The 247,147-nt window shown below is 35.9% G+C and overlaps 1 protein-coding gene and 1 non-coding gene across 3 annotated transcripts; one reads left to right on the top strand and one right to left on the bottom strand.

Moving 5' to 3' along the window:
- Window positions 1-23,070: 23,070 nt before the first annotated feature.
- LOC150097915 (U6 spliceosomal RNA) lies at window positions 23,071-23,177 on the top strand. Its single transcript, XR_016549618.1, has one exon. It is a non-coding gene; the product is annotated as a U6 spliceosomal RNA (small nuclear RNA).
- Window positions 23,178-68,753: 45,576 nt separating this feature from the next.
- LOC150097914 (uncharacterized) lies at window positions 68,754-225,714 on the bottom strand. 2 transcript variants are annotated; one of them, XM_090405973.1, is made up of 5 exons: window positions 225,700-225,714; window positions 196,944-197,031; window positions 123,860-124,129; window positions 101,829-101,963; window positions 68,754-73,261 (listed from the first exon to the last, which is right to left on the bottom strand). In XM_090405973.1, the coding sequence occupies exons 2-5, from the start codon at window positions 196,954-196,956 to the stop codon at window positions 71,214-71,216; spliced, it is 2,466 nt and encodes an 821-aa protein (XP_090262099.1). In that variant the 5' UTR covers window positions 196,957-197,031; window positions 225,700-225,714; the 3' UTR covers window positions 68,754-71,213. The 2 variants fall into 2 exon arrangements, with proteins under 2 accessions (XP_090262099.1, XP_090262098.1); XM_090405972.1 differs by lacking the exon at window positions 225,700-225,714 and adding an exon at window positions 225,394-225,685.
- Window positions 225,715-247,147: the final 21,433 nt, after the last annotated feature.

Raw genomic sequence — 247,147 nt, 5'->3', positions numbered from 1 at the left:
CTGTGTGTGTGTGTGTGTGTGTGTGTGTGTGTGTGTGTGTGTGTGTGTGTGTGTGTGTGTGTGTGTGTGAGAGAGAGAGAGAGAGAACAATGTGTTTATCCCGTAATGAATTTTTGGGCAAATATGACGATCTGGCATTAATAATGATGATGATGACAATAATGTTCTTGTATATACTGATAACAGGCGATAAGAATATTATCACTAAAGCTAAACTATTTTAACTTATGTATGTAGATATACATATATATTTTAGCTTATGTATGTAGATATACATATATCCATACATCCTTGGAGGCGGTGATTACTAAACAGAAGTTGATGTAAACGTGTGGACAGACATGTGTTCGTTGAACATGTTGTTTATTATTGTAACGGTATAATAGAACACAGAAAAAACTAGCACTTTTCTAGGACTCTAGTAATATATGATATCTTTTTTTTTTTTTTTTTTCAACAAATCTCAACAAATATGGCTGTATTAACTTGCCGAAGATCTGGGAGCCAGTCATATTAAGAAATATGACTGGCTCCCATAATATATGATATCTTTTTTTTTCAGATAGAGGGCGCCAAAATCAGGACTCTAGTCTTTGTGTTGCTGCTACAATTTTGTTTAAGTACACCATGTTGTTTTAGTCTCGTGTATTGTGACAAACAGTGTTTTTGTGCTCTGAAGATGCTGGTTATAATACCAGCGAAATATCAGCATCAAGTTAATAAATTAATTATTTACTTAGTTTCTGTGTTCTATTATACCGTTAAAATAATAAACAACAAGAAGTTGATGTATTTTGGACATATTATGCAAGCTGATGAATCGTTGGAAAAGGCAGTTATGTTGAGGAAGATTGAGGGAATGAGAAGAAGAAGAAGACCACAAAAAAAAGTTGGATGGACAACATAAAAGAACTTACCAACTTGAGCTTACTATTGCTGAAAGAAAGGACAGGAGGCTGAGTGTGATGGAGAGCCTTTGTTCACCAAGATCACCAAGAGTACATACATACTTCTCAAATTCTTTAACATGATCTTTAACATAGACTCTTAGAAAAAAGCACAGTTTATCCCAATTTATAAAAAACGAAATAAAGATGATTGCAATAACTATAGGGGAATTAGTGTATTAAATGCAGTGTACAAAATATATACAGAGATATGAAAAGAGAAACTGAAAAGTATTGTAGAGGACGATACTGGATTTGTCCTCTACAATTGGGTATTGTCCTCTATTGTAGAGGACAATATTCAATTTGTACTCTAAAATATTAATTGAAAAGCGAAGAGGATTACAAAAAGAAATATACATGGCCTTCATTGTTATGAAAAAGCCTTTGATAAATTTAATAGACAAAAGTTATTTAATATATTAACCAATCTCAATATACAAAACTGCTCTTACAATCTATTCAAGAAATATACACAGGAAATAAAATAGCAATCAAATTAGAACAAATATCAGAATGTAAAGACATATCAAGAGGAGTACAACCCTATCAATCTACTTTTTAATATATATATATATATACCTAATCCATTTGGTAACCCACAAATAAAAATAGATATACTATTATTTGCAGATGATCAAATTGTATGAGCTACATCAGAAGATGATCTGAGATCAATAAAGTCATTAAATGAAATTTCAGAACAACATAATATTAAAAGTAGACAAAAATAATGGCTTTCAAAGGAGAAAACCCAATAAGAAGTAAAACAGTGATTGATAATAAAATATTAGAACAAGTAAATACTTTCAGATACCACGAATGTGACTTATCATATGAAGATGAAAATGATATAGACATTGAATTATCAAATTTTGTTAAAGCAAACAGCATGAGAAATAATATATTTAAGCCATCCTTGATAAAAAAACACACCAGATTAATACTATATAACGTTCTGTCTAGACCAACTTTATTATATAAATGTAAAACATAGACCATAAAAAAAAGAATAAAAATGAATGCAAACATCAGAAATCTAACAGATAAGCTTAGGTGTTGATGGTTATTCGTGACTTATTTTTCACGGTATTAACAACACCACAAACACTTTTATCAACAAAGATGTTTTATTAACGCTTTTATATTTCGCTGATTTTCAACTCAGCATCATGATGCTGAGTTGAAAATGCTGCGTTAATAAAACATCTTTGTTGATAAAAGTGTTTGTGGTGTTGTTAATACCATGAAAAATAAGTCATGAGCAAACATCAGAAATTAAATTTCTTAGAAAAAAACTGGATATACCAAGTGGGACCATAAAACAAATGAAAAAATATTACAATCCCTGAATATAAAACAATATATGAGTATATAAAACCACTATATAAGTAAATCTAATAAAAATGATTAGAACATCTAAATCAAAGGGACAATAACAGACTACCAAAAATACTACATGGATATAAAATAAATGGAAAAAGAAGAATTGGAAGACCAAGAAAGTGACAGTATGAGACTGGAACAGGCCACTTGGCCTAAAATCCATGATAGGAAGAAGAAGAAGATGTAGATATATACTCATTAGGCTAAAAATTATAACCAGGGCTCAATGAATATGCACACCCACTTGCACATGGAAAGTAGATTTTTCCAGCTAGTGAGTAGCTGTAGACTGAATAATATAAAATAATAATAATATTATTATTATTATTATTATTACCCAAGACCTCATGGAGTCAAAGATTCATCTGGGAGGTCGTTTTATCACACACACAGCTCATCATACTGTGTCTTAAACACACTCAAACTCCATGCAGACACCACACTCTCAGGCAAGGTATTCCAATCATTTACAACTCTGCATAAAAAAAAACTTGCTTCTCACTCCCCTACTCACACCATCTTTATACAGTTTCCAGGGATGACCTCTGGTTCTCCCCTGATCTCCCACTATTTTCTGGAGAACTTCTCCAGCATTGATCCTATAACAATCCCTTACTAACTTGTAGGTCACTATCATAAATATATTTTTTATTTAATAATTAATTTTCTAAATAAATCCCCTTTTTAGCTTTAATAAAACATCATATGTAAGCATCATATAAAAGGCCATGTGAGAAAAAAGATAACTTTTGATTTTACTTAATAGCAATTTATTATAAATTTAGTATAAATTTTAATCTGAATTGATTGTGATTGAATGCAGGGCATTTGCACTTGGAAGTTTTTGAGTTTGAAGTATTTTTCCAGAATATGCTTTGTGTGTTGTACACATTCCTTCCATCAATTATGGGTACTGCTGTACATCCACTTACTGATTCATTGTAACCCAGACTACCCAATTTAAAGAATTTGTTCCACCATGTCATGAAGTATTATTATTATTATTACTGTTAAAATTATTAAAAATTCAACCTCCATGGAGTCAAAAGACCCATCCACATTTCAGCAAGAAATGTTTAGGAAGATCTGTTTGGAGAGTGCAAAGTAAGTGATCAGTATAAGAGATTTTAACTATAGCAAAATAAACAGAGCAGAGTAACAGGACATACTAATAAAAGAATGGAATTTCTGAGGGAAAAATGTTTCAGTCTAGGTGCAGTAGAGAGAACAGAAGGATAAAGAGTGTTTGGATTTTGTGCTTGCATCAGAGGATCTGATTGTAACAGAAGTCAATCTTTTTCTCATTGGTGAGAAGGTCATGCAGTATTGACTTGGAGGCAGAATAGACATGCAGAAGTACCAAAGGGAAAAGAATCTATTATTTTAAATATTATTATCTTCTTGATCTTCATGGAGTCACAAGACTCATTGTGGGAAGTCAACACCACTCACTACAAAGTCTATTATTATTATTTTTATTAAAATCTGACCTACATGAAGTTGGAGATTCATTCATTCCTATTACACACAAAGCTCATCCATCTGTGCCTTCAACTGATGCAATGTGCATACATTCACAACACACTCAGGTAATACATTCCACTCATCAACCATTCTCCATGCAAACAACCTGTTTATCACTCTGCTCATATCCTCCTTATACAGTTTGGGATGGCCTCTTGTTCTTTTCCCCCCTCTCCCATTCTATGAAAAATTTCTTCCATGTTAACCTGGTAATAAACCCTGAATAACTTATATGTCTCGATCATATCCTCCCCCCCACCTCCTCGTATTCACGAGGTTTTGCAAGTTACATCCTTTAAATCTGCCTTCACACTCCAAAGACCAGTCACCACCTTTGGGAATCTTATCTGGACTCTTTCTCACACATCATTGTGACCATGAAAACTCAGTGACCAGATCTGTGCACAATAATCCTAATGAGGCCTGATCAAGGTCTAATGTAATGGAATCATAGCCTCTTTATTTCTGTACTTCAAGGTCCTCTGCATCATTGCCATTATCTGATGTGATGACTTCACAACTTGTATAGTGTGGTCTCTGAATTTCAGGTGCTTGCCCACCACCACTTCTGGATCTCTCATCTCCTCGACCTCCTAAAAATTTTCCCCACCAAGTGTATACTTTGCATCCCATCATTGCTTACCAAATTTAAAAACCTTACACTTTGCAACATTGAACTAATAGTTCCACCTACCTACCCATGCAAACTATTCAAATCCTCCTGCAATGCTAAAAAATCTGATTGAATCTGCACTGCTCTCCCCAATTTTGCATCATCTGCAAACAGCTGGATATCACTAGTTAAACCTATCCCAATATGATTAATATACAAACAGTGCAACAATGGTCCCAAAACTGAACCCTGCAGCACAACACTAGTGACTATCCTCTTTTGGGATACTGCACATCACACATACACTGTCTTATACTTATCTGACAGCCAGTCTGTTATCCAATCTGATCCATTTCAGTTTATTTAATAGCTTGTCATGCAACAGTCTATCAAAAGCTTTTACACAATATAAGTATACCACTGTATATGCATTTCCCTTCTCTAATACATTTCTCACTGTGTTATAAGTATGTTAAAATTTCTCACTGTGTTAAAAGTATGGTGTGAGATAGAGGTGAATAGAATCAAATACTTGGTGGGATGTTGTTATAGACCTGGTAATGTGGATGGTGGTGATAGTGAAATGTATAGTCAAATAAGCCAAGCAAATAAGAAAAGGGTGATCATTATGGGTGATTTTAATTATGGCAATATAGACTGGAATGAAGAGATAGCAACTGGAAGTAAAGAAAATGAGTTTCTTGAGTTTTTGAGGGATAACTACCTCAGACAGTATGTAACAGAGGGCACAAGAGGATTAAGGGTCTTGGATTTGGTCATCTCATCGGAGGATGTAATTATCAATGAGGTATCAAATCATCCACCAATTGGTGAAAGTGACCATGAGGTGATTACTTGGGTGGTTGCCAGCAGTGCAAGGACCCCAGTGAAAAAAGGGTATATGTGGAACTACAAGGGGGGGTGATTATTAAGAGCTCAGGAGACAGCTTGCAGGTGTAGCATGGAATGAGGAGTTAGCTGGAAAAGAGATCAATGCAGCTTGGAGGATTTTCAAAAAAATTTAGTGGATGCAATGTCTAAATGTATACCACGGGTGAGAAGGTTAAATAAGTTAGGTGTGAGATGGATGAATAAAGAGATTAAGCATGCAATACAGAGAAAAAGGGCATTGTGGAGGCAGCATAAGAGAAGTGGAAGTAACCAATTTCATGAGTTCTACAAAGACCAGGCAAGGAGAGTGACTTGGTTGGTGAGAGTAGCTAAAGAGAGGTTTTAGCTAATGAAGCTAAAAAGAATCCTAGGGAGTTCTTTCGATATGTAGCCAGCAAAAGAAAGAATGATTATGGAAGGATGACATTGATTGGAGGAAATGGTTTAAAGACAGCTGTTGCAGAATGTGTGGTGGAGATACTTAATGAACAGTTCATAAAGATCTTTCAATATTGTGAATGTGACTTCATGGAGAGATTAAGAGCAGTTGATGATGGGGAGGAGAGACTGACTGTAAGTGAGGAAGAGGTGTTTGGGGAGTTGAGTAAACTAGATGTAAATAAGGCTGTGGGACTTGATAATATATCACCGCGTATTCTGAAGGAATGTGCCAGAGAGTTGACACCTGCCTTGACATATTTTTTTAATACGAGTCTTGCACTTGGTCAAATCCCTAAAGAGTGGAAGGAGGGCAAGATTGTGCCACTTCATAAAGGAGGTGATCAAACTCAAGCATCAAACTATAGGCCTATCTGTGTGTCAGGTGTTGTGGTTAAGTTGTTGGAGAAGCTTGTGAGAACTAGGATCCAGAGTTGGGTTGACAACAATGGTATAATCTTTGATGGACAGCATGGATTTGCTAAAGGGAGGTCGTGTTTTAGTAATCTACTTACTTATTACAATAAAGTGACTGCTTCCTTGGACAGAGGAGAAGGATACACAGTAATATATTTGGATTTTGCAAAAGCTTTTGATAGAGTACCTCATGATAAGTTGACAGTCAAACTAGAGCAGATGGGGTTGGATATTAGATTAGTGCATTGGATTGGAGACTGGCTATCTGATAGGTATCAACAAGTTGTGTATGGGGGTGCAATATCCAGGAAAAGGAAAGTCACTAGTGGAGTGCCTCAGGGATCTGTTTTAGGGCCATTACTATTTAACTTGTATATTAATGATATTGGCAAAGATTTGGATGGAGATATTCAGTTGTTTGCAGATGATGCAAAGTTGGGACGAACCATAAAGAGTAGTGAAGATGTTGTGGTCTTGCAAGAAGACGTGAATAAATTGAGTGATTGGGCAAGCAAATGGGGATGTGAGTTCAATGTTGCAAAATGTAAGGTTTTAAAATTTGGAAAACAAAGATGGGATGCAGAATTTATGCTTGGTAAGAATATATTGTTGGAAGTAGAGGAAATAAGGGATCTGGGAGTGATGGTGGATAAGGATCTAAAATTTAGGGGACACATCGCCAAAATTGTGAAGACAACACAAAGACTTCTGGGAATGATGAGGAGGACACTGACGTGTAGAAGTAGGGAGATTCTTGTTCCATTGGATAAGGCTTTGATTAGGCCACACATGGACTATTGTGCCCAGATTTGGTCACCTGGTTTTCAGAAGGATGAAGAGATGTTGGAAAGGGTCCAAAGGCGACTGACTAAGGTAGTTTCTGACCTCTGGAATGTCGAGTATGAGGAAAGATTGAAAAGATGTAATTTGCAGAGTCTAGTGGAGAGAAGGAAGAGGGGAGATATGATAGAGACCTACAAGTTGGTAAGGGGTTGTTATAGGATCAATGGTGGAGAAGTTCTACAGAGAATAGTGGGAGATCAGGGGAGAACCAGAGGTCATGCCTGGAAACTGTATAAAGAGGGTGTGAGTAGGGGAGTGAGAGGCAGGTTTTTTTCGTGCAGAGTTGTGAATGATTGGAATGCCTTGCCTGAGAGTGTGGTGTCTGCAAGGAGTTTGAATGTGTTTAAGACCCGGTATGATGAGATGTGTGTGAGATAAAAGGACCTCCTAGATGAGTCTTTGACTCCATGAGGTCTTGTTTAATAATAATAATAATAATAAGTAAGTTGTTGAAACATAATTTCACTTTAACAAAAGCATGCTAACAATCACAGAGAATACTGCTGTTGTCAATCCATTTCTGTATTTTAGTTCTCACTAATATCTCCAGTACCTTAATCACAACTCCAGATATGCAGATTGGCCTATAATTTGTGGCCACAATCTTATCACTACCTTTAGGCAGTGGAACGATTTTACTTTCTTACCACTCTCTTGGGACCTATGTTGTTGTAAGATTCCTATTAAACTGACATGCCAATGCTACTTCCAGTTCCCTGGAACATTCCCTTAATACATGGTTATATGTCATGAAATTCTATCATTATTGACATCAAGCTTATTTATTTCCTCATATATCTCCTGCTCACGGACAATTAAGCTATCCTCTTCTATTTTTTCTGCACTTGAGTTACTAGTGATTTCCTCTATTGGTATGATGAAACACTTATAAATTGTTAACTGAATACCTCCACTATGTCTTCTGCAGCAGTTATCATTGTATAATTTTTATCCATTAACATCTTACAATAACCATTCTGCCTTTTACTTGCTGCACATCTGAAAAAAGTCTCTAGTGTTTTTTTTTGGCCCAATTTGTTAATTTTTGCTCAAACTGTAGTTTTGCTGTTCTTGCTAACTGAGTAACCTTCCTGGCCTTCCCTTTATACTTATGCAGTCAATTGCTGCCATTATCATCTTGTGCTGCCTCCACAGTATCTTCTTCCTTCAAATTTCCTGCTTATTTCCTTCATTCATCCACTTGACACCTGACTTTGTTCTGTCTTTTGACCTTTGGAATACATTCATTTGCATATCAATGTTGTAAAATATCTTTTGGTCCATTACCATGCAACATTTTCCTCCTCCCACTTAACACTTCATTTCATTCTATAGCTCCAAGTTGTCTTTTAAGATTTTCATAATCACCAGCCTAATTCCAGATATGGAATTGTCCATATGAAAAAGTTTATTGTTCCACTCTTTAAACTTAGCCACCATTTGCACATTCACCACCATCTCAGGCCATTCATTCTGTGCTCCTACCACTCTCTATGCAAAAAACTTACTTCTTATCTATTTACTCACTACTTTTGCAACTTCCAGGGATGGAATTGTGTTTTCCTTTCACCCTTTCCATTGTTTCTTCACCTCATTTTACCATAGGAAAATTATCAACTAAGCTCTGGTTTCCATACCTTTGGTTTCTCCTCGAAATCAATGTTGTACAATACTGATATCATTTTGTCATCCATCTCTTCACCCTATCCGAGGTTACTTCATTCTGTTCAGTGAACAGATCTGACCACAGAAATTCAGATATGATCTGATCAGAGCTTTATACAATGGGACCACCACCCTTTTATCCTTCATTATTATTATTATTATTATCCAGGCCTCCATGGAGTCAAAAGACTCATCATGGGAGGTCATTTTTAGGAAATACAAAGTCTATCATACCACTCCTTGAACCCATTAACCGTCCCCACTCCAACCATTCTCTCAGGCACTGCATTCCAAGGTTCAACTACCCTCCACGCAGAGAAACAACTCCTCACCCTCTTGCGCACAGCCTCATTTCGTAACTTCCAGGGATGGCTCTTTGTCATTGCTCCTTCCCACCATTCCACCAAGTGAAAGAACTCTCCAATATCTACCCTGTAACTGCCTCTCAACAGTTTAAAAGTCTCGATGCTATCACCTCTCCTTCTTCTATCCACCAAACTCTGCAGTCCACATTCCCTCAGTCGATCCTCATAATTGTACAGTCCTGAGACCATCTTTGTTATCCACCTCTATACCCTTCCCACAGTCAATTTATCCCCTTCAAATCCTGGGCACCAAATCTGAGAACAATAGTCTTAGTGTGGTCTGATAAGGGCCTTATACAACAGAATGATAACTCTTTTATCTCTGCAGGTCAGCGTCCTTCTCAGTATTGCAGCAATCCTCTGTGTTACCCTCACCACCTTTGCAATATGCTCCCTGAATTTCAGTTTTCTATCAATCATCACCCCCCAGATCTCTTGTTTCCCCTACCTCCTCCAGTACAGCTCCTCCAATCGAGTACGCATCCTCCCATTGATTGATCCCAAACCTCAAGACTTCACATTTTGCTGCATTGAACCAATAACCCCATTTATTTGCCCATCTGTCTAGTTTATTCAAATCCTCTTGCAGGACTGCCACATCTGCACTATTACTGATAACCCTTCCCAACTTCACATCATCTGCAAACAACTGAATGTCTCCTTGCAATCCATTGACAATATCATTGATATAAAGATTGAACAGTACACGTCCCAGTACTGAGCCCTGTGGAACCCTTCTGCTTCCTTGATATTGCCCCAGCATACACAACTCCCTGATACCTATCAGTCAGCCAATCCTGAATCCATTTGACTAACCTGACATTTAAACCCATGTGCTGTAACTTAAATATCAGCTTATCATGTGGCACCCTGTCAAATGCCTTTGCAAAATCCAAAAAAATGGCAGTATATGCTTTCCTTCATCAACTGCTCTTGTCACTTTATTATAAAAGACAATCATATTACTAAGTAAAAGTGCTCCTTAACAAATCCATGTTGATTCTCACAGATAACATTATAAAAAGAAAATAACAATAACACATATGTTCAAGAGACTTATAATCACACATCTCCCTAATGGTGCTCTTTCTTTCTCAGTTTACAGAAAATCTACTCATACAGGTAATACATTTACAAACTTTTCTGCCATCACCATCCCTTCTAACAATATAGGATCATAAAAAACCTAGTTAACAGAGCTACATGCCTCTGTTCCAACTAGACTTCTCTATAATGTTAATAAAATTAACAGAAGACTTTTCCTTCTGTTTTTTGTATCCCTCTCAACATCTCAACATAAATAATAAATTTAGTTTAATCCTTTATCCAAGTGTGAGCAAGCAAAGTTTGTACCTGAAAATATCTTTAGGACTAGGGTAAGGTAGTACAACACCAGGCAACTCATAGCAAAGGTGGACAAAGCTAACATCACTCCTGCAAAACACATCTCCTTGTGGATATCAGAGAGTTGTGTATGGTGGAGCAGTTTCAAAGAGGCAGAGGGTTACAAGTGGGGTCCCACAAGGCTCAGTACTAGGACCTATATTGTTTAACCTTTATATCAATGACATTGCCAGTGGATTGCAAGGGGATATTCAGTTGTGTGTGGATAATGCGAAGCTGGGAAGGATTATTATTATTATTATTATTATTCAGGCCTCCATGGAGTCTAAAGACTCATCGTCGGAGGTCCTTCCTAAGAACATAAAGTCTGTCAAGACTCATCGAAGGGAGGCCCCCCCCCTAAGAAACACAAAGTCTATCATACCACTCCTTAAACTCGTTGACCGTTCTCGCTCTCACCACTCCATCAGGCAATGCATTCCAAGGTTCAACCACCCTCCACGCAAAGAAACCACTCTTCACCCGCTTACAATTTCCTTTCGTAACTTCCAGGGATGGCCTCTTGTCATCACTCCTTCCCGCTGGGAAAGTTCTTTTCGCTTCCAAGCGAAAGAACTCCCCAGTGTCAACCCTGTAACCACCTCTCAACAGTTTAAAACTCTCAATCATATCAACTCTCCTTCTTCTATCCACCAAACTCTGTAGTCCACATTCCCTCAGCCGATCCTCATAACTAACATTGTACAGTCCTGAAACCATCTTTGTCATCCGTCTTTGTATCCTTTCCACAGTTAATTTATCCCCTTCAAATCCTGGGGACCAAATCTGAGAACAATAGTCAAAGTGTGGTCTGATCAGAGACTTATACAACGGAATGATAACCCTCTTATCTCTGCAGGTCAGTGTCCTTCTCATAATTGCAGCAATCCTCTGTGTTACCTTCACCACCTTTGCAATATGTCCCCTAAACTTCAGGTTTCTATCAATCATCAATTCCAGATCTCTTGTCTCCCCTACTTCCTCCAATATAACTCCTCCCATAGAGTATGCAGCATCCCATCGATGTTTCCCAAACCTCAAGACCTTACATTTTGCTGCATTAAACTGATACCCCCATTCGTTTACCCATCTATCTAGCTTATTCAAATCCTCTTGCAGGGCTACCACATCTGCACTATTACTAATAATCCTTCCCAGCTTCGCATCATCCACAAACAACTGAATATCCCCTTGCAATGTCATTGATATAAAGGTTAAACAATATAGGTCCTAGTACTGAGCCCTGTGGGACCCCACTTGTAAACCTCTGCCTCCTTGAACCTGCTCCACCATACACAACTCTCTGATACCTATGAGACAGCCAATCCTGAATCCAGTTGACCAATCTGACATCCAGACCCATGTATTGCAACTTAAACATCAGCTTATCATGTGGCACCCTGTCAAATGCCTTCGCTAAGTCTAAGAAAATTGCTGTATATGCCTTTCCCTCATCTAATGCTCGTAACATTATTATAAAAGGCTAGCATATTGCTAAAACAAGAGCGCCCCTTCACAAATCCATGTAGACTCTCACTGATAACATTACCTTCATCTGCCTAATGCTGTATACGGTCCCTCACTACTTTCTCCAAGATCTTAACAACTACTGATGACACACAAACTGGTGTATAATTAGACACTTCCAGTCTGCTACCGCCCTTATGCAATGGCACTATCTTACCTTCCTTCCATTCCCTGTGCACCTTTGCCGAAGCCAGACTTTCATTGAAAAGCCAGGTTAAAGGCACTGTCAGTTCCCTAGCACATTCTCTCAAAACTCGTGGTGAAATACCATCCAGTCCCAAAGCTTTACTGACATCCAGCGTACTCAACATCTGAAACACACTCTCCTCCTGTACCTCTAAACCTCGAACCAGCCCTATCCCTCTAGCATTAAAACTGACATCTCTAGGATGAAATACTCCAATAAAGTGTTCATTAAACAACTCCACTATGTCCTCTGCATCAGTCACTCTATTCCCATTTTTATCCCACAATATCATTCTTCCACAGTTATTTCTCCTCCTACTGGCCACATAGCTAAAAAATTCCCTAGGATTTTCTTTGGATTTTAGGGCCAATCTCCTCTCATATTCCAGTTTCGCTTTCCTTACTACACTAGTCACTCTTCTGGCCTGTGTCTTATATTCTTCATGCATCTTCTCTTCACCTGTCTCCTTATATCTCTTCCATAGCCTCTTTTTCGCATGCAATTCCTGTTTAATATTGTTTGTCATCCACTTTACTCCAAATTGTGTCCTCTTCTTCACTCGTGGTATACAACTTACCATTGCTGCTAACAAATATCCTTTCACAATTTCCCACGCACTAATGATATCCTGGCCTTCCAATTCCTCCCTCCATGAAACTTCCTGAAGTTGACGTCTAAGACTATTATAATCACCTGCATTATAATTCCACATAAGTTCCTGTCTCTTTGATACTCCTGCACGTCTATTCATTTTCCAAGTCAAAATCATATGGTCACTCTCTCCAACTGGTGGGAGAGATGTCAACTCAGTTATTATCAACTCTTCTGATGCTATAACCAAATCCAACTCTTGAACCTCTTGTTCCCTCTGTTACATGTTGCCTAAGATATTTGTCCCTCAAGAATTCTAGAAATTCCATTCCCCTATTGCTACATGCATCTTCCTCTCTCCAATTTATACTACTGTAGTTAAAATCTCCCATAACAATCATTCTTCTTGCACTTGCCAAACTTAGCTGTCTAAACATCTCCTGGTCCTCATCCTCTGTGCTCCTGGGTCTGTAGCAACACCCCACTAAATATCCTGTCTTGCCTACCTCTACCTCACACCATACACTCTCAAAATCATTTGTCTCACTTCCTTCCAAAGCCTCCACTCTTAGAGGACATAGGTCATCACTTATCATAAGCAGTACCCCACCATCAAGCTTTCCCCTCCTATCCTGACGAAAAATGCTATACCCAGCGACTTCTATTCCTGTTATTATATCTCCTTCTGTCAACCACGTCTCAGTGATCCCAATAATTTTTGGCCAGGCTAATGCATCTGCACCACCAATTCCTCTCCCTTATTCCGGATACTCCTGGCATTAGTATAAAGTATATAAATGCCATTGTTTCTATACCCAGCATTATCCCTTCTAGACTCCACTGGGCTCAGTGTTACCTGACATCGTCTCCCATCTCCCAAGTATCCATTCCCACAAGAGACCACCCCTGCTATCATCCTCCCTGGGACACACTGACTCGTTCAGAACAGCAATCTCTCCAGATGCCTACATCCTTCCTCATTCAAATGTAAACGATCTCTCGCATGCAATTCCTCTCCTTCCTCAAACGCACTCCAAGTATCCACATATACCAGTCCTCTCTTGTCACACATTCTAGCTATTATGCCATTCAATATCACCGCTCTTCTGCTCAGCTCATCATTATCATACCTAGGCAACATGCACACTGTTTTTCCTCTCTCTCTCTGTCTTCTTCCGTACAGCCTCAAGTAAAAATCTCATATCTCTCACTGCCCAACTTACATTACCTCTCAAGTCTGTTCCTACCATCACAATCATCTCATCCACCCTTTCACCTCTCTTAATTGCCATAGCCACCCTTTCAATTGTTCCTCCTGGCAAACACTCGTCATGCATCCTATCTTGAACACCATGGATCATTGAGTCGCCATACATTATACCTCTTACCATTCCCTCTCTCCTATTGTTTCCATTCTCTCCTCTTCTTTCATTCCCCTAGGTCTCTCTCATTCCCTCTCCTCGACTGCTATTCTCTCTTCTAGCATTCCCATACCTCTCTCTCCTACTGTTTCCATTCTCTCCTCTTCTAGCACTTCCATATCCCTCTCTCATTCCATCTCTTTTACTGTTTCGATCCTCTCGTCTTCTAGCATTCCCATACATCTCTCTCATTCCCTCTCTCCTACTGTTTCCATTTTCTAGCACTTCCATATCCCTCTCTCATTCCATCTCTCCTACTGTTTCCGTCCTCTTGTCTGCTAGCATTCCCATACCTCTCTCTCATTCCCTCTCTTCTACTGTTTCCATTCTCTCCTCTTCTAGTACACCCATACCTCTCACTCATACTCCGAAAATTCTCTCTCTCCCCTACTCTGAATCACCTTGTATTTATCTCTTCCATTCTCCTAATCTTATCTTTCATACTTCTGCTCTCATTCACAAGACATTCCACCTCCTCTTTCAGCTCATCTATCTCCCTCTGCAGGTCAGTCACTCTTAATCTAAATTCACTCTCCCAAACAAAACCATCTCCTAAATTTTCACAGTCACTCACACCTTCACACTATCAACTATTATTTTCTCATTCATATATATATTTTTTTCATTCTCTCCTATCACACTACTTGTCTTCCTACATTCATTCCCCGTTCCTGGAGCAACAAGGTCGGATAGCGATATTTCTAATGCACTTATTTCCTCCAACTGCCTGCATTTTGCGCACATACGTTTTCTTTCACAAGCCACATATGCAATTCCCGAGACATGGTAGCCCTGCAAGAGGATTTGAATAAGCTAGATAGATGGGCAAATGAATGGGGGTGTCAGTTTAATGCAGCAAAATGTAAGGTCTTGAGGTTTGGGAAACATCGATGGGATGCTGCATACTCTATGGGAGGAGTTATATTGGAGGAAGTAGGGGAGACAAGAGATCTGGAGTTGATGATTGATAGAAACCTGAAGTTTAGGGGACATATTGCAAAGGTGGTGAAGGTAACACAGAGGATTGCTGCAATTATGAGAAGGACACTGACCTGCAGAGATAAAAGGGTTATCATTCCGTTGTATAAGTCTCTGACCAGACCACACTTTGACTATTGTTCTCAGATTTGGTCCCCAGGATTTGAAGGGGATAAATTAACTGTGGAAAGGGTACAAAGACAGATGACAAAGATGGTTTCAGTAGTGTACAATTTTGGTTTTGAGGATCGGCTGAGGGAATGTTTGACTGCAGAGTTTGGTGGATAGAAGAAGGAGAGGTGATATGATTGAGACTTTTAAACTGTTGAGAGGTGGTTACAGGGTTGACACTGGGGAATTCTTTCGCTTGGTTGAACAGCGGGAAGGAGTGATGACAAGAGGCCATCCCTGGAAGTTACAAAAGGAAACTGTGAGTAAGAGGGTGAGGAGTGGTTTCTTTGCATGGAGGGTGGTTGAACCGTGGAATGCATTGCCTGATGGAGTGGTGAGAGCGAGAACGATCAATGAGTATAAGGAGTGGTATGATAGACTTTGTGTTTCTTAGGGGGGGGGGCCTCCCCTTGATGAGGCTTGACAGACTTTATGTTCTTAAGAAGGTCCTCCCACGATGAGGCTTTTAACTCCATGGCGGCCTGAATAATAATAATAATATGTATAATGTTATGCATTAAGGGAAGGGCCACTACCCAGACTAGTTTCGACCTTTATTGAGGTCTCGTGAGTGGAAGCCAGGCCAAGAAATGGAGATACCAGGCAGAAGCAATAGCGAAGTCATCTTTACCTATAGGAGTTGCCAAAAGGTGTGCCACCTTTTTATTAAATTACTCTGGATTTAGAGAAAGATGTTGAAAGTTTATTTTTTACTTGGTTAGACTATAATAAATTTAGTTTAATCCTTTATCCAAGTGTGAGCAAACAAAGTTTGTGCCTGAAAATATCTTCAGGACTGGGTTAAGGTAATACAACACTGGGCAACTCGTAGCAAAGGTGGACCGAGCTAACATCACTCCTATCTCAGCATCTCCCATAATGCAAAACACATCTCCTTGCAGATATGTATGCTATATATATGGATATGCTTAACATTACTCCTATCTCAGTATCTCCCATAATGCAAAACACATCTCCTTGCAGGTATGTGATGTTAGGTTATCATGGGTAACACTCCACCACCACATTTACCTTCCATATCCTGCCAAAATATGTAATACCCTTTGATTTCTATCCATGTAAGAACATTATCCTCAGTTAACCAAGTTTCGCTAATACCAAGAACTTTTGGAGAGACAAGTCAATCAATGCCACAAACTCATTCCCTTTATTCCTGATGCTCCTAGCATTTGTATACAGAAAATTGCCAGCTTTCTTATAGGCCATTATTACTCCCCATCATACTCCACCTGGTTCTCTAATATAGTGTACATCTCCCTTATTTTTCAAGCTACTATCTTTACATGAGGCCATCCCTGCAACATTCCACCTGTGTAATTCTAGTTTCCCTTCTGACATGCTCACTTGCCCAGAAAACAACAGGCTCTCCAAATGCCTGTGCCCTTCTGCATTCAAATGCAATCTCTCTCTCTCTCTCTCTCTCTCTCTCTTGCATACCACTCCCTTCTACCCTCAAATGTACTCCACGCATCCACATATTTCAGGTCCATTTTCTTGCACATTCCTGCTATCATCTCATTCGTCATCACTGCTCTACTCCACATTATCATACTGGGGCAATAACATGCTCACTATCTTCCCTTGGACACATTTCTGCTGCATTATGTCTAACATCAGCCTCAAATCTTGTGCTACACTATTCAAGCTACTTCTCAAGTCGTTCCATCAAGCAACCACTCCTCTGGCACTGTACTCTGCACACCCTGAATCATCAAATCTCCATACACGACACTCTGAATAGATTCATTCATCCTTCTCTCACAGGCATCCCTGACTTATGGCTTGCAATCTCTCTTTCCTTTCTCTCCCGTTCTCTCTCTCTCTCTCTATCCCTTGCCTCCCTTCACACTCTCCGATTTTTCTGCAATTTCTTCTCTTACACTATCTCTCCCATTCTCTGATGCTGTTCTCTTACACTTACTCCCATTCCTCTCACTAGCCAATCCTCCCAAGATCCTCATTCATCCTCCTTAACTCAGTCTTCATTCCTTCCAGCTCCTTTCTCAGTTCTATTTTTCTCTCTACATATTCTGCTTTCAATTTCCATTCACACACACACACACACACACAGTCATGGCCATCAGTCATGCCTACTGGTGGATTTCAGTCTTTTTCTAAAGAGCCCTGTTTAGAAGCTATAGCATTTCTGCAAGTCCAGATTATTCTGGCTCATGGCATTCGATGTTCCTCAAGATGAACAGCTGCAGATCTACTGGTTTAGCCAACCAGGAAAACCACAGTGCAAGGAATTGAATATACACTAGATTAGAATCTGTTTATAATATATCATCTGTCTATAATATATCAGGCATCCACCAGACACTAGAGTGTCTGGTGGATGCCTGATATGTTATAGACAGATGCAATCCAACACCGTGTGGAATCTATTTCAAACTGCATATGTGCTATCATTTAGGATAAAGGAAGTCCAACACAGTATTAAATAGAAGCTTCTAATTCAGTGGCTGGTATGCACAGAAAAGCACTGTCTATTAAATAAAGATAAATTTAAATATGAAAAAAGTTAGCAAAATAGGGGGGGGAAATGTTGCTTACTTTGAAATGGTGAACTTACAATTTGAATCCCACACAAGAAAGGTTGGAAATCTGTTGCATATTATTGTAGTAACTATGTGTGGACTAAAGGTTAGATAATGGAGAACTGAACCCTGTTCTGTAGCTTATGAGAGAGAATATGAAAGGTCATGACAGGTTTATTTGTAAACCTATTACCAAAATTTGATAGTAAATAATTAAGAAGATGGTGCACAGGCTGTGTAGAAAATTGTGTATAAGTTTTTGGAGAAGGGATGGCTTGCATTTGGATGGATTTGGCATCAAGAGCCTGAAGAAATTATTTATTGGGATGATATCTTAATGTGGACAGTTAGGCAAACTGGATTATCATCAGATTAACATTGAGAACATGTAAGTTCACTTGGAATATACAAATGTGATAATGATATCAATGTATAAGCATGGTTAAAAATCGGGTAAAGGGAGGGTCAGTACTCTGGGTTCAACTTTTTGAATGTGTGTGTGAAAGTCAGGAGGTAACTTGCTATGTCTATACACAAATGCCAGGAGCATCAGGAACAAAAGGGTTTTGTCTGTTGTTTTTTGGGAATATGTTGTGGCCTAATAATAATAAGTAATTAATTGTACTAACTAATAACTAATTAATGAAACTAGGAATGATTTAAGAAGGTTCAGTATAAGGAGACTTATACTGAACTCAGGAGACAATAAGTAATAAAGATGATATAGAGATCCTGCAGACTGATCTAAATAGACTGATAATAATAGACTGGTTCTGAGAGCCAGGTTTCACATAAAAGTTGTGAAACCTGGGCTCACAGGGTCAGATGTAATAACTGGAATTAAGAGTAAAGAATATATACTTTTAGGAAGGAGAGTAGACACAGGAAAGGAGGAGGCTACTGATGATATCAGATGATTTAAGCCCTGTTAGGGTAGAAACCAAGGTTAGCAATAACAGTAATAATGTTATGTGCAGCAGGGAGGTAGAAATTCTTCTTATTATTAATATTAACATCTGACCTCCATGGAGTCAGAGACTCATTGTGGGAGGTACTACTATTGCACACAATTTTCATCCAATCGTGCTTTAAATGGATTCAATGTGTCTCCATTCACAACATACTCAGGCAATACAATTCCACTCACCAACCACTCTCCATGCAAAGAACCTGCTCCTCACTCCTCTGCTCACACCCTCCTTATACAGTTTCCAGCAATGTCCTCTTGATTTACTTCCCTCTCCTATTCTGTGAAAAATTTCTTAAATGTTGACCCAATAACAATCCCTAACTAGCTTATATATCTCAATCATATCCCCCCCCCTTCCTCCTATTCATGAGTTTCTGCAACTTACATTCTCTCAATCTGTCCTTGTACTCCACATTCCAAAGACCACTGACCACCTTTGTGAATCTTCTCTGGATCTTTTCCAACATGAAAACTTAGTTGCAAATAATCCATATGAGGCCTGATGAAGGCCTTATACAATGGCATCATAATATCTTTATTTCTGTACTTCAAGGTCTTCTACATCATTGCCATTATCTGATGTGATGTCTTCACAATTTGTGCAATGTGGCCCCTGAATTTCAGGTACTTATCCACTATCACACCTAGATCTCTCATCTCCTCTCCTCTACTTCCTTTAATGTTTTCCCATCAAGTATATACTTTGCATCCCGTCATTGCTTACCAAATGTCAAAACCTTACACTTTGCAATATTGAACTGATAGTTCCACTTATCTGCCCATTCATGCAATCTATTCAAGTCCTCTTGTAATGCTATAACATGCATGTGCATGACTCTGCATTGCTCTCCTCAGTTTTGCATCATCTACATATCACTAGTTAAACCCATCCCAATATCATAATATACAAAATGAACAACAATGGCCCCAAAACTGACCCCTGAGGCACACCACTATTGCCTTTTCTCTTTTGGAATACCACACCCTCCATATACAACTTTCTGATACCTGTCCAACAGCCAGTCACTGATCCATCTCAGAAGTCTGTTATGCAGTCCCATCTGTTTCAATTTATTTAAGAGCTTGCTATGTGGCAGTCTATCAAAATCTAAGTAGACACTGTATATGCATCTCCCCTGTCCAAGGTGTATGTCACCTTGTTATAGTACATAATTAGTGAAACATGATCTCCCCTTAACAAACCCATGCTGATAACAACAGAGAATACTGCCATTATCAATCCATTTCTGTATCCTACTTCTGACCAACCTCTACAGTACTTCACAACAACTCCAGATATGCAGACTGGCCTATAATTTGAAGCTACAGGCTTATCACCATCTTTATTATTATGGTGGTGGTGTTTAAGATAGGATGCCAAAGGAGTGTTTGCCTGGAGGATGATAGAAAGTGTGACTATGGCAATTAACCAGAATGAAAGGGTAGATGAAATGATTGTGATGGTGGCACGAATGACTTGAGAGGCAGTGTAAATCAAGTGGCAAGAGATCTGAGATTCATGCTTGTGGTTGTATAAAAGAAAAAGCAGAGAGGAAATATAGTGTGTGTGTTACCTAGGTATGATAATGAGGAGCTTAGCAGAAGAGCAGTAATGATGAATAGCATAACAACCAGAATGTGTCAGAAGATAGGATTGGAATATGTGGATGCTTGGAGGGCATTTGATGACAGAAAGGAACTGTATGTGAGAGACCGCTTGCATTTGAATGAGGAAGGACGTAGACATCTGGAGAGATTGCTGTTTTCTGAACTAGTTGGTGTGTCAGTGCAGGGAAACTAGAGTTCTCAGGGTGGATGGTAGTAGGGGTGGCTTCTGGTGGAATGGGTGCTTGGGGAAGCTGGACGACATCTGGTAACACTAAGTCCAGTGGGGTCTTGAGGGAATAATAAGTATAGAAGCAATGACATTTTTATGCTTTATAGTAATGCCAGTAGTATCTGGAATAAAGGAGATGAATTGGTGGCGATGATAGCGTCAGCATGGCCAAAGATTATTGGGATCACTGAGACGTGGTTGACGGAAGATGACATAGTAACAGGAATAGAAGTAGCAGGGTATAGCATTTTTCGGCAGGATAGGAGGGGAAAACATGGTGGTGGAGTACTGTTTATGATGAGTGATGACTTATGTCCTCTAAGAGTGGAGACTTTGGAAGGCATTGACACTAATGATTTTGAAAGCATATGGTGTGAGGTAGAGGTGGGCAAGACAGGATATTTAGTGGGATGTTACTACAAGCCAAGGGGCACAGAGGGTGAGGAGAAGGAGATGTTTAGGCAGTTGAGCTTGGCAAGTGCAAGAAGAATGATTGTTATGGGAGATTTTAGCTACAGCAGTATAAATTAGGAAGAGGAAATGCATGTAGTAATAAGGGAATGGAATTTCTAGAATTCTTGAGGGACAAATGTCTTAGGCAATATATAATAGAGGGAACAAGAGGTTCCCTCTATTAGAAGAGTTATAACTCTTCTAGTAGAAGAGTTATCATTCTATTGTATAAGACAATGATCAGACCACACTTACACTATTGTTCTCAAATTGGTCTCCAGGATTTGAAGGGGATAAATTAACTGTGGAAAGGGTACAGAAGTGGATAACAAAAATGGATTCAGGACTGTACAATGTTAATTATGAGGATTAGCTGAGGAATGTGAACTGCAGAGTTTAGTAGATAGAAGAAGGAGAGGTGATATGATTGAGACTTTTAAACTGTTGAGAGGCAGTTACAGGTTGGACACTGGGGAGTTCTTTCACTTGGTGAAGCAGTGGGAAGGAGTGCTAACAAGGGGCCATCCTTGGAAAGTGCAAAAGGAAGCTGTGAGCAAGAGGGTGAGGAGTGGTTTCTTTGTATGGAGGGTGGTGGAACCGAGAAATGCATTGCCTGATAGGCTATCATACCTCAAGGAGTGGTATGATAGACTTTGTGTTTCCTAGGAAAGACCTCCCATGATGAGTCTCTTGACTCCATGAAGGCCTGAATAATAATAATAATTATTATTATTAGTTCCCATGCAACATTTATTTCCTTACAGCTCAACTCCTCGTTGCATGTAATAGCTCTGAGCTGTCTCCTAAGCTCATCATAATCACCAGCCTTATAATTCCATATATCCTTTTCTCACAAAAGTCTGCATATGACTAGCCACAACCCAGGTGATCATTTCAGGATCACTTTCAACAACTGGAGGAAAGTGTGACACCCCCTGTCACAACTACATCCTCTGATGAAATGATCAGATCTAGACTCTCAATCCTAGCATGCCCTCCTTTACTTGCTGTCTGAGATAGTTATCTCTGAAGAACTTAAGAAATTCATTTTCCTTATTCCCAAATGCTATCTCTTCATTCCACTGGTATCACTTTATCCAATCTATACTGCCATAATTAAAATCGCCCATAATAATTACCCTTCCTTTGTTCACTAATCCAAGTTGTTTATACATTACTTCATCACCATTCTCCACATTCCCAGGCCTATAGCGACATCCAACTAAATATGTCTTTCTCTCAACCTCCACACTGCCTCATAACCATTTGCCACTATTTCCCTCTTTCATGTCTACCTTATGTGGACTTAATTCTAATTTGATTGTGAAGTGGAGGTTAACAGGATGGGACAGTGCATGATGATACATGGTGGGGTGGTGCTGCAAGCCTGGGTTGATGAAGTTGCTGGGGATGATGAAATGCATTGCCAAATTACTCCAATGAGTAATAAATGACTAATCATTATGGTTGATATAAATTATTTGAACACTGAAAGGGAAGCGCTGAGAAAACTCATGATAAGAATGAGGGAGAATTCATTGAGCTGCTAAGTGACAACTTTTTAAAGAAGTACACAAAAAAAGGAACTGAAGGTCAAAGAGCATTAGATTTAATGATAGTATCAAAAGTTCAGCTAAAGATATGACTGTTTTACCACCAGTTGACAATAGAGATCCCAGATCATAGAGATCTTCGATGAAGCAAAGTAGTTGTTCCAGTTGGGAAAGGTTAGATGATTAACTATAAAGGTGGAAATTATGAAAAACTCTGGAGAACACTATGTTCGATCTCATGGTACCAGTTACCAAATGGAAAGGATATCAGCAGTGCAAGTAAAGTTTTGAAAAGATGCTTAAATGATGCAGTATCTGAATGTGTCTCCAAAGTTCAACAAACAAATGTGTACTTGCTTCGGCAGTACATATACTAAAATTGAAATGATACAGAGAAGATTAGCATGGCCCCTGCACAAGGATAACATACAAAATCGTGAAGCGTTGCCTCCATAGCGCAATTGGAATAATGACTGTACATTGCACCCCTTTGATTGGAAAAAGCCTAAGTTTGATTCCTGTCGTGATGGGAGGAATCTTGTTGGAACAGTGGGAAGGAGCGATGACAAGGGGGGGGGGGCATCCCTGGAAGTTACAAAAGGAAACTGAGCAAGAGGGTGGGAGTGGTTTCTTTGTCTGGAGGGTGGGTGAACCATGAAATGCATTGCCAGAGAGAGTGGTTTAGAGCAAGAACAGTCAATAAGTTCAAGGAGTGGTATGATAGACTTTGTGTTTCCTAAAAACGACCTCCCATGATGAGTTTTCTAACTCCATGGAGGCCTGGATAATAATAATAAAATAGTGCAGGAGTGAAATGTGCAACTGCATTAAGCAGGTGATCCATAAGAAGATGATATGGAATGAATATCATGAGAATATGGATGAGAGGAGTTTTATGAAATATAAAAAGTGCATATTAGAAACGTTAAAAGTATTGAATAGAAAGCTGAGTCAGAGCCTGAAAAGGAACTGGCTGTGCAGACTAGTAGTAATCCACAAGAATTTTATCATTATGCTGCAAGTAAAAGAAAGGATGAAAGTAGAAAAACAACTTTTCTAAATAGAAATGGTACTCTTGTGTCAGAAGCAGATGCGATTGTTCAAATAATGAGTGCATACTTTTTTTTTAAATCTATCTACCTGCTTAATTAATTTATTTAATTTCTATAAGAACTTTCTACAAAATCATAGAAAGTTTTTTCACTTGAGTATTAAGTAAATATAACTTGCCAAGAAATTCTTGTTTAATACTTTACTTTCCTTTTGGACAAGTATATTGCTATGCATTATGGCAGGAGCACTACAGAGACTGGTTTTGACCTTAATTTAGGTCTAATCAGTGTGAGCCAGAACCAAGAAGGATACCAAGGTTGAATTTAAAAAACGATTTTTCACTTAGTTATTAAGCAAATTAACATTATGCACTTTCTAAAGAAAGTGTGCTTTGCGTTATGCATACTAAGGAAACTATTGCGAAGTAACCAGCCTCTATATATAAGTAGCCTATGATCAAAATTAAAGTATCCCTGTTTAAGACCTTGTGGAGTGCAATCCAGTGATCCATATGCTGCAAAACTTTGCTGGAAAAAAAAGTATTTCCAGAATTCAGCACCAGAGGGTTGTAAACATGAAATACATTTAATTTGCATATCATACATCTTGGTCGATTTTTTTCTAAGGAGGATCTTCAAGAATTTCCATATAGTATGATCAGCTGAGTTTAGGGATGTTAGCTTCTTTTCCCACTCCTGGTTTCTATGTTTTTGTAGTGCGTCTCTTACTTTTCTGTTTAGGTTGTTTAGGATCATTTTGTCTTGTGGGGACCCCAGTATCATGGTACCTCTTCCTGGCTTTATTTTTTGTCCTGATTAAGTTTGTTATCTCTGGGATTCTGCTGGTTGAATGGATGTGTGTAGTTCTGGTGATTGATGCAATTGCTTTCTTGATTTGGTCTGTTAAGCTTTTTACTGCAATGTCTAACTCCTCCTTTTTGTGTATGATAGTCACTGGGCCGATGTGCTCCTCGAGGACTTTAGCTAGTTTGTCTCATGCTATGAATGAATGCAGGGGGAGAGAATTGATCTAGTGTGCCTAGTTTTAGTACTATAGGATTATGGTCTGAAGACAATTCATTTACTGTTTCCAGCTGGTACTGATATTTGATATTTTTTAAAACAATGATGTTCGATGTCTAGTATGTTCGATCTGCCAACAGGGGGGGGGCTGTGATGGGTAGGCTCGAAGGTCCCACAACTATGGCCAAATTGGCTGCTGTGTAGCTGTGTGGAGTGTGGCCACTTGTATTAACTGTGGGGCTGAACCAGGCAGTGTGCTTAGCATTCAGATCCCCTGCCATAATAATGGAGTCTGTAGAGCCAAGGACGGAGTCCAGATCTGATATTAATAGGGGTTTGCTGGGTGGGGTTGTAAGCTGCATATATCTTCATACTTTCTGCATTCTTGGTGTGCACTTCTACTCCTGTAATCTCCACGTTGGTGGTTTGTGGGTTGGGTATAGTATTGTGGTTGAGGTAGGGCTTGATATAGATGGCTGTGCCTCCCCCTCTGGTGCCCAGTCTATCTGTTCGGTACATGGTGTACCCTCGCTTACTTTTGGGTTATTAGCAGGTCTCAGGTGGGTCTCGCTGATCAGCATAATGTTGGGGATTCGTCTGAGTGCGAACTCTTGTAGCTCTAGTGTCTTGTTGGTGATGCCTTTGACATTCAAGGTGGTTATCAGGAGCGAGTTTGGTTGTATTTTAGTTTTGCTCATTGTTGAGGGCTGCTAGTATGGAGTGGGTCCCTTGCAGGAATCTCTTTGTCGAGGATGACGATGGGTTAGTTTGACTAAATTCTTGCAGCATACTGTCTAATGAGGTGGTCAGAATAGAATTGCCATTATGTTGGGGCTTGCTTGGGTGGTATGTGCTGCATTCTTGGGGCAAGCTGCTTCTGCATAGATTTTGGTGGGGAGTTGTGGTCTTTCCTGACTTGTTTGGTTTAGATTTCTTTGATTTGTAATTTGATCAATCTCAATCTGTGATCTTCGGGTAGTAATGGGAGAAGGTGACTTGTTGACCTGTCGTTTTTAGAATGATGGATGCATCCTTTGTAGTTGGTGGGATGGGGTCCACCGCAGTTGGCACATCTGACTGGTGTGGTTCTTGGTTTGGAGCAGGTGATGGTTTGGTGTTTTTCACCACATTTAAGGCGTCTGTACTCAGCTTTACACAGTTTTTGGACATAGCCAAACTTTTGGCAGCAGTGACATTGCCCTGCTGATGCTCTCTTTCTGAGTGGTTCTGGGGTTATTCTGAGACCACAGACGATGGTTATCTCATAGATCTGTTTCTGCATGTTGGGGAAGCAGACCTTAAGATTTCTTTCTCTGCTTAGTGTGAAGGTGTGATACTGTAGTTTGTTGTTGTTGTCCATGATTTTCGTTATCTCTCTGTAGTCTGCGACTGTTGTTGGTTGGATTTTGACTCCTTTGCCGGTGTTTCTGGCCCAGGAGTAGTCAATGTTGTGTTCTCTCAGGTTTCATGCAACCGTGGTCCATTTTTCTTTTTCACGGAGGATTACCAGGGGGACCTTTTCCTTTTTTCCAGGGACTGTTTGTGAGGATGTGTCATCTTCCATTGTTCTGCGTCTTTTGCTTGTGTGTTCTTCTGTGGGGTCTGTCTGTCTGGGGTTCTCGTGTGGGGGAGGGTCGTGTTGTTTCTTTCTGTGATCTCTTCATTTTCATCTTCGATGCCTTCGGGTTCATCTGTCTGTGTGTACAGGTTTAGGAAGCCCGGCCATTCTGTGTCGAATTTTTTAAGTATTAATTTAAATAGTTCTAGTGCTTGATCTCTGTTTAGATGCTATAGAAAGTCTTTAAAGCTAACCATTTCTAGTGCATGTACATTTTTGCCACTGTGATGTTGGTGCAAATTTCCGTACTTTCTATTGAGCTTAAACTAAATTGATTAAGCCTTACCTTGGTAGGTGCTTTCATTACACATTTAGTCCTTGATCACGGAGGTCTGTTGTTGTTCCGGTTACATGGTTGATCCGATCAGGGTACCAGTATATGTTTCTTCGAGGTCTCTGCTCTTTGGAGATCCTTGGCCTGCTCACTGTTTATACGTGTTCACTATTCACTAGACACTAAACTCCAATCTCATCTGCCTAATCACAATCTAAATCATAATCTAAAAATCAATCACCTAATTCATCAATCAAATCAACATACCAACATAACATGCCACTTAAGTAACCTGGCACAGAGTGTTTCTGGTTGGAGATTATGCATTTTGCAAAAGAGTGAAATGCTAAGGCGAATAATGTAGTATATCTAAATGAGTGCATTGATTTGAATTGGCTGTGCGTAGATTCAGAAATACATGAAGTATAAGGGAAGTAAACGATCATAATCAGTTCTAATAGTACAGAAGAAACAATAAAAATTTATTCACTTAAAATATGTTAAAATTCCTAGGTTTACTTAATATGTTGGAATTCTGTTAGAACTTTATTACTAGGCTGACCATATTTCATTGAGACAAAAACGGGACATTAGGATGGCAAAAACGGGACGAGAGTTATGTAATATTCTGTATTCATGAAAAAGACCCTAAAAAATTTGTTACATAAACATATTGAGCTTACATTGTTCTTCAGTGACAGAACCCATACAAAAATTTAAGTAGACGTAGAGGGGAACTGTATTTCACCACGATCGCAACATGAATATTTCTCCGATGAAGTGATCTTACGTAGCAAATTTCGGTCTTTCAACACCTTATTATAAAACGTCTGTGTCCATGATACATAGCCCTCATTGTCTCAACACTTAATCTAGACTTCTCCTTTCACTACATCCTGTTCATAACAGAAAATGTTATCTCAATAGGTGCTATACGTCCTGGAAGACAAAGAACAAACACTACAATATTACAAAAGTCTTGAAAGTCTAGGCGTTTTTCGCTCATTTCAGAAAAAAATCTGTACCCATCTATCAGATATAGGAATGTTTTCTTTATTCCATGTATACAACTGCCTCACAATTATAGATTTTATGAGGATCCATTGATCGAATACACGAGTTTCTTCTGTTTCTTCTGTTTATGATGAGTACCAAGTTCAGGCTGTCCTGTATTTCTTTCCATTCAGATGTCTTAGTAGCACCCATTTTAACTTCTCAGTGTTTTCTAAACTACACTTCCACTTATTGACATATTCTTAACTGGTTTCATAGAAATTCTCAACTATCTCAAAAAAATTAGGCTCATTAATTTCTCCTGAATCTACTAACATTTTCAGTTCTGGACTCTAAATTGTTTACAAGATTTTCAATGTTCTTGGCTACCGCTGTTCAATTAAGGTAATGTATGTTTTGAAAGCAGACACTTGATTTCTTGCAAATGACAACCGCAATTTTAAACAGGGATCTTCAAACAATTTTCGCAACATAACAAAGCATTTTTCTTGAGAAAGAAAATAAGAACGAAATCCATTCGACATGCTTATAATTCTGTCAATTGATGGACCCAAGGTATTCCCATAATCTTAACAATTTAGCGTAATTGTTTCCTGCAAAGTCACAAACGTTTTTCAGTTCTTCAAATCTGACTTATATATTGAAGTACAGGCAGCCCTCGGTTCACGACGGTTCAATTTACGCCGATTCACAATAACACCGGATGCCTGCGTGTGCTTCCTTACTGTATTGTGGTCTGACTGAGAAACGACGCTTGCAGGCTCTAGTGTTTGAGTGTTTACCGAGCTACTAAGACGTATATGTATCAAACCTAGTTTTACTATTGAATCTACCTAATTCTTCTATTTAATTTAATTTTTTTTTTTTACATGCATACGTATTTAAATTGATAAAGTATGTAATTACCAGTGGCGAATTCTCCATTCTCCATTAATTGAGAAAGAAGTAATATTTATTTCTTAATAAATGCATGCATTTATAAGCATTCCATTTAGGCTTTTATTTTTGTAGACCGAAGACGTCTTAAGCTTGTGCGGCAATAATTCAGTTGTAGGAGCTTCCAGGTCCTAGCAGCAGCACTGTGATTTCATGCGCGCATAGCCATTTCACATCGTCTCACTCTGTTGCTTAAACACAGGCATACGCAGTCAACGTAGCTCTAGCCAGTGAGCTTCAGCCAGCCTTTACAAGTGTGCATGTTGCTTGGGAAAAGTAAGTTACAACTTTTTATGCCAATGTCATTGACCAGTTCATAAAGAAGAATCGTAGGGTAGATTTTGTATTCAAGTAGCTAATTTGAAAAAGACAGAATATCATTGTGAAATAAATGTTGTATTTGTATGATTAAATGTGCATAAATTTCTAAATATATAGTTTTAAATAGTCAGGAATTCATTATTCCGCTAATCAGACTTCAATCACACTTCTCACTCCCTGAACGATAAGAAGAGCAAGCGTGAATTTCAAGACCAGCAATCGCTCCTGGTAATTACATACCATGTCTGATAAAAGAAGTGCAGAAAAATTAGCAGAACTTGGCGTTAAGAAGGCGCGGAAATCAATCACACTTGAAAAGAAGATGGAAGTGATTCTTCGAATCACTTCTATCACAGACACACAGTTCACACGTCTGTAGAAGTATGAACTTACCTCTGTCGAATGTTACTACAATTATGAAAAATGCAGACAGAATAAAACAGTCTGCGCAACAATCTACAGCAGTACTAAATGAAAAACATGTAAGTTATAGGAGGAGTAAACTTCATGAAAAAATGGAAAAATTATTATCATTATGGGTGGATGACTTGAATCAGAGAAACATTCCTGTGACGCAGGCCGTTATAACTGAGAAAGAAAAAACAATTTTTGAGGATCTTAACTAGACAGATGGAGGCGAAGAAACATTTTTAGGAAACAAAGGGTGGTTCATGAGATTTAAGTCTTGAAGTAAGTGCCATAGTGTCAAATTATGTGGTGAGGCAGCAAGTGCAGATGTTATGGCAGTGGCTGCTTTTCCTAAAGAATTTCAAGACTGTGTAGAACAAGGAAGTTATCCTCCTGATCTCATTTTTAATGTTGATGAGACTGGGCTCTACTGGAAAAAATTGCCATCACACACCTTCATTTCCTGTGAAGAACGTTCCACTCCAGGTTTTAAAGCTGCAAAAGATAGATTTATGCTTTTCTTGGGTACAAATGTCTCCGGAACTTTGAAGCTTAAACCAATGTTGGTGTACCATTCACAGACACCACGTGCCTTCAAGGGTCTAAAAGCCATGCTGCTAGTCTATTGTTAAAAATTAATTATTATCGCCTACTCCCTATACTAGAACAAAAAAGCGTTAGCTGATTTTAAAAAAAAATTAATATATTTGTTAAAATTTAATTATTAATAATTACGCAAAACGTTTTTATAGATTGGTGCACAAATTATTTTTGTCGTACCGTGCTTCGCTTCTGTAAAGAAAATGATTTACCATCCATGGCATTGCTTCTCTTGGATAATGCCCCTGGACATCATCAAAACTTTGCTGAAGAAAGAGCACCATTCGATGTCAAGATTGTTTACATGCCCCCCAAACACAACATCGCTTTTGAAACCGATGTATCAAGATTTATATCAATCCTCAAAGCATATTACCCCCGTATAACATTTATGGAAATAGTAAGAGTCTTGGACACTTCAGGAAAAACTATTAAAGACTATTGGTGGTCATTCGATATTTTGAAGGGCATTAACAACATCAAGGCAGCTTGGAACGAAGTGTTAGCAAAGTGTTTAAAATGAGTATGGCGAAAACTTCTTCCAGCATTTATGCACGACTTCGAGGAATTAGAGCAAGAGCAGAATGTTATTGAAGACGTTACCAAGCTTGCGTGAGAGGTGGGATTGGACGATATTACAGCTGAAGATATGACAGAATTCTAAGAGAGCCATGATAAACCGCTTCCCAATGAATACTTAAAAGAATTAACCGAACAATTAAGTCAATATCCAAAGGAGGAGAAAGAAAACGCAGAAGGTCCTCTTGGAGATATAAAAACGGCCGATTTACAGCGCATCCTTGCAAGCATAGAGCCATTGATGAACTCTGCGAAATGGACCACGATTGGGAACAGAGGACGAACGTAAAAAGGAGTGTAATAGCATCTATTCCACCTTATACTGAACCCCCTTAAACAAAGAAAAAATAAAATCTAGGTAGTTAATACTGAGAACGTTTTTCAAAAAACAAAAACAAAATGCAGGTAATCCGAAACAGGAACATATCTTTTCGAAGTTTCATATTTTTTGTATATAATTTTGTTTTTGTTTTCGTTATTAATAATTAAATTTTAACAAATATATTAATTTTTTTTTAAAATCAGCTAACGCCTTTTTGTTCCCGTATAGGGAGTAGGCGAGGCCGTTTTTTTTTTTTTTTTTATCCCTATCTAACTTTTAAAGCCTGGGTGGGCAGTGCAATCTCCACTGGTAGCCACTCAGAGATGTATTATCAGATTTTACGCCGATTCGGTTTACGCCTGTTTTTTCAGGAACGGAAGTGAGGCATAAACCGAGGGCTGCCTGTATTTGTATACTTTTAAGTTTTCAATTACATGCTGTCGCATGTAATGGAAAATACTAGGAATCAGAGAGGGCTTGACTCTAGTGATTGCATCTGAGAATTTGGCTGTAACGAATATGACCACGTTGCTACCAATTGGTGAGAGCGATCATAGGGTCTTGACTTGGGAGGTGGCTAAAGGTGTGGAATTTACAATTAAGACAGGGTACATACGGAATTATCGGGCCGGTAAGTATGACAAGCTTAGGAGTTTGATTGGTTCAGTGCCATGGCATGTAAAACTGCAAGGGCTGGATGTGGCTAGTGCATGGAAGGCGGTTAAGAATTATTTGCAGGAGGCAATGACTGACTGTATACCTAGAGTCCGAATAATAAATCAAGTAGGGGTTAAATGGATGAATAACACCATTAAGCTTGAGCTGCAACAAAAGAAACCACTTTGGAGGGAATTTAAGGAGAAAGGTGACCAGCAGGCAAATGAATGGTATAAAGCGCAGGCCAGAAGGGTAACGAGTGTGGTAAGAAAAGCAAAAGCGGATTATGAAAGAATATTAGCCATGCATGCTAAGGAGATTCCCAAACAGTTTTTTCGATATGTTGCAAGTAAAAGAAAAAATGTATATGGCATAATGATTTTAAAGAGTGCTGATGGTAGGGAGGTAACCGAATCAATTGATATAGTGAAATTACTGAGCGAGCACTTTGCAAGAGTGTGTCATCCAGGTCGTGACATTGCAGGAATGAATGAACCACAAGTTTGTATGGGAATTGTGATGAAGGAAGTGGAGGTGAAAAGTCTATTACAAAATCTCAATGTCAATACATCTGTGTGATTGGATGGTATACCAACTCGTGTCGTACGTGAAGTGGCTAAAGAATCGTCAGTGTCCTTGACCATTTTGTTTAATTTGTGTCTCGGGTCTGGGTTAGTCCCAAGGGGGTGGAAAGAGGGGGAAATAATCCCACTGCATAAAGGAGGTTTCAAGACTGCTGTTGTAAATTACCGACTGATCAGCATATCAGAAATCGTTGTCAAGGTCTTGGAGAAAATAGTCAAGAGGAAAATATACGGGATTGGATAGATGAAAATGGGATACTGTATGGGGGGAAGAATGGTTTTGTGAAGGGCAGATCATGCTTCAGTAATTTTCTCACGTTTCATAACGCAGTGACGGCTGAACTGGATAAGGGTAATGGGTTTTTAGTGATTCTACTGGACCTTGCTAAGGCCTTTGACAGGATACCACATGGAATTCTAATCAGTAAACTGCAGCATATGGGGATGGATATAGGGTTGGTGAGATGGATAGGAGGGTGGTTGATGGAGAGATATCAGAGAGTGGTTTATTCAGGAGTAGAGTCCAAAAGACGGCCTGTGACTAGTGGTGTGCTGCAGGGTTCTGTTCTTGGACCACTACTGTTCGATTTGTTCATTAACGATATAGGAAAGGATCTGAGAGGAACGGTTCATTTGTTTGCTGATGATGCAAAGTTGGGTAGAGTAATAGTGAGTGCACAGGATGTCAAAATTTTGCAGGGTGATTGGGATAGTTTGGAGGACTGGGCTTAAGAGAATGGATGTCAATTTAATGTGCAAAATGTAAGGTTATGCATTTTGGGGTGAAAATATTAGCAGCAGTATATCACATTGGTGGAACTGTACTCCAGGAGATTGACGAGGCCAGGGATTTGGGAGTGTTGGTGGATAGAGATTGAAGTTTAGCGGGCACATCGCAAAAGTGGCTAAATCAGCACATCAAATCACTTGGTTTTTGAAAAATACTTTAACAAGCAGGGACAAACAGGTTATTGTTCCTCTGTATCGAGCCTTGATAAGGCCCCATCTGGACTACTCAGCTCATCAAATCACTTGGTTGCTATAAAATACTTTAACAAGCAGAGACAAACATGTTATTGTTCCTCTGTATTGAGTATTGATAAGACCTCATCTAGACTACTGTGCCCAGGTATGGGTGCCAGGGTTCTTTCTTGATGGGGAGGAGGTGGAGAGGATCCAGAGACGAGTGACCAAGATGATAGTAGGTCTATGGAATGAATTATGAGAACAGGTTGAAGATCTGTGGGTTGCATAAATTGGTTGATAGGTGGAAAAGGGGTGATATGATTAAGACATTCAAATTACTGAAGAGTTTCTATAAGATTAATTCAGAAGATATTATTAAGAATAGAATTGCTGGTGGAGGACTAGGGGCCATACATGGAACGTGGGCAAGAGCGTGGTTAGCAGGAGTGTTAGAACTAGGTTTTTTACTTGGGGAGTGGTGAATGAGTGGAATAAGCTGCCAGAGTCTGTTGTTGGTGCCATGACTGTAAATGAGTTCAAGACGAGGTATGATAGATACTGTATGAATGTCGAACATTTGTTCTTGAGATGATTTTAGGGCCTCCCTCGATGAGTCTATGGACTCCTTGGAGTTGCCTGTAATAATAACATTAATAATAATAATACTTTCATTGCAAAACATTCAATCTCAATTGCTGAACAGTCGATAGCAGCAGAACAGACGCCTCGTCCGAGACACGCCAGTGTTTTCAACATGTATTTTTTTTCTCTGAAAAAATCACTGCTTATTCGATATTGAGTATCGAACAATGCGACCTCATGGTTATACAAATTACTGGTATCCATGATATTGATATACGATTATAGGTTATGAATAATAATTTATGATTGAACCAATACTAAAGTATATTTATATGTTTTTATTAAAAACGAGACAAAATTGAATTTTTATTAAAACGACGGGGACTCCCGAAAATATGAAAAAACGGTACTGTCCCGTTCAAAACGGTACGTATGGTCAGTCTATTTATTAGGCTGACCACATCAAGCAAGCAAGTTAGATCAAATGGGAAGGGTTATGGGGTTATGGCAATTGTAATGTGAATATGAGGGTGGCTGGTGGAAAGGTATCAAAATGAGATATTGATAAATATATTATGAACTTATATTTCATAAGTTCATAACATATGAACTTATGAAAGTCATAAATACATAACTAAGTAGTCCAGAAAAATGACCGTTCTACACAAGTTTTAAAGGTCTTATTTTTATAGTTGGTTTCCAACATAGTTGAACTTAACACTATTTCAATTATATACAGTGTAATTAACTTTGCTGTAACCCAGAGGTTTATGGATCTCTGAATGTCTTAGATAAGCCATGACAAGGCTACAGTAATAACGAGAGTTGATGTTGTTGACAAAGTAAAGGCAGTGAATTGCCATTCGAATTGTTCTCTATGTTGAATTCGAATATAGGAAATTCGTTCATTCCCGGACCTCAAATCCTGCAGATTTAAGGTGAAAGTTTTAAAGTATCTACTCGAGAATTCTTGGATCGTACTACTGGCTTAACATACGATTCCAGATCATTAAGTTAGTGGGATTGGAAATGAATTGATATGTATCTGAAAAAGTCAGCATCTGGCCAGTATGAAGGTACCTCGTGATAAAAGAAAAACTTTTCTCCTTCTAGGACAGTGTGCAAATGTCAGACAACTCAGAAATATTTACTTCAAATCTCTGCATATTCAGCCACAGTGTCTCAATCGCATTGCCAAGAATCAGGTTTATTATGCACTAAAGAAATCTCATATATCTCTGTTATATTCATGTTGATTTTGACATGAATACGCCACTCTGGCGCCATTATTCTTTCGTTTATATACTTGAACTGCAATACAACCGATTCAATTTTTTTGTCCCCTGTTTTTATTCGAAATATATACAATGCTTGAGATGGGAAATCATTTTTATTTTTATTATTATTATATGACACCTCCAGGGAGTCCAAAGACTTATTGAGAGAGCGCACCAACTTTACAATTCTCCTTCTCCACCACTCAATCATAACTAACTGCAAATAATTTCATCAACTACACCAACGCCATCTACCACCGACTACCACCACCACTAATATTTTCTAAGACAATCACAAACATCCATGCCCATGGCGGGATTCGAACCCGCAGCCTTTTGGCTGGAGAGCAGATACGCTAACCACTCGGTCAACCAGGCTGGCATCATCATAATTTTTCATTCGTAAGCCAGTTATTATCCAATTTGCCATTTATAATCAAGATAATTTTTTACTGACGGTTGAATTTACTAAAATTTTATAACTATTTCTTTGATACTAATTGGAACTTACTGTATATGACTGTATCATTATGAATAGTTGAGTTGACTCTTAAATATTACTGAAGTTATAATTTCGGAACGAAAATATAAGAAACACACTGCTTGTATAGCTTGTATAAATTAGAGGAATATCATACTACAATGACGTTGCGATGGAATGTTATGCTGCAAATCTATCTTTTTGGCAATTGATGATATCGTGGTCCATCCCAGGTCAACAATCAGTTTTCCAATACTGAGATGGAAGTGCAGGACATAACCTACAAGTGCTATCCTCAGTGAGCGACCTGCGGCACTTACTGAATGTGATCATAGTTTGCTACTAAGGATGATATATCAAAACCTCCACTCTCTGCTGATACACTAAATGCTGAGTTGTGGAACACGAATCTGAACAATAACATTCAGAACAGATACCCACAACATGGGTTTGAAAAGTAGAGACTTAATATGCAATCCGTACATTTCCCGATCCAACATCCATCCAGTGTCGCCTTGAGTGGTGCAAAGAGCGTGTACAGTGTTATGTGGAAGATTTAAAAGCTGTGTTATGGTGCACTGAATAACGTTCCACCCTCAACTGAGCAGATGAATTGGTGTGGGTATGGTGGATGTCGGTGAATGTCTTTTACCAGCGTGCATATATCCGACTATTAAATTCGGTACTGGTGTGCGAGTATGGTCATCTTTGGCAGGGACCACCGTTGGTGACTGTCCGAGGTCAAATAAGACCATACCATCACACGAATATTGGACTCTGAGAAGTATGTGAGCATTTTGGATAATACATTGCTTTCAGTTTTGTTGCGTTTTACAGAACCGATCATGTTTTCTTTTAACAAGACAATGAACCTTATCATAAGGCTGCTGCTGTAACTGCATGGTTTGTGGAGAGGAACATCACCATACTTGACTTGCCTTCACAGAGTGCTGATCTCAACTCTACTGAACATCTATTGGATGAACTGCAGCGTCATGTGAGGTCGAAGGATGCCCGGCTCTAAGCAGTCGAAATCCTCACTACATGCATGCAGCAAATATGTTCAAATATTCACACTGATCACTATCGTACGCTTGTGGAAATTATGCCTTGAATTATTGCAGTAATCATCGCATAGGACGTGGATCCTCCATCTTATTAAGGTGGGAGCCATGGCTGTTTGTTCTTCATACGCTGCCGTCCGTTGACTTCTTTCCAAGCACTGTATCACTGAATGAGAATAATAATCAGGTGATATTTGGATTGCCTTTTAATACTAGTGATATCATAAACATCATATTTATGTTTAGCATACAGTTATAAGGAAAATATGTTTATAATTTTGAATGATGTTCTAATATGAGAGGGCACTGCATAAGAACAGTTTACTAGTTCTGTTATATAGATTAATTTCGGTTTTTCTGTTTCAACTTATGCCAAACTTTCATCTCAACGCCCTAAAGGGCAAATAACTAGAATCAGAAGAAAAGGATTAATTCATGTTTTGCTTTAAAATAAAGCAAAAAAGACGAATTTGGTTATAATGATTTAGTGTAATTATATTTTTCCTTGCAAAAGAATTAATTTACTTCAATTATGTTCTAATTCTATGTTTGATTCTATGTCTGAAGGCCTGTATAGCTCAGTGGAAGTTGTGCTTGCGTCCTCTGCACTTGGTCGCTCTAAGTTAGACTTAAGTTCAAGTCTAGTCGCCTACTGAAGGAACTTTTTCTTAGCCTTTCTTCCAACAGTTCCCGAGTTAGTCGATCTCTGGCAAGCAGTTTTATCCTCTCGGAAACTCGAGTTTTTCATCCCTTAAATTCAAGAAAATCGACCGTTGTACCCACATTATTTTAGACAGTAACATTGCTTGTTAGGGTTAGGTACCAAGAGATGGCAGCACTTGTTTGCCAGCCTCGTCATCGGTGGCTGCTATAATTAATGATAGACATGGGCCAGCTATCTCTGATTGACTACCAGTGGAGATTGAACTGCTCACTCAGTCTCCAAAAAGCTAGATAGGGTATTAAGGCCTCGCCTACTCCATATAAGGGAATAAAAGGCGTTAACTGATTTATTATTTTTTAAAATTATTTTTTTTGTGTCTGATCACAAAAATACTACTGAGTTATTTACTAAATTACTTTTTCGTTAGGCACTTCCATTTAAAAGTAAAGGAAATATTTTCATATCGAGTACTCTGACTAAACAATATGATATGAATTTAACGACATTATAACAAAACAAAACCTTCAATTGCTCAACAATTCTGTTCTTCCGAGGAATATGTTGCTGTAATATAGAATTATTTTATCTCTTTTTTAATGAATGGAAGTGACCTTGTATGATATTCAGATTTACCAATATTCTACCATCTACGTGGAGATACCAGACACCTTTGTTAAGCCCAAGAGACTGTTTTCTGTGTAAAAGTAATGTTCTTGCTTGTTTTTATTGGTTTAGCTAATGCCTTTCATTTTATATATGGATATAGACCTAACATTTGGAGTTAGTAAGAAGTCATTATCGACTGTAGCCAATCCGATTTACCTAGCCTCAAAGTACGATTACTTTTTAAATAGCATCTGATAAACAGAGTTCAGCAGGCAAGTGTCGCTTCTCGTGATCGATAGCCCTGAGGCAATATACGTACGTATAATTATCTAAACTATTTCGGTTCTGCGGTCGATTTTGTTGAGTTTACTGAACGAAAAACACGGTGCTAGAGATCGTTCAACTCAGGAGCCGGTCGAAGAAAGTAGAAAAATGTTCTTCTAGTCAGATCGCTTAGAGTCGGACTCAGAACGTCTTTCTGCTGGCTGCCTATTGCTATTGATGAAACGCAATATCCCGAGGTTACACAGGATTATTTTTTCATGGGATACAATCCCGTGGCATACGGTCTCATGAAAAGGTAAAATTAAAAAGCAACGTAAGAAACGTAATAGACGTTAACAATATACACCCACCAAAGCAATTTTTAAATAAATCCGGGAAAATGAATCTTGCTTGTTTTGTTGTTTAAGTGGATAATATCTTTGCTCTCTATTCAGTAGATGATGGAGTTTTAATAATTCTGTGGACATGGATGCTTGAGGGTGTCTTTAAGTGGGAGAATTTCTTTTCCTGGTTTCAGGTTTACTGCCTTCTCTCATATTGGAGGGCTAAAACCTGAATAATTTTCATGATTGGTCTCTAGAAGGGTTTCTGATTAGACAACCTATATTAAATGATATATAAGTACTTTAGATCAAACATAATAGAAATATTTCGACTGCCAGAGACCCACAATTCTTGATATACATTATTAAGTCATTTAGTTACTTAGCGCTAAATGATATTCAGGTATTTTGTGTTGAGTGACCAGCGTAGGACTTTTGCCTATTCCGACATCGATGTCATAAGGTCGTTTTATACTTAATGAATGAATACTTGTAAATTGTGTCTGATCCTGTGCCGGTTTGCCTATTTGTGGGATGAAAATAACCTGAATTTCTGAAAGGAAAAATCCTGCCCCTTTAATAATAACTGGATAACTCTGCTCAGCCGAAATCCCTTATAAAGATTCTTTGTGTCTTACACAGTTTCAAACCAAAGGGCATCGTCGATTCTTACAGAACTACAGAGGCGCTAATGGACGTTATGTTAATACCACAGAATTAAGAAGTTTGCCTTATTAATAGCGTTTTCTCAATCTTTTTCTGCAAAAATATTTAGTGTACAAGATTACAATTCTATCTTAAAATATGTAGAAATTACTTTTTCCTTATCCCTTACAGAACATGTTGCTCAATGTAATTAATCTCAGAGCCAACACAATTAAAAATTATTATTATTTATAAGGGTACTCCATCGAGTCAAAAGTCTCCCGCGATGAGTCTATCCATAAACACAATATCAATCATACATCTGCTTAAACGTATTCACTGATGAGGCACTCAGAGCCACCTCTGGCAATTCATTCCTCATTCACTATTCTCCCGGTAAAGAACCTGGTGTGCATACCCTTATTAAGCATATTCTTAGAAAACTTCCAGGAGTTACCCCTTGTTTTACTCCTACTCCTCCAAATATTGAAAATATTCTTCGGTATCAACTTATAGAATTCCTTTAGTAACTTATAAGAGTATCATATCCACTCTCCTCCACCTGTCAACTAAACTCTGCAATCCACAAATTCTCAGTCTATCCTCATAGGGAACATTCCACTGACCTGTCACTAGTTTGGTTGCTACTCTCCGAATCCTCTGCACTACTTCCTGATCCCTAAGAAACGCAGGTGACCAGATCTGTGCTCAGAATTCAACATGTGGCTGAATCAGAACCTTATAAAGAGGGATGATAACCTCCCTATCTTTACTTGTCATTGTGTTCTTCAACGTCAGAGTGATCCCTGAACTGTTTTTCAACCCGTACAATATGATCTCTGAATTTCAAATCCCTAGCTTTATTGATTTCCTGGCATCCAGTAGCGTCAACATAATACAAAGTATGTAATCTTTTCATCCTGAAGTGCATTAACTTACATTTCTCAACATTAAATTGGCAAGCATTTTTCTTTATTCACTGAGAATTTATGTAAATCATCCTGCAAGATAACAACATCACGTTTATCAACTATTGTCCTCCCCAGTTTTGCATAACAGCAAAACATTCAAAACATAAAACCTTCTGCTGTATCATTAATGTACAAATTAAATAGTGGTTGTAGTACATACCCCTGGGTGCTCCGTTAGTCACCCTCATTCGCCTTGATTCCGTTCCACCACATACCACTTTCTGATGTCTATCAGCTACACCCCACTATTTATGCCGCCAGCCGCATATCCAATCACATCTGCTTCAACTTATGTAATAGTTTTCCACGATATTCTGTAAAATGCCTTTGCAAAGTCCAACAGTATCATGTTTTAGTCTTTTCCTTTATACAATTTCGGTGTCCTCCCGCGATGAGTTCTTGGACTCCTTGGAGGTGTCAGGAATAATAATAATAATAATAATAATAATAATAATAATTTTTTTTATAATAATAATAAAATGTGAATAAATTACTGAGGCAGGATCTACCTTTTACAAATCCATGCTGTTTCCTATAAAGTATCATATTGCTATCCACTAGGCTGACCATACGTACCGGATTTTTTTTTTTTCATATTTCCCAGCCGCCCAATTGTTTTAATAAAATTGTCAATTTTGTCCCGTTTTTTAATAAAAACTATAAATATACTTTAATGTTGGTTAATCATAAATTATTATTCATAACTTATAATCAATATCATGAATACCTCTAATAATTTTAAAGATAAAGATATTAGCCTCCAATGCCGGCTCGTGGCTTGAAATCGTGGGGGTGCTGCAACTTTCGAAATATACATACACACTAAGGCTCTAAATTTAAAGTCTTAATACACACTGTAAGTACAGTGTATACGTATTTGGATAAAATATCAAAATTACGATAAAAATTTTAAAAAAAAATTAAACATGAATAAATATTGTTTATTATCGATAAAATTATACAGTGTGTACTTCAAAATTACTTAAAATAAAATCTGTTCCTTTAATTGTAATTAAAGGAATGGATTTACAATTTTTTGGACATTACAATTAAATCCTTTAATTGTAATGTCCAAATATTTAAAGAGACGGAGTAAACACGTTAAGCACTATTGAACACTCTACTACTGGTGCAAACTGCATATAAACAACAGTGGAACTGCGCGGCATACAGTGCTGCATTACGCTAATAGCTCGCATCTCATTATGACGTGCATACATTTGTGCGAGTAGCAATATGAAACTGTGGTAAACACACTGCTGCTAGCGTCCTTCGCACTCCTAAGTGCTACAAGATGGATTTTTATTATTTATACAAAATAAGAGAATTGTATAGGATTGTTGATGATAAAATTAAATATTAGAAGCAAATATAAATAAATTAATAAATATATTTATATATCGAGAAAAATTGGGGGTGCTGCAGTTCCGTAGTATGTATACACGAGCCGCCCCTGTTAGCCTCGCAACAAAAATCAGAATCGTGAAAACAATGGTATTCCCTGTGGTACCGTATGGATGTGAAAGTTGGACCCTGAGAAAGAGTGAAAGAAGGAAGATAGATGGATTGGAAGATAGATGCAATGTAAACCATATATGCAATGCAGTCCAAACCCATGGGCTGCATTGCATATATGGTTTACATTGCAGTCCATGGTCGGCAATGTAAACCATAAATCAGTGATAGACAGAATAAAGTCAGATATCTCCCTCGAAGCGATGATCATCAAGCAAAAATTGTCATATTTCGGACATATTATGCGACCAAATAACAGTCTGGAGAAGATGATGATGATGCTTACTAAAGTTGATGGAAGCAGGAGAAGAGGAAGACCAAGAATTAGATGGGTGGATGGAGTTAAAGAAGCAAATGGATTGTGCTTGGAAATTTCGAAAGATATGGCCAGGGACAGATCTGAATGGAGAAGGTATGTTCATAGAATCCCAAGGAGTCGAAAACGACTCGATGGAACATAACAACAACAACAATCATGAATACCAGTAATTTGTATAACCATGGAGCCGCATTATTCGATACTAAATATCGATATTTACAGTGACTTATTCAGAGAAAATAAAAAAATACAGGTTGACAACACTTGCGCATCTGAGAATAGCAAGTGTTTGGTCCATCAACTGACAGAATTTTAAGCATGTTTGATGGGCTTCGTTCTTATTTTCTTTCTCAAGAAAATTCCCTGTTATGTTACGAAAATTGTTTGAAGATCCCTGTTTGAATTTGTGGTTGTTATTTGAAAAGATCAAGTGTTTGCGTTCCAAACATACATTAGCTTAATTGAAAAAGATATTTCAGCTACAGAAGTAGCCACGAACATTGAAAATCTTGTAAACAATTTGAGTCCAGAAAAAGTGAAATGTTTGTATCTGCGTCAAAAAACAACTCAAAGGGTTAGTAGATTCAGGAAAAATTAATGAGGCTAAGTTTTTTGAAGTAGTTGAGAATTTCTATGAAAGCAACTTAGAATATGTGAACAGTGGAGGTACAGTTTAGGAAACACTGAGAAAATCAAGCGGGCGCTACTAAGGAAGACATCTGAATGAAAAAAAAAAAAAAAGAATACAGGACAGCCTGAACGAGGAACTCATCACACATGCAGAAACAGAAAAAACTCGTGTATTCGATCAGTGAACGTTCATAAAATCTATAATTATGAGGTAGTTATGGAATAAAAAAAACATTCCTGCATCTGATAGATAGGTACAGATTTTTTTCTAAAATGAGCGAGAAACGTCTCGACAATATTATAGATTTATTCTTTGTCTTCCAAGAAGTGTAGCACCTGTTGAGAAAATATTTTTTCTTATGAACAGTATGTGGTCAAAGGAGAAATCTTGATTAAGTGTTGAGACAATGAGGGTTATGTTAGTTTTAAGACAAAATTGTGTCATGAAGTGTGAGAAGTTTTATAAGGTGTTGAAAGACCGAAATTAGCTGCGTAAGATAACTTCATCGGAGAAATATTCATGGTACGATCGTGGTAAAATATAGTCCACCCTCTACGTCTACCTAAATTTTTATATGGGTTCTGTTACTGAAGAATAATGGTAAGCTCAATATGTTTATGTAATAAATTTTTTTTATCATCTTACTTTGTTATGAATACAAAATATTACATAACCCCCGTCCCATTTTTTCCATTCCAATGTACCGGTTTTGTCCAAAAGAAATATGGTCAGCCTACTATCCACCCATTCGTGGATTTTACTTTTAACCAACTTTTTTCAATACTTTAACCACTCCAGATATACTAATTGGTCTGTAATTTACATCTGTCTTGGAGCCACCTTTATGTAATGGAACCTTCTTACCCTCTTTCCACTCCCTTGAAACCTTGCCAGAGCTGAGACTTGGGTTAAACAGCTTCGTCAGAAACATTGCCAGTTTCCTTGCACATGAGATGATAAACCGTCCAGGTCCACTGCTGTATTCACATTGATAGTTTTCAATATATTGAGTACTTCCAGTTCATCTACCTCAATTCTCATACCAGTAAAATGATCACTTAGAAACTGACCATTTCTTCTGTCACTTTTTACATCTGTACTGCGTAAAGGTATCTTTCCATAATTCTTTCTCTTATTTGCTACGTAGCCCAAAATTCTTTTTTGAATTTACTTTGGCCAGCTTCTAAAATCTGCATTAGCCTTCCTTACCATACTAGTTACCCTTCTTGCTTGTTTTTTTATATTGCTCATGACATGCTGATCACCTTTTTGTTTGTATTTCTTCCTCATTTCTTTCTTTTTAGCTGCTACTGTATATTGCTACTCATTTACTTAATGGCTACTTGGTTTATGCTACTGACTCTGGAAATGCAGTTGATACTGCCTCGATCAAACAATTACCTTCGAAAAATTTCAAACAGTTTGAAAACAGGATAGATCATACTGAGCCAAGTTATAAACAATGTATTCCGACATCCAATAAGTGCATTCTACAAAACGTTTTTCTGTAAAGTGCATCGTATGCATGTCGGCCTACCTGCAACATGCCACTTTCGTAAAGAATCAGAAACACTTTAACAACAAAAACAACAAAAAAAAATGTGAAAGAAATCTCGAGTGTTTTGAAACAGTGGCTGGCACAGAATTCCAATATTAAATGTTAGGCTAAATAAGAAGCTGAATAAGATACAAATGATCGTAACTGTCATAACTATGTGCACCATTCAAATACACAGTCATACATGTATATTTGGATATATAGGTGTGATTATGCTTATGAAGGGAACAGCGGTGAAAATATCCTGACAAAGTTTCATCAATGGCTGCAAGACTGCAATGAGGAACTTTATCCTTTTGGAAAAGAAGAAATCAGAAGATTTATGGGAGTCCTCCTTAGGCATCCACTTCTCATCAAACTAACCAAGACAATAATCCGTAGCGCAATTGGAAGAACGACGGTACATTGCGCCCTTCGATTGGAATAGGCCTAAGTTCGATTCTGGTCGCGACGGGAGGAATCTTTATCTGGTCGATTTCAATCGATGGTGAGTTAGGCGATCTCATACGGAGGTAGCAGGGTTTTTTCTCCCGGAAACTCGGGTTTTTCATCCCGCATACATACAAATCGGCCCTTCAGCACACACGCAATTTACAGACAAAAATTACTAGTTGTGGTGGTGTGGGAGGTAGATGGCGTTGATTCGTAGTAGAGGTAAGGTGTAGAGACAGTTGATGATGTCCTCCCGCGATGAGTCTTCGGACTCCTTGGAGGTATCAGGAATAATAATAATAATAATAATAATAATAATAATAATAATAATAATAATAATAATAATAATAATAATAATAATCTAAATAGCTGAGCAAGAGGAACTTTTATGCGTGTGTACGTGAGTGAGTGAGATGTTAGCTGATCTTGAATCCATCACGATCAGCTAACAAGACAATTTCTGGAATACTAAGTGAACTTTGTGAACTCAAATTGTGTAACACAACAGTGGTATGTCAAATGATTAACAAATTATATTATCAATAATGGTAAAACAAACAGAATAAGTGTACCAAACCGAATATAACTAAGAATTATAGTAACTTGTGTAAATAAGAATGTAACTATTCTTATGTAATTGGAAATAAGCATGGCTAAAACCCAAAGTGTGTTAAATAAGAATAGGTACAGTAACAAGAAATGGCTTAAATATGAAACAATCTAAAATATCACTTTCGTTGTTCGAAAGAAACTTAAACGAAAGCAGGAATGAACTCGCATATACTCATAAAACTAAGATGGTTTATAAGTGTAAAAGTTTTAAAACTATCAATAGTTAAATTCTGTCCTAGACTGCACCATTATTTCTATACTGAAATCTAAGCACACAAGTAAGATCTTAGATATATGTATCTAGTCTAGCCATAAATACTGTCAGGCATGTTCTGTACCGGAGTACAAAGAACCGGCAGCACTATTTCGGAGATGTATAATCGAACACGTTCATAAAAAATAGAGAATATATAACACTGAACTGAAAAATTAATAAAAAAATAAATTACTTACGATCGAGTATGTCAAAGAAAGATTAAAAAATTTATCCATATTAAGTATAAAAAATGAAATATGTAGTAATTTAACCATGATGTTTAATTTAAGCCTCAGTTATGGTAAAGTGCCAATAGAGTGGAAAGAGGGGAAAATAGTTTCATTGCACAAGGGAGGCTCTAAGACTGATGTTGCAAATTATAGACCAATCAATATATCTGGAGTGGTGGTTAAGATTTTGGAGAAATTAGTTAAAATTAGAATTAAGGACTGGGTGGACAGCAATATGATACTTTATAAGGGCAACATGGTTTTGTGAAAGATAGGTCTTGCCTAAGTAATTTGCTTACGTTCTATAATAAAGTAACAGTGGAGTTGGATAAAGGAAATCCTTACTCAGTGATACTGCTTGACTTTGCAAAGGCTTTTGACAGGATTCCACATGGAACTCTGTTAGATAAATTAGAGCAAATGGGTTTGGATCCGAAGATGGTGATTTGGATTAAAGGATGGCTGGCGGACAGATATCAAAGAGTGGTTTACGGAGGAGCTGAGTCCAGGAAAAGGCAAGTGACTAGTGGTGTACCTCAGGGCTCAGTTCTTGGTCCTCTATTGTTTAATTTGTACATCAATGATATTGGAAATACCTTGAATGGAAATATCCACTTGTTTGCTGATGATGCAAAATTGGGAAGAGCGATAATCAATTCAAATGATGTGGATATTTTACAGGATGACTTAAATAGGCTGACGCTATAGACTGAGGTAAATGGCTGTCAGTTCAACGTGGCTAAGTGTAAGGTGATGCACTTCAGGAGGATGACATCGCATGCTTTTTACTATATTAACGGAACTGAACTGCAGGAAGTTGATGAGACAAGAGACTTGGGAGTTATTGTGGACAGAGAACTTAAGTTTAAAGGGCATATTGCTAAGATTGCCAAAACATCACATCAAATTACATGGTTGTTGAGGAACACACTAACAAGCAGGGATAGGGAAGTTATTATTCCACTCTATAAGGCATTAATAAGGCCGCATTTGGACTATTGTGCACAGATCTGGTCGCCAGGATTTCTTGGTGATGCGGAAGTGGTAGAGAGGATTCAGAGGCGGGTTACAAAGATTGTTGCAGGTCTGTGGGATGTTCCATATGAGGATAGATTGATGATCTGTGGGCTCCAAAAACTAGCTGATAGACGTAGCAGAGGAGATATGATAGAGGTATTTAAATTGTTAAAGGGATTTTACAGGATTGATACTGATGATATTCTTAAGACCAATGCAGGATGTGAGAGAACGAGGGGCCATCCCTGGAGATTGTGTAAGAGTGTGGTTAACAAGGGTGTTAGGACTAGATTTTTTACTTGGAACGTTGTGAATGGGTGGAATGCTTTGCCAGAACTGGTTGTGAATGCTTCAACTGTGAATGAATTTAAGGAGAGGTATGACAGGTATTGTGTAAATAATGGTTAGTATGTCAATGTCGGGTCTCCCGCGATGAGTCTTTTGACTCCATGGAGACACCGTTAAAATAATAATAATAATAATAATAATAATAATAATAATAATAATAATTTAGATTTAGAAGATATCATAAAAGATTTTTCTGTAATGAAAGCCAGAAAAACATCTCAGTAGGAAATTAATAAAAATAAGGTTTTTTTAATATTTGTGTTTTTTCTTTATTTTAATATTCATTCCTCTTAATGTGCAGTATAATAAAATGATTCTTAACGTGTTATTATATTTCGGGATTTTTCAATTTTTAATGGATGGGGGCACAAAAATTTTTTACTCAGGCGACGCAAACCCACGGAACTGTCCTGAATACTATTACAACCTGAACAGTGCATAAACCTTAATCTATCAGTAAATCATTTATTTTTCAGCCAATACAAACCACATGCACAACGTGCATATAGCAGCACTCAATGTTCGAAATGTCCCCCCCCCCCCTTTGCCTTCACAACTTCCGAAATCTGTGAGGCCACATATCGATGGCGACATGCACACAAACGGGAACGCTGCCACTAATCGGTCCAACTCCACCTTCAGGCTGGGGTGTCATTTCTTGCAGGTTACTCTATCACAGTTTGAAGTCCAAGAGATTCTGATCGGAAATTCCTGACGGCCAATCAGATGGTGATATGTGTTTGACACATTCGCCTCCAACTGCTGTTGTGTGGAGGGGATGAGTCCTATCAGAAGGTCCACTTCCACACTGAAACAAGGTGTAGTTCAAGGTGTCTTCTTACTACAGGTTCCGGCACGTGTCTTGATACATTTTGGCGGAGGTTTTGACCTTTTCTTGCAGAAATGCAACTTGATATCCCTGATACATCACCCACCATCCCATACTATCACTGACATGGGATGATGACCTCTCTGAATCCTCAGTGCAATGCAACCATCCAGGGCATATACCCGATCGTTTTGGCGGTTAAACGTCTCTTCAATGGAGAAAATCTTCTCATCGGTGAAGATGATATCGCTGTATCTGTTGTTCGCGAACCTAAGTTAGTGATGACCCAAGCCCATCGCTAACTTGTAACGGACCGTGATTCTGCTCAGGGTAAAAGCATGTGTATATGTATTGTAAATATTATTTACTGTAATAGACCGCCTGAGGAGTGCCGCTCTAAGTTCGATTGTAGTCGCGACTAGAGGACATTTTCCTCACCCTTTTTTTTTTTCGACTGGTTCCTGAGTTAGTCTATCTCTGGCATGGACACAGTCTTTTTTTTTTTTTTTTCCTGACGGAGACAGGTTTTCGTTCCATAAACCTAAACTAAAAAAAAATCGAATATAGAACCACACTATTTTAAATAATAAAATATTGTGTTAGCGACCACCGGATGGCGCACTTGTCTGCCGTCTATTTTCCAGATGCATTTACTGTTAGTGGTGTTGGGGTCATCTATCTCTGATTAGCTAATGGCGGGGTTTGATTGCCTGCTAGGCTCCAAAGATCAGATAGGACTAAAATGACCTTGCCTACACCATATGGGAATAAAAGAAGTTAGCGGATTTTTCCCCGAGATAATTTTGGAAAACATTTCATTCATATAATTAAATTATATTCTCTTTCACTGAGATGACTACCATAATCCTATCGGACATATTTTTCACAGGCATACAATAGCAATCAATGGGAATTTTAGACCATTCTTCCTGTAGATATGTAATAAGGTCCTAGGACCTAGGTTGTACCAAGAGCATTTATGAAACATCGAGGAAAAGCTGAACCTCCCGGGTATAACACAAATTTCAACTCCAGAAGAAAATGGCACTTTTAGGGACATCTCATATTTTATGACATCTACTTGATTTCAGACCTTTGTGGCCTGAATTACTCTCATTTGTTGGTAAAAAGATTTCATTATGCTGTTTCATGCTATTCTTTGACTATGAACTGTTAACTGAATACAGAAATAATATATATATATATATATACTGTATATACACACATACATACACAGGGTGTCTCAAATATATATATATATATATATATATATATATATATATATATGTATACACACACACACACACATATACATACACAGGGTGTCTCAAAATTCAATCAAGAAGTAATTTTGATAGAAAACACAGGTTAATTAAAATTTGTAATTTCTTATTGATTCATAAAGTATACAGTATAGGGTTATGCATGGAATAGCATATCGGGTAAATGACCTCCCCGGCTTTGCTGTCACATACGCACTCTTTTGTCGAAATTTTCCATGACCGTTTTGCATAAATGTGGCTGAATTTCGTTGATACAGCGCTCAGTTTCCTCCTCCAAGTCGTGGGTGGGCGTGGGCTTGTTGGTAAAAACCTTAGACTTCAAAAAACCCAAAGAAAAAGGCCCAACGGTGTTAAGTCACATGATCTGGGCGGCCAATTCTTATCACCAAAACGGGAAATTACACGACCAGGAAATGACTCATGAAGTAATTGAATTGTTTCTTGGGCTGTATGGTATGTGGCACCGTCTTGTTGAAACCACATGTCGTCCACATCCATATCTTGCAATCTAGCCACAAAAAAAAACAAAACTGGATTATCATGTCGCGATAGCGAGCACCATTAACTGTTATTGCTTTACCAGCCGCATTTTCGAAGAAGAATGGACCGATGATGCCTCCAGCCCAAAATCCTCACCAAACAGTGACACGTTGTGGATGCATTTGTTTCTCAACAATCACTCGTGGATTTACTGAACCCCAAATGCGACAATTTTGTCGATTAACGAAGCCATCAAGATGAAAATGAGCCTCATCGCTGAAGATGATTTTGTTCGAAAAATAAGCATCCACTTGTTGTTGTCCCATAATCCATTCAACAAACTCTCTTCGCTGTGTGTGGTCAGTAGGCTTCAGTTCTTGAGTCAATTGACCTTTGTAAGCATAAAGATGCAAATCTTTCGTGAGAATACGCTGTAGAGAGCTTCTCGAAATGCCCAATTCAAGACCACGGTGCCGAATTGATGTTCCTGGACTCTCAGCAACACTCTCACGAACTGTTTCGATGTTTTCTGTTGAACGACGGCCAGAGTGTATAAGATCACTAATTGATCCAGTTTCCTTGAATTTTTTAATTAATCTTTTCACAGTTGAAGTTAAATCACTCTTCCGACCATATTTTGTACGAAAATTGCGAACTGTAGCTGCCAAACCTTCATTATTTTTAAAATATTGCTCAACAATGAAAATGCGTTGTTCTTTCGTGTAGCGCTCCATTTTTCATTTTTAATAACCCTGAACTGTTAGCTGTCACGCTGTCTTTTTTTCTCGTTGGCAACACTTTACCGCACAAATGGCGCTAAATTTAAATCTTGCGTGAATTTTGGGACACCCTATATATATATATACGCGCGCGCACACACACACAATGCCAGTGAATGAAACATCAGTTTTTGTGTTAAGAGAATATTATGTAATTGGTATGAATTAACCTTAGATGTCGTAGTCTATTAGAGTGAATATTCCAACTACCATACGATGCTGGGTTCAGAAAGATTGAAAAGAGAGCATTAGATGATTCATTGGACCATGTTATTTACAAACAGGAACATTAGCTAACTCAAATTGTGTAAGTTAAAATTGTTGGTAACCACGAGATTTCCCTAGATTTTTCCATTTGTTCAAATATAGATGACATTTACTTGAGAGACTTCAAAATTCTGTGGCACTTCTTTTGCGCAATATGAAGAACAACAGAACGTTGCATCCTTTAATTGGAAATGACCCGAGTTCAATTCTCGTTGCGATGAGAGAAATCTTTATGAGCTTTATCATTTGAAGCCGATCTCATATGGGGGCAGCAGGGTTTTTAAATACTGCATACAGGTGAAGCAGTCTTGAGAACATGCTCAACTTAGACAAAAAAATACTATTGTTGTTGGTGGGTAGTATATTGCACTGTGCTTGATTTGAGAATTGACTAATGGAGAGAGTGAGTTGAATGCAGTCAGAGTATCATTAAGCAATAAGAGTATAGTGCCCACCTAGAATGAGTACTTGGACTCCTTGGGGTGTATGAAATGATGATGTTGAATACAAATAGAGAGATTAGATGGCAATTTCATGGTAGAAATTTGTCACCTCTCAAACAGGTTGAATATGAGTTGATTTTTAGGCTTCCTGATAAAACATACCAGTGGAATAAAAAAAGAATAGGAAGGTGACACAGAATAAACTCACAAGTGCAAACCTTCTGAACATATATATCTTTTCTAAATGAGAGAGGACAAGAAAAGGTTGTTGGAAGAAGGAAGTGAAAGTATTTTACTTAGAAGATATGATGGAAATGAATTAAGAAAAAAGGGCTATGATGGCAAACAATTCAATGTGTAGAAGGAATGGATGCTTGAAGTGAGGTTGACGGAAAATATGTATATCAGAGACAGCCTACACTTTAATGAGTTTGGTATCAGGAGTCTTGAAAATTCAATCAGTATGAAACTTAACACTGTCAGTGAAAATGAATTATGATGGGAGGAATGGTGAGAATCTATGTGTAAGAGCAATAATGTTATGTAACTGTTTTGTGGGAATGGGCATTTTTATGAAAACAGTTATAAGGAGAGAACGATCTTGGGTTCATCTAGTTCAGACCTATCAAGTATATGCAAAGATATCTACATAAGTAATGCACTAGATAAGTTGCCCAACTGTCATGCAGACTACAGACAAGAGTATACAGAAAAGCATGCAGGTAACTTATTATCTGTATCTTTTACGCTCAATACCAGATAATACTATCTGGTATCAAGTGTGAAAGGTACAGCATTTTTAGGAAGGATATACAGGACAGGAGGGGGGGTGGACACTGCTAATGATATTAAATTATATGACTTGAATATAGTTATAGTTGAGACTTATTACTGTAATACTAGTAACTGTTTTAATGTAGCAGTGAGTTTGAAACCATCAGTGTGAAATGGAGTCTAACCAGAACATAGTGGGGAGTTTTCACAGACCTAGTAGATCGATTGCTAGTGACAAGAAATGCATTACTAAACAAAGATGACAGGTGAGAAACCAATAATCATAATGGGAGAATAATTATTCATTGATTGAGTAGCAGTGAAATCTAATGAGAAAAATTAGTGAATTTGAGCTGCTGCAAAATAACTTCCTCAAGCAGCACATCGGAAGGAACTCGAGGTCAAAGAGTGTTTCGTTTAAAGATGTAACTATTCTGACTCCATCAGGTGACAGTGGTTATGTAGTACTCACTTGGAAACTGGCTAAATTTTATGAATGTTCCATTCAGAAAAGGTTATAATGCTAAACTACAAAGCAGGAAATTATGATGAGTATGCTAGGTTATGCAACATGGTATCAGTTGTTGGATGAGAAGGATATTGACAGTGCACAGGGAAGTGTTTAAAAATAATTAAATAATGCAATATCAGAATGTGTCCCTAGAGTCTGAAGAATAAATAGCATAGGAGTGAAATGAATGTGCAATCTAATTAAGTAATAGAGATTCTTAGGAAAAAGATGATGTGGAAGAAATTTTTTTCATAACTGGTGTCCATGACAACATCAGTTATGAAAATTACAAGCAGCAGGCCAGAAGTGTCACAACTGTTGTACAGAAAGCTGTCTGATTTTGAAAAGAAATTGGCTCTGAAAGCTAAAGACAACCAAAAGAATTCTATAATAAATTTAGTTTAATCCTTTGTCCAAGTGTAAGCAAACAAAGTTTGCGCCTGTAGTATCTTCAGGACTGAGGCAACTCGTGATAAAGGTAGACCAAGCTCTCATCACTCCTTGTCTCGGTATCTCCCATAATGTAATGCCATAATGCCAAAAGGTGTACCACCTTATTATCAAATTACTCTAGATTTAGAGAAAGATGTTGGAAGTTTTTTTCCCCCCTCCACTTAGTTAGACGATTTGGCAACTCGTATAGGTAAATATGACTTCTCCATTGCTTCTGCCTTAGTATCACCACTTCTGGGTCTGGCTCCCACTGATGAGACCTCAATAAAGGTTGAAACCAGTCTGGGTAGTGGCCTTTCTCTTAATGCATAGCATTATACATGTCCACAAGGAGTGATGAGAGCTTGGTCCACCTTTACCACTTCTCAGTCCTGAAGATACTTCAGGTGCAAACTTTGTTTGCTTACACTTGGATAAAGGATTAAACTAAATTTATTATAGTCTAACCAAGTGGAGAGAAAAAAAAAACTTCCAACATCTTTCTCTAAATCCAGAGGTAAATTTAATAATAAGGTGGTACACTTTTCGGCAACTCATATAGGTAAGTATGACTTCTCCATTGTTTCTGCCTTAGCATCACCACTTCTAGGTCTGGCTCCCACTGACGAGACCTCAATAAATGTTGAAACCGGTTTGGGTAGTGGCCCTTCCCTTAATGCATAGCATTATACATGTCCACAAGGAGATGTGTTTTGCATTATGGGAGATACTGAGACAAGGAGTGATGAGAGCTTGTTCCACCTTTACCACTTGTCTCAGTCCTGAAGATACTTCAGGTGCAAACTTTGTTTGCTTACACTTGGATAAAGGATTAAACTAAATTCATAATAGTCTAACCAAGTTGAGGAAAAAAAACAAAAAAAAAAAACTTCCAACAAAAGAATTCTATTGTTATGCTGCAAGAAAGAGTATGAAAGATGACTGATTTATGTAGATTATGAGGATTAGTGATGCAGAAGAGATTGTTCAACTAATGAGTGGCCATTTTGCTAACAGCTATCAACATAGTGTATGAGATACTGATCTCAATGATACCTCTTCGCTGGATAAAAAAAAAACTCAGGTGTATAAGGAGGTACTTGAGTTGTTGCAGAAACTGAATAAAAATTCTGCAATAGGGACTGATGGGATATCAGCACTGATGCTAAAAGTGTTCAGGTGAAGTGGCTGTTCCTTTGACCAGGCTATATAATTTGAGTCTCAGAAATTCTACAAGAGTGGAAAGAATGTATCAGCAAAAAGAGGGGCAATATGATTGAGATTTACAAACTTTGGAAAGGGTCACACAGGATTTCAGCAGATGGAATTTTTCATTTTATGAAGGGTGGGAGGTAAGGGCTAGATTTTTCTCTCATAGATTCATGATTGGAATGGATTGCCACTGGATGTAGTAAGTGCAAACTTAGTGTGAATGAATTCATTAACAGATATGACAGCTGGTATCGCCTCTTTCGATGAGTGCCTAACTCACTGGAGGTCTTTTTTAATATGTAAAACAAGAAATTGGATTCTTGTTTTTCCAGAATACACAAGTTTGTATGAAGTACCTTAGATAAGCTAAGATATGAAGACTATATCATTTATAGAAAGCAACCAACTTCTGTGTTGCGTGATGCATTGTAAATAAATGCCCTCCATAGGACATGTATGAACATTCATTATTGTATTGTAAGAATCACTTCCCAAACTGGTTTCATTCTTTTGAGATTTCATTAGTGGAGAGAGAGTAGCCTCTTGAAAATAATGAGGCCCTGACTGCAATAAATGTATCCTATCCTATCTGCCATTACTGAATTGTTCCTTGTTGTTTGCAATGCCTGGCTATTGTGGCATCATTCACACAATCACAAATCATGGAGAACAATGTAGGCTCTACTGTAAAAACAGCTGATGGACATGACAAAAAGAGTAGCTAAAGAGCGATAAACGTTGAAAGATAGGAACTGATATAGGAGAGGGAAAGGGAGAGTTGCAAATAATTCCCGTTAAGAAAATGAAAATAAATGTAATGAATGAATGAATGGAGATTTTCAATGGATTCCTTATCATTTAAATTCTTTTTGAGAAGTTAATGTATTTTGACTATCGTAAAGTCTGTTTGTTATAAGATTGGAAAGAAAGCTTTTCTCTGTATTTATGGAACTGACAGCTCAACTCAAGAACATTCCTATTGCTGGATAGCCCAAACTTATGAAATACTGTTAAAATGTTTTTGGTATTGCTTTAAATAGAAACAGAATATGCTTGCATTAAGGTATGAGTTGTCAATTTCTTCAGTAAATGTGTGCAAGGAAATTTGTTGCTGCTAAACAGAGGCGTAGTGAAGCTATGGCCAATGTGGCCGTGGCCATAGGCGCAGAAATTGAGATTTTAAATTTTTTTTTTTTTTTTTAGAACAGTGCAATTTTCTTTCCTGGCCATAGGCACCAAAATTCCTCACGATGTCTCTGCTGCTAAAGAACTCAAAACACTAGGATTGCTATGGAATACATGTTTTGAGTTTCAAGAACAAAATTAGCCAAGCTTTCCTACACTTAATTTCTGTTGTCTATTTGATTCTTTGATTGAATAAATGTTAACTTCTGCCTCTGCAGATATTTTGTAAACTAGTCAATGCATTTGACCTAATGGTTTCAGTTTTTGAATGAGTATGAGAGAGTGAGCAGAAGGGTCATTATCACTATATGTTATCTCTCTCTCTCTCTCTATATATATATATATATGCTTTGTTAATAAATATATATAAAGAAAATTTAGTTTTCAAGTATGCAGCATAGTGAAACACCAAATATATAGGCCTTGGGATAGTAACTTTAAAATTAGGAGAAAAGGATTATATGGCTTAATCTATAACCAGCCTGGTTGGTCAAGTGATTCGTGTATCTGTTCTCCAGCCAAAAGGCTGTGGGTTCATATCCTGCCATGGGTATGGATGCTTGTAATTATCTGTGGAAATGCTAGTGATAATGTAGTTGTAGTTGGTGGAGACAGAGTTGTAGAATAGGTGCCCTCCCTCAATGAGTCTTTGGACTCTGTGGAGGTGTCACGTAATAATAATAACAGGATTAGTCAATTTGCAATTTGTCAGGATTTGATGTTTGTGTCATCATTTTGTTGTATGAAAATAATTTACATACAACAAAAATTCAAAATTATTTTGAATACCTCAAAAAAATTTCACTGAGATCATGAAATAGAAACTAGGTGATGAACTGAAGACAAAAAAGGGATAGAACATTTTTTCAAGGAGATTCTTCAAGATGTTGCAGAGTAGATTGAGAATAGAAGAAAAGGGATAGAACATTTTTTCAAGGAGATTCTTCAAGATATTGCAGAGTAGACTGAGAATAGAAGAAAACTGTAGCTGAATGAATATATATGTTGTCTATTGGGAAAAAGACAAGCAAAAAATGAACCAGAATACAAACTTTAAAGAAAACAATAAAGAAAGAATGCTGAGAATCCAAAGAAAACTAGCATAATAATCAGTACAAAGACAGAGAAGCCTGGAAATATAACAAACTGGAAATGCTAATAATACTAGTAATAACAATAAATGATAATAATTCAGAGACCTTTTTTTAATCAAGAGCAATGATGGGGCAATATTATTTGAAACCAGAATAATCCAGAAAAAGTGGGTGGAATACATTTTAGATCTTTTTTGAAGAAGAAAAGAGGAAAAGTAATAGCAGAGTTCTGAAGTACATCCTCTAACACTGAAAGATGAAAGACTAAGAGCTGTGTAATAAACTAACATAAAAAGTATTCAAGATGACATGCTAAGTTCTAGAAGAAAATGAAGCAAATTAGGTAATACTTAACATTATGTTGTTATTAAGCAATGGGCTATATAGCAAAACTGTTATGAATTACTAGATGGAATATTGAAAAGAGATGAAGATATTCAATGTCGCATGAAATGTAAAAGTAGAAAGAAACTTGGAAATGAAGAAAGTTGTTTTCATCTTCATTTTATAAATTACAATAAAGCATTTGATTGTGTTCATTTTAAATTGATCTAAACACAGGAAAGACAATGCTGATATCAGATTATAGTAAAGGAACTGTGAGAAACTTTCCAAATACAGAAATGTATTGCACAGGATTTTTGCTTTATCCTCTTCTGTTCAATCTCTGCAGTGAAGAACTAGAGAAAGTGCAACTAAGATAAAGAAATATAATCTTCACTGTTTTAATGATTACTGATGGAAAGACCTGTAAAAGTTAATACGGCAAATAAATGCACAAAGTAAAAAATAAGGCTTACATTTAATTCCCAAAAAACTACATTTACAATAGTAAGTAGAGAACAACACATATCGAAGTTAAAAATTAAAGTGGAAAACAAAATTACAAAGCATATCAAATCCTATACTTGGAGGATCTAATCAGAGAAGATTCAAAAGAAAGATTAGAAGAATAGCGATTACAAAGTCAATTTTTAATAGAATGAAAATCCATACTAACATCAAGAGAAATAAGCAAGAAAAAAAACTGTTATTAGACGATTAAATGGCTTATACGGTCTACCTTTTTTCTATGGAGCACAAACATGGACATTAAACAAGGAAGGTATTAGAAGGAACAAAACTTTAGACAGGTAGACAGACAGAGTACTGAAGACATGACTCCAAAAGAAGGGGAGTGATGAGGTTTTGGAGAAGATGTATGCAAAATGAACGTAATAAAGAACGTACAGGAAAAAGAAACATGGCCATGTTTGCAAAACATGAAAATCTCTGAAAAATTTATCATAGGAAAGAAATGAGTGGAATGACATTATCACACACACACCATAAAGGACTGGATCAGTCTAAATTATGTAAAGAGAAACAATGGTTTCAATACTGTGTGTGTGTAGAGATTGATGATTAGTCAATTTCAGGATCGAGATGAATTTCCTAATAGTATTTAACAGTATCATGTACTTTTTTCCTACAGAATAAAAACATTTTCCTTAATAGTAGTCACACTTCGTACTCCATGAAATTTTCAGGAATCAGAACATTATTCCCACTACCTGACTTAAAGGAGAAAGCCCTTGCAACCTAATATGAGACTGTTTTTTTTTTTTTTTTTAATAAATTGCTGCATTGGCAATCTTAAGTAATTTAACTAACATATCTCATATGTACAATAATTCTAGTTTTAATAGTATTAGAACATACAGAGTTCATGCTATAATCTAATAATGGCAGGCCCCTCCTGTTTGTTGGAACAAAAAAAAAAGTTCTAAACTTACTTTCATGTGGTGGGATAGATGCCATTTGAGTATAACGGAATATACAGTAAATCTTCCATAACTTTAGCTGATTTAAACTTACCTCTTTTAGGTAATTGTAAAATGCAAAAAAGATGAAATAGGTGATTAGTTTTTTAATAGGGTGGAAGTTGTCTGTATCGCTAAAAGAATTGCAAAAAATAAAATATCTGCTGACTTTTACAAATCACACTGCTTTTCTTAAATTTTGCTTCAATAAAATAATAAAATAAAAAAACTGCTGTGCTGTGTCATCAGCTGTTAAGAAGACTAAGAATTCAATCAGCGATTTGTTGTTTCTCAACTATCGTTAGTTTCAGTTATGCTCTATTCAGTACAGAATGTTCCGAGTTTTTTGAAGTATGGAACAAATATCATATTTATGACTAATTATCCATAATCAAAAATTTTGTAATACTAATTATTTAATTATTATTATTGTTCCGGGAAACTCCAAGGAGTCGACAGACTCATCGAGGGAGGCCCTAACATCATGTCAAGAACAACTATTCAACATCCACACAGTATCTATCATACCTTGTCTTGAACTCATTCACGGTCATAGCACCCACAACAGATTCTGGAAGCTTATTCCACTCATTTACCACTCTCCAAGTAAAGAACCTAGCTCTAACACCCTTGTCAACCACGCTCTTGCCCAGCTTCCATGCATGGCCCCTAGTCCTCCCTCCACCAGTCATATTTTCAAAAATATCTTCTGGATCAATCTTATAAAAACCCTTCAGTAATTTGAATGTCTCAATCATATCACCCCTCCTTCGCCTATCGTCCAATTTCTGCAACCCACAAATCTTCAACCTATTCTCATTAGGTTCATTCCACAGACCTGCTATCATCTTGGTCACTCGTCTCTGGACCCTCTCCACTTCCTCACCATCACGAAGAAACCCTGGTGCCCATAACTGGGCACAGAAGTCCAGATGGGGTCTTATCAAGGCCTCGATACAGAGGAACAACAACTTGTTCATCTCTGCATGTTAAAGTATTTTTCAGAAGCCAAGTGATTTGGTGAGCTGTTTTAGTTACTTTTGCAATGTGCCCCCTAAACTTCAACTCCCTATCCACCAACACTCCCAAATCCCTGGCCTCATCAATCTCCTGGAGTATGGTTCCACCAATGTGATATACTGCTGCTATTCTTTTCACCCCAAAGTGCATAACCTTACACTTTGACACATTAAATTGACATCCATTTTTCCTAGCCCAGTCCTCCAAACTATCCAAATCATCCTGTAAAATTTTGACATCCTGTGCACTCACAATTGCTCTACCCAACTTTGCATCATCAGCAAACAAGTGAACACTTCCTCTCAGATCCTTTCCAATATCATTGATGAACAAATTGAAAAGCAGTGGTCCAAGAACAGAGCCCTGTGGCACTCCACTAGTCACAAGACGTCTTTTAGACTCCACTCCTGAATAAACCACTCTTTGATATCTCTCCTTCAACCACCCTCCTATCCATCTCACCAACCCTATATCTATACCCATCTGCTCCAGTTTACTGATTAGGGTTCCATGTGGTATCCTATCAAAGGCCTTGGCAAGGTCCAGTAGTATCACTGTAAACCCATTACCCCTATCCAGTTCAGCCGTCACTGTGTTATAAAACGTGAGCAAGTTACTGAGGCATGATCTACCCTTCACAAAACCATGTTGTCCCCCATACAATATCCCATTTTCATCTATCCAATCTTGTATTCTTTTCTTGACTAATTTCTCTAAGACCTTGACAATGATTCCTGATATGCTAATCGGTCGGTAATTTACAACAGCAGTCTTGGAACCACCTTTATGCAGTGGAACTATTTTCCCCTCTTTCCACCCGCTCGGGACTAACCCAGACCCGAGACTCAAATTAAACAAAATGGCCAAGGGTACTGACAATTCTTTAGCTGCTTCTCGTACAACACGAGCTGGTATACCATCCAATCCCACAGATGTATTGACATTGAGGTTATGCAATAGACTACTCACCTCCGCTTCATTAACCACAATTCCCATATAATCTACTGGTTTATTCATTTCTGCAATGATATACTTGCAGAAATGAATGCAGAAATCAATGCGACCATAGTTGAAATCTCCCATAATAATCACCCTCCTTCCACCCATTTCTTCTATTTGCTTGTGCATACTGTCACCACCATCTTTTCCATCACCTGGTCTATAGCAGCACCCAATTGTATATTTAGTTCTGCTAGCCACAATCTCACACCAAATGGCCTCAAATGTGCTCTTTTCTCTATCCTGCAATTCAACTTCTATTCTCCTTGGCTGGAGCTCATCAACAATACTCCTCCCCCATTTTATTCTCTCTGTCATTCCTGAATACACTATACCCATCACATTCAATCCCACTAGTTATATCATCTACAGTCAGCCATGTTTCACTAATACCTATAACTTGTGGTCTGGAAGTGCCAACCATGGCCAAAAACTCTTCCTTCTTGTTCCTAATACTCCTAGTATTAGTGTACATGAATTTAAGACCCCCATTAGCCCCAACCCTACCTTGATGCCTTATATTAACTATCCCACTCGGATTTGTTGTCCTTATTTGCTCTGGCATATTATATTCATTCTTACATTCAACTGCCTCCATAAGGACTGTATATCTACTCCCCCCCCTTAACAAATCTAGTTTCACTGAATTTGCAAATCCACTACATTCAGCAACGCTTTCTCAAGTCTTCTTACACCGTAACCATTCAAATGCAAGCCATCCATCTTATATAGATCCTTTCGCCCATCACTCACTCCACACATCCACAAATTCCACACCACTCGTTCATGTACATTAATTAGATAATTACCAGAAATAATCATTAAATTCTTAATACTGCTAGTGCAAAGTTAACATGCAATTTTTGATAATATAAACTCTAGACTGCCTTTTATTCTTTCACTTTACACTTTTTTAATGGTATGTGACAGTATTAACTACAGCACTTTCTTATGACATAAAATATAGCATAAAAAAATCTGAATATTTTTATTATTTGATACTTTCTTCAAATTTCCAAGGCTTATTTGCAGGATGCTATATCAACAGCCTTGCCATAATTGGTATGAGTTAATACCAGACACTTGCTGAGCACAGGGGATAGTTGGCCAAGATTTTACTTCCTGTCTGGGGAAAATTCACTGTTACAAATAGAATGGTGCATATGACTGTTTGACTTTAGTGCAAAAACTTTTTTTTTTTTTTTTTGTAGTTTGTAATGCCATTTTATGGATAAACCATAATTTTTAATAAAAGATCACAAATAAACAAATAAAAGTATAAAAATAAATAAAATAAAATATAAAAAAAAAAACTTAAGATACAAAATATGAAATCAAACAGAATAAATACCTCAAAACCAAATAGTAAACCAAACTAATTTGCACAATTCACGACTTGGGTAAAAACTGATTTTATAACTAGCTGTGAATAGCCATACTAAACAAATAAAATGTAAGTACTATAGTGAAGAAAATTATGAATCCTGGACAGTACTAGATATATGGTAAACCTACATATCATAGACAACTCCCTTCCCTAAAAATTCACCTGCTATTCATTATTGATATTTTATTAAAATTAATCAGTGATGTTCAATTGTGATTAATCAGTAATCAGGAAAAAGAGGAAGAGATAGACTGTCAATGACATGGATGGATGGTGTGTCTGGATCTTCAGAGAGTTGAAGCCTCCAGAAAGCATACAGCAGGACCACATGGCAAGAACTGGTGTGGCACATCATTGGGCATCTATTGATGTCCAATTGAACACATGGATGAATATATACAACCCACAAGAGAGAGAGAGAGAGATTAAGCAGCTTTTCTGGGGAGTGGCAGTGGTGAAAGAACTAATGGATTCTTAATCAACTGCATAGCACAATCACTATATGGAAGCTTTTGAGACAAATGCTCTCAACTCAGTGAAATACAATATGTAGTGCAGATATACTGTCACATACTTGTCTAGTGACATGATCTATCTGGTCTCTTGTTATAGAAGTGTCATTTTAAATAAGGTCTTTATATTGTTCAAAATTAAGAGTTTCTATCTCCATATTAAAATTAACTACCTCAACTGATCCTATAGTATCTTTCAATCAAGTACTTAGTTAAAGTTAAAATTAATTATAAAATCAAACAGCTCTCTCACAAGCACTGTTTTATTGAAAACCACCCACACAGACAAATCTCCTGCTCACAGAAGCTTAAAAAAAAACTATAGCATTCTTGAGACTACATCCAATTCGCATTACAAGAATTATTACATAATAAAATTTCCTGGCTTATATATGTAACAAAAATTATATAGAATTTTATTCAAAAACTCCATTATTTTTCATCCAATGTTACATGGACATCATCAGGGAGGCAGACCATTAACTACATTCAGAACATAAATCACAATAATGAGTCATAAATCAGGCATATAATAGCTCATGTCTCAGTCGCAACTGAAGTATGTGATATTACACTATTAGCGTTCAAAAGAACAATTATAGAAAATTGTGTACATAAAAATTATTTAAAATAATTACTACCACAATTAAAAAATAATCATGAACAATTAACACTGAACACTTTCCAAAAATTGAATATTGCAATCAGTCTGTGATCAGTTCAGGTGTGATGATTTCTTAGCGTTTCACATTTCAAGGAAAAGACAATCGATTTGAACTTGCTAGAATGAAAAGTTTTGTGTGGTTTCAAAGGACTCTGTGCTTAGCATGCGAAGCAACACCAGACTTGTCAGATTCAAAAAATGTAATATCATATTGATGTTCTTTAATTCTAATCAAGGCAGAATGGCCAGTCTGTCCAAAATAGCAAAGATGACATGAGCAGAGTACTTCATAGATTCCTGGTAAGGAAAGAGATAGTAATGTATCCTTTGTTGATGTTAGGAAGGAAGATGGTTTCCAAGCTGGTTTGAAAGAAGCACATAGATTGAATTTGTGAAGAATTCTGTTGAATGTAGTTAATGGCCTGTCTCCGTGAAAGTGTCCATGTAACATTGGATGAAATAAACTGGAGTTTTAAAATAAAATTATATTTTTGTTTGTCTAATTTTTGTTACATATGTAAGCCATGCAAGTTATTTTAGTATGTCTAAATGCACATGTTTCATTAAAACTATTAAGAATTAATACATCATCATCAAATTCCTGCCATGTACAGGAAACTTTTCATAGTACTACTGAAAAATTTACATCATTACCAACTTCATATTTACAATTTTCCTCCAAATCAATCTGTAACTTGTCAAGACTCCAACATTATCAGATCTTACATTTCTATTGTCTAAGGCACTTTTTACCGTATCAATCCAACTATATCTTGGTCTTCTTCTGGGTCCTTTTCCTGCCAACTTGGCAGAGAACTTGTTCTGCAAATTTTTCCTCGCCCTTTCTGTTTAAATGACCATACCACCTGAGCGCTTAGCTGCTAACGCATTCCTGAATGCTGACAATGTCAAGTTCTTTCCTAATATCCTCATTTTTAATATGATATTGCCATTGATGCCATCTGTTCATGCCCCTAATCTTTCTCAGGACTCTCATATCTGCAGTCTCTAGTCTTTGGTCAAGTGTTTTACTTCTGACCGAGCTCTCATTTCCATAAGTTAAAACTGGTTTGAATACCGTCTTGTATACAGCTAATTTAGTATTCCAACTAATTTCTCTCTTATTCCATATGAATTTATTCAACTGACTTCCTACCATTACAGCTTTGTTGATTCTGTTGTCTATTTCCATATTTAATTTCAAACCTCTTTTAATTTCAAACTTCTTTCAAACCAGCTTGGAAACCATCTTCCTTCCTAACATCAACAAAGGATACATTACTATCTCTTTCCTTACCAGGAATCTGTTTAATCTGTTCATTAACGATATAGGGAATGATCTAAGTGGGACAGTTCATTTGTTCGCTGATGATGCAAAGTTGGGTAGGGCGATAGTGAATGCAGAAGATGTCAAAGTCTTGCAAGATGACTTAGATAGATTGGAGTTCTGGACTAAGGAGAATGGATGTCAATTTAATGTGACAAAATGTAAGGTTATGCATTTCGGAGTGAAAAGATTAGCAGCAGTATACCACATTGGTGGAACTGTACTCCAAGGGATTGATGAGGCTAGGGACTCATCAATCTCTTGGAGTACAAGAGATTGATGAGGCCAGGGACTTGGGAGTGTTGGTGGATAGGGAGATGAAGTTTAGGGGGCACATTGCGAAAGTAGCTAAATCAGCTCATCAACTCACTTGGTTGTTGAAAAATACCTTGACGAGCAGAGAAAAACAAGTTATTGTACCTCTGTACCGAGCCCTGATAAGACCTCATCTCGACTACTGTGCCCAGATTTGGTCACCTCGGTTCCTTCTTGATGGGGAGGAGGTTGAGAGGATCCAGAGGCGAGTGACTAAGATGATAGCAGGTCTATGGAATGAACCATATGAGAACAGGTTGAAGATTTGTGGGTTGCAGAAACTAGTTGATAGGCGAAAAAGGGGAGATATGATTGAGACATTCAAATTGCTAAAAGGATTCTATAGGATTAATTCAGATGATATTTTTGAGATCAGGACTGGTGGTGGGAGAACTAGGGGACACCCATGGAAGCTGGGCAAGAGCGTGGTTAGCAGGGGTGTTAGAGCTGGGTTCTTTACTTTTAGAGTGGTAAATGAGTGGAATAAGCTGCCAGAGTCTGTTGTGGGTGCTATGACAGTGAGCGAGTTCAAGGCAAGGTATGATAGATACTGTGAGAATGTTGAACAGCTGTGTGAACATGATGTTTAGGGCCTCCCTCGATGAGTCTAAGGACTCCTGGAGTAGCCCGTGGTAATAATAATAATAATAATAATAATTTACCATCTTCACTAAAAATCGCACCTAAGTAGCCAAAATGTTTTACTAGTTCTATAGGTTCTCCATTCACAACGCAGTTGACATTTTCAATGATTCTACCTATTTTCATTGTCGCTGTCTTGTTATTGCTGACCTTCATACCATATCTATTACAATAGTTATTCAATATAGTCAGGGAATCTTGCAGACTTGTAGTGGATTTATTTAGAAGTATCACATCGTCTGCATAAAACAAAGGGCTGACATGAACATCTCCAATTTTGATATCAGGTTTAATACCACTTTCCTTCATAATGTGATCCATATAGTAATGAATAAAAGAGGGGATAATGTACATTCTTGTCTAACATCAGATTTAACATTAAACCATCTTACTGTACTTCCTTCCATTCTAACTGCTGACATACAACTCAAATAAAAACAAAGTACTGCTTGATATAATGCCCCCATTGACACCATATAACTGTAGCGTATTGAATAGCTTCTCTCTTGGCACCTTGTCATATGCCTTTTCCAGATCGACAAAACTTAAATACAGATCTCTGTTATATTCCCATGCTTTCTTAACTATTTTTCGCAAAGTGAAATCTGATCCCAACAGTCTCTATTTGGCCTGAATCCAGTTAGTTCTTCACCAAGATTTTCTTCCACAATTCTTCTCAACCGTTTCTCAAGTATACTTGCATAAATCTTACCAGGATCACTCAGTAGGGACATACCTCTGTAATTCTCACATTCAGTTTTATTTCCCTTGTTATATATAGGTACTATGAGAGCTCTACTCCAATCGTCGGGAATTCGTCCCTCTGTGCAGGCTTTTTGAACTATGCAGTGCAGCCACTGTAAGACTCTTATACCACCATACTTCAGCATTTCTGGTCAAATATCATCTACTCCTGCTGCCTTTCCACATTTTAAGCTTTTGATGGCTTTTTCTACTTCAAGTAAGGATATGTATTCCTGCCTGTATGCTGGTTGGGTGTTTTTAAACACTGTGCTATCACTGCTTGCTTCATTTAGCAATTTTTTTCGAAGTAATTAATCCATACTTCAAGGATATCTTTTTCTCCTGTTTTCATGTCACCTTTATCATCTCTAACTCCTTTTACAACACTCTTTCCTCTATTTCTGAGTTTCTTCAACAACCTCCAGAATATCTTGCCACCTTCTTGATATTTATTTTCTATGTTCTTGCCAAAGTCTTCCCATAACTTTTGTTTAGCTAGTTTTACGCAGTGTTTAGCTGTCTTACATTTGTCTCCGTATTCTCTAAGAGCACAAGTTATCTTATTTGCCAGGAACTTTTGATATGTTTTCTTATTTTCCTTCACTGCCTGTTTAACTTCCTGTGTCCACCACGGAGTTCTGATTTTTCTATCCTTGCAGACAACCTCACCACATGCCTCTCTGCCTGAATCAATCAGGGTTTTCTTCAAAGCATGCCACTGAATCTCCACTGAATCTCCATAACTTTTGTTTAGCTAGTTTTACGCAGTGTTTAGCTGTCTTACATTTGTCTCCGTATTCTCTAAGAGCACAAGTTATCTTATTTGCCAGGAACTTTTGATATGTTTTCTTCTTTTCCTTCACTGCCTGTTTAACTTCCTGTGTCCACCACGGAGTTCTGATTTTTCTATCCTTGCAGACAACCTCACCACATGCCTCTCTGCCTGAATCAATCAGGGTTTTCTTCAAAGCATGCCACTGAATCTCCAACGTTTGGTTGCTGTTCAAAAACTCTTTCATTTTTTCTTCAATAATCTTGGTGTATTTTAGTCTACAGTTCACATCTGAGAGCTGCTCAACTTTTATTCACTTTAAAACTTTCTTACATGTTATTATTTTCAATATGAAATTCAATTTTATCCTGCTCAAGACTAAATAGTGATCACTTTCAATTTCAAATCCTCTGTACATTCTGGTGTCCTGCACCAGGGAGAAAACATCACTATCAACAATAACATAGTCAATGAGACTTTTCTTATTCCTAGCCTCTTCTCTCCATGTGAATTTGTGCACATTTTTATGTTGGAACATGGTGTTAGTAATAACCAGTCCATGTCCTGAGCAGAAATCCAACGGATATTTGCCATTATTATTAGCTTTGCTCTTTTCTTCAAATTTTCCCAAAATATTTTTGTATTTCTCACAATCATTTCCTACTCTGCTATTTAGATCCCTAACAAGGACCAACTTTTCCTTTTTCATTGTGTCAGTTGCTTTTTCTAAAGCCTCAAAAAATTCCTCCACTTCTACATTAGTACAACCTTCTGTGGGACCATAGGCAGAAATAAGTCTCATTGTCCAGTTCCCCATTCTGATATTTGCCCACATCACTCTACTTGAGACTGTCTGCCATTCAAGAAGATTAGCCTCGTATTTATTGTTGAATACTATGGCTACTCCTTCTTTTCCTTGATTGTCATTGCCTGAATATAACATTTTGTATTTATTGCTCAGAAAGATCTCATCACTTTTTGTCTTTTTTGTTTCAGTAACCCCTATTATGTTGATCTGGTATTTATCTAATTCCTCGGCTAGCTCCATTTCTTTGCCATTCAGGCTTCTTATGTTGATAGTGCCGATCTTTAACTCTGGTGATATTGAGTTGGGGTGTGTTTTCAGATTTGTTCCGGTAGCTAACTTTTATGCATTTTATGCTGTTTGCCCTGGTTCCCTGGCAAAAACAATGGGGACTTTGTTTAACCGGGCAGAGTCCCAGCCAGCATGAAATTCTGTCATGTTGTACCATCATTTTGTATTTTGGTTTATGCCAATAAGAATACAATTTGGTTGGCTAAATCCCAAATTGCCAGCCCATCTTCATTTATTCGGTATCCAGGTAGATACCTAACAGGGTGCACCACGAGAAGGTGAAGATTGGACATTCGGTGAAAAGCCCTGGTTGGGTCTCCACATTCCTTTAAAGGCTATGTGGAGGTCTCCTCTCAGTTATACAGCTTTGAACCTTAAGCACATCTTAATTAATACATTAGTCTCTAATCTGAGTATGGTTTTAACAAAATTTCTACACATCTCAAGAAGATAAAAGACAAACAGGAGTGATTTTCCTTTCATGTAGGATTAAATGCAAATATGGGTGCACTTTTAATGGGCAAAGATAAATGCTTTCGCTCCCTCTCCCAGTGTTACTAATACAGAGGCAACAAGTTATCTTCCATCACAGTCAGACTTTATTTTACATAGAATTACGGAAGACCATTTTGTTGACTTAGCATTAACAATTGCATAGATCAAAATTTCAATCTGAAAGCTTCTTTCTTAAGATTACTGAAATACTCAGCTGATTATATAGTAATGATGAGAAGAAATTACAAAGAATATAGCAGTCAAGTACTACATGCAGATAAAAAAAAAAAATGACATTCAAAGCTGCCACCTCCCAAAACAGGCCAATACAAGTATAAACAGTCTTGCCCATCCTACTGATTGCACCATTATAGCTACAGCTGTTAAGTGTGTAAGTGTATTCAAACTCCTGATAATGCTAATATTAAATCTAACTGAAGAGTTTTATACTTTGATTTAGAACTTATTCATTTTATATGCGTACTCTGTTTCAAAGTTGCTCTCTAATTTCAGATTTAGTTTCAACATGAATGTTTCAACAAGTCATAACTCTGTATAGCAAACCTAATATTTATCTTACTCATATGTAATGTATAATTACTATTTCTATAATTACTAAATTACTTAGTAATAAAGTGAATAAAAATATTAGTATACTAAACCATTAAACTGCTCTTAAAATATTACTAAAGCTTAAATAGTGTGTTTAACTTGCTATGATAGTGATCATGCTATATTCTGTATATGTATGTGTGTGTGTGTCACACATGCAATTAATATGGCTCTGAATTGAGGAGATAGTTGCTAGGTGTATGAGTTCAAGTGAAATGTAAAGTACCTTATTGATTAATAGTTATCAAACTGATTTATAGTCACATTTGCATTTTAAGTAGTTTTATTCTGGGATATTTCTACAAATATAGATGCCTTCAATTAGTTGTCACGAAATCTGTATTAGTACAATTAAGGCTATATGACCAAAAACTCTGTGGCCTGAGCATGTTAATGCCATTATCAGTTATAACACTGTAAAATCTTATTTGGCACAAAGCTAATGAATCAAGACAATTTTTATAGTACTATGGAATGTATTTTTAGTTTAAAAATCTTATAGCAAACAAACTAGCATCAATCTTTCCCCATTCTTTCCAGGATGTTCCTTTTATATGATGAAGTAAACAATAATGCATAGAACAGAGGTGCCCAAACATTTTTCTTTGTGGCCTTTCAACTGGTAAGTTGTCTTAAGAATTATTAATTTTTTGTAAACATTTACAAAGAATTTAGCATCTGCACTAAGTAAAATACAAACATAAAGACCAAGAGTGTATATATTATGAATGTCAGCTGTGATAACAATGAAATGGTTTCAACAAATGGTACAATTTGGAAATCTCCAGGAATGAATCTGATTCTTATACAGGATTACAGTCATTTGTGGAGATTTCCAACATAACGGTCAACTGACATCCCTGGCATGCATGTGATGCAGTGTACGTAAAGCAATATAAAGGAATAATAAAATAATCCATTTAAATAATTTTTATTTTATTATGATTGGTTCAAAAATTAAGCATTCCAGTTTTCAGTTATGTTCTAGTCTGGTTGAAATCTCCTAGAAACAGATAAAATTGGAACTATTTCATATAATAAAAAATAAATAATAATTTACAAAATTAGCAAGCAATATTGTGTGCTGACCTCAGTGAATGAGAAGTTAATGCCTCCATTTAGTCAACAGGCTATGGGTTTGAATACTGCCAAGGATTCAAACTTTTGTAAATATGATTCCAGGTTGGAAATTTAATTATTAGAGTTGTCAAAAAAAAAAAAAAAAGCTAGATGATTTTCCTTACTTCAGTATGGTGCTATTACCATGTTTACTGAAATTTGCATAAAAACTACATTGGTCACCAGAGCAGGGATCTCCACTTATTCTTGGGTAATTTAACTTCTCAGCATGAGAATGAAAACAATATAAAGGAAGGCTGTGCAAGGTAACCAACAAAATATTATCAATAAGCAAAACTAAATTTAAGCACAATCAGATGTACACCATAATTTCTTAATTATGCTATGGAAACTGAAAGTTTCGGGTAAAATGCTTGAAATACAACTAAAAATTACTATACAACAAATTTAAACAATATTTAATTCCTTCCATCATCCGAATTTCTTTCAAATCCTATTTTATTTTTAATTAACATTTCTTGTGTGCTGTATATACAAACAGAACTCCTTTTCAAAGATTATGAATCTCTTTTATATCCTCCTCAAATCAGATGAATGGTGATAAAATAATAAAAAAGATATTATAAATTCAGCAGTTATTCATAGAACTCCTACAAACATATTTTAAAAGTAACATTTTTCATGTACAGAAAAATTCGGGCAAGCCTTTAATGAATACAACAGTATTATGGCAATTCTCTAGAGAAAAAAGTAATTCGGAAATATTATGTACATGTAAATATATTTCAAGATATAACAATCATAACTTCAATAATAATTAACATATCTAAAAAAAAATCACTTATTGTGTAACACCTTTTTTAAAAACATTACCCTTTTAAGTGTGTTTGACCAACAGTTTATTTTGATGTTGTATATCCGTTAAATTAATATTAGTCTTTTTTTTTTTCTTTTTGTGAGCTAGTTCTCTAAGTAGCAGAATATAGTTACATACGTGAAGGCAATCTATGATTATGTACAGCCATATATAGATGTACAACAATCTAGAATATATGTAAATTTTAAATACTTTGCATGCATAATTATAACAAAAATTACAACTAGAAAATAGAAAACTCTAATTTATGAAATTCCAATAATATCTAATAAGATATAGAAAGTGATGACTAATATGCAAGAATATGTGGCTGTAACAAAATGTACCTTTAGCAAAGAAAGCAATATCATCTGAATTAATGTTACTCAGATATAATATTGTTTTGTCCAAATTAAGGTTTATTTATAAAATACTGAATATATCAGTGATTTTGGTTAGCTAGTATATAAGGATAAATTATTTACATTCCTGATATGTATCCACAGTTTTTTAGCTCCTTGGTAAGGAAATCATGCAGAACTATGTATCATGATAAAAGCACAAAAGCTTCTGATAATCTAACCTCTTAATATTATTGAAAATAACATTCACTTTTTTAAAATTAATATAATCTACTTTCCCCACTTTTGATAACAAGCTGAGGTTCTTCAGCAGAGGAATATTTGATTTCTCATAGAACACCAGAGATTTCACTTTGTATGAGGTTGCACTATTATGTTACTCTGATCACAATCTGGAGATAGTGGCTGGCAAATATCAGCCTTTGAAGAAGTAGCAGCAGCAGTAGTAGTGGTAATAGCAGATGCAGTAGTAGTGATGGTGGCAATGGTAGTATAAGAAACTGAGGTATCACAGCTAATACTACAGGTGCTGCTTAGAGAAACTGTGGGTCTTTGTTCTAAGGTGATGTCTGTTACTAATGGTTGAGGTGGTGGAGAAATGTCAGTACTACAGACACCACAATGGTATCTCCTTTCACCAGTTTCTGAACAAATAGAGCCAGATCGAGGGATACCTTGTCTCTGAAGACCTGAAAATTGTTCAACACGTGAAGGAACAGGAATGTTCAATTTATGTCCTCCATTCTCAGTTGCATTAATACCACACACCAAACCTGAATTTGAACTGCATGGATTGCTGTTACTATGTAATCCATTTGAATGTTCTGTATGACTGACATATGTTGTTGTTGGTATAGAAGATTCTGCTGTAATTTCTTCACAAATTTCAGATTTACAAGAATTCTGAACATTGTCTAACCTAGAAATGGAGGGCTCTTGGTAAGAAAACTGTGTTCTTGGACTTCTGGGCAGACTAAGGAAAGTGGGATGCATCCGAAATCTATTTTTTCTTTGGAGAACAGGTGGAATGTTAGATTTTTTTATGTCCATTCTATTATCGTGGGAATGTCTAACACACAAATTTATAGCTTCTGCTGTACGATCAACTTGTTCTGATATCTCACCCTCTAAATTTTGTATTGAATTGTAAAAGGCAGGATTGCAGGTAGGGCCAGTTCTATAAATACCAGGAATGTGAGATTCATTTGTAGGAGTTAATGAGGTATTTTGAGATAAAGTATGAATTCGGATATTATAATTAGGATTTGATTCAATCTGACTTTCAGATTTTCTCTCCTTTCGTTTCTTTTTTTGTGAGATAGACAATTTTCTAAGTTGTGTCACACTTCTATCCAGAGATCTACTTTTTTGTAAGCTATCAGCTTTATTAGCATCACTTATGTGAATTCCTTGTTGTCTATTTGACATAGCTGGAAGACCAATAGTAGTTCCATATCTCCATATTTCTTGAGGACTATACAGTTCTCCTTCAGGAGAACTTGAATCACTACTACTAGCACTGAGAGGATGAGGTTCAGAGGTTGGGCTAGAACTGCTTGATGATTCACTTCCTTCTCTGGCCCATGTAGTGGGATCAGGAGAATAGCTATCTTGGTACTGCCCTGGGGTTTGAAGACTACGTCTTTTACTAACTGCAGCCTTTAAAGCTAACAGATGATGATGCCAATGATCCATAAATTCATTATATGAATGACACTTATTTTGGAATCGTCCATTCAAAGTATTCTTAGTAGGTAAATGCTGTACAGACGTGTTACCTGTCATGGTATAAGTTGAGATATCTCTTGGAAGTGTACTTGAAAGTACATCGTTAATTATGTTTCCAGCTGAAGGAGATAAAATAGTACCAGAAGGCTGTTGGCTTTTCAGAATAGTAGTAGTACTTGTCAAGTATCGAGGGACATCTTCATATCGAACATCGGAACGTATTGTGGCAACTTCAATACAGCTATTATGATTTACTGGTTCAGAATTTACTCTTAATACACTGTCCTGACTTGTTTCTAATGTATTTTGAGCACATGATAACTGTAATGTAATAGTGTTACCATGTTCAATTATTTCCGTATTAGATGAAAGATGTGGTATTCGTTCAATGGGTATATCATTCACTGGATTGTCTCTGAAATGATTAGCATTTGCTTCTATATATGCTGGTGTCATTCCCAGAGAAGCTTCATATGGAGGAGGTGCTTCACCAGGAGGGATATAAGATTCAGGTGGTTTCCACAAAGTATATGGTGGAGGAGGTTCTGTATAGCGCCCACATTCTAAATGATCATGTCCAACAAAATAACCCACACTTCCCTCATCATCAAGTGGAAACTGATGTGGCAGATGTGGTCCTCCAGCATCAATATTGTCAGCATGAAAACCTGAGAAGAATAATGAAAAAGAAATTAAGGTAGAATTAAAACAAATTATAATTTTAATAATGCATTTCATAAAACCTGTCAACACAAATATATAATAAAAATATTTATGACATACACAGTTATTAAATATTACAATCTAATATAGACCCATTTATTAGTTACATTAGAATATGTTTCTTACATCCAAAAGTTAATAATTTCCTATTTCAAATCTTCCCTTGTGCTACAACATGAAGGTAAATAACTCTCCAGGTGTGTTAGCAAATATTTACAAGCTTTGCTTTGTGTTCTGTTTTAATATTATGTGCTAAATAATGTTTGTTTATTTTTTGTTTAGTGCATTGTGTGTGATGCTCCTAGAATGTCCCAGTAATATAATAGTACTTATCACTACAATTACAGTATTGCAGTTTAAGAAGAGTAGTATCAGCAGTCAAGTGAAAAAAAAGCATGTCTCATCATCATCATCAAATTCCTGATATATATACCCTCAAGGGGTGTACAGGATATGAGAGTACTATATGAAAAATTTACATCATTACTAACTTCCTAACTACAATTTTCTTCCAAATCAGTCTGTTACCTGTCAAGACTCCAACATTATCAGATCTTACATTTCTATTGTCTAAGGCACTTTTTACCGTATCAATCCACCTATATCTTGGTCTTCTTCTGGGTCCTTTTCCTGCCAACCTGGCAGAGAACTTGTTCTGCAAATTTTTCCTTGCCCTTTCTGTTTAAATGACCATAACACCTGAGCTTAGCTGCTAACGCATTCCTGAATGCTGACAATGTCAAGTTCTTTCCTAATATCCTCATTTTTAATATGATATTGCCATTGATGCCATCTGTTCATGCCCCTAATCTTTCTCAGGACTCTCATATCTGCAGTCTCTAGTCTTTGGTCAAGTGTTTTACTTTTGACCGAGCTCTCATTTCCATAAGTTAAAACTGGTTTGAACATTGTCTTGTATACAGCTAATTTAGTGTTTTGGCTAACAATGAAAGAAGTGTGCATTTTTTTTTCTTTTTCAATAATGGTACTGCACGATTTCTGTATTGCATAAGTCAAGTGGTATCAGGGATACTACTCCACTTAGCGTAGCAACTAGGACCTCTAGGGTATTTGTATTATGTGGAATACACAAGATACCTCCTTCAGAGTATGATTTAGTTCATGCAAGACATAAACTAATGAATACCAGTCATTCCTTTTTCTTGTATGATACATTTTCAGATTTTAATAGTTATAACTGAAATTATGTTATATGTGAATATCAATAATGTATATTATAATATGGTGACTCAATTTATGTTGCTTTCAATTAACATAACTTATAATAAAGAAATAATAATCAATTTCTGATACTTTGTCACTTGCATCTCATAATGTACACCAAGACAGCATAGCCTGCACCATATATTACTAGTTGCCTGTCACTATGCCAAGGCTGGCTTTGGTGCTGTTATTATTATTTTTTTTTTTGAAAGATTTATATCTTCATGATTTTAATTGTAATTACTATATTTCATCTACCCTTTGTTGAAACATGTTCTAAAAAGAAGGCAATAAAATTTCATTAATTAGAAATGAAAATACAGTCAATTTTCACAAACAAATAGTTATAAATTCTCAGTAGCTGTTCCAGTTACTCACTGAAACAACTACTTATTTTATTTAGGGTATGATGATACAGCAGCCGTGAGCCCCCCCCTATAACAACTACTGAAAAGTTGAAATTAATGCATAGGCACAAACACATTGTAAAGGAAATGTACTATAGGAAACCATTCATAATAATAAGTAATTCTTTGAGGTCTTTACAAATATGTTACTGTAGTGAGAGTAGCATCTGGTGTTGAGGCTAGCAGGTGAAAAGACATAGTGTCAGAGAGCTTCTGAAAGATTTGTGATTTTTGTTTATTAAGTGTTTTCTTAGATTTAATTGTGTATTTTTAGTATATTATTGTAGTTTTTTTTAGTATAGTTATTATACTAAAGCATTTTATAACATAATTTCAGAAATATTATTAGTTTTTACTACTCTTAAAAATGGCGCCAAAAACTCATAACAAGGCCAGTGACTAAAGCTAAAGTTGTTGGTACTGAGGAAAGCGTTTGTCCTGAACAAAAACACTGCTGTAGTGATGATAATAATTTATCTGAGGATACGCTGACATTAGAAATAGCTCGGTTAAAAGAAATTATTAGGAAATCGACCAGGGAATTGGAAAAGGTGCAAAACGTTTGTCTAAACTTCGACAGGATAAGAAAAAGAACAAGCAGGAAAATACTGAACATGGAAATCAAAATATTAATAACAACAAGGTAAGTCAGTTAATATCTAAGAAAAAAGAGGTAATATGGTATGGAGACTGAATTTTAAAATTTGCGCTTGCCGAGGGAGTCACCACTTCTAGTTTCACGGGAGCGAAAATTAAAAATATGACAAACGTAATTGAAAACCAAAAAGGAAATGTAAAAGTAATGGTAGGTACTAATAATTTAAGTATGACAAACATAGTATGAGAGAAGATATGAAAGGTCTGTTGGAAGAAGTGAGAAAGAAATGTGAAAGAGTAAAAATTGTAGGATTACTACCTAGATATGATAGTACTGAGTTAACGAGGGTGATGATAGCAAATGATTTCACATGCAGGCTATGTAGAAGATATGGATGTGAGTTTTTAGATGTGTGTGGCGTGTTTGATGGCAGAAAAGATTTGTATGAGAATGATGGCCTACACTTCATCAAGAGAGGAATGGGAAAAATGTGTGTGAAAGTTCAGCTATGGCATACAAACGTGATAAAGATATGAATGTCTTTGAATATGGTTATGTATGTGGCAAAGGAGTGGAAAAATATGCTTTGAGTTTGGACCGTTTAAGTATGTTTGGGGAGGGAAAAGAGAAAATTCTAGAATACGACCAAATAGAATGCATAGCTAATAATAAGAATAGGCCAGGTCGTAATTTATTATGTCTATACACAAATGCCAGGAGCATTATTATTATTATTACTTGACACCTCCAGGGAGTCCAAAGAGTAATCGAGGGAGGGCACCTGCTCTACAACTCCGTCACCGCCACTTAATCCACCAACTGACCGCAACTACACCAATGCCATCTCCTGCCGACTACCACCACTAGATTTTTCCACAGACAATCACAAACATCAACGCCCACAGCATTTTGGCTGGAGAGCAGATAAACTAACCACTCGGCCAGCAGTCAATTTTCAATAGAAACAAAGGGGTTCAGTTTGTTGCTTTATTGAATACGATGTGGCTTAAGATTATTGGCATTAGTGAAACTTAGCTATCAGAATCAGATATGGTAAGTGGGATCAAGTGTAACAGATATACTATTTTTAGGAATGACAGAAGAAATAGGAGAGGAGGAGTGCTACTAATGATATCAGATGACTTAAGTCCAGTTAGGGTAGAAATACAAGAAAACAATGATGGTAACAATTTCCCATGTAGTGATGAGTTTGATTCTATCTGGTGTCAAGTGGAGGTTAACAGAATGAAATATATGGTGTGTGGGGGGGGTGTTGCTACAGACCTGGCAGTTCAGTTGTAGGGGATGAAGAAATGCATCACCAATTTAGCTTATGGGTACCAAGTGAACGATTATTATGGGTGACTTTAATTTTCCAAACATTGATTGGGCAGAAGAAATATCTGATGATGAGAAAGAACAGGAATTTATTGAATTGTTGCAAGACAACTTTCTTGAGCAACATGTGAAAGAAGGAAATCAAGGTCAAAGAGTGTTGGATTTGTTCATAGCATCAAAAGGGCTCTCTGCAAGAATATGGCTAATTTATCACCAATTGGTGACAGTGATCATGTTGTTCTTTTTAGGAAAGTATCTACTCATATTGAAGCTCTAATTAAAACAGGCTACATGCTGAACTACAAAGCTGGAAATTATGATCAACTTAGAAGAACACTATCTTTGGTCCCATGGTATCAGTTACTGAATGGAAAAAATGTCAGCAATGCATCGGAATCTTTGAAAATGTGCTTGAATGAGGCAGTATCTCAATGTATCTCTAGTGTTCGAAGAATAAACAGGTTGGGAGTGAAATGGATGTACAGCCTCATTAAACAAGAGATCCACAAGAAGATGATGATGTGGAAAGAATATCGTGAAAATAAGAGTGAGAGGAGTTATGAAATATATAAAACTCAGGCCAGAAAAGTAATGAGTATTGTGAGAAAAGTTAAAACGGAGTATGAAAAGAAATTGGCCATGCAAGTTAAAGGCAATTCAAAAGAATTTTATCGTTATGCCACAAGTAAAAGAAAGAATGAATGTGGAAGAATAACTATTGAATGCAGATGATACATGAGTGTTGGAAGCTAAGGAGATTGTTCAGTTAATGAGTGCTCACTTTGCTAACATATATCAACCAGGTGTATGTTGCATGGTGCACAGTGCTACTGCTACATTAGATGAAGAGTTAGAGGTTCATGAAAATGAGGCTGAAGAGTTCTTGCATGACCTGGATAAGAATTTGTCAATAGGGACAGATGGAATATGAGCCCGTTTGCTAAAGGAATGTTCAGTTGAATTGGCCTAGGCCTTTCACACATTTGTATAACCTGAGTCTCGGCTCAGGAATGATACCACAGGAATGGAAGGAATGTATGATAGTTCCATTGCACAAGGGTGGTGCAAAAACTGATGTGTCTAACTACCAACCTATTAGTATCTCTGGGGTGGTAGTGAAGATTTTAGAGAAGTTGGTAAGAACTTGCAGGGAACAACATGGGTTTACTAAAGGAAGATCATGTTTTAGCAATTTGCTCATATTTTAACAATGTTACGGCCGAGTTGGATAAAGGGAATGGATACACTATGATAATGTTGGATTTTTCCAAGGCATTTGATAGAATACCACCCGATAGGCTGTTGCGTAAACTGGAGAATATGGGATTGGAATATAATCTATTGACTTGATTATTAGGGGGATGGTTGACAAACAGATATCAAAAAGTGGTATACAGTGGGTGTGAATCTGCCAGATTTAAGGTAACCAGTGGTGTACTCAGGATTCAGTCCTTGGGCCATTGTTCAATCTAATGACATCAAGCAGGGTCTATCATCAGATTTGCAATTGTTTGCTGATGATGTGAAGATAGGCAGGGCAATCACGGATGCTACTGATATTCAGCAATTACAAAATGATTTGAATAGACTGGAAATCTGGACAAACGAAAATGGCTGTCAGTTTAATGTTAGTAAGTGTAAAGTTATACACTTTGGAGTGATTAGAGTTCCAGCGGCATATTATATTAGTGGGGTTATGCTACAAGAAACTGAAGAGGCAAGAGATCTTGGTGTATTGGTGGATAAGAATTTAAAGTTAAAAGGTCACATAGCAAAAGTTGCAAATACAACTCAGAGGATAATTGCTATGTTGAAGCGAACCTTGACATGCAAGGATAAGGAAGTAATTTTGCCTCTTTATAAGGCTTTAATAAGACCATGCCTGGATTACTTTGTGCAGATTTGGTCTCCAGGGTTCCAAGGAGATAAAGAAGCTGTGGAAAAGGTGCAAAGAAGAGTTACAAAGATTATATCCGGATCATGGGATTTAGATTATGAGGATAGATTGCGAGTATGTGGATTGCAGACTGGTTAACAGAAATAGGAGAGATAGACCTCTTTTATAGACCTTTTATAGACCTCTATTAAGAGGTCTATAAAATTTATAAATCTATAAAATATAAAAAATTTCATCATTTGAAATGTTATAACACCCATTCAAAAGTTTATAGACTTTTGAATGGGTGTTGTAGCATTTCAAATGATGAAATTTTTCATTATATGGAAGGCGGGGAGAGAACACAGGGTCCTCCATGGAAGTTAAGATTGTTCTCAGTCGAGAAAGGGGTAAGAGCTATGTTTTTCTTCCAGAGAGCAGTGAGTGAGTGGAATAATTTGCCCTTAGCAGTAGTGAGTGCATCTAGTGTAAATGAATTTAAGGGAAGGCATGATAGCTGGGTTGGGTAATTTACAGCCTCCCTCGATGAGTCCTTGACTTCCTGGAGTTCTCAGATAATAATAATATTTATAGCATACTTTGACTGTACCTACAAGGTTTGATAACAGTAAAAGTAATATGGACGTGGACAAAGATTTTATGGTTTTAACCATAAAAACAATCCAGAATAATGGCAACTGTTTTTATGAAAAAAACAACCAAAAGATCAATGGATATTAGTGCTACAAGAATTACTAAAGCTCGGTTGGATGCTTTTGAATAAATGGAACATTTCTTTCCCTCACAAATAAACACAATCTTGTTTTCTTGGTGTCATTCAAGGCAAGTTGCTGCTACATTCAAATTTTTAACAGCAATTAAAAATGAACCTGATGCAGTTTCTTTGGCTGACAAGGTGACATCTGTTGAAAGAGATATCCAGTGAGAACAACTAAATTTTGAGAGATGAAACATGTCTTAACTGCTTAAGAGACCTAGACAATGACAAAAAGAAAGACATTAAGACTGTACATACCTGAAGAATTTTCTTTTCAATAAGATTTCATGTTTCATAATGATAAAACAAAACTTTTTAATATAACAGTTTTTTAAAACCAGTTACATTAACTGGACTGAAAAAAATTATAAATATTATTGAAAACAGCCTGTATATGGGTACATGTTAATCAGTGATAGTTTAATGTCTCTAAAGGTACAATTATGCATTATGGACAAAGTACACTGAATATCATATCAATGGGAATTTGCTGCAACTAGAGACTTGAGGACAGTGAGTTAAAGTTTAGAGACCAAACTGCTTTTTTTTTTAATGTTATGCCCATACACATGAGGTTGGTCGATCAACCTATAGTACATTAGTACCGTGCATAGGTAGTGGATTGGGAAAAGAGGAACTTGTTTACATTTGATTTAAATGACTGTAAATTGTATTCCTTGGGAAACACAGCAGGTGGGAGACTGTTCCACAGTGCAGCAGTTGCAGGGATGAAGGAGGAGGAAAAGAAATTTGTTCTGTTTGTTTCTAGGTGTACTATGAAGGGATGTTGGGAAGCAGCTGCACATGTTCCAATGAGCTCAGTACTGAGTAAAGGAATTACTGATGTTATTTCAGATTAGAATTTCCCATGGAAATATTTGTAGAATATACATACTGCAGAAATTTTTTTTGTCATGTTGTACCATCATTTTTTATTTTGGTTTAACCAATAAGAATACAATTTGGTCGGCTAAATCCCAAATTGCCAGCCCATCCTCGTTCGTTCAGTATCAAAGTAGATACCCAACAGGGTGCACCACGAGAAGGTGAGGATTGGACATTAGGTCAGAAGCCCTGGTCGGTTCTCCGCATTCCTTTAAAGGCTATGTGGAGGTCTCCTCTCAGTAATACAGCTTTGACCCTTGGAGAGGAAAGATTAGCAAAACAAGTGTTCTCTGCCAGGTTGGCAGGAAAACGACCCAGAGGAAGACCAAGATATAGGTGGATTGATACGGTACAAAGTGCCTTAGACGATAGAAATATAAGATCTGATAATGTTGGAGTCTTGACAAGTAACAGACTGATTTGGAGGAAAATTGTAGATAGGAAGTTAGTAATGATGTAATTTTTTCATGTAGTACTGTCATATCCTGTACACCCCTTGAGGGTACATGGCAGGAATTTGATGATGATGATGACATACTGCAGAAACCAAACGTCTGTGTGAAAGTGGGGGGAGAGAGTTGGTAAGAGATGGGTCAATAATAAGTCTAATTGCTCTCCTTTGTATTGAGTCAAGCATTTTGAGAGAGCTTTTAGGGGCCCCACCCCATATGTGGGAGCAGTATTCAATAGCTGGGCAGATTTGTGATTTGTATAATGTTAACAGCTGTTCAGGGATGAAGTAACGTCTTGAGCGAAAGAGAAATCCTAGTTTTTTTGAAGCTGAGGGTAATTCCAAGAAGAGAGAGAGATCTCAAACTGTCTGGAAATTTTGGTATCATCAAAAAGGATACTGGGAAAAAATGGTTCTTTTTTTATGGGAAATAGGACAGCACTGGGTTTTATTAGCATTGAAATTGATGAGGTTATCTGAACCCCATTGTAGGATGGCTTGGAGATCAGAATTGAGGGTGGGTTGATGTTCTGTAGGTTGAGATGAGTTGTGTAGGGCAAGGTTTATCACAGGCAAGAAAGGTAACCTGCATGGTAAGGAAAACCAAAGCTAATTATGAGAGGAAGCTAGCTGATGACTCCAAAAAAAAAAAAAAAAAAAAAAAATCCTAAGGAGTTCTTTCGCTATGTGGCAAGCAAAAGGAGGAATAAGTTGGGAAGGATGACTTTAAGAAGTGTTAAAGGTAAGGAAATTACAGAAGCTAATCAAATAGTTGAGTTGCTAAGTGATCATTTTGCAAACGTGTACCATCGTGGTTGTGATATTGCAGTGTGGAATGTGTCATTGACTGATGAGAGTCTAGTGATAGAAGAATTTGAGGTGCTTAGTATATTACAGTACCTTAATGCAAACACTGCCATTGGGTTACATGGCATATTGGCCCATGTTTTAAGGGAATGTGCAAGAGAATTAACACCTCCTCTAACTTGGTTGTATAATTTAAGCCTCGGTTCTGGTAAAGTCCCAATTGAGTGGAAAGAGGGGAAAATTATTCCCCTCTTTCCACCAATTATAGACCAATCAGTATATCAGGAGTGGTGGTTAAGGTTCTGGAGAAATTGATAAAAATTAGAATTCAGGACTGGGTGGATGGCAATATGATACTTTATAAGGGGCAACATGGTTTTCTGAAAGGTAGATCTTGTCTTAGCAATTTGCTCACTTTCTATAATGAAGTAACAATGGAGTTGGATAAAGGAAATCCTTTTTCAGGAATCCTGCTGGACTTTGCAAAGGCATTTGACAAGATTCTGCATGGAACTCTGTTGCATAAATTGGAGCAAATGGGTATGAATCCAAGGCTAATGATTTGGATTAGCGGGTGGCTAGTGGATAGATATCAAATAGTGGTTTATGGTTGGTTGGTTTATAGTTTATTTGGCACAAAAACTACAAAGGTCATACTGTGCCATACAAAAGATAACAAACATTAGCATTTACAGAAAATTCTTAACAATATTTGTACAAGAATCTAGTTTCATAAAGCAGCGTCTTTAGGTAAACAGAACTGTCAGAGGGCACAGCAACACAGAAGTTATTACAGTAGTGCAAAAATAGTTAACAATATAAGTTAATACATAATATATGAAACGCTAAGCCAAGGAATGCTGTATCTACATATATGTAAAATTATAACAGATGCCTTTATAGCAGCACAAAAATATGCAAAAAGGGATTATTATACAATATGCATGGATGAAAATTAAATTTAGCAATGCAGTAGAAACAGAATTACTAGAAAGTACACAAATAGGTAAGATGTCCTACAGCACTACATGATTATTTGAAAAATAAAATAGTAAATAAGATGCATACACAAAATGTATGTTAAGTGATGCAGTATCTACATATAAACAAAATTACTGCAGAGGTTTCATCAGTATATAAATAGATAACTATAGGTTAACATATGTATATACAAAACAAGTCAAGGAAAGCAGTGTCTACATCTAGTAAGATTACAAAACAAACATTATTATACTAATACTTAAAGAGTCAGAAAGGAATTATTATACAGCATTGATGCATAAAATTTAAGTTTAGCATTATGTTATTTACATATTAATAAAATTACAGCAGGGTGATACAAATATACAAGAGCAAGGACCATGGTAATATATAATTGGTCAGATTTAACCTAATCAATAATACGTAGGTATAAAAGTTAAGTTAAGCAAAAAAAAAAGTATTTACATATAAACAAATTTATGGTCAAATGTGTTTGTACATATTAATTCTTTCTAAAAAATTAAAAACATCATGCAATTTGCCTGAGTCTGCTAGCATTTCCCTAAGTGTATATGGCTTGGTTAGATAGGTGAAAATTTCATTCCTCTCTTGTGTAAATTTTTGACAATCTACGAGAATATGATGAATAGTGAGATGTGTGTTGCATTTGTCACATATGGGAGGGTCATCAGCTCTCAGTAAATGAGAATGCGTAAGGTGACTGTAGCCTATGCAGAGCCTAGCAAGGTCAACCTCCTCCCTTCTCTTTGTACGTTGACTAGAATGCCGGTGTAAATTTCAGGTTTAATGTTATATAATTTGTTCGTTGATGTTTCTTGCCATGTTAACTCCCACTGAGCAATTAGCTTTGATCTTATAAGTTGTCTGTATATGGAACTGTCAAACAATATTTTTTTTTTTAAATAACGAAACCTGTGGTGCGTTCATAATTAGAAGAAACACACGTATAAACCACAGTGAAAATTATTTAATTGTAAATATTTCATCCTAAGTATCTTAGGACATCATCAGTACAGTATTTAAAAAAAATTAGGAATAACATACAGTTAGGGCGCATGATTACAATAGAATCTCATGAAAACGTGCATAACGTGCTAAAGTAGTACACAAAAAAAAAAAAAAAAAAAAAAAACCCTTAATTATTTAACACAGTTTTGTATGATAATTTCCCATACTTTAGGAATAGTAAGAACGTCGTTGCGGTTTAGGTTTGGCCTGTGTAGTAGGGCTTCAGAACTTTCTTTGTATAAACGTTCATGTTTAAATAAAGATTATGTAAAAGTTTAGCCTTTTCCCAATGGATCCTATGGTTTGGATTTTCAATTCCGTGTTGAGAGAGGCCAGATTTCTGCGGTTTAAGAAGACGAATGTGGTCTTGATGTTCCGAGATGCGTTTCTGAACAGACCTACCTGTCTGTCCAAAGTAAGATAATTTGCATGAGCATGGAATCTCATAAACACCAGGTAACATCAAGGGTGAGAATTTGTCCTTAGGAGAAGGTAATAAGTTGTAAATTTGGTTGATAGGTTTGTAAGTAGTGGCAAAATTGTATTTCTTCATAATTTTAGAAAGACGTTCTGAGATGCCTTTAACGTAAGGTATGGGAATCCTATGCACTTCTTCCTGTCTAGTTTGATGTATGCAGAAGTGACTGATGATTTTTTAAGTTGTTTTGGGATTATATCCATTTAGGATGGCTTTATTTTTGATAACTTCTAATTCATGGTTTAAAAATTCTTCAGAGGAGCAGAATTTGTGTGCTCTGGAAACTAGTGATTTAATAATGCCAGATTTCTGAGATGGATGATGAGCAGAAGAATTGTGAATGTAGCGACCTGAGAATGTAGGCTTGCGAAAGACGGAAGTGGCGATGGAACCGTCTTCTTTTCTTTTGATGTGTAAATCCAAAAAAGAGATACCCTGTGGAGATTCTTTTTCTAACGTAAAGTTGATGCGATGATGAAGAAGGTTAATTTTATCTAGAAACAGTTGTAATTCAGGTTCGGGATGATTCCATACTGCAAATACGTCATCGACATATCTTAGCCAAATTTTTGGTTTGGGTTCAAAAGTGAATATTTTTTCCTCAAGGTGTTCTAGAAACAAATTTGCTAGGTTTGGTGATAAAGGAGATCCCATTGCTGTTCCTTCCTCTTGCTTGTAAATTTGACCTTTCCAGGTGAAGTAACCTGATGCAATAACAAACTTGAACAATTCAACTATATCAGACGGAAATTTTTGAGTTAGTAATTCTATTGTTTCTTTATGGGGAATGTTAGTGAAGAGGGAGACAATGTCGAAGCTGATTAACAAGTCAGTTTTTGATACTTGAATGTCTTTAATTTTTGTGTGAAACTCAGTAGAATTTTTGAAAATTCCGTCTGATATAGTTGAATTGTTCTTTTTCCATATCAAAAAAAAAAAACAAAAAAAAAAAAAACAAGATGTTCTCGCTTCAGAAATGCAACTCTTATACAAGTTTCTAACCGAACCAAATGGTCTAAAGTTGAGCGATGTCTACGGAAACCACATTGTGTATTGGAAAGAAGACTGTTGCTTTCTAAATACCAGAGAAGTCTGGCATTAACCATTTTCTCTATATCTTACGAAGATAGCTGGTCAGAGCAATGGGGCGATAATTATTTGCTTGTGTTGGATCTTTTCCTGGTTTTGGAATAGCAATGACAATTGACTTATGCCAAGAATTTGAAAACTCTTCCTCTGCAAGTATTCTATTGTATATTGTATAATAAGAAATAAGATTATGGAAGATGATTTATCATTTCATAATGGATGTCATCAGGTCCTACTGTACTAGGGTGAGATTGTAGGAGAGCTCTTTTTTAGTTCTTCCTTGACAAATAACTGATTATATGGCTGAAGAATGTTGGTAGAAAAATTAAGCCTTTGTTTTTCTCTTGCTGCTCTTTCAGTATTAAAAATTCCGGAGAATATGAAGCTGTTGCTGAGATTTTAGCAAAAGTTTTTCCCAAAGTATCTGCAATAGCTTTGGAATCAGCAAGAACACTTCCATTATAGTCCAAGGTGGACAAACAATGCGTACTATATCTGCCTTTCATTTTCTGGATTTTATCCCATACAATTTTTGGACTGGTCATTTTTGATGTAGTAAATTGGATCCATGATTGTTTTTGACTCTGACGTCTTACAAAATGTGCTTTTGCTCGATTGAGCAAAACGTGCTCAATCTAGCATGTTTGAAAGTTATTAAATTTGATGTGGTGGGGTATCTATGAAATATGCTCCATGCTCTATGTTGATCTTTTTTGGCTGCCTGACATTCTGGGTTCCACCAAGGCTTTGGATAGACTGTAAATTGAGATGATATTTTTGGTATGGAGGTTGTTGCTGCCTGGACAATTCATTCTGTTATATATTTTACAGCTTCATTGATAGGTGTTTGACTGATGGCATCAGCATTAAATTTTGCAAGATGAGAGAAAGTGTTCCAGTCAGCCTGGTCCATTTCCATATAGGTATCCGTGTGGGTGAACATGGTTCCTGTGAAGAAATTGTACAAAGAACAGGAAAGTGATCACTTCCATATATGTTCTCTTCAACATCCCACACGAGCAGTGGAAGAATGGAAGGGGAACAGATTATAAGATAAATTGTGGAATATGAGTGGGTAGGCATATAGAAGAAAGTATTGAGTTTATTATTTAGAAGGGAAAGGCTATTATTATCAGGAATTTTTTCAATGATTCGATCTCGTCTATTAGTGTTGGCACTACCATATAGAGTATTGTGACCATTAAAGTCACCCATGAAAAGTATGGGTTCAGGCAGCTGCGAGATAAGGTTATCAAGATCAATTTCATTTAACTCAGCATTTGGTGGTAAATAAATTCAACAAACTGTAATAAGGAATCCCACAGAGAAGCGAATCACTACCGCTTCCAGAGAAGTATTAAGCTGGATCTGATGGAAAGGAGTATGACTACTCACTAGGATAGCTACTTCTCTATGAGCAGGACCATTTCCAGTTCTATCCTTATGTACAACAGTGAAATTCCTAAAGGTGCGGTCCTCATTGGGTCTTAAGTAAGTTTCCTGTAGACAGAAACAGAAAGGTTTGTGTTTCTGCAACAACATCTTTATATCGTCAATATTCTGGCGGATCCCACGGCAGGTGCATTGTAAAAATTTGCCTATTGTTTTGATTTTATTGACTTGTCTGGTTTTTGAGTGGTTCAGCGCTTACCATTGTCAGATTTAGATTTATCCACTGTTTTAGGGAAGTATGGACAGCCAGTGTCCATCTCTTCCTCTGGTAGAGTGTTCAAAACATCAAATGTGTTAGGGTCAGTTTGGTATGCTTAGTTTGCTTTCAGTGGGTATCAAGGTATCCATTTTTTCTGTGTGAGTGTCTGGTGGTTTATCTTTGAGAGAAGTCTCCACCATAATTTTTTTGGCAGATGAATTTTCATTGAATGGGACCATTTTTGAAGTTGTCTCTGGAGTAAGGCCATAGGTCTTGTGATTAATGCACTCAACAGAGAAGCACTTGCGATCGTAAAGTTCAGGTATGGTGAAATTATCAAATGGTGGAATAGGCATACATGTTTGAGTTGCTGTTGGCACTTTTTTTTTTTTTTTTTTTTTGTATCTCTTTTTCATCTTTCCATTTCGAGAGTATGCTGGATGATCTCCCTGGCAGTTGACACATTTAGCTTTTTTTTTTCACAGTAATATTTATTTTCATGTTATTTACTACCATGTCGAGCACAGGTAGTAGAACCACGACAGGCAGTTTGGGCATGTCCATATCTTTGACATTTAAAGCATCTCAGCAGGTTAGGGATGTACATTCTAACAGGACAGCTGAGATATCCTGCTTTTACAGATGTTGGAGGCCTAGGTGTATCAAAAGTAAGGATGATGTTCTTGGTTGAGACCAGGCGACCATCCCTGCGTATTAGGATGCGCCTCACACCCGTCACTCCTTGATCTTTAAGCTCTGTACATATCTCCTCATCAGGAACCTCAAGGAGATCCCATTCTGATATCACTCCTCTACTGGAATTGAGTGTTCTGTGAGGTGTTACTGCAATTTGTATTCTGCCCATTGTCATTGCTCTCAGTAGTTTCTCAGAATGTTGTTTGTACATTGTTTCCACGAGGATATCACCAGAACGCAATTTCTCAGTTTTGGGAGGTCCTGCCAGTCCTTCTAAATTTTTGGATAAAGAAGAGTGACATTTTCCCAATTGGTTTTTCACCTGTTGGATGAATGATTAAAAAGGTTGGTACATTTTTGGTAGTATCCGATATCTTTTGTTTCTTACTTCTATTTCCATATGCTGTGTCTATATTATCAGTACTTGGTTGGGACTTTGTTAGGGTCCCTGAAACATCTGAGGATGAAGAATTCATATTTAAGGAATTTTTAATTCGGCACCTGAGCTCCCCACCCATCACAGAGCCACACATGGACGCCCACTACCCGGCAAGCAAAGCCTGCGCTCAGGAGCAGAACACCAGGGCTACCCTGGACGCTATACCGGCACTCCAGCAGGTCTAGGATCCCGATCCCTGATTATGGGGTGAGAGACTTACTGCAACACCGTTGATCCTTGCAGGCAAGTCTACTAGCCAATTGATCCTGGCTGGGCCATCCAGGACCACCCGTCTTGCCGAAGCAGGGGCTAAAGTAGTGCAAGACTACCAGGATCCCCCTTTCCGGATGTCCACGGGTTGCACTGCACGGCAAACACGGCGGCAGGGCGTTGGATCCCAGTGATGGTGGTCTGGAAAAAGGATAGTGAAAAAGACTCAGGAGAAGTAGAGCATAGAATATAGGAAGAAAAGCAAAGAAAAAGAGGTAGAATGAAAAGGGCCAGTATCACTGGGAGGTCCCCCTCCACCACGAACAGATGCCCCACATGGAGGGGTGTGGTTTATGGTGGAGCGGAGTTCAGTAGGTGACTAGTGGTGTGCCTCAGGGCTCAGTCCTCTATTATTTAATTTGTACATCAATGATATTGGGAATACTTTGAAAGGAGATATTCACTTGTTTGCTGATGATGCAAAACTGGGAACAGCGATAGTTAATTCAGATGATGTGGATATCTTGCAAGATGACAGTTTGGGCTAAACTAAATGGCTGCTAGTTAAATGTGGCCAAGTGTAAGGTGATGCACTTTGGAAGGATGAGATCACATGCTGTTTACTATATTAATGGAACTGAACTGCAAGAAGTTGATGAGGCTAGGGACTTGGGAGTTATTGTGGACAGAGAACTTAAGTTTCGAGGGCATATTGCAAAGGTTGCCAAAACTTCACATCAGATTACATGGTTATTGAAGAACACTGACAAGCAGGGATAAGGAAGCGATTGTCCCACTTTATAAGGCATTAATAAGACCTCATTTGGACTATCATACACAGATCTGGTCACCTGGATTTCTTGGTGATGTGGAAATGGTGGAGAGGATTCAGAGGCGGGTTACGAAAATTATTGCAGGCCTGTGGAATGCCCCCTATGAGGAGAGAGATTCAAGGTCTGTGGGCTTCAAAAACTAGTTGATAGATGTAGGAGAGGAGATATGATAGAGGCATATAAATTATTAAAAGGGTTTTATAGGTTTGATTGATACTGATAACTTTTTTAAGACCAGTGCAGGAAAGGAGAAAACGAGGGGTCATTCCTGGAGATTGTGTAAGAGTGTGGTTAACAAGGGTGTTAGGACTAGATTTTTTGCCTGGAGGGTTGTAAATGGGGAATGCGTTGCCAAAGGTGGTTGTAATGCTTCATCTGTGAATGAGTTTAAGGGGAAGTATGGCAGGCATTGTGTGAATAACGGTTAGTATGTCAATGATGGGTCTCCCCCGATGAGTCTTTTGACTCCATGAAGGCACCTTATACATAATAATAATAATATAATATGAGACAAAATGCTTACAAGATCTTGGAAATAAGGTGCTTTTTTTTTTTTAAATGAATTTCACATTCACAAAAGATTGCAATCCTATTGGTAAATTTTTAATATTATTCAATCTGATTAACCTGCCCTTAGAGGCCCAATATGATACTTTTCAAAGCAACTTCAGTAAATAGGTGAATAGATGAAAAACTGTCTACTATCTCAAGACTTTTGCAATCATTACTGCAGTTAGATTTGAACCCAAGCATGCTGGTTGGAGAAAACAGAGACAGTATTCACTCTGCTTGACATTTGAAAGCAATTTTAAATTTGTATATTTTAAACAATTTTATTTATTTTTTACTTATTGTACATCTGATAAAATATGCTCATATTCCGAATTTGTAGCAATATATTCATTTCATTTTACAAAATGAAATGCATATTCTAAATATATATTTTTTTTAATTGATGTTTTTATCACTGAATTTGTAACAATTCTGATGTGCTATAAAACAAGTTCCATTTTCAAATTCTGTGCTAGAAAATATAAAGAACCTACCTGTTTTGATCCTAGTTACAAAATCCTTGCTGGAGTATTATCATACATACATACATATTTTGTAACTAGAATTATAAAAAGATTTCGTTACCTGCTCTCCACTTATGTACATCGTTATGATGCAATGTGGTTTAGTAACTACTAATCATGCCTTAAGCAGAAATACAAGGTAATTAACATTATTACCAGCTATTTTTCTAAACCCAAGACATTCTGTTTGTTCTGAGATTCCTTTCCTGTTTGCAATAATAACCAGTTTTTCCGTTTTCTTTCAGGAACTTTTTTTAAGTGTGATTCCCATTCAAGAAAGGTTGTAAACATGTAGCACATTAGTAATGTGAGTGGGGTAAATTTTTTTTTTTTTTAAATATTATTATTATTTTTTATTATTGTTTGTTTTTAACATAATCTGCAGCCCTGCAACCATGCTTATGCATGGTAGGTTTCAACACTGCGTGATGAAATTCATCCACCACCTAAAGAAATTCACAAAAGTTCATGTCTATAGTGGGATTCGAACCAATGACTTACTGGCTGGAGAACAGAGACACTGTCTATTCTCAGTTAACCAGACCAGCAAATAGTTGTATTAATTTATCAAAAATTCATTTTAGATCATTTTAAGATCTACTCGAACCCATAAACTTCTTGTTTTATCCAAAAGTAGGGCTACCAAATTATAACTATAATTCTTTGTAATTAAAAGAAATACACGTATTAACCACAGTGAAAATTAAAAATTAAATAAAAAATAATAATAATAATTCTTTGTGTCTGTCTGTTTTAAATCATTCCTACTAATAACTGACTGTTGATGCTTATATACTGTGACAAACTATTTGTGCTCTGAAGATGCCAGGTACAAAACCAGCATAATATTAGCAGCTAGACAAATAAATATCTTATTTTGTCTCTTTGGCGAATTAAGTTGCAAAACTATAGCTGACTCATCGAGGGGAGGGCATGCTAGCTCTCTGTCGCCACTGCTACACAAACATATTTTTGCTTTGTCTAATTACTCAAAAATTCATCTACCTTTTGCTGCTGGTATCTTTTGTGAGATCACAGGTACAAATCAGCTGCATTTCCCATTCTGAAATTTGTTTGCAATAATTTTACTTAAGCCGCGTAACTATTTGAGGCATAGGAATAACTACATTATCCTCAAGGCAGTCATGGTTTCAAACTGTAATAGGCCATGCCTAATATAAATGTAACAGGCCACTAGATCTAATATATGTATAAGGAGGAGGAGGAGTAATCTTCATGATCTCGATTCTCCATCATCCTCCAAAACCTTTTCATAGGCATATCAAAACATCAAAGATGTAGAAATGGAAAGAAAACAAGCCAAGACTAGCCTCACATACAGAGACAAATCATGGAGTACTGTGGCAGTGTACAGAAATGTCAACAATGATGTAATTAGGAGAAGGTAGAACAGTTATGCACACTAGTGTCTCTCTTAGATACATAAGAATATCTAATCAACCTCTTTGTTCAATAGCGCACCCTACTTTCATTATTATTATTACATGACACCCCAAGGAGTCCAAAGACTCATCGAGGGAGGACATGCTATAGCTCTCTGTCACCACTACTTAATTCACCAACTACACAAAATGCTACCATCATCATTTACCCACAATGCCATCCATTTCCTATCGCCACCATTAATTTTTTTTTTTTTTTTTGTCTGTAAATTATGTGTTCTCACAGCCAGTTTGTTTGTATGTGGGATGAAAAACCCTACTATCTTTGTATGAGATCAGCTTACTCACCTTCAATTGAAAAAAAAAAAAAAAAATTCCTCTCATCATGACAAGAATTGAACTTAGATTTGCCAACAGAAGGGTACAATGTATACTACCACTGGTTTTACATTTGCATTTCAGAGGTGCAAGAAAAAAAAAAACACCTCTAGAATGCTTCTTGCAACAATAAATTGTTGGACTGAAACAAAGTCAAATACTGAAGTCCTATCTACCATATGGTTGATATATCATTACAACATGAAATGTGATTATTTCATGTTGACTCAACACATTTTCTTATTGGCTGTGCCTTTTGTTATACTACATATTTCCACTACTCTGCTTTGTATCTTCTTTTACTTAGCTATCGATAACAGTCGAATGTCTTAACTCTCAACTGTCACCACATATATATATTTCTACTATATCTTATCTCCCACATTCTATAATCTAACAAATTTATTTGTTTAACGACTGAGGCTATGTAAGTTATATGTTTCTTCCAGAATAAATTGGATGTGACAGTCAACCCAAAGAGAAAGAAAGGAGGACAATCTTGCAATTTTAGTAATTAGTTTGTAAGAAATCTATTTCCAGTGATAGGTAGTCAAAAAGGGCAGCAGGATTGTCAGAGTTAAGAGAGCAGTAAAGACTGTAAAGTGAGGTAAGGAAATCTTGAGACAGAGTAGATTGAAAAGTGGGGATTCCAAAGTGGATAGCCTTTGACAAGGGATATCAGGTTTCGCATGTTCCACCCTTTTTGTAAAATGTATCGTGTATGATGTAGTCAGGATAGATGAGGTGGACTGTGGTCATGGAGGATTCTAACTGATGTCTGTAAGTGTGTATGTCAGTAATGCTTGTATTAATGCCTTGAAAGATCATATGGAAGTGTTTTTCTTTATTTGATTGGAAGTATATTAGTGAAATAAAGCAACTATTCAAACATTAGTGAAGAACAGACAAGATGAGAACCTACCTTGAAAAACACGAACTTCTATTTATTCTAGCACAGTATTTCTCAAAGTATGGTACACATACTCCTGAGGGGTATGTGAAAGGGGGGTACAGTGGCAATTTTTGGCTATGCTTCATTAATGAATGGAATCATTATTAAGAAAAAAATAATTATTTTAAACATATATATTTCTTAATAAATTATATATTACGTATGAATTCTCCTACTCAAATCGTGATAACTGCTTCATTTGAATAGTTTGCAAATTTGCAGGCGATCACTCGTGAATCTTAGTTCAGCTTCATATATGAAATTTACGTTGTAAGCCTGCAACAATGTAAAGAGCGTACAATAGCGACTAATAAAAAAGTAATTATATGAATCATTAGTAGATGTAATTAAAACAGTTTAGCATATAATAATCAATGTGCTTCATTATTTGATCATATTCCAAATTTAGTTCAAATGACAATTAATAGTTTTGTACTACTTTTGCAGTGACATAATTGCTTTAATAATGTACAGACGTTATAATACCTATAATAAATATAATATTTTTAGCTTTCAAATTCTTAAGTATGGATCATTGGTTAAAGACTGGATTTATAAAACACACAAAAGAGAGCAATATAGCAGATACAAGTAGCTGTAAGCAACAAAAAAACATTGATATTATATCTGGATCAAATGAAACTGATAAGTGTGTGTGTGTTGTCTGACATCATTAAAGAACCAACTAGGAAGAAGATGAAAAAACTTCAAAAGTACAATATGAAATATTTGAAATGTGGATTTTCATGGATGGGAAATGAAGACGAACCTATTCCATTATGTGTCAGTTGTGGTGAAACTTTAAAAAATGAAAGCATGAAACCATCTAATTTAAATTGCCATTTTGAATCAAAACATAAAGAATACAAGGACAAGCCTGTTGAATTTTTTCAAAATAAACTAAAAAATGTAAAAGAATCTCTCAAAAAATGATGTCGATTGTGTCAGGAGGTGAAAATAAGAGTTTAGAAGCTTCATATTGTGTGCCGCTATTAATAGCAATAAGTGGTGCAGCGGAAACAACTGGTGAAACTGGTCAAGACTGCAGCGAAAATAATAGCAGAAATTATGATTGGAGATAATACAAAAAGGTCTTTTGATCGGATTTGCCTTTCAAATAGTACTGTTTATCGAAGAATCACTGAAATCGCTGAAAATATAAAACAAACATTGTTATCCGATATACATAAGAGTCGTTATTATGTGTTGCAGCCAGATGAATCCACTGATATTGCAAATTTTGTAAATTTTCTAGTGTTTGTTAGGTATGAAAAAAAATCAAAAATTTCATGATGACCTTTTTATTTTGTTGACCCTTGCCAGAATATCAACAGGAGAAGAAATATTCAACAATATAAATACATTTATGCAGAAAACAAGCTTGATTGGAAAATTGTATTGGAATAAACATGGAGGGAGCAAAATCCATGGTAAGATCTAAGGGCTTGTTTCAAGAATTCAAGCTGTTGCACACACAGTGAGGCTTTGGCTACACATATGTTCTACAGACCTAAAAAAAGTTCTGGATGAAGCTGCAACAATCAGAAATTACATTAAAGGCTGTTCTCTAAATGCCAGACTTTTCTCTCAACTTTGCAAAGAAATGGGAAGTAATCATACATAGCTTCTTTTCCATACCGATGTTCATTGGCTTTCTTGTGGAAAAATGTACTAGCTGTGAAATGTACGCTTTGCGGAGTGCAGTCGGAGTGTGGTTAGATGATAATAAAGGATTGAATGTGTGTAGAAAATGTAGGGAGAATGCGGAATTGAAGTGTATTTCGGATCGTGAGTGTGATATTTTTGTCAACCTTCAGAATGAAGGAAATAGGGATATGACAAGAAACGGCAAGGTTGTACATGAAAATTGTGAGAGTGTGAATGTAGAAAGTGTGAATGATAGTATAAATGGTTTCTCAGAGAACAAAAAAGATGAGATAGATGCAGTGAGATCGCGTTGTTGAATAGTGCGATAGAAAGAGCAAAACAGCAGCTAGAGTGCATGAACAAAAGTACACTGAATGAACCAACCAATAATAAAAGGTATGACAGGAAAAATAGACGTATGAATGTGAACATGAACAAAATGAAGGATAGAGTGCTGTATGGAGACTCGTTAGTACGAGGTGTGTTAGTAGAGGATTTGACAAAATCGTACCAACCTGGTGCGACCATAAAGGACGTAACTGCATCTATTAGAGAGCAAAAGGAAAGGGTGAAAGAAATGATTGTTGTGGCAGGTACAAATGATTTGAAAGGAGATAAAATGGAAATGATAGAAGACCTGAATGAATTGTTTGAGGTAGCAAAAGAAAAGAGTGAGAGAGTTAGAATGATTAGTCTTTTGCCACGGTATGACAGTGAAATGTTTAAAAGGAGGGCTAAAATTGCAAATGACTTTATGCGTGGGTTATGTATGACGAGTGGTGTGGAATTTGTGGATGTGTGGAGTGAGTTTGATGAGCGAAAGGATCTATATAAGATGGATGGCTTGCATTTGAATGGTTACGGTGTAAGAAGACTTGAGAAAGTGTTGCTGAATGTAGTGGATGTGCAAATTCAGGGAAACTAGATTTGTTAGGGGGGGGAGTAGAGATACAGTCCTTATGGAGGCAGTTGAATGTAAGAATGAATATAATATGCCAGAGCAAATAAGGACAACAAATCTGAGTGGGATAGTTAATATAAGGCATCAAGGTAGGGTTGGGGGTCTTAAATTCATGTACACTAATACTAGGAGTATTAGGAACAAGAAAGAAGAGTTTTTGGCCATGGTTGGCACTTCCAGACCACAGGTTATAGGTATTAGTGAAACATGGCTGACTGTAGATGATATAACTAGTGGGATTGAATGTGATGGGTATAGTGTGTTCAGGAATGACAGAGAGAATAAAATGGGGGGAGGAGTATTGTTGATGATAGCTGATGAGCTCCAGCCAAGGAGAATAGAAGTTGAATTGCAGGATAGAGAAAAGAGCACATTTGAGGCCATTTGGTGTGAGATTGTGGCTAGCAGAACTAAATATACAATCGGGTGCTGCTATAGACCAGGTGATGGAAAAGATGGTGGTGACAGTATGCAAAAGCAAATAGAAGAAATGGGTGGAAGGAGGGTGATTATTATGGGAGATTTCAACTATGGTCGCATTGATTGGAGTGAGGAGAGGACACACGGGAGGAAGGAACTGGATTTTATGCGGTTATTAAGGGATAACTATCTGCGACAGCATGTAATGGAAAATACTAGGGGTCAGAGAGTGCTTAACCTAGTAATTACATTTGAGGATTTGGCTGTAACAAATATGACCACATTGCCACCAATCGGTGAGAGTGTTCATAGGGTCTTAACTTGGGAGGTGGCTAAAGGTGTAGAATTTTCAATTAAGACAGGGTACATGTGGAATTATCGGGCTGGAAAGTATGACAAGCTTAGGAGTGTGATTGGTTCAGTGCCATGGCATGTACAACTGCAAGGACTAGAAGTTGATAGTGCATGGGAGGTAGTTAAGAAGTGCTTGCATGAAGCAATGACTGACTGTATACCTAGAGTCCGAATAATAAATCAAGTAGGGGTTAAATGGATGAATAACACCATTAAGCTTGAGTTGCAAAAAAAGAAACAACTATGGAGGGAATTTAAGGAGAAGGGTGACCGGCAGGCACATGAATGGTATAAAGCGCAGGCCAGAAGGGTGACGAGTGTGGTAAGAAAAGCAAAAAAGGATTACGAAAGAACATTGGCCATGCAGGCTAAAGAGAATCCTAAACAGTTTTTTAGATATGTAGCAAGTAAAAGGAAAAATGTACATGGCAGATTGATTTTAAAGAATGCCGATGGTAGGGAGGTAACTGAATCAGTTGAGATAGTTGAGTTACTGAGTGAGCACTTTGCAAAAGTATATCATCCAGGTGGTGACATTGCAGAAACGAATAAACCAGTAGATTATACAGGAATTGTGGTTAATGAAGCAGAGGTGAGTAGTCTATTGCATAACCTCAATGTCAATACATCTGTGGGATTGGATGGTATACCAGCTCGTGTTGTACGAGAAGCAGCTAAAGAATTGTCAGTACCCTTGACCATTTTGTTTAATTTGAGTCTCGGGTCTGGGTTAGTCCCGAGCGGGTGGAAAGAGGGGAAAATAGTTCCACTGCATAAAGGTGGTTCCAAGACTGCTGTTGTAAATTACCGACCGATTAGCATATCAGGAATCATTGTCAAGGTCTTAGAGAAAATAGTCAAGAGGAAAATACAAGATTGGATAGAAGAAAATGGGATACTGTATCGGGGACAGCATGGTTTTGTGAAGGGTAGGTCATGCCTCAGTAACTTGCTCACATATTATAACACAGTGACGGCTGAACTGGATAAGGGCTGAACTTGGCAAGGTCTACTGGACCTTGCCAAGGCCTTTGACAGGATTCCACATGGAATTCTAATCAGTAAATTGCAGCATATGGGAATGGACATAGGGTTGGTGAGATGGATAGGAGGGTGGTTGACGGAGAGATATCAGAGAGTGGTTTACTCGGGAGTAGAGTCCACAAGACGGCCTGTGACTAGTGGTGTGCCACAAGGATCTGTTCTTGGACCACTGCTGTTTAATTTGTTCATAAATGATATAGGAAATGATCTGAGAGGAACAGTTCATTTGTTTGCGGATGATGCGAAGTTGGGTAGGGCAATAGTGAATGCAGATGACGTCAAAATTTTGCAGGATGATTTGGATAGATTGGAGGTCTGGGCTAAGGAGAATGGATGTCAGTTTAATGTGGCAAAATGTAAGGTTATGAATTTTGGGGTGAAAAGATTGGCGGCAGTTTACTGCATTGGTGGAACCCTGCTCCAGGAAATTGATGAGGCACGAGATTTGGGAGTGTTGGTGGATAGGGAATTGAAATTTAGGGGAAACATTGCAAAAGTGACCAAAACAGCTCATCAAATCACTTGGTTGCTGAAGAATACGTTGACAAGCAGAGACAAGCAGGTTATTGTTCCTCTCTATCGAGCCTTGATAAGACCCCATCTAGACTACTGTGCTCAGATTTGGTCACCTAGGTTTCTTCTTGATGGGGAGGAGGTGGAGAGGATCCAGAGGCGAGTGACCAAGATGATAGCAGGTCTGTGGAATGAACTGTATGAGAACAGGTTGAGGATTTGTGGGTTGCAAAAATTGGTTGATAGGCGGAAGAGGGGAGATATGATTGAGACATTCAAATTACTGAAGGGTTTCTATAAAATTAATTCAGAAGATATTTTTGAGAACAGGGCTGGTTGTGGGAGGACTAGGGGACATCCATGGAAACTGGGCAAAAGTGTGGTTAATAAAGGTGTTAGAGCTGGGTTCTTTACTTTTAGAGTAGTGAATGAGTGGAATGCGCTCCCTGAGTCTGTGGTGGATGCTGTGACAGTGAATGAGTTTAAGGCGAGGTATGATAGATACTGTATGAATGTCAAATAGTTGTGATGAATATGATTTGGGGCCTCCCTCGATGAGTCTAATGACTCCCTGGAGTTGCCCGTAATAATAGTAATAGTAATAAGTCCTTAGTCATTTATTTGAACTTTGGAATGAACTTCAAGTTTTTCTTGATGAAAATTTTGAATGGAAAAACATTTACATGAAAATGGCTCAGTCAATTAGCATACCTGGCAGATATATTCATTGTATTAAATAATCTTAATTTGTCTCTACAAGGCAAGGAAATTTCTATTTAATTTCCAAGATAAAGTGAATGCTCCATTGGCAAAGATGGAAGTTATGGTAAAAATGGGTTGGTAAGGGAGATTTGCCACGTTTCCATTGCTTCATGAATTGCTCGCAAGTTCAAATGAACAAATGGATGATGATGTGAAACTTACTATCATGCAGCATTTACAAAGCTTAAAAATGAATCTAGAAAAGTATTTCCCTGAATTGAACATTAATATGGAGTGATAAGTCATCCTTTCAATATCAATAAATCTATGCCTGTTGCCAATAGAAGAACAACAACTTTTAGAACTAACTTCTAGTGGTTTCCTAAAAAATAAATACAATGAGAATATGTTATCATCATTTTGGCTACAAATATAGAAAGAATTTCCTGAATTAACAGATAAAGCTCTAAGGTTCAATTTTCCATTTCCAAGTTCATATCTGTGCGAAGTTGATTTTCGGCCCTTGTAAATATTAAGGCGAAGAAGAGGAACCACATTACAAATATTGAACCGCATCTAAGATTGAAATTAACAACTATAGAGCCAAATTTTTCTGAAATTTTATTCCACCATAAGTAATTTCACTCTTCTCATTGTTGATAAATTATTTAAATTAAGTAAAAAATTTATAGTATCTTTATAAATTATGTTCTATTAAAAATAAAACATATTTTTTTTTGTTTACATATACATCTAAATTCAAATAAAATAGACATTTACAATGAAATATACTTTTTTTTTATTTATTTAGTACTTATTATTATTATTATTTTGATAAGGGGCTACTTGGCAATAATGAAAATTTAAGCAGGGGTACATGGATATCTAAAGTTTGAGAAACACTGTTCTAGTATATGGAAGCAGGATAAAAATTGTGCAGTATAAAATATTATTAAAATTTGATAAATCATTTAACCAAAGAATATTGTTTGGATTTTTTTTTTCGTTACATGATTACTAAAATAATAAAACCCAGATATAAGAAAGAGTATCTATTCTGTTCTATTCCCTCAACCATACAGATGGTGGGGGTAGCTATATACTACCATACTAGGGAAATGATTATGAGCAAGGTGCCTGTTACCTTCCTTGCCATACTATATCCTATGACTGTAACCTATGTATTCACAGGGCCGGTTTGCCTACTTGTGGGATGAAAAACCCCACATAAACTGGTGGAAAAAATCCTGCTGTTCATGCCCAAGGTCGGCTAACTTCGCTATGGCTGAGGACGATCCTTAAGCTCCTCACGTCGTCAACGGGAATTGAACCTAGGACACTTCTTCCACAGGCATATGGTTGCGAAGCTCATAGCCACTAGGCTAACTGTGCAGATGTAAAAAAAAAAGAGTACATAGGACAAAACATTAAAAGGATGTACCTTACAGAAAAATAATGAAATACAAACAAGCAATGGACAACCCATATGAATTATTAATATTAAATTAAGATTAAAATATTAATCGCATTACAATTAGTCTTGATTACTACTAATACTTCTCGCCTGAGACGAAATTCAGGGAAATTTTTGAATCTTTCTGTTCTCAGGTCCCAAGAAAAGCAACTTGAGACGTCAAAAATTTTAATTTACAACCTGAAATAAAAAAAGCATCAAAGTTATTCTAATTTTTGAAATTTTAATTTTAGGAAAAGGAGTATTATATTATACAGATTATAGACGTTATAAACTTGGATCACCAGTCCTAGAAATAAAACTAATTCAAATTTTTTGCTAATTTGAGATGTAATTTGTAATTTTGCTAATTTGTGAAGAAATAAATACAGTGAAAATCTATTAATTATTTATTTCTGCACAAATTAACAAAATTATCAATTTTATTATCCAAAATTCTGGAGTCTTCTACAGGGTTGAACCAATAAGATGAACTCTGAAGGGATCACTATTATAGACAGCTTAGATATTCAGAACTCAATAATGGTGTTCAAGCATGTTGTCAGATACACACACATAGTTTAATGAATGTTGATTTTTTGACTGCTAAATAAAGCCTTGTGGGAAAATGGCCAGTCACTCCGACCATAGCATTTGCAATTTTGGTGGAAAGGCTCAAGTTCAAATACTTTTCAGGATGAACCTTTAAAACACCTATTCAGCTGAAGGGAAATTAGATGGTCTCACAGAGAGTGGGCAGGATTTTTTCCTTCTGAAAACCAGCAAATTCTAGCTACAATACCAACCAGTTTAGTAAATGGCAGAGATAGCCAAACTCCATATCTTTGATTATAGTGATATATAAAATTATATGGCAATCAGCTTATATCAATTATTTCTATTCAAATATCTCTGCATACTTTTCGGCATGGCTTCCCAGAAGAGGTGATGATGTTTACCATTTGAGGAATAAAACTCTTATAAAGATGTGTTTGATTTCAGAGGCATTCACCAGCAGTTCCCTTGGCTTTCCTTTTATGTTTGATGTCTATGGTGAATTCCCCCTGTGCTAATTCTTCTATGTCCAAAATACTGCTGCATGCACATTTCCAATATGGGTTCTAAAATTAATTTCAAAATGTCTAAAAAAACAATATTCTAATCAATATTTACAAATCAGCTTTACCGTGCTTTAAAAAAAAATAAAGAAAAGTTAATTTGTTATGCTTATGATGACACAGACTAATGTTTATTTTAACATTAGCTGGAGGTTCATACTCTGTGTGCTGAATGGAAACAGTTCCTACAAAAATCATATTTCTGAGAGCATTTGGGAAATTAATTAGTACATACAGCTAACTCCCAATATAGCAAACTACTAATCAAAGTCTTATAGGCACAGTATATGCTGAAGGGAGTATACTATAGCAAACTCTCCATTATGACAAACAATTCTGTGCTTCCAAGAAGTTCACCACAGTGAAAATCAACCATATAAGCATTTTTAATATATCATAATTCACTGTAATAAAGTATGCATATATTAATTTAATATTCACTGTATCCCTATACATGGCAATTTTTTCATCCAAAAAATTCCTAATTTTTTTCTGTTGTCAGAATATGTTCAAGAAATTTAATTCTGAAAGGAAGAAAAGTGATATGATTAAAATATGATTAAACAGCAAAACAATAAAATCAATTATTACAAGTGGTCTGAGAATTAAGTTTCCAATCTTCAAATTCTAATTATTCTAGTTTAAGTGATGCAATGATCCTAACTCAGTCTTATACTTAACAGTCCACTCTACCATTAAGAATACAAAAATTACCACTCACGCCTAATCATCAAAAGCAGTCGACGCTGACGGAGTCGGTGAATCATGAATAATAATAGTGCCAAGATTAGAAATGATGTCACAGTGCTGGCAACTAATCGCAGACCAAGGTTTGTGGCACTTAATGTATCCAAGTCTGTAAGAGAACATTTTCAAATTAACATGATGCTGAATTTATATTAAATGCCACTTGAAATTCATTACTTACAGCTAACTTGAAACTTTTAAACATAAATTTTGTATTTTGAAAATACATCTATTCGCTTTAAGTTCTCAAAAATATTTGATAATGGAATTATCATATTTTTCAGATAATTATCAGGAAGTGGCGCAATGCTCTAGAAACTGTTGCAAAAGTTTGCAAATGCAGGAAAGAGTACTACAAAAGGAATCAGAAATGATAAAGGTGACAACAACATCAGATAAAGATATTCTAGATGTCTGGAGTAATTACTTTGAAAGATTGCTAATGAAAAGAAGCGAAAGAATGGTGGTAGACTGTATTCGAGACATTATTCAAGAGAATTGCAATCAAAAATACATACCAATGTTTGAGGAAGAAAAGCCATTAAGAACCTGAGGTGTGAAAGGTAGCTGGAGTATATGCCATTTGACCAGAAATGATCAAACATAGTGTATAAAAGTTTTACAATGGCTCAGAAGGAATGACCAGATGACTGGAGTAGAGCTTGCACAGTAATCATTTACAGCAAGGCTCAGCCTTAGGTAATCCGAGGGCTGCATTAAAAAAAAAAAAAAAAGATTTATCCGAGGGCCGCATCCAAAGCGTATCTAGTAATTTAGTGAGCAGCAACACAACCTCAATAGCGCTGAACAAACTAATCACAGTGCCCGGAGCACGTGCGTTAGAACAAAACAATGCAAGAACACTTCTTCGACACATCTAATATTTGAAAAACACGTGGGTATATAGTGATTTAAAAATGGCAATTAAAATAACCAACATCGAGATTACTGATAGAATTAAAATATTTAACACAGATTCGGTTCAAATTGTTATTTTATTTTTTCGCTCGTGAAAATCAAAACCCACAGGTGGCCGCACAAAATCACAGAGGGCAGCATGCAGCCAGTGTTTTGGACCACCCTGATTTACAGAATGGGAAATAAAACAATATGAGTATTGTACTGGAATTGCCATGCTGAATGCTACAGGTAAGATTTGTGCCTATGATGATCACACAGAAGGTTCCTTCAAGGAAGAAGTGGAGGAATTTTTTGAGTCATTAGAACAGGCAGCAGACAAAGAAAATGGAACAAGTGGTCGTTGTTGGAGATCTGAATAGCAGAGTAGGAAATGAATCCCACCAGGCATATAGGAACATTTTGGGAAAATTTGAAGAAAAGGGCAAAGCAGTAATAACGATAAGTATTTACTGGACTTTTGCTCAGGACATGGATTAGTCATTACTAATACCATGTTTGAACATAAGGATGTGGCAAGTTCACATGGAGAGAAGACAAGAAATAAGAAAAGCCTAATTGACTACATCATTATTGACTGTGATATCTTCATGCTCGTTCAGGATACAAGAGTGTATAGATGATTTGAAATTGGAAGTGACCATTACTTAGTACTAAGCAGAACAAAAATGGATATCATATTAAAAAGAACAATATGTAAGAAAGTTTTAAAAAGAATTAATGTTGAGCAGCTTTTACAAGTAAATTGTAGACATTACTATACAAACTTTATTGAAGAAAAAAACGAAACAAATTGAAAACAAGAACAAAACCTTGGAGTCTCAGTAGCAAACTCTGAAGACATCGACTGATTCAGCTAGGGAGGTATATGGTGAAGTTGTCTGCACAGACACAAAAATAAGATCGCCAAAGTGGACCCAAGAAGTTAAAGAAGCAGTCCTGGAAAAGAAGAAAGCATATCAAAAACTCCTAGCAAGTAAGTCAGCAAATACCCTAAAAGAATACAGAGAAAAATGTAAGAGAGCTAAGCTGTGTGTAAGAGTAGCTAAACAAAAGTCACGGGAGGTAAGAATATAGAAAATAAATATCAAGAGTTAAATCAAAAATTTAACTTATTGATCTGAGAGTTGAGTTAAAAATAAAACAGTTGATTAAAGACTAGAGATCCACAGATATGAAAATTCTGAGAAAAATTAGGGGAAGGAATGAATAGATGGCATCAACAAGCAGAATCATATTAAAAATGAGACAATTAGGAAAGAAGTTGATGTTAACATTCAGGAATGTGTTAGCAGAACTAATCTCAGGCAGATGATGATGATGGTGATTTATGGTTTTAATGGTGCAAGAATAGCAAAGATCATACTATGCCATATCAAAGATAGCAGTACACTAGGTCCGGGGTCGGCAACCTTTTGAGTCGGAAGAGTCAAAAATTACAATTTACAAAATTTCAAAGTTTTTAAAGAGCCACAAAATTTTAAAAGGTTTTTAAAGAGCCACAAGATCTTATTGTCTTCAAGGCATTTTTGCACGGCATTCGCTATATCTTCCCCTCTAGTTTGTCCCGAGAGCGGTAGCAATCCTAGAAGTTCTTCTTTTGGACCTTGGGAAGACATATACCTGCCAAAAAGGGCAACTTGTGCCGTGTCTTTTATGTCGCAAGACTCATCTATAGCAAGTGATAAGGCAGAAGAAGGTTGAATATCTTCCACCTGCAAATATGTTACATTTGAAGACATTTTAGCTATTCTATCTTGTACTGTTTTAGCGGATACAAGAAGCTGGGCATAATGAAATATAATTTATCAAAAAACATTTTACAACGATATTTCCCAATTAAAAATACCTACCTAAATAAAATAAATAATTCTCTAATAATTTAATTATTAAAATAAATAATTTAGACACGAAACACTGTTTGTCTCACTCTCTCACGTACTGATTGACTATAAGTACATAGTTTCGTCGCATCTGTGGTCGCCTCCCGTGTGCGGTGATCGCCGACTGGCACGAACGGACTTGTCAGAACGTGTTTATCACGGCGCAGTCTGCACATTTTAGTTTTTTTTTTTAATTTTGGCAAATATTAGATACTTAGTTTACGAATAAAGGTGTTATGCCCAGCTATGCCGAAATCAATGAAAATTGCCAAACATATAAACTTCCGAGAGCTTCCGACGGACTGACGACAGTGACGATGCGTGTCACGGGGGAGGGGTGCGGTGAAAAGCGAGTACAAGTGGCTGAGAGATAGAATCGGTGCCTAATCCTCGTTAATCGATTCAGAACGATTTTTAAATTTTTTTTTTTGATAAAATAAATAATATTTGCGTATGGAACTAAAGAGCCGCAGCTTCACATCCAAAGAGCCGCATGTGGCTCGCGAGCCGCAGGTTGCCGACCCCTGCACTAGGTAGATTATACCATCCCTATTTAAACCTGATTTTGAATGAAAACATTTTCCTGTGCATCCTTCAATTAAAATATCCAGTTTGAATATATATAAAAACCATGAATAATTCCGTATAAGGTATCGTTTACACCACAGAGTTCGTATTCTGAAATTTCCTCAGATACTTTATTTTATGATAAAGTAAAATCAGATCTTGAAACCTCCTAATCTGCCTAAATCAAGCTTGCTCTTTTTACATCCTCAATATCCTTACCATAAGCTTTTATATTATCTGTACATACACTTTTTGTTTCCTTTTTGTTTTACTCTTTTCTCCATTTGTAAGTGATCTTAAGTAGTGCATTTTTGAAAATTATGGAGACAACTACCATGTTTGAATAAAAACTTTAGTTTAATATAATTAAAATCTACATTTGACGTTTCGACCTTAATGTCAAGGTCATCTTCTGGTGCATACTGGAGCACACAGAAAACAAGCTACACTACAATCAAACTGGTTTGTTAAAGTTGCTGACCAACCGCTACAACAATTGTTGGCCTGACCTCTTGGTGGGAAAAAAAAATACATCAACGCTAGAGTGTCCTATTATTAGTGTTATCTGTTGGTTGTAAACATACATTGGGCGCAACAACAAGTCTGTGTATCTATTTATATAAATATATTAACATCATGATTATACATGTACATTCCAGCCAGTTAGTATGGAATGGTTTCTAATATTTCTAGCATAAGTCAGGACTCTAGCTGAAGATTGGCTAGAGTCCTGACTTATGCTGGATCTTATATATTAGGTGGGCTGAATGTGTGCCATCCAGATCCTTGGAATTTTCATGCCATCTTTGTTATTGATATTTGGATGGTTTATCAGGATTTCGCAGGGTTCCTTAAATTTCCTTTCACACCAGGTTTTTATGTGGTGTAAAGTGTTGAGCACATGATCTGAGAGGCCTGCTTCACCATAATGGTTATATTTAATGTGTTCTTTCTTGCATATATAGGGATTGTCCGTCCTGTTTCACTAATGCACGGTAAGTTACAGGTGCAGTGGATGCAATAGACTCCAGGATGTGCCAATGGGAGGAGAGGATCCTTAGAGGAGCTGAATATGGTTTTAAGTTTAGTGGGTGGTTTAAAGGTGGCATTGAGGTTATAATGTTGTAGGATTCTGTTGATTTTTTCTGATAACCCTTTAATGTAAGGGATGGCTATAGTTTTACTGTAATCTAGATTTGTTTTTGTTGTTGTTTTATGGAGTATTTTATTAATAGTATTTTTGCTATATCCATTATTTATGAATGTGTCGCTGATGATTTTTAGTTCTTGTTTCAGGGATTACTGGTTAGAACAAATTGTTGTAGCTCTGTTTTTAAGGGTGTTAATGACTACATATTTTTGTGATGGGTGGTGGTATGAATTAGCATGTATTGGCTAGTGTGTGTCAGTTTTCGGTAGACCGTGAAGGATAGACTGCCTGAAAGAAGATGTGTGTCTAGGAACGGGAGTGAATTTTAATTTTCGGTTTCGATGGTAAATTGTATGCGTTTGTGTTGTTTGTTCAGGTGGCTAAGGAATGTGTTTAGTGTTTGTCGCCTGTGCGGCCAGATCGCAAACACATCGTCGACGTATCTAAGCCAGATTGTCGGTCTTAGCGTGGCGGAATCAAGAGCCCTTTGTTCAAAGGTTTCCATGTAGAAGTTAGTGATTGGGGGGGATAGTGGTGAGCCCATGGCTATACCTTCTTTTTGTAGGTAAAATTTGTTTTGCCACACTAGGTAACTGGACTGTAGTAAGTGGGCAAAGAGGGCCGTAATGTCGGGCGGAAATTTGTTCTGTAGTAGGAGAATTGTGTCATTGATGGGGACATTAGTGAAAAGGGCAGCAGAAATGTCGAAACTGACTAATAGGTTGTCTTTGTCAAGTGTTATGTTTTTAATTATGTTTATAAAGTGTTGTGTGTTCTTTATGTAGGAAGGGGAATGACCTACCAACTCCTTGAGTGTCGACGCTAATTTCTTGGCTAAGTGGTAATTGGGGCTGTCAATTCCTTCCACAATAGGTCGAAGGGGAACATTTTGTTTGTGTATTTTCGGGACCCCATATATTCTGGGGGGGGGGGCATGGTGGGGTTTGAGTTTTTTAACCATGTCCGGTGGCCAAGAAGTGATGGACTTGAGTAGTTTCTCTGTTTTATCCTGTTTGTTGGGTTATAATTTACCAGCTTATATGTGTTGTTATCGGCTACTAGTTGATTCATCTGAAGTATGTTTGTGTTGACCTGTCAAGGACGACAGTGGCATTGCCTTTATCTGATTTCGTTATTATTATCAGGGTTATCAGAAAAAAATCAACAGAATCCTACAACATTATAACCTCAATGCCACCTTTAAACCACCCACTAAACTTAAAACCATATTCAGCTCCTCTAAGGATCCTCTCCTCCCATTGGCACATCCTGGAGTCTATTGCATCCGCTGCACCTGTAACTTACCGTACATTGGACGAGAAACAGGACGGACAATCCCTATACGCAAGAAAGAACACATGAAATATAACCATTATGGTGAAGCAGGCCTCTCAGATCACGCGCTCAACACCTTACACCAAATCAACTGGAAAAGCCCCCACTCTTTACACCACACAAAAACCTGGTATGAAAGGAAATTTAAGGAAGCCTGCGAAATCCTGATAAACCACCCAAATATCAACAACAAAGATGGCATGAAAATTCCAAGGATCTGGATGGCACACATTCAGCCCACCTAATATATAAGATCAAGCATAAGTCAGGACTCTAGCCAATCTTCAGCTAGTATTAGAAACCATTCCATACCAACTGGCTGTAATGTACATGTATAATCATGATGTTAATATATGTATATAGATAGATACATAAACTTGTTGTTGTGCCCAATGTATGTCTACAACGAACAAAGCGTTGATGTATTTTTTTTTTCCCACCAGAGGTCAGGCCAACAATTGTTGTAGCGGTTGGTCAGTAACTTTAACAAACCAGTTTGATTGCAGTGTAGCTTGTTTTCTATAGTTGTATGCTCCAGAAGATGACCTTGACATAAAGGTCGAAATGTCGAATGTAGATTTTAGTTATATTAAACTAAAGTTTTTATTCAAACATGGTAGTTGTCTCCATAATTTTCAAAAATGCATTCGGATCACCGTGTAAGCTTAAAAGAAAGGATCTTAAGTAGTCTTCAAAACATTCTGCTACTCAGAAAATCCCTGACTTTCATTTAATTAATTTACATGTAACTTAAAATTGCTATTTTTTTCTCTAAATTCTCTATGGACACATGGTGGCTTACCATGTGAAACTTTTTAATATGCTTTTTCTTTTCAGGGAGTTGTTTAACTTCCTGTATCACCATGGATGCCTTATATTTCTATCTTTGCAGACATACTCACTATGTACTTCTCTGCTCAACTAACGCGTTCTTCACATTTCACTCTCTTAAGTTTGGTTCTTGTTTTTAAACTCCTTTTTTTTCTCTAATAATATTTATATATTTGGATCTATAGTCACTTCTGTGAGCTGTTCAACTTGGAGATTCTTTCTAAAACTTTATCCCACATTTTTAACGGAGATCCTCATTGTTATCTTGCCTAACAACAAGTGGTTTTTCCTCTTCCTATTTCAAATTCCTCATACTCTCTTGTATCCTGGACCAATCTGAAGACATTGCTATTAACATTTGAACTACAATTATGAACATTTTTATGTTGAACATGATGTTGGGACCATACAGTCAACACCCTTAGCTGAAATCTAGCTAGTACTTATCACTATTATTAGCATTGCTCTTCTAACAATTTTCAAAACGGTTCTTTATACCTGGGTGTTAACTCTTACCCTGCTATTTAGGTCCTGTCAATAATTAGTCCCACCTCATTTTTTCCCCCCTCTATATCAGTTGTTCTTTCCAAGGGCTACAAAATTCCTCTATTTCTTCAATACACCTACTGTGGAATCAAAAGAACAAATAAGTCTTATTATCTTCATTATCCAATTTCACATTATAAAATGCGCCTACATTACTCTACTTGAAATTGGCTCCCATTCATGAAGTTTATTTTCATGTTTAGTTTTAGACACTAACCCCACCCCCCTTTTCATGTTTCAAAGTGCCTAAATATAAAACTTAGAAGGATCTCACTGGTTTTGGTCTTCTTAGTCTCAGCATTATGTTATTATTATTACTATTATGTTCCAGGGAGTCCAAAGACTCATCGAGGGAGAGTGTGCCAACAGCATCAAACGATTGATCACCTTCCAACTACTAATCACGTTCAAACTTGCTTAACTTTTTGCTGAGCTATTAGTAGCAAAGGATCTACCAATCGACCAACCTTTGCTGGCAATGTTGATGTGCAATTTCTCTAATTCCCTGTTACATCCACTTCTTTTGCACTGATGCTTCTTATTTTGTTCTAATATCAAACCCCTGTCTCCCCAACACACACACAAAAGGCAGTAAAAACCATAGCACAATAGTGCCATGTGTGGGCAAGTGGCCAAGAAGAAGAAATCTTTTGATAAGCATTCTGAACAACTGGAAGTTGTAATCCATAGGAAAAAACTGTACAGGGAAGTCTATTCTAAAGCACCTAGGAGGATGTGAAGTTGGTCTGGTATGCTTGCAGCAGGAATGTTAATAGATACTGACTAGCAGTTGCTCATAAATATGGGCAAGCTAGGAAAGTGGGACTGGAGAAAATCAACATTTAAGGAGAGAAAGTGAAAATATTTCAGAATGACTGGTGACAGTGGAAGAGCAATAACAACAACAATGAAACTGACCAAGTGTGACAGAGAGATTTTAGAGGCCTAAGGGAAAGTGGAACGTGGTAGCCATTACAATGTCCACAAAAGTACTTGTAAAAGAGGGATAAGATGGAAAGAGAACATACATGAATAAATAGAGTGAGTCTGTGAAGGTGCGTGTGTGGGGGGGAATCACCAATTAACCAGACAGATCTCTTCTGGATGGCATTAAGCATTGTTAGAGGCTTTAGTGCATCGCTCCATATGAATAATATTCTATAGTAGGGAAGGATTTGGAATAAATACAATGTTAGGAGTCGTAAAGGTAAGAAATAATGCTTTGAGCAAAAAAAGTCATCCAGTTTTATGAAGATAGAGTACAGGTATCCCTCGATTAACGCAGTTAATTAATCCCTCGATGTTACTGCATATATCAAAATTGCGTTAATCAAAATCTAATAATCAATGGTAAAAATTACAATTCGTCCATGATCGATTAATGTATTAATAATTCGTTTTATATGGTACTGTTTTTGGAAAGATAAAATACGAATGCAAAGTAAATGTTTAATAAATGCTTGTACCTATATTATTTGCTGCAATATTTTTATCAAAAGAAGTTATCAAGAGTTGTTTGAACAGTTTTAGTTTTTTCTTATCGGCATAAATTCTACGATAACAAGCAAAATGACTCTCTAGACCTCGGCAAACAAGCAGTAAAACATAAAGAAAAAAACACTGCAAATATAATACATGATGGTACAAATTAAGTGGATATTGAATCCAACATTATTTCATAGCCGAATATATATATTGAGTTTCGTGCCGAATATATAGAAACTAAAAGTTTCGGCAGATGCAAGCATAAGCAACCTTATTGGCAACTCGTAGTAAAGGTGGAGTAAGCTCCAGATCACTTTCCTTAGAATTTTCAATAATGTAAAGCACATCACCTAGAGGACATGTATGACAAATAAGCCTTTGGCTCTATATTTCAGTAATACATGATGGTTTATTTATTTTCAGTTACAATCTAGAAATTATTGAACAAAGAATAAAAAAAAACAACAACAACTAAACCATACTATACTGATAACGGAGGTCGCGGTATCTTCCAGATACAATTTACTGTCAAATATCACAAACCTTTACATAACATATGTTAAACCATACTGAGCAAAAAACAGTGGGGAATATCACTTGTGACATATGAATGCACAGCTACTCATGACCTCCAAGCTATACAATGAATTGTATAAGAATATTTATATTAAACATTTTCATGTATCTGTCAGATCACCTGCGAGCTCCGCAGGGTTAAAGGCACGTTAATCAAAACAAGGGATACCTGTATACTAAGGAAGCGATGTACTTATGGTAGGACAGGCAAGAGGTGTAAGGCAGCCTAAGAAGGGATACCTGATTTTTGTGTTATCAATAGCGAGGGGAGGTGAAATGGAATTTTTCTTGGATGAAATAAGCCAGGATTGAGTTTTAATAACTTCAATAAAATACAATCCTGTGTTATTTCATGCAAGGTTGCCTACACTCCTAATAAAATATAGCAAGGATATTAAGGTACTGACTATGGAAGATCTTGTAGCGTAGATCTTCCAAATATATAAATATCTATATATATCTATATATATATATATATATATATATATATATGGATTGAGTTTTAATGACTTCAATAAAATACAATCCTGTGTTATTTCATGCAAGGTAGCCTACACTCTTACTGAAATATGGCAAGGATATTGAGATACTGACTATGGAAGATCTTGTAGCGTAGATATTTCACATATATATATCTGAGCATTGTAAAGTTTATCAAATGAAAAAGAGGAATGGCGAGTACTGTTATCAACAAAATATAGAGAGGATTTGAGGTTAGTAATACAAAATCATTCATGGCCAAGAGAAAGAACATCAACAAAAGTAGAGAGCTCTGGAGAACTCCAACATTGGTTGAGAAATCCGAAGAAAGGAAGCCATTTCACCATGCAGAAAACTGGAAGAGAAAAGAAACTGACAATCTAATTGCGAAGGGTAGTGGTAGATCATTAAATGGTAATTTGACTAGCAGACCATTATGCCAAACTTGATCATTTTAGAAACATCGAGTGACCACATATGTTTGATGAAAACTTTCCATATTATTGATTCTGGCAAGATCTGCTGTAGATAACGAGTGACAGAATCCATATTGGTGAACTTCTGGGAGGTGGAGTTGACTGATGCAAATGCAATGAGATGATAGTTTGATGGCTTGAATATACACTAGTCCCCCCCCCATCTGTGGGGGATACATTCCAAGATCCCACTAGATACTTGAATCTGCGGATAGTACTGAATCCTATATATTGGATCGGCTGAGGGAGTGTGGACTGCAGAGTTTGGTGGATAGAAGGAGAGGCGATATGACCGAGACTTTTAAACTGTTGAGAGGTGGTTACAGGGTTGGCACTGGGGAGTTCTTTCGCTTGGTTGAACATAGGGAAGGAGTCATGACAAGGGGCCATCCCTGGAAGTTACAAAAGGAAACTGTGAGAAAGAGAGTGAGGAATGGTTTCTTTGCATGGAGGGTGGTCGAACCATGGAATGCATTGCCTGATGGAGTAGTATGATAGCCTTTGTGTTTCGTAGGAGGGACCTCCCTCAATGAGTCTTAATAGACTTGTATTTCTTAGAAAGGACCTCCCACGATGAGTCTTTTGACTCCATGGAGGCCTGAATAATAATAATAATATACTATGCTTTTTCCTATACATACATACCTATGATAAAGTTTAATTTATAAATTAGGCCAGTAAGAGATTAACAACAATAACTAGTAATAAAATAGAACAATTATAACAATATACTGCAATAAAAGTTTGTGAATGTGAAAGGAATCTTAGCAACCTTAGCATATGATTTTTTTTTCTTTCCTTATGAAGTAGAGAACTTTCACCTTTTCACTTAAAGGAAACACTTTACAGCTTCTCTTTGGCATAATCGAATTACCAGCATCACTGTTCTGACCCAAAGTACATATTATGTATAATATGTACTTTGGGCCAATATTAAGTAAAATAAGGGTTACTTGAACACAAGCACTGAGATATCGCAATAGTGTTTTGTACAGTGTGGATGGATATGCTGGACAAAGGGATGATTTACATCCCAGGAGATGGCATGAGATTTCATCATGCTATTCAAAATTCCGTACGATTTAAAACTTATGAATTGTCATCATCATCACCATCATCAAATTCCTGCCATGTACCCTCAAGGGGTGTACAGGATATGATAGTACTACATGAAAAAAATTACAACATTACTAACTTCCTATCTACAAATTTTCCTCCAAATCAGTCTGTTACTTGTCAAGACTCCAACATTATCAGATCTTATATTTCTATCGTCTAAGGCACTTTGTACCGTATCAATCCACCTATATCTTGATCTCCCTCTGGGTCGTTTTCCTGCCAACCTGGCAGAGAACACTTGTTCTGCTAACAAGTGTTCTCTGCCATTCGTGGATGCTGACAATGTCAAGTTCTTTCCTAATATCCTCGTTTTTAATATGATATTGCCATTGATGCCATCTGTTCATGCCTATAATCTTTCTCAGGACTCTCATATCTGTGGTCTCTAGTCGTTGGTCAAGTGTTTTACTTCTGACCCAGCTCTCAGATCCATAAGTTAAAACTGGTTTGAACATTGTCTTGTATACAGCTAATTTAGTGTTCTGACTAATTTCTCTCTTATTCTATATGAATTTATTCAATTGACTTCCCACCATACCAGATTTGCTGATTCTGTTGTCTATTTCTATATTTAATTTACCATCTTCAGTAAAAATCGTGCGTAAGTAGCTGAAATGTTTTACTTATACCACAAGTTCTCCATTCACAACATAGTTGACATTTTCAATGATTCTGCCTATTTTCATTGTCTTTGTCTTTTTATTGCTGACCTTCATACCATACCTATTACAACAGCTATTCAATTTAATCAGAGAATCTTGCAGACTTGTAGCAGATTTATTCAGAAGTATAACATCATCCACATAAAGCAAAGAACTGACATTAACACCTCCAATTTTGATATCATGCTTAATAATACCAGTTTCCTTCATAATGTGATCCATATCGATAATGAACAACAGAGGGCAAAATGCACATCCTTGCCTCACACCAAATTTAACAATAAACCATCTTCCTGTACTTCCTTCAATTCTAACTGCTGACTTACAACTCAAATAAAGACTAAGTATTGCTTGATATAATGCCCCATTGACACCATATAACTGCAGCGTATTGAATAGCTTCTCTCTCTTGGCACCTTGTCATATGCCTTTTTCAAATCGACAAAACTTAAATACAGATCTCTGTTATATCCCCATACTTTCTCAACTATCTGTCGTAAAGTGAAGATCTGATCCTGACAGCCTCTGTTTGGCCTGAATCCAGCTTGTTCTTCACCAAGCTTTTCTTCCAAAATTCTTCTCAACCGTCTTTCAAGTATACTTGCATAGATCTTGCCAGGAACACTCAGTAGTAAATACCTCTGTAATTCTCACATTCAGTTTTATTTCCCTTTTTATATATGGGTACTATGAGAGCTCTACTCCAATAATCAGGAATTTGTCCCTCTGTCGAGGCTTTCTGAACTATGCAGTGCAGCCACTGTAAGACTCTTATACCACCATACTTCAGCATTTCTGGTCGAATATCATCTACTCCTGCTGCCTTTCCACATTTCAAGCCTATGGTGGCTTTTTCTACTTCAAGTATGGATATGTATTCTTGACTGCATGCCTGGTCAGTGGTTTTTTACCACTGTGCTGTCATCACTGCTTTTTCATTTAGCAGTTTTTCAAAGTAATTGCTCCATACTTCAAGGATATCTGTTTCTACCGTTTTCATGTCACCCTTATCATCTCTAACTCCTTTTACAGCACTCTTTCCTCCATTCCTAAGCTTCTTCAACAACCTCCAGAATACGACTTTTGATTAGCTAGTTTTACACAGTGTTTAGCATTCTTACATTTGTCTCTATATTCCCTAAGAGCACAAGCTGACTTATTTGACAGTAACTTTTGATATGCTTTCTTCTTTTCCTTCACTGCCTCTTTAACTTCCTGTGTCCACCAGGGAGTTCTGATTTCTTTATTCTTGCAGACAACCTCACCACATGCCTCTCTGGCAGAATCGATCAATGTTTTCTTCAGAGTTTGCCACTGAATCTGCAAGGTTTGATTCCTGTTCTCAAACTCTTTCATTTTTTCTTCAATAATCTTGGTGTATTTTAGTCTACAGTTCACATCTGGGAGCTGCTCAACTTTTATTCACTTTAAAACTTTCTTACATGTTATTCTTTTCAATATGAAATTCAATTTTATCCTGCTCAAGGCTATATAGTGATCACTTCCAATTTCAAATCCTCTGTACCTCTGTACACTCTGGTGTCCTGCACCAGGGAGAAAACATCACTATCAACAATAACATAGTCAATGAGATTTTTCGTATTCCTTGTCTCATCTCTCCATGTGAATTTGTGCACATGTTTATGTTGGAACATGGTGTTAGTAATAACCAGTCCATGTCCTGAGCAGAAATCCAACAGATATTTGCCATTATTACTAGCTTTGCTCTTTTCTCCAAATTTTCCCAAAATATTTTTGTATGTCTCACAATCATTTCCTACTCTGCTATTTAGATCCCCAACAAGGACCAACTTTTCCTTTTTCATTGTGTCAGTTGCTTTTTCTAAAGCCTCAAAAAATTCCTCCACTTCTACATTAGTACAACCTTGTGTGGGACCATAGGCAGAAATAAGTCTCATTGTCCAGTTCCCCATTCTCATATTTGCCCACATTACTCTACTTGAGACTGACTGACTGCCATTCAAGAAGATTAGCCTTGTATTTTGTGTTGAATACTATGGCTACTCCTTCTTTTCCTTGATTGTATTTGCCTGAATATAACATTTTGTATTTATTACTCAGAAAGATCTCACCAGTTTTTGTCTTTTTTGTTTCAGTCACCCCTATTATGTCGATCTGGTACTTATATAATTCTTCAGCTAGCTCAATTTCTTTGCCATTCAGGCTTCTTATTGATAGTACTGATCTTTAACTCTGGTGATGTTGAGTTTGGGTTTGTTTTCAGATTTGTTACAGTAGCTGACTTTTCGCTGTTTGCCCTGGTTCTCTGGCAAAAACAATGGGGGCCTTGTTTAACCAGGCTACGCCCCAGCCGGCATGAAATTTTGTCATGTTGTACCACCCTTTTGTTATTTTGGTTTAACCAATAAGAATACAATTTGGTCGGCTAAATCCCAAATTGCCGGCCCATCCTCGTTCGTTCAGTATCCAAGTAGATACCCAACAGGGTGCACCACGAGAAGGTGAGGATTGGACATTAGGTCAGAAGCCCTGGTCGGTTCTCCGCATTCCTTTAAAGGCTATGTGGAGGTCTCCTCTCAGTTATACAGCTTTGACCCTTAAGCACCCCACTTATGAATTGTTTATTTATGAAATTTTTGATTTTATATTTTTGGACAGGGGTTGACTGTGGGTAACTGAAACTGTGGAAAGTGAACCTGCAGATATGGGGGGGGGGGGGTTTCTGTAGTCTTGTTTCCATGCCTATAGGGTATATAATATGTACAAAGCACTTATCCCTTAGGACCAGTAGATTTATTGGTATCTAAGCTACTCAAGGATTCTTCTGATATCACTCTGATGAAAATCTAAGGTAGATATGCACTGAGCAGTTATTGGTAAAGCACGGTTACTCTTTTTTGATCATCAATGCAAGAGTTGAAAGAGAAGAATGATGCTAATAGGTCAGCCGTGTCTCTTGGTGATATTACTCATACAACAGTGCCATCTGAATGTGTATGAGAGAGAGAGAGAGAGGCGAAAATATGGATTAACTGCACTTAATGGCCTTGATGCAGAAATCAGTTTGTTATGGCTAAATGCAGAAATCTTGCCAGAAGGCAAGATTTCTTATTTAGCCATAACAAACCCTGACTTTAATTTAATAATGGTCTTTCTGCAGCTGTTATGCGATAAAGAGTAGGTTGGGTTTTAGTTTCAAGCCACTTGTGATATGCTGAATGCTTTTCTTGGACTGTCTTGACATATCTGCTGGAGAATCAAAGTTCGAATAATGGTCTAGAGTTTTGGGTAAAATAATGGGATGAAGGCTTTAATTCCAGTAAGAATTATTTATGTAGATAGTTTTGAGTTTTATTTTAATAAAAATATAACTCAAATAAAATAAGTTGTCAGAGGTAATAACAAAGATACAGAAAAAAAACTCAGAAACAATTAATTACACACATTAGATTTTATCAGAACTTCACAATTCATACACATAAATAAATAACCAATAAAAATGTTAAGTTAATTACTGTATATGTGTTGGGACAATGCTAGTTGCTACTGTCACGTTCTGTAGCATGGCGCATGTCATATCCTAAGTAGTCAAGATTTTTAATGAAAGCAGACTAAACTTGGTGTAGGATTAAGCCTTGATTTTTGTTACATTATGTGGAGATATGCAGCATTTCAGAGGCTTCCTTGAACTTTCATATAAAACAATTATGATCAATATAAGGAATTTTTTTTTATTTCCAAACTACTCGATGGCCTATGGTAGTTGTAAGGAATGCCAAACCTGATTTATGCTGTCTTCTTTTTTTGACATCTCTTACATGTTCAGACATGCAGATCTCCACACCCTACCTTCCTGTTTGGCCTGCATTGGTTCTAGTCTCTTTTCTGTACAATTTTTGCTAATATCCCTGATGTAGGGTTATATTTTATTAAACTCGTTAATTATCTTAAAACATGTGATCTTAATGCTGGAAACTATCTATAGAAATGTTAAATCACAGAAACTTATGCACTGATTAAGAATTATTTATGCTATTTGGTTGGAGCAGGTGTTGAGGTTAGAAAAGCAAAAACAACAGTCAGCCCAATAAAAGGAGAAGCAGCAGTAATTACAGATATCACCCCATTTGGTGCTATTATAATGCCAATGAACATGAAGTTCTGTAGGGAACTTAGTCTCAGAAACATTTATTTTTACATGACATTCCTCTAATTCCCTGACTGATAGTGATTTTTGTGTTTCTTCCATTTCTCAAAATAGCTGGGCTTTCACTGTTTGCTCCCTAATTACCTAATAAAAACAGTGGTTAACTGACACTCCAGCTTGCATATGTGATTATGGTGTATCATCATAATGTATTACTGTCATGCAATAAAGAGTACAATTTAGTCTGCTAAGTCCAAAACTGCTATGTCTTCATTTGTTCAGAATCCAGATAAATACAGACTATTGGGACTTACCACAGAGAGGTGAGCAATGGGCATCTGGTCAAAAATAGCAGTTTTCTACATTCCTTATTAGGCTATTTTGCAGTCTCTTTCTAGTCATTTATATTTGACCCAGAACACAATATATTTGCAAGGAGTTTGAATTGCCTTTTAGGAAAAATCAAAATTTAACAAGTTTCTTTCATGAAATATTTCTCAGGTTGAATACATTTTTAATGTAGAACATTTTTTTCAAGAGAAAGATAATTATATTCATCATGAATGAGTAGAACTGAATGTTTTTAAATTCTTACTTTCTCACTGAAACAGTTTCATTTTAATCTGTATTCTAAATTGCTTAATAAGTTAATTTTTTTGGAGGGGGGGGAGGGTGAGAATAAATATAAAATAACTTTTCCTGATGTAAATGATTTATTTATTTATTTAATGTTGCTCCCACTCATGAAAGGCTATTTGCAAACCTTAGTACATTTTGTACCATAGGTGAGCTAGGGATTTTTTCCCCTCCTATTTTATTGATTTTATATATTTTTCTGTATTTTTAATTTATTTTTTTACGTAGTCTGGAAACTCTGCTCTAGAGACCAAACATGAAACTTTTTTTCAAGCCATTTCAGGTTGCCAATAAATGAGTGGTGGTCTTACACTGGAAAATGAAATTCATCTCTCACTTGTAAACATAATTACAAACATCCATGCAAAGGGTGGGTTAGTGTGTTTGGGTTGGTAGGTTAGTTGGTAGGTTAGTGTGTTTACTCTCCAGCCAGCTGGCTGGTGAGTAAACACACTAACCTACCAACTAACCAGGATGGCTTCTAGTAATTAAGATATTTGAAATTCTTAACTACAAAACACCAATACAGAATTCAGAGAAAGACTTATAGCATGCTTTCTCAGTGTTCCCTATATAAACACTGGGTATGCAATAAGAGTAATAGTAATAAATACAGTTGCAGCCATTGGCTATCCCATTAAGTGTCATCAGGGGAGGGTAGTTAGTTTGGAACTATAAAAGGATCAAAGACATAGTTCTTGAGAAAACCAAGATAGACTGCAAGATTCTAGTGCTTTGAACTAAACCTCAGAAGTTGCTTTGCGACAAATTCTCTGGTGCACCTTTAGCCTAGTGGGTTTATTAGTGACCATGGATATATCCAAGAACTAATAAATATATTAAAACACAAGAGTAGAAGAAACTACCTAGGAGTAGTTTTCCCCTACCCTTCAGAGGAAAATTTCAAGTCTTTGCAACATTTAGCACCATTAAGTGGAAAATGAGTTTCTTCCTCCAGTGTAATACCATAACATTGCAAGAGAAAAAAAGCAAGATTTACTTTCATATTTTTTTTCAGGATGCAATATGAGTGATGACAAAAGACCAAAGAGACAATATTTATTCTTTCTGAGCATAAAGTTTTAAAAATAGTTAATCTACTGACCAGCCACTAGATAATATACTCAACAAACAATTATAATGCTTTAGGAGGTTTCCAAGTTCAGATGGTTAATAATTCTGAGAACACCATTCTGTCAGGTGGAGCAGGAGGGAGTCCATGTAGTAGCAGTACATATGATGGTCCTACCGCGACCATGGTTTGCAGAGGAGTTGGATGAAATTCTCCATAAAAAGAATCTATTCTGTACATTCTATGTCCTCTCAATTTCAACTCAACTTAAACAATAACTGAAAAGTTAAAGAGACAGAGATCACAAACAGAAAAAGGTGAATCTTCAAAACCTTCCAAGATCACTTCATAAATATGTTAGTTCCAACATCAACAATATTGATTTACATTCCCAAATTGCAAAAACTACACCTATTTTCCTAATTGACAAATTTCAGCTCATTCAAGCAATATCCTTTTCAATTTTTTTAATTAAGCACATTCATTTGCTGAGAAACTATTCCAGTGGGTTGGAAGGGGGAGGGTGTCTGAATTATATCCTAAGCAGATTGAGGGCAGCACGTTGCATCTATTCTTCTGGCTCATTTCCTTGTTTGCAAAATGAAAAACACAAGCTTCCAGCAGTCAAAACATTTCCACCCCTGTATGAAATGGGCTAATTCATCTTCAGATGTAAAGCTCTTATAAAGGAATTGTCAAAGATATACAGCTTCATTTTGCCAAAGTAAATTATATAGAAATAGTGGATATTAAAGATTCAAAGTTATTTCAAAGCTGAATATATGTAGAAACTTAGGAAGTTTTGAACTTTTGATGAGAGCTTATGAAAATACAATCAAAATTTCAAAACTTCTTAAGCTAATACACATATATCTGACTTTGAAACAATATTGAATCTTTAATATCCTATTTCTATCTAATTTACTTTACCAAAATAAAGCCATATGGCTCTTTAATTTCAGTAAAATTATGTAGATTACAACCATGTTAGAAATAATTATTTTAATTTCCGGATGTTTCAACCTTCATATTAAAGTCATCATCTGGAGTATACACACACACACACACACACAAAGAAGCTATATTACATTTCAAACAGTATGCCGAAGTGACAATGATTTGATCAACCGTTATTCTACTAGCCTCTAGTGGGGGAAAAAACTACATCAAAGCTATCTATTAATAACAACATCAGAGAACAAATGAATGCTGATCGCCATGTAACACTAAAGGAAAGGATATGGCTCTTTCTTTGATAATTACTATTATGCACTGACCAAGAGTTCACTTATGAAAAATACAACTCTCTGATCGGATTGCTTTGGTACTGAAGGAGAGTTTTTGCTTTCTAAAGGTTTCTGCCTGGTCTCTGAAGAGAACCAACCAGTTCAAAACATCTGTCTGACCAGTGAAACCTTTATTAAATGCAATAATAAAAGTCAAATATATGGACGCTTGGGTAGTGCTTGTGTTCTTTTAAGTAATGCAAACTCCAATGCCAAGGATTGTATTCTCATAAGTCAATATTTCGAAACTTCATAAATTCTACACATATTCGGCTTTGAAATCATGTTGGATCTTTAATATTCACAATTTCTATATATGATCCATATATGTGGATCCTAGATGGGATTTGAACTGAGTTCTTTCCAAAAGGGGATCAGTGATAGAGTTATGAAGGCTCCTTTGGAAAGGGATATGTGGAGCAAAATCCATATTAGTGATCGTCAATTCAGTAGTGAGCCTCTAAGGTAGTGCAGAATTTGGCTACTACTTTTTGAGAGAAAAGAGAGAGGGGGAGGGTCTTAGATCAAATCAGTATCCAAAGAAATGAGGAATTTTCTGATGTATTTCTGGTAATGAACAAGTAAACCAATTTAGATATCTTGGAAATCTTTTTACTCGTAACCTCGAAAATACAGAAACAGTATTTGAGTGTTTCTGACTTAACATAGGATGGGCCAATATGAATAAATGAAACAAAATAGGAAAAAATAAGAGTATTTCAAAAAGCCTCAAACTAAAACTATAACATCATTATTATATCTATGGTAACTTCATAAATTCCCTAGTCAGAGAGAGAGAGGCTTAACATATGGAGCCAAGACATAGAAACTCAATCAAAAAGAAATACAGAAAATCAGAGCATTCAAAATGAAATGTTTAAGGAAAATAAAAAACTCACTGGTCATAATACAAAACAAATGAGCAAATCAATGAATTAAACCACAGAGAAGATAACAAATACAATTCTTAAACGATAATTAAGATAGTTTGGACATCTCCACAGAATGTCTTATCAGAGATTGCCAAATATAGCCTAGGATGGAATCACTGGAGGAAAACAATCAAGAGGCAAACTAAAACAAACTTGGTTACAGTCTTTGAAGAAAAGGTCATAGTTATTGAGTTTAGACAGATGACAGAAATTGCCAGAAATAGACCCCATATAGCAAAGATTTGTTCACAGAAGACTCATCTGATGGATATAAGAAAAAAGAATAATTTCTGGCAAAAGTTAATAGAAAGAATACTGTAGATGGTATGGAGGTGCTTTTATTTTATTGTCTGTACAAGAGTTTGAAGAGCAGACTAATGGAGCTAAGAGGTTAGCTTTATTTTTGGATGATGTTACTATGACAACATCTAGATGAGAAAATGGTAGTGAATCCTACCTCTCTCCCTATTTATGACAGCTGCATATAACAGCAATAGTCAGAGAGAGAGAGAGGCTTGATGATCATTTGAGCAGGAGGAATGTTTTCTACATTTAGCACTTTCAAAGTCTGTTTGGATTTGATGACGGTTTTTCTTACTGGATTTACTTACAGAGTTTCCAAACTATGTAAAAATAAATAAAATAAATAAATAAAAAGCAATTTTAAATAATAATAATAATAATAAAAAAACTTATCAAGCCCATTGTACTAATGGACTACAGTTATAATACAAACAAACCAAAAAAAAAGTTATTTATATATTAGTGTGCATTTATCAATCTATAGGATATGAAGAGGATAAAAAAAAACTCATTTTATCATACATAAACATTTGTCTACCCATGGCACATTTATTTTAGGCCACTGCCACAATTGCTTACTTTATAGGACATTTGAGTGCTCTCTAAAGATAAAATAATGTGCAGGTATCCATGCATTTATTGGTCATATTTCATTATGACAAAATCAATAAGTGTCAAAACAGGCACAATAAGTATGGTAAAAAAAATGTAAACTTATTTACAACAGAAAACATAGCACAGTATTGCTCTTATGTCAAAAAAAAATTAACAATTAAATTGATGATGAAATGAAACTCCTGATTTATTTTATCAAGTAAAAATTCTCACTTGCCACAGATGATCAGGTGACTGTTTTTTTTTTCAAGTCCTGTTTATAAGCTTTTGCAATAATAAAATTAGTTTAATCCTTTATCCAAGTGTGAGCAAACAAAGTTAGCGCCTGAAAGTGTCTTTAGGACTGGGGTAAGGTGGTACAACACCAGGGCAATTCGTTGCAAAGGTGGAGCAAGCTACCAACACTCCTATCTCAGTATCTCCTATAATGTAATGCAAAACACATCTCCTTGCGGATATGTCTAATGTTATGCATTAAGGGAAGGGCCACTACCCAGACTAGTTTTGACCTTTATTGAGGTCTCTTCAGTGGGAGCCAGGCCCAAGTGGAGATACCAGGCAGAAGCATTAGCAGGTCATCTCCACCTATAGGAGTTGCCAAATGGTGTGCCACTCTTTTTTAATAAATTACTCTGGATTTAGAGAAAGATGTTGAAAGTTTATTTTTCACTTGGTTAGAGCATAATAAAATTAGTTTAATCCTTTATCCAAGTGTGAGCAAACAAAGTTTGCACCTGAAAGTATCTTCAAGAGTGTTAGTAGCTTGCTCCACCTTTGCAACGAGTTTCTTGGTGTTGTACCACCTTACCCCAGTCCTGAAGATACTTTCAGGTGCAAACTTTGTTTGCTCACACTTGGATAAAGGGTTAAACTAATTTTATTATGCTCTAACCAAGTGAAAAATAAACTTTTCAAGCTTTTGCAATATTTTATATTTTAATATGATTGTGCATTAACACTTTGAAAACAATAACAAAAAATCTTATAGATTCAGCAAACTTCACCTTTTCCTGTAGTAGTGCTGTTCCCACTAGAAACTGGCCTGTCAGGAGGATGCCTATCCAAACAAACAAACTGGCAGCACTTATCACTAAGGGCATGATACTGACGACAATTCTCTGGTGGAGAACATAAAACAGATATACACATCTCCGGTTTTCCACTGAGACAGGTACACTGTGTGCATGGGTCACTGCCCAAAGGGAAGTAACGCTCACTGTGTGCCACTATTCCTCCTCTGTGGTCCAGACAGGTTGCTTGGGTAACCATTATTCCTAAAAAAATTAATTTGTTAGAAAGCAATTCTTAACAAAAGTTATCTATACAATAAATATTTAAATAATTGTCAAATGAAATATTAACTCTTATCAACAGAGCAGGTTACTGTTTCTTGAAGAATTACTTAAGTACTGGTTTCAAGTTGCTAAATTCATCTTTTAGTTTCATTTCAAAACTGATGCAATGACCATAAAACAAACAAGCTATTTTAAATATAAACCTGGTTTTAATCCATTTTTCAAGTAAGCAAACAGACAAGTAAGTCAAGTTTGTGCCTGCAAGTAGTGCCAGTCTAACTGACCCATACGTAGTGCAAGTCTTAGGCAACTCGTGGTAAAGGTCAAATAAGTTCTGATCACTATTCTTGATATTTAAATGCAGAGCCCATCACCTAGAGGAGATGTATGATGCTATGCACTAAAGGCCAGAGGCCACTACCCAGACCGGTTTCGACCTTTATTGAGATCTCATCAGTGGGAGCCAGGCTAGAAATGCCAAGTTTTAAGTAATACAGAGCTTATAAATATTTTACCTAAACAAGTTACCATAAGGTGCTTTGACCTTATTAAATAAAATTCTCAGGATGAGAGATAGACGTAGAAAGTTTTTTTAACTTGGGTATAATATATGTTAAAGATACCAAGCTATTTTAAATATAAACCTGGGTTTAATCCATTTCCCAAATAAGCAAACAGACAAGTCAAATTTGCACCTGCAAGTAGTGCCAGTCTAACTGACCCATATGTAGTGCAACTCGTGGTAAAGGTCGAATAAGCTCTAATCACTATTCTTGATATTTACCCTTAATGCAAAGCTCATCTCCTAGAGGAGATGTATGATGCTATGTATTAAAGGCAAGAGGCCACTACCCAGACTGGTTTCGACCTTTATTGAGGTCTCATCAGTGGGAGCCAGGCTAGAAATACCGAGTTTTAAGTAATCAGAGCTTATAAATATTTTACCAAAACAAGTTACCATAAGGTGCTTTGACCTTATTAAATAAAATTCTCAGGATGAGAGATAGATGTAGAAAGTTTTTTAACTTGGGTATAATATACGTTAAAGATATCTTTAACGTATATTATACATTTTATATTATATATAATATACGTTAAAGATATCTTTAACAGTATCTGATTTAGTTAGTATATGGATAATTTGTCTCCTCTATATATTAATTTTATTAAAGAAAAGATGGATACATTAATGCCGTAAATCTAGATTAATAATTGTTAAAACTGTGTAATTTACTTGTAATAAATAAATAAAGAAAAATCAATTAACAGAATGAATATAAACATTCATATAAAAATACAAAAAACGTAAATAAAATAATGATAAAAATTTCCTTAACTCGCTTACAGTACTAATATATTTATATTATAGGTTCATAACCTATTGTGGGTGGTAGATGCATAAAAATAGACCATGAGCAACGTGGAAAATTGACCAGGGATACCCACTAGTTTCCAGTCCTCTTGTTCACCCCACCATTAGGTATTCACCTTGACACACAAGTGAACAAATGAGGATGAGCTGGTATATTACACCACAAAAAAAAAAATAATAAATAAATAATAATAATAAATAAATAAGTAAAATAATAATAATAATAAATAAACGATGGTATAATATACACAAATATTATGCCAGCTGGAGGCACTGCCTAGTTAAACAAATCCCACTCTTTTCATCAAAGAACCATGGCAAACATTGAAACATCAGCTACTCGAGCAACCTTAAACTCAACAGAATTGAAGCAAGGCACTTTGAACATTATAAAAATAAGTGAAAAAGGCAGAGCTAGCAAATGACTGAATAATTACCTATTAGTTATATAACTGGTCACACCATTCATATCTTAGTAGACATAACTGTGTGACCAAGATGAATACGACAATAACAGATGAGATACAAGCAGATTCTGAGCTACATTTGACTTGTCCGCACAGTTAGCCTAGTGGCTGTGTGCTTTGCAACCATATGCCTGGGGAAGAAGTATTCTGGGTTCGATTCCTGTCAGTGACATGAGGAGCTGAAGGATCTTACTCAGCCATAGCCAAGTTAGCCGGTCTTGGGCATGGACAGTAGGGTTTTCCCCCCAGTTTATCCTGGGATTTTTCATCCCACAAAGCAAGCAAACCGGCCTTGAGAACTCAAGGACATAGGATGCACCGGGATGTAGAGCTTACCACCTTATCCTGCGAATGGTTTAGGTCCGATGATTAATAAACCCTCGACACTGCAAGGTAAAAGAGGGTAAAAGGAAAATAAGATGAGATAAATTGATAAATTCAACCTCATGTAAATTATGCCGAAAAGATTATGGAAAAAATTTCTAGCAAAAACTGCAGCCTTGCTTTTTTTTTTTTTACTGAAAACACACGTACTGTGTATTCGTATTCATACACTTTGATAACGTTTAGTATTTTCAGGTGCTGCAGTAGATTATGATCATGATCGGAAAAATGACAGAAGTGGAAAAGAAAGTGAAAACCCACATATAATTATACCAAAACTGATCTAGGGATGAAAATTATAAAGCAATATGAGGGTGGGCAAAAATTAACAGCCACAGAATGTGATCCCAAGTCTCACACTACAAACAGTGAATATGAAAGATGCTGCCTGTACATGAAAGGATCTACTTCTTTAAAGCCGACAATAATAACAACATAAAAAAGTGTTCTAGTGCCATCTTGAAATGTGAGAAAAAGAGATTTTTCATAATAGTGTTTCACAGATTACTTACATCATTGCAAAAAAAATTATATAATCAAAGAAGCAACTCGATTGAAAATAAAAATCCACAAATGTATAACATACAGGAAAATCTTAACCTAATCATCATAGAAAGTGCACATAAGATGGCAACAGATAAAAATGTTAAAAACAAAAACAAACCTCTCAGAGAAAACAAAAATCTGCTGGAGAAAAGAAGATTTCTTTTTCCTTCTCCAATTAGCTTCTAGCCAATTGGAGAAGGAAAAAGAAATGCAGTAGAACTTACAGAAATAAATGAAACAATCAGAAAATATATTAAAGAATATAAAAAGATACAAGAAATAGATAAACATATCAAAGCACTATGAAATAATCTCACACTAGGTAAAAAAGAAATAATACTAAAAGATTTTCATGGACAAGACATCAAATATAAAAAAGCATAGTAGAAAGGGCTAGACAGTACTTTTTTTCATTATAGAAAGTGCACATAAGATGGCAACAGGTAAAAATGTTAAAAACAAAATCCTCTCAGAGAAAACAAAAAATCTGCTGGAGAAAAGAAGACAGCTAATTGCAGAAGAAAAAAGCAATGCAGTAGAACTTACAGAAATTGTATAACACCACAAGCACTGTTGAAAACACTACTGCATGGAGACCAGAAAAAGATGAAGAAGAAAGTGTTCCAGAAATACACAGCAATGCAAATGAAAGATATGAAAAATAATAGAATGGCAGAAGAAGATGAGAGCCTCCATAGCTCAGTCAGTATAGACGAAGCCCTGGTCGGAAAGACCTGGATTCAATTCCTGTCAGTGACGTGAGGAACCTTTATCTGGTCTCTTTCAACTAAAGGTGAGTTAGCCAGTCTCATACAGAGGTGTGTGGGAAGGGGGGGAGTTCTCCCGGAAACTCTGGTTTTTCGTCCCCCAGAACAGGCAAACCGGCCCTGTGAACACACATGGATTACAGTCATGAATATGTCCTGGTCATATGCTGGTTCCGAGCCCGGATAACTGGGGGGGGGGGGGGGGCAATGGTGAACTACCCTGTAAAAATCTCATCAGGAATACTTTGTGGGCAATGCCTACAAAGTCATCTAAGGTTGGAAACACCTGAAAGGGAAAATCAGATCAGAGAAGAAGATGGAGGAAAAAATAAACTGATAAACCAATTTATTGAACTTACTAATATTTCACTGTTTTTCTAACCAACTACAACAGAAATGATGAAAGCAGTGAGAGAAATATTAACAGAACTAAGAAATCTATTTGATAACTGCCTAAAAGAGGATATAACAAACAGCTGGAACAATGCTAACATGATATTCTTGCACAAAAAGAGTAATAAGAAAAAAATAAAACGATACAAAATTAGAGACTTATAAGCTTCCTGTCACAAGCATTTAAACTGCTTATAAAAACAATAACATAATCACCAAATTATTGGATGAAGCTCAGCCTAATGAACAAACTGGATTCAGAAATTAGTTTTAGTGCAATCGGCCATTTGAATCGGCTAAAAGAAAAATGCAGAGGGTACAATTTACCATTGCACCCAACTTTTATAGATTATATTAAAAAAAAAGCCTTCAATTCAGTTGAAAAACAAGCAATCTTAATAGCAATGAAGAAACATGGAGTAATCCCAAATTATATAAAGCATAAAATATATGAAAAAGCAATTGCTAGTATCCTTATAAATAAACACAGTAGCCCATTCCAAAAAAAAGAGTATCCCAAGGAGATACGTTGAAAAACAAGCAATCTTAATAGCAATGAAAAAACAAGGAGTAAGCCAAAATTATATAAAGCATAAAATATATGAAAAAGCAAGTGCTAGTATCCTTATAAATGAACACAGTAGTCCATTCCAAATTAAAGAGTATCCCAAGGAGATACTATTTCACCCAAATTATTCAATGCAGTATTAGAATATGCCCTGAGTGAACTAGGTTGGAGTGACAAAGGGATTAATATTAATATCATTTATGATATGCTGATGAATAGCAAACAACAAAAGAGAACTAGAAGAAAGGGTGAATGAATTAAAGACAGTATCAAATAAAGTAGAATTATACATAACTATGAAAAAATTAAAACAATGACATATTTGTTTGTTATCTAGCTTCCTTTGAAATATCAAAGGAAGCTAGATAACAGAATAACAAAATTGAACATGCACAAGAATAAGTATACCCTGGAAGAATATTAAGAAAATGAAGCATTTAAGAAGAAATAAAAAGAATTCAGCTAGGCTGAATGGCTTTTGGCAAAGTGAAAAAATTCCTATACAGTCAAATAAAATCATAAAATAGATCCAAACTTTTGAACCAATGCATCATCTTGAATATGACACATGGATCAGAGACATGGCCAATAACCAAACAAATACTTGACAGAATGAGAAAAACTGAGTGCAGAATGGAGAGAGCCATGCTAAACATCAAACTGCAAGACAAAATAAGGAATGAAAATAAAAGAAAAGAAACAAAAGCGTTTGACATAGAGAAAGAGATTTTAAAACTAAAATAGAGACTGGCAGGACATACTGCATGGATAAAAATGAGAGATGGACAAAGACAATCACACGGTGGCATCCATATGAAGGAAGATGAATGCCTGGATGACCAGAGAGAGAAGATGGAAGGATGATCTAGTGGAGATGGCTGGCAAACCTTCAACAGAGAAAGAAGAAAAATGGAGGGAGGAGAGGCCTATAACCATAATTGGTTATAAAAAGGGCTAGAAGAAGTGTTTTACAGTATAAACAACATCAAGAAGAAAAAACTATACCAATTTAGTAACTTATTAATATTTTGCTGGTTTTCTACCCAGCATCTTCAGAACACAAATTTTAACTGTGGTTAAAATGGTTATGGATAATGGGCCAGTTAACCATAAAGTTAATTTGTAGAAGTCAGGCTATCTGGTGTCAGAATGACTGTCTCCCTATCTTTGGCAAATTAATGCAAACATACTTATTGAAGTTAGGCGACTGCTTCATAGCAATGATGATGATTCTAAAAAGTCTTTCAGACCTATAGTGATTTCTGCATAAAACTGATGTCTTCCTCCATTTAATCCCATGAAGAAGTATCCAGAGCATGGGCTGCTATTCCCAACTTGCCATAAAGATGATAAGCCCTCTAATAACTTATATGCTTCTATCATATTCTCCTCTTTTTTTTTTTTGCCTATCAGCTAGTTTTTGAAGCCCACAGACCTTTAATCTATTTGCATAGGGAACAATTCATAGACTTTTGTCTCTGTCACTTGCCTTTGGATCCTCTCCAACACTTCTTCATCCCCATGGAATCCAGGTGACAGATCTGTGTACAGTAGTCCAGATGTGGCTTTATTAAAGTTTTATAAAGGGGAACAATACCTTCCTTATCCCTGCTTGTTAGTGTGTTCTTCAACAACCGCATAATCTGATGTGCTGTTCTGGCTACCTATGCATATGCTCTCTTACACTTCAACTTCCTGTCCATAATCATTCCCAAGTCTTTAGCCTCATACAGTTTCATCTATTTATCATGCTGTCCATTAAAGAGAATTCTTCTGCAGTCAACCCAGTTCTGAATCTTTGTCTTCACTAGCTTCTCCAACACTTTGAGCACAACTCCAGACAAGCAGACTAGCCTATAATTCAAAGACTTATCACCCCCTTTATGAAGCCGAATATTTTTGTCCCCTTTCTACTCTTTTGGAACTTGGGCCAATCTAAGACTAATGTTAAAAAGGTAAGTTAAAACTGTTGTTAACTTCCTAGAACATTCCCAAGACACATGGTGATATACCATCAATTGCTGATATCAATTTACTCAATTCCTCACATACCTCTTGCTTGCTCAACATCATCAGTGGTTCCTTCCCCAATCCCACTGTTCCAATGTTCTGCATTACGTTACAAGCACAAGGATGGAATACATTAATGAAGTGCTCATTTAACATCTTTACTATATACTCCTCAGTGTATATCATTCTCCCACAATCATTCTTCTTTCTACAATTCACATATCGAAATTAGCTAGGATTCCTTTTATTTCCTGACATTCTGACCTCCATAGTAAGGTCATAATCTGGAGTATATACATATATATATACAAAGACAAGCCATATTACATTTCAAACAATATGCCAAAATGAAAATGATTTGATCAACTATTATTCAACTGGTCTGACATCTAGTGGAAAAAAAAAAACATTACATGAAAAGCTATACTTATAACATCATCAAAGAACAAATCCAAACATATACTTTTAATACAACAGAATTGGTGGCCTAATCAACAATTTAACATAAGTGTTTGTTATATTAAAGCTAAGATTGTAATTACTACCATTGTAACTATAATAACTGTTAGATCAAAAGGTTATGTGAGTAAAATATGTACCATCCATATCTCTGGGACTTTTAGACCACCATTATTGTTAAAATTAGGGTGGTTGATAAGAATTTCAGGGGTCTCTTTAAATTTATGTTCATACCATGTCTTGGCGTAAGCTGCAGGTGTCTTTCTAGTCAGTTCTATGTAGAGTATTCAGGACATGACCAGAAAGGTCAGATTACTATAGTTATTAAATTTAATGTGCAGTTTATGTTCCCCTTCTTCAGATAGGAATTGTGCAGCCTGTTTCATAGGGCAAATTACAGGTGCAATGAATATGGTATACTCCAGGGTGGGCCAGTGGATCCTTCAATGAGTTCTTTAATTTTGCAGGAGGTTCAAAGGTAACATTAAGATTGTATTTCTGTAGTATTTTTTATTTTATCTGCTATCTCTTTAATGAATTAAATGGTTACAGTTTTATTGTAATCTAGTTTACATGTGTTTTTAAGTGGAGTCTGTGTGTTGAGGCTTAAGTGCTGTGTGGACATCATGTTGGAGGCTTAATGGACTGTATACAGCACTCAGAAAGGATTAAAACATAATTTAATACTTCCTATATTTTGTCTCAGTCACTGAGACATCTTCAGGGATTACAAAAAAAACCAATGTAACATACACACAAATACCACACAGTACTAAGCCCACCACGTGGGTGACTCTAAAGTCCTATCTAGGTGGAGCGACCTCTATGGGCAGCTGTAGGTGGCCTGGAATGTAAGGTGGGATCTCTGATGATTAGTGTTTCCCAAATCTTAGGAAGCTTAATGTAACCATATTTATTTAGATTTGGTTGATTTCTGAGAGCTGCTGTGGATTCTAAAAATAGTCTCTCTTTTTTGAATTTACTATGGTGGAGTATGGTGATTTTTTTCCCAAGAGATCCTGTGGGTGAAGGTTTAATGGACTTACAGCAACAGGGTACTTTATAAACTCCAGGCACTGAGAGAGGAGGGAGCTGATCTTTTGTAGAACGGATAAGGGTAGCAAGTTTGCAGTGAGGTTTAAATGCTGTGTGTAGCTTGTACTTATTTAAAATCTTGGCTATTTTTTCCGATGTGCCATGGATGTAGGGTATAGTGATGGCATTTCTAAACTCTTTCTGAAGAGATGACCAGGGAATGGGGGAGAAACTGATTATTTTTTTAATAGTATGATTGCTGTAGCCATTGGAGAGGAAGGTATTGTGTATGTGGTCAAGTTCAGTTGCAAACGTGGTTCCACTGGAACAAAGATTGTGGGCTCTCTTGGTTCGAGTTTTAATATTGCCATATTGTTGAGTAAGGTCGTGGTGGTGGGAGAGTTTGTGAATGTATCTGCCTGTGTGTGTAGGTTTTCTGTCTACAGTGAAGGAAAATGTACCATTAGGAAGGTGTGTAACTAAGGTGTCTAGGAAGAGTAAACTATTGTTCTTTTCCATCGTAAACTGGATTCTTGGATGTAGGCTACTGAGGAAGGAGTCTAATGTGTCTGGGCCATGAGGCCAAATAGAGAACACATCATCTACATATCTTAGCCAGATAGAAGGTTTGAGAGGGGCTGAGTCTATGGCTCGTTTTTTGAAATTTTCCATATAAAAATTGACAAGCAGGAGTGAGAGGGAGGAACCCATGGCAGTTCCCTCTATCTGCTTGTAGATTTTGTTCTTCCAAGAAAAATAACGATCTCACAAAAACACAAGTTAAAAAAATTAACTTAAAAAAGTATCTTCCTGGACTCTGGACATTACGAAAAAAACGCAAACTTTTCTGCCCCCCGCCCCCAATATACGGTTTACCAAAAATCCACGAACTTAATTCCCCACTAAGACCAATAGTAGATGTTACTAACACACCTTGCAACAAACTGTCTAAACAGCTGGCTAACTCTCTGACCCCCCCCCTTTCACTGGACTTTCCACATCCTATATAAAAAAGCTCTACCCATTTTAAAACCCTAATAGAAAATCTAACCTTAAATAACACAGACATATTAGTAAACTTTGACATCTCCTCACTGTTTACCAATATTCCCTTAATTGATACTTTAACACTCATAGAAAACGTTTTTCCTTCTGACATCTTAGATCTCTTTTCCTTTGCCATCAATTCTGGTTATTTATTTTTTGACCTTCATATTAAAGTCATCATCTGGAGTACACACACACACACACACACACACACACACACATATATATATATATATATATATATATATATATATATATATATATATATATACACACACAGAGACAAGCTATATTACATTTCATACAGTATGCCAAAGAGACAATAATTTGATCAAAGGTTATGCTACTGGCCTGACCTATAGTGAAAAAAAAATTACATAAAATAAAATAACTACATCAAAGCTATATTCTATTTATGAAAACATCAGAGAACAATTTCACATAGATAGTTTTATTACAGCAAAAGATGAATTAAAACACTATCCATGCCAGCCTGGTTGGCCAAGTGGATAGCGTATCGACTCTCCAGCTAAAAGGCTTTGGATTTGAATCCTGCTGTGGGCATGGATGTTTGTGATTATCTGTGGAAATACCAATGGTGGTCAGTGGTAGATTGGTGTAGTTGCGGTCATTTGGTGATTCAATGGTGGAGACGGAGTTATAGAGCAGGTGCCCTCCCTCGATGAGTCCTTGGACTCCCTGGAGGTGTCAAATAATAATAATATTAGAGTTAAGATACTGGATTACCAACAGTCCTATTTATAATTAACTCTTAAACAGAAAGGCAATGTGGGTAGAATATGTGCCTTCCATGTTCTTGGGATTTTTAGACCATCATTATTGTTAAGATTAGGGCAGTTCATAAGAATTTCACAGGCCTCCTTAAATTTACGTTCATACCACATTTTGGTGTGATGTAAACAATAGGTGCCTTTTCAGTTAATTCTATGTACAATATTCAGGGCATGATTAGAAAGGCTGACTTTACCATAGTTATTAAATTTAATGTACAATATATGTTCCTTTTTTTCAGATAGGAATTGTGCATCCTGTTTCATCTATATAGGGCAAATTACAGGTGCAATGAATATGGTATTATTATTATTATTATTATCATCAACAACCGAACCTCCATAGAGTCAGAGACTCATCGTGGGAAGTACTCACTATTGCATACAATGCTCATCCAAGTGCGTCTTAAATCTTAAAAACGTCTCATCCGTGTGTTGTGGATGTGGACACATTGAATCAGTGTCCACATCCACAACACACTGAGGAAATGCATTCCACTCATCTACCACCCTCCATGCAAAGACCTTGCTTCTCACTCCTTTGCTCACACCCTCCTTATACAGTTTCCAGCAATGGCCTCTTGTTCTACTTCCCTCTCCAATTCTATGAAAAATCTCTTCCATGTCTACCTGATAACAACCCCTGACCAGTTTATATGTCTCAATCATATCCCCCCCCTCTTCCTCCTATTCACGAGGCTCTGCAACTTACATTCCCTCAATCTGTCCTTGTACTCCACATTCCAAAGACCACTGACTACCTTTGTGAATCTTCTATGTACACTTTCCAACATATCCTCGTCACCATGAAAACCCGGCAACCAAATCTGTGCACAATAATCCATATGAGGCCTGATCAAGGCCTTATACAATGGCATCATAACCTCCCTATTTCTGCATGCCAGGATTCTCCGTATCATTGCCATTATTCGATGTGATGTCTTCACAACTTGTGCAATGTGGACCCTGAATTTCAGGTCCTTGTCCACCATCACAACTAGATCTCTCATCTCCTCTACTTCTGTTAAAGTTTCCCCACCAAGTGTATACTTGGCATCCCATTGTTGCTTACCAAATCTCAAAACCTTACACTTGGCAACATTGAACTGCAGTTCCACTTACCTGCCATTCGTGCAATCTATTCAAGTCTTCTTGCAAGGCATTAACATCAGCCTGACTGTGCATTGCTCTCCCCAGTTTTGCATCATCTGCAAACAGCTGGATATCACTAGTTAATCCCAACCCAATATCATTAACATACAAATTGAACAATAGTGGCCCCAAAACTGATCCATGTGGCACACCACTGGTGACCTTTCTCTTTCAAGATACTGCACCCCCATATACAACTTTTTGATACCTATCTGAGAGCCAGTCACTGATTCAACACAGAAGTCTGTTATTCCATCCCATCTCTTTCAATTATACTCCAGGTTGTGTCAGTGGATAATTCAATGAGTTGGATAAGTTCTTTAATTTTGCAGGAGGTTTAAAGGTAACATTAAGATTGTATTTCTGTAGTATTCTGTTTATTTTATTTGATATTCCTTTAATGTTTTGAATTGCTACAGCTTTATTGTAATCTAGTTTATATTTGTTTTTAAATGGAGTCTTGTGAAGAATTTTGTTGATAATATTGCTGCTGTAGCCATTTTTCAGGAAGGTATTGCTGATAACTTTTAATTCATCTTTAAGTGCTTGTTCACTGGATCAAATCTTCAAAGCCCCATTTTTTAGTGTGTTAATGATACCTAGTTTTTGTGCTGGGTGGAGTTTATGTGTATATATGGGCCAGTATGTGTAGGCTTATGGTAAACAGAGAAGCTAAGACTGCTGGAAGGAAGATGTGTGACAAGTGTATCAGAAAAGTAAGTGTGTTCTGACTTTCAATTTCAATTGTATGTGTTTGTGTTGTTTGTTTAGATGGCTGAATAAAGTGTCTAATATCTGGTGGCCATGGGACTGAACAGTGAAAACATTATCAACGTATCTAAACCAGACTTTGAGTTTAAGAGTATAGGAATCTAGAGCACATTGCTCAAAAGCTTCCATATACAAGTCAGCAATTAGGGGGAGGTAATGGTGAGTCCATGGCTGTGCTTTCTTTTTGTAGGTAGAAAGTGTTTTGTCACACAAAATAGCCAGAATGTAGTACATGTGCAAAGAGTGCTGTGATATCAGGAGAGAATTTGTCCTGTAAAAGAAGAATTGTATCATTCATTGGGACATTTGTGAAGAGGGCAAAACTGGCTAATAAATCACTTTTTTCCAGTGTGATGTCTTTATTTTGTTTACAGAGTGTTGTGTGTTTTTAATATAAGAGGATATGATCTACAAACTGCTTGAGTGTTGTGATAGTTTCTTGGCTAAATTATAATTGGGGTTGTCTATACCTTCAACTATCGGCCAGAGCAGTATGTTCTGCTTGTGAATCTTGGGTAAACCATAAATGCTCAGGGAACGAACATAGTGCAGAAATAGTTTTTTAACTGTATCCTCGGACCAAGAAGTGACTGATTTAAGTAATTTTTCCGTTTTCTTTTTTATCCGATTGGTTGGGTTATAGTTAACAAATTGATAGGTGTTGTCTGCGACTAATTGATTTATTTTTTCTAAATATGCTGTTCAGTTTAAAATAACAGTGGCACTGTTAATTTAAATGTCTATGATGTCCTGATTTGATTTTAAAGATTTCAAAGCTGCCAATTCAGATTTGGTTAGGTTGCTAGTTATTATTTTCATATCATTTAAATTTAAAATGTTTGAGGTTTCCAAACATTTTATCAGCTATGGTGGTTGGGAGAAATCTTAAGCTTCTTTCAATATAGTATATAAAATCTAATTTGTTAATAGTCCTGGGCGCCACAGCAAAGTTTAAGCTTTTGCTAAGTAGTGAGAGTTCACCAGTGTTCAGGGTGTGGTTAGAAATTGATCATATGAGTGTGTTCACTGAAGGTAGTTGGTGGCTCTTGTTATTACTAACTTGGGTTGGCTGTTTTCATTCACTGTGAAGAAATTCAAGTATGTCTGTTGGCTATTTGAATATTGTCGATTTTTAAGTCTATGAAATTTACATGTAAGTTTTACTTTCTTTGTTTCGAGGATGTGATTAGTGTAGTTGTCAGTAATCCTCTCAAGGATATCCCAAATATCTGGATTTAAAACTTAAATGTTCCAATTTTAAATTTTGAACCTGATTTTGAGCAAATGGCAAGTTTTTGCGAGTAGTTTGAATCTGATCTCTGAGCATTGCTTTCTCCATATGGTTATATATTCTTAGTGCCTTTGCCGAGCTGAATTTTCTTTTCAGCTTGATGCAGTTAGGAATAAGATTGCAATTTCTACAACATTTTAAAAATGCCAGTTGAGCTTACCGTAGTGATTGCATTGCTTGTGAGTTAAATCTCCATGAATTACCAGAATCCTTGCCTTTAGTGTTACATGGTGATTAGCATTCTCCATATTGTAGTCTCCGTAATTTTAATAAAATTATGGACTAAAATAATTTTAATACAATTATGGAGACTACAACTGTGTTAGAAATAATTACTTTAATTTCCTGATGTTTCAACCTTCATATTAAGGTCATCATCTGGTACACGCACGCACGCACGCACGCACACACACACACACACAGACAAGCTATACTACATTTCAAACAGTATGCCAAAGAGAGAGTGATTTGATCAACGGTTATTGTACTGGTCTGACCTCTAGTGAAAAAAAAATTAAAATAAAATAACTACATCAAAGCTAAATTCTATTTATAACATACCATCAGAGGGCAATTTCATATAGATAGTTATATTACAGCAAAAGTGGTGTTTTAATTTAACATGAGAGTTGTTATATTCAACACATAACACTATCTCACAAAAGGTCTGATATTGGCTGGCCACCACCCAAGTGATCACTTCCACCAGCTGGAGGAAGATTTGACTTCATTTACAATAATATCTTCTGATGAGATAATCAAATCCAAGACCCTTGATCCACATGTAGTCTCTGTTATGTACTGCTTAAGATAGTTGTCTCTCAAAAACTCAAGAAATTCATTCTCGTTTCTTATTAGACAGACCAATTTGCCTAAACATTTCTTTTTCAATGCTTTCCACATTACCAGTCTGTAGTAACACCCTATTAAACATTTCATCCTGTCTGCCTCTACTTCACACTATACCGCTTCAAAAACCACTGTCATATCTGCTCCTTCCGTGTCCAGATGGGCACAACTCCTCTGCCATCATCAATAACACGCATATTCCTCTTATCCAATGATTCAATCACCCTTCTCATTCTACCTCCCAGGAAACAAACTTTGTGCACTTTTCACTCACCACACCTCTAATCATCAAATCCTATCTATTCTCAAATCATTCGATATTTTTTTCAAATCTTTCATGCCATTCTTTCTCACATTTCCATGGATATCCATAATTTTCCTTGGTTTGTTCCTCATATGTTTAATCTCCTGCCTCATCTTTACAGACTCCACTCTTACTCTTCAATTACTTTCTCAGTGCGATTTATGTCAATCACTGTCTTACCACTAACTCGCCGCCATCTATGCATACTGTCTTACTAATTAACATAGCTAATTTACCGCCATTTTTGCCCACTGTCTTATCATTACTGTTCAATCACTCAACTGTACCATCAACTCCACATACTCCTGTAGCTACATCCATGATCTTTTGCCTGCTACTGCTCGCATTCATCTCATAATCCATATGCTACACTTCTTGCACACTGAAACTCTCTCGTTGCTCGTATTAATCCTCTGCACATAAATATCTTCAATCTCTCCCCAAGAATATACATTGCATTCATGGCACCTCCATTTTGGAAAAATCTATGTCACTTGCATTTGTCTTTTGAGATATTTATATGAGACTTATACAGGTTGTCTCAAAATTTATGCAAGATTTAAGTTTATGTTGTGATTTCTGTTGGTAAAGTGTTGCCAACGAGAAAAAAGACAGCGTGACAGCTGACAATTCAGGGTTATTAAAAATGGAGCGCTACACGAAAGAACAACGCATTTTCATTGTTGAGCAATATTTTAAAAATAATGAAGGATTGGCAGCTACAGTTCGCAATTTTCGTACAAAATATGATCAGAATAGTGATTTAACTTCATCAACTGTGAAAAGATTAATTAAAAAATTCAAGGAAACTGGATCAATTAGTGATCTTATACACTCTGGCCATCCTTCAACAAGTCGTTCAACAGAAAACATCAAAACAGTTTGTGAGAGTCCAGGAACATCAATTCGACACCGTGGTCTTGAATTGGGCATTTCGAGAAGCTCTCTACAGCGTATTCTCACGAAAGATTTGCATCTTTATGCTTACAAAGTTCAATTGACTCAAGAACTGAAGCCTACTGACCACACACAGTGAAGAGAGTTTGTTGAATGGATTATGGGACAACAACAAGTGGATGCTTATTTTTCGAACAAAATCATCTTCAGCGATGAGGCTCATTTTCATCTTGATGGCTTCGTTAATCGACAAAATTGTCGCATTTGGGGTTCAGAAAATCCACGAGTGATTGTTGAGAAACAAATGCATCCAACGTGTCACTGTTTGGTGCGGATTTTGGGCTGGAGGCATCATCGGTCCATTCTTCTTCAAAAATGCGGCTGGTAAGGCAATAACAGTTAATGGTGCTCACTATCACAACATGATAATCCAGTTTTTTGTGCCTAAATTGCAAGATATGGATGTGGACAACATGTGGTTTCAACAAAACGGTTCTACATGCCATACAGCCTGAGAAACAATTCAATTACTGCATTTCCTGGTCGTGTGATTTCCCGTTTTGGTGATCAGAATTGGCCGTCCAGATCATGTGACTTAATGCTGTTGGACTTTTTTCTTTGAGGTTTTTTGAAGTCTTAGGTTTATGCCAACAAGTCCACGACCACCCATGCCTTGAAGGAGGAAATTGAGTGCTGTATCAACGAAATTCAGCCACATTTATGCAAAACAGTCATGGTAAATTTCGACAAAAGAGTGCGTATGTGCCAGCAAAGCCGTGGAGGCCATTTACCTGATATGCTATTCCATGCATAATCATATACTGTATACTTTATGAATCAATAAGAAATTACAATTTTTAATTAAAAACCTGTGTTTTCTATTAAAATTACTTCTTGCGTGAATTTTGGGACACCCTGTATAAATTAAGTCTCACTGCCGTTTTATTTATGCTGAAAGCAAGACACAAGAAACACAAAGAATTTTAATAAACACAGCACTTTAACTACACTACCTACTAATCACAGCTATCATAAAACAATATTTAAATAACAAATTATCATTATTGCAACACACAATTTTTAAAATTTAAACTTATGTTTTCACAGCAATCTTGACGAACACAGCTCTCTCTTCACAACTAGCAACCAAAAATTTGTAATGAAATTTTAATCATCATCTATAACCTATATGATACAATACTCATTTTTCTAAAATAATAATAATAATAAATTGAAAGCTATTTCTGTTTTGGATTTGAAAATTTAAATTTACGAAAGGTCTCAAGTCTTGAACTGTTTTTCCCGGGACTCAAGACAAAAAAGATTAGAAAAATTCCTGCACAGAAACCTAAATCCACACCTGTACTGGGATTCACACATAACCAAGTGGTTACAGAGCAGAGATACTGCTGGCTCAGTCTACCAGAACAACAAAAAATGAAATAGTACATAATTTGAGATATGATAAAAAAAAAAAGTAAATATTTGCAATTACATTACACAAATATCATATCTGTGTCTCATCTCTGCAGAAATTCTAAGCAAGAAGAAGCAGAGGAACTATTTCAGTCATTAGAAAAAGGAGCTGACAAAGAAAAAAGGAAAACCTAGTGCTTCTTAGAGACCTAAACCAACAGAAGAGGAAAGAAATTAATCAAGGATAAATGGAAATATATCCATATTGGAGCTGATCTAGGATCCTGCCTGGATGGTGAATAGGGGAAAGGCCACCAGATATGGAGGCTAGCTGTGAATATTCAATAAGCAGTCCCAGACCAACAGTGGTAGTATTAACAGGGGTGGTGAGTTTATGGGTGGCACCTGCCAAAGCTAGATAAAATTACAGCAGATATGATAAGACATGGAGGAAGACGATTACTAAAAAATGGTTCAAACGCTTTTCAATAATGCTTGACAGAATCTACAAAGTACCACAAACTCAATGATAATGCTGTGACAAGGCGATAGTAACCTGCCTGAAGCTTACAGCCACAACAGCATGTGTACTCCAGATGGCATCTGTACCTCATGTTAGAGGTAGTCAAAATGAAACACCAACCTGTCTAGTCAGCATAGTGTTTTCAGGCTAAAAAAACCTTCCATAATGATCACACACCAAAAAAAGACCAATACCAGCTCAAACACCACCCAGACTAACAAGGCCTGCATTTGTGGTTTAGGAAGAGAGTCACATGTGAAAAATTGGTTACAGTCTCTAAAAACACTTCAAAAAATTCAGAAAATAGAAAAAACAGAGACACATACATATGCACATACAACATAAGAACAGTGAGAGAAGAAGCAAACCTTCGAGAGTTGGAAGAAGAAATAAAGAAAATTAAATGGGACATCATTGGAGTCGGGGTGCTTAAGGGTCAAAGCTGTATAACTGAGAGGAGACCTCCACATAGCCTTTAAAGGAATGCGGAGAACCGACCAGGGCTTCTGACCTAATGTCCAATCCTCACCTTCTCGTGGTGCACCCTGTTGGGTATTTACTTGGATACTGAACGGACGAGGATAGGCTGGCAATTTGGGATTTAGCCGACCAAATTGTATTCTTATTGGTTAAACCAAAATATAGAATGATGGTACAACATGACAAAATTTCATGCCGGCTGGGGCGTCGCCCGGTTAAACAAGGCCCCCGTTGTTTTCGCCACGGAACCAGGGCGAACAGCGAAAAGTCAGCTACTGGAACAAATCTGAAAATAAACCCCAACTCAACATCACCAGAGTTAAAGATCGGTACTATCAACGTAAGAAGCCTGAATGGCAAATGGAGCTAGCTGAGGAATTAGATAAGTACCAGATCGACATAATAGGGGTGACTGAAACAAAAAAGACCAAAACTAGTGAAATCTTTCTGAGTAATAAATACAAAATGTTATATTCAGGCAATTACAATCAAGGAAAAGAAGGGGTAGCCATAGTATTCAACACAAAATACGAGGCTAATCTTCTTGAATGGCAGTCAGTCTCAAGTAGACTAATGTGGGCAAATATGAGAATGGGGAACTGGACAATGAGACTTATTTGTGCCTATGGTCCCACAGAAGGTTCTACTAAGGTAGACGTTGAGGAATTTTTTGAGGCTTTAGAAAAAGCAACTGACACAATGAAAAATGAAAAGTTGGTCCTTGTTGGGGATCTAAATAGCAGAGTAGGAAATGATTGTGAGACATACAAAAATATTTTGGGAAAATTTGGAGAAAAGAGCAAAGCTAATAATAATGGCAAATATCTGGTGGATTTCTGCTCAGGACATGGACTGGTTATTACTAACACCATGTTCAAACATAAAAATGTGCACAAATTCACATGGAGAGAAGAGGCTAGGAATAAGAAAAGTCTCATTGACTATGTTATTGTTGATAGTGATGTTTTCTCCCTGGTGCAGGACACCAGAGTGTACAGAGGATTTGAAATTGGAAGTAATCACTATTTAGTCATGAGCAGGATAAAATTGAATTTCATATTGAAAAGAATAACATGTAAGAAAGTTTTAAAGTGAATAAAAGTTGAGCAGCTCTCAGATGTGAACTGTAGGCTAAAATACACAAAGATTATTGAAGAAAAAATGAAAGAGTTTGAGAACAGGAATCAAACCTTGGAGATTCAGTGGCAAACTCTGAAGAAAACATTGATTGATTCTGCCAGAGAGGCATGTGGTGAGGTTATCTGTAAGGATAAAAAAAATCAGAACTCCCTGGTGGACACAGGAAGTTAAAGAGGCAGTGAAGGAAAAGAAGAAAGCATACCAAAAGTTCCTGTCAAATAAGTCAGCTTGTGCTCTTAGAGAATATAGAGACAAATGCAAGAATGCTAAACACTGTGTAAAACTAGCTAAACAAAAGTCATGGGAGGACTTTGGCAAGAATATAGAAAATAAATATCAAGAAGGTGGCAAAATATTCTGGAGGTTGTTGATGAAGCTTAAGAATGGAGGAAAGAGTGCTGTAAAAGGAATTAGAGACGATAAAGGTGACATGAAAACAGGAGAAAAAGATATCCTTGAAGTATGGAGTAATTACTTTGAAAAACTGCTAAATGAAACAAGCAGTGATGACAGCACAGTGGTAAAAAACACTGACCAGGCATGCAGTCAGGAATACATATCCATACTAGAAGTAGAAAAAGCCATCAAAGGCTTGAAATGTGGAAAGGCAGCAGGAGTAGATGATATTCGACCAGAAATGCTGAAGTATGGTGGTATGAGTCTTACAGTGGCTGCACTGCATAGTTCAGAAAGCCTGGACAGAGGGACGAATTCCCAATGATTTGAGTAGAGCTCTCATAGTACCCATATATAAAAAGGGAAATAAAACTGCATGTGAGAATTACAGAGGTATTTCCATACTGAGTGTTCCTGGCAAGATCTATGCAAGTATACTTGAGAAACGGTTGAGAAGAATTGTGGAAGAAAAGCTTGGTGAAGAACAAGCTGGATTCAGGCCAAATAGAGGCTGTCAGGATCAGATCTTTACTTTACGACAAATAGTCGAGAAAGCATGGGAATATAACAAAGATCTGTATTTAAGTTTTGTCGATCTGGAAAAGGCATATGACAAGGTGCCAAGAGAGAAGCTATTCAATACGCTGCAGTTATATGGTGTCAATGGGGCATTATATCAAGCAATACTTAGTCTTTATTTGAGTTGTAAGTCAGCAGTTAGAATTGAAGGAAGTACAGGAAGATGGTTTATTGTTAAATTTGGTGTGAGGCAAGGATGTGCATTTTGCCCTCTGTTGTTCATTATCGATATGGATCACATTATGAAGGAATGTGGTATTAAACCTGATATCAAAATTGGAGATGTTAATGTCAGCTGTTTGCTTTATGCGGATGATGTTATACTTCTAAATAAATCTGCTACAAGTCTGCAAGATTCTCTGACTAAATTGAATAGCTGTTGTAATAGATATGGTATGAAGGTCAGCAATAAAAAGACAAAGACAATGAAAATAGGCAGAATCATTGAAAATGTCAACTGTGTTGTGAATGGAGAACCTGTAGAACAAGTAAAACATTTCAGCTATTTAGGCACGATTTTTACTGAAGATGGTAAATTAAATATAGAAATAGACAACAGAATTAGCAAAGCTGGTATGGTGGGAAGTTAATTGAATAAATTCATATGGAATAAGAGAGAAATAAGTCGGAACACTAAATTAGCTGTGTAGAAGACAGTGTTCAAACCAGTTTTAACTTATGTATCTGAGAGCTCGGTCAGAAGTAAAACACTTGACCAAAGACTAGAGACCACAGATATGAGAGTCCTGAGAAAGATTAGAGGCGTGAACAGATGGCATCAATGGCAATATCATATTAAAAATGAGGATATTAGGAAAGAACTTGACATTGTCAGCATCCAGGAATGCGTTAGCAGAGCTAATCTTAGGTGGTATGGTCACTTAAACAGAATGGGCAAGGAAAGATTAGCAAAACAAGTGTTCTCTGCCAGGTTGGCAGCAAAACGACCCAGAGGAAGACCAAGATATAGGTGGATTGATACGGTCCAAAATGCTTTAGACGATAAAAATATAAGATCTGATAATGTTGGAGTCTTGACATGTAACAGACTGATTTGGAGGAAAATTGTAGATAGGAAATTAATAATGATATAATTTTTTTCATGTAGTACTATCATATCCTGTACACCCCTTGAGGGTACATGGCAGGAATTTGATGATGATGATGATCATTGGAGTCGGTGAAGTATGAAGGAAGGAGGAAAACATGCACATAAGAAACAATGGGCATATGTTCTACATCTACAGAAACACAAAATACAACTGAAATGGTGTTAGCTTTCTAATTCACAAAGAATACAACAGGTAATAAGTATACAAGGAATATCAGATAGAATGGTCAAACTGATTCTGAAAATAAACTGAAGAAAGAACTGAAAATAAACTGAATAAACTGAAGCCTTTGGCTCTTCATATAAATAATAAAATGAAGATATAAGATTAAAGTCAATCAAATATATGCACCAACAACATGCTATGAAGATAATGAAATAGAAGCATTTTATAAAGAAACTGAAAGACCTCATAACAAAGAAAAAACTCATTATGCCTTAATCATAGGTAAAAAAGTCGAAAATAGGAATAAAATCAAATGCACAGAACTTCCAACAGGAAAATTTGGACTAGGTGACAGGAATGAACATGGAGAAAGGTTAATTGAATTTGCAACCAAAATTAGCTAAACAAATCAGATAAAATAGCCAACACTTTCTTTAAGAAAAGGCTTCAACAAAGATGGAGAAAGAACCAAATGATATAACAAAAAATATATTACATCCTACCCAACAAGAATGAATATAATCAAAGATGTAGGTGTCTTAAATAAATTCAACACAGGAAGTGACTACAGAATGTTAAGAGGAAGAATAAATATAAATTCAGGAGTAAAAAGAAGAAAACTTATAAAGAAAAAGATGACTCAATAACAAATGAAATGCTTAAACAAAATATAAAAATATCAAACGGAAATATATAAAAAGATATTGGAAGAAAAAGATTTAAATACTCTAAACCAAGATATCATACATATAATTATAAACAGCATAAATAAGATAAAAATAACTAAAGAAAAACAGCAGAAACTAACAAAAGAAACTGAACCCTTGTATATCTGATCCTCATATTATTGAAAAACAAAGAAACTTGAAGCAAAATTTAAATCAAATAGAAAAGGCAGAACTAAACAAAATCATCAAAAAAGAGAATAAAAGAGAATAAGAAAGGAAATGAGAGAATATAACACAAAGAAACTAAAATAAAATTACTGAAAAAGTAAAAGCATCAAAACTACTATGAGAATATTACATGAAGGAAAAGCACAAATAATCAATATTAAAGACAAGAATAGTAAACTGATCCAAAAAAGACAAAAAATAATAGAAAGAATCTAAGAATTCTACAGTAATTTATATAACTCTAAACAGCCCAATCAAGACGATGAAATCCACTACGACGTGGAAGTACCATCAATGTTGGTTGAAGAAATAGAAAAAGCCTTAAAAGAAATGCCAAATTATAAAGGCCTCGGACCAGATAAAATTACAGCAGATATGATGAGACATGGAGGAAGAGAATTACTAAAAAATGGTTCAGATGCTTTTTAATAATGCTTGACAGAATCTAAAATCTCAGATGACTGGAACAAAGCACAAGCAGTCTTAATATACAAAAAAGGAGATCATACAATCTAAAAAAACTACAGACCAATCAACCAGCTTTCACACAGGTATAAATTATTCACCAAAATACTAGCCAATAGGATGAAAAACAAACTAGAGTTCTCACAAACAAAAGAACAAGCAGGATTCAGAAGTGGATATTCAACTAATGGCCACCTCCAAACTCTTAACCAGATAACAGGAGAAAAAAAAATACAATATATCACTTTATATGGCATTTATTGCTTATGAAAAAGCATTTGATACCATAGACAGAACAGTAATAATTGGTGCACTAAATAAACAAGGTATCAGTGGCAGCCCGTGAAGATTTAAGTGGGGGTGCTGCCTCTACAAAATAATTTAAAAAAAATTATTTTTTTTCCTAATCAGTAACCAATTTATTAATAAATTGGTTACTGATTAGGAAAAAAAAATGATTTTTTTAAAATTTTGTATAGGCAGCACCCCTCCCCACTTAAAACTTCATGGGCCACCACTGCAAGGTATTGAAAACCCATACATACAACTAATACAACATATATACCAGAATGCAACAAGTAATATACAATTAAATAATCTAAAAGCAAAAATTAAAATAGGCAGAGGAATGAGACAAGGAGATACAATGGCACCAATAATATTCAATGCGTGCCTACAAGAAATATTTAAAATTCTAAATTGGGAAAAAAAGGTAAAGAATAAATGATTAATATCTAAGCACTTTAAGATTTGCAGATGCCATTGTACTATTTTCTAAAACACCTGAAGAGCTAAAAGAAATTATTAAAAAATTAAGCACAGAAAGCAACAAGTTTGGTCTCAACATAATACAAAATACAAACTACAACCAAAAGATAGAAATAAATGACAAAGAAATAGAAAATGTAACTCAAATATCTAGGTCAAATAATTAACATAGATAGAAATTATGAACATGAAATAAAACAAAGAATAAACCAAGGATGGAGGCAATATGGAAAATTCACTAAAATTTTTAAAGAAAACATACCTATCTGTGTGAAAAGAAAATCATATGAACAATGCATCATACCAGCTATGACATGGAACAGAATCTTGGAGCATCACAAGACTGGAAAATAGATTAGGAGTTGCACAGAGAAACATGGAAAGATCAATGTTAGATATAAAAAGAGTAGATAAAGTAAAAAATCAGATATCAGATAAAAAACAGGATTAAAAGACATCATTAAAGAAATAAAAGCTCATCATCTAGCAGTGAATGGATAAGGACTGATTATGATGATATGGAAATATTTTGGGAAAAGTTGGCATGAGCCAAATCTCTGTTAGCATGTTTTCCTCAATAAATACCCACCTTATGGTCTGCTTTCAACCCTTTGCAGTTTTCTCTCAGATTGTTCACAATGTAATGGTGGAGAGTAATGATTGGCTTACATGTTGGTTATTCATAACAGTACTTTACTTAATAGGAATACTCGCCTAACGTCAACATAGAAAGATTAGTAATAATAGAGCCACTAAATAAACAAGGTATTGAAAAACCATACATACACTAATACAACATATACCAGAATGCAACAAGTATGGTTGCACCACTAATCTACTTAAGGTCTGGGAAATAGTCATTCAATGACCATTTAATGAATATTAATGAAGTTAATTCAGATACAACAAGATACCTTGTTGTATCTGAATTAACTTAATTTTTTATCCAAACCATAGGGAGTGCCAAGATAGAACACTAGTTCCTTTCAATTTAGATTGGTTTCTCTGTCAGTACTATCACAGTTACAATTTGTGCTCTGGTTTCGTGGTTTGCAATCAGCAAAATATTAGCAACCGAATAAATTTTGGTTCTTCTGGTGTTGTTTATACCATAAACTATTGTGAATGGTGGGTAGTGTTTTCTCTTCAGGTATTTCTCAGGGCATATACATATGCCACATTCTCTCAGTGACCTCAAATCTATCTATAGTTTTGCCACTGATAGCACTTTTGCTACTTCCTTCTATTCATATGACAAATCTTCAAAGGCTCAACCATTCCATGCTTCAAGATCTACAACCAGTATCACCCTAAACACTAATCTCCATGCCATCTTACAATGAAGTGATGACAACCTAATCTCCTTCAATGCTTCTAAAATACAATTTTTTCCTTTATTCTTGCAATCTCCTGGAAGGGGATTGCAAGAATAAAGGAAAAAGTCTTCTAGTCTGCTTTTCTTAACCCTGTTAACATTCAGCTCAGCAGTCAGGATAAGGATCTCTCTCTCTTTCTTTCTTCCTTCCTTCTTGGACTGACATTTAACTATAGTCTTTTTCAGCACAAACAAATCACTTCTATAGCATTCCCAGTCTCCAAAAAAATTTAGCATCCGTTTTTGCTCAAGATGTTATTTTTCACCTGTCCACCAATTTTCAAATCACCTAATCTTTGAACAGATGGATTTGCACATACACAGAAAATACTGTCCAAAACAGGTTTGGCTTAACTGACAAATTCTCTCTCTCCACCGTCTCGCATTTAGTTGGTCTCTGCATTGTCTTTTCTACAGATACTCCCATGAGCATGGAACTGACATTCACCATACTCTCTATTTCTCTTAAACAGTTAAACCACTAACTTACAAAAAAAAAAAAAAACTAACAAATTTCTTCTTCTTCTCTCTCTTGGCCCTTGACAACACATACCATCAACTTGCTATAAATTCTGCAATTCCTCACATGTGAGAGTAACATAAAACAGAGAATATGTGGATAATTATAATTTAAGTAACAAAATGTCCCAGGGAAGGAATGGAGGAAAGGATGCTGTAACAGAAACGAAAAAGTTTACAAATTCATCTCAGTTTTAACTTTTTCATCACTAGTTTTAAAATTCTTGTCTATCTTCATGTATCCACCACTTTAATTTGAATACAGTCTCAGTTACAGTCATAGTCTTTAATCAAGTTTTAACCATTCTTAATTTCAAGACAGGTATGTTAATTAATATCCTTCATTTTAAACCTTATTAAATTCAAATTAAGCCTAGTCATTTAAAAAAATCTGCTTCATTGCTAAAAACAGCTTAGCTTTTTCTTTAATATTGGAAACATTTTAGAGGATCATGATTTTGAGTAATATAAAGTATCAAATAGTTTTATTTTAAAAGGAAATACACAGGAATCTAATTCTCATGGTTTGTAAGATTTATGTAAATTTGCCTGAAATGAGGGTAACTCATTATAACTAAGAAAAAAAATCTTGCAAGAGAAATCTGAAGAATAAGCTGGTTCATGCCCAGATTTTTACTCTAAGAAAAACTGAATTATATTTACCGTATTTGCCGAAGTATAAGACGCACTTTTTTTCTTTGAAAATGGGTCTGAAAAACAGGGTGCATCTTAAACGCCAATACTCAGTTTTTTATTACTTTCATTTCTGGAAATTTTCTCTGTTCCGAATTACACGATTTCTTTTTTGCTTCCTTGCGGTATGTGAGAACATTCCAATTACGTAAAGTTCAGTGGATGTGCATCTGTCATCGACGATCACAGCTGTGTTCCTGTTCATTTAAACTTTCCAATTGTTGTTGCAGTTGTTTTGAATGGTGATAAATTTCTGCAGTTAAATTTTCTCTAAATTTCTTGGCAAATTATGGCTGAAAAATGTCGGCATTGCTACAATATTGCATACAAGCTACGTGTGACTGCATATTAGGTATTTGTTGAAAGTAGACTTACTTATTACTTTATATTTCAAATACTGTAAATTCATTATTAATATTCAGTGATAAAGTTGGTTTTCCTAAAAAATGTGTACAAAAAAAGGGAGTGCGTCTTATACGTCGGCAAATACAGTAATTCAATTTAATTCAATCAGGCCATAAAAAGATATGGCCTGATTGAATTAAATTTTTTATGGCCTGATTGACCAAGTAGTTCATATGCTCACTCTCCAACTAACAGGCTGCAGATTCAAATCTCACCATGGGCATGAATGTTTGTGATTGTTGCTAGATGGAATGAATCTCATTACCCAGTGCGAGGTACTGCCCGTTTTATTGGAGACCTGAAGTGAAATCTATAAAAAAATAAATAAATAAAATGAAAAGATAGTTTAAAATAAAATAATAAAAAAAATACCATACTCATGACAGTAATGTACTATAAGTTTAGATATATTATTTCTTTATATTATTATTGTTGTTTTATTTTTATTAATTGCTAATCTTTTACTCCTACTCACAAAAGATTAGCAATTAATAATAAAAAAAAATAATATTTACATAAGGAAATAATATATCTACTTATAGTACATTACTATCGTGAGTGTGGTATTTTTTTTTATTATTTTTTTAAAATTATCTTTTCATTTTAATTTAATTTCTTTTTTATAGATCTCACTTCAGGTCTCCAATAAAATGGACAGTACCTCACACTGGGTAATGATATTCATCCCATCTAACAACAATCAAACATTCATGCCAATAGTGAGATTTGAATCTGCAGCCTGTTAGTTGGAGAGCGAGTGTGTTAACTGCTTGGCCAATCAGGCCATAAAAAGAGTCAGCAGTTAGAACTGAATGATGTAGAGAAGAAAGTGTGATGTAAAATCAGACATAATGCACTGGTGAATACTATCTCCACTGTTATTTTTTACATGGATCACATTATGAAGACGTGTGTAAACCTAATATCAAAATTAAAGATCATTAAGCTCAGCCTTTACTCAGTGTTTACAAATTAAACTCAGCTTTTACAGATGATGTTCTATTACTAAATAGATCAAATAAATCCAGTTTACATTACAGTATTTTTCAGGACTCTAAATTTAATAAGTGTTGTAATAAATATGATATGAAAATGAGCAGTAAAGATGAAAATTATGAAAATCAACAATAAAAAGAGAAAACTATGTAAACTGCCAATGGAAAACAACTGCATTCTCAAACCAGAACTTATGGACCAAGTAAAGTATTTCACCTATACAGAAACAATTTTTAGCAAAGATAGCAATTACACAGAGAAAATGTTAATAGATGACAGACCAAGCATAGAAGGAATGTTGAGATTCATAAGAACAAATGTACATGGAATAAGAGAAAAATTAGTCAAAACACAAAACTACCAGTACCGAAAACAGCAAACAAAACAATCTCAACTAAGAATCTAAGAGATGGGATAGAAAAAATGCAGTTGATCAAAAACTAAAGATTACAGATAGCATGAACATGAATGAAGATATTAAAAGAAACTTAACATCTTTAGTATTCCAGAATATGTTAGTAGAAATAATCTAAGACTAATCTTAATCGGAGAAGAAAGGATAACAAAATGTGCAGTCAGCAGTGCCTGAGAAGACAGAAATGTAAGATATGACAGTATTGCAGAAATGACAAACAAACAGATTAATTTAGAAGAAAAGTATTTGATAGGAAAGCAGTAATAATGGTAACTTAATTACATACATATCTAATCAAAGTACTATCTGTACACTATTTGAGGGTATACATAAGGAATACATGGTGATATCGAAAAATATGTTATGGATGAATATCATAATTAAAACAGTAAGTGGGCATACAATGTATTATTCTTAGTTTGTTGCCAGAAATGTGTTTCCAATATAAAATGTACTTCATATATATACCACTATGTTTTATAACAGGATAATAAATTTTTATTAACAGTAACAAAGCTATTTATTACAGTAAATGAGTGGTTAGTCATATACAGATACAGACTAACATTTAATTGCATATTTATTTGCATATGAAGTAAATCACAAAACAATTTTTTACGTTTCTATTACAAATTGTCTAGTTAACTGCAAAATGCTTTTTAGTATATGCAAGCATAGTCAAATTTCACATTTTTTTAACACATTTTGTAATGGTTGAGAATTTTTTCTAAAATTATATATACAAGGGCTGTTCAATAAGTAATAAGACTAATTTTACTGTCGCGAACCCACTCATCACAATATTAATTTCTGTGGAATAAAGTAATGTTGCTGTCTGTATTAACAAAAGAGGTTGACAGATGGCACATACGAGCTGATGTGCCCGAGTGTCACGTGACTAAACGCAAGCTTGTTTCGGCGCACCTACGAGCCGCGACCAGTCGTCGAAATGGAAGCGTCCTTGGAACAGCATTATGTGATTAAATTTTGTGTGCATTTGCAAAAATTGGCATCGGACACTTTTAACATGATACGTGAAGCTTTCCACGATGAAGCAATGTCGAGGACAAGTGTTTTTCGCTGGCATTAAACTTTTAAGAAAGGAAGGCAAAATGTGGAAGATCTTGAACGTGAGGGAAGACCTTCAATGTCCATCACAGAGACAATGATCAACACAGCAGCGATTATCATCAAGGAGGATCGCAGAATTACAGTACGATAGCTGCATGTTGTCCTGAATATTTCTGTGGGAACTGTTCACTCAATCATGACTGAACATTTGGGACTGAAACGTGTTTGCGCCCAATGGATTCCCAAACTCTTGACACCGGAGCAAATGCAGCATCGAGTGGATGTGTGCACAGAATGGAAAGAAAGACTGGAACAAGAAGGTGACAGCTTCTTAAAATGCATCATTACAGCAGATGAAGCTTGGTTGTATCACTATGACCCTATAATGAAACAACAAAGCAGTGAATGGAAGCATCCATCTTCGTCTACCCCCAAGAAAGCAAAAACTGTAAAATCGGCTGGTAAAATTATGACCATAATGTTTTTTGACTATGAAGGCATTGTTTACCAACAAGCTGTAGAACCCGGGAATACTGTAAACGGCTCATACTATGCGGATGTTTTACGAACAATGGTACAGCACGTCAAAAGGAAGCGTCCACTGCTGAAGAATGGCTTCTTATTGCAACACGATAATGCATGGCCACATATTGCTGGTTGTGTAGTGTACATTTTGCAGAAGAACAACATAGATATCCTACCACACCCTCCATACAGTCCTGATCTCGCACCGTGCAATTTCTGGCTGTTTCCTCAGCTCAAGAAACCACTAAGAGGCCGCCATTTCGAAAGCAACAAAGCATGTGTAAAAGCTGTGGAGGCGGTTTTGAAAGAACTCTCAAAAAAAGGACTTTCACATGTGTTTAAGAAGTGGATGCAACGTTGGCACAAATGTATCGCGTCACACGGTTGTTACTTCGAAAAAGACCATGTAAATGATGATGATTAAAGGTAATCTGTTTTCTGTATAAATAGTCTTATAACTTATTGAACAGCCTACGTATATATATATTTTTTTTTTTCAGAAATTTTTCAGTTTGCTGGTTTATGAAGATGTTTTTTACACAAACATAAATACTGTACATACAACATACTGTCAAATTTAAGGCTTATACTTCATGTCTGCTCCAGCTGCTGCATTTGTAAAAATTATTTTTTTGTATATTTTCTACCATATGTACCACATAGAGTTATAGCTTCTCCTTTAAGTTTTTACTTCACCTATGCTGAATTTATGTTTTTATTTATTCCCCCCTTTTTGCCATGACATCCTTAATAGTAAGTATGACAGACCCTAAATTCAATTGCCACCAGCCATACGTCTTGCGACTTATTCAGTTCCTTAAACCCTTCGGTCTGGCAAATTTCTTTTTTTTTTTTTTTCTGACTGCACCAGCCAGACTGAATTTCTGAGAGTGAGGAATTGAATTAGAGAAATAACAGCAATACTGGGACTCGCAATTTAAGCAGAAAATTCTAATAACCTTACTCAATTCTTAGGCTAGTTGTGGCAATATCCTATCAGCACACAGGTTCATATTTTTTTTCAAGATACTGCATTGGCAAGAATCAGATCAGCATGTTGTTTAACAAGTCATTTATTTCAACAAAAAATTGTAAGTATATGTTGGACAAGTAATTAGATAATGTTATCCTTCCTAGCTTACTTAAATCTGGATTTTCACACACCATTATGTATTATACACTACTATATATTACATTATATAGTAGCACCTCTGTAGTGCAATTGGAAGAACGATGGTATGTTGCATCCTTTAATTGGAAAAGGCCTAAGTTCGAGTCTCATCATGATGGGATAAATCTTTATACGGGCTTTTTCAGTTGAAGGTAAGTTAGCCAATCTCATAACGAAGGTAGCAGGGTTTATTCTCCTGGAATCTCAGGTTTTTCATCCGGCGTACAGACAAATCGGCCCTTCAGAACACACGCAATTTACAAACAAAAAATACTAGCTGTGGTGGTGGGCAGTGGATGGTGCTGATGTAGATGATTGGTAATAGAGGTTCAGTGTAGTGGTGAAGACGGAGAGTTGTACAATAGGCGTCCTCCCGCAATGAGTTTTCGGACTCCTTGGAGGTGTCACGAGTAATAATAATAATAATTACTTTACACTACTCTATTATATAACACAGTATTATATATAATTAAGACAAACACTCATTTCATACCTTCATATAGTTTCGCATATTCGTAACACAGCCTTTGAGTATCAATATATTAAAGCTACTCACAGATCTTCCTTGATAAATAGGCCATTGTATTAAGCGAAGGTCCCGTCAGGACATTTCATACTGTTGTCTTGATTATGATGCTTTTTGTTCTCACTTGGACATCATGGGAACTCATTTTATCTTTAAAGATGGCTTGATTCGAATAACGAGCAATATCTTTCGTTTTTCTTTTCCTCTGTAGTCTAAAACTGGAAGCTTTTCTTTCGAAGAAATTCGTGGGGAGACCTGGACTACACTTTCAAGACTTTTCATCGGTTCCTGGCCACAGGTGCTAGTCGTCACGGAGAAGCACGGCAACTTCAGAACTTCTTGGAACACTCTGGAACTCCAGGAAACCCTCGTGAACGAGTCAACATCATCTCCTACTCACCAGGTTGCTTAAATATCCTTTTCATTCTTTGTCTTTTCCTTTGCAAATTTTGTGCCTATCCTGACAGCAACAAGACTTTTTTGTGTCCTCCCCCCCGAGGTATTTGTTCTTGATGTTTTCTCAACTTTATTTATTTATTTTATTTTATTGGCACCTGATAGCATCAGCCTGTCGAAAGATTATTGGGATCGCTGAGCTTGGCACGTGCAAGAAGAATAACTGAAGTATAATTTGGGAAGAAGAAGGAACAGAAAAAAAAATTTATATACTAACAGGAATAGAAGTGGCAGGTTATATCATTTGTTGAAATGATAGGAAGGGAAAACGCAGTGGAGTACTGCTTATGATAAGTGATGAATTATGTCCTCTCAGATTGGAGGACATTGGCACTAATGGTTTTGAAACCATATGGTGTGAGGTAGAGGTGGATAGGATATTTAGTGGGGTGTTGCTACAAGCCAGAGAGTGGGTGAGGAGCAGAAGATGTTTAGGCAGTTGAGCTTGGCAAGTGCAGGAAGAATGATTGTTATGAGAGACTAACTATTGCAGTATAAATTGGGAAGAGGAGACTTCATGTAGTAATAAGGGAATGAAACTTCTAGTATTTTTGAGGGCCAAATGTCTTAGGCAACATGTAGTAGAAGGAATATGAGGTTCAAGAGTTTTGGATTTTATCAGAGCATCCCATCCAAAGAGATGATTATAACTGTGATGGCATCTCTGCCCCCTGTTGAAGAGAGTGATCATATGGTTTTGACTTGGAAGATGAACAGACAAGCAGGAGTATCAAAGAGAAAGGAATGTATGTGGAATATAAGGCAGGGGGTGCTTAATGGTCAAAGCTGCATAACTGAGAGGAGACCTCCACATAGCCTTTAAAGGAATGCAGAGAACCGACCAGGGCTTCTGACCTAATATCCAATCCTCACGTTCTTGTGGTGCACCCTGTTGGGTATCTACTTGGATACTGAACGAACGAGGATGGGCTGACAATTTGGGATTTAGCCAACCAAATTGTATTCTTATTGGCTTAAACCAATATACAAAATGATGGTACAACATGACAAAATTTCATGCCGGCTGGGGCGTCGCCCAGTTACACAAGGCCCCCGTTGTTTTTGCCAGGGAGCCAGGGTGAACACTGAAAAGTCAGCTACTGGAACAAATCTGAAAGCACATCCCAACTCAACATCACCACAGTTATTGATCGGTACTATCAACATAAGAAGCCTGAATGGCAAAGATATGGAGCTAGCTGCGGTATTAGATAAGTACCAGATCGACATAATAGAGGTGACTGAAACAAAAAAGACAAAAACTGGTGAGATCTTTCTGAACAATAAATACAAAATGTTATATTCAAGCAATAACAACCAAGAAAAAGAAGGAGTAGCCATAGTATTCAACACAAAATACAAGACTAATCTTCTTGAATGGCAGGCAATCTCAAGTAGAGTGAAGTGGGCAAATATCAGAATGGGGAATTGGACAATGAGACCTATTTGTGATTATGGTCCCCTAGAAGGTTCTACTAAGGTAGAAGTGGAGGAATTTTTTGATGCTTTAGAAAAACGAACTGACACAATGAAAAAGGAAAAGTTGGTCCTTGTTATAGATCTAAAGAGCAGAGTAGATAATGATTGTGACACATACTAAAATATTTTGGGAAAATTTGGAGAAAAGAGCAAACGTTTCTCATTTTTCAAACTTTCCTAATAATAATGGCAAATACCTGTTGGATTTCTGCTCAGGACATGGACTGGTTATTACTAACACCATGTTCCAACATAAAATGTGCACAAATTCACATGGAGAGATGAGACAAGGAATAAGAAAAATCTCATTGACTATGTTATTGTTGATAGTGATGTTTTCTCCCTGGTGAAGGACACCAGAGTGTACAGAGGATTTGAAATTGGAAATGATCATTATTTAGTCTTGAGCAGGTTAAACTGAATTTCATATTGAAAAGAAGAACAAGTAAGAAAGTTTTAAAGCAAATAAAAGTTGAGCAGCTCTCAGATGTGAACTGTAGACTGAAATATGCAAACATTATTCAAGAAAAAATGAAAGAGTTTGAGAACAGAACCAAACCTTGGAGATTCAGTGGCAAATCCTGAAGACAACTTTGATTGATTCAGACAGAGAGGCAGGTAGGGAGGTTGTCTGCAAGGATAGAAAAATCAGAACTCCGTGCTGGACATAGAAAGTTAAAGAGGAAGATTAGTCAGTGAAGGAAAGGAAGAAAGCATATCAAAAATTCCTGGCAAATAAGTCAGCTTGTGCTCTTAGAGAATACAGAGACAAATGCAAGAAAGCTAAACACTGTGTAAAACTAGCTAAACAAAAGTCATGGGAGGACTTTGGCAAGAACATATAAAATAAATATCAAGAAGGTGGCAAAATATTCTGGAGATTGTTGAAGAAGCTCAGAATTGGAGGAAAGAGTGCTGTAAAAGGAATTAGAGATGATAAAGGTGACATGAAAACGGGGAAAAAAAGATATCCTTGAAGTATGGAGGAACTACTTCAAAAAATTGCTAAATGAAACAAGCAGTGATAGCACAGTGGTAAAAAAACATCAAACAGGCACACGGTCAGGAATACATATCCACCCTCGAAGTAGAAAAAGCCATCAAAGGCTTGAAATGTGGAAAAGCATTACTTCATACTTCAGCATTTCTGGTCGAATATCATCTACTCAACCAGAAATACTGAAGTATGGTGGTATAAAAGTCTTACAGTGGCTGCACTGCATAGTTCAAAAGGCCTGGACAGAGTGTGCAAATTCTCGATGATTGGAGTAGAGCTCTCATAGTACCCATATATAAAAAGGGAAATAAAACTGAATGTGAGAATTACAGAGGTATTTCCCTACTGAGTGTTTCTGGCAAGATTTAGGCAAGCATACTTGAGAAACAGTTGAGAAGAATTGTAGAAGAAAAGCTTGGTGAAGAACAAACTCGATTCAGGCCAAATAGAGGCTGTCAGGATCAGATCTTCACTTTATGACAAATAGTTGAGAAAGCATGGGAATATAACAAAGAACTGTATTTAAGTTTTGTCGATCTGGAAAAAGCATATGACAAGGTGCCAAGAGAGAAGCTATTTAATAATTCTACAGTTATATGGTGTCAATGGTGCATTATATCAAGCAATAATTAGTCTTTATTTGAGTTGTAAGTCAGCAATTAGAATTGAAGGAAGTACAGGAAGACGGTTTAATGTTAAATCTGGTGTGAGACAAGGATGGACATTATCCCTTCTGTTATTCATTATCTATATGGATCACATTATGAAGGAAAGTGGTATTAAAAATGATATCAGAATTGGAGATGTTAATGTCAGCTCTTTGCTTTATGCGGACGATATTATACTTCTAAATAAATCCGCTACAAGTTCAAGATTCTTTGACTAAATCGAATAACTATTGTAATAGATATGGTATGATGGTCAGCAATAAAAAGACAAAGACAATGAAAATAGGTAGAATCGTTGAAAATGTCAACTGCGTTGTGAACTGAGAACCTGTGGAACAAGCAAAACATTTCAGCTACTTAGGCACAATTTTTAGTGAAGATGGTAAATTAAAAATGGAAATAGACAACAGAATCAGCAAAGTTGGCATGGTAGGAAGTCAATTGAATAAATTCATATGCAGTAAGAGAGAAATTAGTCGGAACATTAAATTAGCTGTATACAAGACAGTGTTCAAACCAGTTTTAACTTATGGATCTGAGAGCTGGGTCAGAAGTAAAACACTTGACCAAAGACTAGAGACCGCAGATATGAGAGTCCTGAGAAAGATTAGAGGCATGAACAGATGGCATCAATGGCAATATCATATTAAAAACGAGGATATTAGGAAAGAACTTGACATTGTCGGCATCCAGAAATGCATTAGCAGAGCTAATCTCAGGTGGTATGGTCACTTAAACAGAATGGGCGAGGAAAGATTAGCAAAAAAAGTGTCCTCTGCGAGATTGGCAGGAAAATGATCCAGAGGGAGACCAAGATATACGTGGATTGATACGTTACAAAGTGCCTTAGACAATAGAAATATAAGATCTGATAATATTGGAGTCTTGACAAGTAACAGACTGATTTGGAGGAAAATTGTAGATAGGAAGTTAGTAATGATGTAAATTTTTCATGTAGTACTATCATATCCTGTACACCCCATGAGGGTACCTGTCAGGAATTTGATGATGATGATTATAATAGTCTTGAGGCAATTCCATTGAGGGAGGAATTGGAAGGGTGAGATATCATTAGTGCTTGGGAACTTGTGCAAGAATATTTATTAGCAGTAATAGCAAGCTGTATACTATGAGTGAAGAAGAGAACACAATCTTGTGTAACGTGGATGACAAAAATATCAAACAAGAATTGCAGGTAAAAAGGAGGTTAAAGAAGAGATATAAGGAGAGGGCTGGAGAGCAGACGCATGAAGAATATAAGACTCAGGCCAGGAGAGTGACTAGTATGGTGAGGAAGGCAAAATTGGAATATGAGAATAGACTGGCCCTGAGATCCAAAGAAAATCCTGAGGAATTTTTAAGCTATGTGGCCAGTAGGAGGAGAAATGATTGTGGAAGAATGACAGATAAAAATGGGAATAGAATGACTGATGCAAAGGATATAATGGAGTTGTTCAATGAACACTTCATTGGAGTATTTCATCCTGGAGAAACAGGTTTTAATATTAGATGGATAGGGCATGTTCAAGATTTAGACCTGCAAGAGAAGAATGTGTGTCGAATACTGAGTACTCTGAATGTTAGTAAAACAATGGGAGTGGAATGGAATTTTGCCACAGGTTTTGAAAAAATGTGATGAAGAACTCAACAGCTCCCTTAACCTGGCTTTTTAATGAAAGTTTGACCAAGGGAAAAGTACCCAAGGAGTGGAAGGATGGTAAGATAGTGGTACTGCATAAGGTTGGTAGCATTACTGGAAGTGTCAAACTATACAATAGTTTGTGTTTCATCAGTATTTGTTAAGTTCTTGGAGAAATTAGTGAGGGATCATTTACAGCATTGGGTAGATGAGGGTAATGTTATCTGTAAGAATCAACATGGATTTGTTAAGGGGTGCTCTTGCTTTAGAAATATGATTGCTTTTTATAATAAAGTGACAAGAGTGATTGATGAGGGAAAGGCATATTCTGCCACTTTTTTTTTTTTGGATTTTATTATTATTATTATTATTAAGAGAGACCTCCAGGGAGTCAGGGACTCATCAAGGGAGGCCACATACTATACACACCAGCTATCATACTCATTCTTAAATTCATTCACCCTGCTTGCACTCACAACATCCAATGGCAATCAATTCCAATCATGCACCACCCTATGAGAGAAAAATCTAGCCTCCACCCCCTACTTAGTCGCATTCATTCTCAGCTTCCAAAGATGCCCTCTTGTCCTTTTAAATAAATTTAAATAAAATGAAAAATTCCATCAATTGAAATCCTGAATGATCCTTGCAGAAGTTTGTAAGTCTGAATAATAGATCCCTCTTTCTCCTGTTTGCCAGTGTCTGCAGGCTACAAATTCTCAATCTGTCTTCATAATCAGTATTCCATAATCCTGATATCATTTTTAACATTCTCCTTTGACTCTCTCCAATATATCAGAATCACAACAGAAACCAGGAGACCAGACTTGCACACAATAGTCTGAGTGAGGTCTTATCAAGGGATTGTAAAGAAGCAAAATGACATCCTTATCTTTACATGTGAATTCATTTCAGCATTAAAACTAGTTGTATTTGCAATCTTTGCTACATCCATGTAGCAAAGATTGCAAATACAACTGAACTTCAACTTCCTATCTACTAACACTCCAAGATCCCTAGCCTAATCAGTTTCTTCTAGCATAATCCCACCAATATAATACGACATTGGATATCTAATCCCGTTGAAGTGACTGCCTTTACATTTACTGACACTGAACTGACATTCATTTTCCCATGCCCACAATTTCAGCCTGTTCAAATCATTCTACAAGTACTGCATATCAGCAACATTCCTGATTCCCCTACCTATCTTGGCATCATCAGCAAATAGCTGTAAGTCGCTTGTCAAATTCTTCCCAACATCATTAAGGTACTCATGAATAGCAGTGGACCAATCGCTGATCCTCGTGGTACACAACTGGTTATTCCATATTCTCCAATTTATGCAACAGTCTATAATGCTGTATTCTGTCAAAAGCCTTGGCAAAATCCATACCATGGTATATCCATTCGCCTTATCTAGTTCAATGGTAACATTGTTATAGAATTTTTCAAAAATCTTCACCACCACTCCTGTGATACAAATTGGTCAATAGTTGTATGGTAATCCCTTAGCACCACCTTTGTGCAACGATTACCATACATTCTTTCCATTCCTGAGGAATCTTCCCTGTTCTGAGACTGATATTAAACAGCCTGCTTAAAGGAATAGCCCAGTTCAGCTGAACACTATTTTAGCACACGTGCTGATATCCCATCAGTCCCTATTGCTGAATTCTTATTCAATTTGTGCAACAACTCTAATACCTCGTATTCATACACCCGTTTCTTCATCTAGTGAAGAGGTAACAGTGAGCTCAATGTCGTGTACCAGGTTGATAGCATTTAACAAAATGGGCACCTCTGCATCTGAAACCCTCATTCCATCTGCATTTAGAGCAGTAATTCTTTCATATTCATTCTTTCTTTTACTTGCAGCATCATCATCATCAAATTCCAGACATTCCTCAAGGGGTATACAGGATTGATAATAATACATGAAAAATTTACATAATTATTAACTTTCTATCTACTTTTTTTCCTCCAAATCAATCTATTATCTCTCAAGGCTTGAACATTGTTAGATCTTATATTTCTATCTTCTAAGACACTTTTTATAGTATCAATTCACCTATATCTTGGTCTTCCTCTGGGTCTTTTTCCTATCAACCTGGCAGAGAACACTTGTTTTGCTAATCTTTCCTCTCATATTCTGTTTAAGTGCCATACCACCTGAGATTAGCTCTGCTAACACATTCCTGGTTGCTAACAATGTCAAGTTCTTTCCTAATACCCTTATTTTTAATATGATATTGCCATTGATGCCGTCTTTTAACGCCCCTAATCTTTCTCACAACTCTCATATCTGCGGTCTCTAGTCTTTGGTCAAGTGTTTTACTTCTTACACAGTTCTCAGATCCATAAGTTAAAAGTGGTTTGAACACTATCTTGTATACAGATAATTTAGTGTTTTGACTAAATTCTTTCTTATTCCAGATAAATTTATTCAGTTGACTTCCTACCATACCAGCATTGTTGATCCTGTTGCCTATTTCCATATTTAATTTACCATCTTCACTAAAAACTGTGCCTAAGTAGCTGAAATGTTTTATTTGTTCTATAGGTTCTCCATTCCAAATACAGTTGATATTTTCAATACTTGTGCATTTTCATTGCCTCTGTCTTGTTATTGCTAGCCTTCATACCATATCTATTACAACAGTTATTCAATTTAGTCAGAGAATCATGCGGACTTGTAGCGGATTTATATAGAAGTATAATATCATCCACATAAAGCAAAGAGCTCTCATTAACTAACAAATTTAATACCACTTATCTTCATAATGTGATCCATATTGATAATGAATAACAGAGAGGATAATGTACGTCCTTGTCTGACACCAGATTTAACATTAAACAGTCTTCCTCTACTTTCAATCCTGTACTTACATCTTTTAATTCTAACTGCTGACTTACAACTCAAATAAAGACTAAGTATTGCTTGATATAATGCCCCATTGACACCATATAACTGTAGCGTATTGAATAGCTTCTCACTTGGCACCTTGTCAATATGCCTTTTCCAGATCTACAAAACCTAAACACAGATCTTTGTTATATTCCCATGATTTCTCAACTATTTGTCGTAAAGTGAAAATCTGATCCTGACAGCTTCTATTTGGCCTGAATCCAGCTTGTTCTTCATCAAGCTTCTCTTCCACAATCCTTCTCAACCGTTTCTCAAGTATACTGGCATAAATCTTACCAAGAACATTCAGTAGAGAAATACCTCTGTAATTCTCACATTCCGTTTTATTTCCCTTTTTTATATATGAGTACTAAGAGAGCTTTACTCCAATCATCTGGAATTTGTCCCTCTGAACTATGCAGTGCAGTAACTGTGAGACTTTTATACCTCCATACTTCAGAATTTCTGGTCAAATATCATCTACTCCAGCTGCGTTTCCACATTTCAGACCTTTGATGGCTTTTTCTACTTTAAGTATGGATATGTATTCCTGATTGCATGCCTTGTCAGTGCTTTTTTATCACTGTGCTGTCATCACTGCTAGTTTCATTTAGCAACTTTTCAAAGTAATTAATCCATACTTCAAAGATAACTTTTTCTCCAGTTTTCATATCACCTTTATCGTCTCTAATTCCTTTACAGCACTCTTTCCTCCATTTCTGAGCTTCTTCAACAATCCCCAGAATATCTTGCCACTTCTTGATATTTATTTTCTATGTTCTTACCAAAGTCTTCCCATGACTTTTGTTTAGCTAGTTTTACACAGTGTTTAGCTTTCTTACATTTGTTTCTATATTCTCTAAGAGCACAAGCTGACTTATTTGCCAGAAACTTTTGATATGCTTTCTTCTTTTCCTTCACTGCCTGTTTAACTTCCTGTTTCCACCAAGGAGTTCTGATTTTTCTATCCTTGCAGAAACCTCACCACCTGCCTCTCTGTCTGAATCAATCAATGTTTTCTTCAGGATTTGCCACAGAATCTCCAAGGTTTGGTTCCTGTTCTCAAACTCTTTCATTTTTTTCTTGAATAATGTTTGTATATTTCAGTCTACAGCTCACATCTGAGAGCTGCTCAACTTTTATTCACTTTAAAACTTTCTTACCCGTTCTTCTGTTCAATATGAAATTCAATTTTATCCTGCTCAAGACTAAATGGTGATCACTTGCAGCATATTGATAGAATTCTTTAGCAGAGCCAGTTTCTTTTCATACTCAGACTTTGCTTTCCGTACAACTGCTATAATTATTCTAGCCTGCTGCTTATAATTTTCATAACAGACATCATCCTTATGCACACAGTATTCCATCCACATCATCCTTTTCTTATGAATTGCTTGCTTAATAAGATTACACATCCATTTGACTCCTACCGTATTTATTCTTCGAACTCTCAGGGCACATTCTGATATCGCATCATTTAACATGCTTTTAACTTCCCATGCACTGTTGATATTCTTTCTAGCCAGCAACTGATCACATTAGAAAGATCACAGTATACTCAGTTGGTTGTAATTTCCTGCTTGGGAAGTGACTAAGTTTATGAATATTCCATTCAGGAATATTCATAAACTTAGTCACTTCCCAAGTGAGTACCGCATGATCACTGTCACCAACCAGAAGGAGAATACTTGCGTCTTTAACTGAAATGCCCTGTGACATTATAATCAAATCTAACCCTCTTTGACCTCGAGTTCCTTCTGTCACATGCTGCTTGAGGAAATTGTTCACAACAGCTCAATAAATGCATTTTCATTCTTCTCATGAGATTCTACTGCTTCCCAATCAATATTTGGATAACTAAAGTCTCCCATTATGATTATACTCTTTTCACCCTCATCTTGTCTATTTGGTGATGCATTTCTTCACCATTAGCAACCAATCCACCAGGTCTGTAAAAACACCCCACTATGTAATTGATCCTGTTAGATTCCACCTCACACCAGTTGGTTTCAAAGTCACTGCCATATGAAATACTGTAAGTAGTAGTAGTAGCAGTACTAAAATCATTGGTCTCCACTCTAACTGGATTCAAGTCATCCAATATCATTAGCAGCATGCCCCCTTCTCTCTATCCTTCCTAAAAATAGTGTACCCTTTACACTTGATACCAGTTAGTGTGTCTGATTCTGATAGCCAGGTCTCACTAATGCCTACAATCTGAGGTCCCAACATATTGATTAGAGCAACAAACTCTACCCCTTTGTTTCTGATACTCCTAGCATTCGTGTACAGACATAATAATCTACCTGCATGTTCCTTTGTATACTCGTCTGCAGTCTGCATGACACAGTTGGACAACTTGTGGATCTCCATTCTTCTTTAATGCCTTATACATGTAGACATCTTTGCACACATTTCATGGGTCCAAACCGGACAAACACAAAGTCAAAATCATTCTCTCCTCATCAACTTTTCCATGACAAAGCCCATGCCCCTCATTAACACAGTTATATAAGACTGTTGCTCTTACCCTCACATTCTCACCATTCCTCTCTTTATAATTTAGTTTTCCTTACTCTCTGTGTTAGGTCTGATACCAGTATTAGTTTTTCTAGACTCCTGATACCAAATGTATTCAGGTGTAGGCCATCCCTCATACAAATCCAATCTTCCCTCAAACTCACTCAATACATCCAAAAACTTACATCCATCCCTACTACACAGCCTACACATCGAATTGTTTGCCATTATAACCCTTCTTCTTAATTCATTTTTATCATATCGAGGTAAAATACTGACAATTTTCACTTTCTCACTCCTCACTCTCGCTTCTTCCAACAACTCTTTCATGTGCTCTCTCATACTGAACTTATCGCTAGTTAAGTTATTAGTACTTACTACAATTACGATTTCATTTACTTTTCTTTTTTGTTTTTGAATTGTTTCCTTTATATTCTTAATTTTTTGCACCAGGAAAATTCTAAGTTATAACTTGTTCATCAATTCCTGTGTTGTCTCTCTGATGATCTGCTTTAATTTTGCTATTTTGGAGGTTAATTCATTTTCATTAACCTCCTCCACATTTCCAATAACCTCGTTAGTCGAGCTAACCTTCTTGTCTTGCATTTTACAAAGGCATTTGACAGTGTACCACATGATAAGCTGATATTTAAGTTGAAGCACATGGGTTTAGATGTTAGGTCAGTGAATTAGATTAAGGATTGGCTATCTGATAGGTATCAGAGACTGGTGTATTGGGCAGCAGTATCAAGGAGGCAGAAGGTTACAAAGGGCTCAGTACTGGACCTGTATTGTTTAACCTTTATATCAATGATTTTATCAATGGATTGCAGGGGGATATTCAGTTGATTGCAGATGAGGTAGCCCTGCAAGAGGATTTGAATAAACTGAACAGATGGGCAAATGAATGGGGGAATCAGTTTAATGCAGCTAAATATAAAGTCTTGAAGTTTGGAATACATTGATGAGAGGCTGCTTACTCTGTTTGGGAACTGTACTGGAGGAAGTGGGGGAGGAAAGGGATCCGGGAGTAATGATTGATAGAAACCTGAAATTCAAGGAACATACTGCAAGAGGGTGAAGGTAATGCAGAGGATTGCTGTAATACTGTGAAGGATGCTGATCTGCAGAGAGAAAAGAGTTATCATTCCATTGTATAAAGCCCAGATCAGACCGCACTTGGATTATTGTTCTCAAATTTGTCCCCAGGATTTGAAAGGGATAAATTAACCACGGAAAGAGTGCAGAGACAGATAAGAAAGATTATATCAGGACTGTACAATGTTAGTTATGAAGACAGGCTGAGGGAATGTAGACTGCAGAGTTTGGTAGACAGAAATATGATTCAGACGTAAACTGTTGAGAAGTAGTTACAGGGTTGACACCGGGGAGTTTTTTTGTTTGTTGGAACAGGGGGAAGAAGCAAAGACAAAGAGACATCCTTGGAAGTTACAAAAGGAAGCTGTGAGGAGTGGTTTCTTTGCATGGTAGATGGTTGAAAAGTGGAATAAATTGCCTGATATAGTGTAAGGGTGCAAACGGTCAATGATTTCAAGGAGTAGTATGATAGACCGTGTTTTCTAGGATGGGTTTCCCCAATGAGTCTTGTGATTCCATTGAGACCTGAATCATAATAATAATAATTAAATAATAATACTGTCACAAAAATTGAAGGGCTTAACTGTTAGAATACAAGTCACTGTTAAAAAAGAAGTAAAAAAAGCAGTGGTGCTAAAATATTTGTATTTTTGTGTTTTCTTCAAGAAATGAAATATATGAAAAATTTCTTTATTCCTGTCATAAATTTAGTTTAATCCTTTATACAAGTGTGAGCAAACAAAGTTTGTGCCTGAAAATATCTTCAGGACTGAATATGGTGTTGTACTACCTTATTGGAGTAAGGTAGGTGTCGTACTACCTTACTGGGGTAAGGTAGTACAACATCGGGCAACTCGTAACAAAGGTGAACCAAGCTAGCATCGCTCCTATCCCAGTATCTCCCATAATGCAAAACACATCTCCTTGTGGATATGTATAATGTTATGCATTAAGGGATTGGCCACTACCCAGACTAGTTTCGACGAGATGCCCGGTGCTATACTACCTTACCCCCAGTAAGGTAGTACAACATCTACCTTACCCCAATAAGGTAGTACAACACCATATTCAGTTCTGAAGATATTTTCAGGTGCAAACTTTGTTTGCTCACACTTGGATAGAGGATTAAACTAAATTTATTATAGTCTAACCAAGTGAAAAATAAACTTTCAAAATCATTATGTACATGCATATAGAAGATATATTCATATTCAATTCATGTGTTGTTAATATTCACATCACCAACACAAGCATCACTGGTGTCATGGCAACTCTCAGAGCATGATTTACTTATTCTCAAGGATAATATGACAGTAATATATGAAAAGTTTACATTAACTACTGACTTCCTAATTACTAACTTTTTGATGCCATTATGGCATCAAAAATCAGGTTTGCTGATCTTCCCTTTCTCATTCTCAAATGCTTACAATGTCAAGTTCCTTCCCATTTAGCGTATCTGCTCTCCAGCCAAAAGGCTGCGGGTTTGAATCCCACCGTGGGCATGGATGTTTGTAATTGTCAGTGAAAATACCAGTAGTGGTGGTGGGCGGTAGATGGCATTGGTGTAGATGATGATGATAGTTGTGGTTCGTTGTAGTTGGTGGATTGAGTGGTGGAGACAGAGTTGTAGAGTAGGTGCCCTCCCTCAATGAGTCTCTTGGACTCCCTGGAGGTGTCATGCAATAATAATAATGATTTATCTTTATTTTTAATATGATTCTGCCATTGATACCATCCATTTGATCTCCTCATATTTGTCAAAATTTTGTATCCATAGTCTCTAATCTTTAATCAACCATTTTATTTTTAATCCAACTTTCAGATCCATAAGTTAAAACTGACTTGAACACTGCTTTTATACAATTCTAATTCCAAATAAATTCAGTCAGTTCAATCCTCTACATCAGCTCTGCTTATTTTGTTATTTACTTCCATAATTAATTGTTATCTTCACTAAAAATTGTGCCTAATTACAGATATATCCCAGTCATATGACATGTTAGGTTCCAGACCATTGTTGTATAGTGAATCACTGACCCCCCCCTTTTTTTTTTTCATTTGTAGACAGATGTAACGGTTTAATAACATTTTTTATGTGTGTAAGTATATATTAACTGATTTTTCAGTATTTAATAGTTTAAAAATCAAAAATTCATTCTTTAAGCATAAAGAATGCCATAAATATACTTGGTCAGCATGCAGTTTGCAGACAATTATAGGTTACATAATAGCTAATAAAAAAAACTTGCAAATTTCATTCTAGATACAAGAGTATACCAAGGTTGTGAATTAGAAATGGACCACTTCCTTCTTGTTTCAAACCTAAGATTCCCACCTCATTGGTTAATGAAAAAAGCCCATTCAACTGAACAGGAAACCTTTTTTTAAGATTGGCCTTTTAAATGATCCTAGCATTAAATGGCTCTATAAAAAAAAAAAAAAATTAATGAAAAAATAAAAAATACAAACTTAGGCAAAACTGTCAAGGAAGAATGGAATAACATCAAAACAATTATAACAGACGCGGCCAATGAATCACTGGGAAAGAAGAGTAAATGGCGGAGAAGAAAGGGAATTAGATGATCAGACCAGAATTAGATGGGTGTTCAGATCGCCCAAATTATTGAAGACAAAAAAATGCTTTTAAAAAATACTTAGCAACAAAATCTCAAGATGACTATATAGAATACAAGAGAAAAAGAGCAATCACCAAACAAGCTCTAAGAAAAAAACACAGAGTCCTGGGACAACTTTGTCTCCGAACTTGAAACAGATATTTACACACCCATAGTCCAAAACTTTTAAAATACTAAATAATTTAAATAGAGATCTAAAAGAAAATGCATATCTTTCATCCATTGAAAGAATACCTGGCTAAACTATTATAAAAACCTTTAGACTCATAATAATGATTTTGAAACAATAAACTTCGACAATAAGACACTCTTGGATCATATATCAATAGACGGGTTAGAAACTACTCTAAAAGGTTGTAAAAACCATAAAATACCAGGTGAAGATGAGTCAAATACTGAATTAATCAAATATGCAGGTCCAAACCTCAAAATTCATTTCCTTAAACTACTCAAAATATGGAATGGTGAACCACCACCAAAAGACTGACAAAAGGCAATAGTTATTCCTATACACAAGAAGGGCAATATTAATAACTGTGAAAATTATAGAGGAATTAGTCTCCTAAACTCTGGATATAAAATCTATAGTAAAATTCTGAAAAACAGACTCTCCCTATTCTATGAAGATAAGATAAGAACAGAATGAATTCAGGAGAGGCCGCTCTTGTGCAGATGGATAAGTTATCTTAAAAATTTTATTCGAAAAGCATAAAGAATACAATGTGGAAACCCATATTGCTTTTATTGATTATTCTAAGGCATTTGACAGAGTTAACTGCAATAAAATTTGATATATTAATATTTGATATATTAATAAATGATATAGTTCCTCATCTCCTAATTCTGTGATGTGAGAATCGCTGACTGGGAACCTATAAACAGGGGAGTAAGACAAGGCTGTAGCCTATCACCCATTCTCTTCACAATCTATATGAATTCTATAGTAAGACATTGGAGACTCACAGTACATGGTTATATCCCAATTAACAAACACACTAATATAAACACAATACTGTTTGCAGATGATCAGGCTATACTTGCAACCTCTGAAACTGATCTGCAATACTCTATCCATCATCTTAATCTAATAGTAAAAAAATTTAATATCGAAATTTCAAAAGAGAAGACAAAGTAGTTGCTTTTAAGGGAAGAGAACCAATAAGAAATAAAATCTGTTTAGACAATACAATTATTGAACAAGTCAACTCTTTCGAATACCTTGGATATCACCTAACCCACAGAGAAAAAAAAGACACAGAGATGAAAATTACAAATTTCAATAGAGCTTTAAATATTATAAATCAAGTTTTTAAACTCTCGAAGGTGCAAAAACACCTCAGATTAGAGTTTATAAAACACTGGGAAGACTAGTGCTCACTTGAAAGAGAGGCATGGACAATCAGATAAGGAGATGAGAGAAGAATAACTGCAGCAGAAATGAGATTTATGAGGAGAACTGCAGGATACAACTTGTTAGATTGTAAAAGAAATAAAGAAATCATGGAAGAAATGAATGAACAACCACTAATGAAATACATCCACGACTATAGATGGAAATGGAAATAGCACGTTGAAAGAATGGACAACAGTAGAGTCACCAAACAAATCCTTGAATACAAACCCACCCACAGAGAAGAGATCAGTTGGAAGACGATATAAAAGTGCAATGAGACCGTAACAGGCCCCGAGGCCTAATACAAGATAGGAAGATGATGCGTGTAAATGACATAAATAAAGCATTTATTTATGCGATACACAAACAAAAAATGTAGACTTTTTGCAAACAAAAACTTATTCTGAATAACTTGGCTTAAGGGAACATTTCAATGAGTTTGGTGATCAATCTACATATTTAAAAGTTTTTTTTTTCTATTTCAGCAATAAAATTGTCACATTTATAGATGACTGTAACATTAACTAGTGTAACACTTTTCACTTCACTAAGCACTTTATCTTTGTTTTTAACAACTATTAAAGTACAAGACAAGTTTTACTTCTAATCTAGCTTTCTGATCCCCAAGTTAAAACTGATTCAAACAACACTGCTTTTATACAGTTGGTTTAAGTGTTCTGATTAATTCCTCACTAATTACAAATAAATTCCGTCAGTTGATCCTCTACACCAGCTCTGCTTATTCTGTTATCTACTTCCATAATTAATTGCCATCTTCAGTAAAAATTGCACCTAATACAGACATATTCCAGTCATATGACATGTTAGGTTCCAGACTATCACAATGTTCAATCACCATCATCACCAAATTTAATCATTTTAACGTTAGCATGTAATGTAACAGGTTTACATATCTTTTCACTAGAAGCAACAGCACCCATACTTTGAGTTTTATACACAATTATTAACAACAGTAAATTAAAATAAAATAGTTATAAACAGTTTATAATTCACAGTGAAACACCAAAACACAGATGTAGTGAATAACATTGTAAACAAATAGTTCATCAAAATGAAAGAAAACTGCACATAGGTTGATTTATGGGAGTGCATGTTGCTAAAACCATCATATGAGTAATTGCTACTTCATATAAATGGGCACCGGTCATAATTGAAAAGCACCATATGTTCTAAAAGTTCTCTATGACAGAATACTGCTAATATTTTTAATGTTCCTGTATATTTTCAGTCTTTGTCTATTGCTATTTTTTTGCTATATAACAGTACATATTCAGTTTAGTTAAAGAATTCTGCTAACTCATACCATATTTAGGAGTATAACATCGTCTGCATAAGGTAAAGAGCTGAGATTAACACCTAATGTTTCATACCACTTTCTTTCATAATGTGATCCAATACAGATAGTGTGCACTCTTGTTTTGCATCTGGTTTTCAAACCATCTTTCTGCATCTAGCAGCTTAAATAATAAACTATGTGGAGTCCTGTTTACTCCACATAATTGTAATGTTTCAAACCAGCTTTTCTCTTGGTATTTTGTCATATGCCTTTTCCAGATCTACAAAATTTAAATACACGTCCTTGTTACATTCTTATGATTTCTCAACTCTTCGTCTTAAAGTGCAAATCTGATCCTGACAACCACTATTTGGCCTAAATCTAGCTCATTTTTTCCCCCAAATTTCTCTCCCACAATACTTCCTAGCCTCTTCTCAAGTATGCCTGCAAAAATCTTACCTGGAACACTCAGCATGGAAATTTCTCTGCAATTTTTATATTGGTTTTATTTCTCATTTTATAGATAGGTGCTATGAGAACTCTACTCATCTGAAATCTGACCATCTAACATTGGTTTCTGAATTATGCAGTGCACCTACTCTAAAACTACATTCATATATGATCATCTCTGGCTGAACATCATATACCCCAGCTGTCTTTCTACACTTCAGGATTTTGATGTTTTTTTTTCCTACTTAAGTATTGATGATACATATTCCTGATTGCAATCCACTTGAATATTTTCTACCAGGGTTCTGTTATTTCTTGTTTTATTTAATAATCTTTCAAAGTAATTATTCCACACATTTTGAATATCTTAAGTTTGGACTTCAACTTTATCATATCTGATTCCTTTACAGTTTTCATTCCTGAATTTCTAAGTATTTCAATAGTTTTGAGAATTCTAGAACATTTCACCAAGCCTTCTCATAACTTTTGTTTAGCTACTTTTACCTTTTACACACTGCCTCACTTTCTTACAATTCCTTCTGTAATCTCTCAGAGCAGATGTTGACTTACTTGCTTACAACTTCCAATGCACTTTCTTCTTTTCTATGCTTCCTGCTCAATACTAAATGGTGATCACTTCCTATTCAAAACTCCCTGTCCTTAACCAGTACAAAGATTTCACTATCAAGAAATAAAAGTCAATGAGACTTTTATTTCTTGCATCTTCTCTTTCTGTTGCTGACTAGTCCATGTCCCAAACCAAAATCCAGCTGGTACTCACCATTATTGTTAGCCCCCCCCCCAATTTTCCAATAAATTACAATGTTTTGTATTCATTTCCTATTATGCTGTTTAGATAAAAAGACAATGTTTGTACCACAAAGGAACAAGTTTTCCTTTTTTTTTTTATTTATGCCAGATGCCTTCGCTAATGACTTGAAAAATTCTTCCACATGTAGTAGAACTTCCGTGGGAAGGTTCACAAATAAATCTCATTTTTCAATTCTCCAGTTTGATGTATGTCCAATTCAGTGTACTTGAAAGTGACTACTACTATTGAAGATCATCTTTGTGTTTAGTATTAAATACTATAGCTATTCCCTTTTCATCATTAATTATCTGAATATAACATCTTGCAGTTGTTATTTCAAAGAATTTCTTCTGTTTTTGTCTTCTTTATTTATTAAATCAATTATATCAGAATTGTACTTTTCTAATTGTTCTTCCAGTTCTACTTCTTTTCTGCTGATGGTGCCTATCTCGAATTCTGCAGATGCTGAGTTTTTTTCAGCGGGTGACTTGATTTTACACTATTCATCCTAGTTCCCTGAAGAAAACAGTGGGGGTGCCCTTGTTAACTGGGCAACACTCAGTCAGCATCACATTGCATCTCATTGTACTATCACTTTTTTGTTTGTTTGTTTGTTTAAGCCAATACAGAATGCAATTTGTTCAGCTAAACTCCAAATTACCATCTCCTTCTTGTTTGCTCAGCTTCTAGGATTTCAGGTTCCTGGGTTCACCATGAGAAGGTAAGGATTGAATATTTAGTTAGAATCCCATTCAGTTCTCCACATTTTTTAAAAGGATATATAGAGGTAATCTTTCAGGTGACCTATATATATATATCCTTAAAGCAATCCTCTTTTAATTATTATTTTTATATCATTCCTATAAATGATAGGTGGCAGAACCTACAGTACATCAATTGCATATGTGTATGGTATAAATGAGGGTGAGGGGATTAGGAGAGAAGAAACCTACCAATATTTTTTTAAAAAGTAGGAGTATGCAGATGAACTGTAAAAGGAAGCTGCTGTTCATGCTTTAGTACCTGCAATGGAAATTAAAGGAATGATGGATGACAGTTGGTGGATTAGCATGAATGGAAGTACTACAAAACAGACACAAAACTAAAACAGACCTACAAGATAGTGGTTGAAGTGAATCATTGATAGAGGAATCATCTATCAATGAAATCATCTTTCTCTGGATAACACCAAGAATCTTCAGGGAGCTTATTTTTGATGCACCACTCCAAACATACAAACAGTATGATATGACTGAGTGGAGCTGAGAGTGGTTCGGAGTAGCTGGAAAGGTTAAAAGTAGCTTCTTCTGACCTTTTCAGCTTAGCTTCTTAGAGACTGAGGAAACTACTGAATACCATATTTATTCCAGGAAAGGCTAAAGCAAAACATCAGTCTAAAAAGAAAGACATGATCCTTCTGATTATTTGTATATTACTGAAGGTAAAAGAACGCAGTGCAGTGCAGTGCGTGCGCGTGTGTGTGTGTAAAAAGGCAGGAATACATTAAAGATCACATTAAAGGTGACTAAGTTATCCTCATCCTATTAAAAATTGTTATGGAGATCAGTGTTTAAGGCACTGGTTGTGGAAGATCTTGAAACTTGGAATGTTTGTTTGCTGCATGGTTTGCTAAATGACTGGAAGGAATAGTGTACTATCATCAGCAAAATATGGATAGCATTATTGGTGACTGAAATTGATACAATGCTTTTCAATTATGATCAAACCCATTTATATGACAGTTTCAGTGACATGATGCTCCCATGAATCAACTGATTCACAGATTTCATGAACTGTTTGTTTACAATGTCAGCTATTGGTCGAAAGTGAGCTATCCACTCCACTCAGATGACAATAATGTAATAAAGAAAACAAACTCAAAATTTTTGATAAAAATTCTTAAATCTGAGCTTCTATAGTTAAATCAATATGAATGAAGCCCTTTCGTCAGAAAGACCTGGGTTCAATTATTGTTCAAGATGCAAGGAACCTTGATAGTCTCTTTCAACAAAAGGTGAGTTAGCCAGTCTCACATAGAGGTAAGAGTTTTTTTTGTCCAACAGAACAGGCGAACCGGCCCTATGAATACACATGGATTTACAGTCATAAAATACATACTCAAGCCCTCATTAGGAAAGCTCAATCCATCCTAAGGAATGGGGAAGGAAAGAGGGAACCCTATACGAATTATATAGGACATACAATACCCCAGAAACGATACCAACACAAATGAGCATAATTATAGTATTCACACTTTTCACTTTTTTATTTCCACTATGGAAAGAGAGAGCATGGGACAAATCAATAAATATTTTTCTTCTGCTATGTGTGCACCAGAAAAAATATTTTCCTCCAAACAGCAGATACTTGAATTGATCATCATCATCATCAAATTCCTGCCATGTACCCTCAAGGGGTGTACAGGATATAATAGTACTAGATGAAAAAAATTACATCATTACTAACTTCCTATCTACAATTTTCCTCCAAATCAGACTGTTACTTGTCAAGACTCCAACATTATCAGATCTTATATTTCTATCATCTAAGGCACTTTGTACTGTATCAATCCACCTATATCTTGGTCTTCCTCTGGGACGTTTTGCTGCCAATCTTGCAGAGAACACTTGTTTTGCTAATCTTTCTTCGCCCATTCTGTTTAAGTGACCATACCACTTGAGATTAGCTCTGCTAACACATTCCTGGATGCTGACAATGTCAAGTTCTTTCCTAATATCCTCATTTTTAATATGATATTGCCATTGATGCCATCTGTTCACGCCTCTAATCTTTCTCAGGACTCTCATATCAGCGGTCTCTAGTCTTTGGTAGTGTTTTACTTATGACCAAGCTCTCAGATCTATAAGTTAAAACTGGCTTGAACACTGTCTTGTATACAGCTAATTTAGTGTTCCGACTAATTTCTCTCTTATTCCATATGAATTTATTCAATTGACTTCCCACCTTACCAGCTTTGCTGATTCTGTTGTCTATTTCTATATTTAATTTACCATCTTCACTAAAAATTGTGCCTAAGTAGCTAAAATGTTTTACTTGTTCCACAGGTTCTCCATTCACAACACAGTTGACATTTTCAATGATTCTGCCTATTTTCATGGTCTTTGTCATTTTATTGATGACCTTCATACCATATCTATTACAACAGTTATTCAATTTAGTCAGAGAATCTTGCAGACTTGTAGCGGATTTATTTAGAAGTATAACATCATCTGCATAAAGCAAAGAGCTGACATTAAATCTCCAATTTTGATAGCATGTTTAATACCACTTTCCTTCATAATGTGATCCATATAGATAATGAATAACAGGGGGATAATGTACATCCTTGTCTCACCCCATTTAACATTAAACCATCTTCCTGTACTTCCTTACAACTGCTGACTGACAACTCAAATAAAGACTAAGTATTGCTTGATACTTAGTCTTTATTCTAACTGTGGCGTATTGAATAGCCTCTCTCTCTTACCACCTTGTTATATACCTTTTCCAAATCGACAAAACTTAAATACAGATCTTTGTTATATTCCCATGCTTTCTCGACTATTTGTCATAATGTGAAGATCTGATCCTAACAGCCTCTATTTGGCTTGAATCCAGCTTGTTCCAGATCTGATCCTAACAGCCTCTATTTGGCCTGAATCCAGCTTGTTCTTCACCAAGCTTTTCTTCCAAAATTCTACTCAGCCATTTCTCAAGTATACTTGCATAGATCTTGCCAGGACACTCAGTAGGGAAATACCTCTGTAATTCTCACATTCAGTTTTATTTTCCTTTTTATATGAGAGCTCTACTCCAATCATCAGGAATTTGTCCCTCTGTCCAGGCTTTCTGAACTATGCAGTGAAGCCACTGTAACTCTTTTACCACCATACTTCAGCATTTCTGGTCGAATATCATCTACTCCTACTGCCTTTCCACATCTCAAGCCTTTGATGGCTTTTTCTACTTCAAGTATGGATATGTATTCCTGACTGCATGCCTGTTCAGTATTTTTTACCACTGTGCTATCATCACTGCTTGTTTCATTTAGCAGTTTTTCAAAGTAATTACTCCATACTTCAAGGATATCTTTTTCTCCCGTTTTCATGTCACCTTTATCATCTCTAACTCCTTTTACAGCACTCTTTCCTCCATTCCTAAGCTTCTTCAACAACCTCCAGAATATTTTGCCACCTTCTTGATATTTATTTTGTGTATTCTTGCCAAAGTCCTCCTATGACTTTTGATTAGCTAGTTTTACACAGTGTTTAGCATTCTTACATTTGTCTCTGTATTCTCTAAGAGCACAAGCTGACTTATTTGACAGTAACTTTTGATATGCTTTCTTCTTTTCCTTCACTGCCTCTTTAACTTCCTGTGTCCACCATGGAGTTCTAATTTTCTATCCTTGCAGACAACTTCACCACATGCCTCTCTAGCTGAATCAATCAGTGTTTTCTTCAAGGCTTGAAACTGAATCTCCAAGGTTTGATTCCTGTTCTCACACTCTTTCATTTTTTCTTCAATAATCTTTGCATATTTTAGTCTACAGTTCTCATCTGAGAGCTGCTCAACTTTTATTCGCTTAAAAATTTTCTTACACGTTATTCTTTTCAATATGAAATTCAATTTTATCCTGGAAAAGACTAAATAGTGATCACTTCCAATTTCAAATCCTCTGTACACTCTGGTGTCATTCACCAGGGAGAAAACATCACTATCAACAATAACATAGTCAATGAGACTTTTCTTATTCCTTACCTCTTCTCTCCATGTGAAGTGGTGCACATTTTTATGTTGGAACGTGGTGTTAGTAATAACCAGTCCATGTCTTGAGCAGAAATCCAACAGATATTTGCCATTATTATTAGCTTTGCTCTTTTCTCCAAATTTTCCTAAAATATTTTTGTATGTCTCACAATCATTTCCTACTCTGCTATTTAGATCCCTAACAAGGAATCACTTTTCCTTTTTCATTGTGTCAGTTGCTTTTTCTAAAGCCTCAAAAAATTCCTCCACCTTACCTTAGCAGAACCTTCTGTTGGACCATAGGCACAAATAAGTCTCATAGTCCAGTTCCCCATTCTCATATTTGCCCACATTACTCTACTTGAGACTGACTGCCATTTAAGAAGATTAGCCTCGTATTTTGTGCTGAATACTATGGCTACTCCTTCTTTTCCTTATAACATTTTGTATTTATTGCTCAGAAAGATCTCACCAGTTTTTGTCTTTTTTTGTTTCAGTCACCCCTATTATGTCGATCTGGTACTTATCTAATTCCTCAGCTAGCTCCATTTCTTTGCCATTCGGGCTTCTTATGTTGATAGTACTGATCTTTAACTCTGGTGATGTTGAGTTGGGGTGTGTTTGCAGATTTGTTCCAGTAGCTGACTTTTCGCCATTCGCCCTGGTTCCTGGCGAAAACAACGGGGGCCTTGTTTAACTGGGCGATACCACAGCCGGCATGAAATTTTGTTATTCTGTACCATCATTTTTTTATTTTGGTTTAACCAATACGAATACAATTTGGTCGGCTAAACCCCAAATTGCCAGCCCATCCTCGTTCATTCAGTATCCAAGTAGATACCCAACAGGGTGCACCACGAAAAGGTGAGGATTGGAACATTAGGTCAGAAGCCCTGGTCGGCTGTCTGCATTCCTTTAAAGGCTATGTGGAGATCTCCTCTCAGTTATACAGCTTTGACCCTTAAGCACTCCTTGAGTTGAACAGGATTATATTCGCAAGAGAGGTCTCCACATGACTACAAAATTCAAATGCATTTAAAAGTGGTTTTGGTGGAAATTTTTTTAATGTAAAAGTGCACTCGAGAATACTTGAGCTCAGTAAGGACACCATTTTTAAACTGCTCAAGATAAAGTCTAGAAGTAAAAAGGTTAATAACTAAGTAGAAATCTGTTAAGCAGAAACCTGTGGATTATGAAAACTGCTAATTATCATTAACTTCTGTTTAAATGCATCTCTCATAAGATGTACTTTGTTTTGTGTTGCCATTTTAACCATCACAAATGTGACCATATTGATGATTAACATAAATGGCATTATTTAAGCCAGTGTTTCTCAAAGTGTGGTATGCGTACCCCTGGGGATACACGGAAGGTCTTCAGGGGGCACATGGCAATTTTCGGCTATGTGTCATTAATGCATGGAATCATTATATTTCTCAACAAATAGTGCAATTAGAGACAACTGAGATAAAAACGGCACTAACTAATGAATTACATCTTCCTCCAACAGAAACTGCTGTATAGACGTCAAGCAAAACCATGTTGCACCGACAACATATGGTTTTGCTTGACACTACCCCTGTCGTGAATGTGTTAAAACTAAGAAATATATAGTGAATGTGTATCAGATATTATGGCATGTGGTTGAAGAAAATTAACATTTCAACTCAACTGTTGAAATGCTAATTTGTCTTTGGTTCGCACGATCTTTTGTTAATACCGCACCAATCGTATGCACTTCTTCATAGCTGCTCTATTTATATCAAGTCTTGTAAATTCTGGCAATTTTTGCTTGAAATAATGGAAAAGAAGATGAAGTTATTTGGGTAGATGACTTTAACGATGTACACAAAGAAACTGCTCTCGATGCCAAAAGTAACGATAGCGAGTAGGAGCTTCTTTGTAAGTCACACCATTTTCAGTTTTTTTCTGAAAACTTTAGTTTCCGCATATATCTCGCACCATGATTTTTTTGCTTTAATTTTGGAAAAGAGTGCGAGTTATATTCGAGTAAATACGGTAATTTTTTTTGCTTTCAAATTCTTACGTACGGATCATTGGTTAAAGATTGGATTTATAAAACGCACAAAAGAGAGCAATATAACAAATACAAGCAGCTGTAAACAACAAGAAAACGTTGATATTGTATCAACTGAAATTGAATCAAATGAAATTGATAAGGGTGTGTTGTCTGACATGTCTAGAGAACCAACTAGGAAGAAGATGAAAAATCTTCTTAAGTATGATATGAATTACTTGAAATGTGGATTTTCATGGACAGGAAATGAAGAGGAACCTATTCCAAATTTTGTTCTATTAAAAATAAATCATATTTTTTTGTTTACGTGAACATATACATTCAAATAAAATAGACATTTACAATGAAATATACTTTATTTATTTATTATTTGATAAGGGGTACGCAGATATCTGAAGTTTGAGAAACACTGATTTAAGCTAATGATGAAAGAAGCTGTTTTAAAGGATAACAAGGTATCCTGTCTGTGATAGGATATGAACACTTACCTAAATGGAGAAACTTAATTGAGGCTTAAGTGCTGGGAGAACATCATGTTAGAAGTTTAATGGAGTATTAACAGCACTAAGAAAGGATTAATTTTTTTGTTGAATGCTTCCAATATTTTATCTCTATGCACACACATTTTCTAACTTTAAATAATATTGATATATTGGTAAGCTTTGACATCACTTCACTGTTTACCCATATTTCCTTGAATGACACCTTTAACCCTGCAGATGTCGCAGTCAAAAAAATTGCAGCATAGGCGTGTATCTGAGAGATACATTCATTACTAGTATGTGCTAAAATGCGATAAAACTTAAAAACACTGCAAATATAATACATGATGGTTTATTTATTTTCAGTTACAATCTAGTAATTATTGAACAAAGAAACAAATAAAAAAAAAAACTAAATCAATACTATACTGACATCGGAGTTTGCAATATCTCTCAGATACAATTTACTACCAAATATCACTTTTACATTAGACTATCATTCTCATCATCGGACTCGAGTAACATTCACTGAATCTCTTCATTCATCTGATGGATTATCCAATAGATATATTTTCCCAGCCATTTTCAATGGCAAATAAAAAAAAAAAAAAAAAAAAAAACTAAACCAATACTATACTGACATCAGAGTTTGCAGTATCTCTCAGATACAATTTACTATCAAATATCACACACCTTTACATAACACGTGTTAAACCAAAACTGACCACATAAACAGTGTGGAATATCACTCGTAACATATGCATGCGCAGCTAGTCATGACCTCAACGCTATACACTGGATATGTGTAAGAATATTTATATTCAACAATTTGTTTGTATCTGTCAGATCAGCTGTGACCTCGCAGAATTAGAATTAAATTCGAATTAAAGAGGTATTAGAATTAAAATTAAAGAGAATTAAAGTATACTTGAGAAACGGTTGAGAAGAATTGTGGAAGAAAAGCTTGGTGAAGAACAAGCTGGATTCAGGCCAAATAAAGGCTGTCAGGATCAGATCTTCACTTTACGACAAATAGTCGAGAAAGCATGGGAATATAACAAAGATCTGTATTTAAGTTTTGTCAATTTGGAAAAGGCATATGACAAGGTGCCAAGAGAGAAGCTATTCAATACGCTGCAGTTATATGGTGTCAATGGGGCATTATATCAAGTAATACTTAGTCTTTATTTGAGTTGTAAGTCAGCAGTTAGAATTGAAGGAAGTACAGGAAGATGGTTTAATGTTAAATCTGGTGTGAGACAAGGATGTACATTATCCCCTCTGTTATTCATTATCTATATGGATCACATTATGAAGGAATGTGGTATTAAACCTGATATCAAAATTGGAGATGTTAATGTCAGCTCTTTGCTTTATGCGGATGATGTTATACTTCTAAATAAATCCGCTACAAGTCTGCAAGATTCTCTGACTAAATTGAATAGCTGTTGTATTAGATATGGTATGAAGGTCAGCAATAAAAAGACAAAGACAATGAAAATAGGCAGAATCATTGAAAATGTCAACTGTGTTGTGAATGGAGAACCTGTGGAACAAGTAAAACATTTCAGCTACTTAGGCATGATTTTTACTGAAGATGGTAAATTAAATATAGAAATAGACAACAGAATCAGCAAAGCTGGTATGGTGGGAAGTCAATTGAATAAATTCATATGGAATAAGAAAGAAATTAGTCGGAACACTAAATTAGCTGTATACAAGACAGTGTTCAAACCAGTTTTAACTTATGGATCTGAGAGCTGGGTCAGAAGTAAAACACCTGACCAAAGACTAGAGACCGCAGATACGAGAGTCCTGAGAAAGATTAGAGGCGTGAACAGATATATTAAAAATGAGGATATTAGGAAAGAACTTGACATTGTCAGCATCCAGGAATGCGTTAGCAGAGCTAATCTCAGGTGGTATGGTCACTTAAATAGAATGGGAGAGAGGAAAGATTAGCAAAACAATTGTTCTCTGCCAGGTTGGCAGGAAAACGACCCAAAGGAAGACCAAGATACAGGTGGATTGATACGGTACAAAGTGCCTTAGACTATAGAAGTATGAGATCTGGTAATGTTGGAGTCTTGACAAGTAACAGACTGATTTGGAGGAAGCAGATAGGGAGTTGGTAATGATGTAATTTTTTCATGTAGTACTGTCATATCCTGTACACCCCTTGAGGGTACGTGGCAGGAATTTGATGATGATGATGATGAGAATTAAAGATGTATAGGAAGATTGTTAGATGTAAAATCTGTTGTAAGACAAAAGTGCACACTATTTTCTCTTTTTATTCATCATCTATATGGCCCAAATTATGAAGAAAAATGGGCACTAAACCTGATATCAGCTCCTTCTTTTATGAAGATGTTATAATCCTTAAATGAATGCAATACATGATGTCCTTCAGGACTGCTTACTAAACTGAATAACTGCAGTAACAGATATATCAAAATCGTTGGAAGTATTAAATAACTTTAATAAAAAGAAAAAAAAAACATGAAAATAGCTACATGTTCACAAAGCTTTCAAGAACATGGAAAATACCAACTGCATTATCCTGAATGGAGAATCTGCAATAATTAAAGTATTTCAGCTATTTATGCACAATTTTTAGTAATGATGGTAAATTAAATCTGAAAACAGATAACAGAATAAACAAAGCTGGTATGGTATGGGGTTAGCTGATTTAATTTAGATGGAATAAGTGAGACATTAGCCAAAATACTCAACTAGCAATATACAAGACAGTGTTCAAACCAATTTTAACTTATGGATTTGAGAGGTGGCTTAATAAAACAGTTAATTAAAAACTAGAGACAATATAAAAGTTCTGAGAAAAATGAGGAGAGAGAACATACTGCATCATTAGCAAAAATCATACTAAAAATTAAGATATTATGAAGGAGCTTGATATTATTAGCATTCAGGAATCAGTGCATATAGCTAATCTTAGGCTATAAGGTCACTTAAACGAAACGGGAGAGTGGAAATTAGCAAAGCAGGTGTTTGATTCCACAATAGCAAGGGGAAAAAAAGATCAGGAGGAAAACTAAGATTTAGGTGGATTGATGCAGTTAGAAATGCCCTAGAAGACTGAAATATAGGATCTGATGACACTGGAGTCTTAAGAGGTACACTAATTTGGAGGAGCATTATTAATAGGAAGCCAGTAGTAATGTAAACTTTTTACGTAGTACTATTATATTATCTTGTACACTCCCTTGAAGGTATATATCTGAAATTTTGTAAAATTTCATGCGATAAATTAAGATAATTTATCGAACTCAATTTTACAGAGGTTTTAGACCAAAATAATGTAAGATTCCCTTGTCAATAAGGCAGATTGGATCAATGATCAGCAACCAAGGATGAAGTTTTGCTTGATAATCAGTCACACAAAAGTCAAGAGATATAACACAAGGATTATTGTAAACAATAATGCATGCTATTCAAATCTAAACATAGCCAAGACTTATGGGAATGATGCCAACCTAGTTAGGAGTAAAAACAGTAATGGTAAAGGAAATTATGATCCTCTCCAGAAAATGAGAAAAAAGAAAAAAAAAAAACCTTTTTTTTTTTTCTTTTCAGGAAAGGGTGAGCCTTTGTAAAATTTTGTGCGATAAATTAAGATAATTAATTTATCGAACTCAATTTTACAGAGGTTTTAGACCAAAATAATGTAAGATACCCTTGTCTAAGTATTGTTAAAAAAAAAAAATTAGAGAAAGTGGATTAAGTGTTTTTAACATTAAATAAGCAATAAAACCATATTTATTCCTGCAATACTCTCTCATAAGTTTTTTTTTTTTTTTTTTTTTTTAAATTATGCCACCATAAATTCACTTATTCATGTTTAGAATTTATGGGATCGTGCTATTTGCTCTACCCAGCAACTTATAGGACATACATATCACAAATGATAATTATTAATTATTCTTTACCATTAATGAAAGTGTTTCTACTCACACTTATTCCTTCCTATTCTGTCAGAAGAGTTCGAACAAATTGTTCCCCTAAAGCAAAGACCTTCAGCATGAAAACCAGAGTGACATCATCATGCTGCCGGATAACTACGGACACTTGAAGGTTAAGAACAAAGAACAGGGAGCGTATAAAAAGGGGGCTGAAAAGAAGAAAAAGCATGGGAAAAAGAGAAGGTCCACTGCCACTTCGGGCTACCAGGAGAGGGGAAAAAAGGAGATCTGGACCTTTTGCTGCTGCAGGCGTTTTGGTTCCCGATCGCCGAGTGGAAGAAGCGAGAAGAAGCAATGACATGGAATACGCAACTGGGGGGTTGGCGCCATTGTCAGCGCTATTTTCATTGGCAGGTCCTCTAAAATATTCCGGGAGGGCTTCCAAGGAGCAACTGACAACATATGTCCCATCGAATAGCAGGCCGTGATTCCCGCAAAGGACTTGATGCCAGGACAACGGATTAGCCAACGGTAGAGTACAGAAATATCTGAGTCAAGAACATGTTCTGTATAACGGAGAGAATTCAAGATATCCTGACTGAGGTATAGTTCATGAAAAAGGACTGTAAGCTTACTGAAAGAATTGTGAGTAGACAAATGATATTAATATTCTCCTTGTAACTTATATAAGCAGAAATTGTATGTAAATATTACAAAAGATAGGTGGTATAGTTTTGTAAGGTATTGTGTAGTAACAAGGTAGAACTAATGTATATGAACTGCTGGTGCAAGGAATAATATTTCCTGAAAGTTAGTTAAGTTAGAAGAGATAATTGTTCTATACCTATTGTAAAGAATGTGTGTTTCATAGTGCTAAATTGAGTGTGACTATTAAGTAAACGTAAAAATGCATGTACTTCAATAATGCAATAATTTTGCTGAGGTTAAATAGGTAAGGTCCATGTGGTTAGCCCAGTGGCTATGCATTTCGCAACCATATGCCTGGGGAAGGAGTGTCCTAGGTTCGATTCCCAGCGACGATGCGAGGAACTGAAGGCGCTTCCTCAGCCATAGCCAAGTTAGCTGGTCTTGGGCATGGACAGCAGGTTTCTCCCCCACCCCATTTATCTGAGATTTTTCATCCCACAAGCAGGCAAACTGGCCCCATGAACACACACAGATACAGTCATGAATATCTCCCTTAGGGAATGCAGCAGAGGAGTGGCGAACTTCATGTTAAGTTAAAATAAAATGTTTTGTTTAAGCAACAATTGATCTGATCATTTGTCAATGCACTATCTCATAAAAAATTTGTACCTGTGTGCATGATTATGTTTAGAATAGCCACAACTTGATAAAGAGAGATTTGTTAAGACCCCATGACTTGCTATATAGTTAAAGAAAATTTTGTTGAGACATTACCTTTATCCTTACTCTTATTATTCTTAGACAATATTAATTTTTTTAGACTGGAACAGTCATTAATAAAAATAAATTTTGTCTAGAAGAAAGGTCTGAGAGAATAAGTGTGCTGCAAATCATATAGCCAGCAATAGTTGAATAAACAGGAAGTTAAGCGAGCGGTAGGATCAAAGGACAAGGGTAAGAAACAAAGGGGGGGGGAATAAAACGTTAAGACAGGAGGACTTAGTGAACAAAGAAAAAAAGGAAGGTTAAGGATTAATTAGAATAGGTGAAACTTTGTGAGTATTATAAATTTTACAATGGCACAGTCCAACAAGGATAGAAATTATGCAATAAACATAGTAAATATAACACATTTACAATTACCCCCCCCCCATTTTAACAAGTTGATAATGAGGATTACAAATTACCTTAGATAAATGGGCGGAGACAGATTTATTTCTTGAAAAGTAAAACATGAAAGCGTGAGTGTGTTCAAATCATCAATAAATTCATTACACCTAGACTGATTTATCTATTGGTACTGAATGTTACTGTTAAAATGAGAGGTGGAGTTTCTGTTCCTATTAATCTCCCTACAGCAATAGAAAATAAATCAAACAACTTGTGTGCCTCGTGCACACTTTGTATATTCTATCAGATGCACGAAATTGTTTACACCAAGTGTTTAAGGAAATTTACAAGAGTTCATATCTGACTGGTGCTGCAGTGGGCTCAGGGGCTCACATTGGTGAGTACGGGCATGACAAACCCGAGATACCCAAGCTAGACCTGATCTTACTTCATACAATATACACTTGGTATATCATCTCTGGAGACTGGTCTTCTACTCTTCTTTCCTTCTACTCTCTCTTACTTCTTACTCCTTCCCCCCAGTGCTATTAGAGCAACTCGAGGGCGAGTCGGTGACTCTTTCCTTTCAAACTGTAGTTTCCACTAGCTACTAAAAAAAGCGGCTGAATTCAGGTCAAGGACGGGTGATTGAGACGACAAAAACTTAACCATCGAAACCGAACGAACTCTAACCAATCTAAAGATACATGCCGGCTCGACCGTCGCCCGGTCAAACAAGGGTCGCGCCCACTATTAGGGAACCAAGATAGTGAAGACGAAAAATGCTATTGGAACAAAACATCACCTAATAGATAGGAAAAACATAACAAGCATAGGAACATGGAATGTAAGAACTCTTCACCAGGAAGGAGCACTGGAAATACTACTGCATGAATTAGACAACTACCGATGGGAAGTGACTGGACTCTGCGAAACCAGATGGACTGGAAAAGGAGAATTCCATCATGGACAGTACAAAATCTTAACTTTAGGCAGGGAGGACAACAAACACCAAGAAGGAGTAGAACTTATATTAAAACCAAAGACTCAAAACTCTCTATTGTCCTACAATCCTATCTCACCTAGGATAATTAAAGCAAGATTTAAAACATCAATTGGATCAATCACTAACTATTATTCAAGTATACTCGCTAACTTCGACATCATCAGAAGAAGACATTGAGGAGTTCTATATAGATTTGCAAAAAGTAGTACAGCAGACATCAAGTCAAGATCTCCTAATTGTAATGGGGACTTAAACGCAAGAGTAGGCAAAGACTTGGATACCTGGCCAAGAGTAATTGGAAAGTTCAGATATGGAGAAAGCAATGAACGTGGCGAAAGACTGCTAAACTTCTGCTCAAATAATAGACTAACAATAACCAACACTCTCTTTAAACATCCAAAGCCCCAAAGAAAATGGATATGGATATCACCAGACAGACAAACCAAGAATATGATAGACTATATTATTGTAAACCAAAGATGGAAATCAAGTATCCTAAACTGCAGATCCTTCTCTGCAGATTGTGGAGACCATAAGCTAGTATTAGCAAACCTAAGAAAACGTTAAAATCTGGAAGCACTTTTAGAGTCAAAAGGAAACTGAATGTAAAAAAACTACAAAACAACAATATTCTAAGAAAATATCAACTGGAACTAGATAAAAACCTAAAGGAACTACCAAAAGAGAATATAAACATCGAAGAACATTGGTGCAAATTAAAGGAAATAATATTAAATTCAGCAGATAAAACAATAGGTTACACAGAAAGAGAAAGTAAAAAGGATTGGATCTCGAATGAAGTAAAAAAGTTAAGCGATCCAAGGAAAAGCATGAAACTAAAATAGAACTATAACAGAAATGAATATAATAGATTAACAAGAGAAATTAGAAAACTAGTTAAAAGAGACAAGAATAACTGGTTAGAAGAAAAATGCAAAATGGCAGAAAAGCTATCAAAAGAAAATAACCTTCATGGATTATATAAACAAATAGACCAAATTAGTAAGACACAGACAACAAAAATTATAATGATCAAAAACAAAGAGGGACAACTAATTGAAAGTAAAACAAAAAGAATGGCCAGATGGGAAGAATACTTCAAATTTATATAATAAAAACAGCTCCCAGGATATTACAATTCCAGTCACTGAAATGGAAGAGGAAACAAATATCTTTACCAAAGAAATAATAGCACCCAGCATAGAAAAACTCAAAAAACTCAAAACTAGGAAAGCACCTGGCATTGATCAAATACATGCAGAATTCTTAAAAGCAGGAAAGGAACAACTTTTGGAACCATTAAAAACATTATTTGAAAGGATCTACCAAAATGAAGCAGTGTCTACTGATTGGACCAAATCAGTCATAACTCCTATATACAAAAAAGGAGGTAAAACAGAATGCAATAATTACAGAGGCATTAGCCTCCTCGGTATTCCAAGTAAGGTTTTTACGAAAGTACTCCAAAAACTAATTAAGCCATATATAGAACTGGCACTAGGAGAAGAACAAGCAGGTTTCAGACCAGGGCGAAGCACAATTGATCAACTATTCACTTTAAGACAGCTAATAGAAAAGACACTAGAGTACAACCAAAGTTGCTACATAAATTTCATAGAATTTCGCCAGGCATTTGATTCAATCCGTAGAAGAGAACTATGGAAAACTATGAAAGAATTTGGAATTCCCAACAAAACCATAAGAATAATAAAGAATCTATATGAGAAATCTGAAAGTGCAGTATGAATGGAGGACACCTTAACCAACTGGTTCCACACACAGAGAGCAGAGTAAAACATGGATGCAATCTGTCACCAGACCTGTTCAATCTTACACTGGAAGAAGCAACCAATAAGGCCTTAAACAATGAAGATGCCAAAATCAAAATATATGGGGAAAATGTGACAAATTTAAAATTTGCAGACGACACTGCATTACTTGTAAGCACGAAAGAAAGTCTACAGTGAATTTCTGATAAAATAAAGGAGGAGTGTATAAAATCTGGATTAAACATAAATATAGACAAAACAAAAATTATGCAAATAGGAAAAAGAAGCACCAATCTGAAAATTGAAATTGATAGTAAGAATCTAGAGCAGGCAGAAAATTTCACCTACCTTGGAGGAGTTATTGAGTACAATGGTGAAATTATAAAAGATATAAACAGATGAATCAGTCAAGCATCCCAAACTTTTGGATGACTTAATAAAATATGGAAGTCAAGAGACATCAAACAAGTAACAAAAGTAAGAATCTATGAAACAATGGTCCTCCCAATACTCCTCTATGGAAGTGAATGCTGGAATCTCAAAAAGGCTGAAGAGAAAAAATTATTAGTTACTGAAATGGGTTGGCTATGAAGATTACTTCGAGTATCTCTGCTGGATCGACTAAGAAACGAAGGAAACGACTAAAACAAGAAATAACAATAATAGATAAAATCCAAGAAAGAAGACTACGATGGTTTGGCAATGTGACCAGAATGGGAACAGAAAGACTACCATCTAAAGCCCTGAATACAACGATGGAAGGTAAAAGATCCAAAGGACGGCCCAGAATTAGATGGATAGACAAAATAAGAGGACCTGAAAACCAAATCACAACAAGTGACACCAAACTGGACAGAATTCTTCGGACTCTCCTGGAATAGACAGAAGTGGAAAGAGTTCATTCGGCCTCATCATCATCCACATAGATGATGGAAGAGAGAAGCTGCAGTGGTTCCTTATTTAGCATATAATGTTCATTCATTCTCACTAAGTATAAATATTGTCTTACCTTGAGCAATTTAGTTATAAGAAATGAAAATAAATCCTTTATTAAAGAAAACAGTTTCTTTCACTACTTTACAAAAATGCATCAAATTAGAGCTCTTGTTCATTAATGCCAGTTTAAAGTTTCAGATTTGTTTAAATCCATCACTTGTTTCTGAGAAAATAATTCATTAACATTACTGGTGTCCTTGAGACAGAAAAAGAAAAGTTCCATTATAGCATTTCTTCAAACTATGAAACAGAACATCTATTTATATCTGTTTCTATTATTATTATTATTATTATTATTCACTTCTTTACAGTATTAATTTGTTAGTCAAAGTGTTTTCCTTGTTAAAATTCCTTTTTCAGAATTGCTTAACATTCCAACCATCAAATTTCATAGCAACTTCCTAAAACAAAATTCTTTGATCTTTGTTCTCAGACTTCCACTTGCTTACTTTATTGTTACCTGGGATATTGAAGCTCTTGCCTGTCAAATGTAAATCTCCTCAATGTGCATGTGCACATATTCAACTGGATGCCAGATTGTTGTTAGTGAAAGGAGAATGTCTTTATGGCCAACAACATAAATTCCAATACACTTAACAAATTGTGAATTAGAATAAAGAGCCACTGAACTTATTAGAATTATCAGATATCTGGTAAGTATACAATTAATCTCAAATACTTTAGATTTTTTTTAAACATAAATATCAATTTTAAATCACACACATGGTAAGTGCTGAGTTATGAAACCAAAACTAATAAAAACTGAAGCATACAAAGGCAACTTTAAAAAAAAAAAAATGCAAACCCCAATTATTATTGCTTTTATAAAATAATCAGATATGCTTTTTTTCATTTACTGTTTTGAAAGGTTGGTTCTTGTCAGAGACCAGGGAAAAACTTTCCCCAGTACTAAGATCAGAAAGTTGCATTTTCATTAGCAAACTCTCTTTATATTAACAAGGTAGCTGTGATGACAGGTTATATTCTTATGAGCTCTCTGTTCAATTTCAAAACTTTTAATTTTAAGATTTAACAGCTATGAAATCACAACAGATATTTAATATCCTTTCAGTGAATTCACCAACAATTTAACAGACAGGCATTTTAAGCCTAACTCACATATAAGAGCTAAAAACTTTTCATCCGACATTAGAGCATACCAAGACAGGATATTTGTTATTTTTCTTCTGCAAAGAATTGCAGAAGAATTTATTGCATGATATAATTACTGATAGGAAATTACTGATATCTTAAATCCCTTGGCAACTGATAAGACTGGAGAGAGAAAGAGAGATGATATCTCTGCTGGGTAGTAAATAGACATATGTTTGGAATAATTAATCAACTTCAACTTGTGATCATCTTCAATGAACCACTGAGATTGGGAAAAGTTCCTTCTAATTAGAAGTTTGTAAGATTATTCAAGAGTGGTTCATTACTAAAGTGAAGAATTATAGACGAGTCAGTTTTCTTAGTAGCATAGGCAAAGTAAGAAAAAAATTAATTGGGAATTGCATCCAGAATATTGTTAACAGGAATCATTCACTGCACCTAGTACAGCATGGTTTATTTAAGGAGAAATGGCTATGACAACTCTGCTTACTTTTTATGAAGAGGTCATAAAGGAAATAGATAAAGTAATAACTATGATGTGATTTATTTAAATATTAGAAAAGCCTTTGATAGTGTTCCATATAACAGCCTATTGACTGAAACATAACAAACAGATACTGAAAATCACCTAGAAAAATGAATAAGTACTGAGTGATAAGTAATACGAGAAGTAGTGTTTGGGAGGAGGGGGACCTTCAAAGAGGTTTTTTTTGAGGAGGGGAGGAATCTTCTTGTTAGGAGCAGAGTACCACAGGATTCAGTATGAACTGCTGTTGTTTAAGTTTGAATATTAAAAGTAAAATTTCTCTATTTGCTGATGACGTCAAATTAGACAAAACAGTGACCTAAGTTCTTTACAGGATGATCAAAAACAATGAAAAAGTGGATGGGAGAGTGAGGTAAGAAGATAATATTAGATGGATATTGAAAACTGAATGAACAAGCATTAGAAAAAGTTGATGAATGCAAAAATTCAGGTATTGTGGTTGACAGGAAAGTTAAGTTTAAGAACTATATCGGGTAAGGCAACTAGTATAGCTCAAGCTGATTGCAGGATTAATTAAAAGAGGTTCACTTGTGTTATGATATTATCATTATACAAGTCTTTTAGTCAGGCAATACTGGATTATAGCTCTTAGCTTTACTTCCTAAGGTTTTTAATGGTTGTCAAGAAACTTGAGAGCATTCAAAGAAGTCACTGACCAAGTCTGTAATGGGATTGCATCATGATAGCTATGCCAATTAGCTCATCATCATCAAATTCCTGATATATATACCTTCAAGGGGTGTACAGGATATGATAGTACTACATGAAAAATTTACATCATTAATAACTTCCTATCTACAATTTTCCTCCAAATCAGTCTGTTACTTGTCAAGACTCCAATATTATCAGATCTTATATTTCTATCATCTAAGGCACTTTGTATCGTATCAATCCACCTATTTCTTGGTCTTCCTCTGAGTCATTTTCCTGCTAACCTGGCAGAGAACACTTGTTTTGCTAATCTTTCCTCGCCGATTCTGATTAAGTGACCATACCACCTGAGATTAGCTCTGCTAACGCATTCCTGGATGCTGACGATGTCAAGTTCTTTCCTATTATCATCATTTTTAATATGATATTGCCATTGATGCCATCTATTCACCCCTCAAATCTTTCTCAGGACTCTCATATCTGCAGTTTCTAGTCTTTGGTCAAGTGTTTTACTTCTGACCCAGCTCTCAGATCAATAAGTTAAAACTGGTTTGAACACTGTCTTGTATACAGCTAAATTCTCTCTTATTCCATACGAATTTATTCAATTGACTTCCTACCATGCCAGCTTTGTTGATTCTGTTGTCTATTTCCATATTTAATTTACCATCTTTAGTAAAAATCGTGCCTAAGTATATGAAATATTTTACTTGTTCCACGGGTTCTCCGTTCACAACACAGTTGACATTTTCAACGATTCTACCTATTTTCATTGTCTTTTTATTGCTGACCTTCAGACCATACCTATTACAACAGTTATTCAATTTAGTCAGGTAATCTTGCAAACTTGTAGTGGATTTATTTAGAAGTATAACATCGTCCACATAAAGGCAAAGAGCTGACATTAACATCTCCAATTTTGATATCATGTTTAATACCACTTTCCTTCATAATGTGATCCATATAGATAATGAATAATAGAGGGGATAATGTACATCCTTGTATCATACCAGATTCAACATTAAACCATTTTCCTGTACTTCCTTCAATTCTAACTGCTGACTTAAAACTCAAATAAAGACTAAGAATTGCTTGATATAATGCCCCATTTACACCATATAACTGTAGCATATTGAATAGCTCTTGGCATCTTGTCATATACCTTTTCCAGATCAACAAAACTTAAATACAGATCTTTGTTATATTCCCATGATTTCTCGACTATTTGTTGTAAAGTGAAGATCTGATCCTGACAGCCTCTATTTGGCCTGAATCCAGCTTGTTCTTCACCAAGCTTTTCTTCCACAATTCTTCTCAACCGTTTCTCAAGTATACTGGCATAAATCTTACCAGGAACACTCAGTAGGGAAATACCTTTGTATTTCTCACATTCAGTTTTATTTTCTTTTTTATATATGGGTACTATAAGAGCTCTACTCCAATCATCAGGAATTTATCCGTCTGTCCAGGCTTTCTGAACTATACAGTGCAGCCACTGTAAGACTTTTATACCACCATACTTCAGCATTTCTGGTCAAATATCATCTACTCCTGCTGCCTTTCCACATTTTAAGCTTTTGATGGCTTTTTCTACTTCAAGTAAGGATATGTATTCCTGCCTGTATGCTGGTTGGGTGTTTTTAAACACTGTGCTATCACTGCTTGTTTCGCTTAGCAATTTTTTGAAGTAATTACTCCATACTTCAAGGATATCTTTTTCTCCTGTTTTCATGTCACCTTTATCATCTCTAATTCCTTTTACAGAACTCTTTCCTCCATTTTTAAGCTTCTTCAACAACTTCCAGAATATCTTACCACCTTCTTGATATTTATTTTTTATGTTCTTGCCAAAGTCCTCCCATGACTTTTGTTTAGATAGTTTTACACAGTGTTTCTCTTTCTTACATTTGTTTCTATATTCTCTAAGAGCACAAGCTGACTTATTTGCCAGGAACGCTTGATATGCTTTCTTCTTTTCCTTCACTGCCTTTTTAACTTCCTGTGTCCACCATGGGGTTCTGATTTTTCTATCCTTGCAGACAACCTCACCACATGCCTCTCTGGCTGAATTAATCAGGGTTTTCTTCAAGGCTTGCCACTGAATCTCCAAGGTTTAGTTCCTGTTCTCAAACTCTTCCATTTTTTCTTCAATAATGTTTGTGTATTTTAGTCGACAGTTCACATCTGAGAGCTGCTGCTCAACTTTTATTTGCTTTAAAACATTCTTACATGTTATTCTTTTCAACATGCAATTCAATTTTATCCTGCTCAAGACTAAATAGTGATCGCTTCCAATTTCAAATCCTCTATACACTCTGGTGTCCTGCACCAGTGGAAAAACATCACTATCAACAATAACACAGTCAATGAGACTTTTTCTTATTCCTTGCCTCTTCTCTCCATGTGAATTTGTGCACATTTTTATGTTGGAACATGGTGTTAGTAATAACCAACCCATGTCCTGAGCAGAAATCCAACAGGTATTTGCCATTATTATTAACTTTGCTCTTTTCTTCAAATTTTCCCAAAATATTTTCGTATATGCATTAGCTAGTTAGTTATAATCTGATGAATTTATCTGACATTAGACAGAAGAGATTTAAATGAAATTTATTAATTAATTCAGAGTGGAGAGTTAAAAAGAAAACTAATCAAGAAGAAAGCCTGCTCGATTTTCATTTTTGAATGGTAATGGGAATATTGTGTCCCAAAGCTTGTTTAAACAACAGTAGTTTCACCTTATTTCATCAGATGTTTGACAAAACTAACCAGTTTATTTCCTATTTTCTTCAGCACAAATTTCACCAGAAGCAACTCAATGAAATGCTATTTAGAATGAAGTGTTAAAAAAAAAATTTAAAAAAGATAGATAGATAGATAGGAGTTTACAAGATTTACCTGAACCAGGCTCTACTAAATAATAAAAAAGCAAAGAAGGGATTTAGAACAAATATACAAAGTTCATTTTTTACTGATAGGATAGAAAGCATGTGGAAAGATCTTCTTCAGCGGGTTATAGAAGTAGTGGATTTATATAAATATGTATAAAAAAAATTTAAATAAATAAATAATAAAAAAATTAAAACAAAAAAAGTGACAGAATGAATGAGGAGAGGATAATCCGAGTGAACTGATGGATATTGGAAACTGAATGAACAAGCCTTAGAAAAAGTTGATGAATGCAAAAATTTGGGTATTGTGGTTAATAGGAAAGTTAAGTTCAGGAACTATATCATATAAGCTATCTTATATGCAGGTGGCAAATTTCATGGCATGCATATCAGTTTGGCCACAGTAGCAATTAGTGATTATAACCTGCTCCTGGCGTTCATTTTATTTTAATTCTAGCTGAAGCTGAAGTTAGTCACATCAGACTACAACTGTTTGGTCTTCCTCCAGGTGCTCTCATTTTCTCATCATAAATGTAAAACAACTTAAAAACACGTTTGATAGAAGTGACATATACATTCTGGCATAAATATGAATTTATGTAATTTATAGACTTCACACTGTTGTCACCCTAGATGGGCTTTTGTTTCCTGGTGGAAGGGATAATGATAATAACTTATAAGCTATCATTTATTTAAATCTTGTGGCATTACACAGTCAGATGGATATTAGATAAATGTAAATATTGCATATAATTATTTTTTCATTGTTAATAAATGTGTCTGTTTTTTTTTTCTCCTTGTCATTCTGTCATTGTCTTCTTCCTTCACGTATTAGGCCTAGTGGTCTGTTATAGGCTATCCTTAGCCTTTCTAAGCCATACCCATTCCAAGGATAAGGTGGCTAGCCCTATATCTCCTGGTGTCTCATGTCTGTAGATGCATGTGTTTACGATGGCGGTATTTGCCTGCTTGCGGGAGGAAAAACTCCAGATAAACTAGGGAGAAAAAACCCTGCTGTCCACGCCCAAGACCGGCTAACTTGGCCATGCCTGAGAAAGATCCTTAAGCTCCTCACATCGGTGACGGGAATCGAACCCAGGACACTCCTTTCCCAAGCATATGGTTGCAAAGCACATAGCCACTCGGCTAACCGCACGGCCTTCTGTCATTGTAATTAACAGAATTTCAATGATTTCTTATATGAACTGTGGTCTTCAGGTAGGTTCACAATTTGAATTATACTTTTGCCAATGCAGACTTTGTTGAAAACTCCTGTTGCAACAAAAATGTTGCAAACTGCTGCTATCTATCTATCTTTTTTTTTAATAGTTTATATCAGTCAGAGAATTTATATTCAAAATGTTTTATTCAAAATAAAATTGAAAATGTTTTGTTGTTTTATATTCAAAATTTTTTACTGAAATCATACTAACCATCATCACAAAAACCCTGTAATGTTAAGATAGTAAAGTGACAAATTTTAGCAAATTAAATTATTGAAGTGCACAGGAGTTCATGATTTTCAAACAATCTCTTTGGTAATAGTTACCGAACCGAATGCAGATACTTTGAAAAAATCCAGTCAGAAAGAACAAGAGAAGGAATATTTTTTTAATCCAAATTCATAATGAACTTTTCTTTAGTCTCTGTGCAAGTTGGTTGTATCACACTTCTAATTCAATGCATAACTTTAATTATTATTGATATATTTACAAGATTATTATTATATACTGGAAATTTTTTTTCCCTGAGTCTGTAAAGTTAATATTTACTTGCCTGTTTTATCCATATTACATTGTTCTATATGGATATGATGTTATTTCAAGTAAGATTAATTATATGGCACATCCAACTGTTGTCAAACCTATTTAAAAAAAAAAAAAGAAGAAGTTTAACAGAAGTATTTTTTATTTTCATGAATAATTATTTTCTATTAACAATTATATAAATTAAATCATGTAAACTATATGGATAAATATCCATTCCCCCTTACTTTTTGATTTCTTTCAATTCAGATTTCTACTCAAGATCAGTTTTCTCTTTTTGAGTTGACTTTCACATTTATATAAACATGACATCCATAGCATTCTAAGCATGAAAAATGCTTTGTGTTCTCTATCAGTCAAACATTACTCCTGAAACTATAATTCCTGGTATGACCAACCTTGGAATGCAATTCTAACATATAGGGATGGTGCACAAAAAGTTTCATTAAGGAAACCTGATGCTGTCCAAGAGAGAGCAATCGACTTAACAGATGATCCTCTCTCTCTCTCTTGCAAATTTCCTTCAATCACCTTTCACAAATGATCTAATTCCACATTATGTCTTTTCAGAGGTAACGTCATAGGCTGTTCCACCAAAGTAGTCATAACCATTCTATTACTTTCCTCTAAAAATGTAAGAACACAAGCAGCTTACATTTAATGTCTGCAGACAGTTTGACCTCAAACTTGAAACTTCTTTCATTCCATTTATGAATACAATTTCCAGTTATTCAAGTAACATACTAATAGATTTTGCGTGTGTGAAGCTGATATAATAAGAGTAATTAAAAAATCATTAACAGCATCTCCTGTTCAAAAGAGGTGTTGCTTATATTTATATTCTGTTACAAGACATACTTTGAAAATTAATCACACAAACATACAGTAAATTTGGCTATTTATCAAGTACAATTAACATTAACAGGGCCATAAGGGGCAATCATCTTGATTGTAAGGGAAGTGGCACTCCCATGGACCCCCTAGCTGGATCTATCCTCTCCTTCTTCTACTTTGAGGAAGATCCACTTACTTTAATCTTTCCTATAAGGCCTTATCAGACAACTCTTCTTACTTTATGACCCTTATGCTATTAGAGTACTCGAGGGCCATGGGGTCTTTTCATTTCTGGCCTTACAACTATACCCTCTCTATAAACCTTACTATATTTCTTCTATAATCTACTCTTTCCCCTTCAATATATGCTATTCCTCCTATGGGTTTAAATTCGGAAGAAGGCTAGTTCAGAAGCCTTAAGGTAGCAGCCCTACCACTGAACTATTCCATCGTCAGGCTAGTCCCCTGACATGGAGAACATAATCCTACTTGTAAGCTGACAGAAAAAGATAATCGGATTGAATCTATGAGAAACGACCCTGGAATGGAAAAGGGGAAAACGAAAATGGAAATGACAAAATATAATACACATAGCAAACTGGAATGTAAGAGGAATAGCATATAAAGAAATAGAATTAGACCAGTTACTAAATGAAAGAAATTTTAAAATAGCAGTAATCACTGAAACAAAAAAGAAATTAAAAGGAACTATGAGAACTGAAAATTTTAATGTGATATACAGTGGAGTCGACAGAGACCAAAGGGCACAAGCAGGAGTCATGATTTGGATTCATAACTCCCTTTCAAAACAGTTAAAACATTATAAATTATGGAATGAAAGAATAATAGAAGCTAGAATAAAAATAGATAGAGGCTATTTAACAATAATTGGTTTATATGCCCCAGAAGAAGGAAGAGAACAGGATAATATTGATTTTTATAATCAGCTACAAAACATATATAATAAAATAAATAAAAATGACTACATAATTTTAGCAGGAGACTTAAATGCAAGAATTGGAAACACGAAAATTAATAATAATATAGGAATACATGGAGAACACACTCTAAACAGAAATGGTAAAAAATTGATAGACTTTGTAGTTTATAATAACCTAAAAATAATGAATTCCTTCTGTAAACATAAAGACATACATAAATATACTTGGGCAGCAAGAGGATGGAAATCAATATTAGATTACTTCATATTAACTGAAAAGACATCAAAATTTTCACTAGATGTTAGAGTTCACAGAGGATATGAAATAAGCAGTGACCACTTCTTTGTTAAAATAAAATTAAGATTACCACCGAAATGGCTAAGTAACAAGAATAGAAAGAAAAATTGAAACATTTGCTTATAAAACTAGACTATTGAATGACACAAATGTACAATGGCTATATGAACAAAGAATTAACCAATATCAAAATAAAATAAAGCAAAATGAAGAAATAGAAATAGAATGGCTTAATATAAAAACGATACTAAATGCAGCAGCAAATGAAAGCTTAGGAAAGACCAAAAAATTCAATAAAAGAAAAAAACTGAAGATCTGGGATGATACAATCAAAGAAATAATTAAAAAGAAAAAAGAAGCCTATCACAAATGGTTAAGCAGTAAAAGATTAGAAGATGAAATAGAATATAAAAGAATAAGAGCAATAGCTAAAAGAGAAGTCAGAAAAAGACATAGAGAATCGTGGAATAAATTTGTTTCTAATTTAGAACATGATTTATATAAAATAAGACCCAATGTATATAAGATTTTGAAACACCTAAATGCAGATACCAAAGAAAACATAAAATTAAACACTGAATTAAAATTAGAAGAATTTCTAAATTACTACACAGAACCTTGGACAGACAAATATTTTAAAAAAGACAACTGGCAAACAATTAACGAAAATGAAAAGGAAATAACTGAAGAAGAATTAGAAATCAGCCTGAAAGAAACAAGAAACGGAAAATCACCTGGAGAAGATAAGCTAGGTTCAGAACTATATAAATACGCAGGAACAAGATTCAAAGGAAGACTCTTATTATTTTTAAATAAAATTTACTCAACTGGTATCCCCCCAATAGAATGGAAAAAAAGCAATTGTGATTCCTATCTTTAAGAAAGGTAATAGAGATGACCCTAAAAACTATAGAGGTATCAGTATACTAAATTCCTGTTACAAAATATATAGCAGGATCTTAAATAACAAACTAATGAAATATTCTGAAAACTTTATTCTAGAGGTACAGAATGGATTTAGAAAAGGACGATCATGTATAGACCCAGCCTTTTGCCTAAAATTAATAGCAGAGAAAAGAAGAGAATATAATTTGGAAACACATATTGCATTTATTGACTTTGAAAAAGCATTTGACAAAGTTAAAAGAAACATATTATTTAATATATTAAAAGAAAGACAAATACCAAATAATATCCTAAAAGCTATCACAAGTATATATGAAAATAATCAAATACAAATAAGATTAAATCACGAGCTATCATATACAAGAGAGATAAACCAAGGGGTCCAACAGGGATGTCCCCTCTCAGCAACTCTTTTTAATATCTACTTAAATGAAATAATAATAAAATGGAGTAAAAATTTACACCAAGGAATTAAACTTTCACCTACAGTTAACTTAAACACTCTCCTCTTTGCAGACGACCAAATAATAATTACAAATTCTGAAGATAACTTACAGAAAGCTATTTTAAATCTAAATGAGATATCCAAAGATTATGGTATGATAATATCAACAGAAAAATCAAAAACTATGGCCTTTAAAGGACAAGATCCGGCAAGAACAAAAATAGTAATAGATAACAAGATCTTAGAACAGGTGAATGCATTTAACTACCTAGGATGTATGATCACACATGAAAATGAAAAAGATATAAACGTAAAAATTGCAAAATATTTAAAAATAACAGGTGTAAGTAACTCTATATTTAAACCAAACCTAGTTCAAAAACAAACCAGGCTAAAAGTATACAATACATTAGTCTTACCGGTCTTAATGTATGGAAGCGAAATCTGGACAATAAAACAAAAAGACAAACAAAGATTAACAACAGCAGAAATGAAGTTTATGAGAAAAACTGCAAAGTATACCCTATTTGATCACAAAAGAAACGAAGATATTATGAAAGAATTAAACCAAGAACCAGTAATAGAAAAAATTAAAAAATATAAACATAAATGGATGGAACATGTTCAAAGAATGAAAACAGAAAGATTACCAAAACAAGCCTTAAAGTACAAGCCATTAGGAAAAAAGAAAACCAGGACGTCCTCTTAAACGATGACTTCTAAGGCCGGAACAGGCCATGCTAGGCCTAAATCCTTGATATGTATGATGATGATGATGAATTAACATTACCAGAACAAAATGGCAATATGCTAAGATGCAATATGGCCAAGGCTTGAAAAATGTTGTGCTGGCTCAGCAGTCAGGCAAATATCTCAATAACCAGCTGGATCTTAGTTTTAGTGTACTACCATTATCGCCTTATTAGGCCATTATGGTTATACACAGTCACGTGTTTGATTCCAGATCTGGTCAATTACTTAAGAAAATTAAAAACATACAGTATATATTAATTGTCTACGTGGTTAGCCTAGTGGCTGTGTGCGCTTCACAACCATATGCCTGTGGAAGGAGTGTCCTAGGTTTGATTCCTGTCGGAGACATGAGGAGCTTCAGGATCTTCCTCAGCCATAACTAAGTTAGCAGGTCTTGGGAGCGGGCTGTAGGGTTCCCTCCCAGTTTAGCTGGGGTTTTTTCATCCCACAAGCAGGCAAACCGGCCCCATGAACATATACGGACTACAGCCATGAATATCTGCATTAGGGATGCAGCAGAGGAGTGGCGTGCCGGCTGCATTATTTTGTCGTGATTCCTCATTAAGAGACCCAACCTGTCTGAATCAGATAGAAGGGAGAGATAGATAGATAGATATATTAATTAGAATCTTTTAATTAAGGTATTATTTCTGGAAAATTTCCATGTTACTCCTCTAAATAAATATTCATTTTTATGACTATTTTGCCTATTTTCGTTAGCCATAAGGATAACAATAACCATAAAACGTGACAAAAACTCGATAAACATCCACTGCCTCTGTATAATCTCTGAGAGTTGGAAGCTTTAAAACATAAAAATCAGGTCACGACTCCGACCAATAGAAAACAACACAGATACACCCAAGACAAAAACAACAAGCCAACATGACATAGCCTCCGCTTTTCCCATGAGTTCCGAAGACGATGCACATTCAAAATGGCTCGCACTCCGTTACTCCCACACCTAATCTTGTTTCATCATAGTCAAGCCTTCTCTTCCCCTCCCCCCAAATTTCTATCTTTCAATTTCTTACCGCTCACCACCCATCCTTAAACCCGGGTTTTAAAATTCGCATAACTTGTGTTTAACCCACATCTCTCTATCTTAACATTTCTAACCCCCCCCCCAATTCCTTTCAGTCATACTTCAATAATATCACCATATGCTGGATGCTGTTCAATAAGATGACAACAGGAAACATCCCACAAAAGTATGTCCAAAATTATTCCTTCCCTATATTCTTCATATATCTAATAAAACATCAGTAATGAACCAAAAATTGAGTAAAAAGCCAATGACATTATAAAAAGGGGTACACCTAAACAAAAATAGTCAAAATAGCCATAAAAATGAATAACCTTTTAATTAATATTTCAGCAAAGTCAAACTGTCGTTATCAGGTAACAATCGACAAATATGGTAAGTATGACTCAAGCAGAAACAACAAAGGTAAGACTAAAGTCCCAAATAAAGTCCTCAATTTCATGTTGCATATGTATAGCACACATAGACTGAGATTACAGTGAAGTTGGGGTATATCCCAATTATTTTTTTTCTTATGCAGAGAAAATGGGAAATTTCAGATCGGAAAAGATTATAAAAAAATCTAGAATTTCTCAGGAAATATTTCTACTATTCCCAGAAATTGGGAATTTTAAAATAAAAAATTTCTTCTCGTAATTCTTGAGAAGGAATTCTTGGGAATCAGGGTTTCTTACACCTTAATTTTTAGAAAGAAATCCTAATTGAAACATATTTTGGTGAGAGGTTGTTACCAGATTAATGTGGAGGAGATTTTTCATAGAGTAGGAGGCAAGGTGTTGGATTCTGAATGAGGAGAATTGGAAATTATTAATATTTCATTCAGAGTCCAACATAATCAGCCATTCCCTAAGCCAAATTTGCTCATCAGACTAATGATCTCTTATTAATAGTGTTAAATTGTGAATGAAGATATTTTATGTTTTAATATTTCATTCACATTTAACATAATTGAGAAGGGAAACCCTTATGTCAGATATAAAACAGACAACAGATCCTGATTTGATAAAATATGCTAATCATTATTTTATTTGATAAAATATGCTAATCAAGATATCCCACAGAAAAAAGGAAATCGGCCAGATTCACTGAGTCACAATACCTACAAGATGCAAAATGTAGAAACAGCAGAAGTGAGGGGAAGACTACCCTTGTCACTTGTACGAGGATTAGTTGAGGAAATCCCATGTGACATATTGCTCAACACTGGAGCTCATGTATCCGTCTTTCCCTTTTCCTTGGCAAGAAGGTTCATTGATAAGTTCCCTGATAACATCATCCGGTTACAAAATCCTGTGAAGATAGTCGGAATTACTAAGATTGAGATGTTAGCAATTTTGACAGTGAATGAAAGATTCTCCATACCCTTTTTTCCAGTGGATTTCTCATATGATCTCCTTGTTCTCCCGGAGGTTGCTGACACAAGTGACAAAATCATTTTGGGTCTTGATTTCCTGGAGAAACACCAATTCATGTGCAATTTTACCACAGGAACTATATCACTGTGTGGAAAGAAGTATCAACCAAAATTTAAGACAAGGAATGAAAGGAGAGCGTGTGAAGCACTAAATATAGAAGTAATAAATTCAGAAGAGGAACTAAGTGTTAGAAAAGGGAAGTTGTTACTCGATGCCATCAGTTCATCGAGGTCTGAACAAGATAAGATAGAGATCGGAGAGTTTATTCCTTTGATGTTCCAGTGTTATCCTAGTGTTTTTACCGAGGATATTAGTTCATTGTCCTGCACTAACAAGGTAGAACATGCTAACCAGATCACAAGAGTCACCTGTGTATGTTAAACAATATCAGACCCCCCCCCCCTTAAATACCTGGATAAACTTCACACACTGCTACAAGACTATGAAAAGGCTGGCATCATTGAAAAATCAAATTCCTGATGGAACAGCCCCTTCATATTGGTGGAGAAATCTGATGGAAGTCAGAGATTTATACTGGATTTACGTGAGGTTAACAAGGTCATCAAGCCCATTGATTTCCCTCTATGCAACATCGAAGAATTGTTAATAGGTCTGGAGGGAGCACGATACTTCTCAAAATTAGATCTGAACTCTGGCTATTTTCAGATTCCCCTTAGGCAGGAAGACAGGAAATACTTTGCCTTCACCACACGATGGCAAAAGTATCAACTCTGTCGACTTCCTCAGGGAGCAAACTCAGCCATGAGTTTTCAGTGTCTAATGAACTCTGTTCTCTCGGACATGTTAGGGAGGGGAGTCATATGCTTCCAAGATGACTTGTTAATCTACTCTCCTGACTTGATTGAAAAACACACAAAGAAATCCTACTGGGTGTTCTAAACAGGATGAGCAAGGCACAACTCTCTTTGAAATGCTCAAAATGTCAGTTCTTCATGAAGGAAGTTGAGTATCTGGGGCATGTTGTAAGTGAGGCTGGAATAGTCCCCACTCAAAAGAACGTCACTGCCATATTAAAGGCGAGAATCCCCACATCTGTAAGACAGGTTCGGAGGTACTTAGGAATGATACATTTCTATAGAAAATTCATTCCTGAATGCTCAAAATTCATGGAACTTATTGAAAAATTAACCAAAAAGGGAGTGAAGTTTTCTTGGGGGGAGGAACAAAGGTATGCCTACCAATTCTTGAACCTGACCCTGACTAAATCACCTGTCCTCACTTACCCTAAACTTGGAAAACCATTCTACCTTTCAGCGGATGCCTCAAGTGACACCATTGCATCCGTCGTAGAACAAGAGGAGGGGAAAGAATTTTGGCCTATTGCTTTCCTCAGCAGGAAACTCTCATCCTCTGAAAAGAATTATTCAGTCATTGAGAAAGAAACACTGGCAATTGTGCATGCCCTCAGAAAGTTTAAGTATATGTTGTTGGGACAGAAAGTCATCCTAAGATCCGATCACAAACCTCTATCTTTCCTATCTTCCATGAAAGATAAGAATCAAAGGATTATTCGGTGGGCTCTGGAGATGCAAGAGTTTCAAGTTGAAATAAATTACATCCCAGGAAAAGACAACATAATTGCGAATTACCTATCCAGATCATTAGACACTGAGCCAGAGGAGAATGACTGTTCAGATAGTGGGATAATCAACTCAATATACAAAACCGAAGGGATGGAAGAAAACAAGAACAAACCTCCACATCTTCAAAATTGGGAAAAATCCATCACTGCAGAGGTTAATATCCAAAAAGAAGACCCAGTACGGAAGGGAGTATATCAAAAGGCTTTGAAAGGTAAGAAATTCACAGGAGAACATTCGTTTCTCCATACATTACACATAGACAGTGATGGTCTTCTGTTATCAAAACAAGGCATCACTGGAAAATGGAAGGAAAAAATATTAGTTCCGACAGTCATGATCCCTTGGGTGCTACACACCTTTCATGATGCGGATTTAGCAGGTCATCAGGGGTTGTTTAGAACCTGGAATAGAATAAAAGATAGATACATGTGGAAGGGAATGCGGGGGGGGGATGCCGAGGCTTATGTGTCTTCATGCCTATTGTGTCAGAAAAGGTCAAACTGCAGTGGAAAAGCCCCCCCCTCCAGCCTTTCCCCATCCCCCATGCATCCTTTTCAAGCTGTGGCAATGGACATCATTGGTCCTCTTCCAACTAGTTCGAAGGGAAATAAATATATATTAGTTGTGATTGACATGTTCTCCAGATTCCCAGAGGCCACAGCTATAAAGGACCAAACTGCACAAACCGTGGCAAACAAATTATTCAAATTGATTATCTCCAGATATGGAACCCCCCCAAACTCTCCTTTCAGACCAAAGCTCAAACTTCACAGCTGAAGTCATGCTTCAGTTGTGCAAATTGCTGAAAATAAAAAAAAAAACTATTCACTACTCCTTATCACCCCCAAGGCAATGGAATGTGTGTGTGAGAGGATGAACAGAACCCTCAAACAGACTCTCTCCAAACTAGCTAGCAGTCAAATATCGAACTGGGATGATTACCTCTCACACACCCTCTTTGCATGTAGTACTGCTCTACATGCAGCCATCAAAGAGGCCCCGGCTGTTATATTATATGGGTTTGAGCCGTTGTTCCCCAGCAATTTTCGAAGCTTGAGAGCAAACACAGGATTCCCAGACATTGATGAATATTTATAATGGAAAACAAAATTGCATATGAGTTAGTGGCAGAGTGTAGTAACAACAGTTCGCAAAAGGCAAGGGCATATGCAAACAAACTAAGGAGATATAAGGATTTAAAACCAGGGAACCCAGTCCTCCTAGAACAACAACCTAGCAACAGGAAGGGAGGTAAACTAGGGAAGAGTGCTGCAGGACTGTATGAAATTATCGAAAAAACAACCCTGGTGAACTTCAAAATAAGAGAAACATCGAGCCAAGGAAAAATGTTTACTGTTCATTCAGATAGACTAAAGTTATTTAAGAACAGACCTGACCGACTGGTTTGTCTTGGGGACTCGATAGAAAGGGTGTTGGGGAAAAAGAGGAAATCTCTCAGAACAAATAACCACTGGAAAGGCACTGACGAGGTTAAGCATATGAACGCGAGGCAGAAAAGGTCAAATACTCAAGAAAGGGAGGAACAACCTGTCTCGGATGACCAATTCTCTACTTATAGATACAGGAATTATGCTACCCCAGAACATAAGGATGACAGAGCTCTAAATAAAAAAAAAACAAAGGGAAGAATGTGTGAGCAGTGACGCGACAGGGAAATTTTCGCTCTCTCTCTGAAAAATTTTTCCTTGAGGAAAAATTTTTCAGAGAAAGAGTGAGCCTTTGTTAAATTGTGAATGAAGATATTTTATGTTTTAATATTTCATTCACATTTAACATAATCCACCATGTCATAAGCAAGACTTGTAAATATATTATTTGTTGTTAGTCTCTTGCTTGTAATATATTATTCATATAAATGCTCTGAGTTTTGTTTGTTATTAATTAATTATTTAATCTTAAAATATGTCATTCATTTTATTTAGTTTATTCTGTAAAATTTATTATAAGAAACTGTGTGTATGTAAGTTTAAATGTATATTATATGAATTGTGATATATTTTTTTATTTCTGTATGCAGGAGTGATTTTATGTAATTCTTCTGATTGGATTTGATTGACTGCTGAAGGAGAAACGGAGTTTAGTTCAGTTAGCTCGTGCTGAGAACGTAAGCTACTGTGTATAAACAGAGAAGCCAGTGGATATAAGCTGAACTGGTTAGAACCGGATTTTGGTGGGAAGAAGGAACGTAGTTGATCGGAAAACGAAAGTAAGAAAGGAAGCTTTAGAGACAGCATAAAGACCGGTTATGTGTAACAGAAGAGGGAGTTGGTATATGCCGTAAATCAACTACGAAAAGACCGGGAATTAATAGGCATCGTGAATTACTTCTATGGGAGTTCTGATACTACAATAATTTCCAAGTGGTTTGTGGAAGAATAGTGCAGAACCGAAGTTAATACATAGAAGAAAATAAGGAATTAGTAGATAATGGAAACCTAGTGCATCAAGACTTGTATAATTCTGTGTCTATAATTCAGTAATTATAGTGGAAGATTTCTTTAGAATTGTGTTGCCATAAAGTAAAAAGTCAACAAGAATTTCAAATGTGCCTTTGCGAATTCGATGTGTAGAAGCAGTAACCCGGTAAGAGTTGTCCTTTCTGTAACCTGTGAAGCTATAACTGTTAACTCTGTCGAATATATTTTGACCTTAGTTGTGGTGTTATGTCGATTAATGGTCGGATGTTAGATGTACTAAAGTACTTTCCCCTCGAAATAATGTCTCATGTTGTTCTGTTACATGTTAGCAGACTGAGAAAGATTATAGTGTAGCCTGTCATAAGATTAATTATTGTAACATTTGGAAGGTCGAACTTTTAAGAACTATTTTCAACTTGATTGACTGAACATAAAGAACTGATAAATTAATGTTTGATAATTTATGGATTGTAATTATTCTGAATACTTTAAACTGAGCTAATATAATTATGATATGATTCATCCAATTGATTAGAGTGAAATATGTCAGAGAAATACTAATGCTTTGTGAATTAACAATTGTTAACATTAGTCATGATCCTCAAACCCAATCGAGAAGTTATTAATGTATGAATGTGAATTCTTATAATATTTTAATTGGATAACCTTTTGCAGATAGTCATACTTAAATGTATATATTGTACTTTCCCACATTAAATGTTTTCTTTTGTTGAATTAAACTTGGTATTTGCCTGATTTTCTTTCATTGCACCACTCATAAAATTGATCGGACCTTTGCGGAAGCCTTAAATGCTATTGATAACCTCAGCCTGAAGATAAAGTGATACTATAAGTATAGTTGATGATTGATTCCTCTATATTATTTAGACTAATCTGAATATAGGGTGGTGCAGTATAATATAAATTTCCTTATATTCAGATGAGCATCAATCAACAACTAACGAAGAACGGAATTTCAAGAAGTAAGGATAAGTTTAACAAACCAGCATAAATGGAACAGTCAGCTAGGTAGGATGACACAACAATAGTATGCATTTCATATGATTTCTTTCAAGTTATGTTTATTTATTGTTTTGAGATGAAATGCAGTTGTGAAAACTGTGTATTAAATATCACTTATTATTTTGAAATTAATATTACTAAAACAGAGATAAAAACTGTAAAATATGTAATCCTTTTATGTTATTAGTAAAATGTAATGTATCCAAGTAATTCTTAAAAATAAGACTTGATTGGTTGCGAGAAATTATGTTATTTTTAGCCAGTGCATGCCTTATCATGAGTTACTGTACAGTGTGAAGAAGCCAGTTCGGTATCAACAAAACCAGTTAGAACCAGATTTTGGTGGGAAAGAGGAGTAGGATGTCATGATGAGTACACGAAAAAGAAGAACACAGTAGGAAGAGAGAAATAACCTGGGGCTGAACAGAGTAGGAAGGACTGGGAACCGCTCTGTATTTTGACTTATCCTTCTTATTCTTTTATAAATTCCTATTGCCTTGCAAAATGATAGCATTAGACGAAAGGATAATAAGAATGAGTAAGAAATATTGAAAGTTAGGCAATTACAAGCAAGAAAATAAATTCTCCGAGTTAACTAATCAGTTACTGAAACCCAGGATTATATAATATTTGTGTGTTCTCAAAGTGAAAGTATTAAAGAACCAAGCAGATATCCTGATGCTTTATACCAGTGATGGCAAACCTATGACACGCGTGTCATAGGTTTGCCATCACTGGTATAAAGTGATATAAAACTGGTCATCATCATGCATATCAAGGATTTAGGCCTAGCATGGCCTGTTCCGGCCTCAGAAGTCATTGTTGAATCGTTTAAGAGGACTGAAAGATATTGGTATTCTGATGAAAAAACTGCGATAAATCATGTAAGATCGCTCTCAGTTAATGTGAAGGAACAGAAAAGTCATTAAATGTAATGTAAGTTTGTAATTTCACTTTATTAAATTAATTGTATAATATGAATTCATTGATTTTATATCAATGTCCTATTAAATAAATAGCCTAATATGATATGTATAAGTCACCATCTATCATTATGTAGTTAATTTTATAATGCATGTATGCAAGTGGCACATCAACAACGTCAATATTTAAAAAAAAAAAGATGTTTGACACACCTGGGTAAAAAGGTTCGCCATCACTGCTTTATACTAACTATCCCATTCTGGTTTGCGATCAGTGGTACTAACTTAGGCATATTATACATATTCTTACACTTCACTGCCTCACCGATATCTGCATATCCACTCAACAGCTTATACCCCCCCCCCCCAAAAAAAGCTCTAGTTTCCCTGATTCTGCATATTCACTCTATTAACAACTTTTTCCAGTCTCCAAACACAAATCCGTTTTGGTGCAAACCATCTATCTTGTATAAGTCCTTTCGCCCATCAAATTCACTCCACACCACTCCTCCTGCATAACCTATGCATCAAGTCATTCGATATTATGGCATTCTTTCTCAGCTCTACTCTGTCATACCGTGGCAACAGACTCATTATTGAATATATATATCCAATTCAGTTTGTGCAGCAACCTAATCTCCACTATTAGGTTGTTCAGTCATTTGGGATAATGACTATCACATTTCTCAAGGAAATCAACTACTGTTGACAGTAAAAGGAACACTCATTAGCTTCATTTCACCAAAGTTAAAGTGTCCTGTATTAGTTTAGATAATTGACGCAAATGAGGGAGAGATGTTCTAATTTTTCTAAAGCATTTTACTATGCCTTTAGTGATTCTCATAGCAGTAATATCCATTTCCATAATGGACAATCTACTATTATAACACATCATTCTTATATTTCATCTCAAAGCTTTGCAATTATCCATGAGCAAATCTTTCAGGCATTCTGGTAACCTATTTTAACCAAGAGTAAATGAAATGCAGAATTATAACAATTAAAATTATTGAAATATGAATCATTAAAAAGTAGTACTAGATAGTGGACATGTGAACTGCAAGAAAAGCAGAGAGCAAATATGCTTTCTTTATTATAAATGATGCTAACCTGAAAGCGCATAAATAAAAATGACAAACAATGAGCATTACATGTATTTGGTTGTAATTTGCTAACTAATCCCTGATAGTGGTGGCAATTAACCCAGGTCTAATCTTGGAGAAGATACCCAATAAAGAGAGTGTGACTAATCTCCTTGCTGCAACATGGTCTTGACAGTGCCTCCCACATACCAACACTATAATCCCCCCCCCCCTCCAGGCTCAACCTGGCAGAGTATGTGGAAGCAGGACTATGCACCAGCTGACTTAGATGCTTCCGAACTAATTAACAGGTTTGAGTCCTTGTATTATTTTGGCACTGCTATTTTTAATGATGCATCATTTTAAATGGAGGAGTTTGGAGTCTGCAAGAATACCGTTGAAATGTATTACTCATACTGCATGGAGAAAGGGAGAGAAACCAGAACCTCTGCTCTGGAGGCCAAACATGGCATTCCACTTCAGGCTTCCAATAAGAAGGATGGTGGTGTTTCAATAGGCAATTAAAGTCATCTATAACCTAACAGGTCTAGTTATCATTTCATCCAACTAAGAAGGTGTCCTTTTGCAGCAGCATGATGGATATGTGCTGGAGCCCCTTTTTCAAAACAAGACACCACAGGAAAGCAAAGTTGATTTGACAGAGAGAGAGAGGCTATACATTCGTCATTTGATCATTAGTGGTCCAGATGGTATAGTAATAGTGTTAAGTTTAGGTGAGGACTACTCACTACTGCTTAATATTGCCCTTTTTTTTTCCTCATATAGTTCAAAACATGTATATACAGAATCGAATATTTAAACACAAATATATACATTTAAATTAATCTTTAATGTGTTCCTAGGTATTCTTCTTAATATTTAAGAGAAGGATTTAGTGACTTTAGCTATGAAGCTACTAAATTTTTCAGCTACATTAAACTGCATTACTAAAACTAAGGGACTAAACAGAGTAGGAGTTTTTATTCCTTTACTATTAGTGATGGCTTCTTATCCAGTATGCTCTCCTGATCCCATAGGTCATAAGAATGCACTCAATTTTACAATGGTGAGAGTTAGTGATTAATTGGGTAGAAGTCACAGAGGTCTTCTCAATTAATCACTGGCTGCTTCAGTTCTTCTGATCCAAACACCTGCTCAGAAGGAATAATAGAAATCATCCTCACAAGAATAAAGGCTTATTCAACTCCAATTTCTCAGTCAATATCCAAGCCTTGTTTCTCAAAAAAGTGTGCCAATGTTGTAAACAAAAAAAAAACATCTACTTTCTACAAATAGCTCAAGATCAAAACTCCAGCTGCTCACTCCGCCTATACTGACCACGATAGTTGAAAAGAATCATCACCAAATCAGACTTTGAAAGAACCAAATGCTGCAAACTCGTCTCCTGCCCAAATGGCATTAACTCTTAACTTTAAATCTTTAGGTGAGATGACTTACATCAGGATGATATTGTAGCTACCTCACCTAAAGACAAGGTCAATTAACTGGCATCACTCTTCTCTTCCAATTCCTGCACTGATGACCTTCGCTCCACTACACCAAGAACTCCCACAGGTTCCCTCCACTCCACCCTTCATGTCACTCATAGTCTTTTAACAAAAAGAAATTTGAAGAATCTTTAATAACTTGAACACAAATAATGCATCTGGTCCTGATAGTATAGCACCTACTGTGTTAAAATTGTGCCACAGAACTAATACCTATCCTGTATTGCCTGTTCAATCTATCCAATTCAACTAGCATCTACCCTATAACATAGAAACAGGTCCACATCAAGAAGGTGTTAAAAGTCAACCAACAAACTACTGTCCAATTGCTCTCACTTCTGTTCTCAATAAAATTATAGAGAAGGTCATCAACAACCAACTCCTGAACTACCTAGAGACATACCAACTAATCAGTGACCAGCAGTATGGATTACACCACTCAGATCTCCTAACTATATCCCAGTGGGGCAAGGACAATCTTGTAAACTTTAATACCAACAAAATTCAGTGCTTTCTGATCTCTCACAAGAAAGAGCTTGCATCCCTCCCCATCATTACCTTCAGTAATACTGAGATATCAAAACATGATCAGATTTTTCTTCTTGGAATGACCTGCACCTCTACATCTACAGCATCTGCAGTTACCAAAAAACTTGGTGTACTTTTTTGCACAAGATGCTACTTCACATCTCCACCACTGCCAACTCTATACAAATACCAAATCTGCTCAGCCATGGAATACTGCTCCCATATTTGGGGTGGTGCACCAAAATTCTCTCTAAGCTTCCTCGATTCTATCCAGAAGAGAGCAAGCAAGCTAAGTAATGATCCCCTCTTTCAGAGAGTGAGAGAGGGATCATTCCCATACATACTTAACCCACTTCAACCCCTCTCTCACAGATGTTCAGTTTCTGCCATGTGCCTCTTCTACAGATACATTAATGGAGAGTGTCTGCTGAATAGGTCACTATTATTATTATTATTATTATTATTAAACAAGACCTCATGGAGTCAAAGACTCATCTAGGAGGTCCTTTTATCTCACACACACATCTCATCATACTGTGTCTTAAACACATTCAAACTCCTTGCAGACACCACACTCTCAGGCAAGGCATTCCAATCACTCACAACTCTGCATGAAAAAAACCTGCCTCTCACTCCCCTACTCACACCCTCTTTATACAGTTTCCAGGCATAACCTCTGGTTCTTCCCTGATCTCCCACTATTCTCTGTAGAACTTCTCCACCATTGATCCTATAACAACCCCTTACCAACTTGTAGGTCTCTATCATATCTCCCCTCTTCCTTCTCTCCACTAGACTCTGCAAATTACATCTTTTCAATCTTTCCTCATACTCGACATTCCAGAGGTCAGAAACTACCTTAGTCAGTCGCCTTTGGACCCTTTCCAACATCTCTTCATCCTTCTGAAAACCAGGTGACCAAATCTGGGCACAATAGTCCATGTGTGGCCTAATCAAAGCCTTATACAATGGAACAAGAATTTCCCTACTTCTACACGTCAGTGTCCTCCGCATCATTCCCAGAAGTCTTTGTGTTGTCTTCACAATTTTGGCGATGTGTACCCTAAATTTTAGATCCTTATCCACTATCACTCCCAGATCTCTTATTTCCTCTACTTCCAACAATATATTCTCACCAAGCATAAATTCTGCATCCCATCTTTGTTTTCCAAATTTTAAAACCTTACATTTTGCAACATTGAACTCACATCCCCATTTGCTTGCCTAATCACTCAATTTATTGAAGTCTTCTTGCAAGGCCACAACATCTCACTACTCTTTATGGTTCGTCCCAACTTTGCATCATCTGCAAACAACTGAATATCTCCATCCAAATCTTTGCCAATATCTTTAATATACAAGTTAAATAGTAATGGCCCTAAAACAGACCCCTGAGGTACTCCACTAGTGACTCTCTTTTTCCTGGATATTGCACCCCCATACACAACTTGTTGATACCTATCAGATAGCCAGTCTCCAATCCAATGCACTAATCTAATATCCAACCCCATCCGCTCTAGTTTGACTGTCAACTTATCATGAAGTACTCTATCAAAAGCTTTTGCGAAATCCAAGTATATTACTCTGTATCCTTCTCCTCTGTCCAAGGAAGCAGTCACCTTATTGTAATAAGTAAGTAGATTACTAAAACATGACCTCCCTTTAGCAAATCCATGCTGTCCATCAAAGATTATACCATTGTTGTCAACCCAACTCTGGATCCTAGTTCTCACAAGCTTCTCCAACAACTTAACCACAACACCTGACACACAGATAGGCCTATAGTTTGATGCTTGAGTTCCATCACCTCCTTTATGAAGTGGCATAATCTTGCCCTCCTTCCACTCTTTAGGAACTTGACCAAGTGCAAGACTCGTATTAAAAAAATATGTCAAGGCAGGTGTCAACTCTCTGGCACATTCCTTCAGAATACGCAGTGATATATTATCAAGTCCCACAGCCTTATTTACATCTAGTTTACTCAACTTCCCAAACACCTCTTGCTCACTTACAGTCAGTCTCTCCTCCCCATCATCAACTGCTCTTAATCTCTCCATGAAGTCACATTCACAAGATTGAAAGATCTTTATGAACTGCTCATTAAGTATCTCCACCACACATTCTGCAACAGCTGTCTTTATACCATTTCCTCCAATCAATGCCATCCTTCCATAATCATTCTTTCTTTTGCTGGCTACATATCGAAAGAACTCCCTAGTATTCTTTTTGGCTTCATTAGCTAACTGCTGTTCATACCTCTCTTTAGTTACTCTCACCAACCAAGTCACCCTCCTTGCCTGGTCTTTGTAGACCTCATGAAATTGGTTACTTCCACTTCTCTTATGCTGCCTCCACAATGCCCTTTTTCTCTGTATTGCATGTATTGCATTATTCCCCCACAATCATTAATACAAGGACCACTGCTAACCAACAACCTTTTAGGATCCATCTTGAAATTCACCGAATGAACCAACTTCACTGCCCCCTCTTTCATTCTATCTACTTCTGTCCTTTGGAACAGTCTGCCTCCACTCTGCCTTCCCCAAAGATTACAACTTTCAGCTGTTCAAGCAAGATGTGAACAGATTCCTCCTTTCTTCTACTCCTCTTGCCCACACATGGCACTAATGTGCTATAGGTCTTGTGGCCTTTTATGTGTGGATCAGATAAAAAAAAAAAAATAATAATAATAATAATAAAATTTATTTAAATTAAGGGGAATCAAATCCCACATTGTTTTAAAACCAAATAAGAAACTCAAGGATTGGAATCAAAGAATTTCATACCAAATATAGTATAGTAAACTATAAAAGTATTGGCGACTACTAGCGTGAGCTAATGCACGCAGTCCAAGTACGTAGTACAAACTCGGGCAACTCGTAGCAAAGGTGGAGAAAGTTCTGATTGCTATTCTTAGTATTTTCCATAATGTAAAACCCATCTCCTAGGAGATGTATGATGTTATACATTATGGTGGGAGGTCAGTACCCAGACTGGTTTCAGCCTTTATTGAGGCTTCATCAGTGAGTAACTAGACCAAAATAATACCAAGGGTATAGCGAAAAGAACTTATATACTCTGCTATACAAGTTGTCAAAAAGGTGCACCCATTAAGTTACTTAAATATAAAGAGCCAATAGGCTCTTTATATTTAAGTAAGAATAATAAAATTTTTAAAACATGCCTGCTTCTACTACTTCATTTAAGAAATGAAATTTCATTTGAGGAATAAAAATGAAAAAAAAAAAAAAAAAGATATTATTTAGTGAATAATAATTTTGTGGAATATTAATGAATACAAAATCATTCAATATGCATTAATATATATACAATTTATCCTTCACGGTAAGATTGATTCTTATCATTCTGTAGGAACTTCAAAACTACCCCATTTCAGAGGACAGATTCATCATTCTCTAATTTTGATCTAAAAATCAAAATGCAAGTGGAAGAATTCAATATAGCTAATTAATAATGAAATCACGTTAATTTATATATTTTTATTTGTAGAATTTTCAGCAATGTTTCATAGCCATTTTCAATACAATTATAAGAAAACAATCACAAAAAAAAAAAAGAGAGAGAACAATTCAACAGAAAGTGTGATATTATATGTACTATTGGCTGCAGAAGAACAGCTCCAGCTGCATTAATAGATATCCAAAAATAAATTACTAAGATTTTCATATACGTGTTTCATCTTCTTCTCTTTCTCCCCCTTTACCTTGCAGTGTCAAGGGTTTTCTTTTCATTTAACCATGACCGTACACAAGGATGAGGTGGTTAGCCCTATGCTTCCCAGTGTATCCTATGTCTGTAGAAGCATTGAGTCTCAAGGCGTTTGTCTGCTTGTGGGATGAAAAACTCCAGATAAACTGCGAAGAAAAACCCTGCAGTCCATGCCCAAGACTGGCTAACTTGGCTATGTCTGAGAAATATCCTAAGTTCCTCATGTTAGCAACAGGAATCAAACCCAGGACACTCCTTTCCCAGGCATATGGTTGTGAAGTGCATAGTCACTGGGCTAACCATGAGGATTGATATTTATATCATCATCATGAACCATGGGCTCACTGCCCATTGGTGTCCGATGCCTCTTTCACTATCTTCTTCCACCTTTCTTTGTCCAGTGCACATGTCGCAGTTTCTGTACACCCATTCCACACTAGTCCTTTATTTGTCTATCCATTCTCTGTATGGTCTACCTCTTCTGTTTAAACCATCCAAAATACCTAACATAAATGATTTTATCTTCCAGTCCTCACCCATTCTACAGATGTGTCCAAATAATTGCAGCTTCCGTTTTTAATCTTCTGCACTAGATTCTCTTTTGGTTGTATCTTCCGATAGAGCTTTTCATTTGTGATTTTCTGTACCCATCCTATTCTTAGAATCTTTCTGTAACGTTCTTTCAAATGCCAAAATTCTTTTTCTTGATTCCTTATTTATTACCAATGTTTCAGATCCATACAGTACACTGCTAAAGATGCATGTTTCCAGTACTTTTAGTTTTGTTTGCAGGCTGATCACTTTTCCAGATGTTATCCATGGCTTTCAGATTTGTTCTTCTCTTGGCAATCCTGATCTTTATTTCTTTTTTAAAGTCCAAATCTTACGTCATTTTACTTCCCAAATATGTGAATTGTTCTACATTTTCTATATCAATTCCATCCACTTGTATCTTTTGTTTCATGTTCTTCTCACCAAATACCATTGTGTTTGTTTTTTCCAAGTTCATGACAAATCCAAATCTCTTCCCTTACTCATTTAACAGTTTCAATGTTTTTTGTAGTTCTCTTTTGTCTTCTTCAATAATAACAATGTCATCTGCAAATCTCAGATTGTTAATTCTCATTCCATGTACAGATATTCCTTTTTGCATCTTCCTTCAGTTTGTCCATTGCTCTTTCTAAATGTGCGATGAAATTGCTTGGTGATATTGGGTCCCCCTGTCTAGTATTTCTGCTTGTTCTAAACCATTTCCACAAATCATCACCTATTCTAACTGCTGCAACTGCATTCTGATAAACATCTTTTAATATAGCTATTAGTTTTTTATCAATTCCATAGGATTCCAGAACTGCTAATGTCACTTTCTGGTCAATACTGTCAAATGCTTTCTGAAAATCAACAAAGCAAATATATATGCTTTTGTTTAAATCCTGCTTGCTTGTCTGCAAGGTATGCTTCCAATTGTGTTCTCAATCTTTCTGTCAATATCATCATCATCACTTTACCAAGGTGATTTGTCAAGGCAACTGTTCTATAATTTTTACATTCTAGCTTATTTCCTTTCTTGTATAATGTCACTAATATTGATTTCACCCGCTCCTCTGGCATTTTCCCTTCTTTCCATATCATATTACATAGTTGGTGCATTTCTGTAACCATACTTTCACCACCATATTTAATCATTTCTCCAGTGATGTTATCATTACCAGGACTCTTGTTGTGTTTTAGCCATCCTATTGCTTTTTCTACCTGTCCTCTTAAAATATCCATATTATGCTCATTACCTAGTGGTGGTATCTGCTTCAATTCTTCAGTCAGTTTCCCAACGCTATCTAAATCCAGTTTTTCTTCATATAACTCACTACAGTATCTTGTCCACCGCTATACAATTTTTTCTTTATTCATCAATACTTTGCCTTTTTCATCTTTAATTGTGGTTTGTTTTGGTTGCCGCTTTCTATTAATGGTTCTGATCATTTTGAATACCTCCCTTGTTTTATGCTCTCCATAGTACTGTTCTATATTGTTGCATTGGGCTTCTAACCATTTCATCTTATCCATTCTGACTGCTTTTTTCACCTCATTACACTTTCTACATTCTTTTCTCCTGTACTAACTTCAGTGTTTCTTGTCTAATCCATTTCTTCTTGATCGTCTCTTCTTCTGGTACTGTTTCTTCAACTGCATCTTCTATCGCCTTCATTACTCTTTTTACTCTTAGATTCAAGTTTTTTTTCTTTCTCCACACTTTTAAGTTTCTCTTCTAATACTGTTCTGTACCCTCTTCTTATTTCTACTTCACTTATTCTTGCTGTATCTCTTCTATTCTGAAGTTGGAGTTTATATTTCTTTTTTAATTTCAACTTGATGTTTGCAATCACTACACTATAGTCCGAGTTCTGTACTGATGTTATCCATCTTCTTTTAATCATATCAATCATGTTCTTGGTTTTCCCATCATTTGATCGCCACGTCCATTTTCTACACTCCTTTTGTTGGAATACTGTGTTACAGATCATCATCTCGCGTTCCACAGCAAATTCTAACAATTTTTCACCTCGTTCATTTCTTTCTCTGAAACCATATTTTCCCATGACTCTTTCCCAACCATCATTATCTATTCCAACTTTGGCATTCCAATCTCCTTCAATAATTAGCACATCTTGCTTTGGTATTGTTTCTATTGTCTCTGTCAGATCTTTGTAAAATAAGTCAATATCCTCATCTGTGCTGTCAGATGTGGGTACATATATCTGGACTATTGATATGTTAAATGGTTTTGCCTGAAATGTTGCTACTATGATTCATTTGTTGACTAGTTTGTAGCCTAACAGTGCCTCTTGAGCTCTTTTGTTAAGAAGGAAGCCAACTCCTGCTTTGTGCTTGGTGTCATGTCCTGACCATATTACTTCACATCCATTGATCTCTCCAGATGATGATCCATCGCATCTCCGCCAATCCTAGTATATCACACCGATATCTCTTCATTCCATTACGAATTCTAATTTTCCTGACATACAGAGTGTTCGCACATTCCTACTGATAACAGTTCTGTTAGTTTCTGTTTCCTTTTAGTATCCCACTTTTCGATCCAACCCCGATCGCTCGATTGGTATCGCAGGCCTTGTTGATCTGGGCGACATCCGAGCCAGCATGTTTTACCTTTTTATATATGATTTTTATATATAAACAATCAAATGATTACAGAACACATGAATGATGAGTATAGCCAGTATAACTTCCCAAAATTGGGAATTTCAGGGAATTATTTTTGTTAAGGTTTAGGTTGCGAATGTGTGCTTCACAGCTTTCTTTGTAGTCTGTCCAGAAAAAAATAACTTTTAATACTATAATATCATGTGCTTTCAATTAAATTGATGTTCTTTTTTTTTGTGATTCTTTTCCTATAACTATATCGAGAATACCTATGAAACATATCAGAAAAATTCTACAAATAAATATTTAAATTAATGTGATTCCATTATTAATTAGTTACAGTGATTTCTCTAATTTTTTCCTACTTGTTTTTTTCTCTTCAATTTTTGCATGAATGTACATATTTATCAAATGTTTATTTCTAGTCTTAGCTTGTATTTTTCCTGTCAGGCTTTTTTTTTTTTTTTTTTAGCTGGTGGGGCAACAATATGCTACTATACCAGGGAGATGATTATGAAGCAAGGGAGTTTCTGTTGCCTTTCTTGCCATAAGTAAATTTATGACTGTAGCTGTGTGTTCACGGGACCAGTCTGCCTGTTTTGAGTGATAAAAAACTGAGTAATGGAGAGAAAAAAACCCGACCACATCCGTATGAGACCGGTTAATTCACTTTAGATGAAAGAGACCAGATATAGGTTCCTCACATCATGGACAGAAATTAAACCCAGGACTTTCCAACCAAAGGGCTTCGTCTATACCAACTGGGCTATGGAGACTCCAGTCATAGCTTATGACTAGAAACAAACCTGGAAAACTGCTTTGAAATAATTTATTTAAATCTGCACACAGCTTAATTTTTTTTAAAGGTTTCCAGGCATTTGGAGTTTAATTTATATCAACAATTTTTTAGGTGTTTGCAAAGTCATTTTTGAGAGGGAGAAGAAATAGTAATTTTTTTTTTTTTGACATTTAGAAAATTTCTATTTCTCTAAGGTTAATAAAGTAGTAGAAAATACTGTTATTTCAAGTCTTTTAATCTTTACGATCAGCAGAAAATTCTCTACAGGGTTTGAATGTGTATGGAGCGATGAACAATAAATGGTAATTCATTTTGTTATTCTACCAGGAAACAATCAGGAAATCCTGGAAAATCTATAAAAAAAAGTCCTCCAGCCTAAATCTACTGGTTTGTCCAAAGCAGTGAATTGCATCCACTTACAAATCATACATCCATCTAGCTGGATGTATGATTTGAAAGTGGAGTTGTATGGAGATTATATTTACGGAAAACTTTAACAATCTTTTCAGAAATATCTCAGATATAAAGGATATTACATAATAGTTTTGCTGTGATCTTATGTGTCAGATGTGGGAGGGATGAATGGTAAGATGCAGTATTTTGTTTATTTTAAAGGGGTTGTAGCCAATGGCTAAAAAAAAAAGATATGGCAAAGGTAAACGAGTTCTGTCATGACCTGTCAGAACCAACAGCCCTGGCTCTGTAAGTGTTTCAAGGATGCCATACTGGAATGATGGATGGTTGCATATATAAGTACCTTTCAGTGTGCAGGTTTTCTATAAACAGAAAAGGATACTGAACAATTTGAATAATGTGCATAAGGTGTGTCAATAATAAAAACTTGTCTCTTTTCTACTGTGAAGTGTATTTTTGAATGCTTGCTGTATAAATTTGCATAATGTTTAGGCCATAAGCTCAAATAACAAACATACATGTGCATAGCACAGCCAGAATGTTGATTAGTAGTGGTGTTGAGTGCTTGTATTCAAGATATTCCAGAAATTGTCTAGGAATTATTGTAGTCCTTTTATCTGTTACTATATTTGTTTCCTTTCAATGTACAATAACAGGAATATACAGTGAATTTAAGTAATTCACACATGTTGGTGGGAAATGTGGCTTAGTAAGGTTGAGGGTCTCTGTTAGTTGCACACTGATAAACAAAGAAGTAATATCAAGGTTGATCACTGTCTGCATTTTCAGAATAAGATTTATTATTTAAATTAAAGGGATATTAAATCCCACATAGTTTTAAAACCGAATAAGAAACTCAAAGATTGGAATCAAAGAGTTTCATGCCGAATATAGTAACTATAAACATATCGTTGACTACTAGCGTAAGCTAAAGCACGTAGTTCAAGTATGTAGTACAAACTAGGGCAGCTCGTTGCAAAGGTGAAGAAAGTTCTGATCGCTATTCTTAGTATTTTCCATAATGTAAAACCCATCTCCTAGGAGATGTATGATGTTATACATTATGGTGGGAGGTCACTACCCAGACCGGTTTCGATCTTTGAGATCTCAATAAAGATTGAAACCGGTCTGGGTAGTGACCTCCCACCATAATGTATAACATCATACATCTCCTAGGAGATGGGTTTTACATTATGGAAAATACTAAGAATAGCGATCAGAATTTTCTCCACCTTTGCAATGGGCTACCCTAGTTTGTACTACGTACTTGAACTATGTGCTTTAGCTTACGCTAGTAGTTGCCAATACGTTTATAGTTACTATATTCGGCATGAAACTCTTTGATTCCAATATTTGAGTTTCTTATTTGGTTTTAAAACAATGTGGGATTTAATATCCCCTTAATTTAAATAATGTTTTACATCGCCGAAATGAAGCCTATTGGCTCATTTTGGCGATGTAACATTGACTCATTTTAAAAAAGATTTATTATTATTATTATTATGAATTAAAGTACTGATGTGAATAGATTTCTGAATCATGAGGAAGGAGGGAAGGGGTTGTTTATGCTATCATTTATAAGAGAAAGGAAGAGGAGGGATATTGGTTCTGTGAATTTTTGGAGCCCATAATATCAGGGGTGTTTAATATAGCATGATTTTAGAGTTTTTTTTGGTAACATCTTTATACCACAATGTAATTTTTTTTGAATAATTTAACTGATTCATTAAATTAATTTTCTTTTATCTGGCTCCCAGAAGGAACTATGCTGGGACACTAATTCTTAACTGTTTCTCCAATGACGTAGTCGAATGCTTTGTGTTTTATAACAACTGTACAGTTGTAAAAATTAGATAAAAAAGCAGCTAGATATTAGCAACTTAATAAATTATTTTGTTCTTCTGGTGTTCTTTATACCTGAAACACTACTATGAATTAAGTTATCTAGTTTCCTCTCTGGTTGCTTATGCACATAAGAGAAGAGAGAGAGAGTGTTTTTATCTTACAACTTTTCCACCACTGACAGAGTACATTAAGGCACCACTGTTCTTAATCCTGATGCACATCAACGATTTCCTCTCACTAGCCCTAATTCACAGTTTGAAGATGAATTCACTCTATATTTCTCTTTTCAGAAATCCTATAATGTTCAAATAAGTAAGATATGAAGAAAAACTACTTCCTTAAATGCTGATCTTCATCCTATTCTTCAACGAAGTAAGAATACTCCACATGAATTAAGCTGCTCCAAAAAGAATGCACTTTACCTGTTCTCAAATAAAGTGTTCTGGTATAAGCATATCATTTCTAACTTGGCAAATGGTAGTGTATCTGGAGAACAGATGCTACTTTTCATCCTGACAACTTATTCTGTCACAAATCTCTAGTGCTTCCTAGCATGGTATATTGCTCCAGTGCACCTCACAATTACTCTAAAAAAATAAAATTAAATGAAAAATTCAAGTCCTACTCAACATAGAAAATTTGGGAAAAATTAATGATTACTCTCTTGCTCATTTTTTTTTTATCTCATTACTCTAAAGCAACACAGGTTCTCAGTACGTATATTCTGTACCTTTTCCACAGCTATAAATGAATAACATTTTTCTAACAACGGCCTATCCATGTCACTACTGTATTTATTTTCATAGTATTGTTATTTAAGCCTCAGAACATGAACTTTGCTACTAGTCTCAGTATGCTGAAAAGAAATTTTGTAATCATGATTTCAAAATGGATTTAAATGTGGCAAATTTGATGACAATTTATTATTGGAAATGTGATCAGAAAAACATTCAATTTGCATTAAATTCCATTAAATGCAAAACAGACCAGAGTATCTTGCTTGTTTGTTTTTTTTTCTTTTCAAATTAGTACCATTCTTGATTTTAAAATTCCAATCATTAGTCTATATCATTCTTATGTACATTCTAGATGTGCTGGGCCTCTTCCCTATAATCTGCGTGGTTAGCGTATCCGCTCTCCAGCCAAAAGGCTGTGGGTTCAAATCCTGCCATGGGCATGGATGTTTGTGATTGGCTGTGAAAATATTAGTGGTGATGGGCAGTAAATGGCGTTGGTGTAGATCAGGAGTCGCCAAAGTTATTTGCCCATCGACCCCTTCAAGAGTTTCTTGACTTTTTATCGATCCCCTCTATTTTACTATTATGTAATTATAATAGGACAAGCAAAAAAAGACGCTTATGTGAGTTTTTAGATTGTTTATTTTATAGTTACAGTGTTTATTGTATGTATAATATAGTATATATTATTATATTACTATTACTACTACTATTACTATCACTAGTAATATCACTGGTATTACTAGTGATATTAATAAACTACTGGTATTAATACCACTGGTATTACTAGTGATATTAATAAACTACTGGTATTAATACCAGCACTGCTCAACTCTTCAACATAGAGAAGTTTAGTTCGTGAATGAATAACGATTGAATTATATGTAAGTTGAATTTTAGAACATTAACGCTCACTTGTATATGTCGATGCGCAAAAATGAGACTGGGATCGAATACTTGTAAGTGTCAGTAAATAAGAACCACGGACATGTTGCAATCTCGCTCCCACTGCACCGGCCGGCAGGAACCACCAACATCCGTTTATTGGTAAATACGTCATTTTGACCTACTTGATTGGCCTCAGTAACTATTTTCATGATCTTACTCCATCTTACAGGTCCTATTCATGGACCTGTAAGATGGAGGTACTGATCCCACGATTCACTCTTAATTGCATTGTCATTACCTCCATGTCTTTTGTCATGGAGGTAATCCAAGTTAACCGATAAGTTAAATATTACCCATACAATGATGTCTTATATTTTTCTGTCGACTCCTAACAATGTTATATCAACCCTTTTGGCAACCACTGGTGATGATGATTGTAGTTGGAGCATTGGGTGGAGGCAGAGTGGTAGAGTAGGTGCCCTCCCTCGATGAGTCTTTGGACTCCCTGGAGGTGTCTAATAATAATAAGTAAGCAAATGATATAAGCGAATAACAAAAACAGATTTTCACAATACTTTTATTATTTAGTGATACCATTCATTATCACATTCAAAACATGGGAAATATTAGTTATCTTTTGCTATAATTTCATATTGTAACTTACTTCGACGGTATTAACTTGCAACACCATATAAAAACAAAATACGTAATATATTAAGCTGCTATAATTGTGGCGCTTTGTGTAGTTTTATTCTCGGAGGACAGTGGCTTGAAATTCATTACAATATTTGCTGCTTGATACGTTAGCTTGTGTAGTTTATTTTTATATGAGGTTGTGATTTAACGACGATGAAATAAGTTTTAATATGAAAAATGGCCAACACCTAAACCTTGCTATACGATTTGTTCGGCCGCATAATGCCACAAGTATTTTCTCAATGAAACCACACTGAGAACTTGTGAATTTGTAATCAAAATCCTATACACCAGATTTTATCCAATTCCATATCCGTCATTTTGATAGTTTGGCATATTTTGCTAATAAAAGTGACTGGGGGGGGGGGATGATCGTAAACATTCACGAAGACACTGGTTGGTGTACAACCAAAGCGGGTATAAATATCGGTCAAATGTCAAAAGTACTTACGCTTGTAAATGGTTATTCAAGTCAGTCACAAAGCTGCTGGTCATCATGACAGTAGTTTCTACATAAGAACAGACCAAAAAGCAACTAAGCAAACGAAAAATGTTCCCGTAACGTTAACTTGTCACTACTGGAAGTAATTTGGACAAATTACCGTTGTTAAATGAAATATTTCCATAAGAATCGTGCAAGTTTATTTTTAAATCAAAAGAAAAATTAATCAGCATTGCATACAAAATTAATATAATTCAATATACAGCATTAACACATATACAATTTTAACTTCACATCGACAACAGCCCGTGTTACCTTTCTGAATCCATTACGGCGTACTTCCGGAAGATTTTTACCCGAGGCAATCATTGGTTGTTTAAGCTAAACGAAAATAAGTATGGAGAAAGAAAAATAAAATAATTTTATAAATTATACGTATAGAGAAAGTATAATAAAATAATTTTATAAGTTATAAGCATGGCGAAAGAAAAATAAAACAATTTTTAAAGTTACTTTTTGTTCATTCTATTCTCCGTTTTTTTTAAATTTAATTTCAAATGCCTCCATAGCGCAGTTGGATGAACTACGGTATATTGCGCCCTTCAATTGGAAAAGGCCCGAGTTTGACTCTTGTTGTGATCAGAGGAATGTTTATATGGGCTTTTTCAATTCAAGGCGAGTTAACTATAGTTTTTCATCCTGCATATCGGCAATTAGAACACACACAATTTACAGACAAAAATATTGTGGTTGGTGGTGATGGGCGGTAGATGGCGTTGATGGTAGTTGTGTGTAATGGAAGAATTAAAAGCAGGATGAGACGGTGTGATACTTATAAACTTTCATCAGACCACAACCCCATTCAGCTCAGGCTAGGCAATCAAGAACAGTTCTCACCCCAGCACTCCTTTATAGCTTGGAACAAACTCGCAAAAACTCTACCAGAATACATTGGTCCACCACCCATCATACAGAAAAAAGAAGAAATAGATATAGCCATAATCAATCTAACAAGCCAAATGCAGAAAGCAATAGCCTCAGTAAAGCAAACCACTCTCCACCACACCACCAACAGGATCCCAGAAGAAATCATGGACCTGATTAGAACCAAGAACAAAGCAAGAAAGAGATATCACAACACTAATCACAACACTAAATAAACTCAACAGAAAAGTCAGAGAAGCTCTACAAAACCACCGAAATCAAGAATGGGAAACCAAATTAACCACACTCAACCCAGAAGATCACTCCATATGGAAACTCTTAATAATCCTATGCACCAAAAGGCAGCCCTTACCTCCTATACAAACCAAACAAGGAATAGTAGTACACACAGACAAGGAAAAGGCAGAAGCCCTCATAGACAACCTGGAGGAGCAGTGCAGCCCATCGTACAAAAGTCTTAACATTAATTTCATCTATAAAGTTCATCGCCATGTCAGGAAAGCATTAAATCTCACTGATACCTCAGAACCCATCTCCCCCACTCCCCCAGGGGAAATAACCAAAATCATAGCACAACTGAACAACAAAAAGGCTCCAGGCCCTGATGGCATCACCAACAGAACAATAAAGTTGCTTCCAAGAAAAGCAATAATACATATTTTTAATATAACAAACGCGATTATCAGATTTCAGCACTTCCCGACAACCTGGAAAACAGCAGATATCATACCTATAAAAAAGGCAGGCAAGAATCCTCAACTTCCAGAAAGCTACAGACCCATTAGCCTCTTATCAAGTCTTGGAAAAGTCACTGAAAAGATTATACTCACAAGGCTACAAGCAATCACTGACAAGCTCGGAATCATTCCAAACGAGCAATTCGGATTCCGCAGAGAACACTCCACAGCACAACAAATACACCGTCTGGTAGAATACATAGCAGGAGGCTTTAACTGGAATCTCCAGACGGCTGCAGTCTTCATCGACATAGCGAAGGCCTTTGATAAGGTATGGCATCAGGGACTTCTCTACAAACTTATACAATTTAACTTCCCAATAAAACTAGTCAAACTAATTAAAGCATACCTAAGTGACAGACACATGCAAATCCAACTAAATGGAACAGTGTCATTCAAACGCAAGATCCGTGCAGGCCTGCCACAGGGTTCCCTCTTAGCACCTCTACTGTACTCGATCTATACAGCTGATATCCCCCCAAACCCGAGAAATATCATTACAGCATTATATGCGGATGACACCGCGATACTTTCAAGATCTCGCAGCCCTCAGCTAGCAATTAGAAGGCTGCAAGGCAGCATCAACACACTAGAAACTTGGCTAACAGATTGGAGGATCCAGGTAAACCCCCTGAAAAGTTCTGCTGTGCTGTTCTCCAGAAGAAAAGTCACCAGCAAGGATGACATCCAGCTCCACGGACTCAAGATCCCATGGGTAACAGAAGTAACGTATCTTGGTGTGAAACTGGATAGCAAAGTGCTATTTAGTAATCACATCAAACTAACAGGAGTGAAGACATCCAGAGTAATTGCACAACTCTACCCCCTGATCAACAGCAAAAGCAAATTAGATGTAAGAAACAAGCTAACGCTGTACAAAACTGTAATTCGCCCAGTTATCACCTACGCCTCTCCAGGATGGAGTCATACCTCAGAAACCAACATACAAAAACTACAAAGAATCCAGAACAAGTGCCCAAGAATGATCCTAGGTGCCCCATGGTACATAAGAAACTCTCAGATCCACCGAGAAGTAAACATCCCTTACATCCGCTCGCATCTCCACGACTTAGCTGAGAAATTCTTTTCCAAGGCAACCCTGCACTCAAATCCACTGATCAAACAAGCCAACAACTACAGTGAAGCAATACACTGCAAATACAGAAGACCAAAATCTATTCTACTACACACCGAACATCACTAACTTCAGGCCCCAAGAGGGCGAGCAGGTAGCTCAATAATACCTCATTCACAGTATCACTTACAGAGATAAAGGGGAAAAAGAAAAGCATTTTTACTTCACCCATCCAGCCAGTAACGTTATGCGTGTGATACTTATAGTGGAGTCACTGATGTCAAGAATGAGTCATTAGACTCCTGGGGGGGGAGGTAATAACAAAATGATTTTTTTTTTTTTTAATTTCAACAGAATCAAAGTTCGAAATAATCACGGTGAAAATTGTGAAGAGAGTTAATCAGAAATGAATGAAGCAAAAAAGAAAAGAAAATTGGCTGAACATTCTAAATTGAATAAAAAGAAATTCTTTCTCTATGTTACGAGTAAAATGAAAAATGTTTATGTGAAGATGTCTTTCCATAAATATAAACAAGTATGGAGGGAAAGTATGATAGTTTCATTGCATAAAGGTGGGTCGAAAAGAGAGGTTGAAAACTACTGTTACTATTTTGTGAGTGGTGGATAAGGTTGTGAAAAAGTTGATTAAACACAGAATTTAAGATCGGTTTGAGAATAATCTAATACTTTTAGATGTCAGCGTAGCTTTGATAATGGAAGAACTTGCCTTAATCCATTTTGTTTCCATAATAAAGTAACGCCATAATTGCATAAAGGTAATGCCTATACTATGATATTGTGGGATTTCCAAAAGTATTTCACAGAATACCATATGTAAATCTGTTAAGTAAGTTAATACAAATAGGAATGGAATACAGGATTGATGAGATAGATAAGAGGGTGGTTGTCAGACAGTCATGAGAGAGTAATGTATGGTGGAGCAGAGTCAAAGGTGAAAAACATAATCAGTAGTGTTCCACGAGACTCTGTTCTTAGTCCATTGTTGTTTAATTTGTATATCAATGGTATTGGACAATTTACAGAGTGATATTCAGTTGTTTGCTGATAATGCTAAGTTGGAAAGAACTATAATATACAAAAACGATGTAGCGATCCTACAGAATGATTTAAATAGGCTGCCATTGTGGTCAAAGGATAATGCTTTTACTTTGGATGTAGCAAAATGTAAAGTTATCCACTTTGGATTGAAAACGTGTCACTCTGCATATTTTGTTGATGGGATTTCGTTGTGGAAACAAATGAGGCCAGGGATCTTGGAATTGTCATTGATAATGAAATGAAGTTCAGAGATCATACTGTAAAAATTTGCAAAACAATTCAAAGATCACTTGGATGGTCAAAAAACGCTGACTAATAGGGAGAGAAAAGTTATTAATCCTTTGTAAAAGACTATGATACGTCAGTGTCTGAACTACTGTGCTCAGATTTTGTCACATGGGTTTCGTGGAGATGTGAAGGTGGATGAGGGGAATAACAGGCAAATAATCAAGAAGGTTGCAAGCATAAGGAATGCTTGTAAGAGGATAGATTGAAGATTTAAAAATCGGCTGATAGAAGGGAGGTGACATGATAGAAACATGTAAGGTACTGAAAGAGTTTTATGTAATGGAGCTTGGGGATCTTTTTAAGTACAGTCATACCCCGACTTCCATGAATCCGGAGTCATGCGGTTTCTTTTATGTACGTATTCTCGTCCCACTTCACGCCTCACCACTAGTCGTATCTTTCCGGCGCCGGCTGCATTCGCCAGTATCGTACATGCTGTGAACAAGCACTGACGTGTTTCGCGCGGTCTCCATTCATACACGATTTTTATAGTCAGCAAACCTTGCGATTGTTTAATGTTATATTCTTGATAACAATTTTATCACATAAAAAATAATAAAGTCGTCCAAAAGAAGCAAGTCCGATTCTTCTACAGCTAGCAAGAAAAGAAAAACATTGACTTTGGAAACAAAACTCAACATCATTAAGGATTTTGAAGGCGGAATGAAAATTTGTGAGCTAGCAAAGAGGTTCGATCTACAGGAATCCACAGTAAGAACAATCATAAAAGAAAGGTTTACAGATTTTGGAGGACATGCATTCTAACTAGGAATGAATTGCAGCCACAAAGCAAAGAATAAAAAAATCATTAGCTTGCTATGAAGAAATTTTACGTGACAAGAAAAAGACATTATACCGTCAGACGAATCTATTAGATTTTATAAAATCATCGACATCGAAATAACTTTCTTTTTTTTATGTGCGAAAAACTACAATTATGATTATATTTCTTAAAAAATATATGTGTTTTTGTAAACCTTGGTCCCAATTGTATGTTTGTATATATAAATTACATGCAAAATTATACCCTGAGTTACGCGATTTCGACTTACGCGCTTTTTGTTGGTCCCACCTAACGCGTAACTTCGTGGTATGACTGTATACAGAAGGTGAAGACAGAACGAGAAGTCATCATCAGAAGTTAAGTACAGTTTCAGTTAGCGAAAATGTGAGATCTACATTTTTTTTTTCTACAAGGATGGTAAATGACTGGAAAGGGTTGCCTGAGGTAGTTGTCAAATCTTTATCAACGAATCAGTTTAAGAAAAGGTACGACGGGCACTGAGTTAATATTGGTTAGCTTCCTAAGTGTATGGTGAAATTATGGATGGCACGATAAGTATGCTGTGAAAGATGTTTCTGACCTCCCGCAATCAGTCTATGGATTACATAAAGATAACAGTTAACAACAACAATAAGAAGGAAAACTAAAAAAAAAAACTCTAGATCTTCTGATTCCAGAGTAAATTATTACATTAATTGGCAGTCATCTTTATCTTCTTCGTCCATTTATGAACTATATAAGTTTAATGCTATCATCACTATGGTTTTGCGATCGACCTCTGTCATAAGATACATTTGTTGTAAAGTGATCATCGTACTCTAGAAACAAATATAGAACAGTCTTTATTCTGGCTCATAAGTACTGTGGTATATACGCCATTTCCACAGTTCTAAACGGACAACGATATGAATATTCTTACGAAAGTGGGCAACATTCTTTTATGACGGTTTAAAAACACAACTTTCCAGGAATGACAATAATAATAGTCAAATAACATTTTATCACCTGTAAAATAATATGCATACGGAGAACGTTAGGTCTTGATTTAGGAGATTGTAAAACATTATGAATATTCTATCAAGAAGGGGGTATTTGAGGAATAACAAGGCAGATAATTATGATATGCTTAGTTAGAAGCTTAAATTAGTTCCTTGTGGTACTCTACAGGTTACCGGTGCCTCTTTGCTGTGCACTGATCCTATACGTATGATGTGCTTTGAACCACTGGAGTAGACGATCTCCGATTCCGAAATGTTATTTTGTTGAACAAGGTTTTGAGTGTTAGTGTGTCAAACTCTTTTGCTAGGTCAATAAAAACGACAAATACTATTATGGTTTTATCTAATACAGCGTTTATTAAGAAGATTCTGTGAAATCTTCCAGGAGTGTTGCTGTTCTGTTCCTTTATTTTTTTGAAAGCCATATTGTGTTTTTGGGATGATTTGGGATTTTTCAATGTATGTGGAGAGTTTGCAATACACAATGAGATCCATGATTTGGTTGATTACAGACAAAGTGGAAATGGGTGTGTTATTACTTATAATGTTTGTTTTTCTATTTTTATGTATTGGAGTAATTAATGCAGTCTTTAGTGTTTCAGGTATGTGCCCCGTTTCAAAGATATTATTTACGAATTTTAGTATAACTGGACATAGGTTAGTTGAGTGTTTTTTTTTTAATGCCTTTTGATCTGATTGCGGCTATTCCTGGTCCTTTGTTGGGGTTAATTTGTTGAATTGCAAGTTAAGTACTTTTGTTACTGTGGGGAACCACATTGACTGGGTTGCTCGTTGTCCTAGTGAAGAAGTTTCTTTGTGTGAGGAGAGAATGTTTCCTGTAGCTTTTGGACAGAGTTCAAGAAGTGCTGATTAAAGTTGTTTGCCAATTATTTGAGGGATTTGGTCTCGCAAGCAAAGTTGTGTTTTATCGTTTCTGAAGCAGTGATTTTCTGTGTATTGTCTTGGATTTCATTGATGGGGCGCCAGGTGTTTCCTTTATGTCGTCTGAACTGTTTTTAATTTGTTTCTATACTAGTTTTATGCAGTTCTCATCTGTCTTGTTAACACACCTTATCTTGTATTGTTAGGTGACCTCTTAAGTTGCTTACATAGGGCATCTTTTCTTTGAATGTCTCTTAATATGTTGTCTGTTATCCATGGATTCCTTCTGGTTTGGGAGAATAATTTTTTTAATACTTTGTTTTATATTTTATTAAATACAAGTTTAAGATTGCTATATACAGCACCAGCAGAGTCTAAAGATTCTATATGCATCCATTCTGCATTTCTGATTTCGTCATTTACTATAGTTCCGTCTATGATGCTATTATATGTTTTGTAGTCTCAGTGAGTTTTAAAGGTTCTGGTTCAGTATATAACTGTAATGCAGTGACATAATGGTCTGCCAATTCGCACGTTATGACGGCTGCTGTATAGCTGTTTGGAAGAACCTAAATATTTATGTGGTCAGTACAGAATGAGGTGATTGTATTTTCGACTATCTCTTCTCCTGAATACGTGTATGGATGGAGTTATGTTATAAGCTGATAAGAGTTCTAGGTATTGTGTTGTGTTGATATTTATGTTCTTAATGTTTATATTATGTCGCTTATTATTATCAGGTAATCTGAAGAGCCCCTTTTCCGTTTCAGAAAGAGGTTTGTTTAATTCATTTGGAAATTTTGTGGTGTTTAAACTGGATGGCTGGTAGTATATTGCGTTTGATATCAAGGAGTCTGATTGTTTGATATTTTTAACTTCGATGCATATGTTTTCTGCAAATTCTAATTTATAGTTTATTTCTATTACTTCTAATTTATGTTTGCTAAATATTATTATACCATTCCCTCGTTTAGTTTGCCTGCAGTGTTTATGTTGCTGAAAGTTTGGCATTTTGTAGATGGTTGCCGTTTGTTGTGTACGCTGCTATTAATATTAAAAATGTATGTTGTCTATATATTCCTCCAGATAAGCTTGCATCATTAGCCAGTATTTTTTAATGATTCTGATGTTGATATGGAGAATAGATAGTCCTTTTTTTTGGGGGGGGGGTAGTCACCTACTTCCATCTACTATCGAGTTTAGAATGCAGCAAATCTTATGTTCTGGGGTGATTACATCTGCTTGGTGGTCTGCGTTCATTTCGGTCGGCATGTTGTTCCATTCCTTAATAATCATCAGTGTTCCTTTTAATGTGGCAGCTTGTTGCGGTCTTCTATGGATTCTATTGGGTTTGGTTTTGCATCTTGTGTCTTATTAAGGAATATTTTGCTGTCTCTAATCCATATAAACTGATAATTTGTTTTCTGTGTTTACTTTCCTTCTTTGGTCGAATAGTTTCTGATAATATGACGTTATGTATTCGGACAAATATATTGGGGTATTATCGTGATTTCCATTCAGATCCTTGACTACTGGTTTTTTAATCCTGCTAGCTTTTATGAGGTTAACCAGGCTTTCAAGACGTCCCGTATATACGGTACTGTCCAGTATTTTACATCGAATTTTGTTGTCCCATATTGTACTTGTATGGACAGCCTAATATTCCGTACTATTAATGAAAAGATAAAATTATAAATATTATGTTAAGCAATTATAATTGTCAATATTCTTTTCGAATACTCCAACTTAAATTTATTTGTAAGCCATAAAAACTGACAATTCGAGGAAATTTAATTGTGTTTACAGTGTATGGCAGAGACGGTCCCTTTCATTGGTCGCTTTTATTATTTAGGATAAGCATTTTATTTATAATTCTGTACAGATATATAGCATTTGCTTATTTACAAACAGTTCTTGTTTGGACATTGTGCGGTGAGGTGCGATATTGGTACAGTACTTGGATGTTATTTCAATAATTATTAAAAAAATAGTATCTGGCCTTTTTTGATGGAGCAATATTTGGTTAATACATAAAATATATAATTAAAGGTAAATTAATGTTCTTTATTAATTATACAAAGGCAAATTAAATTATGTTTCTTTCCTTAAGCCCTTAGCTCAGTGGATGTGGCGTTTGCACACCACGGTGCTTGGCCGCACGAAGGAAGACTTGATTTCGATTCTAGTCGGCGACTAGAGGAGATTTTTCTAAGCCTTTTTTTCCGACCGGTTCCCTAGTTAGTCGATCTCTGGCACGGACAAGCGGGTTTTTCATCCTGTAAACTCAAGAAAATCGACCGCAGAACCCACATTATTTCAGACATTAAATACGAGTATTAGGGACCACGAGATGGCGGCACTTGTTTAGCCATCACTCTTCACTGAGTGCCGCTTAATTAGTCTTTGATTGGGTGCCAGTGGAGATTGAACTGCCCACTCAGTCTCCAAAAGTTAGATAGGGCTAAAAACGGCCTCGCCTACTCCCTATATATACGGGAATAAAAAGGCGTAAGCTGATTTTCGATTTTGATTCCTTAAGCCCTTAACAATAGCAAAACGAAAGTTCGTTTTAATTTTAACGATGATTATTCGAAAGAATGGAATTTTCTTGCAAAAGGAAAAATATAACGAAGAAGTTGAATGCGAAATGCAAGCCATCTTAATATTAGTCTTCCTTTTTTTCCTTCTTGCATATATCTTCTCTCTCTCAATATTCTTCTTGGCATATGGAAGTCTTCCATTCTCTCTACATCACCTAACCATTGCAATCTCTGAGCTTTTATGAACCTAACAATATATTCTTCTTTTAGTCAAATTTTTTAGTATTTGACTAATTTGTTTGTTGTACCGTACTCTCCATACACTATTTTCTTCAACAGGTCCATAAATTCTTCTTATAATTTTCCTTTCTAATTTCCTCATATTGTCTTGGTCTTTTTCACTAAGAGTCCACGCTTCGCTTCCATATGTAACCAAGGTCTAATGAGTGCTTTATATATAAGTATTTTAATACTTCTGCTTATTAGCTTGCTTTAATCATGTTCATATTTGCATAACATCCTTTATTACCAGTTTGAATACGTTCTTTATTTGCTATAGCTCATCGGGCCTCATTCTCTACAATATCTCCTAGATACTTACATACAAATCGGCCCTTCAGAACACACGCAATTTACAGACAAAAATTACTAGTTGTGGTGGTGTTGGAGGTGGGCGGTAGATGGCGTTGATTCGTAGTAGAGGTAAGGTGTAGAGACAGTTGAAGATGTCCTCCCGCGATGAGTCTTCGGACTCCTTGGAGGTATCAGGAATAATAATAATAATAATAATACTTAAATCTGGCCACTCCTTCAAAATTTTCTGTCCAACTTGTAGATTCTGTTGTTTTCTTCTTATTTCTGAAGTTGACATCACCATATATTTAGTTTTAGTACATTGATCTATAATCCCATGTCAATAGTATTTCTTCCTAGTTCATTATATCCTTCAATTAACCGTTTCTTATCCTTGCCACGATGACTATATCATCAGCATAAGCACATAATTGACTTGATTTATTAAAAATTGTTCCTCTTTGATCTAAATCTTTAATCGCATAATGTAAAGCTATAATAAATAATGTTGTTGATAGTGCATCTCCTTGTTTTTACACCGTTATGAAATTCGAATGGGTCACAAAATTTATTATCTATTTTAACTTTTGCTTTTGTTTTTTTCATGGTCATCATTAATAATCTAATTAATTTTGATGGTATCTCTAATTTTTTTCATAGCCTTTTGTAGACTATGTCTGTTTAGACTCAAATACTTGCTAAAAATCTATAAATAACATATGTAGGTCTAATGCATGCTCGAAATATTTTTCTATCATCTGTCTGATCATTGATCTGAAAGTTGATCAATGGTACTTCTGTTTGATCTAAATCGACACTGATATTCTCCTATTTTCTTTTCAGTAATTTCTTTAAGCTTGTCATTTATTATGGATGTAAGAATTTTATAAAGTACATTAGTAACGTAATACCTCTATAATCACTACAGTCGAATTTATCTCCTTTTTTATAAATAGGACAGATTATGACAACATTCCTGCTGTCTGGCATTTCTTCCTTCGACCAGATTGTTGAAAATATATCCTGTAGTACAAAGCATATCGAATCCCCTTCATGTTTCTGTGTAAGTCTGCAACTATATTATCTTCTCCTGGGGCTTTATTATTTCTCATTTTTTGTATTTTCACTTCAATTTCACTAGTAGTCGGTGGTTTTATAGGGTATTCTATTTTACATCAATGTCCTTTCTTGTTTTTAATTGAAAATTTTCCCATTTTCTTCTCTATTTAATAAATCCTTAAAATATTCTGCCCATCTCTCTGCTATTTTATTTTCCCTCTCCTAATAAATTTCGTTTCTTATCTTTACATCCACAAATTCTTTGTTAAAATCCTATTTTAATTTTTTGGATGGCAGCATTAAATTTTTTACTTTCATTTTGAATATTAAGTGTTATATTTCTTTTATTTGTTTCATAGTCAGTTTCGGTTTCTTTTTTTAGTATATAATTTGCTTTTCTTCTAAGTTCATTGTATCTTTCCCGATTACTTATGGTGTTTAGCTGCATCGTTTGTGCTCTGGCTCTGTTCTTCTCTTTTATAGCTGCATCATATTCTTCATTATGAGTTCTTTTCTTTTCACCTATTGTATCAGCAGCCTTCTGGCAATTTATTTTATGCTCTATTCCATTTTCCATCAACAATTTTATTTAATTTAGTTTTCAAGTTAGATTGGTATTTCTTAACTTCCTTTACATCATTAATAAGTTTATCTCTATCCCACAACCCAGCCTTCTTTTTTGTCATCTTTATCACATTTAATAATATTTCTCCTATAATCATTTTCATTAGATAACGATCGCTGTCACAATTAGAACCTCTACAATCCCTGTCATCAATAACAGAGGAGAAATGATATCTCGAGACTAAAATATGATTAGTCTGGTTTACTGCGTTCATGCCTGGTATCTATCCTCCAAGTTCCCAGATGAATTGCTTTAAGCGCAAATGATGTGCTCCGTATGAAAAATTTCTTTCTGAGTGCAAATTTCCATCAGTAGATCATTATTTTCTTAAGAACAAAGAGCTAATAAGCTTCATTTCGGCAATAAAAACATTATTCTTATTAGCTCTTTATTCTTAAGTAATTTAATGGTTGCACCTGTTTGGGAAACTTGTTCGCAGAGTACATAAGTTCTTTTCGCTATACACTTCGGTATTAGGTCTAGCTACTCACTGATGAAGCCTCAAAAAAGGCTGAAACCGGTTTGGGTAGTGACCTCCCTCCATAATGCAATAACAGCATACATTTCCTAGGAAATGTGTTTTTACATTATGGAAAATACCTAAGAATAGCGATCAGAACTTTACCACCTTTGCAACGAGCTGCCCTGGTATTGTACTACGTACTAGGATCACTTGCATTGGCTAACGCTAGTGTCGCCGATACTTTATAGTTTACTATATTCGGCAAGAAACTCTCTGATTCTGATCTTTGAGTTTCTTATTCGGTTTTAAAACCATGCGGGATTTAATAGCCCCTTAATTTAAGTAATCATTATTTTCATTGTTTTTATCATGTAACGTAAATATTCCTATCACTTGCTTTTGATTTTCATCTCTCCCAATCTTAGCGTTGAAGTCTCCCGTGATTAATAGAATATAATACTTTTGTGTCTTGCAGCAAACTTCTTCAAGTTACTCATAAAATCGATCTTTATCAATTTCTTCTTTCTCCTCAGTTGGTGCATGAGCTGAAATCACAGTAATGTTTCTAAATTTTCCTTTTAATCTTATTTTGCATATTCGGTCACTGATAGCTTTTCGTATTCCAACATACTTTTCTGCATTTCCTTGTTTACAACGAGGTCAGTACACAGCTAACCAGCTCGTTCATTGGGACCACTCTAAATAACACTATAATGCTGTTTATCAATTCTCCTCAAATAGACCTCATTGCACTACTCATTTTAATGCAATGAGATCTATTTTATATTACGTCATTTCATTAGCAACTTCATTCATCTTTCCTATTTGTCTCATTGTCCTTACATTCCATGTTGCCATTTTGATATCTCTCTTTCTTATTTTATTCTTATTTTTCTGTCTATTTCGTAATCCAGTCATATCCTTTTTCCCATTACAGGTCGGCTGCCATTGAGTACTGTTCGGAGGTTTCATTTGTATCGGTTTTGTACCATCAATTTTTTTTATGTGATTGGGTTGCCAGTCCAATGCATAACCCTTCTCCTTCATTCAGGCTTGGGACTGGCTACAGTGATCACTATTCACAGTAACCAACTTCAAGAACAGTTATGCCTGCCGAAATAATTATGGCATTTCATGGCATAAATCATCATCATTCTTTTGGACACTCATGTCTAGTATTTGGTTTTCCAAAATCTGGCAACCCTAGGTTAACTTTTGTTGGGCTGTTAGTGAGTCTCACCAGGAGAGGTAGGGGAAAACCTTCTCTTTTCGTTTTTTGAGGTAATCGATGTACCGACTGAACATCTTTTAATTCTATTCCAATTTTCTGGCTTAGTTGGATCACCGCATCTTTTAAATGTTCAGTAGCAATTTCTTGGTGACCAACTGAGGAAATCATTTTTATACTTTTGTTGGTTTAGAAGTTCGTAATGTTGTTTTAAGGAATTTAGTTCTTTCTGTAGTTGCGATTTGTCTTTAATTAAGCTATGCTGCCTTTCCGTTAGCCCTTTAACTGTTTAAATTTATCTAACGGTCTGCAATACGTCTTCTACAGAATTGTTATAAAATTAATAAATTCCTTATGTTGTTTGTATTTTTGGTAATTTGTGCAGCATGTTTATTCTGTTATAATAAACATGGCAGAAAGTACAGGAATGATGGATATTAGTGAAGACTAAATATATATTATTCTGCAGAAAATGTGAGAAATCAACGAAAAAACATTGATTAAACAGACTTTTAGTTTTTGTAATGTATTTTCTAGTAATACATTCAAAGAGGGCTGACCTAAGTTTCCGTTATTGTACTCCATGTTTTTCATTTCCTCTGCTGTTGACTGCTGCGTTAGCTCTTTACCGCCTGCTGTTGTGTTCTTCGTTGGCTGCTGAAGGCGACATTCCTTTGTTTTCTCTACAATTTGAATACTTACATTCCTCAAGCTTCGCATTCTATTTTTGCTGCCAAGTGGCTTTGGACAATCTCGAACATAGAAAATGCAAATTTTTCTCTGGCAGTTAAAGCATACTATGCATTTTTCTCTCCCTCCCGTTAGGTATTCAAGGCATTTGTAGCATTACATATTTCTGGTTTTGGCGATTCTGGTGTTATTCTTGAAATAACGACTTCCATTGTTCTCCTATAGCGTGGTTCACCACTGTATACTTTGAACTTTGAAAAATTACCCTGACTCTTTTTAGATTCATTTGCATTTCATTAGTCATTAATCGCACACCTAATTTGTCATAGCTCATCAAATCTCGCATTTCTGTTATTTTTGTTTTTGGCTGCCCACTGGGCTCATCGTTCCATCTTCTTGGCCACGTTTGAATCTCTTATGCAACTCAGAGACACTTGACTTTTTAGAGCCGCCACACCATATGCCACTTTCAACAACTCCAACGTTTTAGTAGCAGTTTTGCCGATTTTCACACAAAATTTGATGTTAACACGCTGTTCTAAATTTCGCTTACACATTTCTACACCGGTATATATGCATATAATATATGTTAAAGATACCAAGCTATTTTAAATCTGGTTTTACTCCATTTCCCAAGTAAGCAAACAGACAAACAATTCAAGTTTGTGCCTGCAAGTGTTGCAAGTCTAGCTGACCCTGCACGTAGCGCAAGACCAAGGCAACTCATGGTAAAAGTAGAATAAGCTCTGATCACTAATCTTAATATTTACCCTTAATGCTTCTACTTTTACCATGAGTTGCCTTGGTCTTGCACTACGTGCTGGGTCAGCTAGACTTGCAACACTTGCAGGCAAACTTGACTTGTTTGTCTGTTTGCTTACTTGGGAAATGGAGTAAAACCAGGTTTAAAATAGCTTGGTATCTTTAACATTTATTATACCCAAGGTAAAATACTTTCTACATATATAATATATACACACATATATATATATATATATATTTTTTTTTTTTCCTTTTTCCCCCGAAGTTTGACAAAATGTTAAGATAACTATTATTTACGATTATATGCAATTCAATTTCGATTCAATATATTCAGTTCAAAAAAAGTACATTTTTATAGATATGCATAGTTACTTTTTTAAAAAAAAAATGCTATTCATATCGTATATTTTCCGTTTAGTACCAGGTGTTAAACGATGAACTGTATGTACAGTGCAGTATACATTTTTAGATAATTAGTTATAAATTTGTAAACAATGCACAAAGAGAACGAAGTATATGTAACTAGGGATGAAACAGATTATCGTAGGAGTAAAGATAGTGGAAACATTATAGAAAATCATAATGAAATCTTATTATATACCTTGCAGTACTATAAACATTTATACCAAGCAAACTGAACATCTATGGATGCCACGAATATAATTCTCTATGATGTCAAAAGACTCTCACCAGCAACTAGACGTAACACAGAACTCGCCATCACGCTACACGATTTGACAACTGCCTACACCTCCCTGCCTAAAGATAAATATCCTGGCATAGACGGGCTCACCACTGAATATTACCAGTCCTTCTGGGAACCGCTTGGACCTGTCCTCTACAGAGTATATGTCGACGCGAATACCAATGGCTTCCCACTCAATATGACAACATCTGTTATTAAACTCATTCTAAAGAAAAGTGACGCGACGAAATTAGGAAACTGGAAAGCCATCTCCATCATAAACACCGACTGTAAAATTATATCAAAAGCCTTTGTCAACAAACTTAAACCCGCTCTGAATGAAATAATAAATAGGCATCAGAGCTATTCCATCCCTGGACGATCTATCCACGAAAACTTACACCTCATAATGGAACTCATAAGCATAGCCAACAACACGTTGAAACAATGGGTCTTGTAACACTAGACAGAGAAAAATCTTCCGACCACATTGAACATCTATAACTATTCAGCTGATTGAAAGCCTTCTGCTTTGGCTCAGGCATCATTCATTCTATTAAGATGTTGTATGCCAAAGCACACTTTTGTATGAAAATAAACAACAGACTTACCATAACCGTACATACAACAGAGGTGTTAAACGAGGCAGTCCACTTTCCGGTCCACTTTACTCAATTTGCCATTTCAGCCCTTTTTGTGTAGATCAAGCATGCTGCTTAGGGCATCCCACCCTAAACTTTCCTACCAAACCATAACCCTGACAGCATATGCTGATGATATTAAAATTATAGCCCACAAAGAAGAGGATTTTCATAACATACAAAAAGCATACCAACAATACCAAGCAGCCTCAGAAGCTAAATAAACGCAAATGAAACCAAAGGATTGTGGTGTGGCAAATGGAAAAACCGAACCGATTCCCCCAATGTCTGGTCACTGGTCCGCAGAGGGAAACAAATACCTGGGGATTTACTGGGAAACATGCCCTTTTATGTGGATAAGAACAGGGAAACATTAAATAAACGTTTGAAGCAAGTATTAGGAAAGTGGGCAACAATACAAGCCTCTGCCTCCACAAGAAGGAGAACAATAATTGTTAACCAAATAGCCACCAGTGTCCTTTGGCATACACTAAAGTTTCTCACGCCACCAGTGCAATTTATCAAACAAAAAAGTCAACCAACTATCGATTCATATGGAACAAAACAAACTTGCTTTCCTACTCCAAGCTATGTACTTCTTTCAAAGATGGAGGACAAAACTTGACCTCCATTGACAACAGGATGACAAAGTTCCGCACTCGATTTCTCCTTAATACACTACAACAGACATAGCACACAAATTCACCACTGAATATATTTTCACCTCTTCCACTAGAGGTCTCTCTATCTCTCTCCACAACTTTAAGAATAACAACAGCACAAGTGCCAGTGAATCTAACAAACTTCTACAAAGATGCCCTTCGAAGATGGAAGAAGCTAAACTTCCAGCACACAGTGAAGATAGCATCCCTTCCTGAAATCCTCATGGAACCCATCTTCCACAACACGATGACAAGAAATCCAATCACTCAGAAAGGGATTTTCTTTCCTTCATAAAGCTGGCGAGGCGTGAGGATCTTGGGTGACATTCTTTCTCCGAGCCTCACCTGGCGCATTCCAAAATCGTTCGAAAACCTGACATAACGGGAATCAGAATGAGCAGATACACACTGTAAATGCCGCTTTTCAAGCAGCTATGCATGACAGCATAACGAAAGAGGGGCTTAGCCCTCCTAACTCAGAAGATCAGTTGCCTATCTTTCTGATAAAAACTAATAATTCATTGGAGAAACTTACACCCAGCAACACTAACAAAATATACAGAGCTCTAACACAACAGTCGAACCAAAGCACAATTGGAAAATCCTGCATCATCGCACCAAACACTACTTCAATGGGACCTACCATATCGCACAAGAGCCATCAAACTCGACGAAGATATTCAGTGGAGAATGTGGAACAACGCATTACCCACACCAACCATATTGCGAAAATTTAACTGATGTCTTAGATAATTGCCTGTTCCCACCGATCAGAAACAGTCCTGCAAATCTACTTGGAATGCCCAGTCAACACCTAGTTAATCAGTTTGTCTCGGGAAACGGCAGCTCTCACCTGTGGTAGTCTTCCTACAGAAGAGAAGTATTTCAATCTTGTCCATGTAGAGTTAAATAATCATTCATTCTGCAACTACCTCTTCATCACTGTAAAAGCAGCAATATACAGCTTCTACCTCAGACATACAAGACCAGACAGCACAGCAACTTCACAGAGAGAGGCAGCTGACCAACTCCTTGCAGCCTTCAAACAAAAGGTGAGAAGTCGGATCCTACACGAGCATCACCACACAGGCAAAACAACAACTTAGATCTTTTCCACCGAGACTGGAATCCACGAAATCAACTCCTGGATGAGCAAGACGATTGCATCATAGTTCACTTCCCAGCATAGAAGTGAAATTATCCCCACCCTCCAAAGAAAGTGGGGAGAAAGGTTTTTTGCTTAACAGTGCGAATAATAACCAGCTGTCACTTTCATGTAAATAGATAATATTTTTTTATAGTAACTGTTATGTTCTTCCACATGTATATCAGATTTTATATCCTTATACGGTATCATGTAAAATAACTGTTAATGGTTTTAATAAAAAAAAAAATTCACCTTAGTAGTAGGAGTTCCACTAGTAACAAGATCAAGACAAGATAACGAATCGTGACGTGATTGGTTAGTCAGCGGATGACGTCACTGTGGGCGTGACGTCATGAGATTCGAATGTTTGGAATTTCCCTGGGCATATGTCTCAGTGACGTCAGTTCTTGTGTTTTGGTTCGCGTATGGAATTATGGATGATGGTAGAGATAAGGATTCGTGTTGTGATTGGTGGGACACTAGTGACAAGATCAAGATAAGACAAGGAATCATGTCGTGGGTGTGTGTTGTTTTCAGATATAGATGAGTGACATCATTTGTTATTTGTAAAAAAGTGACATCATTTGTTAGTTTTAATTAAGTGACATTGTTTTGAATGGAAAAGGGAGATATATTAGTGGATAAGGAATCGTGTCGTGATTGGTGGGACACTTCTGACAAGATCAAGAAGGAATCGTGACGTGAATTTTTGATATTAAAGAGTTTGGAATTTCGCTGGGGCCTTTGTAGGTGATATTTAGAGATAAGAATCGTGACGTTATGTGTTTGGAAATTTCTGGGGAACATATGTCTCTCTGTGATATCACAATGTGTTTTGGTTTGGCTATGGAATTGTGGGCGATGTTTTTGAGATAAGATATCTTGGAATTTTCCCAGGGTGACACACATCTGTTATTATCATCTTGTTTTGTGTTTGGTTGTCTATAGATGGCTGTACTAATTTTCCAATACATTTTGGGGTATTTCTTTCCTGTTAAAAGACTTTGGAATTCTTAGAGTAGAGTGTAATGGCGGCCGTGATTAGGCTTTTCTGAATAATTTAATTACATTCTGGTGTCCCTCACACACACACACACACACACATTAGACATGAAAAGTCGCTAATGTATCCAAGTTGATACTCTAATATATACCCTATGATTATTCTTATGAAAAAAAATTATTCAGTATTAGAATTACGATTACCAAAACATACGATCAGTGAATATTGAAATTACAATTATCAATTGTTATGTTTAAGTTAAAAAAAAATTACTTACATATCTTTCCAGAATGGGAACATTTTGATACTATCTACGTTTTCTGAATATTCCAAATTGTTGATTTTTAATATATATTCGCAGCACAGAACACAAACACAAGTCTGAAAATGCGGTTACTATAGGTTCATTATAGGTTACTAGGGCTAACATATATTCGCAGCACCTGTCTTTTGCTGACTAATATATCCTCCAGCGAACGGTAATTGTTGTGTCTACTTGTGAACTTTTTTGATTGCATTGTACTTCCCACACGACATTCCAAACGTCATCTTTTTCATGACTCATATTCTCCCTTTGATGTTTTGTGCAGTATTATCAGTTCGGGGAAGTACGACTGTTTTTCTAGTGTAAAATTCTTATGACACATATCCTAAAATTATATCCTGATTAAGGCTTTTATACAGTTATTGTTTTCAAGTAGATGGCTTGTTTGTTTGATTATATGTTTTGTAGCTAGGACACTGGAATTTATTTCAAATCAATATTAGCTCTTTAACCTCTCCTATCCGGTCACCAATTTCGTTGTACGTAGGTGAGAAATCGTGTGTTTAGGTTGGAACTCCTCGTTCCTGTGGGAAATTATTGCTGTAGTAAATTAATGCTTACATTTATTTTTTTTAAAAACCAATATTGACTATTAATTTTACCTGCGATTCCTTGTGCTCTTAACCTATTTCTGTAACTAAAATTTATTTATTTTATTAATTTTTTCTTCAGCATTAATAATCTTAAGTAACGGATATGCAACAGACAAGCAAAAGAAATTAGAAATTTCTTTTGCCAGCACAACAAATAAATAGTTATTTCTTATTATTTCAAATGAATATTAGCTCTGTAATATATACTTTGTTAATTTTATGTTACTTTTTATTGACTGTAATATTATTAAGAAATTGTATTTCTTAATAATATTACAGTCAATGAAAAAGACAGTATTTTTTCCCCCTTTTCTTCTGCTTTAACATTTGCACTGATTTTCATATTGTGTGATTTGCCACCTGGCGCTTACATGTAATTCATGTTATTTTTCTCCATGTGACATTTCAAAACAAGTTGAACTATATGGCTATTCAGTTTGTTAATGTTTTTTGATTTTTCTCTTCCAATGGCAAGTATTTTTTGATATATGCATGTTGATTCACTTGTTATCTGCATGCTACGATAGCTTTTTATTTACACAACAAACTTTTTAACAGTTTAGTATCTTGATTGGTTAATATATATAATGTTCCTTTGTAAATAACCAAATTCTAACTGTCGTACTTTAAGTACGATTATTTTTTCTAGTCTATTGGAGGTATCTACATATATCATCATCATCATCATCAAATTCCTGCCATGTACCCTCAAGGGGTGTACAGGATATGACAGTACTACATGAAAAAATTACATCATTACTAACTTCCTATCTACAATTTTCCTCCAAATCAGTCTGTTACTTGTCAAGACTCCAACATTATCAGATCTTATATTTCTATCGTCTAAGGCACTTTGTACCGTATCAATCCACCTATATCTTGGTCTTCCTCTGGGTCGTTTTCCTGCCAACCTGGCAGAAAACACTTGTTTTGCTAATCTTTCCTCTCCCATTCTATTTAAGTGACCATACCATCTGAGATTAGCTCTGCTAACGCATTCCTGGATGCTGACAATGTCAAGTTCTTTCCTAATATCCTCATTTTTAATATGATATTGCCATTGATGCCATCTATTCACGCCTCTAATCTTTCTCAGGACTCTCATATCTGCGGTCTCTAGTCTTTGGTCAAGTGTTTTACTTCTGACCCAGCTCTCAGATCCATAAGTTAAAATTGGTTTGAACACAGTCTTGTATACAGCTAATTTAGTGTTCCGACTAATTTCTTTCTTATTCCATATGAATTTATTCAATTGACTTCCCACGATACCAGCTTTGCTGATTCTGTTGTCTATTTCTATATTTAGTTTACCATCTTCAGTAAAAATTGTGCCTAAGTAGCTGAAATGTTTTACTTGTTCCACAAGTTCTCCATTCACAACACAGTTGACATTTTCAATGATTCTGCCTATTTTCATTGTCTTTGTCTTTTTATTGCTGACCTTCATACCATATCTATTACAACAGCTATTCAATTTAGTCAGAGAATCTTGCAGACTTGTAGCGGATTTATTTAGAAGTATAACATCATCCGCATAAAGCAAAGAGCTGATTTATTTATTATATATCTACATATATAATAAATAAATTGTCATTTTTCAGGTGAAATATTCTCCACTAAAATTCTACCTATTAATTTAATACCCATTTCCTTTTGCTTCCAAGAATTGACGCAGTTTCATTGAGTGGATTTTCAAAAAAAAGTTTCTGGTTAGTTTGTGGCATGAAATTTTACAAGGAGGAAAAAATATGTTATGGTCTTATTTAAATTTGTATAACACATCAACGACACCCAATTTGTTCATTTAAATTTACACATTTTATTTGAATGAAATATTATTTACAAATTGTATTTACTGAATCTAACATACAGAAATAAATAAAGTGAAAAATATAATCTATTTTTTTGTTCCTTAATCTTCTTATTGTTAAATTTGTGCTGTTGTTCAAAGGTTCTTTCATGCTTGTGGATTTGCCATTATGTGGTTTTTGACAATGTG

Source organism: Typopeltis vanoorti, chromosome 16 (genome assembly GCF_054136105.1).
Source record: "Typopeltis vanoorti isolate ZY-2024b chromosome 16, IOZ_Tvanoo_1.0, whole genome shotgun sequence".
In the NCBI taxonomy this organism is placed as follows: Eukaryota; Metazoa; Arthropoda; class Arachnida; order Uropygi; family Thelyphonidae; genus Typopeltis; species Typopeltis vanoorti.
Note: the sequence above shows the minus strand (reverse complement) of the source record. Positions and strands in the feature narration are given on the sequence as shown.

Excerpts from the sequence above, each read along its gene's own strand:
- LOC150097914 (XM_090405973.1), bottom strand. Across the intron at positions 101,964-123,859 it reads CAGCACTACTACAGGAAAAG|ACTTGGATACATTAAGTGCC; the intron begins GTGAAGTTTGCT and ends GTTCTCTTACAG. Across the intron at positions 73,262-101,828 it reads ACTGCTTTTGATGATTAGGC|GTTTTCATGCTGACAATATT; the intron begins GTGAGTGGTAAT and ends TATTCTTCTCAG.